The 268,990-nt window shown below is 50.8% G+C and overlaps 3 protein-coding genes and 1 long non-coding RNA gene across 13 annotated transcripts; 1 reads left to right on the top strand and 3 right to left on the bottom strand.

The window, feature by feature from the left end:
* Positions 1-41,532: 41,532 nt before the first annotated feature.
* LOC123577544 lies at positions 41,533-42,151 on the bottom strand. Its single transcript, XR_006701916.1, has 2 exons — positions 42,025-42,151; positions 41,533-41,749 (listed from the first exon to the last, which is right to left on the bottom strand). It is a non-coding gene; the product is annotated as an uncharacterized LOC123577544 (long non-coding RNA).
* A 4,790-nt stretch (positions 42,152-46,941) lies between these two features.
* CTBP2 (C-terminal binding protein 2) lies at positions 46,942-208,019 on the top strand. Of its 7 annotated transcripts, XM_045439175.1 has the most exons (12): positions 46,942-47,154; positions 47,454-47,665; positions 95,879-95,980; positions 157,046-157,205; positions 195,262-195,416; positions 195,729-195,873; positions 199,155-199,361; positions 202,536-202,750; positions 203,219-203,349; positions 203,910-204,037; positions 204,795-204,912; positions 206,621-208,019. In XM_045439175.1, exons 4-12 carry the CDS (start codon positions 157,148-157,150, stop codon positions 206,799-206,801), a joined length of 1,338 nt encoding a protein of 445 aa, XP_045295131.1. In that variant the 5' UTR covers positions 46,942-47,154; positions 47,454-47,665; positions 95,879-95,980; positions 157,046-157,147; the 3' UTR covers positions 206,802-208,019. The 7 variants fall into 7 exon arrangements, with proteins under 7 accessions (XP_045295131.1, XP_045295136.1, XP_045295137.1 ...); XM_045439180.1 differs by lacking the exon at positions 95,879-95,980; XM_045439181.1 differs by lacking the exon at positions 46,942-47,154 and having other exon boundaries at positions 47,370-47,665.
* On the bottom strand, positions 48,230-56,637 carry LOC123577319 (translation initiation factor IF-2-like). The gene is made up of 5 exons (XM_045439401.1): positions 56,537-56,637; positions 55,760-55,860; positions 55,550-55,665; positions 53,728-53,793; positions 48,230-49,075 (listed from the first exon to the last, which is right to left on the bottom strand). Exons 1-5 carry the CDS (start codon positions 56,635-56,637, stop codon positions 48,230-48,232), a joined length of 1,230 nt encoding a protein of 409 aa, XP_045295357.1.
* A 276-nt stretch (positions 208,020-208,295) lies between the features above and the next one.
* On the bottom strand, positions 208,296-267,563 carry ZRANB1 (zinc finger RANBP2-type containing 1). Of its 4 annotated transcripts, none has more exons than XM_045439183.1 (10): positions 267,155-267,563; positions 246,960-247,810; positions 226,645-226,832; positions 222,246-222,399; positions 219,792-219,863; positions 218,612-218,810; positions 214,756-214,876; positions 213,428-213,557; positions 213,090-213,319; positions 208,296-211,461 (listed from the first exon to the last, which is right to left on the bottom strand). In XM_045439183.1, exons 2-10 carry the CDS (start codon positions 247,771-247,773, stop codon positions 211,243-211,245), a joined length of 2,127 nt encoding a protein of 708 aa, XP_045295139.1. In that variant the 5' UTR covers positions 247,774-247,810; positions 267,155-267,563; the 3' UTR covers positions 208,296-211,242. The 4 variants fall into 4 exon arrangements, with proteins under 4 accessions (XP_045295139.1, XP_045295138.1, XP_045295140.1 ...); XM_045439182.1 differs by lacking the exon at positions 267,155-267,563 and adding an exon at positions 249,105-249,275; XM_045439184.1 differs by lacking the exon at positions 267,155-267,563 and adding an exon at positions 230,947-231,068 and having other exon boundaries at positions 246,960-247,073.
* Positions 267,564-268,990: the final 1,427 nt, after the last annotated feature.

Below are 268,990 nucleotides of genomic sequence, written 5' to 3'. Positions count from 1 at the left end.
ACGAATACAATTTAGTAACAGTCTTATTCATCCATTCGATGCCTGGGGAGAGCTCTGGTGTAGCAGCCGCCAATCGGCATGGAGTTCAGACTTGCTTCTGCCACTGACCGGTTTGGTAACAAGAGGTACCTGGGGAAAATCGCTTACTTTCTCTCAGCCACCGTATACTTTTTTTGTAAAGTGAAGATTTAAAAAATCCTGACCCTTGGGGCGCCTGGGTGGCTCAGGGGGTTGAGCGTCCGACTTCAGCTCAGGTCGCGATCTCACGGCTCATGAGTTTGAACCCCGTATCAGGCTTGTTACTGTCAGAGCAGAACCCGCTTCAGATCCTCTGTCCCCCTCTCTCTCTGTCCTTCCCCTGCTTGCACTCCCTCTCTCGTCCATCAACAGGCACATGCATAAATGAAACACGGTATCTTTTCATACAGTGGAATATCGTGCAGCCATAAAAAGGGAGGAAATTCTGAACCATACTACATCGCGAATAAACCTTGAGGACATCCGTGCTAAGTGAGATAAACCAGGTACAGGGGGACAAGTATTGTATGATTCCACTTCTACGAGGCCCCCCGAGTAGTCAGATTCATAGAGACGGAGAGCAGAATGGTGTTTGCCAGAGGCTGGGGACCAGAAACGCAGTTACTATTTAGGGAGTACAGAGTTTTTGTTTGGGGGGACAAAGAGAGTTCTGGAAATGGATGGTAGTGGTGGTTGACACAACAGTGTGAATGTATTTAATGCCATTGAACTCCCCGTGCTCAAAGAGGGTCCGAAATGTTAAATTTTATGTGTATTTTAGCACAATTGTTTTTTATCTTGAACTTACGGGGTGAATGGGAATACGAAATCAAAGACTATATGTAAAGTGCTTGCCATAAAGTGTGTGGCATAATTAATGCTCTTGATGGTGGTAATTATTGTATGCATTAAGTGCCTACTACCTGCCTGGCACTGTGCTAAATTCTGGGGCTACAACAGTGAAGAAGGCCAGACCGGGCCAGTAAACAGAGCGATGAAAGAAACAAATACTGGTAAAGGACCAGAAGCACAGAGTAAGGTCCCCAACTCAGCCTGCCTGTCTGGGAAGTCTTCCTGCTGAGGCCTCCTCATGCATTTGCCTGGGAGCATTTGGGGGGGGGGGGGAGGACAGCAAGAGGCTTGCCGAAGGGCCCCCAGTTTGGTTTCAGATGTGCACCTGGCACCCGTTGAGGCAGAGGCGCCCCAAGCATCCTTCTCCAGGTGTCGCCAGCCCTGGCCCAGCACCGAGGACACAGAGGGCTCTCTGAAGCGTTTATCTCAGTTCTCAGGTCCGAGGTATTCCTCAAAAGCAAGATTTCTATTTTGCAAGTTCTAGCCTTGGAAAGCCAGATAGACAAAGACGCACGCATCCATTGCAAACAACCTTCCTAATTCAGAACTCAGAATCCCCTGGGAGGAGAGGGAAGTGCCACTGGAAGGCCTGTCCCCGCCGTCTGCCAGGCCCTCGTTGGCTCGCAGGGTGGGAGCAGCGATTAAAATTCCGTAGGAAAATGCTCCAAAGGAAAGCGGGAGGGCGCCCAGCCGGGTCTGGGTTGGACCGGGACCGAGAGGCAGGGAAGGCAGGCTCCCCTGGGGTCTGTGCCTGTCTGGCACCCTCACGTCGCCAGTGACCCCTGAGGATGCACCTGCCCGCGTCCCCAGGGCTCCTTGCCGGGGGGGGGGGGGGGGGGGGGGGGGGGGGGGGGGGGGGGGGGGGGGAGGGACGCAGCAGTCCTACCGGGCCCAGGCCGAGGGGATGCAGAGGACTTCCTGCCACAGGGGGCGCTGTCCTCGCGGGAACGCGAGCCGCCCGAGGCCGCCGGCCGCCCCCCACCCGCCCCCAGCTCGCCCGAGACTCAGAGATGCTTCCACGGCGCGTTACCTGAGCCCGGGAGCTCTCCCGCTTGCCCACAGCTGCTTAGATCGTGTTTGCGTAACTTCCCAATCCTGTGTCTCCACCGCTGGGAACCAGCTCAGGGCGCATGGAGCTAGAAAGCATGGCAATGACTGTTAAATATTCTCATTTGTGGGCCAACCAGTCACCCGGCTCTTCCTGGGATTGAGCGGTTTCAGTGCTAAAGCCAGGCCAGTGCCGGGCAAACTGGGCCCGCGGGTCACCCTGGATGACGCCCACCTGCCGGGGCTTCTGGAAACCGGGGGAGTCTCTGGCCCCTCCTGCCATCCCTCAGGCTGCTGAGGGCACTCAATCTGCTGCCCCCGTCTGAGCCCCCTCCCTCCCAGGGACCCTCGAGGCCCAAGGCCTCTGCAAAACCAGAGCTTCCCGAGTGCGGGCTGGGGTGCTGGGGGACCTTTGCAGGTGGGATCGTCCCTCAGCAGGAACGCCTACCCAGAAACGTTCAAATCCACAGCGGTGGGTGCTGCTTACTGACATTTTGGGGCACGCGCCACCGGCCTCTGCACAACCAGTGAGTGGTTTGGTTTTTTGTTTGTGTGTTCTTTTCCCTGGTGGTGCACTATTTGCAATTTGATAGCAAAACAGAAAAGGTTGTGGGCAGAAGCTTCTAGAAAAGAGGGTGCTTTCTGCCTTCGTGTCCTACCATCCCCCATTAGGTCCTGTTGGTTGTGCCGTAAGGGAAACCGTTCGTTTCGCGTTCTCTTCGGGGTTCTTAAAGAAGCCCCCGGAACCACAGCCCCAGTAACAACTGGCTGGGCCTCCGTCCGCTGACCAGGGAGCCCGCCTCTCGGGACCGGGAGACAACCGGTTTCGAGGGCAGATGGAGTCGGCAAGGGACAGGAAATGAGTGTGGGTTCCCTGCTGGAAAGCTTCCTTCGCAGGCGAATAGAGCCACATTCCCCCACCTTCAACGATCTCTTTCCCTTGCTTTCTCTTTCTGTCAATACGCTATTATCTTCAGTGACTCCTGCCCTCCCAAGAAAAATGAGGCAGGAAATAGACAATATAATGGGAAATATGGCAAATGCACATTTCCTGTCAACAATATGCCTTACTAATAGATCGTCAGATGAGTATTTTATTAGAACAACGATTGTGACAGCTACAATATTTCCAGAGACACAGTAGGGCGGGCCCGAGTCAAAGGAACGTGGAGGGGCTTTGCCAAGAAACAGCGTGGGCTGGGGGCTTCGCTGTGTGTCTGGGAGCCAGAAACCTACCCATTGAGTCTTAGATCTGGCTCTGATCGCTGTGTGGCCGTGAGCGTGGACGCAGACACTCTGTCTCCTCCCTTTCTCCCTCTCCGGTCTGAGGTCGATGACCCTCCTGAGGCCTGACGTTGGGGGGGGGGGGGGTGGGGGCGCTCAGGCAGCTGACCCTGGAGATGCTGAGGGGTCCAGAGGCAGCCGGGAGGAGTTGTCTCCTGCAGCCCGGCTGTTCTTCCTGGCTCTGACTGCTGGTCGCAGGGTGGCTGAGCTCCGCCTCAACCAGACAGGTCCCCTGCCACGGTCCCGCTGAGCCGGGGCTCCACGCCCAGAGCCATCTCAGCCTGCCCGCAGCCCACGCAGAGGGATCCCAGCCAGGAGCACAGATGTCTTCCAGTGTGGTGGGAGGGGGACATAAAGGGCAAAGACTCTATGAAAATGCCTCTGTTTGTGTGTGCTTCCTTTTCCATCCTTGGAGCACCCCGAGTGCCTAAGAAAAGCAGCTGGCCTTGTCCCCGTCTGATGAAGGAGACCGTAGAGGCACGATGTTGAGAGACCCACTCAGTCACAGAGCTCAATTTCGGGAACTGGGCCCTTGTGGAAGTACTTACCACGGTTCAAAATATCACTCGTGTGGTTTCTCATGAGTGCCCCACCCCCGTCACCCCTCGCGGGACCGTGCATTCCGTGAGGACAGGAGCCGGCTGTGTTTGTCACTTTTCCCAGCGCTGATGGCAGCACCTGGCACCTACTAAGTGTTCAATAAACATTTATTGAATGAATGAATGAATGAATGAATGAATGAACGAACAAACGAACGAATCTATGAATCATCTAATTGAGCAACTACCCTGCTGTGGTTGCAGCTGAGAGCAGAGAGTCTCCTATCATCTCACTCACAGAAGGGACAGAAAGCTACCATGGGTCCCCAACCTTAACCCTCGGTGCCATTTCCTTCCACCTCCCCAGAGGCAGAGCAGGCCTCTTTCTCCAGCTCGGGGGAGGATCATATACCCAGAAGTCCGTGATCTCTGTGTTTTCTTGCCTCTGGAATTAATGAGCTGGAAGGTCCTTTTCCCAGGGAGAGGTGGAGGATGGTGGGACAGAGCAGGGGCTCGCTTTCTGCGGGATTTCGAAGAATGGGCAAAGGAAAACGACCGTGCCCAGGATTCAGAACCGCGAATTGAAATGAAGACTTCGTCTCATGAGTCCAGAGCCAAGAGGAGAGCAAAGGGCAGAGAACTATTCGAGTCCGTGGGGATCTTAATTTTCCTAATAGCAAATTTATTTAAAAGGCTTCATCATAAAGTGAGGATTGCCTATGCATGTTCAATTTCAAACTTCATCAGATTCTGAGGCGACAAAGCCGTCTCCATCAGGTTAGCAGAAATATAAAAATGAAAGAGGGAAGGGGAGGGGGGGAGACGGTTTGAGGGTTTAAAAAAAAAAGGCAGAAGTTTAATCTCCAGAGTGGTGTCTATAAATAGACCCCCAAAATCAGTGAGAAATAAAAGTCGATAGTTAAGCAAAAACAAGAGTAATTTCCTCAAGAACAAAAAGGTTGTGTGCCGCAATCAACTACTCAATTTATGGAACCATTTCCACGAGTAAATGGAATGACGAGAATGGAGTTCCTGCCAAGGGCTCCTTGCCCCTTCCTGGCCACTACGTAAGGCAGCCCCTGTCCCATGCCCCCCCCCACCCACCCCCGTCTGCATCCTTCTCAGACATGGGGAGTCCAAAGCCCTTAGGGCTGGTTTCAAAGACAGCCAACCCAATGTCTTCAACTAGTTAACGAGGTCCTACGACATCCAAAGATGGACTAGGCGTTTAGGGCCCCCAAAAGTGAGCTTAAAAAAAAAAAAAGATAGTATATGTCCTTTAGGGGTTTACACTGATAAAAAAAATGGACACAAGTACCCCCAAAACTGTACATCATGACAGGAGAATCTCCCCATGAGAGATATACAAAGCTCTGTGCTTTCTTTTGAGGCGAAAGCAGTGTGATCTTAATCATAAAGGTGATACACCTCCAAAGCCAGACAAACAGAGATCATAAAGAAGAAATTTTTAAATAATCTGTAAACTACCAACTAGAAATAAGCACTGTCCACCTTTTAGCCCAGTTCCTTCCGGGCTTTGTGCCTATGTAAAAATATTTATGTTTTTTAAGTTGCCCGCGTTGTTCAGATATTACGCCCCAAGCAGGTTCCCATGCCGTTGGACGCTCTCTGAAAACGCAGTTGGTATGTGGTTGCGTGTTTCATCGCGGGAACGTGCTGTGATATATTGAGCCATGACTGTTAACGAACAAGATTCGAGATTCCAGACTGTGTCCGTTCAGGGAACACACGAGTAACACTGCAGCACATCTTCTTACGCAGGAGTCTCTGACGGCATTTCCGATGTTTTCCATAAAACAGACTCTTACAAGTGGACTTACCGGGTTTGCCGAGAGAATTCTAAAATCTCCTGATGCATGTGCCGAACTGGATTCCTGAGTGATTGTGTCACTTTAGACTGAACAGGCAAGAGATGGTCTGCTTGCTGCCCGCTGGCCGAGTTTGGGTGCCATCGCGATCTTAGAATCCTGTACCGTGAAAGTTTTAAAGTAGAAGGGGTTCTTCCCGATTGGTTTGATCAGGAGTTTTCCTGGAGAAAGTAGGGTTCGAAGTAGGAGGGTACTGTGGTGGAGACGCGTGGTGTGGAAACGGCAATGTGGCTGGGAGACCCTCTGAGCAAAGGGTCAAGGGCGGCAATGATGCTCACGTTCAGAGAATGATGGGTGTCCTGTGGGGTGTGTGACAAAGGGGTACGAGATGGACAGGACAAACAAGAAGGGCCTTTAAAAAGGGCCGTGGTGGGGCGCCTGGGTGGCTCAGTTGAGCACCCAACTCTTGATTTCGGCTCAGGTCGCGATCCCAGGATCGTGAGATCAAGCCCCTCATCAGGCTCCACATTAAGCATGGAGCCTGCTTGGGATGCTCTCTCTCTCTCTCTCTCCTGCCCCTCTACCCGACTCGTGTGTTCTCTCTCTCTGTCTCTCTCTCTCTTAGATTAAAAAAAAAATTTTTTTTTAAATATTCTTTAAAAAAAAAAAACGGCCGTTGTAAGTGGGCAACTCTTTGTGGCTCACTCACAAATAATGGGGAGGCACGGAAGCTTGGCAGGGGCCACGCTGTGAGCGGTGCTTCATCCAGGAAGCTTCGTCCGGCCCGATGCGCTGGAAGGACCGGAGCGGAGGGGAGCCGACTGCATGGAGATCAGTCCTGAGCAGCTGCGTGGTCCAGGGAGGAGGCGATGACAACCGCGTCTTTGGGGACGGATAGAGACCAGGAGCATTAGTGTTCATGCGTGCGGACGTTGTGGTAGATCGATGTGTGTGTGTGTTCTCTCTGTCACAAAGCTGTTAGCTCCCCAGGGTCAGGGACTGGGTCTCGCTCTGTTTTATAGAGTTCCTAGCACCGTGCACACAGGATGCATTCGATACACCCTCACCGAATCGAACATGATGGCTCCATCTGGTTTCAATCACTCAAGAAACACACAAGAACCACCAGATGAGCAGACATGTACCTGGACCTCTGAGGACACAGACACGGCCTCTGCCCCCAAGGAGCCTCCGGGGTGGCACCTGGAGGCCGGTAAATCTGCTTCTGGCTCCTTCCACCGTGGGCTCCACAGGCACAGGCAAGAGCAGAGAATTGGGGGAGTGATTTGGCTGGCCGGCCCCTTGTAATGGTGACTGCGGTCATCAACCATCAATACATTCTTTCTCTGGGTAAAAGCCATGGTCAGAGAGAGGCTATGACTCATGTGGAGGCTTTAGAGGAGAGGGGTGTTCGATATTTGCCGGCCAAAGGGGGCCACCAGCTGTCCTAAACGCGGGCGACATGCGAAGGGCCCTGAATTGTGGGGGTGATGGCAGAAAATGGAGGGCGGCTGGCACAGAGGAGCAGGAGAAGGTGGGGGGAGGGCTCGAGCTACAAAGAAGCCAAGGAAGGAAGGGCAAGCAGTTCTCCGGTGGAGTCAGGTGCAGGGTGGGCGTGGGGAGAATGTGCTGGAGAGAGCATAGCAAGTACAGGAGGCATGAACCTGCACGGGGCAATACCGACGTCACCCTGGGGCTGAGGTCAGAGGTTCCTAGGGAAGCCAAGGGGCCCCAAGCACATCCCTCACTTGAATTGCTGGAGAAAATCAGCGACCTTTGACCCCATGCTGCCAGCCGGGCCCTGCCCACGGAGGAGTCACGCGTACTGCAGCTGTGACCCCCCTGCCGGGGCCGCACGTCTTCCAGAGGCTCTTGAGAGCTTAACACGAAAGCAGAGAGGTGGGAGCTCCTTCCTCCCCTGCTCTGGCTGGGTCCAAAGCAGTGACCTATTTCCGAATCCACACCACTGGACCCTTTTCAAATCGCATCGTGGTCTCCCGTCGACACCACCTGTCTAGTTGACAAGTTGATCGTGTGCGTTATCTCCGTGAGGCCAGCATTTGCTGGATCATTTCCCAGATTAGGAGACCAGGGCTCGGAGCGGAAGCAACTCGCCCACAGTCCCCCGAGGGGTAGAGCAGGACCCGCACCCAGGCCCTCGGACCCCAGCCCCCCTGCTCTCCCCGTGCATCGCCCAGCCTGCTGGAACCCAGCCGAGACCTGGTGTCTGAAGGCGAAAGCTGCCTCAGCTCCAGTTTTCCCACGAGGGAAACCTTGTGAGAGGTCGGAGGAGCAGCCCTGCTCCCGGGGGACCGGACCGGGACGGTGGGGGGTGGTGGCAAGAAGTCTGTGAAGAGAGAAAGGAAAACACGCTGAAGCCACGTTGTGAAGCTGATGGAAAACGAAGAACACGTCATCGACATGTGATCGAATTGGCTTGGCGTCTCCAAATCCGAACGCAGCGGCTCCCTCGGTCTTTCCTCCGGCGGGGGGGAGGGGGGTTAGGGTTAGGGCCCGAGCGTCTTCCTCGCTCCTTCCTGCCCCACCCGCACCTAATCCACCCTGGCCGTGACTCGTCCCTCCCCATGAACGCCTGCCTGTGTGCTTCCCTCACCCCACGCGGGTGCAGATCCTCCTCACCTTCCCAGTCGCTGCCACGAGCTCCCAGGCCAGGGGGCTCTAATTCTAATGGGGGCCAGAATCACATAGCTCCCGCAAAAAGTTCAGACCCCTTTATGTCCGCTAACTTGACGGTAAATCAGGTATATATACCTCATATATATATAATATATATTATATATTTTTATATATATTATGTTTTATATTTTTTACATTTATATAAAGATATATTTTATATTTATATATTTTATATATATTTTATACATATATTTATATATATTTGTATGTTATAAATACATATACATATATACAAATATGTGTATATATACACATATATACATATATGTATAAAATATATATTATATAAATATAAAATGTATATTTATATAAATGTAATATATATATTTATATAAATGTAAAATATATATTTATATAAATGTAAAAGATATATATTTATGTAAATGTAAAAGATACATTTATATAAATGTAAAATATATTTATATAAATGTAAAAGATATATATTTATGTAAATGTAAAAGATATATTTATATAAATGTAAAATATATATTTATATAAATATAAAAAATATATATTATATATAAATATAAATATAAATATAAAAATATATAAATATAAATATAAAAATATATTTATATAAATATAAAATATATAATATATTTATATAAATATAAAATATATTTATATAAATATATATTTATATAAATATAAAAATATATAAATATAAATATATGATATAAATATATATAAATATAAATATAAAATATATATTTATGTAAATATAAATATTAATATAAAATATATTTCTATAAATATATTTAATTTCTATTACTAAATTAATATTGATTATATTATAAATATAATATTTACTTTTAATATTGACCTCCCCTAGGCCTGAAGGAGAGAGGAGTAAGGGCCTCGGGCACCCACAGGGAGTGGTTCTATGCAGGAAACTTCTGGAGAGCAGCTTTGGTCTCTAGTGGGGTGGGAAGGGAGGGTGTGCAACCAGCAAGCAGGGAGCTAAACCCCTTCCCCCCTCCTCTTCTCCCATGTCACCTCTGGGCGGTGCCTCCAATTGACTCAGGTTGACCAGAAGCCAGAGGGCTAGGGAGCCCGTGGATGTGGGCCAAACATACCAGCGCCCCGGGGCACAGAGGAGAGCACGGGGGCGGGGCGATGGTGGGGGGGGGGGGGGGGATCTGGAGAACCAGCTGGAAGGTGCAGCACAATCCCACAGCCAGCGAGTGGCAGACAGAGCCGGATTGGGACCCATAGCCTTCCTCACTGCCCTGCTCTGTCCTGGTGACTCCAGGAGAACTCAGTGCCTGGGATTCCGTAGGGCCTCCGTGCCCATTTGTCATCTGATTGAGTGAATGAATGAATGAATGAATAAATGAATTGTTAAGTGGAATGCATATGGGTATTGGAATCAGACCAGGGGGTGAAGATTCACCACTTAGGACCGTGTGACCTCACGTCTCTGTGCCTCAGTTTCCTCGTCTGTGATTTACGGGTAATCATGCCACCTGCCTTACAGCCCTGACGTGAGATGCATGAAAGGTAGGGCATATAAAATACCAGGCACGAAGCACCAACAAATGCTGACAATCGTTATTATCGGTGATATAACACATAATTGAATGCGGGTATTGTGTTTGGGTGATCTAGACTTAGCCTGGCCATTTGGTCTACTCATCTGACATTTGACAGAGGGGAGGTGGGGAGAGAGGTGGAGAGGGGCAGGGAGAAGGCTTCTCCCCATTGTCAAGGGCTGGCCGACCGCCGTGTTTTGTTCTCTGTATGAAGAGCCCCCCACTTCATTAGTCATAAGCACAGCATCAAGCAATAAGTTAATTTCTAACTGTGGCACTTGATAAATTTTCCATTTACCTCATTAGTTTTTACAGCCTGCAATATTGGTGAGAACACTTCCAATTAACCATATGGGAAGCTTCAGTATGGAATCACAACAATTTTTTTAAATGTGTTATTTAACCAAATAAGAATCACAGCCCCCAGAAATAAAGATGCTTGGTACCCGCACTGGAGTCCCAGGGAAGAGGTGTTTCCAGAAGGCCTGTCAGTCGGGGAGTTGAGGGGCTCACCTGGAGGGGAGACGTCTGAGCCGGCTGCTCCCCCCCCCACCCCATTCCCTAAGGGCCTTTGGGAAGGAACCAGCGAGGGAGCCCAGAAGCCTGGCATTGAGGCCAGATCGCGAAACTGGGTAGCGGGGGACCCCATTGCAAAACCTAACCTATAGCTGTAGATTTCCCTCCTTGGTTCAGTTAGTGAGCGGATCTCAACTCCTCATCTGACTTGATGACCACGGCAGTCTGTGCTACGAGAAGCGCCCTCCTCCTTTCATAGCTGGGGACACCAAGACCCAAAGGGATTCCAGGACTGCCAAGATCACGCAGAAGTACACGGTCGAGCCCGGGCTCGGTCCAGGCCTCCCGAAGCTGACTCTTCTCGCTGCATCAAGGAACCTAGGACAGGTGCAGGCTGGGGGACCTGCCTCACTCCTCCTGCTTTCCCAGGGGTCATGACTCTACTGCCTGCAAATTCTCTGGTATCCGCGCCCCAGGGCCCAGACGGAGTTTGTGGCAAAGGCTGGGCCATTGGGCAGCTCAGTCCCCTGGTGCCATGCGCGAGTGGTCCAAGCTGTGGGCGCAGGACCCAGGAGTCTTCGTGCTGGACTGAGAAGGAGACGTCTGGAATCGCGTCCTTGGGCTAAACTGGAGAGATCAGCCTGGAGGCCACGGCAGCTCATTCTTGACCGTGAACGAGATTGCAGTCATATTTGACGTCCCTGAGGACAACCGCACCCCTGCCTGTTCCGGTTTCACCAGATGGGCCAGGAAGTCCCCCTCCCCATTGCACAGGCCACCTTGAGCAGGGTCTCTCTCTGCCGCCCGCAGCCAGCTAAGAGAGGACCTGGTCTCAGTTTCCTCGCCTCTGAGCGGACCTGGGCGGACTAAATCTTGTTTTCAAATCATGCTCCGCGGGGTACCGGGAAGTAGTCGGGGCCGTGGTACAGGATGAAGAAGGGGCCCTTGGGGCTCCCAACCCCACTTTGGGTTCGCCAGCAAACTTTCGTGTGATGGTGAGTCTCAACAAAGCGGTGACGAGCGGTGACAACCCAGAGGACCCATGCAGCCGATATCCCGGGAAAAACCTGGGGCTTAGCCTCAGGACACCCTCTATCAGTGGTTGGGGGCCACCACACTCTCTCCCCCTGCCTTTTGAGCTCTGCCCTGAGCTACTCAGAGCAAGTTTTCTTTTCAAGAACGTGGGGCGGCTGGCCCTGCCCACTCAAGACCAGAGGTCCGCTGTGACTGGCTCCCAGTCTCACTTTCTCTCCTCTGCCCAAGCTGCGGTCGCCTTCCCCGGCAAGCGAACAACAGATTCGGCTTTCTGACCTCTGCCGTGGTCTTCCGCGGGTGGAGCGGCCGGCGCGACTCCAAGCTGAAAGGCAAGGCTTCTGGCTCCGATTCAGCTGCAACGCGGAGGCTGCTTCAGCCGCAAAGACTGGATCTGCTCAAATCGGACCTCCCGTATCCCCAGTCCGAGAAATCCAGTAGGAGGTGAGGTGCAGACTGGTCCATGACGCAGAAGGCACAGAGCCTTTCCATCTTTCTGGCCTCACATCCTCGACGTGGCGATAGGGTCACTGCTGTCTGATCTGGGACCCGTTCCCTGGTCTGCTTGCGTTTCAGGGAACTGTAATTCCCAGGATGCTGGGGCGGTGTGGCCAACGGAGGACCCTGACGGAGGAGGATTGGAGGGCAGGTGGAGGGGTGAAGTCCGGGCATTTCTCTTCCAGCACATCGCTGGCAGTGACTGAATCTCTGTTGGGTTCAAGCCCCGCCCCAGATAACTCCTCCCTATCCCCCAGCTCCTTCCAGGACACTTTTGCCATAATTCTGGGTCCCGAGTCCAACTCCTGGGCTCTCATAACACCCCTTTCTCCTCTCTCCTTCCAGTCCTAGGAGTATCCTGCAATTGCTAACCTCTGGGGTAGGGATGCGGCGGGGGGTGGGGGAGCGCCTCATCACTGCCTTTGGCCTGTCAGCTGTTCCATCCACCTATATGAGCAATTCCTGCATTAATTTCCCCCGTTTTAAACACATAGAGTAGCTCACGTTCCCTGGCTAGACCCCAGAAAGTACAACGGTCATCCTCAAGCTTTGCTTTCGTGATTACAAAGCAGCTGCTGCAGCGCCAGCCATCACATCCTTACCACAGCCACATCAAAAGAAGAAAGATAATTTCTCCTGTTTGCTTCTTCTTTGCCACGCAGGGAAACCATTCCCACAACTGGACAGAACTGAGTCAATGCCCATACTCTAGCTGGAAGTGTGGTTGGGGAACTGAGTAATCTGGCATTTTTAACCCCTACAATGTGAGATGGGCTCTTCAAGCAAGAGACAGGGAGCTGGGCAATGGCTGCTGAGTGAGCAACCAACCATGTCTGCCACACTTACCTGGAGTGCGACTGTGGTCAAATCACTTCCTCTCTCTGGACCTCCGTTTCCTCATCTGGAAAATGGGGGAGTTCGGTGAGATCAGTCGTCTCCATATTCTTCAAAGCCCTTGTGTTTCAAGGAGGTGCCCTAGGGCCACTGTGGGGGACAGAGAATTGGGGTCTGAGCAGGTGGGACCCCAACCCTGCTTCAACAACAAAAAAACAACAGCCTCGATTGATCTTTGTGAAGATGAAAAAAAAAAAAAAAACTACTGGGTTCGCTGATTTCGAATGTCCCTTGCAGCTCTCTCAAGGACCAGGATTCAAAGTTATAGATCAATGTATAAAAACGAGAAAATAACCAGAATGATGTTCTTGCTAAGGATGATCCATTAGCTTTGGGGGTCATTCATCATAAACTTTGGAGGTTGATTAAGCTCCTTGGCCTTTTGCCAACTATTAACCAGTCTGCACAAAACTGCAGACTTTGCCACGGAGCCGAAGACATCCTCCCTGAAATATTCTTATTTTTATTTAAAAAACCTTTTTTTTTACATTTATTTATTTTTGAGACACAGAGCACAAGTGGGGGAGGGGCAGAGAGAGAGGGAGACACAGAATCCGAAGCAGCCTCCAGGCTCCGCGAGCCATCAGCACAGAGCCCGACGCGGGGCCCGAACCCCCGAACTGTGAGATCATGACCTGAGCTGAAGTCGGACGCTCAACCGGCTGAGCCACCCAGGTGCCCCGCCCCTGAGATATTCTTGACTCCCTCTGTTCTCTTCCATTATGAGAAGGCAAACCCCTTCCATATATACAATTATTTTAAACTATTTATCTTGCACGGAGGAATTGATCTTTTCAGGTCCTTCTCACCAGCCTCGACACTGACGAATCGCCTCGGAGATGGTCTCAGAAAGGGAAGACGTGCCCCAAATGGATGGCTCTTCTCATCTTAATTTTCCCCTGGAGGGCCTTCTCCACCTGGAACCTTCCTCCTTGCCCCTTGTGGATTTAACTCCGTGCGCGCCAGGCCAGCGACAGCACTTCACGTTGCTTCTGTTGCCAGAGGCCTCTTGCGGATCAGAGGTTCAAAGGTATAGGCAGGGAAGACAGTGGAACCCTCAAAAACCTCCCTGCTCGTTTTAAGGCTTCATCCTCCACTGAGAACGACCAGCACTATCCGACAGCTATCTTCAAGGACTAGTTATTGAACTATTACTCTGTAACCTGCATGATCAGAAAACAATTCTTACCCCCTAAGTCTGTGCACCCTTTCACATTCTCTCTCTTACGTAGGTCTGTGGGCTCCCTGAGACTGTTCTATTCCGTTAGCACCCACTTTACAGATGAAGAAACTGAGGCCCAAAGAGGCTAAATGGTTAAATGTCTCCCCCGAGGTCACACAGGTAATAAGTGGCAAGGTCAACACTTGAATTCAACGCTGGGTCAAATGGCTACACCAGGACAGACCCTAACACAGGGTCTGACACACTGGAGATGCTCAGTATATCCCGCCCTCTCTTCCTCCTCTCTTCTCCTCTCCCCATGGCTCCGGGTTGCCTCTGTGGATTCAACAGAGATGAAACAGGCAGGGCGGGGTGGGGGGCGGCCTTCTTGCCCATCTCCCAGAATTTGCTGGCCCGTGCTGCACGCCAGCTTTTTGTGTGAAACAGAAATACAGTCTGTCTTAGTCCGCTCAGGCTGCTGTAACAAAGTACCATAGACTGCGTGCCTTATGAACAACAGACATCTATTTCACTCTGTTCTGGAGGCTGGAAGTCCAAGATCAAGGTGCCAACATGCTCAGGTTCAGGGAGAAGCCCTCAAGGGTGCAGACTGAGGACCTCTCATCATGTCCTCCCACGGTGGGAAACCAAAAACCAGTGAAAATAAGCTCTGTTCGTTGGAGGGCGCTAATCCCATTCATGAGCCTTCCACCGTCATGATCCGATCACCTCCCAAAGGCCCCACCTCCTAACACCATCACATGGGTGGGGAGGGGTGGTTATTGTTCAACGCATGAATTTGGGGCAACACAACATTTAGCCCATAACACAGTCTCGTCGTGAAATATTCAAACAACACAGATAAAATAATTCAAATAATCACAATAACACGAATAAGGCAACTCAAGTCCCCTCGAGGAACTCGCCTCTGATTCCAGGCTCCTCCCCAAAATAACCGCTGGCATTTGCGTAGGGTGGATCCTTCCAGAGCTACTTCTGTGCCTTTATGAATCTATGCATATAAAAATATCGTGTAAAGAAATATGGAGTTGAGGTTTTTTAATCTGCGGGGATTTTATTATTTAAGTGGTATCATCCCATACACATCCCTCTGCAATTTGCTTTACAGAATGTTCCCAATCAGTATGTACATATTGGCCTCATTTGTCTTCTTCCTGTAGCTGGTAGTCATATAGTTAGTATGGATGTGCTGTGGTTTGTATAACTAGTCCCTTATTGATGGACATAAGGGGTTTTTCCAGCATCTCACTATTAATAACAGGGCCGCGACGGGCATCCTTGTCGTGGCTCCTTGAACAGGAATGAGTATTTCTCTGGAGGAAAAAAGCGAGTATCACGGTAGGAAAAAATAAACCATAAACTAGGTGAAAAGAGAAGCTGATTGGGAGCGAGCATTTGCAACATATACGACACGGTATTAGTAAGCCCATTATGTGAAGGAGAGCTTCCATTTAATAATGAAAAGACAAACGACCCAATAGAAAAGTGGGCGGAAAGTGCAAACATTCATAAAAGGCAATTCACAAAAGAAACACAAGTGACCAATATTGCGTAAGGAAAGTGACTATACCTCACTAGTAGTCAGGAGACGTGCAAATTAAAGCAAGAATGAGGTATCTTCCTTAACCCACCAGATGGGCCCAAGTCGGGTTGCTGTTGTTTTAGAGACAGAGCATGAGCAGGGGAGAGGGGGGAGGGGAGCCCCCAACGCAGGACTTGATCCCAGAACCCTCGGATCATGACCGGAACGGGGATCAAGAGTCAGACGCTCAGCCAGCTGAGCCGCCCAGGCGCCTCGAGATTGGCATGTTTAGTTGAGAAACTCCGGTCCTTGGCAAGAGTTTGGGGAGATGGGTCCGTCACACTGTCAGAGTGCAAATTGGTGCTGCCCTTTCGGGGAGCGGTTGCAAAGCATCTTTTGCACTTTCGAATGCGCTGACCCCTCAGCCCAGCAATGCCACTTCCTGAGTGCCGGGTGCTGGTTTGTCCTGGTCACGCGAAAGCCTGCCGGACAGGTCAACGGTGGGGCCACAGGGGCCTGGGACGGAATTGGCAGGAGCTGCACGCTGGGTGGAACGGGCCAGGGGGACCATGATTCGAGGGCTCCCATACCATCCCGGGCCACAGAGAGCCGAGCGGCGTTTTGCTACCCCGTGCTCGGTCCCAGGCCCTTGGCCAACTGCGCGTGGCTCCCCGTGGGGGCAGTGGTAGGATGGGTGGATGGACGGATGGATGGATGGATGGATGGAAGAGAGGCATTTCCCGGGGTGGTTCTGAAGACGGCACACACGATGAGCATTCTTGCGGTGTTGCTTTCCCGGACACGCTGTGGTCCCACAAGGATGATGGGACTGAGTCCACAGCCTCCCCCGAGTCCGAGCAGGGACCCCCACTCCTCCCACACATCCGCGACCCTCTCGTGTCCCTGGGCGGTTCCCTCAGATGAAATGCACCCCTGTGGCAGGCGTGCCATCGCACCCACCGCGTGTACGGATGGCTTTGACCTAAGGCCCCACCTGGCTCGCAGAGGCTCCGCGCCTTACGGAGGACTTGGGCCCACAAGACACGGGCTGCAGCTGGCTTTGCCACCAGGTCTCCTCCCTCGGCCTTCAGATCCTCCCCTGGCCAAATCGCCGGAGGACGGCAGCCCAGCCCGGGGCCCGTGCAACAGAGTCTCGCAAACCCAACCTTGGAAAAGCCATTTAGGGGCTTGGTTTATGAACTTGAAATAATTCAGCGGCAGTGACTCTGGGAGCAGAGGTAAGAGACAGACGGCCTCGCTATTTGTAAATGCCACAGGCCTTTCCAGTAGGACGGGCAAAGATAAAAGCCAGCTTCGGCCATAAAGTCCATTTATTGGAGTGGAATGACAACCCATAAAGTCGAACATGAATAAACAGCCCGAAGCTTCGCAGGCTAGAGCTCTGCAGCGACGACGACCTCGGGGTGCAGAATGGAAAGACGCGGGACGCAAGGAAAGTTCTTTCCTGGGTCCCCAGGACTAGCCCGGGGACTTCCCCATCATGCCCAGCCTGCTCCTTCGGATGTTTCCACGGCCCCCTCCCCGCCCACACACTCCCTTCCTCGGCCTTGACCGGGAAGCCGGAAATCCGGGCTTCGGATGTATCCTCACTGCCAATATCAGGTTCTCGGTGAAAATAGAGTGATCCGAAATGCCCCGGCAAATACTTCCTATTTTTAATAACACGGTATCAATTTGCAAACGGAGTAATGATCTCTGTTACTTTTCAGGAAATTATGTTTAATATACTTTACTAGAGCCGGGGAAGAACAATTTAATTGAAAGAGCTGCTTTGAACCATATTTAACCTCAGATGTACTAAATGGAGTGTCTCAGAGATAACTTATGGTTTTTAATTTAACGTAAACTATTCAGTCCACGAGCGCTGTGTTTTTGCCACTCTAATAATGACCGGTTTGGGTGTACAAACTAGTGTTCCCGTCCTCTCTTTCCTCCCACAGACACTCTGGTGGGCGTGAAACCGGGAGGTTTCCCCGCGTGGAATCCGAAATAAAGGGCCCACAGGCCAGGCAGCCTGCGCTGGCTGGGGACAGCGGCGCCCCCACTGCGACACCCCTCACAGCTGCAGAGAATCCCCTGGTTTTTGACAAGTGCCCACGTTTCACTGCCCAGGCTGATCTGGGGCCTGGCTGGCTCCCTCGCCGCTCTGATTAATGGATTCCAGCCACCGTACCGGCACGTTAAATGAAGTTTCGTGCTCGCCAAGATTAATTGCCGAACGAAAAATATTGAAACTTTATTATTCACATAATTCATCTGAGGGGATGATCCCAGGAAAATGTAGTATGCGGTTGAAGTTCATCATTTGACAGTAATCGAAGGGAAGGAAGATAGAAGCGCGCGGTGACATGTCACGGCCCTCGTGCCTATGTTGCTGGGGCCACTGGGGAGCCACGTGAACTGGCTCCAGTGTGTTTAAGGAAGCCGCTTGTGGGGCGCCTGGGTGGCTCCGTCGGTTAAGCCTCCGACTTCGGCTCAGGTCGTGATCTCCCAGTTCGTGGGTTTGAGCCCCGCGTCGGGCTCTCTGTTGTCAGCACGCGGCCTGCTTTAAATCCCGTCCCCCTCTCTCTCTGCCCCCAGAGCTGGCTCTTGCCCTCAAAAATAAATAAAGATTAAAAAAATTGAAAGAAAGAAGAGAGGAAGAAAGAAAGAAATCTGCCTATTCAGACCATCACATGGTCGATCAACGCTTGCTTCTTGGGTCCTTCCTTTTCCCAGCACGGGCTCTGGTGGCCAGCCTGCTGCCCTGTTTCATTTTATTCGTGTCGCTTCTCTCGTGCACCTGTGTCTGCTTGTCAGAGTGGGTCTCTGTGGTCTTCTGGCCAACTGGGCATCTATTGGGCAAGATGGCTCTGTGCTTAGGGGGGGGTACTCCTTGGAGAGAGGATGTGAGCAGGTGTCAGCCAGTGGGGCTGCGTCCTTCTGGCCACAGTGGTTTGTCTGGAAAGGACGCATGACCTCATTGGGGCCGAGGCCGGGCCTTGAATCTTTTCCCTGGAAGCTGGGCCGGAGGCCGAGCCTCTTCCTCTCCGTGGTGAAAGTTGAGCTCGCGGGAGGCTAGAACTGCCAGCACAAGGGGTCACAACCCAGCAGTGGGGGACCTGAGACATGGGAACGGGCCGAACCCTGGCGACCTCATCTGGGCCTGAAGCTAGTTCTGCTTCTGAACGGTGGGCTTTGTAGTTTCATGAGCCACATCGTCTGTTTTCGCTTGAGCCAGATTGAGTGAAGTCTTCTCAGGGACCTTGAGTCCTGAGCCAAATGACAACAGAGCAAAACAATGCCCTCAGTCAGAGGGCATTCATTCCAGTGGCTTCATGACAAGGTACGGGTTAGCAACTGTCCCCTACACACCCCACACTGCCCTGTCAGTGTCTGTGTCCGTTCCCAGACCTCCCTTCAGTGACGTATGCTGCCTTGGGGCGCCTGGGTGGCTCCGTCGGTTGGGTGTCCGACTTCGGCTCAGGTCACGATCTCACGGGTGGGTTTGTGAGTTCAAGCCTGGCATCCGGGCTCCGTGCTGTCAGTGCAGAGCCTCTGTCCACTCTCTCTCTCTCTCTCTGCCTCTCTCTTCTGCTCACACTCTCTCTCTCAAAAATAAATAAAACGTTGAAACATAAGAGTGATCATTTATGCTACCTGATGGCCTATCAAAAAAGTCATTTTCCGCTTAAATTAGGTGGGTACCAGCTTCTGTTGTTGCAATGAGAGGTGCCTGACGTGACACAGAGGTGGTCAAGGGGGGACAGTCCCCTGGCTCCAGGCCTCTTTCGTCCCAGCCTGCAGGTGCCCCGGGGCCTCCGTCACCTGGCCCATCGCAGACCAGCGTCTGCATGCGTCACCGTGGACAGAGCTCAAAGCCAGCCAGCTGAGTGAAAAAAAAATCACGTTGCAGGATGATGTCATTGAGGAGCGTATCAAAAACACGCATGACACTGTAAATTGTTTACAGATGCACACGTGTAGTAAAGTCGCTACAACCGAATGGGCAAGATGCACACCAAATTCGTGTCGGGGGGAAAGCTCGGAGTCGGGGGTGGGGGTGGGCGGGATGCTGGGAAGATGCTTCTCTGCATTTTTGGTCTAATAAATCATCAAGTCAAATGAAAGCCCTCCTAGTATTCAGGTGCAGGGAGTGGTTGGCTGAGATACAGGCCGGGCCCCGGGGCGGGGTTGGCACCTGGTGGGATGCAGAGAGGGACCCTGGCCCCCGGCAGCTCACAGCGGAAGGACTGACGGTCAGGACAGGGCGAACCAGGAGGCAGAGAGCGTGTGCGTGTCACCCAGGACAGAGAAACTGGGGGAGCTGGGAGAAGAGATGACCGCTCGTCACCGGAAGGCGGACATGGCAAGGGACAGGAGCTAGGACGAGACTTTAGGACAGCATGGTGGTGGTCACCATGGACCAAGGACATCCCATGTCTGGACATGCAGATCAGTTTGCAGAAGGAAACACAGAGGTGCCTGGGAGGATACACATTATTCTCTTGTGTTGTAACCTTGCGCATTTTAAAAATTAAAAAAAGTGAAATAAGACTTAAAGTGAATAAGACTGAAAAAAGACAGAAGACCACCCATAATTTCATCACGCAGATATAACTAACCACTTTGAACATTTTTAATGAGGCTCTTCCTGTCTTGGCTACAAAAAGTAGATATTCTGGGGCGCCTGGCTGGCTCAGCTGATGGAGAGTGTGACTCTTGATCTCCGGGTTGTAGGTTCGAGCCCCCACACTGGGTGTAGAGATTACTCAAAAATGAAATCTTAAAAAATATATATATAAAGATATTCTCCTTGAGTCAGGTCGCAGCATAAACAAAGAGCGTTTTACATAAAGCTGGTGGGTTATCATTTGTGCAAGTGGTTTTTCCTTCGGAAACAGGTTTGTGTCCATGAAGGACCCAAAAGATATCAGAGCAGACCCTTGGTTGTGTTTCCTGTGGATAGGCACTGCTTTATTTTTTTTTTTAATTATTTTTTTTAATGTTTATTTATTTTTGACACACACACACACACACACACACACACACACAGAGTGTGAGCGGGGGAGGGTCAGAGAGAGAGGGAGACACAGAATCCGAAGCGGCTCCAGGCTCTGAGCTGTCAGCACAGAGCCCGACGCAGGGCTCGAACCCACGCACCGCGAGATCACAACCTGAGCCGAAGCCAAAACCTTATCCGACTGAGCCACCCAGGCACCCCAGGCACTGCTTTATACATGCTAATTCATTCAGTCCTCACAACCCCGTGAAGTGGGTTGCTAGTGTGAATTCCCATTTTACAGGTAAGGAAACCGAGGCCCAGAGAGCTTAAATGGCCCGTCGGAGGTCACATGGCTGATGTCTGTATCTGGGTTTCTAAACTGCTAAGTCTGGCTCCAGAGGACTTTCCCGTGATCACCCCTAGCATCGCCTCTCAGGGAAGCTGACGTCCGCGGAAAACTCACTTCCCGGAGGCCGGTCAGCACTTGTTGGCCTGCTGTAGAGGTGAGGCTCGGAGAGGCGTGTGGGCTAGGCCAGGCCCGGACGACTTCAGACCCCAACCTTTCCCTCCGCCTGACCAAGGGGCCCTCCCACTGTCCGCCCAATTCAGCGGGCTCTTTACCGTCACTTGAGGAATTTCCCACGCTGAGCCCGGCAGCCGGAGAACCCTTTCTTTCTTTGCACACGTCTCCTTGGCTGCAGTCTACACAGGGGGTGGCACAGCCCCCTTCGTTCCAGCCCTCCTTCTGCCGGCGAGTTCATCTGAGCACAACTTTGTGCATCCAACCAATGACTAATAAATTTAATAATTAAAGAATAATTAATTACACCTGAAACTTCTCACTTGGGGGTACAATTAGCCTCTGGCACCTTTAGAATGAGTTGCTAGTGACTAATTGTGCCCTCAAGGAGGCATTTGTAAGTACAATTAATTGTGTGCAAAATTGAGCCCGCAAATACTTCCCAAGTATTTATGTTCCCAACATAAAAATTATTCCCACAAAAAGGGTTTGTTCAAAATCCAGGCCCTTTTATTTATTTTTTTTATTTATTTTTTTTATTTTTTGAGGGCCGTGGTGGGTTCCGCGGCAGAATCCAGATGTGCCGGGGTCTCCGTGGGAGGCCGTGCCTCCCCCTGCACGAGGGTCACCTGAGCTGCAGGCTTTGCTGCTGGGGGAACCCCCAGGCGGCCACACGGCAGCAGGCAGCATTGGCTAGTGACTCGGGCAGTTAACTAGCAGAAACCCATGGAAATGGCAGAGCAGGAAGGAGAAAGCAGGAGTTAAGGGGCAAGCCTCCCTCCTTTGTCTCTTTCCAGCTGGTCCGTCGAAGCCCGCCCAGATTGGAGGACCGGCCACCGGTCTTCCTGGGCTTGCCGTCGCCTTCTGAAATGGGCCTCTGTGGAGCAGCCCTCGGACGTGGGGGGTGGCGTTGGGTGTTGGGTGCCACCGCCTTACTCAGAGCTCAGGTGAGGCCTCCAGAGATGGCATCCTGGTCCCTCGGGTATTCTCCAAGGAGCAGAGGAACTCAAAGACTCCCCATCATCGTTCCCAAACCTCACACCGTCTCCTAACTCTCCCCTGATCCCAGAATGGCCTTCTGGCTGATCTCTGTTCCCATCCTATGGTTTCTCATTATACGCTGTCCCTCTGCCTCCTATGCTCTCCCAATTACACATAGATACGCATATGTGTGTACGTGCACACGACATGCCCACACGCATATATAAACGCACGTTTGTACACATATGTACGTGCAAACTCACCTATACACACATACACATATACACAGACACACACAAACCCGTACGTGCTCTGCTCAGACACATACACTCACACATATAGGCACATACACCCCCATACATCCACATACACCCACATTCACACACACATACGCATATGAAGACGCACACGCATGTTCGGACACACTCACGCACACATATTGCCACGCGTCCTCATGTGAACCATGATATTAGACCCTGCTCTCATGCCGTGTTGGCCGCACTGCCTTTCCTGACCACCGCCGCCCCTGTTCCTCCCTGAGTCGAGTTCGCTCCTCCTCTGCACGACACAGCTCTCAGGCCTTCCCTTCCTGTGACCAGCCCTGACTCCCCTCTGGCCTGGAAGCCCCTCAGGACAGGGCCGGTGACAGTCCCCGAGCCCCATCACAAAGCCCGACGTGGCATGCGTTCCGAACGCGGTTGGCACACGAATGAATGAATAACAAGAAGAACAGGGAAGGTCCTTGCCCTTGTGCGAGAGTGCATCTGGAACCCCCTTTGGAACACAGCCGGGGAGGACAAAGAGGCAGGGGGCGCTGCCTGAAGTTGGCCCAAGAGTGACAGAGTGACAGGAAAGACCAGTCAGAGGGCCGCTGGTTAACTCCTCCCGTTTGGGAAGGAGGTTCCCGGGCCTGCCTCTCGTTCCCCCAGCAAAGCGGAGGGCAGTGCCTTCGCCCCTAGGGAGCACTCATCCCAACTGGAGAGCTTCCTTCAAGCAACCAGACTCCCTTGAGCTCCCACCGCTCTGGGTGCCGAAGGGGCTACCGAGGTGACTGCCACAGAGTTCACGGTCTCAGCAGGGAGATAAAGCAGGAAGAACCACAGAAGGTGTGCGCAGAGGAGGAGCGAGCCCCAGACAGGGGGCAGGCATGCGGGGTTGGGGGAAGGAAGAGATGACAGATGGGGCCGTGAGGAGCTGCACCGTGGATGGCCTTGAATGAGGAGTTTGCACTGGGCTTGGTAACACTGGGGAGCCCCTGAAGACTCCAGAGGAGGAGACCCTTCAATGCCAGCAGAGGGATTTGGACCGACCTCGATAGGAAGGGGCCAGCAGACGCGTGACCTTCTCTCTGTGTTCTTATTCCTCTTTGTCACCCAGTGAGACACTATCAACCCTTCCAAATTCCACTCGGATGTCACGGCTCTTCCGAGGTGGGAGAGTTACCCCTCTGGGACTATCTCTGAGCCTTTGGGTTACTGAAAGTGGCTCTCCCGTGTCTTCTCCTCCAGGCACTGACTCCTTGGGAGGGAGGAACCTCATCTTCGCTTTCTATTCTCCGGGCCGGCCAGTGTTTGGTGAGACAGAGGTGGAAATTTTTGGGACCAAAGGTGGAAAAGAGAACGCTCGAAGCAGGTAGCGTTCTCCTCCCTCCTAGCAACCAACCACGCAGCATGGGAGGGACAGCCGACAAGAACAGCTTTACAAAGCCGAATGCTTCACCCTGGTTACTTTCGTAGTATTATTTCTGGAAGGCAGACCCCCTTTGAGGGCACGAGCATTTTGTCTCTGGTTAAAGAGATTTGCATTTCGTCGTTAGAGTTTCTTCTTGACGATCCATCAGGAGGTTGCTCCATTGCCTTCTGGTGCTAGTGTGGGGTCCCGTAGGCAACCAGTCGTCTAGAAGCCCTGGAAACTGACCGCAGAGCAGAACCATCTGCCAGGGTTTTTGTGGTTGTTGCAGTTTCAGGCCGCTGGGAGCTTTAATGAATCCTGGGTATGGGTTCGAACGCAGAATGGGGCCCGCCTGCTTGCAAAAGCTTGACACTCCGTGACATCCTGCCATTCGCCAAACTCACAGGACACACCTGAGAGATGACAGACCCTGGGCGGGGTGCTCCAGACCCAAAGATGGGTAAGACAAAATCTAATCCCCAGAGCCCCCAGGCTCGAGGTGGGGATCGCAAAGCAGTGGCAACAGAGCTATGGTGACAGTGGAAAGCCCCAGGCCCGCAACACCTGCCTCCGGCCGAGGGGGCGGGCAAACCTCCCAGCGGAGGTGTTCTCTGACCGAGTCCCGTCCGATGTGCAGAAGCTCAACAGAGGGAAAACGGGGGAGACCGGAGGCGAAGAGGGCGAGAAGTTAAGGGGAGGGAAGAGAGGGAGAGAGAGGGAAACGGCATTCCAGATGCACAGAGACTGCCCTGGGAGGAGAAGCCGAGATCGGAGGCGTGGGACCTGGGCACGGGCCCACAGTGCTGGGCCCACGTCAGCTGTTTCTCAGGCTCACAGCGGGCTCATCTGTTCATTCATGGGCTCTCCCTTCCCTCCTTCGACAGGCATTTGGTCAGCATGGACCTCAGGCCGGACTGCAGGGAAGCCACCTTGGAGCCCAGGGGGCCGGCCGCAGGCTGTGTGCCCAGTCACCGCCTCATGAGCCTCGCTGGGCTTTCCAGGCAGGGGCTGATCAGCCACCCGCAGGGACTGAGGCACCGACGACCCTAGTCCGTTCCACTTGCAGACGTCAGGATGGGAACCGGCCACCTCTGCTGAACACCTGTGCCTGGCTCTCTGCCACACTGTTTCCCGTTCCTGGCGCATCCCGTCCCCATGACAACCCCGTGGGTCGTGCACGGTGATTCGCACAGAGCAGAGAGAGCAGGGCTCCGGGAGGAAGACGGCCCAGGGCCGGTGGTGGCTTGGGAACAAGGTCCTCCCATAGACGCCCGCGTACTGCATCAGGCAAGACACGGTGGGGTGTGTGTGTGTGTGTGTGTGTGTGTGTGTTTGCGAGACAGTGTTCCCTCCTGCGCACGTCCCCTGCAGAAGAATTGGGTCAGAAAGTTCACAAAGCAAACCCAACCTTCCAGCCCTTGAAGACACATGCTGGGAAGCCGTCACCGGAGCTCCCCAGCCCCCCTACGTCCCTCCCACTGCAGCCCCACGCTCCCCTCCCGGGGCAGCTCGGTCCCCTGAGGCAATGTAGACAGGTCTCACTTGGGGGGGGGGTGGGTCGCCCCTGCCCCCAAGTGCCAGCAACCGCAGGTGACCCGAGGCCCTCCCCCACCCGGCCCTGTACTTGGCCGCTACAGAGCTGTCAGCCGGGGTGCCCCCAATGCCCTTCTCTTCTCACAGGCGGATCAAAGGACGTCGTGGGTGCTCCCCTGTCGCGGGCGCACACCGTTTGTATGTGACATGCCCCCGGCCCGGGTGCACGGCGCAGATCTGTGTGTCTCCCGATCTGACCCTCAACATCTCAGTTTCCAGTCTGTGTTGGAAGTCCTGTGTGATTAGGGGCCTTCCTGCCTCTTGTGAGCCTGGCTTTCTGGGCAGAGTTCATCTTCAGACTGTGAGAATCGCACTCTGTTAACTACAAGAACCGTGATGCTTAGACTGAGTTAATTAGACTATCTCTACGCAGGGTCCCCCCACCCCAGATATTTCACATCACAGTACATAAACCCCCATCTGAATTCAGAGACGTGACCGTAGGTTTTGTAAATGCGTAATTATATTTCTGGAAAGCCACCGCCCTCCAGGGTCCCTTCTCTAACCCCCTCTCAACCTACTATTCAGGAGTAAGCCTGCTTCCGTGGTCAGTAAGCCACTGCGATTCTTTTCCCATTCTTTCAGAGGAAACTGCCTACATCTCTCAACTCGCCGGTTAAGATGTCTGGCACTATTCTTTGCTAGAAACGTCTCAGTAAAAAATAGTAGAACATTGCAAATGGTCTTCACTGGGCATGAGAGGGATTGTCACACTCCGACAATGGAGTGGAGGTTATTAGGATAAGACATTTAGAAGGTCTTTGAATAATGGGAGGCAAAGCCTCAAAAATGCCCAAACTTGAGTTCATGAAGCATAACTCGCTCCATACAGCGGTACGGTATGCAGCCCAGAAGATTTATATAGTTCTCTGTTAAATTATGAGGAAGATGTCCATGATACGTTACGGGAAAATAAGTTAGAGGTGAACACGTATAGTTATACTATATATTCTATTATGTACGCACATAACGAAAGATCTAGAAGGAATGTCAACGGGAATTCTCTGCAATGGATTGGCCTGATAATTCCCACTTCCTCATATCTTTCTTTTTCTTTTACCTGAATCATTTACATTGAGTGGGTATTTCATCATTAGGAAATGCCATTTCATCTTGAAAAAATATATATACATATATACACATGCGTGTATATATACATGTATATATATGTGTATATATATACACGCATGTGTATATATGTATATGTATATACACACACACACAAGCAACACAAAATAGAATTTGACAAAACACACACACAAAAACACAGTGGAAATTGTGCATGCCTTCGACCTAGTGGCTTCACTTGTGGAATCAGTCCCAAGGGAATAATCTGATGCAAACAAAGCTTAATGGCACAAAAATATTAATTGCGGCCGCATTAATGTTAATAAAATTGCCAACAACTTCAATGGCAACCAAAGGGATAATTTATGGCACAGTCACATCATGGGGTCTTATATACCATTTTGGAGGTTTTTGAGGAGTTTGTGCTAACATGAAAAATAAACTTATGTCATAACAACAAATGAGAGGCAAGATAAATGTGCCCTAAGATTGGAGAACCACTTAGAAAATACAATATTAACTTGATGGAAGTAAATTAAACACCTAGACAAGTTGAAAACGGACCCCTCCCTGTCTCCAATTTCCTTCGAGACGAGCCCAGCGTGTTCTGTCAGAGCCGAAATTGTACCAAGCCTGAAATTCCTGTGATGTCCTTCTGGGCTCACAACTGTTTGTTCCCTTACAGGGAAAGCCGGTGGCGACTCTGTGCAGTGAGCAGGCTTCTCCTTCAAGTATGTTGACTCTACGTTTGTTCACGAGCATAAAATACTTCCTCTGCACACTTGGGCGGCTCTCCAAAACCCCAGCACCTCCTTTGTCGAAAGAGAAACGTCGCCCTGCGTTCTTTGCTGCTCCGTGAAGTCTGGATTCTGAAAATGGGCAGCTGCACCCATGGGAGGAGGGAGCTCCCACTCGGTGCCCTCTTCCATCTAAGGCACGCAGCCCATTCCCGTGGGGGACCAGGTCCTCTCTCCGGGGCTCCCCCTGCCCCGGGCAGGCAGCTCCCTAGCAGGCCTGGGTTTGTGGGGGACACACCAGCAGCCTGGAACGCACAGAGCTGGCAGTGCTAGTCACGGGGGCCTCTAGGCCTGCACCCTCAGCAGGTGCCTTTCACACTGACCCTCTTCTAAGCCGTGACTCTGAAAAGACATCTGGTGGGTTTGGGATGGAAGAGAAGTTAGTGGTCACTGCACTTGGCTTCGGCTTCATTCGGTCTTAATTGTTAAAGGGATGTGTACAAACTTTTATACAGAAAAGTGTCGGGGCGCCTGGGTGGCTCAGTCGTGATCTCACGGTCCGTGGGTTCGAGCCCCGTGTCAGGCTCGGTGCTGACAGCTCAGAGCCTGGAGCCTGCTTTAGATCCTCTGTCTCCCTCTCTCTCTCTCTCTCTGCCCCTCCCCTGCTCGCACTCTCACTCTCCCTCTCTCAAAACATAAATAAACATTAAAAAAAAAAATTTTTTTTTTAAAGATAAGTGTAAAAATGACATAAAGGAGTCAGTGGAAGCAGATTCTCCCCAGCATCACCTCCCAGAATGTGGCATAATCCTTTTGGAAATCCATTCTCGTTCTTCTCCTTCTCCTTCTTAAAAATTGCTTATTTCTGGCACAACTGGCTGGCTCAGTTGGTTGAGCATCTGACTTCGGTTCAGGTCATGATCTCGCAGTTTGTGAGGTCGAGCCCCACATCAGGCTCACCGCTGTCAGCGCAGAACCCGCTTTGGATCCTCTGTGTCCTCCCTCTCTCCCCCTCCCCCTCTTGTGCTCTCTCAAAAATAAATACAGATTTTTAAAAAATTGCTTATTTCTGATCACAAAAATGGTGCACATTCATCTCGGGGAATAGAGACAAACACACAGAGACACACAAAAGTCAACCCAAATCCTGATGCCCAAAGGTGACTCCTGTTCACAATCTGATACATATCTTCCAGACTGTGTTCTATGCACATACACCTGAATGACTGCAAAATTAGGATCACGCTATAATCCTGCATTCTGATGTGCTTTGTCAACTCAGTTTGTCATGATCGCTTTCCAATGCCACTAAATATTCTTTTTTTTTTTTTTGCCACTAAATATTTTATGACAAAATTCTTATTGGCTGCAGAGTCTTCCTTTGGATGATTTATAATAATTTGTCTACCCTGTCCCTATTGCCGAATACTTAGATTTCTTCTATTTTTCACGGTTGTATATCACACTGTGACACAGAACGTGTGCAGAAGACCTGAGCGCTTCTCAGGATACATTTCCAGACGTGGAGGTTCTTGGACAAAGGGTACAAACATTTGTGAGACTTTAAAACTTTTATTTCACTTAAAAAAATTATTTTTAATGTCTATTTAGAGAGAGAGAGAGAGAGTCAGAGCGCCAAAGTCAGACGCTTAACCAGCTGAGCCACTCAGGTGCCCCAAAACTTTTATTTTACTTTTAATGGTGCTTACAAACACCTACCGTTTAATTTAAATTAACCATTTGTAAGAGTACAGCTCAGCAATGGTAAGTGTATTTACACTGTTGTGCAACAGATCTCCAATACTTTTCAAACTTGCAAAACCAAAAACCCTGTGCCCGTGAGACTGATTCGCCCTCCTCCCAGCCCTTGGCAACCCCTTTCTAACCTTAGTGTTTTTATGATTTTGACTATCTTATTTATCTCATTGGAGTGAGATCATACAGTATTCGTCCTTTTGTGTCTGCCTTATTTCCCTTCGCATGATGGCCTCAAGGTCCATCCGTGTTGTAGCATGGGTCGCGATTTCCTTCCGTTTTCAGGCTGGATAATATTCCATTGCATGGATGGACAACATTTTGTTTATCCATTCATCCATCAGTGGACAACTGGGTTGTTTCCACCCTTTGGCTACTGCGATAATGCTGCAATAAATACAAAAATACAAGGATGCAAATAGCTCTTCAAGACCTTGCTTTCAATTCCAGAAGTGGAATCACTTGATCGTATGGTAGGTCTCTATTTAATTTTTCAGGGAACCTCCATACTGTTCGCCACAGAGGCCGCAGACACCATTTTGCATCCCCACCAACAGTGCCCAAGGATTCCAGATTCTCCGCACCCTCCACAACGCTTGTTTCTGTTCTGCCAAGAGTGGTCATCCTGATGGATGTGCGGCGATCGCTCACTGTGGTTTGATTTGTATTTCGTTGTTTTTTTTCTTTATTGTTTATTTTTGAGAGAGACAGAGAGACAGAGTGCAAGCAGGGGAGGAGCAGAGGGCGAGGGAGACACAGAATCCGAAGTGGGCTCCAGGCTCTGAGCTGTCAGCACTGAGCCTGACGCGGGGCTCGAACCCCCGGAACCGTGAGATCGTGACCTGAGCCGCGCCGGATGCCTGACCGACTGAGCCATCCAGGCGCTCCTGATTTGTATTTCTTTAATGTTTACTGAGGTTGAGCATCTTTCCATATGCTTGTTGGCCATTTTTTTTTTTTTTTTTTAGTCTTTTAGTACAAATTGCCAAAACTTCTTCCAGAAATGTTGTACCAGTTGAAACGCTCACCCAGGAAAGTGAGGGCATCTCTCCTTGCTTCCAGCCAACATTGTCTGGAACATTCCCCAAACAACGTAGATGAAATATTAAGCAAGACATTTGCACTTGCCTTGTAAGGGTAGCAGCTCAATGCTATCTTGGAAGATAAAATTTCTGTGCGGGGGGGGGGGGGGGGGGGCAGCGCTGACCTGGATTTTCTTCTCCTACCAGGAACATGGAATATCCAAGCCTCTATTTTCTTGGGCTTTCAGTATCCCTTTCCTGTTCTAAACAGTTGCCTGGCTCCTGAGTTTTATCATTAAGATTTAAATTGCAATTAGATTTGGGGCATTTTGCGCATTCACATCAAAGATCTCTCCAGAAAGAAGCCCTCGGGTTTGAGTGACAGGCCCAAGAAAACCCTGCCTTGTTATTCGAGGTCCTCCACACGGGCCCCATTGTCTCACTGCTCCCTTCCGCCAGCTCCTCCATAATACGGGAAAAATCAAAGCCTTAAGTAATAGGAGGTTATTTGCAAATGGTATTCTTTTTTTTTTTTTTTTTAAATAGAGCAGTTCCTTGTTAATAAATGAAATTTATTGAAAACTCTTTTGAGAATCCTCACGAGTAGGCAGAGGCTGGACAGTCTGTTCCCAGCCACCAGTGGTGACAAGATAAAAGCCAGAAAATGGCTCTCTGTCGGCTACTAACATTCCTCCCAAGAAGCCCTCTTTTTAAAAGTAGGGTTTTGCACATTTCCCAAGTGTATCTTCATGTGAACTTTAAAGTTATGGCCACTTTTCAGTCTGGCCATTCACTGGGAGTTCTACCCACATTCACAGGAGCTAAGTGAATGCAGTTCCCTCCACAATGCAGCCAAGTGCCAGGCTTTCCCTGATGGGTAATTCCAGAAACAGGAGGGTTGCAGGGGGTAAGGTTCCTCCCCCCACCCCAAGAATTCCTGAAATCATTCAGTGATTTGGTAACATGCAACGGCTCTAAGGAAGGGCCACCCACCATGTTTCGTGTTCTCAGCAAACCTATCATGTATTCATTCTTTTTTTTTTTTTTTAATTATATTTACTTGTTTTAGAGAGAGAAAGAAACAGAGCGTGAGGGGGGTGTAGAGAGAGACAGAATCCGAAGCAGGTTCCAGGCTCTGAGCTGTTAGCACACAGCCCGAAGCAGGGCTCGAACTCGCGAACTGCGAGATCCTGACCTGAGCTCAAGTCGACTCCCGACCAACTGAGCCACCCAGGTGCCCCTCATGTATTCATTTCTATCCCAATTCCTTATTAGAGAGTATGTGAACCCTATTATAGAAATTGATACAAGAAAGAAACAGTGTACAAGGAAGTTGGGTGTTAGCCAGGGTCCCAACAGGACAGAAAGACACAACTTCAAAAAGGATAATTTGAAGGAGGGTTTGATCATAAGAATGTAGGTCCAGGAAAGCCCTAGAGACAGTGCAGCGACCGGGGACTCGTCACAGCAGAGCCGTCACCACCTCTAGGTCCAAAGGGCAATGGAAGGAAGAAGCTACTAGAACCCAGAAAGGGAGGCGTGTGGAGGGTCACCAGGAAGGCTGAGAGAAAGGGTATGCTGGTACTTGCTACAGCGCGGACGAGCCTTGAAAACATTGTGCAAAGCGAAAGAAGCCAGACAAAAGGCCATGTGGTGCCTGAGTCCACCTGTAGGAAACGTCCAGAACGGGCAAATCCACAGACACAGAAGGTGGATTTGTGGCTGCAGGGGCTGGGGTAGGGGCTATGAGGGACCGCTAACAGGCTCCAGGTTTCTCCTTGGGGTGACGAACGAATGTGTCCCAGGACTAGATAGGGGTGATTGTTGCCATACGCTGTAAAACCTCTGAAGTGGTGTATGTTACAACGTTGCAATTGATGATATGTGAACTGTATCTTTTAATAAATTTTAGAAAAGAACAGGGAGTATGACCTTTGCTAGAGAGACGGAGTCAGCCCAAGGCAACCTGACGACGCACCCAGGTAGGAGGAAGGAGGGGAGTCCGGGGGAATAAATACACTGGCCTCGCTTTCCTCCCTCCCTCGGGTTGGCTGTGGCTCCGCATGGGTCAAACCCGACCGGAAGCCAGTGGGCGGGTGAACGCGGGTGCAATGCACACGGGTCAGCCTCTCAAGGCAGAGCCCAGGGTAGAAAGGGACGCGGAGTGGATCGGGGGGGAAAGTGGAAGACATCTGGCACACCAGAATCAAAGGAAAATGAGAATACGTAAATGAGTTGGAGCTACAGGTAATGAAAGTGGATAAAACACGTCCTGTGAGGTTCTCTCCGATTGCTGGAATCCGTTCAGATTTGGGGTATGAGCTTCCTAGCAACTAGCACAGAGAGGGAGAATCTACCAGAAAGGAAGTGTGTGGTGTCCATGGGGTAAAAGCGGTCTCCGGAGAAAGGCATGGCGCTGAAGGAGGGACACACCGGCATGCTCTCGGTTTTAACACGCGGCAGTTACACGCGAAAAGGAAAGCGGGCGAAGGATTTGCCTCTACTCTCTGCCAGCTCAAGACGCACACAGACTTCTCTCCCTGCCCTCACCCGGCCGGCTGCCGCTCCCTTGAAGGGGTCTCCAAACACCGCACGCACAGAGGCGCCGGTGCAGGAAGGTGGTCCCGCACGCTTGGGAAGGGCTTGGTCCTGGGATCAGGCTGCTGGAGTCGAGACCCCGGCTCTAACTGCGAATTCTCTCTGACCTATGGAAATGGACTTCGTCACTCTGCGCCTCAGTTTCTCAGTCTGCAAATGAGAATACTTAACACGCACACCTCATGAGGCCGTGGTGAAGATTAATGAAATAATGCGCGGCAAGGAGTCCGTGCTGCTCCTGGCACACAGTGAGTGCTTAATAAATGTCTATGTGGCCTCTGACACCAGAGTCGTCGAGCCCTGAACAATCATCTTACTTCATGTGCTCATTTTCACAGGGGAGGAGAAGGAGGCCCAGAGAGGGGCCTGATCTACCCCAAACCACATGGTTAGGAGGAAGGCAGAGGGAAGGAAAAGAATCCGGCTTCCGATCTCACTGAGCCACGGGGATTCTCAGCTGTGGCCCCAGTGTCTGTGTTTCGCCTGAGGACAATTCTCTGCATAGGGCGCATTTGAACAGACACGGGGAAAGCAAAGAATCTCACAGCCCGGTTCATGCTGTGCATACAGTAGGCGTTCGATAAGTGCTCGAGGCGTGACTTTGTGAGTTTTCATCACCAGTGAGGGCACATGAAGAGCTCTCCAAGGCAGGGTCTTGTGCCCAGTTCTTTCCTGCTCTGACACAGGAGCCTGGCAGAAATAAGGTGCTGAGGAAGGAGGTTCTATGTATCGATCATCACCACCTGCCGCTATGTATAAATAGCTACGTGGGAAAAGCCCAGGTGGGATTATGGCCTCTACCAGAAGTCAAACTCTTGGCCCACCTACAAAAGGCCGCGTCAAGGCCCGCTGTCATCCCCCCAGGAAATCTGCCTTCCACGCAGTGACATAAAAGTGAAAATGCCATTTAAGGTGACAGGTGACATGGTACCAGAAGAACAGCTTATCCTTTGGCCTGAGCTTGCTTTGCTCTGCCAGTTTATCCGAGGAAAAGGAAGCCCTGGACCCACACGTTTCGCATCTATCGCGTATCCATTCTGCTCTCCCCCCCGTAACGGGCAACGTTGCGTCTTCTCGACCAATACGTCAAGTCCTGACCCCTGCCGCCTCTGAATGCAATCTTACGTGGGAATGAGTGTCTTTGCGGATATAACCAAGTTAAGACGAGGCCGGCCACCCTGGGGCGTTTGGGTGGCTCAGTCGGTTGAGCATCCGGCTTCGGCTCAGGTCACGATCTCGCCGTCTGTGAGTTCGAGCCCCGCGTCGGGCTCTGTGCTGACGGCTCGGAGCCTGGAGCCCGCTTCAGATTCTGTCTCTCTCTCTCTCTGCCCCTCCCCTGCTCGCGCTCTGTCTCACTCTCATAAATAAGTAAATAAACATTAAAAAATTAAAAAAAAAAAAAAAAAGATGAGGTGATCCTGGATCAGGGTGGGCCCTCCCCCGAGGGCTGGCAGTGTCCTTATAAGAAGAGAAAGCAGAGGCACAGTTACACAGGGAGGCAGAGGCAGAGATTGGGGCAACACCGAGAATGGTCAGCAATGACCAGAAGCTGGAAGAGATAAGGAAGGAGCCTCCTCTCGAGCCTTCAGAGACAGCCTGGCCGTGCCAACACCTGGATTTCGGTCCTGGCCTCCAGGACTCAGAGAACAAATTCCGGTGGCTTTAAGCCCCCTGGTTTGGGGTCCATCCCTGTCAATCTTACCTTTCCTGCCAATTTCTGCTGAAGGAGAAATCGGGTAGGTATGATAGGAATTATACCAACAGCCATCTACCGCTCGCTGAGCTCCTATTATATGCCAGGCTCCGAACCAGACGTGTGCAGAATTGATCTCATTGAGCCCTGTCAATAATCTTATGAGCCAAGCCTTCCCTTCTCTACGGACACGTAGTCCTGGAACTCTCACCACCCAAACTGTCTCAGCATGGGCTTCCCCAGAAGCAGGACCTCAGACGAGGTCTTGGGGGAAGGGGATTTATTTGGGAAGTGATCCCAGAAGCAGGAGTGAGGGCAGAGGGAGGGGGAAACGGGTAGCCGGGGCTCGATCGTCCTGGAAACTCTGCAACGTATCCAGAACCCGTTGCAGAACTGTATGCCCAAAGAGCAGGGGCCCAGAGCATTTATTCATTGGCTCTTGTCCCCCTGATGGCAACTGCTTGTGGGAATCGCCCTTCACACACACACATACACACACACACACTTTATCTCCCTTGAACTTCAGGGCTGTATCTAAGTGCAGGTGAATGTGATTCTTTCACACTGGAGAAGGCTCGAGGCGGAAGGCAGTCTGTGTGCAAGGCATGTGCTGTCAGTAGGGGGGAAGCCCGAGCTTGCACCTCACTATTCACCCCATCTGCTGTTAAAATCAAAGGCGGGTCAGGGGCGCCTGGGTGGCGCCGTCGGTTAAGCGTCCGACTTCAGCCAGGTCACGATCTCGCGGTCTGTGAGTTCGAGCCCCGCGTCGGGCTCTGGGCTGATGGCTCAGAGCCTGGAGCCTGTTTCCGATTCTGTGTCTCCCTCTCTCTCTGCCCCTCCCCCGTTCATGCTCTGTCTCTCTCTGTCCCAAAAATAAATAAACGTTGAAAAAAAAAAATCAAAGGCGGGTCAGATAGATTTGTGGGGAGGCGAATGGGTCTGGCTGCGTGAACTGTAGGATGCGGCGCAAAATGCAAACACAGGGTACTTTGATTAAAATTATTAGCAATTTCAAGGTGGCAGCCGCAGAGCATCAAAGCAGCACGGAGTCCTTCTAACTGCTCCAACTGCGGCCAGGAAGCCGGCCTGTGGTGGGGACCCCGTGGCATCTGCTCTAAGTGCCTACTAGGTACCAGGCACCCTGTGAATACTTTACACATGCAATAATAAATACTAGTTACTTGTATCCTGCCTCATATCGATCACATCAAATATTCCTCTTCATTGGGAATAGGTTTATTTAGTTATTTTCAATTTTATTTATTTTTGAGAGAGAGAGAGAGAGCAGGAGAGGAACAGAGAAAGAAGGGACACAGAATCCGAAGCAGGCTCCAGGCTCTGAACTGTCAGCACAGAGCCTGACATGTGGCTCGAACCCACAAACCGCGAGATCACCACCTGAGCTGAAGTCGGATGCTTAACCGACTGAGCCACCAGGCGCCCCAGTGGGAATAAAATTTATTTATTTATTTGTTTTTTAATGCGAAATTTATTGTCAAATTGGTTTCCATACAACACTCAGTGCTCATCCCAACAGGTGCCCTCCTCAATACCCATCACCCACCCTCCCCCCCCTCCCACCCCCCATCAACCCTCAGTTTATACTGCTTTTAAGAGTCTCTTATGGTTTGCCTCCTCCCCTCTCTGTAACTTTTTTCCCCCTTCCCCTCCCCCATGGTCTTCTGTTAAGTTTCTCAGGATCCACATAAGAATGAAAACATGTCTTTCTCTGTATGACTTATTTCACTTAGCATAACACTCTCCGGTTCCGTCCACATTGCTGCAAATGGCCAGATTTCATTCTTTCTCATTGCCAAGTAGTATTCCATATAAACCACAATTTCTTTATCCATTCGTCAGTTGATGGACCTTTAGGCTCTTTCCATAATTTGGCTGTTGTTGAAAGTGCTGCTATAAACATTGGGGTACGAGTGCCCCTGTGCATCAGCACTCAGTGGGAATAAATTTAGATAAATGCATGCTACTTCCTAGCTGAGGACTCCCTAAATCCACACTAGGTATACCATTTACTGGCTGAGATCTACCTTGTGCCAAACCTGACAATTTTCTAAAAATTTTTTTTTTTCAACGTTTATTTATTTTTGGGACAGAGAGACAGAGCATGAACGGGGGAGGGGCAGAGAGAGAGGGAGACACAGAATCAGAAACAGGCTCCAGGCTCTGAGCCATCAGCCCAGAGCCCGACGCGGGGCTCGAACTCACGGACCGCGAGATCGTGACCTGGCTGAAGTCGGACGCTTAACCGACTGCGCCACCCAGGCGCCCCCAAACCTGACAATTTTCAATGGTGTTTAGCCAAACCCTGAGTGCTGCATAACCACATTGTTATGATTTTCCTGATTATCATCTATGACGTCAGAACATCACAAATTTCTTGTTAGGCTGATATTTACCACAAACACAGGTGACTCAGTATAACTCTGCCCAAATGCCGCAGATATGGTAAATCATTTTTTCCTGTCATCAAAACACAGATTTGTCAGATTATTGGCCTTACATGTTTACAGCTTTATGCATAGTAATTTCTCCAGGCCCCAGAGAGCTCAGACCGTCCCTGAACCAGGCCCCCAGATATTGAAGTTACTGGCCTTCATCTGGGCAGACTCTCCAGGTCCAAAGAGGAGTAGGAAGATGGCCCCATGGCTCAGAAAGCCTGCACAACCTCACGACAACCAGATGGAGAGTGTAACCCTCAACCAGATCCTGGATCAAACACACACACACAGACACACACACACGAAAACAAAAACAAAAAACAAAAAACAAACCAAAAAACCTACAAAAGACATTTTGAGACAACTGAGGAAAATTTGAAAATTTCCCTGGGAATTAGGTCTTCTCAAACTATGTGGTGACGAACCAGGGTTTTTGTCTTGTTTTGTTTTGTTTTTCAGTGTGACTCAGACTGATGCTTTCAGAACATATAACAAAAGTGAATTTCTTAAAAAATAAAATTAGAGAAATATAAAATGTTAGCTCAGATTTTTTTTTTTTCCCCCAACTGAACAGATCTGAAATCGCCCGGTCAAATTGCTATGCACGTTTCTAAGAGTCTGCTCTCAATTATGTTATTAGGCTTGCTGCAGACCGGATACAAAAGGTCTGTGGGTTGGCCCCAGTGTGCTGACCACACACTGAACAACACTGAGAGCCCCGGTATTAAAAAGGTGTTTTGGGGGCTCCTGGGTGGCTCAGTCGGTTCAGCGTCCGACTTCAGCTCAGGTCATGATCTCACGGTTCGTGGGTTCAAGCCCCACGTCGGGCTCTGTGCTGACAGCTCCGAGCCTGGAGCCTGCTTCAGATTCTGTGTCTCCCTCTCTCTCTGCTCCTCCCCTGCTCATGCTCTGTCTCTGTCTCAAAAATAAATAAGCATTAAAAAAAAAATTTTTTTTTAAGGTGTTGTTAATTTCGATAGGATTTCAAAGTAGAAGATCTTTCTCCTTAGGACTTAGGCGCTGAAGTATTCACCTGAAGTATTCAGGGATGAACTATCCAGATGTCTTTAACCGACTCTCACATGGTTCAAGAAAAAAAAAAAGTGTCTATGAATAGTGAGAGGAAAAGGAGTCAAACAAATGTAACAAAATGTGAACAAATGATTCCGCTAGGTAGTGGGCCGGTGGGTATTCCTTGCAGTATGAAATCAACTGTTCTGTAGATGTGAACGACCTTGAAATAAAAAGTTGGAGCTGGGGAGAGAAGCCAGCCGACCGCTGCCTCATTTCTCCCCTGGCACAAATTAAACGCGAGGGCAAGTCTCCAGACAGACATGGGCCCGGGGGACACTCGCCGGCCCATCCTGGTGAGCACGGGGCAGGCCGCACGGCAGAGCAAAGGAGAGCCCGGGAGGCCCCCAGCCCTGCAGTTTCAACCGGGGCCCCCCAGTCCCCGGCTTGTCTGCTGGGAGGACTTTTGCCACAGCAACATCCCCATCTGAAACGTCCCCATCTGAAACGTCCCCATCTGAAACCCTAGGGCCCTCCTGGCTGTGTGCAATAATGATGCTCTTCTGGAATTAGTGAGCCTGCCATGAGTGGTGGCTATGAGCAAGCCTGGGCTCCCCTGAGCAGCTGACCTGATGAACATGGCCTTTATTTGTAGATTTTCAGTGGAAAGAATGGATGAATGATTAAAAAAAAATTTTTTAATGTTTATTTATTTTGGGGACAGAGAGAGACAGAGAGAGACAGCACGAGAGAAGGAGGGGCAGAGAGAGAGAGAGAGGGAGACACAGAATCCGAAGCAGGCTCCAGGCTCTGAGCCGTCAGCACAGAGGCCAAAACGGGCCTCGAACCCACGAACCGGGAGATCACGACCTGAGCTGAAGACGGATGCTTAAGGGACTGAGCCACCCAGCCTCCCCCGAAATGATTTTTTTTTTAAGTACAGAGTTTCCCGGGGGGCCGACAGACTCTCACTTAAGCCAGTTCCATCATTCAGAGCATGTTGAGGGGTGACTGAACTGTGGCTATATCGAGAGCTTTAGACCCTAAAACCAGCCCTAGTTGGAGCTGAATAATTTCCTTTGATGCTGGAGCTCCTTTCCCTAGTGTGCAGAAATTCAAGAAGGCTGGCCATCCCCAGGCCCCGGCCCTCCTTGGCCATTCCCAGCAGTGGCCCCACCATGGGCCCAGCTCTACGGGCTGAGTCAACATCAGTGGCTGTGTGACTCTGGTGTTAGTCACGACTGCTCACACATCTGAAGGTCTGGGTGTCACGGGCCTGCCCTGCCGTTGGAAAATGAACATTCCAAGGGGATGGCTCAACGCTGCATGTGTGACATCACAAGGCCCGGGACTTTTTAGACTCATGTTGGCTTCGGCTTGACGCCACTCAAAGAGAATTCCAAGTTTTCCGGCCTGGTGTTCCACGGCCCAGGAGCTGGGCCTGTGGATCCAGTATTTAAATTAGTTTCCCAAAGTGCTTGAAATGCAGTGAACTCTGAGGGTTTAAGAACCGTCCTGCACATTAGGTCTGCCTCTTGTTAGCTGAGGGACCTCAGGCCAGATGCTGCATCAGGACAGGCCACATAATTTGGGGGCCCAGCGCAAAAGGAAGATGCAAAGCCCCTTGTCCCCAATTATGAAGAATTTCAAGGTGGCAACAGGCAGAGCATTAAACCAAGCACGGGGCCCTTCGGTGTGGGGGGCTTGGGTGACTGCACCGGTCACAGCGCTCACAGCCCATAGATTCGGCCCCGTACCTGCCTCTCCGGGAGCCTCACCCTCGTCATAGATGGCTGTGGGGTCTGACCCCTACCTCGAATTACAGTTAGGATTTAATGAGATGATACTTGGGTCAACCAGTTTCCCTGTGATCCTCTGTGCTTGCACATAGCCACCAGCTCAGGTGAGTCTCGTACCCAGGGCCCCACCCAGGCCAGGCGTGGAGCAGACCCTCCTTCAATGTTGGTGGAGTAGAAGCAGCTCAATATGTTTGTTTATTTCCTCCGTATGTTACACGACAGATCCACTCCTTTCGGTGGATCTGCGAGCTTGTTTTTGTTTTCCTAGGACTAGAGACACTGTTTTTTTCAAATAATTCAGGCAGTGTGTGTGTGTGTGTGTGTGTGTGTGTGTGTGTGATTTAATTAAAAAATGAAAGTGATGGGCTTAAACCCAAATACCAATTAAATCTCGAAACTGAGAGCTTCACCCACTCTGATCTGTACCCCTCGCCCATAGGGCATGAGCATAGAGTTTTAATGCACAGTTGAAAAGGGCCACAGCATCTGTAAAGCAATATGTACTCACTGATTAGATTAATTATGAATCACAAAGTGATTATATTATAGCCACAACGAACACAGCTATGTTACAAAACAGTGTGGCCAAATTCCCACCCCCATTCAGGACAGCAACTGAGAGCTTCAGATAATTGTGGTTCTGAAGTGAGCTGAACCCTGAGTAACAGAGCTAGGTGAGTGACAATACAGTGAAGTCCAATCCCCAGCCACTCTCTCCGCACAGACCCTTGAAATACTCAAGTGCACACGACTAGTCCATTTTATTGAACAAAACAGTTACAATAAAAGGACCCACTATTATCTAGGGCCACTATCTTTTTTTTCTACAACCGTTGGTTCCTGGAAATGAAACAGGAGAGAGATAGGAACTGAGAAATAAGGACGTCAGTTGAAGGTCTGTGATTATGGCAGAGGGAAAGCTCTCGCAGCCGGCCCGTCCCAGGGGCCTTTTACGGGCCCCCGGTTCCGAGAGACATCAAAGCCGCTCCTAGGGAGGCACAAAGCAGGGAAGGAATTATGCCTTCCTGTTTAAAGGCTGCTAAACGGGAGAAAATACGTGACTTACAAACTCAACTCTTGACATCGGGGCTATGGATTTCATTTCTTTGAAAAAACCTTGTTATCTTGAAATAATTTGTAAATTCACAGGTCAGTTGTTAGAGCTCCCGTATACCCACCCCCTCCCAATTCACCATTTTTTAACATTTTGCCACATTTGCTTCACGTGCATATTCTCTTTTCTGAACTATTTGTAAACATCATTTCTTTTTGCCCCTTTACCCTTTAAAGGTAGAATTTTAAATTATAAAAATAATATTGACAAAATAAAAATATAAAACCTTTCACGATAACCCCAAATCTCACTTAATACTAATAGGCCCAGTTAAAATTTACTTTATTCTCTTGGCAGTCTGCATATATGACTTCAGTAAAACTCAGATGTCTTGAAATACATTCACTGAGTGATCCATCCATCCATCCATCCATCCAAGAAATACTTAACTAAGCACTTCCTATGGTCCAGACCCGTATTAAGCAGATCAAACCATCACATGAGTTCATGATTGTGAAATGTGGTAACTGCCATTGAGGGCAATTCTTGATCTTTCTATGACATCCCACCCCTAAAAGAAAGTCCCTTTCCCTAAACCAAGGATGTTGATATGGTTGGGGTGTTTATGGTATTTATTAATAACTCCCCCCCCCCAACTTCCAAAAAAGTATTTTGGGTGGTTATAGTAAAAACATATATACAACCCTACAGTTAATCAGCAAGTCAAAATAACTCCAAAATAACTCCTTCCAACTGTCTCCCAGTCCAGTCTTCTCAAGGGCGGGAAGTGACCCTTGTGTTCTCTGCATATCATCACCAAGCAAGAAGATTTTATTCTGCTTTATTTTCCATAGTCTGTATTATCAGAACGATTAGCGTTTCATTTTCCAGATATAAAATTAAGTGAAAATATTTAAAGATGCCTTTTCAAACAACACCCCTCTCCCACAGCAAGTTCAGAATGACTTTTCAAGGAGGAAGGAAGATGCTGTTTCCTGAAACATGACAATAGCCTCCTTGGCATCCTTGAGCATTACATTTGACTTTGAGCTTCCTATGAGCCAAGGCAACAAGGAATCATGATGATTCACATTGTTTTAATTACCCTTTAAAAACAAACCATTAGTTCTTCAAGAGAGATGCACTGTATTTTCTTTACAGGAGTGGTGGAGCAGAGATGACAGCAACTCCAATGGGTTAAGGGAGAATCGGGGCTCGTTCTTGCTGCCTGCCTTTGGGGCCGGGATGGGGGGTGTGGGCAGGGTGGCCGAAGGAAGTGACTGGAGACTGATGGCCTGTGGCAGGATTGGAACCCATGGCTTCACAGAGGACACAGAAAGCACCTGAAAGTTAAGAGGTCCTGTGTATCCCTGGGGGAAGAGCACCCAGAAAGGAAGAGAGACTCTCCAAACAGGGGAGATATCACTTTGATAAGGAGTTTGAACTTTATGCATCGAAAGAGAGCCGTGACCCCAGAGAGCTGGTTAACCCCGAAGAAAACAGAATCAAACCCGAAGACATCAAGGCACCCTTCCCTGTCCATACCAACTGGGGAGGGAGGGTCCCAGGCAAACGCCTTGAGTTCCCCAGAATAAAGAAAAGCCTCTTCTCTACCCACCATCGAAGTGTGTACATTTCAAACTCCTCCCACTCTTGAAGCTTGATTAACAAGGTCACCAGAACAAATGAAGCTTTCGGAGCAACTGGGTTTTCCTATTTACCTCAGACCAGCAGGAAAAAGTGATTCCGGCTCTTCTAAGAGGAAAAAAAAAAAGTGTCAGATGTATGTAACCTTTCTGAACTCTTAAATTATGAAAGTACTATGTGGAAGCCTTTTTCTCAGTAACCAAGAGTTCATTTTCTACTTTCTAGATCACAGCTTTTTGTTGTTGTTCCGAAACGGATTCTCAGGGGCCTTAAAATCCATCCATCTTTGACTGTTTATTTCATAACTAGTGTCTGACAACACATTTAATTGTGGGCCCCCCCACAAGATTAGATTGCAGTCATGTTATTAAACAAAGAAGAAACTTTCAAATAAGATGCTAAAGGCATGTTTCAGAAGTAACGTCGCCTTTTCCGAATCCGTGCTAATGAATATGCATGTACGTAAACAGAAGCCCTTCTTGAAATGGGGGAGGGGAAAGGTCAAAATAAGGCAGAGGGGGGTCCAAGCCTACCTCCTCACTCACCAGCAGTATGACCTCAGGGAAGTCAGTAAGTCTTTGAACCTCAGTTTCCTTCATCTGTAAAATGGGAATATGACTAGTATCTCTCCAAAGGGGCTGCTCTGAGGATTAATGATGCTTATCAATGGCTTAGCCCAGTGACAGGCACTCTAGTGAGTCATGGAGAAACATTGGTTGCTGTGATTGTTATTTTCATGACACTTTTTTGTGTCGGTCAACATCCATGTTGGGACACCAGAAGTTGAACCTGATGATTAAACAGGATCAGATGGGGGGCGCCTGGGTGGCTCAGTCGGTTGGGAGTCCGACTTCTGCTCAGGTCACCATCTTGCAGTCCGTGAGTTCAAGCCCCGCGTCGGGCTCTGGGCTGATGGCTCCCGGAGCCTGGAGCCTGCTTCCGATTCTGTGTCTCCCTCTCTCTCTGCCCCTCCCCCGTTCATGCTCTGTCTCTCTCTGTCTCAAAAATAAATAAAACGTTAAAAAAAATTAAAAATAAAATAAAATAAAATAAAATAAAAAATAAATAGGATCAGATGGGAAGAAATCATGGAGCGTATTGAAAAATTAGCATTTCAAAACGGACGATGTTCTATAATGGTAACACAGAGTGATACCAATTGGTAAAAGGCATTTATTCCGTACATTTACTGGAATGTGTTAAAACATACGTTCTCTGTATCTTAATGTTCTTTTCGTATTGAAAAACACCGTTACATACAGTAATAAAAATAAACTGAGAGGTTTGTAAGACAAAAGCCAGTTTGCAACATTTAAAAAATATTGTGGTAAAATGTACATAACATAAAATTTACCATCTTATCCATTTTTTAAGTGTATTGTCCAGTGGCATTGAACACATTCACAGTGTTTCCTAACCCACCGGCATCACCCATTTCCAGAACTTTTTCAGCACTGCGACCAGAAACTGTGTCCATTATACAATAGTTCCCTCCCCTGAGCCCTTCTAATTTCTATTCTATGCTGTCTGTGAATTTGTGAATTCTAGAGAGCTCATGGAAGTGGGATAATACAGTATTTATCCTTCGGCGTCCGGTTTACTTCACTTAGCATAATGTCATCAAGGTTCGTCCACATTACAGCAGGTGGTCAGAACTTCATTCCTTTTTAAGGCTGAATAATATTCCATGTCATGTATATAACCATGTATTTTTTTTATCCATTCATTCTTGGGGGGACATTCGGGTTATTCCCACCTTTTGGCTATTGTGAATAATTCTATGAACACTGGTGTACAAAAAATTTGGGGGGACCTTGCTTTTCATTCTTTTGTGTTTATACCTAGACCTGGAAAGCGCTCGCTCAAATAGTAATTCAACACTACTTTTTGAGAAACCACCAAACCGTTTTCCACAGTGGCTGCACCAATTTACATTCCCACTAGCAGTGCACGAGTTTTCTAATTTCTCCACATCTTTACTGACACTCGTTATTTTTTTAACAGCCCTCCCAACAGACACGAAGTGGTATATACTGTGGTTTTGATTTGCATTTCCCTGATGATTAGTGACGCTGAGCATCTTTTCACGTGCTCATAGGTCATTTGCGTGTCTTCCTTTCGAGAAATGGCAATTTCGGTTTTTGCCCAGTTTTGAACTGGGCTGAGTTTTGGGGTTGTTTACGGAAGATTAAATCACAGTTGGAGTTTGAGGGGCACCTGGGTGGCTCAGTGGGTTGGAGCCACCGACTCTTGATTTGTGCTCCGGTCACGATCCCAGAATCGCGGGATTGAGCCCCCACGAGGGTCAGTTGAGCGTGGAGCCTGCTTTAAGCTTCCTCCTTGCTGCCTCCCAACCCCACTCGCGGGCACACCCTCCGTCGCTCAAATTAAAAGAAACAGTCGGAGTTTGAGATAACTCACATGTCGGGGGTAAATGGGTTTAATATTTTAAAATACAGGGTGTCAAACTGAAGTGAAAAATAATTTTTGGCTCTGATGCCTTCTTTTTATTTTATTTTATTTTATTATTTTTTAATTTTTTTATCTTTATTTTTGAGAGAGGAAGAGAGTGCAAGTAGGAGAGGAACAGAGAGAGAGAGACACAGAATCCGAAGCAGGCTCCAGGCTCTGAGCTGTCAGCACAGAGCCTGACGCGGGGCTTGAACTCACGAACCCCGAGTTCATGACCTGAGCTGAGGTCAGACGCTTAACCGACTGAGCCACCCAGGCGCCCCTGATGCCTTCTTTTTAAACATTCTCAAAACAAGGAGAGTGAGGTCGAATTCCTAAATTAGGTCGAAATCCTGTTAAGACAAGAAAGTTGAACAAGTGATACGAAAAACCAGCTGACTTTTTGTGGTTTCTGGGTGGTTGGGCCACTCAGAACCAAGGATCATCTGTGAAACAAGCTAGCTGAAAATCTTTAGTTATGGTTCTTTACAGTTTATGCCTAAGAAACAAAATCACCTCCCGGCGGCCCAGGAGCCTGGCGGAGGGCTGGTCCGATGGTCAAGAACTCCGCTAGGCCCCATGACCTTGAGACGAAGCCGCTGAGCCTCTAGAGGAAGGCCCCGACCGACCATGTTTGTGACGACCTGGGGTCGCCAGAAGATGGAGACAACCGGGAGTGCACGTCTGGGAGGTTTTTGTTTTTTTGTTTTTGCCTGAACTGCGGACTCAGGAGCCACGGTGGCTGGCCTGGGCGAGGCCTATTCGGGCCGTGTAATAAACGCGCATCGGACATCTTCGTTACTGAGCCAGCGGGTGTGAAAGGCCGGCTCCCCATCTGGGAGGTCTTTCACAGAGTTTTAAGACCTTATTGTTTGATGATGAAACAATCATCGGGAGTCAAGCCCCCCCCCCCCCCCCCCCCCCGGGAGTCAAGGCCGGTGGCACAAGCCACATCTGGGTGCACTTTAGCAAACCAGCCGTGGGCACCCACCCCCTGCTGCGGGCCGAAGCAGGGGTTTTAAAAATGTGAATAGATGGACAGGCCTCGGGCAGCTCTCTCGGGGACGCGGAAAAGGTTTCTGCGGCGCCGTGGCCCTGCTCCCGGCCTCCGGGCTTTACCTCGAGTTTCCTTCGCTTCGTGGGGTGTGGCGCTCTCCCGGGACGCCAGGGGCCAAACCGAGCGACTGGGCTCCCAGAATGGCCTCGCCTGCGGCCTGCAAAGGCCCGACCTCACACCCCTCTCCTCCTGCCTTTCCTGCTCAACATCTCAATCCAGTTCGTAACATCTCAATATAGTTTTAAAACATCGACCCCGGGGCTCAATTCAGCCTCCACGGGGAGCTTCTTGGACGGAGCGCGGCGGCCTCCGGGAAGGAAGAGTCTGAGGGGCTCCGGGGCGCAGGGGGACGATCCGTTCCAACCCGAAGCCGCCGACCCCCTTCGCAAACCGGGTTCCAATCCCGCGGGTCACGGGCCTTGAATTTAATCTAGGTGCGGCCGGCGCGCGGCCTGATCCCCGGGTTCGGTGTCCAGAGTCTAACCTCGCGGCGTCGGGGCGTCTCGCGCGCCTCCTCCGCCCCCCCCCCCGCCCAGGCCTCAGAGCGTCTCCGTCCCGCGAGGCCAGGAGCTCCCACCCAAAGCGAGGCTTTAAAAATAGCCCAGGCAAGATCCAGGCAACAGGAAGGAACATTTTTTTTTTTTTTTTAATGTGTAAAAAATGTTTTGCTTCGTGTAGGGAACACAACCGCTGCAAGTTCCAGCACACAGGGCCCCTCCCGCGCACCCACTGCCTCTCCGGCGAGGCGCGGGCACGGTCTCCCAGATCCGGATTTGGGGAGCGCAAGTGCCCCCTGTGGCCGGCCCGCGCCTGACCCCGCGGGCCTGAGGAGGCAGAAGCAGCCGGCGCGGGGCCCAGGAGGAAGTTGGAGCCGCGGGGCCGGGAAGGGGGCAGGTCGGCGCCGCGGGCCAGGCGGGGACCCGATGGGGCCAGGGCCACCCCGGGGCGCTGCGCCCAGGCCGGCCTGGGCTCGCGTCCCCCCCACGTGGCCGGCCGCCCGGGGCCCCACGTGGAAGGGGCGGAGGAGGAAGGAGAGCAGAGGGGAGGGCCGGACTCCCGGCCGCCGCGGCGGGACCCCCGCCCCCGCCGCCGAGGCCCCAGGGCTTCGCCAGGGCCTCCCGGGCGGGGCCGGGCCGGGGAGTGCCCGCCGCGCCCGGCCCCCTCGCCCTCCCGCCGCGCCTGTGTGCACTTTCGCGGAGCCACTAATCCCCGGAGAGAGCCGATTTGTAGTGAGGAGTATCTGTAGGGGGCGAGGCCGGCCCATGTGGGGTTGTGTCATTGGTTTGCAAAGAGAGACCCCGCCTTTGCCCAAAAAAAAAAAAAAAAAAAAAAAAAAAAAAAAAAAAGAAAAAAAAAAAAGGAGCGAGGAGTGAGCGAGCGGCGACCCTCACCTCGCCTCCCGCCTCGCTCCTGCGCAGCCGGCGGGCACCGGGAGACGCGGCCGGCGCCGCTTCTTTCCTTTCCCTTTCTCTCCGTTTTCCTCCTCCTTCCCGGGAGGAGAAAACAAATAAAGAAGAGCAAATAGCCGGGAGGCGCTCGGCATCCAGGACGCTCCCTCCCCCGATCCAAGTTGGAATTAGCATCCTCTTGGGGGTGAGCGCGGCGCGGGGCGAGCGCGGGCCGGGGACCCCCAGCGCAGCCCCCTCCCGGCGAGCGGGCGCGGGGCTGGGACTGGGGTGGGGAGCATCGGGAGCCGGGTGGGCGGAGGAAGGGGGTGGGGTGGGTGGGGAAGTAGGAAGAGGCTCGGCGGCGAGGGGAGGAGGAGGAAGGGAAGGGGAGGGGAGGGGAGAGACAGGGAAGGGAGGGGAGGGAAGGGCGGGAGGGGGAGGGGCGGGGAGCTGGAGAGATTAAGTTTTTGTGTGTGTGTCCCTGTGTGCGTGTGTCATTTTAAGGTGGCCCGGGAGCGGCCCAGAGAAGCCGGCGGCGGCCCGAGGAGCGAGAGACCGAGCCGGGAGCCATGCCGCGCTGAGGGGGGGGCCGCACAGCCGCCGCCACCGCCACCGCCGCCGGGTGGGGTGGGAGGGGCGGGAGCCGCCGCCACCGCCGCCGCCGCCGCCTCCCGGGTGGGCGCCCTTCGCCGTGGACGCCGGCGGCCCGGGACGAGGTAAGCGGGGCCCCGGGGGAGGGCTGGGACCGCTGCCGCCCCCGCCTCACCTGCGGCTGGGGGCGCCGCGCCCGCGCCTCACTGCGCCACTGGGGGGTGGGGGGGAGGAGGAGGAGGAGGAGGGCGAAGGACACGGAGCCGGCATCCGAGGACATCTTTGGTCTGCGCCCCCGTGTCCCCGCTCGGCGCCCGGGGGTGGGAGCCGGCCTGGAGGTCCCTGCCTGCCGCCCCCCGCCGCCGATCGCGCCCGCCGGCTGCCGTTTGCGCCAGGATTTTTGTTGTTGTGATGAGAGTTGATGAATGCGAAGTAGGCGGTCACCTTCCTTCCCATCAGGATTGGAAAAAAAAAAAGAAAAAAGAAATCCCGAGCGCGGCGGCGTCCGGAGGGCAGCGGCGGCGGCGGCGGCGTCTCGGCGACGGTTTCCTAGGCGCCCCCGGCTCCTGCTCCCCGAGGCCGGTGGGTGCGCGCGCGGGGGCCGCCCGCGACCCAGGCCGAGCGCGCGGCGCGCCGCGGGGACAATACGGCCGGATCCCCCGGGACCGGGAGTCCGAGCGCGCGGGGCCTTACACTTTGCGGGGCGGGGGCGGGCGATAGAGCGGGGGTCCGCGGGGAAACCGGGGCGCGCGCGGCTCGGGGCCCCCAGGGGAGCGGCCCCTGCTGGCCGGGGATCCCGCGCGGCGCCCCGGGAGCGCAAGTGAAAGAAGGGAAAGGAGGCGAAGTGGAACCCTTTTGTTTTGCCGGCCCCGCATTGTTGGCTCCTCCGGGCAGCCGGGCCACATCTGCCGCCGCCGCCGCCGCCGCCACCACTGCCGCGCCGGGCTCGGCCCGCCAAAGTCGCAGCGGGGCGGGGGCTCGGGGCTGGCCGGGCGGCGGGCGCGGGCGGGGGCCGAGCGGGCCGGGCATTTCCTCTGCTCGTCCGCGCTCCCGCGGGCACCACTTCCTCCTCGCCCGCCGCCGCCGCCGCCTGCTGCGAGCCCGGTCCGCCCGCCTCCCCCTCCCGGGCTGCACTTTTCGGGTGGGGCGAACCAAAAGGAAAAAGTTTCGCAGGAGGGGCTGGCGAGGGCGCGCCCCGGGCGGCGGGGACCGGGTGCTGCGCAGCGACTGCCGGGCCGCCGCGGTCGCCTCTTCCTCCTCGTCCTCGGCGGCGCAGGACTGACCCGCGCGGCCGAGGGGAAGCGCCTTTCTTTCTCTCCCTCCCGCTCTGCCCAGCGCTCCGGGGCAAGTTGGGCAGAGGCGCGCAGGAGCCGGGGCGCGCCTGGGCCTTTCTCCAGCGGGAGGCCGGGTGGCGTAGCTGGTTGCCCGCAGCCCACGCAGCGTCCTGGTGCTCGGAGGCCGCGGGCCCCGGAGCTCGGCTCGGTCACCGCCGGCCGCGGCGAGACGCACACGCGCGCACACACACCCTCCGGTGGCTCGGCCGCGGCGGATGGTCACGGACACGGAGTGTGCGTGTGCGCGCGAGTGTGTGGGGGGCCCCCCTCTCCCGACCCGGAGTACTTTTTCCGGAGGCAGCCCCAAGCGGCAGTTGGCTCCAGGGGTCCCCGTGTTTAGTGTTTTGCAGGGGAAAGGAGGAATTTTTCGTAGAAGTCCCCGCTCGCTCTGCGTCCTTGGGGTGGAGGCTGCTGGCAGTGGCCTACGTCGTCATGCCGGGCTCACTTGCCCTCTCCCGGGTAAACAGATCTTTCTGGATTTTTTCCCACCTTTTTTCTTTAAAGATTGGAGATCAGGTTAAGTTCTTAGAGAGTCAGATGTGAGTGGCTTGAAGGGTAGACAAGAGAATTGTATTCTATAAATATGCATTGGGAATTTAAAATGCTAAGTGCCTTATTTGCAATTCTGTTGGATATTCTAGAGACTGGTATATTTTTATCTGACATGGATAATTTGGAGGGGACGTATATTTTGGTTAGTTTACAAAGTGATTCTGCCTCCCGACTTTGGCGAAATAGATTAGACTCTTACTACTCTTTCAAAGAAGATTCTCTCCTAGGTGCTTGGGTTCAAAGACAAGTTTAAAAATTACCTCGTGTTCAGTCCATAAGACTGCTGTTCTTTCTGCCTCTAGGGCTCCCAGAGCAGAACTAGTTAGTTTTCGTGTACTTCGGAGAATTCCTCTGTTTTGAAAAAAAATTTTTAAATAAATTCTTTACATTTTGAAGTAATGGTACTTTAAAGGATCTCGTGTCTATAATCATTTGATTTCAAAGAGTACTTCTTACGGCAAAGTGATATTCAAAATGCTAATTAAACACTTAAATCAGAGCGGCTTTAATATTGAAACATTTCTTTTTTTTTTTTTTTTCTTTAAAGTAACGGGGGACTATGTCCTAGAGTTGAAACACCAAAAATCCTTTTGTCTGCCATCAGATTCCTGAACTGCTGTGACACTCTCCTGTAAAAAAAAAAAAAAAAAAAAAAAAAAAACAACAACAACAAAAAACAAACAACAACAACAAAAAACCCTGGTGCCCTTTTTATTGCCCCCAAAAGAAAAGTTAATGAGGTGGTAGGTTTCAGGCAAAAAAGCAGGCCCTCTTTCTTGCAAAATATGCTTACAGTTGCCATTGAAGTTGTATGTTAGCCGTGAATGCACTTGCCTTTAATGAAGCCAGTTTAATCGTTCACACTTGATCAAGTATAACAGGACCAAACAAAGGAAATAAGCCAGCATATTTCTGTAGAGCGTTGAGGGGTTTAGTGTAAGTGTTGATGTCGGGTCACCCCCTCCCCCCACCCTGCCCCCAGTACGAGGGAGTGAGGGTTGAAGGCAAAGGGAATTTATGGCACTGATTGGTTTTCTGTGCCCCCGGGGTAGGGGACCCCAGTTTATCCCTGTAGAAAGCAGTTATTAGAGGGAATTTTAAAATCTTGGCCTTGGAGCTTGTTTTGAACCTGACAAGGTGCTTTTTTGTTTAATCCCGTTTCCTGTTTGGGAAGATACAGCTAAGGGGGAGTACGTCGTCGTCCCGCTCGTTTCTAAGCGTACCTTAATAAGGCTGAGTGGAGGGTGGGTGGCTGTGTAGTTGAGCTCCAAGCCCTGTGTTATTTACGACTTCACTTGGGATCTTTTGAAATTGGCCCTTGAATGGGTGTTTTCCTGGGGGAGGGGCAGGGTGAATTACCTTTTCTCAACCGTGATTTTTAAAAATACCTCTTGGTCCCTAAAATGTATTTCTTTGCTAGGCACAAGTTGCAACTTATGTCTGGGACTTAGTCATCAACTCGAGGAAGAAATATTTGCCAAGTGTCTTCTTCAGGTTGAGAAAGTAAAAAAGTCCGGCTGCTTAAAAACACCGCGCTCGTTGTAAAAATACACCAGTGACATACTTTGTGAGATATTTTGGCCTTTTAAGACTCAGGGCACACCTGTTCCTGTCTCTGCAGAGTTTGCTTTCCTTGGCATTGTTAATCTGGTCGTGTACACAAGATGAAACAGGAAAACTTGGCTATCTGTGTAATTATTAACCAGCCAATCAGTTGCCCTTTCAGGGAATAATCAATAACTTTACTCTTGACTTTTCAAACTCTGAAAAGAAACTATTTTTAAGTCTGAAAAGTGTTTTGAAGAGAGATGAAACCAACAGCCACCACCACAACAAACAAACAAAACTACAAAATCAACCTGCAACTCTTTCAGTGTCCTGAGTAGCCAGCTACAAGGTCAATAAATGATGAGTAAAGAAAATAGGTACTGAACAAGCAGTGCTCTGGGTTGGAAAAGGATATTGTTGCCAACTGTTTAAATACTAAAGCAAAGGGAGCTCCGCATGGCTCACGCCATTTGAAATCCTGGAGATTCACTGATTAAAAACAAAAAGAGCCTGCATCTCGGGAACAGCCCCTCCTTGAGATCCAGCCCCCGAATGCCATTTGCTCACAGTCCTTTTCCGTCGCGAATCACCCCCCTTTGCGTTTAATGCTTTTCCCTAAATGGAAAAAAGTTAAAGAGTTTATAGCAACGGTGGAATGGCCACCCCAGTTGTCATTTTTTTTTACCACTGTCATTTCAGTACAGAAGGACTGTCGTCATAACGTATGTGAGTGCCGCCTGGGTCCCTCTGCATAATCTTTGTGTCAGTGACAGGCAGTGGGCTAAGTGTCCCAAGTCCCTGGTACAGGCCACAAATGATAGGTACAGGTATATATATTCATAAAATACACGATCAGAAAAGGAAATGTGTCTGTTGGGCAGGGCACGACCCAGGCACTGTTTCCCCTGTCTGGCTGATCGTTCCATTACAGAGGCTGGAACCCATTAAAACGTGGGAGTGCAGTTTGACCCTTGGAAGAGCGGTACGAGTGTTTAACAGAAGTGACACCTTATAGTGACATATCGGGGGGCCTTACTCCTTCAAGATCTTCCCGTGACGCTGAGGCATGCTCCTGTGGACTATGATGACTTCTAGTAGGCACATGGAAATGCTGGAATGGATACGCTCCGAGGCTGTGCTGCCTGGGCAGATATCAGTTTTCTCCCTTACAGCTGGTGAGCATGTCCTAATTCACACCGCTGAAGTTAAAGCCACAGCACCCCGGGAAAGGACGGAGGGTGCAAGCAAGGCTTCTCCCCACGTGCAATCTTTGGAAGTTAATTTTTTTTTTTTCAAGTCTGTGTTTGATGGAATATATATCAAAGACGAATGAAAGGGTTGTGTGTGTGTGTGTGTGTGTGTGTGTGTGTGTGTGTTTTAAATCCTATCTCTGGATTTGGAAAATTATACTTAATAATTGCTAAAACCTTCAGAACCATGTTCAAGGTGTTCAGTGGTTTCTTTTGATCATGATTTAATGGATGGTATCCAGAAGCCATCAATGTGACTCGAATGATACTCACAAATTAATGTTTGGGCAGAATCTGTAGTTTGCTTTTAGCTACCATTATTGATGTTTAAAGCCTGAGTTTATGGCTGCACTTGGGCATTCAGGACTTCCCCAGTGAAAAGAAGGACTTTGCACATTGTGCAAAAAAAGGGGGGGGGATTCACAAATGAATACAGAATGTACAATAGGGAGAGAGCTAGGCCATTGTTCGTGTGGAATGTTGACCATGGAAGCCAAGGGGCACTTTGGGCCTTCATTCTTCCAACTGCCCGAGAATACAGAAACTTCAGGAGCGGCCAGCAGGATGGGAACCAGAGAGGCACAGTCATCTGTCTTTGCCTGGCATGGAAATCTGGGCCGCTGGTTTACTCCATTTGCGGGGTTTTCTTAGAAGATGGTCTTTTCTGGACTGCTAGGGAACTTTGTGCTCTCTTCTCAGTGATCTTTGTGTGTGTGTGTGTGTGTGTGTGTGTCAAGATTGTAAAAGCAGATAGAAGCGTTCTTCAAAGCAGAGTGTGGAAAAACAAACTTTTTCTCCCTTGAGCGCAATTTTTGAGGAATCCTTTTCACCCCTTAACCAGAAATTGAGACATTGTAAGTGGCAGGAAGCTGTTGTGTTTATTTTTTTATTACTCCTCGCGCTGAAGTTGTTTTTACGCTATTTGTAGTGTTTGGAAAGTACAGCTAGAGTGAGTGAGTGTTGGGTCTGTGTGTTTGCCTGTACAGCTGCTGCCATTTCTGAGAACGCCCCTCTGTATTGTATCTTCCCTCCCCATTCACAGAGGTCTCCTGCTTCCATGTGGGAGCTGGGGTTGCAGAAGGGAGCCAAATCTGTAGTTGAAATGGCAGGCATTATCCTGTGCCCTTTCTCTGTGTCCCCTCCCCCACGGGGAATCCGTGTAGACATTGACCACCGTTGGGGGCTGATGCCTGTTCTGATTTTATCAAGGTATATACTTGGTTAGAACTTAGGGGCCAGCTGACCTTCCCATGTGTACCTTAGCCTGTCCCTCCTTGAGTGAATGGTTGACAGATGATCTACCTGAACTGTTTCGGTAACTGAATTTAACAGATGGTTGCCTGAAGTTGGCTTCATGTTCACCAAAATTCTGATACAACGGTTGGGTCCTTATTCATGGGGCAAGTGATGGCTTTTGACTTTATGGAGAACTGTGACTTCTACCCTAGATAGTAACAGAGCCATTATTTCTCCCGTTGGTGTTTAGAGGACGTTAATCCTCACTAGCTGCTGTTGTCTGAACTTGGTGGGCAGGTCTTTGGTGGTGGTTTTCTGGAGGTCCAGAGAAGTCTGGGGGTGGGGAGTGGAGGTGGGGGAGGGCAGAGCTCTTCATCCTTGTAGTTCTTAAAATCTTCCCCATTTGTAAAATGCAAAAACAAACAAACAAAAAACCCAAACACACACACACACCCCCTTCGTGTTGTTGCTTTAACTCCCTTCAAAAGCGATCTATTGATCAGCAGAAATGTGCTTTTTGCAGTAACACAAATCCTTACTTATGACTTGAAAGACAACTGTTACTGGCCTGAAGATTGATTGGAGATGGTGGCAATATTTCTGTCCCTCATCCCAGCTTACGTTGTGGCAGGGACTTGGAAGGGACTTTTTAGAAGATGTGGAACATAGATGGCGGGCCCGTGGATCTTCCTTCAGCGTGGGGGCTAGCCAAGGGGTTGTAAACTCGCTGCTGTGCTCCAGCCGTGCCTGAAGTCTGGCCTCCAGCAATCTGTCCGAGCCCAGGACAAACAAAAACTTCATTATGGAGTCAAGGAATCCCAGGAAGTTTCTTTGGAAGGAACCCTAGACCAAGACCACAGAGGTCAACTCCTCTGGCCTAGTGGGATTTCCCCCCACCAAGGATGGCAATTTAAAAAGCCTACTTAATTGTTAAGGCCTAGCAAACAGCCAGTTGATTGGTGTCAGTGACCCAAATCAACCTGAAAGTGGTAGTATCGTACCTGCCCCAGGATTGGGGGGGTGGGGGGGAGGGAGGAAGAGCCCGTGAAGTTCCTTGGCTGCAGGGGGCGTGAGGCCAGGAAAGGGTCTGTGCACCTTTCCTGTTGAATGAACTCTGCCTGGGACTTTATTCTTTTGCTGATGGATGGCTTTAGTGGGGGAGGCCTAGAAGCACAGACACAGTTCAATCACAGTCAGGTTCAGGTGGGCCTTGGGGGCGGGGTAGGGGTAGTGCCCACATGCTCATTTGGATGGTGGGGAGCCGAGTGAGCCAGCAGGGAGGGTTTTGGGGGGGGTGGGTTCTTAACACCCTGGCCTGGAATGGTTGGGGGGGGGGTGGGTTCTTAACACCCTGGCCTGGAATGGTTGAGGGGACTGGGAGTGTTCTGCACGGTGGGGGTGGGGGGTGGGGAGGACAGCCTCCCTTGTTCACATGGGCTTGCTTTGCTGGGAGGGTTGGAGTCCTGGTGATGCTAGGGAAGCCTTGCCGCAGAAGCTGCCAGGCCCGGCGGGCTGCATGGGCCGAGCTTGGCTGACCCCTGCGTGCAGTTTTGGGGATAGGTGGGGCAAAGCTTTCCAAGCACCGGAGACCACGAGGGCAGCCTTCACCTGGGGGGTACTTGCCCTAATGAACTGGGTGGGCTTGGGGAGGGATGCTGCATTTTCTTCCCGGTGGGGGTGACAAATATTTGTCAAGTTTTCTTCTGTGCCTTCTCCAGACGTGGAACTGTGTTGTGTGGTCTGCACGGCTGGTCGATTGCGCCATCCGCCCATCAGGGACTGGATGGAGCGGGAGGCCCAGCGTGGATGCCAAGTGGGAAGGACGTGTCTATCCAGGAGCACTCAGGGACGTATCTTCTCTTTCTCAGCGCTTTCTGGTTATGGGCTAGAAGTCACTCCAGGAGGGCAATGAATAAAGAGTGCGTTTTGCTGCACAGATATCAATATGCACATATAAGTGCCTACAAGTAAAATCTCAGAATGTTTTTGATCTTAAAAACATTTCACAGTCATTAATCTTCACGACGCTCCTGCGGGCCAGGTAAACAGAACCGTTCCTATTTTACGCGACGAAGGAACAGTGACTCGCCTCCCCCAACTCGTAAAGAGGCTGGCGTCGGCCGTAGCGCGCGGGTTTGGGGGCCCCGGGAACCCCGACGATCCGTCCAGACTGACCGCCGGGCGACTTCCGGTCTCCTGCTTGACCTTCGGAGGCCGGGAGGGCGAAGTGGGGCCTCGGCCAAGGCCGGCCGCCGAACCTGGCCGCGCTCTACCTGGAGGGGGCGGGGCCTGGCCGCACCTCCCCGCGGGCGCGCGGACGGCCGGGGTGCCCTGTCCTGCCGGCGTCTGCGGGTCCGGGGTGCCAGGACCTCCAGACCTGGGGCCAGCGGGCCTGCGGGCCTGCGGGCTCCCGGCGGCGGGGGAGGGGGGGGGGGCCACCTGAGGCTCCGCCCCCCCGCCGGCCCGCGTACGCGTCGGTCCCTCCCCTCCCCCTCGGGGGGCTCGCATACCTGTCCTCTCCCCGCCCCCCCACCTTGACGACGCCGGAAGCACCCCTCCCCAGGCGCTGGTCTTTTCACTTGTAAATGGAAGCCGTTTCCCACTTGGGGGAAGTGATCCAGAGGTGCTAGAAATGGCCCCTGCCCCCCGGTGCCCACTTCCTCCTTCCTCCCCCCAGCTCCCCGGCCATTGTGCGGGGCTCGACCCCGGGCGGCGGGGGTCCGGCACACCCGCCGGGTTGGCCGCGCCCCTCCAGGTCCCGGGGCTGGACGGGGAGAGAGCCACGAGACCCCGCGGGACCCGGAGGGGGCCCCGAACCCGCGCCCGAGGCCCGGAGCTGAACCAGAAACCTCGCTGGACCCCGTGCCGGAGCCACCCCACCCCCCAGTGATCGCGGATGGAGCAGACGGTAAACGGCCGCAGCCTCACGACGTGGCCGGCTTGGCCTCCCGTCCCCAGGGCGGTGCGGGGGCCGCCGCTTCCCCTGCCCCTGTCCACAGCTGGGTGTTCTCGGGCTAGCGACGGCGCGGTCGTGGGTGCGCCTGGAAGCTGCGAGGGCTCCCCGGCCCTTCCTCACCGTCCACCTCCAGAACCGGCGACCTCACGCCGATTCACTCTCCGCGGCTCTTCCCCAACGCGGGCGGCCTGGCGGGCCGGCGAGCGTAGAGCCGGGACCATCGGGGGCTTTGCCGCGTTGCGCCCGTCTTCTCCTTGGCGGAGGAATTTCTGTGTGTTTTTCTCTCGCTGTCGTTGCGGGCTTAATTTGATTCTCAGATCCACCCAGGCCTTTTAAGTAGTACTCGTGTTTTGGTTAAGGTAACAGAATAACTACCATTTTTTGAGCAATTACTTAGTATCTTTGCCAGCCCCTCCCTTGGTCCATGTTGCACTTGATTTTCACGGCGAGGTGGGGTGGTGGCGGGCCCAGGAAGCGCTGGGGTGATTTGCCCATCCCCCCCTGCCCCAAGTAGCAGAGCTGGGATTTGAACCAGTCCGTTGGCAGTGGGGTTCGAGCCGGATTCCCTGGCAGAGGAGGAACCCTTCCTACCGTTTGAGCCTCACGGGTCACCCTGAGAGCAGAGGGAAGGTGAAAATTCCAGGCTTACCCCAAAAATGTGGCATGTTCTCCCCGGGATTCAAATGGCTTCTCAGAAACCATCCTCTTTCTCCAGGGTTGACTTCCAGATCACATGGGGCTATGGAAAATCTGGCTTGTTTTCATTTCCGTCTTTGATCACTGATCTTTTGTTAGGATCTCACGATCTAATGCCAAGGAGGAATTTCTAGATGGTTTCCTGGACCAGGCCTGTTTTAAATTCCCTACACTCTTCTGGGTTAATGAACAGCATGGCTCCTGTTGAGAAGCCTCAGGCAGGCCCCAGCAGACAGGGCCTCCCGTTGGATGCATGGGGAGAGGTCCGTCCCTCCGGATCACAGACTCTCTGCCCAGGCGGAGGAGAGACCTCCGGAAGGCCCTCAAGAGCCAGGCACAGTTCTGTTGCTCTAGCCACCTTCTTTCAGTTACCCTCACACCCTCTTCGAGGTAGTGGTGATGGTGGTTGTTGTCTTACCAGTGAAGAAACCGAGGGTCGGGAAGGTTAAGTAACTAAAGCAACCGGAAGTTTAGTTAGTTCCCAGTCCATCTAGAGCTGGTCTTTCGGATGGATTGAGACTTTCAGGTTTTGATTGGGATTTGGGTACAGTTGGGGATGGCTTTGCCACGCTAGCCAAATTAGACCTCCTTCTGTGCTCTTGACCTCATTTTCCCCTTTGCTTCCATCTGAGTGTCTGATGTAACCACCCTCTCCCCCTCCAACACACACACACACACACACACACACACACACGCACACACACACACACAGGGATTATGTGGGTAGCTTTCAGAGTGCTCAGGGTTTGTGTGTGTGTGGTAAAATTGGATTTGGTGGCCAGGTATCACTTTATCAGACTCAAATTTCCAAGTTTGTGGTCTAGGGTAGCGATCTTAGTTTTTTTTTTAAGATCGGCCCCTCTTCTTCCTGGTGTGTGCCCCTTTCTAAGGGAGGGGCTGGAGGTGGGTGGGATGTCCCCTTCCCTCACTCTGGCTGCTGCTCTCTTCACCACGATTCATTATGCACTCCTTACAATAGGAGTTGATTCCTATGTTCGACACGGGGGAATCTGGGAAAAGAGACCGGGAATGTGGGGAGGATTTCACCTAATTGGAATGGGCTGTTTGCACCATTCCTGTAAAAACCGGCCAGAAACTTGATTCTGCTGGGTAAACCTCCTTTGGGTTGCTGCCCTGCGTTTGTGTTGGCCTTAGAAAGGAATTTGAATTCATCCTCCTGAACAAAAGGAAGGGCTTTCTTTTCAGAGAGTCGATCAGAGAATTGAAAGGGAAAGGCACAAGGCTGGGTGTGTCCCGAGATCTGGAGAGGAGCCTGCTTGGGTGATTAACTCACCTGAAAGGCACCCAGAGCAGGTGACGCGAGAGCCCTGACCTTGGCTTCCTTTAGGGAAAGGTCCCCACGAGGTGGAGATTTTCCTGAAAAACCGGCTTTCCTTTACTTACAAGATTCCCTTCCTGCCCTGCAGTGCTGCTGTTCCTTTCGTGAACACGTGTGTGCTTGGGAGTTTCCTGATGTCTTTGCTGGTGCCCCAAGGCCGCAGTGGGGCGTGCGGGTGGTCGGGGGGCTCGGCGTACATACACCCCCTCTCATGTGGCCTTTGGATGGCTGAGGGACGGGGGAAGGGGAGAGGGGTGAGCCCCGGTGTGCTGGCTCAGCTCCAGCTTAGGTAATGGTGTGTATTCTCTCTCTTTGAAGTCCCCTGTGCGGTTTGCAAACTGCAGATCTCCATCGTGCTCCCCTGCCTGCAGAAGACTGGTGTGTGGTAGGCTCCTGTGGGGCAGGAGAAGAGAGAAGCCTCCTCCCGGCCCACGATGCCTGGAGAGTCGAAGGGGCTGGATCTTAAGGCATCTGTGCGCAGACACTCGGGACCGTCCCTCGGATTTGTCAACCTTTGCTTGCAAGGTTTTTGATGGGAGCCGGGGTTGCGGGTGGCCTCAGAACCGGCCTTTGGATCTGTGGTGTAGAAGGTCTGTGTCCCCTGTCCTGTTCTGCCAGGGATCCCTGGCTCTGCAGAAAGGCCCCTCCAGCAGGACACGAGGAGGGCGATCTGATGAGTGCCCCCCGCCTGCCCGTATTGGTGCCCTGGTGAGCACACCCCGAGTTTCTGAGACCCGATTTTTCTCTGCCTTGGCCTCTCCGCAGACTTCTGTTTATTGTTCTGTTCCTCCAAGATGCTCATTGCTCCTCAGTCAGGGCTGCGGATTTTTATTTTTTTTAAACACACATCCTTTCTTCTCATTTCTCCACTAAGCCTGGGATTAAGAATGTGGCTTCAACTGACAAAAGCCAGGAGGTTTCAGAGTTAAAGTTGGAATTCTATCTGTAATGATGTCTTCCTGAGTATTTAAGGAGGACTTTGAACCGTGGGTGATTTTTTTTTTCCCTTCCTAAACTGGCCAGATGTGCTCCAAGTAGTGGGCAGAGAAAGCAGTTCCACAGGATGTGAGTTTTCTTTGTGATAATTGTGAGATTTGCCTTATTTGAGGCCCCTGTGTCCCGGGGGCACGGAGGGAGAGGCTTGTGACTGGCCGTTGTTTGGGTCATGTTCTTAGTGTGTGTGTCGCACAGGCCTGAGATCTTCGAGGTCCCCCGCAACCCCTACCCCAGCTCAGCAAAACCACTTGAAACGCACTTTGCAAGTATAACTCTAGTTCTTGAAAATGTTTCTCCCCGAGGGAGATTAAAAAGTTGGGTTTTGTTTTGGTTTTTGTAATTCCTTTCATCATGTGGGGCCGGGGGTGTGCAGGCGGGCGGGGGAGGGGGGCGGTGGGTGGGCAGGCGGTGACTAGCCTTGTCTGGGTTAGTGGGGAAAGGGGTGGGGCCAGTGCAGGGACCACTTTTTGGCCCTTCCCCATGGCTGGGAGTTTTACATCCTGGTGATTATTGGGCGAGGCTCCAGGGTCAGATCCAAAAGCTTTGCCCTGCGCCATGCCAGCAGCCCACTTTGGAGCACTGGGTGACCTGTGTTCCCTGTGTGTTGACTTTGGCGAGGGAGAGGAGAGGTCCCACGGAGAGACTGTGAATGTCCTCCTTCCCAGACTGACGAGGGGCCCAAGGAAGGCCGCCCTTGGCCTCACAGACCTTGCAAGAGGCAACCAGATAGATTCCTGCTCACAGATGGAGAAGAGGCATCGGACCGGACAGACTGTTCGAGAAAAGTGTGGCAAAGGAAGTTGGAAAAGTTGCTGGACTGCATTTGGGATTTACCGAGGCCTTGGAGAGGGCTTCCTTTTCTGAATCTAAAATTCGGGTAAGAATTACAAAGTGCTTAGAACAGGCCTGACACATTGTAGGCATTTCTACCAAATAAGACAGATCAGCCACTTTTGCTCCCAGCGGGCATGTCTGCATTGGAACAGGTTTCCTTGTGCGTCCCTCACATCATCTGCGTGGAGATCAGAGAATCTTGACCTCGGCAGTGGAAAGAGGGGTTCCCCTCGGGTGTTGGGGGACAGGAAGAGAAGGCTCCCTGGGCCTTGATTGCTTTGGGCATGCAGGGCGAGGGATGGGGCCTGTTCGTCCCACGTGGTGAGCCAAGTCCTAAGGGAATGGGCCCGGTGTGAACGGGAGGTTTTTTACCCTTTGCACGAAAAGGACAGATGAATGTTAGGGAGGCTGGTGACGGGACCAGGTGAGATTGGAGTGAATAGTGTTCGAGGGTGGGAGATCCGAATCCCCCGTCGGGAAATCTAGGGAGTACGCAGTGCACAGAGCAGGGGAGGGTGGGTGGCGGCTGGTCAGGTTAGGGAGCAGCCCATCTGTGGGTTCCTGGGGCCAAAGGGATGACCCCAAAACCATTCAGATTGTCTTTAGACCTGAGTGTTATTCTGGATGCAGTCACTCTGGGAAATGCCCCGGGAAACACTCGCTTTCTACGGAAGAGCTAATTTCTCTTGCCAGAGAAGGAGAGAAGAGTAGTGGTTGCGTGCTGCCTACCTCTGCCTGAGGACGGGCCACACGGGGGCCACCCGCTCCAGCCGCCCTGGACGGGTGGGGCCCACTGGAGAGGCCGCCCAGTGTTTCAATTCATCACCACTGAACGCTCTGCACCCTCTCTGCTGAGTTAACAGCACCGCGCCGGTGACTTGGCTGGCCACATGCCCGGGGGAGTCTGTGTAGAAGTTACTAGCACTACACCTGCCCCTTCCCCGCAGGCATTTCTCTTCGCGTGCTCCCATCTGAGCTCCAGGTCCTGAGCCGGCAGTACAAGGGCTGGTGTCTCTCCCCGAGAATGGCTCGTTGGGTTTGCCTTTCCGGCACGTGGTGGACACTTGGTCAGTAGCCGCCCTGGGGACGGGCCCAGGTCCAGCTGGGTGGCCAGTTGGCTGCCTGTGTTCCCAGCCATCCCCCTGGAATAAGGATGGTTCTTGCTCGTCTCCTCCCAGGGCATTCATTCATTCACTCATTGGGGACTGACTGGGTGCCCGCTAGAGCCAGGCACGCTGTGGGTGTGGACATGTCCTCCCTAGGCGGGGTTGCTGCTCTGGACTTCATGCTGGGCTACGGGCTCGACGGAGAGGGTCCCGTGAGTGTGAAGTGACGAGGGGGGGCCTGAGACGCTGTTTGGGACGATGTCCTTCCAGGGTCTGTCGAAGACACAGTTTGTTGCCTTCAGGGTGGGCTGGTCATTTTATGGACTAGCAGTTTCTTTGGGTTCAATTCACGCTATTAAAAAAATCTCACTTGGAAAGCAAGATGATCCTTGATGGGGCACCTGGGTGGCTCAGTAGGTTAAGCATTTGACTTCAGCTCGAGGCATGATCTCAAGATTTGTGGGTTCCAGCCCCATGTTGGGCTCTGAGCGGACAGCTTGGAGCCTAGAGCCTGCTTCAGATTCTCTCTCTCTCTCTCTCTCTCTCTCTCCCTCTCTCCGTCCCTTCCCAGCTTGTGTTTTCTCTCTCTCTCTCTCTCTCTTTCTTTATCTCAAAAATAAATAATAAACATTAAAAAAGAGAGCAAGCAAGATGATCCTTGGAAATGCCCTTGGGAGGCATCTGCTGCTGAAATGTGAGGGCATCTCAGGGGTCAGGGACCAAAATGGCATATTTCCACATTTGCAGATCCTAGGGAGTGTGAACAGTAAATAGAGGCTGATGCATGGGAGAAGCGGTCGGTGGGAACAGGGCGGTACCTGGGGTTGTGTGGTGTTAAAGGACGAGGAACTACTTTCCCTTCTGCCTCTGCCCCTTTCCAGCTACCCACCAGGTGTTTTCCCACATCCCTCTGGAACGGAACTTTGGAATTGGTGGATTTCCAGGAACACGGAGAGGTCCTTCGTGCCCCGCACCCCTCGGCCCACCCCTCCCCCAGGCCCCGCCCCGCGAGCGGAGCCCGTGCATTCCGAGCGTGTATGTAGCAGTAAGAAGCTGGCTGTGGGCTTGGTGGTTTTCACATGGGTGATTCTCGCGGTCCCCGGGGAGGGACTGTGCCCAAGTGGTTTGAGGGGGTGGCCTCTGGAGCAGGGCGGCTCTGGGGCACCCCTGGCCGGGAGTCAGTCTCCCGGAGCTCCCCCCGGCATCCGGTTGGAGAAGCTCCAGGCGGGGCCAGAACATCTGTATTTTTAGCAAACTCCTCCAGGTGGTTCTTAAACGCAGCCAGCCCAGAACCTGCCAACTGCACACAAACTGTCTTTCTTGAAAAACAAACCACTCCCCAGCACACATCCCTGCATTTGAATCTAGTTATTGAACATTTGGCACGACAAATGATGGAAAGATTTTAAATATCTTGAATAACCCCCTCCCCCTCGATCTGAATGAATAGGTTTGAAAACGGAAATATGGATTTCTGCCCGACCTAGTCTCTCTCTCTCTCTCTCTGTCTGTCTCTCTTTTTTTTTTAATGGTTTCGGAGGGATTCTCCACCCCCTAGAGCAGCGCTAGGCTTTCCTAGGGACACGAGGGAAATTTCGCACGGACCTGTGAGCAGTGGAGCTGCTTCCATATTCCGACGCACTTGACGTGGAACTTTCTCTTTGGACCAGTCAGCAGTGTTCCCTGAGGGGGGCCGGGCCGTGTCCCAACAGACTGGCAACGGGAGAAATTGTTTTTGCAAATTAAATTTTGGTACACTGTCGGCCACTTAGGGAAGCCCCCTTTGGAAATCCGTGCCCCCGCATCAGGGGCGGGTTCGGTGGAGTTGGTGATTTTCACACTGGCCTGTGCGAGCACCAACGAGGAGGTCGGCACCAGGCACGTCCATCTTGTGCCAGTGAGCAGACCATCCCCCGGGGGCTCCTGTGTGTGCCTCCAGCATCCCCCTCATGGTGTTGCCACACACAGATTTGGGGACGACACCTTCTGTTTTGGAAATGCGAGGAAACCCATTCTGTAGCAAAGCCTTTTTATCTTGATCGGTGAATTTATCAATTGGCGGGGCTTCACGGAGGCCGATAGCTTCTGTGTCCGTCTGGCCTGGCAGCTTACCTTTATCCTGTTTATAGAAACACTGTGTTTTTAGTGACAACCCAGAAAGGAGATCGTGAGGAGGCGTGACACTTCTCACTTGTGGATGTGGAATCTGCAGAGGGGCCTCAGAGGGGCCACGTGGATGGGCTCGCAGTTCACAAGTGGGGGGGGAGGGCAGGTCTGGCCTGCCTCTGGATCGACACCTGTAGAGTGGCTGTGTATTCAGACAACCCGATTCTAAGGCTGAGGGTGTGTGTACGCATTTGAAGGCAGGGAGGGGGCGCGGGGAAGTTCACCCCGGTTGAAGAGTCTGGAGCCTTTGGCATCCTGTTTGAAGGTGAACCTCAGAGGGCGTGCGTGGTGTCCTTGGAGGAGTGATTGAAGGGGCCTCCTTTTATTTCTTGATCTGAGGTTGTTCACTGCGGTCTCGAGCAGAAAGGATTTGCCCTTTCTGCTCTGGGTAACTGCTTTCTGGGGGCAGTTTGGGATACCTTTTGAGTTGCATGCAGAGACATCGACTAGGAGAAAAAATTCCAGCCATTCTCTTAACCGTTACCGGCCCAGTGGCCCACTTCTAGCTGTCCGGAGCTACATGGTAAGAGGAATTCCGATTCTGCTTAAATACAGGAAGCGAAAGCCTTTGGGTCCTAGCAGCTTCTTTTTGGGGGCTGCTTTTGGACTTGGGTTAGCCAAGAAATGACTTTATGATTTATGGTGTTTACGAAGACGAGCGTACCTATCTGTTTTCGTGTAGACATCTTAATAGAGATTAAATACAAAGTAAAGGAGAATGCGGGAACGAAGATATTCCCATAAGCAATATCGTGGCGTTAGGCAGCGTAATTATGTTTTGTACACTTCCCAATTAAGCAGTTCTGCATTACTGGAAAAACCACCTTGAAGAGGTTTAGGAAAGCTTTCTAATTCTGTAGATCACATAAAAATAGATGTGTCATATTTTACGCACAGGGTTTGAAATTTTTACGTGCTGTGATAAAGTAACTCCGTTTGGATTGACTTGTGGAAGTTGACGCGGTGACGTTGAAATGAATTTGCTTTTTTCTGACAATTGTCTGCTCAACGAGAATTTGCTTCTTCAGCAACTAGAGCTCCTACTATGTGCCAGCCTCGAAGCCAGAGCAAGGAGGGTTTATCTTGAAGTTCGGCAAAGCCGTGGTGTCTGTGCGAGAGCTGGAGCAGGCACCGGGGGCTTCCCGAGACCAAGGGCGGAGGGTGGGTCATTCCCAGGCTGAGGGGTCGGGGATGCCGACCTGCTGGAAGAACCCAGAAGACATTGGCGGCGCTCTCCTGTGACCGAAGGCGGCACAACCTCATAACCTCCAGATGTGCACTTCTGTTCCCAGGACACCCGCCTGCTCCCCTCCCCGGGAGCTCCTTGGAAAGCCACCCACCTCGTGGTGCCTGACTATCTTCGCAGTGACATGGTAGGTGCACAGGGTATCTGTGAGGATTAAGTGACTCAGTATATGGCAAGCCTTGACCTATGCCTCGAGGAAGATCTTCAATGCGGGCATTATTATTACTGTTCTTTGTTGTTGTTGTAGAGAGAATGAGGGATGGGAGTGGGAAGGACTCTGGGTCTGAAGAGGCAAAGAGAGGGCCAGAGGGGTGCGGGGTAGCCCTGAGTTCAGATCCCCACTGCCGGACGCGGCATTTTAAGGCACGGGCTGTGATGCGTCGGGGGACTGGACCGGCTGTGGCCTCCGTGGGCAGCGTGGGCTCGGGGGGCTGTTAGGGGAGTGCGTGGTGCCTAGACTGCCAGGACCAGGTGCCTGACGAGTAGTGGGGTGGGAAGGGCATGGGGATAAGTACAGTACACGGGCCGCGTGGTGGGTCAGTCATCCTTGTCACCCACTTACACCAGAGCTGGAGTGTCTGTTTCACTCTGAGCTCCGGGACATGTGCCTGCTGTGTCCCTCCACGGAGAAGCCCAGGTGCCAAGATAGGGCTGAATGGTATTTTGCCTGCGGTCGTAGGGTTTGGGCACCGCTGGGGTCTCAGCGCCTACTGCTGGGGTCTCAGCGCCTACTGCTGGGGACTTGTTTAGCTGGGTATGGCCTCAGGGGTCATCACAGGGCTGCCGGCTTGCCCCTTGCACACAGGTCCCACGCTCCCCCAGGATGGCAGCGGCAGCCTTTGGCAAGGGGAGACCCAGCCCCACTGGCCATCTCCCTGCAGGGAGCGTGGAAGGGCCGCTGGGAGCTTGTCTGCTCCTGGCTTGAGTGTGGGGTTCAATGAAGGGTCTGTGAGGAGTCTAAGTGGGATGGGAGGAGATGAGGGCAGGAGCCATCAAGGAACCGTACTTGAGGGCAGTCTCATTTTTCATTTCCTGGCCACTAAACTGCTGAAGGTGACAAGGGTGTTTTCCCTGACCGGACTGTGGGAGGCGCAGCTGAATTTCAGGGACACCGGCCAGTGTGTGCGGTGGGGTCCTTCCTGCCGGTGTCAGTGATGGGGACGGGGGGCCCCCCGGGGGGAGCCGGAGACCGCTCTGGCTGCCGTGGAGCTGAGTTCACCCCACAGGGAGAGTCATGTTTTTCTTATTTGTTTTGCTCTTTCGTGGGGGACTTACTAACATTTTTACATAGGTGTCATTTACACACAGTAAAGCCCGCCCTCTCCACCTGCTGTTCCGCACCTTTTGACAAAAGGTTGTGTGAATAGCACCTGGGCTGCAGAACCCGTTCCCTCCCCGAGGAAAGTTGTCCTGTCCACCCACCACTGATGCATTTGCCCCTTTTGGTTGGTAGAAAGGCCAGCCTAGGACATTGGGGGTTTCACGTGGCCCAGGAGGACACTCCAGTCCCAGCAGACAGACGTGCTTGAGTGACACCGCCCGTGCCGTCCCCGGCATGTCTGTGACTTCAGGCATCGGGCCAGGTTGGGCGAGCTGGAGTGAAGGTCAGTCTCTGTAGTTGGCATCTTGTCTGCCCCACGGAACCCAGGGTCCCTGAAGGGCCCCTGTTCTCCCCAGAGGGGGCGGTGCCAGGCTCCTGTGTGCGGGCCTGGGGGCTTCTCAGGCCCTTGTCCCCAGGCTTCCCAAGGACACGCACACAACTCTGCCCACCGCCTCCACCCAGTGTCCTGCCTGCCCCTCCTGGCAGGTGCCCAGGGACAGGTGCTCCTCTGCCCACTCCGGCTGCTGGCTCCGGGTCCAGAGGGATTGGGAAGAGTGACCACCCCGTCACTGGCTGTTTCCTCCTTTCTCCTCCTTAGGGGAAGTAGCTGTGGAGCAAGCAGGCAGCGTACCTACTGTGTGCTGTGGCCGGTCCGTGTTCTGTGAGTCCCGGTGGCACGGGGCCGTGGGGTGACTCTCAGGTCCCCATTGGCCAGCCACCTTGCTGTGGTCAACAGGGGTGGTTTGGGGAAAGCCTGGAGGGACCAGAGGGCTTTTCTGTGGGAAGGTCAGCAGCTGCTGGAGCCAGCAGTGGGCCACCCAGTCAGCGTCCCTCTGTGCCAGATAGGGTCAGGGTCTCTCTGAGGATGGGTATTTAATGAGGCGGGACAGGACGTGCAGGAGAGCATTCCCTGTCACGCCGCACGGGGGCCGAAATCCACCGGCTTTCTCCGTAGTATTTAATATTCTCCTATTTCCGTTCAGTTGGGGGGAGTTTTATGAAACGAGTCTGGGAATTTTGTAAATTGCTAGCTGGGGAACGCTGCATTTATTGATTTTCCGGTTGCTGCTGGAAACGTCTTCGGTGTTGGATCTTTGCTTCCCCACTCGGGCCCCAGCACTTAGGGCGGGTGAAAGCGTTCATCCTGCCGAGCGGCTTGTGTCTGTTAGGAAACCCTTTGATGCCTGTGAGCTCAGACTAAACCTGACCTTGGTCCTGGCCTGAAACTCACGTCTGAGTATCCTTGGCCTCTTGGGGGCGAGTGACGGAGATTGGGACACGCTCGCGTGTAGGACTTCGGGGGCCTTCCACCTGGGCAAGGAGCCTGGAGCCTGGGGTTAGCAGCGGAACGGTTGGCATCCCATGTCCCCGAAGGCTTCAGGACAAGGGCCGTTTGAGCTGGAGTCCTGGACCCTGGGCAGAAAAGTTGTATGTGGGTAGCCATCAGTCCCGCTCGGGCGGTTCGGATTTTGGAGGAGTCCCCACCACCGCCAGCGGGAAGGCCCGAATTCTCCCGGCCTGGGGAGCCTGCGGGACCTGGCTGCAGTGAGGGTCCCCAGTGTACCTGCTGCCACGACAGCCTCATGACGCCAGTTCCCTGTGTGATCCTTCCAGGGGGAAGAAACTTGCTCAGAGGCTGGGGCTTCTTAACGGGAAGAGTTGTATGCGTACACGTCAGAGAGAAAAGCGTTTTATGTCCGGAAGGGTGTGCCATCCACAGCCATAAAAGCCGCCCGTGGATGTTCACGGGACTGTGCAGTGCACACTGGGAGCGCAGTAGGACCGCGGTTGCTAGCAGCCCACGGCCTGCTCGTGTCCTGCGCTCAGGGTGCCTTTCCAGTCCCCCCACCCGCCTGGCGGGCTCCGCCTGTCTCCGCAGGGCAAGTTCTAGGTGGGGAGCCGCTCCCGTGGGTGGATCCTCAAATTCTAGCTGACTTGGAGGGAAGTGAACGGGGGAGCCAGCCACTCTGCTGAGCCCGAGGGGTGAGCAGCTTGCTGTTGTCTGCCCAGGCCCGGCTGGAAAGTAAGGAGAACGTTCTTGAGGCGCGCGCATCGTCAGATAGTCTGTTTCAAAGGGAGCCAGTTAAGAAAGGCCTTTGCCTTCCGTTCAAGAATACTAGAAACGCGTCTCGTTTGGTAGGTAAATAATAATATCGCTGCTTTTTCATCGAGTACCAGGCATGTGTCAAGGGGGAGAATATAAAAATAAATGTGTTCGGTGCATCCGTAATAATAACCACTAAGTGTCTCTCCCGGGCTCAGGACAGCTCAGTAGCTTGCAGGGAGGGACACGGCTCTTTGGTGACAGCTGCTCACGGGAACCTCTGTGGGACTTGGGGCAAGCGCCCACTCCTTCGCAGAGCTAACCAACCAGGTGGGTCTGTCGGCCTGCACAGGTGCCTTTGGGGTTCCGGAGCTGTGCATCTCGCACCCAAGCATCACGGTCTTGCAGTCAAGGTTCGAGGCTCTGCAAGCCGACCGGCCTTTCAAGAGCCTGGTGCTTTCTGAAGACCTGCGTCTTCATTTACACTTGGGTGGTGGTTCGCCCGTCTATTTTTTTTTTTTTTATTTCTAACCTTTTGGCCTGGAGGAATTTTCCCTCTGGTTATGGTAATTTTCCTTTCCTGATAGGCAAATTGATTACAGCCCCCTTTCAAGTCTTGCACATTTGATTATCCGCGAGCCTCCTTCTGCCTCTTATTTAAACTTATTTTTAGCACAGTCCTTGAAACCTCAGTGTGAGACTGTCCCTCTTCTGCTGTTTTCTGAGCTGCCGAAGGTCGTTTTAATCAACCCCATCCACCAGTTGCCTTGCAAGCCAAGCTAACGTGGAAACGGGCCTCCTGGGTGAGGCCTGGTCCGCTCTGAGAGCGAGCTTTCTTCCTTCCCCTTGGTCTGGATGGGGATGAGTGAACTTGGCCAGCAGCTCTGTCAGCACTGGGGTTCTAAGGGCGTGAGGCAGACACAGGCGTGGTCGTGGACATCAGCCTAGGCCAGGTGGGAGGACCCGGGCCAGCCTGTCCTCCACGAGAGCACGACCTGGTTTTTTCGTAAGGTGTCCGTCTGCCTGTCCGGGGCTTTGTGGACGGTGTGCTCCAGATCAGACTAATGCCGAGTCCCTGGCTCCGTTTGTGAAGCCAGCCTGGGTTGGGTAAATCAGGGAGGGCAGTGTGGCCGCGTTTGGGGGGTGCAGAGGTGTCCCTCTGCCCGGTCCCCTGAAGCCCTCTCTGCCATCAGATTCTTCTCACGAGCCAATTAGTCCGCAGCCTGGTGGCTCCTGGGTATTTTCTGAGCCTTACTTCGATAAGAACAAAACCGTTTTTTGGTGCTTGATTGGATTTGTTTGCTAGAAGATTAGTACAAAAGCAGGAAGGAAAAAGAATGTGTGGTGGGGGTGATTGCTAGGGACTGGCAGAGGGTTATTTACGGATTTCTGCTGACAATCCATGTTTAAAGGACTTCCCTGTGAGATTTATGAAGCCTTTCCAATTTATTGTCTTTCCAAGTAAGGTAAGCAAATAAATAGGTAATTCTCTTTTATTATAAACCTAGCCAACGTTAGATTAAAAATAAGAGGAAACAGGGCTCCATTTTTTCCAGCCCAGTGTGTTTCTGGAATTTGGAAAGCATCTTGGAAAGGCTTTTTGTTTTGTTTTTGGCTCGGGCACACTGTGCATTTAAAAGATAAAGTCTGACCCTAGATAATCTACTGTGTGAGCGGTTCACCATCCTTGAAGAGAAGCGGCTGTTGCCCGGAGGGGGCAGGGGACACGGAGCCGGTGGGGACGAGGGGGCTGGCTGTGGAGGGCCAGCCCACCATAGTCAGCCAGGGTTCCCGAGGCCCTGCTCTGGGTTTGGTCAGTGCAGATGCACCCAGAAAGGGGACCCCGTCTCCGTAGGCCCTTGTCAGACACAGGGCCCGTTCTGATCGAACTGAGCTTTGCCTCCTAGACCTTTCTTCAATCATTTTGATCTCCCTGTCCCCCTTCTCTGAAATCGTTGGGGCTTTCGATGCTTTGGTGAAATGTGATTTGGGCAGCGTTGTTTGTGAAGACCCAGATGGACAATTTAGATTTTTAGCTGAGCAGGAGCAGGAGACCTTGTAAAAAAGAAACATCCCATATCCTGGTGGCGACGTCAGTGCTGAAGATTTGGGTGGGCAAAATTTGGTGACCTAGCCCCTTCCAATGCGGCCCCCGCCCCCTTGCCTGCCCAGAGCCCATTTGAAATGCTCTGGGCTCTTTCAAGGTCCCGGGCAGCACCACTGGTGAGACGGACGTCCTGTTACGATTTGGGGAGAATGTGTTGTATGTTTCTGTCCCTAGATGTCCTCGGTGCAGTGAAGCTATTTTCGAGGGATTAATGGTCCGCATTTTGGATGGTGTCTTGTAACAGGCTGTGGGGTCTGAGTTCCTCAGCCCCTGGCCTGTTGGTAGGTGCACAGGGTGAGTTCAGGAAATTAGTTCTCGGTAGGGGGTGGTTTCGCCAGTAAATCACACCTGAGTAGGGAGGCTCGGAAGGTGCCGAGAACATAATTCCCTAGAGAATGGGATCCATGGGGTTCATTTGCCTTCTTGCCTCTTCCTTCTCTGGGCACCCCAAGGGGGTGTGGACCTTTCCCCATCTCAGGCAGGGCTAATGGGCTGGAGGGGGCAGGGTGGGCGTCACAGCAGTGTGGCTGATGCCCTGGGGGGTCTGGGACTGGCGGCCTGAACAAGCCTGGCCTGATCCTGCCTGCAAGGAGCAGACCACACACCCGGAGGAGGGTGAGCGACCAGCTGAGCCAGGCAGGGGGACGGGCATGGTAGTCCTTGCACTGGGAACTGGGCTCCCATCCACGGGAGGTCAGGGAAGGCCTCTGGGAGGCGGTGGGCTGGGATTTGCAGGTTGTGGTGGGGAGTGGGCTGCCTGAGTTCCCTCCGTCCAGCCTGGCCTCCCTGGAGGCTGCCCCACCCTCCACCCAGCTCCCTCCAGCCCCGTCTTTCTCATCCCTGTCTGGACCTGACGTCACCTGAGAGCTTTGGAAAAAGGTCCAAGCCCAGCCTCACCCTCAGAGGTTCTGGGGTGGGACCTGCCTTGGGTTAATTTTGAAAGCTCCCAGATGATTCTAATAGGCAGCCAGGTAGAGGGCCGCTGCCCGGCCCAGCAGCCCTCAGCTGAGGCCATTTTTTCTGCCTGTGGGCCAGAAGGCAGGGACGCCCAGAGAATCGAGCAAGTCCTGTCCCCTCCCCCAACCCCCAGATGGGGGACAGGGGACAGATAGACCTCACCGGGAGCACAACTCTTCAAACACGTGTCCGACGGGACAGGTGCCCCAGTCCTGTGGGGCCAGATACCAGGTGACCCAGAGCCACTGACCGAGGAGTGTCCTGAGCAGGCGTCACGGGCCAGTTTCCCATCCGCAGGTGAGCGTCTTTGGGGCTGTGCCGTTTGCTCTGCAAGGCTCTCCTGGAGTGAAAGTGGGGTCAGCTTACTTAGCGGGACAGGTGCCTGTGAGCACGTGGGAGAGGGGTCCCATGTGCCTCGGGGCCCCTCCTGCTTATAAGTAAGGGAAGCTGTGGTTCCTGGCCCTGGAGCAGTAACTCCGGGAGTGCCGGACTCTTCCTGCCTCGGTCAGTGGTCAGTGGGAGGGAAAGCGGGCTGTTGCCTAGGAAACAGAGCTGAAGGGTGGGCTCCGGCCTGTGGACCTCTTGGGGGCTTCATGCCTGGGGGTGGGTGGGAGCCCCAGAAATGGCACCGGTCAAGGGGTGGGGAGGGTCCTATGCGCACAGTGGGAAAAGAATACAGCTCTCAACAGTGTTCGCAGGAGTCTGAGCCTCCGTGTGGGATTCCTTGTCCGGCAAATTCGGGGTGGGGTGGGGGTGGGGAGAGTGTTCTGTTGGTTCTCTAGGACAGGAGGGAGAGGGGGAGCGAGGGGTGGGGTGGGTGCTGCAAGGTGAACAAAGGAAACCCTAGGACGTCTTGTTTACAGGTCATTGGACTTGAGTGAAGGCCCTGGGGTGGGGGTGGGGGGCTGAGCGGTGCCGGTGCCCCCCATGGAGGAGGAAGTGAACGCCTGGTAACAATGCGATACCCGGACCAAGGAGGGGCTCTCCTGGCTGGGGGCGCCCCAGGCCCTCTGTGGGATGCGACCTAACTGCTGTGTGTCTTCATTGTGAAAGGGAAAGCGTTCGAGGTTTCTAAAAATCACAAATAAGATCCTGGGCCCCTGAGTGGGGTTGGGATGAAACCCTGGGGGTTAGTGGTGGGGCAGGTGTAGCGGACCAGCAGGCCAGGCTGAGAGGCCTCAGCTGGGATGGGGGACATGTGGGCTGTGCCTGACTCGGCTTCCAGGTTGGGGAGAATACTGGGGGGAAAGCCCGGAGGTTCAGATGGGACGAACCCACTCGTTGGGGCTGTTGGCTCATTCCCTTCCTTGAGCACTTGTGGACGCATAGGTGGCACCTGAGGATGTTGGGTGCTTCCCCTCCATCGGTTGGGACCTCCTTGCTGGGCGGAGCTGGGCGTCTGGGGCTGCCGTGGCAGGTGGCACAGGTTTCTAGGCGAGTCTTGTCCCCTTTCCCTTGGGAGCTTGGCCAGCTCCCCCCTATTGAGTCTCCGGTAGATGATGGGCCTTTTGGATCATGGGGTCTCACAGATTCCCCGGTCCCTGCCTGCGGTTCCTGGATGGGCCTTGAGCTCAGAGCTGGGACCGTGTCATGACTCCCCCTGCCCAGCTGGGTGAAGGGGGCTTGGGGTGGCAGGAAGCAGAGGGTCCTGAATTCTCCATGGCGGCGGTGGAGAGGGGGGGTCCCTCTTGAAGCCTGATCCCATTTCACCTTATTCCTCCTGCCCCGGCCTTTGCCCAGCAGGTCACCAGGGGTCTTCGGCTGGGTGTTCGGGAGTCGGAGTCGACTGGGATCTCTGCTCCCTCGTCTGTGGACTCGGGCAGGGCATGAGGCTCAGAGCCTCCCGGCTTCACGAGTTGGAAGTGATAACAGTTACTTGATGGAGAGGCTGCTGGGCCAGAATAGGTGTTGGATTTAAAAGTTCCAGCTGCGTGGGTCTGGCCACGGGGGTTACCTTGATCCTTGGACGCACAGCAAGTGGAAAATAACGTGCTTGTGGCTTTTGAATGCTTGTATTTGTTCCTGCTGATGGCATGCTTTTAAAAATCTGATCTTGTTTCTTGCTTAACATCATACCAGTGAAGTCTTAAATATTTTTATGTACCTTCCTTTTGGGATCCAAACTTCATTGCCCATGCAAAAAAAAAAAAAAAAAAAAAAAAAGGCAAAACAACATTCCTTTGATCTTGGGGCCACGGCCAGGAAGGATCTGCCAGACACCCAGAATTCAGTTACTCATGTGTCGATTCCCACATGTTAGGCTCTAGGAGGAATGTGGTAAAGGGGATGCACTTCCTTGTCCCCATAGAGCTCAGAGACGGGTGTACTTGTTTTTAAGAAAGCTATTAGGCTTGGGGCGCCTGGTGGGCTTGGCCGGTTAAGCGTCAGACTTCGGCCCGGGTCATGGTCTCGCGGTCTGTGAGTTTGAGCCCCGCGTCGGGCTCCGTGCTGCCAGCTCGGAGCCTGGAACCTGCTTCGGATTCCGTGTCTGCCTCTGTCTTTGTCCCTCCCTCACTCACGCTCTGTCTCTCAAAAATAATACATCCTAAGAAAAAAAACATGTTCTAGGGGCGCCTGGGTGGCGCAGTCGGTTAAGCGTCCGACTTCAGCCAGGTCACGATCTCGCGGTCCGTGAGTTCGAGCCCCGCGTCGGGCTCTGGGCTGATGGCTCAGAGCCTGGAGCCTGTTTCCGATTCTGTGTCTCCCTCTCTCTCTGCCCCTCCCCTGTTCATGCTCTGTCTCTCTCTGTCCCAAAAATAAATAAACGTTGAAAAAAAAAAAATTAAAAAAAAAAAAAAGAATAAAAAAAAATTAGAAAAAAAAAAAAAAACACAACATGTTCTAATGACAGCCTGTCAAGGACAACCTCTGTGTTCAAATGGAAAAGATGGTGGGGGGGGGGGGCGGGGGGTCTGATGAAGATTGCCCAGATACCTTCCGGAAGAGATGACCCCACCTGCATTCCTCCGGGGTTGTCTGTGTGTTTCCCTGTCTCCCTGCTCACTGCCCTTCTTCAGTTGAACAAAGTGCTGGTAAAAGTCACTCGGACCTTTAACCTGGGTACCACTTTCAGAGGGACAGCAAGATTGAGACACAGATTGGGAGGCTGGTGGGCAAGGGAGCAGTAGGACTCTGGGCCTGTCTTGGCCTGGGTCCTATCGGCCTCCCCAGACACTTGGTGCACTTGATGGTGAGGGCCCTACTGAGATGGATAAAGAGGCAGGAGCCTGCCCTGGGCAAGAATTTGACCAGAAAACGGCGTGTCGTCTTTTGTGACGGCTGACTTCCCTGCTGTGTGTATATTTGCACGTGCCAGACCACCTGGTACCAGCTTGTGCCCGCAGTTTGAGCAGGATCCAGGGGTCCAGACTGCCTCTCCTTCACTCACCGTCCAGGGAGCTTCATGTGGGCAGCACGCCCAGGGCCAAGTTCAGACCCACCAGCCATAAGCGGACCCTTTGAATGGAGTCCTCCGTTTTGATTTTTCTCCTGTGGCATATCTGTCCCTTGCTGGAAAGAGTTCATGTTCTGGGGCTGTCATTCAAAGCATCGTTTTGTACCATACCATTAGAATTTTCAGAGTGTTTGCTGATTTGCGTTTATTGAAACTAAATTCATTAGGATGATGTGAAAATAGCGCGCAACTGTTTACCAAATCGGATTCTTGTTTTTGATATTTCCGTACATCATCTGTTCTCACTTGAATGTTGTGGAATTTGTTGGTAAAGTGTTATGCAGATGAAAATCCATATTTTAGTGGAGGGTTTTTTTAATTCAAATGAGTTCAGAAGAATATTCTATCCAAGGTGCTTGATTTGCCATTCGAAGCAGAGTCTGTATGGATATTGGAGCCTGGCTTGCTCTGTGAGACTTTTCAGATGTGCTGGGATCTTGACACAGGCGCAGGTGCTCAGTCAGGCTGCTTGGAAACCCCCTCCCCAGCTGGGTCCCCTCTGGCAAGTCACCCAACCCAAGACCGAGGCTGGGACCCCCTGTCTGTGAGCTGGTGGTTCCTGTGTTTCTTACTAGGTTGTTGAGAGACTTCAAACAGAAACACCCTTATTTCGTTGGTTTTCACCGTTTTACGATCTCCAGGACTGAGTTGTCCCCAAATTGATCCTATGCCATAATTTAATTGACAACATTCTTTATCTCTTTCCTAGTGGCTTATAAAATAATTCTGGGTGTAAGATTTGATGGTTTCTTAGACATGATGGACGTTAAAGTTTGCAAATATGCTCTCCAGTTTTAGGGCTGGTCCTTTTCCATTAAAAGGAGCTTTTCACTTTTTAAGTTGATCAGTGGAAGTCCCCTTGTGACCAGACTTCCGCTGCAATGTCGCAGTTGTGTGGCAACAGGAAAATTAATAGATGGATTTCTAGATTTGGCATCTCTTGCAGGTTTGGTCCCGTGGTCAGGTAACCTTGGATTCTTGTGCTCAGAGCACACAGAGGCCTGTGTTGCTTCCAAAATGAGTCTTTCCTGAAACGGAGCTGGCAGGTGCGTGCGGTGGAGATGACCAGGTGTCCCACGCTCCCCTTCGCTGGTGGGGACTTCTGGCCGGAGTGGCTGACCCCGCCACCACGCGGGCATCTACCGGAAGCCCCAGGAGCGTTCTTGCTGATGGAACACTGGTCGGAAGAGATGTCCCTTCCTGGCAGAAGTAGTCAGGAAACAAGTGTGCTTTACTTACTTTTTTTTTTTCCCCCCCTTGAGGGTCCAGCAGAAGATACTAGCATCCCGGGTCCCTAAATTGCCCCGTGAAGAGTTGTCCATCATCAAGGAACCCTGATCTTCTTGTGATACAGAAATAGCTTGTATCATGTTGCGCTGATACTCCGTTTTGGGTATGTTTGTTTGAAGCAGTGTTACTCTAACTAGTACACTGGCTTGGGTAATTGATTGACTTTGGTCAATCCAAGGCAACCCTGCCTCCCCCCTGCCTCTGGGAGAAGGTGGCCCCTTCTCCCAATTGCCAGTCTCCGCCTCCTGGTTTTCACTCCGACGTCCACTGACGCGTTTCGTCCTGGAGATCCCATCTCCCTCCCCCATCTTGTTTGCTCTTGGGGTAGAGGGTAGCTCCTGTTGGGCTGTGAGCTCCCTGAGGGTGGGCGTCCTTGCAAGGCGTTCCTGCCTCACGCCTGCCAAATGCTGTCCACCCCAATGCTTTGGGTGCAGCCAAGGTGGGTCCTGTAAGCTGATGGTCCATCTTCGGAGAAGTTCAGAATCAAGTCTCGGGTTATAAACCCGTAGCAGTGACCTGGTATGGGGTTGCGGCCGTGAAAAGGTGCCACTCTGGTATCCTCTGCTTCTGGTAATGGAATTGACTGGTGGCCCCAGCTGCTGCCTTTTGCGTCTGGAGTCTAGCATGGCGCTCACAGCCTCGGCTCCCGCGGACCGCCCCCAGCCGGCTACTGAGCACAGTGGAGATGCCAGGCCGTTCCTGGAAGACTTGGGGTCTCCTTGTAGCAGCCAGCCCACCACGCCTGAACGTTCCCCTCCGGACTCCTTCTTTCCCTGTCTCCTGCCCAAGGACGACCCGCCTCTCCCTCCGACTCCCTTCCCGTGTTCCCCACGAAGTCTCCTGCACAGCTCCTCTCCTCGTGTCTGGCACTGTGTGTTTGGAGAGCCCAAACTCTAAACACGCATGGAACTTCGTAAAGTCAGAGGGATGGTACCCAGGAATTTCTTCCAGTTTGGGCAGTGAGCCATACCTCCTCTCCCGGCACAGTTTGCCCGCCTCCGACGTGCGAGGCCTGTGCTCGGCGATTTCCAGGAGCTGCCCGTGTCCAAGCGTGAGGGCTCCGTCAGGGTCGTGGCTCTGTTACACCTGCCATGCTGTTCTGCCTCTCAGTGTGCTTGTATCGCAGTTTGCCCACCGTCTGGGCGAAGCATCAGGAATCAGAGTGGAGGGGGTGGCCTTTCAGAGGGTCCAACTTGCGTATGTCTTCTCTACTTATTACTTTAAAAGGCTCTTGAGTGATACAAGGGCAGCCTGCGTGTGACCTGCGCTGGGGACACACCTTGAGACCGAGAAGTCCTGACCTCTATGGGCTACGATCCTTGACCATGACCGCTGTTCTGAAGTCCAGTGGCGTTTCACGATATGTTTCCAGATGGGCCCCCTGGCAATAGTTTGCTCTTGGGGAGCTATTTGTGGCCCGGAGGCTGTACCACCCCTGAAGAGGCTTGGAGAGGGAGGGTCCGAAACCCTGCTGGCTGCTCTTGGCTTGTCGCCTGCCTCCGAGCACAGGAACCCGCCCAGTGCAGAGGAGTCCCCTTGACGCTTTATTCAGACAGCGGTTCTTTTCCTGTGTGGGGGGGAAGGGGGCCTCCTGTCGTATCAGCCCACATCAGGGCACAGTCCTAAACCTGTCCAGGCCTCCTTGGCTTCCTAAGTCTGCTCATGGCAAGAGTGGCTGTTAATTACTTGGATGCACGCCGTTCCCACACTTCGATTTTGAGTGGATAGTTTACCTGGGCCGCCGGGGTTTCTGCTCATGGTGGGGAAATGGCACCTGCCTCACGGGGGCTCCTGCGGCCCTCCTTCCAGAGACAGGACTTGTGTGGCTTGATAGAAGGACAGCCTCCCCACGCGGATGCCACCCACCCCCGCCAGACTGCTCACGCCCTCTCCTGCCCTCTGCCCGTCGGCCTGTCTTACTACTTGGCCGCGTTTCTTGGCTCCCTTTCTGGATCCTGCTCACCTTTACCCCTGAGTCCCTTAGCACCCATGTTACCTGACGTTGAGTTGTTTGTGGTTCCTCTTTGTTTTGCTTTCCTTTGAAGTAAAGCTTAGGGGAGGTGTTCAGGGAGTGGGGACACGCGGTGAAATGAAAGGCGTAGGTCCTAAGAGTGCCAGTCACTTCGTTTTGGCAAAGGCGCACGCCTGTGTACCCCAGCCCCTCTCAAGAGCTAGTTCATCCCATTGCCCCAGAAATTTCCCTCCTGGCCCTTTCCGGGAAGTCCCCACTCCTGTCTCTGTGATCGCCACCAGCAACCCCAACCGTGACCCCCCCCCCCACCACGATTACTTTTGCTTGCTCTTGATGAAAATACTATGTAATATACATAGATACTTTTATGTTGCGCATTCACGTGTTACATATTATACCACGTGTACCTTTTTGCCAAAGCCTTTTCTAATTCAACATGATGTTTTTGAGATACCTGAGTGTTTTAGCCTGGGTGGATCATCTGTTCCTTCCCCATGGCTGTATAGGATTCTATTCTAGGAATCGGCTACGGCAGTTACCTGTTGATGGGCACTTGGGCTGTTTCCAGCTTTTGGCTGTTCTGAATAAAGCTGCTGTTTTTGCACGTGTCTTTTTTTTTTTTTTTTTTAGACGTTTGTTTTGAGAGAGAGCGTGCATATGCACAAGTAGGGGAGGGAGAGAGACAGAGAGAGAGAATCCCAAGCAGGCTCCATGCTGTTAGCATAGAGCAGACGCGGGGCTTGATCCCACATACTGTGAGATCGTGACCTGAGCCGAAATCAAGAGTCGGATGCTTAACCTCCTGAGCCACCCAGGCGCCCTTGCCCATGTCTCTTTATGGATATTTCTCGTTTTCTTTTCTCCTGGGTAAATTCCTATAAATGGAATTACTGGTCATAGAACGGGCGTATCTTTAGTCTTCTAAAACAGTTACGAAATTTTATAGTGCTACCAATCATGTAGGGAAATGGAGCCGTTTATTTTATTTTTTGAGAGAGAGAGTATGGAGGGGAGGGGCCGCGGGGGGGAAGAGAAAGAGAATTTCAAGCAGGCTTCACGCTCAGGGCAGAGGCAGATGCAAGGCTAGACCCACGACCTGATCATGACCTGAGCCGAAATCAAGAGTCAGACGCTTAACTGCCTGAGCCCCCCGGGCGTCCCTGGAGCTGTGTTTTAAACCGTGTAACAGAAAGCTGGCTTTCTGCTTGAGGGCTGGTGCAGTGGGTCAGAGGAGGGGTGGGGGGGTATGTCCTCCTTTCCCTTTGCCCCTCTGCTAACAAGACCCGTGCAGATGGTTTTCTCTGCTGCCGGTGGGGCTGTGGAGCTCACTCACCCAGAGAGAGTAGCCTTGCCCTCTTTCTTTAGAGGGGGCCTGCCTCTCTTGGCTTTCCCTGGATGGTGAGAATGATCGCACCTCTCCCTTGCCCTGTGGTCTCCCCTCCCCACCAAATACCGTGTTTGTCAACGAAGCCTGCCCATCAAGGTCTTTAGTTCCTGGTTCTGAACATCTGTGCCGATCTGTTTGCCTTCATGACTGCCAAAAGTTGACTTTGGGGGCCCACTGATAACTAGAAATGCCCGTGTTACTCTGTGATTCTTTCTTTCTTTCTTTCTTTTTTTTTTTTTTTTCCGGTGTGAAGATGCTGGCTAAGTGGGTGTTCTGGACCCTCCAGAATCCCGGCAATCTGGGTATGCTGGCTTCACTGGTCTTGGGGAAGCTTCTCCAAGTTTCTCTAGGGCCAGTGCTTTTGAAGACCTGGTTTATGGCGCTGCCAATGTGTCCTTGAGTAGGTTCCATTCACTTCTCTATATCGTCTTTCCAGAAAAAACTTTTTTGGAGGACTCAAAAAAAAAAAAAAAAAAAAAAAAAAAGCTTCTGTAAGATGCGATGAGATGGGGGAAGGGCCAGAGTTGATTTCAAAAAAAAAAAAAAATGCAAATACAGCAACCATAAATTTCAGGACAGTTGGCTGGAAACAGCTCTGAGTTTTGGGGAGACTGCGTGTGTCCTTGAGCTGATGATAAAGAGAAAGGCTCTGTTACAGGGAAGTGGCGTACCGGGGATAGAGAGTTCTGCCATCACCCGAGGTCTGGTAACAAATGTCAGGCTGCTTCTTGTGCCTGGGTCTGCCAGAAAAAGTCAGAAGCATCATGTTGAGTGACAGTTTAGAGGAAGCCATTCTGTGAGGAGCTCTTTGAAGGGTATCCTTTGATTAGGGATAGAATTTAAAATACTTCAGGGATTAGGCTAGTTGATATTGACCAGTTGAATTGGACTGGGTCATTCTCCCTTCCGAGAAAAAAAAAAAAAAAAGGGTATTAATTCTGCTGGGCTTTTAATAGGTGTTTTAGAGTTGATGATTTGGAGTTTTGCTTCCTGCCCAGGAATCGGTGTACAGGGATAACGTAGGGATCACCTGCCAGTCCCTCAGATGTAGAGGTGGGCAAAGGTAGACGCTGACCTGGTTGGTTCCGGTAATACAAACATGAAGTCAGGGCAGAGTCTGGGTTTGGTGTGGTTGGAAGCAGGAACTTCCAAGTGGTGGGGTGACGATGTGGGTGAGTGGAGTTTGAGAGGCAGGCGGGACGTGCCCGGGGGGGAGGAAGTGTCTAGAAGGCAGCTGTCAGGTGTACCTGGAGCTCCTGGTGGGGACTGGCAGGAAGAAACGGACTTGGGAGCACCTGAATGGGACTTCTGGGGCAGAGTGCTGATCTCTCCTTCTTCCATTGCCTGCTTCTCCAGCACTTGGCATTCTCTTCTTGTTCCTTGTTGGACCTGCCTTGAAGACCAGGTTACATTTCCTTTATCTCCAAATCTGCCTCTCTTAATAGTTGGTCCAGCGTCAGAATCCTAGAATGGGGGTGTGTGTATTTCGTGGAGGGGGGTTGTGCACCAGCTAAGAAGATAGATGGCGGCCGAGAAAGGGCTGTTGGTTTTGACCATCAGGAGTCTACACTGGCTCTTTTGGATGCATGTGTTAACATCTATGGAAACAAGTACATGTGTGTACGTATATAGATATGCAATATTGGCGGTGGGGGAGGTGATAGGAAGGAAAGCTTGACAGCAAGGCTCATGAAGCAGTGTTGGAGCCCCAGAGAGTGACTGGGGGGAACCTGGCTGATCCCTTCCGTGGGCAAGGCGTGGGGAGATGGGAGGGCGAGTGGTGATAACTAGAAGGCTCCCCTCTTAGGAGGAGGCTAGGGGTGTAGGAACCACGCAGAAGGGCCAGTGTGGCCAAACGGGAACAGAAGCCTCATTTGACTGAATGAAGAGCCTGGCTTCACTGTGCATTTCAGTTCGCCCACGTTTCCCGGCTTCCCGGTTGGTGCCACAGGTCAGGTGGTGGGGTCTGGCCTCACGGGTAGGGTTTCCCGGCCCTTTTCATCTGTGCGGTGGGGCCCAGAGTTTGCTGCCCAATGAAGGGCATTACTGGAGTCCAAAGAAAAGAAGCGATCCCCTTTGCAATAACTCTTCCTTTTCCACACTCTTGATTTCTTTCAAGCCCTTGAGAATTGGCTTAAAGTTTCATGGTCGCCTGTTCTACATTATTATTTTTGTTTTAACGTTTATTTGTTATTGAGAGACAGAGCGTGAGCAGGGGAGGGGCAGGGAGAGGGGGAGACACAGAATCGGAAGCAGGCTCCGGGCTCTGAGCCGTCAGCACAGAGCCCAACGCGTGGCTCGCACTCACAAACTGCGAGGTCATGACCTGAGCCGAAATCGGACGCTTAGCCAACTGAGCCAGCCAGGCGCCCCCATGATCGCCTATTTTAAATGGAATTAGAACTTGAGTTAGAGGGTCTTGGTGTCTGTGGGTGGCATTCCTCTCCTGTACCTGGGAGGAGAGGCTTTCCAAGGGGCGAGGTGACTTCCCTAAAGTCGCATGGTTGGGCAGGAAGGTACACTCAGGAAGGATTCCAAACTACAGCCCAGGTTTGGGCTTTGGTTGTCCAATGTGTCCTGCTCACTCTGGTCCTCTCCCAGACTGCCCACTGCATTGCGTTCTGTTTGGAAGGCTCCCCTGGCCTCTCATTTACCCTTCTCCCCATCCCACCCCATCCCTCACCTGCTCCAGAGCCGCTCTCCTTTCCCAGGAAGAACCAGCAAGGAGGTACCTCTTGTGGTGTTGGCCTGGGCTGTCTTCTGTCTGGTGTTTCAAACCCTCTGCCTTGATGCTTCAGATGTTCTTAGGATCCTCCTCCAGCGATGGCTGTGGGGAGCTGACTTCCTCATGCCTCCTCCTATTTGGGCGAGATACCAAGAGATCAACAGTGATATCTCTCAATTTCTGCCCCTACCGTAGTCTTAGAACATTCTCCGAGAGCTCCCTGTTTCCTTTGTTGTCTTCCCTGCTAGCTGTGAGATCACTGGGTCAGTCCCTAGCGCCAGGGTTCAACACTTAGGGGGCCTTTGCATCCCCTTTGGGCACTTGGTTTGTAGCGTGCTTGTTACCCACGCTTAACTGACTTGAAGTCATTGGATCCGTTTTCTTCCGGAGCACTTGCTATTTGCTAGGTAGTGGGGAGGCAGGGGCGAACCAGGCTTCGTTTGTTGATGTACCAGCGGGAATGCTGCTCACGTGTACGTCTTACAAAAATGACACTTGCTACCTTGTTGCTAAAATTATGGAGACCCGGAGCATGCTTGTTCGCTTCAGAGTGCCGCAGGATGTTGACGATGTTTATGTTCCTTAAGTTGAGGAGAGGAGGGCTGGAGTAGAAGGCTTATCTGTATCACTAACGTTTCAGAAGAAAGATCTATCTGTGCTCTATGTTTAAATATAGCACGGTGTTTGCCACTGAGTTGGAGAATAAGCAATTGAATATGTAGGTCATTGACTTAGGAGAATGAGTTCGGAGTTTTCTTTGCATCTGATTAACACGGTCTTAACAATTGGGCCGTTGATGCTTTGCCAAAATTGGGTTACGCGGAGTTCAGCAAGATATCTGGGAGGGAAACCATAGGAATCCTAGGAAGGTACCTTTGCCCCCTTAAGGGGCGTGACTTGGTGCCGGTCCCTGTGGTTTGCCACCTGCTACCGGGGCCCTAGCCACGCCGGAAGAACGCGGGGACCGGACTGGACGGGACAGGACAGGCGCTGCGCTCCTGAGCGGGTTCTTGAGAAGCAGGGGTGCAGAGGCTACCCCTCACCAGGGTAAATGCCAGCGGTGTGTTCTAATACATGCTCGATTCAGAGCGCACTGCCTTGGAATTGCATATTTAAAAGGAAGCTGCCATCCCCTTTTGAAGGTATGTGACATTTAAAAGATCTGTAGCAGAAGGTAGGTTTGACAGCTTCGAATTCTATTTGAAAGAGTTTTTCTTTCAAGAACGAAAATGATTGCTTCTATTTTAAATGTCATCGCAAAGACATAAACATGTTTAATCAAATTATATATTTAATTTATGTAGAATGTGATTTTTTTCATTTCCATAAAAGAGTCTCTGGTTATTTCTTCGGCGGCTCCGAAGCCGGGCAGTGTTGGAGACCTGAGAAAACGTTCAGCTTTCTGAGTAAGGGGCTATTTTGAGGGTGGAGAGAAGCTGAAAAAGTAGGGTTATTATTGGAAGACTTTTCTCCTGTACGCTGTATCTCCCCAAAATGGCACATTTCGGGGAGAGGGAGACATTAAGGAGAAACTCCTGTCGAATGAAATCGAAAACCGTGTAACCCTGAAGACCATAAAAGCCGAAACGGTAGAGATGCTCCTGCAATTTTCTTCCTTGGGTTGAGTCAGCAGGGGGTTAGCAGCGAGGATGAGGGAGGTTGCCAGCTCCCCTCAACAGGGAGGCAACCGGGGATCTTGGAGGACGGACGGACGGCCACAGAAGACCTTTAGGTTGATACAGCGTGATTAGGTTTTGTCACGGAAGGCTCTGTGCAGTTTCCAGGGCCACCCGCAAGGTCCCCAGCCTGCTGGAAAAGCAGGAATGTAGCTGTGGGTCTGTGCAAGGCAGGTGGGCCGCCTGACCCTGGTGATCTGCCGGGACACTTCGGCTCCAGAACGTTCTTTGAGCGAGCTGGGTGTTGGAAGGTGGCCAGGCCAGCGTACAACCGCGCTGTCAGCCGGGGACAGTCTTGGCCTGTTCCAGCCCGCTGCCTGTAGTTTTGGTCTAGCCAGGCTGGGTCAGGGAAGCCTGGATGTCTTTCCCGCCAGTGTGCCCACTCTCCCCAGCACAGACCAGCCCCGGGAGCTGCTTTTCTGTCTCTCGTCCTTTCCGGGACTGCTCTGCCAGGGAAGGCGCCCTCTTGTCACCTGTGACCTGGGGAGCCCTGGGTGTCCAGCAGCAGCTGGGAGAGAGAAACCAGTCAGTCGTGCCCGTTCGAGGGAAAGAACTTACATAGCAAGCATCTTTGTTGACTCTTGAGAGGCAGGCTGGGCTCCTGGTGGCAACCCCCGCCCTGGCAGCCAGAGGAAGCGGATCCCAGCTCAGTGGTCAATCTTGTCAATGGGGTCGGCTCCACGTGGCTCCTTCTTGTAAACACCCCAATCCACAAAAATAAAGGAATGGCCCTATCTGTGGCCAACAGGAGCCCAACTAAACAAACCAAAAAAAAAAAAAAAAAAAAAAAAAAAAAAAAAAATACAGGGCAAACCTAACTAAACTTATTTTGAAGTAGCCCTAGAATCACATGTGGTTGTAATAATACCCTTATCTGGTCTCCCCCAGTGGTCCTAGCTTGCAAAACGATAGTAACAATACTACAACCAGGAGATGGGTATTGATGTGCTCCCCAGACATCCTTGAGCTCTCCCCAGCCTTGATGTGGCTTTAGGTGTGCGCTTCTGTGTCGCAGTGTCCCCTGTGTCGTCCATTCCAGCATGCACCACCGTGGTCAAGATCCAGAGCGGTTCCAGCGCCTGAGGAGCTCACGTGTCCCCCGCCTACAGCCACGCCCTCTTCCGGTGGCCAAGACCATTCTCGGTCCACGTCCATGGTCGTCTGCAGGGCTGCCCGGCTCCCAAGACCTAGCTTGTTCCGAGAATGGTCTAGAGTTGGAGCGTCTGGTCCCCTTCCCCAAGAACCACTCATCTGTTTTCCCATCCCTGTAATTTTGTCCTGTAGAGGATGTGATGTACGTCGAGTCAGAGAACACATGGCCTTTTGGGGACTGACGTTTTTCGCAGCACCATCCCCTTGGAGATTCGTTCAAGTTCTTGTGTGTGTCGCTGAGGAATATTCCATCCCAAAGATCTCTGCCCTAGGCTTAGACCAGCAGCGGGTGAGAAGAAACTCCCCACGAGGACCCGAGTGCTGAAAGCCGACCCCCTCCTCCCCTACCCCTCCTGCTTTGATGTCAGGAGGAACGGGGCACCGCCGGCCTCCCCTCCCCTCTGCCGGCCCCACATCTCCGTGACCCTCTGCCGGGAGATGTGTGGTGGGCTGTGCCATGCTGGCCCAGCTGGTTTGGGGAACCCACCAGAAGAGCAGCCTTCTCCTCGGGGGTTTGACTGTCTGTGTTGTGTGGTTTTGCGTCGCGCCCGTTGGCTGCGGTGTGTGAAGAAACGAAACTTGGGACCCTGCCTTTGGATGTCTTGTTCAGTAGTGGTCCTGCAGCCACAGCAGCACGTGGGGCTCAGGCCTGATGCGCGAAGGAGGCAGAAAGGCAAGTGGCAGTACGGCCTCTCCAGGAGCGAGCACTGGCACCTGGGTGGCTCTGGCCGGCTTTTGTGGCCACCGTCAAGTGACGGGTCCTGGGAATCTGACTTCGGGGCGACCCGTTCGAGCCATCGTTCCTTCGGGAAGCACACCGCATGGGTATGTGTGTGTCACACACCCGTCTTTCGAGGGGGGACGGCACTTAGGAGTCCCTGCTCCTGCTGCCGTCCGTGCTGAAAGGGCGTCTCTACTTCTGAAATCGATAACGCGGCGGAGTGGTTAGGTTGGCGTGGAAGTTAGTTCAGGCTCCCCGGTGTTAATTACCTGACCTGTATGAATCGATAGGTAATAATCCCACGCTCTTCGGGGGCTCCTCTTCCCTCTCCTAGATAAGACCGTCGGTGCTTGGGATGGGGGTCACGCAGCCGGGGGCAGGGGGCACGGGCTGGTCTGGCGTTGGGCTTTTCTCTCCTTGTCCTGGATTCTTCTGGGTAAGAGGGTCTGACGTCTGTATCCGGGATCGTGCACCTGGGTGGTCTGAGCTGGGGTCGGCTGTGCAGAGGCCGTCGCACTGCTCGGGGACAGCTGGCACCGCCGAGTGTTGTGACGGCGTGCTGGGGTCGGGGAGGAGAAAGCCGAGCCGAGGTAGATTTTGCCTTCGTCTCCGAGAGGCTGGGTGATCTGGGTCCTCGGTTTCCCTCCGAGCACGTCTCCTCTGGCTCTGTGATTTATTTCTTCTTAAAAAATAAAAGCTTGTTGCCACCAGAGGAAATACGTAAATTAATGCTCAGTGAGACCTTTGGGTGCCTCCCTCATTCATGTTTGTGTTTGCAGAGGTTCCCCGCATGCTGTTCTCTGTAACATGCCCAGCCTTGTAAGTTTTTTAAAAAGTAAAGTCGTTCCTCTGTTGCAGGTACCACAGCTGCTCCATTTGATGGCAGTGATGTGCTTCATTTTACACTCAAGGCTTCCCTGAACCTTGAGGTTGGGGTTTGAATACATTTCGTTTGAAATAAGACAGAAAACTAATTTCCCTTCAGGCTTCCCCCCCCCCCCCCCCCTTCTAGGACTCTGGATTCTTGGATGTACCTAGTCATGTCAGGAAAGACGGCGTTTGTTAGATGAGCGTGCTGTTTGAGTGCGAACGGTGGTCCCTGCACCGAGCCCTGAGCACCTTAGTACCTGTGCTGTCACCTGAGTCCCACACATCCTGGGCTCACTGCAGGAAGGCATTCTGAGGCCCAGTAACTTTCCCAGGACCACACACAGTCTTCTTCCAAGGCCCTTAACCGTCGGTTGGGCTCTGAGTCCTGCGAGACAAAAATCGGACCACGTCCCTGCTGGCACGGAGCTGACCAGCTAAATCAGTCACAAAATAGGCCCAGCGCCAGTTGCCTTCTCCACAGTACGAAGGGGTAGGGGTGAGGACACGGTGTGGGAGAGACCAGGAGTCTGAGGGGCTGTGAACCATCCACACGGATTTCCCCCCCCAGCATCCCTGCCCCGCTCGGTCTCCCGCGTGGAGCCTGCTGGTCTGTAGTGTTGACGTCGAGAGCTGATGAGGTCTTTCTGTAAGCAGTTTCCTAGGGGCTGAGGACTCCACTCTCTAACTGGCCAGTGCTTCTCTGTACTCATTCTCCTGCAGTCTGATCTGTAGCCAAGAACTTGGCGGAGCCCGCTGAGAAGTCTGCCCTGCTCTCCCCACTAGCGCTGCGGCTCACTGTTAGTCTCTAGCGGCTCGGGGATGCGTGGCGGACAAGCTCCCCACCCGGGGCCCGGGGATCTGCACCGAGTGTGGGTGCCTCCGCTCCCCTCCCCGGATCCTCCCCAGTTGCTTGGCCCTTGGAATTCAGGCTTTGCATCGGCGTCCCCAAGAGGGACACGCTGTTACAGGTTGAACTTGCCTGAGGAGTAGGGCAGATACCTTACTTCAAAACCCACCTAGGTAGTTGCAGCCACGACGTGGGGACTCCCGTTCTGCATTCCTAGCTTCAGCCCCCCCCCCCCGCCCCCATTCCTGACCTAAGACCCCACAGCCTCTTTGCTGCACATTTTCCGGACTGTAGGAAATCTGCTCTTTGCAGGAAATGGAGAGTATAGAAAAGTCTGAAGACCATTAAATGGTGTTTGTGATCTGAAAGACGTACATTTAAACCATCACCTTTAATCTTCGCGTAGAGAAATAGCACTTTGGGTGTATTTTCTGTACATTAAGTATCTACAAAAAAATGAAAATAACCATCTAAAGGATATCTGAAAGTTCACTTAAGATTGGATGATTCTAGGGGCGCCTAGACTGGGTTGCTCAGTCAGTTAAGCATCTGACTCTTGATTTCTGGCTCAGGGCATGATCTCCCGGTTTGTGGGTTCGAGCCCCGTGTCAGGCTCTCCACTGAGTATGTGGGGCCTGCCTGCTTGGGATTCTGTCTCTCTCCCTCTCTCTCTTTGTGCACGGTCATTCTCTGTCTATAAATAAACAACTTCAGAGACTTTTGTCGGGGCGGGGGGGGGGGGGAGGATAAGATCATTCTACGTATTTTATAGTTCTTTTCTTACTAACCTAGAAGTATTTCTCCTGTGTTAAATATTTTTTAAGTTTTTAAAACTCTATAATCCAGGCACCTAATGCGTGATGTGTAGGTACAGCTTGTATAGGTGTGCATTTGCTGTGTATCAGGAGAGACCGTCATCCAGCTATTGGGGTGGGGGCGTATCTTAGATGATTTCCTGTCTTTATGGAAATGCTCTCCTCCGACCAGTCCCTAGGGGTACAAAGAGGTGAAGGCAGAAACCTAACTTTTGGGGAGAGGATCTCTCCTACTGTCTCCGCAGCTCGCCAGGGTAGTTTGTGGTTTGTCTCTGTGACCCTTCCGTGTCCTGCTCTCTCCTCAGTGGATCTTATTTTAAAGGCTGTCGGGGCGCCTGGGTGGCTCAGTCGGTTGAGCGTCCGACTTCGGCTCAGGTCATGATCTCGCAGTCCATCGGTTCGAGCCCCACGTCAGGCTCTGTGCTGGCAGCTCAGAGCCTGGAGCCTGTTTCCAATCCTGTGTCTCCCTCTCTCTCTGCCCCTCTCCCAGTCTCACTTTGTCTCACTCTGTCTCTCAAAAATAACTATAAAAAAAAAATTGTTTTATTTTAAAGGCTGTCGTGCACCAGGAGCCGCCTCTGTCTCCTGCCCGCCCCCTCTGTCGCATGGTGGGGGGGATGGGGGGCGATGGGGACCTCCCCCCCCCCCCCCCGTGGGAAAGGAGCTTAGATAACCACCTCTTCCTCTTTGGAGCCCACCCCTCTACCAGGGAGAAAACCCAGGCAGGCCTGCTTCCCAGATGCCCTGCCGGGTTAGCGGTTCTGCCAGCTGGGCTTTGACCCCAGGGAGCGCATCTCTCCTTGCACTCCCGGCAGGTTCCAGAGCCTCTCACAGGGGTGTGTGCCTCGGCCCGTAGCTTCCCTGTTCAGTCGCTATTTGGAACCGTGCAAAGCCACCTACACGCGCCCCGGATGGGCGATGTGGGTTTCTCCCTGTCCCTCCGTTGCTGGAGACTGGGTTCTGGTACGTTGAGCAGAGGCCTCCCTGGCAAGGATTCCTCCTCCCCCTGTGGTCTTTTCAGAGTTAACAAGGCAGCTTCCTGGCCTGTGTGAGTTTTCGTACAGGCTTCTACGAGCTGAGGGGTCAGACTGCTCAGGCCCAGCTGCCTTCACTCCCCTGGCCAGCTGGGCAGTTGGGGTGTGGGAACGCAGCTTGAAGTCGCCCAATGACGTCACTGTGTGTGTGGGTTGCTGCTTATGGATCTACTCCCCCCGCCCCCCCCACCCCGAAACCTTGGCCTGCACCAGGCCTGGTCAGCAGCACCCATTTTTACAGTCGTTTCCAAGCATTCCCCCCTCCCCCCGCTCTGCCACTTAGGACAGAGAGCCCTTCCCCAGCCTGTTGAAGCCCAGTTCATGCTCCAAGGCTGAACTGCTCCTGGTCACCTACTTCTGTCTCAAATCTGCGGGCTCCGTAGGCTCCGGCAGTAAAAAACCTGAAAACGGAGCAGAGAAAGGGACAAATTAATTGACTACATCTGAGACAACACGGAGAAAATATCCTATTTTGTTTTCCTTAAAAAATATGGCAGCGTTCCAAGACTTCCCTACAGTTTTCCACTGGCTGCCCTTAGATTTAAAGACAAGAGTTCCAGAATCTTGGCTGTTGGGCCTTTACTTTCTGAAAACTTAAAACCAGCTGAACGTATTTAATATTACAAAATTTCCATAAACATTCTCCACAAAGACTGTGTATGTGAAGTTTTTGCCTGGCGGGCATTTTTCTTATTGAAGCTGAAACTCTGGGGCATCGGGGGATTATAATGAAGTGTTGATTTGACCTTAAGTGTTTCGATGCCAACGTGGGCTGTATAGGGACCTGGAAAGAATTAGCTTTCAGGGTTTTTTGTTTTGTTTTTTTTTTTTTTCTTCCTTTTTTTTCCCCCCCTGAATAAAGGCTAATTGTTTCCAGGCTAATTAATATGGTTTATTTATTATTAGGCAATAGTAAGTGGAATTGAATCCTGGGGAAGAATAACCTGGCCACGCTGAGGTGATGGCAACTCAGATCACACCGTGTTAATTCAGTCTCGTCAGACGTGCAGGGAACAGTTTGCTCTTCGGCAGACGTTGTCCTTTCCTTGCCTTTTCCCACGTAACCGCTAAACCAGAATTCTGCCCTGCTTCGTGCCGGATGGGCTGGGCCTTTCTGGGGTGAGTTAACGATCGAGGGCTGGGCAGGCACATAAACACGCACGCGGAGGGGTGGGGGCGCTATGCTGGGCTCCCCTGGCTTCGTGGGCTGCAGTGGCATCCTTGACATCCTGGTTACAGGGCAGATCCCGCTGTGACCCAGCACGCTCAGGCGGGAGGCGGGAGACTGCAGACTGCAGCCCCCCACTGGGCACGTAGGGCGCCCGGTGCCACCCAGTCTGCTGGGGAGGCCCCGATGCCATCTCCTTAGTCTCGTTGGTGGCTTTTGCCCCACACATCCTCAAAGTGACCCTGGCGAGCGAGGGCCGACTGGAGGTGGAAGGTTAGGGAGAGACCAGCACAGGTGGCCAGGGTGTGAACCAGGGGCTGGTAAGTAGGACTGGGGGTGGAGACAGGAAACCAGGCACTCTTCCCCCGTCCTGTCGTGGGTGTGTGTCCGTCCGCCTGGCCAGAAGGGCATGTTATACAGGCCAGTTTTACGAGGAGGGCACTTGGTTTTTCTGTGGACGTCTAGGTTCCATGTCTGCCCGAGGCTTTTCCCTGTCTGTCGCCCTTGACCTTGACACGACACGGTTAAGAGGATCCTCGGTGGATGTGTGGGAAAGCCCCTGGAGCCCCCTTTCAGTGCCCTCACGTCCTGATTGTGGCCCGGTCACTAAGGCTTACTGTCCTCTCAGACTGCAGCCCCAAAACAGTGGTGGGGCTAGGTCTGCTGCAGGAGGGGAGAAGAGATTGAAACCGGTCTTGCGTGGAGGGGGTGGACCCATGGACCTTCAGGTCCCCTCTGGGGATAACCATCCAAGGCCCTTGAGAGGTGGGGTGAGCCTTCTCTGGAGCTATGGCTTGAGTTTTGTTTGTGTGTGTCCCTCTTGCAGCAGCCCAGTGGGCCCATCTCTCCTGCGGGGCGGGCCGTCCTGCCCTGAGGCCCAGATGGGCAGCTGGACGCCACGAGGGTGGGGCCTTGCAGCTGTGGGACGTGGGCAGTTCGTGGAGTGCCAACCTGTCCTGTTTGCGCGGCTCAGTTGTAAATGTCCTAGCAGCGGGCGCCCTGTTGACCAGTCAGGGGCATCTGTGCCAAGAGAGCATTTAGGAGAGAGAAGGCTGAGGTTCTGGATGGTTCTTCAGCCAGTCTTTTTGTTTATTTTCTGAACACAGCCTTGCCACACGACTCTCCCGCAGCTAGGCGACGGGCTGGATGGGAGGCATGTTGGTCTCAGTGACCCAGTTGGGAGTTCAGGTTTTATTTATTTTGAGAGAGAGATCGAGGGGCAGAGAGAGACCATCCCAAGCAGGCTCCACGCTGTCAGCGCAGAGCCCAACACGGGGCTCGAACTCCCGAACCGTGAGATCATGACCTGAGCTGAAGTCAAGGTCGGACACTTAACCGCCTGGGCCTCCCGGGTGCCCCGAGGTGGGTTTGGTTTTTAGAAGGTGCTAATGATGACAATCTGGTCCTGAGGTCTTGTGCCAGGTTGGATGACGACTAGCCTTTTCTGAGTACTTGTGTGCGGGCCCCGGGCCGGGCTTCCAGATCTTTTCGAAAGGGCCCTCTCGCCTGTGAAGCAGGTGCAGTCCCCGTCTTGGGGCAGAGTCCCAGGTCCTCTTCACCCATGGAGCCTGGGAGTCTCTGTGTGTGTGTCTGTGTGTGTGTGTGTGTGTGTGTGTGTCTGTGTGTGTGTGTCCAGCTAGCACTCCGTGCCCTTCTCAGTGGCCCTGTATTGGGTAATTTCATGACTGCCTGAGGTATGATTATTGCAGACGACTCTTGGGTTTTCTAAGTAGTAGATGTTGATGGGGTCCCCTGGATCCGAGATGAGGCTGTGGGTGCCAGGAGCAGGTTCCAGATGAGGCTGGTGCTCTCGGGGCACCTGGGCCGCCTGCTCTGTCCACATCTGCCGCTTTGAGGGTCTTGGGCTGATTTATTACAAGGGCAAAGCTGAGCTGCCCTTCAGCTCCCTGGCCGCCTGGAGACGATGAGTAGGAGGGGCCCCACTGGAGAGCAGCCGGTAGGGCCGCCCCCACCACCTATGGCAGGACAGTGGGACAGGCATTTTAAAGCCTAGATGACCCGAACGTGAGTAGCCGGAGCACAGAGAATCCAGGTGGGGTTTGGGCCAGGCCTCCGGTGATAACAAGAGCTGACCATCAGAACCTTAGATGCTGGAAGCAGCATTAGAAGTAATTCACACGGAGCAGGTGCAAGTCATTGGGTGTTTTGTCCCAGAAATGATGCCTGCAGCAGGTGGGATGGTGGGGAGAGCCCAGGCTGAGTGCCCGGGTACCCTCGCCTCACTGCAGCTTGGATGGTAGAGGGCCTTTGGTGCCCTGCAGGGCACAGGAGCTGTAAGGAAAGACGGCCGGAGTTCAGGTGAGAGCAGGACAGATCCTCCCCGAATGATCCAGAAGGCTGCCATCAGGCCTTCTTAGAGCTTGCTCTGGCTCTTCACAGATTTTTCCAAGGTGCTCATCTCATTCCATTTCAGAAAAGTAGTCTCACTAACTAGATTCCTAACAGTAATTTTCCTATGCCTGACTTCAGGTAAGAAACTAAAAATCCAGGAGGAGAGGGATCCTTCTGGGCCGTGTGCCCTGAATTGTCTGTTTCCTGTACATAGAACGCCCCAGGACACGGCCTGGCTGAGACTCCTCCACCAGGCTCTGGATGCTGCCGTTCTCCCCGGTCTTGTTACCCTCGGATGTGGGCGGAACGCGTTTGCCAAGCGATGTTAAATAGGCTCGCGCAGGTTGATGGTGCAAGCCAAAAGTGGGAGCCCTTCTCCCTGGCCGGACGCGGGCGCCGACTGGTGTTCGTCCGCCGCGGCCGAGTCACCTGGTAGACTAGCCCCCGCTTGGGCTTCTGAGGTTGCTCGTGGAGGCGTCGTGGTGGTTTTAATGAGCCAAGTCATTTCTGTGCCTTGTTGTGTACTCCTGGAAGTTCTTACAAAAGTCCCGGTGGGTGGGGCGCCCGGGGGGCTCAGTCGGTTAAGCGTCTTGTGATCTCGCGGTTTGTGGGTTCGAGCCCCGCGTCCCGCTCCGTGCTGACAGCTCGGAGCCTGGAGCCTGCAGCCTGCTTCGGATTCTGGGTCTCCCTCTCTCTCTGCCCCTCCCCCACTCACGTTCTGTCTGTCTCTCAAAAATAAACATTAACAAATTAAAGGGACCATTTTCTGTTATACAGCTGGTCCGTGAATAACCTAGGGTTAGGGGCATTGGACCCCGTCCCCACCCCCATGCTGTCGAAAATCTGCATAGAAGTTTTGACTCTCCCCAAACTTAACTACCAATAACCTATGATTGGCTAGAAGCCGTAAATAACAATATAAACAGTCCATTGACACACGTAGTCTGTTATATAGGCTGTATTGTTAAAATCGTAAGCGAAAATACGCTTCTAGGACCGTATTCTATTTTCTTGAAAAAATCCGCATGTTACGTTGACCCGCTCAGTTCGCACTGATGTCATTCAAGGGTCAGCTGTAGATACAATTTCCTTATAGTTTTGGAAATGCCTTGTTTACACATCTATGTGTCTGTAAACGTTTGAGGATCTGTGGTTGTGCAAAGCGTTGGAAATGGAACGAAAGGGGAAGCCAGTGACCTACAAGGACAAACAATACTAGACCAAGGATGTAAGTTCTGTTCTGCAGTTAGTTACAAATGTGATTTTCTGCTGTGTTCCAGACCTAGTGAGATCCAGAGAGGAATCAAATGTAATCAAGGCGTTTGACATTCAGGAGACTCAGAGGGGTGATTGGGTGGCCCAGTCAGTCAAGCTTGATGTCATCTCAGGTCATGATCTTATGGTTCATGAGGTCAAGCCCCATGTCAGGCTCTGAGCTGAGTGTGGAGCCTGCTTGGGATTCTTTGTCTCTCCCTCCCTCCCTTCTCTCCCCCTCCCCCTTCGTCTCCCCCCCCCCCCCCCCCCCGCCCCTTCATCGTTACAGAAGGCGTTACAGAAGACCTCTAGGAGATGGGTTTTGAAGGGTGAACAGGAGTTTGCTAGGCAAGCCTCCTGAAAATCAAGATGGTTCCTCAATAGGGTAAATGCTTAGTTACTAAACACGAAACTGACTTGTGTCTTGGGTGTTCGCCACCACTGAATAGCCTGGCGGTCTCTGTCCCCTCCCTGTCACCCCTCCTTGGGTTGGAAAGTTTGTGGCGTAAGGTGGTGTGGAGGCACAGCTGGGAGTGAATTATTTCTTGACCTCGCATGTGATAACCGGGACTGTAGAGGCCACCCTTTTTCTGAATACTCTGGCAGGGCCATGCCTGCCCTTGGCCTCCGTTCTAGTTGGCGGTGTGGGAGCCGGCTGGTGCCCGCGCACTCAGATGCCCTGATTCCTTACGTTGACGGGAGAACACACAAGTATGGGGCCCTTTTGAGGGGGGAGTGGACGGACCTGGGAGGTGCAGTGGTTCCTGTCTCTGACTTGCTGCGTAATTAGGCAGGTTACGTCCCAGAATTGGATCCCAAGAGATGACCCCATTGTTTTAAAGGAGGAGACCGTGGATAAAGAAACGCCAGCTTCCTAAGATTCAAATGATTTGAAAAGTAGAGTGCGGTGGGAAGCTTGGTTTCTGTCATTTCATGCACTTCTTGGAATATTAACCATTTGAATCCTGGTTGATTAGAAGCTGGGCCCCCGGGAGGAATGGTCAGGTTTGACCGAGACAGTTCGCTTCCGGGATGCATACCTCCGCTTTCTCACGGGACGTGAGAAAAGACTGCCTTGAAACGGGGACGGTCCGGTTTGCATAACACCTGCAGTGTTGCAATCCTGTCTGTTCTTCGTGGGAAAGCCACCGAAAAGACACCTGGACCCGTCTGCCCGGGTGCCTTGGCCTTTTCAGGCAGCCAGAGGAGCCCCTTCCCACCTGCCCCTCTTACAACTCAGTGCGAATAGGAAGAGGTTCAGATAATGTGATGGCACCATAGATCTCCTCTTCATTCCTTGCATAGTAAAATAAATGTGAGTGCTGTTTAATGCATCACCTCATTTCATATTGCATTTGCCAAGAAAGTGCAATTTTATTGAACATTAGGATTGAATTCTTAACTGAGTAATCAATTTCAGCAGTAAGTTAAAACGCCTTCTATTAATGGTCAACTGCAACCGTTAATCAGAGTTACCGTGGATTAACAGTTGTCAGCATTTATGCTAATAGCACGTATAAACCATGGGCTTATGAATTGCACTTTATACTTCCATATTTCTCAAACAGCTGGTAATACTTTTTGCTTGAAGGTATTGATTGTTTTGTCCCTTTGCTTGCTACTTGAAGATGTAAAGGGATGTAAATGATATTTTCATGGTGATGACACAATATCACCTTCTGGTCTTGTGCGCTTGGCTTTGTGTCAGAATAGATGGAAAGGGTTCATTTGTTCTGGTGCTCTGCTGTTTAATTTGATCTGGTGTGTGACTAAAGCAAGACAAATAGTATTTTTAATGAAACCATTTAATAACCTCTGGTAGCTTAGAATCGAAGGCACGGGGAAAATGCAATTAAGCAATGGCTAGATGTAAACAACAACAGAAAAAAAATCACTGCTTCGGTTCCACTGACCCAATTCATTGTGCTTTCAGAGTTTCGTCGCCTTAAATGGTTTTGAGCCAATGAAGCTGGATTCCCTCAAAAAGACGGACGGCCCATCGTGTGAACGGTAGTTTGTGGACAGATTTATATTGGTGAGTTATTGTAAAATATCTCCAGGTAAAAGTTCAGGTTTTCTAAGACCCCTCTGGAATGCGTTTTCAATTAGTTGATGACTATGGATCGCCAGCAGGCTCTGGATGTTTCACTGGGATGTCTAATAGCAGGATCATATTGATTGTCTTTCAATTAATTGCATCTGGTATTTTCATTTATCAGAAGCAAAATACATGTAATTAACTCTGAGGCAATACAGTTCAACGTAAAGTGATTGTTGCTGCTGCTGCTGCTACAGAGATAAGTCAACGGAAATTACACTACTAGGAAACTCAAGGCAGAATGGAAGTCGTGTTACGACTTCTCGACGTATTAATTGCAAAGAATAAAGATGAATTAGGGAAATCGTCTCATGCTGTCCCAGGAGGCTTGAGTAAAAAGGTAGATAGACGTCTAGAGAAAAGAAAGCAGCTTGCTGATGAAGGCACATCTCTAATGAGCTTAGATTCTTAGCGTTACCAAGCTCGAGGATGTCTTGAACACCTAATGATTTTTTCTGGGGGACTTGATTGGGGATGTGGGTGTGCACAGAGGACAGCATTCAATTTTGCCTGCACTCGTTTGGACTGTGGCTGAGAAAGTATCGATTGATGTCTTTCAGTCCTTACCCACGGCGAGGTTTGGAGGTCCAGAGTCTAGTTGCCACATGCCGTTAGCCATTTTTCACAAAACCTGCATCTTACTCAAAGTCTCAAAATGGCAACTTCTCAGAAGTGATTGATTTTTATCCTGCTGGAAAAAAAATGTTTTCTCCTCGAGCTAACAGCGTCGTTTAAAAGCAAGAAAAAGTGTGAGAGCAGATCTTCTGCGTGTCCTGTCACACCTCTGGGCACGTTCCCCAACGTGTTGGATCACACAGAGCCTCCGGTTCGGGAAAGGGCAGGTTCCGCCCTGCAGGCTTGGGCCCCGCTTTCTTCGGAGCTGGGGCCCGTGAGAGGCTTGCGGTGAAGTCGCCTGAACCCAGCAGGCCGCGTGGGTTGTGGCCCGGGGAGGGGTCTCACTGAGTGTCCCCGTGAGGTGGCAGGATCAGGTGGAGATCCTGATGTCACCACTGGGCCTGCCAGGCCCCCCCACTGCCAGCACTAGCCTCTTCCAGGCATTTGGAGGTTTTATTCGTGCGTCAGTAACGGGGCAATGATGGTCCCCCACCTGCCCTGCCTTTTAAGATGAAACTTGACCAAGAAACCCAGAAACCTCTACCAGGCATGACCCAGAGGGCTGGCCCGACCACAGGCCACAGCAGAGTGTGCAGACAGAGGAGACCCCCCTATTCTTGGAGTAGTTCTAAGACTCTTAGCCCTTGGGAGGACGAGAGACTAGAAATGTTGAACATTCGTTGCAGAGGGGGGAGGGCATTGAGCGTTGCCTATCAAGGCCAACATTTCTTTCTCTTCTGGCTTTCTCCCACTCTTCTAACAGAAACCTTTAGCTTAAGACCCTGTGTGCTGGAGTCTAATCCAGGATTCTCAGGCAGAGATACTGTTGTTACAGAATCTTTGTGGGCCTGGGGCTGGTGGGGTGTCGGTTTCCGTGTTGGGTGTTGAGGCCAAAGAGGTTTTCAGTGGCGTCACCACTGTGACGGCGATGGAAATTCATTGGACTCCCACGGGCGTCCAGTTCTGCGGCCAACTATTTTATAGACCTTGGAGAGTTGGAAAACTATGTCCTCTAAAGATAAGCCTATGGGAATTCATAGTATAGGGATGAAATGGACTTTTTATGTATCTATATACAGACCTATAGATATGTAGACATAGATATGTAGATAGAGTGTATATATAGAGAGAGAAGATAGAGATATATATAGATAGCAAACATGGTTGAGTAACCACATTTTCATTTGGCTCAACCTGATCATTGAACCACCGCGGGCTGCTGTTTATCGGTGGTCTCGATCCAGAGAGCTGAACGTTAACGTTGCATAAATGCATCTGTACCGGAATGAAATTGCAACACGGTCCCTATAACAAAGTTTTCCCAAGAACTGAGCATGCTCAGATGCTGGCCGGATAGGCCGGTTCCCCCTGCTGTGTTTGGGGCATACTTTTGGGTGACCCCTCGGAGGAGCTTGAGATGTGCGGTACCGCGTGGGAGCTGACCGTAGTCAGAGCATCGTTACTGTGCCAGGAGGGTGCCTCTCTGCCTCCGGTTGGCCCGGAGTCCCCAGCACTGGGCATCCCACCATGGGGCTTTACCTTTGCCCCGACCACCCTCACAGATACAGAGGGGACCCCTACACGTCCTTAGAAGCGTGTGTTCGCTTCTGGACCTCTTCTCTGTGGCTTGTCACTGTGACCAGTAAGTTGTACCTCACTTTTTGGTGGCTGCCCATTCAGCCCCACCTGCAGTAGATGCACAGCGACAGAAGAGGGACGTCTTGCATTACAGCCCGAAGAAGGACCACGTGTTGATTTCACCCCGGTAACTCACCTGCTGAGGTCTCTGGTCTACACAGATCTTGTTTAATGTGGGCAGAGGAGACGGAAGTAGATGAAAAGCACAAAACTCAGGAAAACCACAGCCTCCAAGTGGCAAACCCGTGAGGCTCTGGAACCGTTTATACGTCATTTTTTGACCTCTTCGTGTTTTTGAGTATGTCCCCATTTAAAAGCATTCTATGCCTGTTTTTCTAGACTTCGTTAATTTGGTTTGTGGCCTCGTAAAAATAAACTGCAAATGACACATTTAAGTTTTCTCCCCGCAAAGAGGCTCATTTTCTCATTACGAATGAATAACGACATGTGACGTTTCCATCTTGCACTTCTGTTGTAGGTTTTTTGCTCTTCCTTCTGTATGTTGTTACTTGTTACAATGAAAACCCAGCATGCCTTTTGCTGGTTTGCTGATTCCCCACCCCCCCTCCCCCACTGCAACCAGAGTTGAATTCTCCATCGGTGGGTCATCGTTGTCTTTGCACCGTTTTGTTATTGAGCGTCAGTGTTTGCGTCAGCACCCAGGTACCTTGTAATTGCCACAAAAGTGGCAGTGGGGGGAATAAAAGCACTTTTTGTTACATGCCTACACATAAGTGCAAATGCAAATCAAAGCTCTTCGCCTTCATTCTGTACAGTGATGGGGGGCGGGTAGCAGTGGCTGTGGTTTGGCAAAGACACGGCAGCGTATCTAGCTGCTTGCGCACAGAGAAGCTTGTGCATGGTGTTATTTTGACGGATCGGATAATGATGTGAATGCTGGACCCACTTCGCGCGCGCGCCCACACACGCGCACGCGCACACACACACACATCACCGACGGCCGCAAGCTGAGATCCCCAGGGCGCTGGCGATGTTTGTGCCTGGTGGGTGTGGAGGGCCTCACCCGGTCTGCTGTGGGCACCAGGCTGTGCTGGCCATCTGCAGTGCGGCTTTAGTGGACCAGCAGGGCTCTGTGAAGCCCTCTGCCTGGTTGTTAGAGCCTCTCTCCTCTGTTTCTGCCAAGGCGGATTTCGTTCCCAAAAAGCAGAAGGGAAAGTATTGCCCTACTCCAGGAACGAATAAGCTTACACCGTGGGGTCCGCTGTTCCTGGCACCGTGGCCCCCCAGGGTCCTCCGGAGCTCTTGGCCTGCACTAGGGACGAGCCATCCTGCTCCAGATGTTCGGAAACCACAAACCAGAGAAAGATACGCAGGGCCTTCTATCTGTGGGGGAACTCTCTAGATGAGAAACAGCCAGGAGGCTGAGCTGGGGGCCGGGGAGGGCGGGGATGCTCCTGGAGCTTCAGCCATCTCTGCGGAAATGGGAGGAGGGCCCCAGCTGGGCTCTGGGTTCTTCAGCCTTGTTGGGATTTTATTCCTGAGCCGCACGTCCAAGCTCACATGGTAGCCGTTCTCTGGGAGGGGGTTGATTCAGCCCTTGTTCTTTCCTCCTGAGAGCCTCAAAACCCTAGCACGGCTCCTGGGCAGAACCACAGAGGTCATCCGTGCAGCCCCCTGGTTTCTGTTCTTGGGAGTTTATCCCTGTCCACGCTGCACGGGTCCAGCCTCCAGCTCCCGGTGGGTGGATTTTCTGCTGTCCCTGCTGCTGCCCGTCCCCGACTCCCCAAGACCGCTGGTTCTAATCCCAGCCAGTTAACCAGCCAGGGAGGTGCGGAACCAGTCTTAATTTTCACTCTGTCGTCTGTCTGTCTGGAATAAGCATGCCGCCTGTATTTCCTGGGGTTCCCAGCCGGGGTGGGTCTCTGCCTACTTGTGCTTCTGCTGGAGGGCCCAGCTTGGGAGGGGGTGGCTGCCCGTGGCCCTCTCCCCTGGTGGGGCAGGAGCTGTGACGTCCTGGAGCACGCCGTCCTTGTGTTCTGCTGGGAGACGTGGACATGGGGGCCACCTCCCTTTTCAAGACCCCCATTTTGGGGCGCCTGGGTGGCGCAGTCGGTTAAGCGTCCGACTTCAGCCAGGTCACGATCTCGCGGTCCGTGAGTTCGAGCCCCGCGTCAGGCTCTGGGCTGATGGCTCGGAGCCTGGAGCCTGTTTCCGATTCTGTGTCTCCCTCTCTCTCTGCCCCTCCCCCGTTCATGCTCTGTCTCTCTCTGTCCCCAAAATAAATAAACGTTGAAAAAAAAAAAAAAATTACTATAAGACCCCCATTTTATCAGTGAGGAACTTGATGATCCGATCTCTGTGCCAGCACATGGGGCCTGTGAGAGAGTAGAGCTGGAGACACCGACCAGGGAGCCCCAGACTCCGGTTTCCCCTCGTCCCCGGCAGAAACCCTGCAGTGTCGTGACCTGCTTTACGGGCATCGCGGGACCCCTTGGTGGCTAGTGATGGATGCCTCCTGGGGCCCGTGGCTGTTCTCAAGTGTAGGATGAGTCTGTCCCTACCCCAAGCACTTGGGTACGTGTGAAGGGCGGAGTTTGGGCCACTGCTTGTCCCCGCGGGTGCGGCTGTGGTGCAGGACTCATGTGCGCAGAGAAAGCCCCTTTCCTTCCTCTGGTCTCCCCAGTGGACAGCAGAACAGCAGCCCAAGTTCCCGGCAACCAGAGGTGATTGTCAGCTGACCGAGGCTTGACACATGGGTGTTAGAAGCGTTTGAAGGAGAGCAGGGAGGAGGAGGAGATGACCTGCCAGGGTGAGGGCCCCGCTGGTTGAAGGATACGATATTTTAAGTTTACGACAAGTTTCGTAATGGGGATTGTGGATGTGGTTGTGTGAGTGGGTGGGGAAGTGAACTTTGTCTTACCAAAAACGTTAGGATCCTGGGGCGCCTGGGTGGCTCAGTCTGGTTAAGCGTCTGACTTTGGCTCAGGTCATGATCTCACAGGCGTGAGTTCGAGCCCCACGTCAGGCTCCGTGCTGACAGCTGGGAGCCTGGAGCCTGTGTCTCCCTCTCTCTCTGCCCCTCCCCTGCTTGTGCACTCTCTTTCTAAAAACCAAACAAATATTAAAAAGCAAAAAAAAGGGGCGCCTGGGTGGCTCAGTCGGTTAAGTGTCCGACTTCAGCTCAGGTCACGATCTCACGGTCCATGAGTTCGAGCCCCGCGTCTGGCTCTGGGCTGATAGCTTGGAGCCTGGAGCCTGCTTCCGATTCTGTGTCTCCCTCTCTCTTTGCCCCTCCCCTGTTCATGCTCTGTCTCTCTCTGCCGCAAAAATAAATAAACATTAAAAAAAATAATAAAAAGCAAAAAAAAAAAAACCCATTGGGATCCCTAGTCGGCCAGTCCAAGAGTGATTAACAGGAGAGGAAAAGGTTATTTTGCGTGTTTTTTTTTGGTGTGTGTGTTTGTGTCACCACTGTGACCACTACCTCGAGGATGCGTTAGACCGTGAACTTTTGTTTTTAACCTGGTGTGACTTTTAAGTAGTTTTTGTTGCGCCCCCCCCCCCACCCCGCTTCAAGGTTTTCACGGAGGGACGGACGCCGCATCTCTGGGTTCGAGTGTAACCTAGCATCACTTTATCAATTTTTGCCGCGTCTCCCTGTGCCACAGATGCTATAAGAAATATGTCACACGCGGCTCAGGAAGTAGCCCGTGTGACCCTAAAAGAGCTCCGGATTTTCAGAGCGTTTCGTCATCCGGTTTCGGCGCCCTGATTTAAGCGTTTTCTGAAACGAGGCTTTGGGCAATGGCTGTGAGTCCCGTCGTCCCCGGAGTTGGTGTCCCCAGGTCTGTTGTCTGTGGCTCCTGTCTAACTCCCAGCAGAACACTCCTGCTTGCTTGATTGATCGACTCCTTTATTTTTGGCAAACTGGGTACCTCCCACCTGGCCCCATGCTGTTCGAAATCCAGTCTTCTCTGCTGAGTACATTCGCAATTCATGCTTTCCACGTAGCAATTAAGATAATTCCCCTAGGGGCGCCTGGGTGGCGCAGTCGGTTAAGCGTCCGACTTCAGCCAGATCGCGATCTCACGGTCCGTGAGTTCGAGCCCCGCGTCGGGCTCTGGGCTGATGGCTCAGAGCCTGGAGCCTGTTTCCGATTCTGTGTCTCCCTCTCTCTCTGCCCCTCCCCCGTTCATGCTCTGTCTCTCTCTGTCCCAAAAATAAATAAACGTTGAAAAAAAAAATTAAAAAAAAAAAAAAAAAAAAAAAAGATAATTCCCCTAGACTTGTACCAGTTAAGGATATATAGGAGGTTTGAAGAGAAAATGCGGTGTAGTTCATTGGGTTTTTTTTTTTTGGGGGGGGGGTACGTGGGTGATACATGAGAGCGTGGGCCACGAGTGGACTCCTGTGCCAGGGGGAAAAATGGAGCATTTTCCTGTACTTAATCCTAAGAAGCAGCCTGAATGATGACATTTATACATATTTCATAATGTGGTTTCTTCAGGCACGGGGAGCAAACAAATCAGTTTCTCAGCAGTATACTATTTAAAAGACCCAGCAACAGCCTGTGGGGTAAGTTGGAGATGCTGTTAAAATTAATTATATATGGCAAAAAGATAGAACATTAGGGAAAAAAGTTAGTGTGTGGAGATTAACAAAAACACGAACCGTGGACGAGGTGCAGTTCTGAGCATCCGATTCCAGAGTTTCATTTCCGTTCCTTCATAATTGGGCGCTGACAACAGTGACTCCCCACAGAGGACCCCATTCCCCAAGTCCCCATCTTTCCTCAGGCGGGCAGGATCGGGCGTCCCCGAGAGCTTCTCATCGGATCCGTTCGGAGGGGGCCTTGATTTGTCGTCAGACTGTGTTGTGCCATCTTTTCATATAGGAGACGGGGCAGAAAATGAGTCTTGGTGGTAAAGCTATCTGATTCCTGTGCCTTGTAACCCAACACCTTTGCTGTGGTCGCCTTCCCTCCTTCCGGTTCAGCTATACATTGTTTAACTCGAAGGAAACCTTTGTTGGCCTGGACAGGGTGTAACCTACAACTCCTTGAAAAATTCAGCCGGATCGGGGCAGCGGGGCGATCGCTCTCCATCGGTTTCCATCGGGGGCGGGGCGGGGCGGGCTGGTGCTTTTGCTCATGAGCACCAGATCCTCGGACCTGGCCTCCCCACTCTGGGGCAGCATGGGATGTGGGCTTAGCGGTGTGTGGGTTTGCTGGAATGCCCCTTGGCCCCTCCGGCCGCGGCTGTCTCTGCAGACTGAACACCTGTGTCTCCTCCCACAGGTCAGTGGGACTGAAGGCGCCCTGTGGGACGCCGTCTGGGGTGGGGGAGAGCTCTGTGTCCTGGGAGGTCCAGGCTCAAGCTGCCCTTGGCCTCAGCCGCATCTCTTAATCAGTGTGATCATCTAGTGAGATTGGCTGGAGTCCTCGCATGGGTTGCCTGAGCGGAGGAGGTGGCCTGTGACCTGCCCTGAGCCCTTAGTCACTGATAGCACGGATTTTAGCAGGGAGTTTAGTCTCTGATGGTGCCGAGCCTTCTGACTCTTATCAGGGTGAAATGACACAATAAGGGTTAAGGAGCAGGGCTACAGGGGTGCCTGGGTGGCCCAGTCAGTTGAGCGTCTGACTTCAGCTCAGGTCATGATCTCACGGTTCGTGGGTTCGAGCCCTGCGTCGGGCTCCGTGCTGACAGCTCGGAGCCCTGGGGCCTGCTTCGGATTCTGTCTTCGTCTCTCTCTGCCCTCCCCCGGGCATGCACGTGCACTCTCTTTCCCTCTGTCTCCCTCTCTCAAAAAATAAACATTAAAAAAATTAAAGAGCAGTGCTCTGTTGACATGGAACCTTCCAGAGTGATAACTGTAAGCTCCCGAGTAAGAAGCCACGGCCCCCTTCGTTTTCTGTACACGGTCCGCATGTTATGGACTACGATAAATGGTCCACAGACGACTTATTGAATGAGTGGATCCCAGGCTGCGGTGGGGCCAGGGAGGTGTGGACTGGGCTCCTGCTGGAACCATCCCAGCATCTGTCTGGAAGGGCAGGGTTGATTCTGCATTAGCTGGGGAGTGGATTCTGCAGACAGAAGGCAAACCAGCATGACACGTTACCTGTCGGGGAAAGGGGGGGGTGGGGGGGCGGTATATGCGTTCCCGAAATAATAAGGCCATGTTCCCGAGCTTTCCGAGGCAGGAAGGCAAAGGCATGCCCCCACCTCCCCTGTGTACAAGTTGGGTGGGGAGTTAGAATTCTCTGTAGCTTGCAGATCCTCCGGGGTGCCGTGCTTGCGGGAGCCTTGCGGGCAAGGGGGCTTGGGGTTCAGCTGCCGGCACCACATCTGAGCAGGGATGATGAGGACAGAAAGAAGGTCCAACTGGCTCCCAGAGCCTCGTGGCTCCTTTCAGATCCCTTGGGACTGAAGGACAGATGGCCTGTGTATTAAATTCCTTCGTGGACCTCCCAGGCCTGCCTTGCCTGCCTTTGGAGGTTTGGAGGCCCGTTCCCCCCCGCCTGTGGAGCTCACGGCCCCGGTCCCGCATTTGTTGCAAACCTTACCTTTTGAGAGTCCTGGCGTTTTCATAATTCAGTCGAAACTCACTGCCGCTTCCTAATTACAGCAGAAGATGACCTCTAAACCGCGACATGGGGTTGCAACTTCCTCTAGGAAGGAGAATTCGTATTGATTTGTACTCTGATCTCCCACGGGCTTAAGTGGCAGCACCACAGAGGCCTGTTTAGGGCCGGAAAGCCTTCTGCCTGTGTGTTTAAACAGAGCAGATTGATGCAGCGTTAGACTTGGCCGGGAAGCAGCCCAGCTCTTTAGCCTGGAACTGCATCCTCGCAGCCCCCCCCGCCCCCCGGCAGCCCGATGGCTTTGGCACATCTTCCGCGTGTTTGCACAGGGCAGGTAAAGGAAGGGTCCAGTTGCAGAGGCAAAGACTTGGCTGTGGCCCTGGTGATCGGTGGGAGGGAAGGGTCCTGATGGCGGAGCCAGGAGATCCTTACAGTGCCACCGGCCCCCTCTCTGATGCCACTGACCTTGGACAAACCGGAACCTCCTGTGCTTCGTGCCTCAGACTCCCCCTCTGTCAGATGGGCTTAATCTCCATTTGGGCGTTCAGTGAAATCCTCATTGGGGTACCTGGTCCCCATGTCAGATGTGCTTCGTGCCTCAGACTCCCCCTCTGTCTAATCTCCATTTGGGCGTTCAGTGAAATCCTCATTGGGGTACCTGGTCCACGGTAAGGGCTTCGCACTGGTGACTGCTGTTATCCTTATCATTAGCAGGGGCAGTAAATGAGATGGCCATGCCCTTGGCTGGAGGGCGGGGCGGTGGGTTAGCCCTGGTGACCTGCCCACGGCTGGAGGGCACGCCGTACAGGAGGCACCTGCAGTGTAGCTTACGCGAACGTTTTGATGAAAGGTGGCTAGAATTCTAGACTTCCTTGCTCATTACGGGTTGTGTCGTGCTTTCCTCCCGGAACTTTGGGAGTGGGGCACCCCCCGCCCCGTCCCTCAGTGTGATGCTTGCAGTGACGTTTCTTCATCAAGAGATGAAGGGTTTAGGGTTCCCCAAAGGCTTTCTCACATATTGCGCATTGGATCTGAGTTCTTATTGTTGTGAGGAGCTGATCTGAGCCACAGGGAGGGGGAGGCGTTGGGAGTCCAGGTTCTGTGCCCAGATGTGACAGGCCTCCTGGATACCCATTTGGCAACGTGGCCTTGCACTGGGAACGGGTCATCCCTCTCCTGTCCGTGGCCCGGGTGTCTGCAGTTTGGCCGAATGTGAAGTGTGGCCCAACATGAAGCGTGAGGCCAGCAGCGAGGGGTCAGCCGTGGAGAGGTCCAGCATCCGGAGCGATGCCGGGAGAGGCCGGTTAGCACGGCCACTTGCCAGGAAAGTCTGTTCGATTCAGGTCACCAGGTTTGGACTCCTGCGTTTTATGGCAAAGTCTGAAAATGCAGATTTGTAGCAACCAATGTTAATGAATTCAGACTGTTTGAATTTCACACTGAATAATGGCTGGAATTGTGAGAGCCAGGGGCTTATGAGATCCTTGGATCGTTGTAATCTTTTCTCAAGATTCAATTGATAGCATGATGTAATATCACATTACTTTTATTAACAGTCCCGGTCATAAAAGAAACACACCTATTAGGATAGGAGAATTGAGTAAAAATAGTGGTAATAACAAGACAATTTGGAATATGTAATATATTCAGTAAATTTCAAAATGCCGCATCTCATTTGAAATGCAATGTTGTGCCCGTGGATATTGAACGCAATACCTCTGTACCCTAGGGCATCCTCTTTTCTACATTAAAAAAATATTCTATTTCAATGCAGATTTTGATTTGCAATCTAGGAAGAAAATTCCGGGAGTATGGGGAGAAGGACAACTCTGCATCTGTTAAATCAATTTTGGTCTTATGCTATTGCTCTCCCTGCACCCCTTTCTCCCCGACCCTCCTCTCCCCCCAAAAGGTAGATTCTAAACACACGAGTAAGGACGGTGCACAGAAGTTTTCAGAGGATAATGGTGTTGTCACACCTTTGTCTGTCTTAGAATTCTCTGCCACCTGCACCCTCCAAAAGCCAAGCTCAAGAAACACAACGGTCCCCAGAGTTCTTCACAGGGGCAGAAGCCTGAGAGTTTCTCCCTTTATCCCGAGGTAATTGTCACAGGAGGGAATGAACACGTGTCCTAGGAGTCTGTTCATACGAGCCCACACTGGTGGCGTTGAAGCGGTCTTAATTTCAGAATTTCAGCTACTTCTGCGTTTGTGTGTGCGTGCGTCCTTATTTCCGTCGCTTTTCCACATACGTTCCGAGGACCCTTAACCTGGAAAACCAGTGGAACAGCCCCGTTGCTGGATGCAAATGTCGGGAAGATGTTAGGGTTTGCCTTCTCAGCACAGAAGTGACTTTGTTTGATGTCGAGCTTCGGTTACCAGAGAAATGGATTTATAGCTTTTGACATTCTACTCTTAGAATTAATTAGGTGGCTAATCATTATAAATACCATTTTCTTTTCCTGTTGTCTCCATTTAATAGAGCATCTTCTGTTCTCCACACTTGTCAGTTTCAAACCGAGTGTTGTGTTTGGGCTTTTATGCTCTGCCAAGGGAAAATGAAAGTAAATTCTTTATAATATGCTAATTGATCTATTTGGGAATTTTTAGATATAGACAACATCTGTGCTTGCCAGTAACACAGTTAATAGCTTCCGTTCCTCAACGTATGAGAAGGTCTTCACGGTCTGTATGTGACCTTGCTGAGACATACTGTGCCATCCCCAGGGCTTGGCGGTGTGGAATGGTGGGGGGGGGGGGGGGTCTTTTCCAGGTGCCTTGGACCTAGGCCTGAGTCCATGTAGAATCCTATTTTGAGGGTGTCTCTGGCCAGAGTGCACTGGGATTGGTTCTGGGAAGAATCCAAGATGGCTGGCCCTGGTCTTGGGACCCTGTAAACCCACCTCCAGCCTAGACCTGGCGGGAGTGACAGGTTCAGGGCAAATCACCTTGGGCCTAGGTAGTGCTCAGAACCCTCTGTCCTCACAGGTGATGGCGTCTTTCCTGGTAGCAGGTGTACTCTTGCCCCCGCCCCCCTCCTCCCCCAGGAAGTGGTTTATACAAACCTGTTGGTAGTTTGCGGAGCCAGGAGGGGTCATCCTTCCCTGCTGGGGAGAGAGGAGGTGCAGCTGTCTTGTGCTGTTGGCAGGAGAGGCTTCCGGTTGAGTTGAGAGAAGGAGGTTTCTTCAGTGAGCCTAAGTGATGGGGCTTGTGGCCCGTGTCACCGGCTTTCCCTCACCACGGAAAGCAGAGTTGAAGGCGACTTTTTTATTTGGAGGGCCAGAGTGGCTGGGCACTAACAACCACTGAAAAGGAAGCCCTGTGAGCTGAGTGTTCTGAGCAAGCCCATCGCTCTCAAGCAGGTGCCCCCCGCCTAGTCCCATGTACCTGGCTGCTGGCTGGTCTTGTGAGGGCTGGGGGGGGGGGGGTGGATATCCTCATTTATTCTTAGGATTTTAATGGATAATAGAGGTTAATTGACTCTTCCTGGGACTTGATGGGAGCAGATGTGGGATTTGAACCCGGGTCCAGGATTGATCTGCACACCTAGCATGCTCTGATCCATCACTGTCTCTCTCCCCAGACGGTTCAGACACACACGGTGTGAAAAGGTTTGATATTGGAAGTGCCTGAGCAGCTGTTAATTTGATAGCTGATCTATAATCTCTATACATCCCCAGGTTTGCTTACAAATAAACCATCTCAATGAAGGGGCGTCCCGCTGGGATAGATGCCCCCCTTCCCCATCACGTGAGCTTGTTGCGTTTCACCCGGCGGGGGGGGGGGGGGGGGCGGTGCACGGGGGGTGTTGGCGCTCTGTTCCCCACAGACTGAGCCCAGCTAGGGGGTTGGCCCCAGACCCAGGCAAGCCCTTTGGACTTGGCAGTAGCCGGGCAGGGCAGCTCAGACCCCAGAGTGTCTTGTCTGTCTGCTCAGCAGAAGCAGACCCCCGGCTGGCTCACTGGCACCAGGAAGGAGCAGCTGGGGGTGGGGCCAAGTTGGGAGGATGAAGGGAGGCTCCTCTAGCCTCCTCTCCTGCCCACTCCCCCCGCCCCACCCCCCTGCCGAGTTAAGCACAAAGATTTCAACTCAGTGATGTGTTAAGGGCCAGCCACATCTACTCAGTGCTGTGTACTCTCCTGTCACCACTAATTCTCAACCACCGGTGATGGTGTGTTGAAGTGTCCTTAACCAGCACAGGTGAGGATCAGGCTCTGTGTGCACATCTGACCTATTTCATCTCTGGCTGAACTTGAACAGGTGCACATACATCTACACACAGGTACACGTGGAGGTATGCACCCCACTTGTGGCATGTGTGCCCCCGGGGTGGGGGGCGGGGGGGGCACCCTAAGCTGGACCGGCTCAGGGATTTCTTGGGCCCCCGTCCTCATGGGTGCCTGCCCTCACGGCCTCTCGGGATTGGCCTCTTCTCAGCCTCCGTGGGCGGGAGCTGAGGTCTTAGACAAACAGCCATCCATCTTCACGGTTGGCTGAAATGTTTAAAGAAACAGAGCCGGGGGATCGTTCCGTGGTGCTGCTGCCTTCTCCTTTCCCCCAGGTTGATGAGTGGGGGCAGTTTCATTTGAGACTAGTAAATTTTGTAATTGGATTGAAAAGAGGGAATCGCGTGGCCCTGGATTCCACGTTACCTTGACCACAGTGGCAGTGGGGGACACTCTCATCAAGTATGGATCAGATTATTTTATTATGCCAACATTAATATTGGGAGCACACACATAATCTAGAGTCAGCAGGTTCACACACTACTATCTCATTAAATTTTCAGGCAAAAGCCGCAAAAATTAATTGGAGGCGTGTAATAGTTTAGAATGTGAGCCGGCTTATGGTAATATAAATTATATGAAGAGAAGACAGTTTTATATACTGAGAGAGAGAAAACTGGTTTACTTTAATGAGAAGAGGCAGAAATGTAGAGCTATTTTTTCATTACAGATGCACTCTAAAGTGTTTGGACTTAGTTGATGAATAGAGTTAATTCGCTGCTACAGTTCCTATAATTCATGTTGCACAGTTTAATGACTTCTAGATAAAAACAGGATTGAAATGTTAATTTCTCTGAAGAAATTGGGGCACTCTTGTATATCAGGCTTTCCCCCCTATTAAACCACTAGTTAATTTCACTAAACAAGTCTCTCGGAGATATTTCATGCTACATAGACTTTTGTATTTCTTACCTGACTTAGCTTCCTTTCTCTTTTTAAACCTAAATGTATAGGATTGTCTTACATGAGAGGAATTATCAGACAGAACTGTGTCTGATAACTTGACCCTAGTATAGGGTCTCTCCACATTTAGCTCCGTAAACAACCACATACCTTGATCTAATGGCTTCATCTGGCGGCTAATAACTTTCTTTCTTTGCTTTCTATTTGGTTTATGGGTTTGAGTGTGTGGGCCTGTTGTCCCTGCTGTTCGAGCTGGGAAGTAGGCAGTATTGATCAGTCACCGTTGCGTTCCCGAGGAATTTTTATTGTCACACAGGAATTTTTATTGTCCTCACTCTGTTATTTTGCATTTTTGTTTTCTTTTCTACTTTTCATAACGCTGGCCTCCCCTGCCGTAGAGGAGATTCAAACCTGGGTTCACTGTTTCTTTCTCCTTAACCTGTCAGAAAATGAGCAGGAAATATTAACTGTTGTAACAAAAAGCTAATAGTGGTGCTGTGTAATTAAGGAATATTCAGATGTTCTTATTGATTCCCAGATTTGTTACGATAACCATGTTGTGGGGGTTTTGTTTGTTTGTTTTTATAGTGGGGACAAAGAGCAAAGTCACAAGTGTTTCAGGGGGTGGAAAGAAGTGATCCTCGGGGCGCCTGGGTGGCGCAGTCGGTTAAGCGTCCGACTTCAGCCAGGTCACGATCTCGCGGTCCGTGAGTTCGAGCCCCGCGTCAGGCTCTGCGCTGATGGCTCAGAGCCTGGAGCCTGTTTCCGATTCTGCGTCTCCCTCTCTCTCTGCCCCTCCCCCGTTCGTGCTGTGTCTCTCTCTGTCCCAAAAATAAATAAACGTTGAAAAAAAAAAAAAAACTTAAAAAAAAAAATAAAAAAAGAAGTGATCCTCACCTCCTTTCTCGGTTCTCCCGCTTCACCTCTGGATGTGGTGTTCATAGGGCTTCCAGGAAAAGACTCCAAGAGGGTCGGGGACATGAAAACCTGCAAGACTGACGTTTCACTTTTCACTTCCGGGGGGGTTGCACGGACCCCTGCTCCCCCCAACCCAGTTAGTGACCATTGGCCCAGATGAAACTGCGTGCTGAGAGTTGGGACATTGGACTGGTGGATGCTGGTTACTGGTTTTAGGATCTTAGCTGTTGAACTTGACTCTCTGGGACCATCCACATCCCTCTCTTTCCTTTGTCAGTTAGGGACCTTTTTAAATTTTTTTTTAATGTTGGTTTATTTTTGAGAGAGACAGAGCACAAGTTGGGGAGGGGCAGAGAGAGAGGGAGACACAGAAACAGAAGCAGGCTCCAGGCTCTGAGCTGTCAGCACAGAGCCCGACGCGGGGCTCGAACCCACAAAAGGGACCTTCTTCCACGTCGAGGTTTGGTGCTTGTTCTGAGATTTGGGTGCAGCTTGTTCGGAGTGTGATTGGGAAACGGAACGTAGACTCAGAGTATGTACAGAGATACCCTCCCCCCTCCCCCACTAAATGTCTACCCAGGCTGCTCTCCTTAGGTCACAGATGATCTCTGGGAGCCTCTGCTTCTGTGTCCGCTGTACCCGACTGTGGGTCAGGCACTGGGTCAGATTGTCTCCTGGATACCGCGGTTACCGAGCTCCTCCTCCGGGGCAGGGGCCTTGATGCACTTAGTTGACTCCTTTGTTTTGTCTCCACCTGTCCCTTTCACATCGGTGAAGCCTCTTCTGTCCCATGTTGGTGACAGATTACCTTGTGTGTAATTGACCCCAGCCGTTTCTTAGCATTCCTGTTCCTTTGAACTTGGGAGGCTTTCGTGTAGGACTCCCTTAAGGGAGTTTCTCAACTTAGCACTGCTGATAACTGCGGACCAGTCACTCCCTGTCGTGAGGATGTCCCGTGCATTGTACAGTCTTAGCAACCCTGGCCTCTGCCCGCCCTCCCTCCCTGCCCCCGTGTGACCACCAAAGACGTGTCCAGACGTCACCAAACGTGCCTTGGGCAGAAAGCGTCCCCTGCTTTGAGATCCACTGCTTCAGAGCCACATCTTTACTCTGTGCCCGTTTTGTGCCTGAGTCGCGCGGACTAACCCAGATCACCGTGGCGCTGAGCCCGGAGGGACCCCGAACTCACCTGACAGCCCTGCCCTGGGCGGGTTCTGCGGCTTTCTCTCCGGAGGCGTGTGCCCTCCACCCCTGAGCTCGTTCCCTTCTATCCCATTCGGAGAGGCGGGGCCCTGTGCACAGGTGGCTTCAGCAGACAGAGGTGGGCTCCTGCCTCAGGCTCCCCCCCATCAGACTCACCTTGGGTGTTCACCACTGTGCGTCTGACAGACGGATTTATTTGTCACCTTGTCACGGCGGCAGGTGGGGGTGGCTCGCGTGCCGTTGATGCTGGGCTGTTGGAAATGGGGACGAAGCATCCTTCGGTCTCCACGAAGGAGCCTTCTCGGCACCAGGCATAACTTACCGCCTGCTTTTCCCTGTTTCTTTAACTTTTAATTGAAACCATTTAGTCACCACCCCTGCTGCTAGGAATCTGGGGACAATTAGGAAAGTCCCATCTGTCCTTTGAACCACATTCTATTGCTTTTTTTTTTTCTTCCTCGCGATCTCGAGAAGACGGCGGGGTTTGAACGGCACCGTCTTCGCTTCCCACTGGATGGCTGTTACCTCAATGAGTTACGGCAACTCTTTAATTCAATTATTTTCTCCAGTGCAGGCTTTGAGATGATTTAGATGAATCAGAGGCCCGGGTTTTCCAATGCGGAGCGGTGACTCCACGCGGGCTGTGGGTGGATTGCAAAGTTTTCACGGAGAGCAAGGAGCCCGTCCCACGCTGCCCCCCACCCCCCCCCCGAGCTTCCTGGCACAGGCCCCTGTTCACCATTTCAAAACCTAGATTGGAAATGGCAGATGCCATGGGCTTTGCCAGTCTTTCCCCCAGGCAAGGAATTATCTGTCCGGTGCTATTAGGTCAGTGAATTCCTACCCAGCTGTGTCTGAGCAGGGGCAGGGGGGCAGGGGGGTGGGGGTGCAGGGCGGCCCGGGTGCCGGTCAGGAAGGCCATTTATAAATCTATAAATGTGCTGCACAGCACGCTCTCCTGCTTTGCTATTTGACTTTGAATTAAACAAAGTGTCACGGGTGGGAGGTGTATCTTACAATGATTTTAACCAATTTGCTTTCTAATGTGGAAAACCTGCCTAAAATAGGACCTGCTGAAGTGTTCCTCCCACAAACGAAGGGGCGGTCGAAGTGGCCTCGGCGTGTGGGGTGAGGCGGGGCGTCCCGGGCTCGCATCTCTCTGCCGACAGCTGGGGTACTGAGTCTGTCTTCTGTTTTCCTTGTGGGCCCCGGGGTTCCTGGGGATGGTCTTCCCCACCCCCCCACCCCCAGATCGCAGAACACGGGTAGTGCAGACTCGTTTTCCCCAAACACTGGCGTGTTTTCCACCCGATCAGAAGTACACGGGTAATTTCTGAGCCGGCAGACAAGGGGGTGGCTGTGGCTGGAGCGGTCCTTCCAGGCGCACGAGGAGCCCAGAAGAGACGGGAGCAGAGACACGGAGGTACCCGGGCCTGGCGGTGCCTGGGTGACCCGTGTGTGCTGTGCCACCAGATCCTGGGTGCCATGCGCTGCCCCCAGGTGAGCCCCCCCCCCACCACCACCGCCACTGCCGCCGCCCCTGGTGTAAGGGTCGCTTTCACCTAAAGATGGGTGTTTTGGGGGTGGCTCCCGGGTGGTTAAGCGTCCCGACTCTTGATTTTGGCTCAGGTCATGATCCCAGGGTCATGGGATTGAGTTCTGCATCGGGCTCCGTGCTGAGCATGGAACCTGCTTGAGATTCCCTCTCTCTCCCCTCCTCTCCCGCTTGCACTCTCTCTCTCCCTCCCTCCCTCTCTCTGTTTCTCTAAAAATAAATAAAACGAAAAAAAAAAGTCTAGGGAAAAAAAAGGTGTTTTTCAAGTGCTCTGGCTCCTAAACCAAGGCCACCGCTTTATCTGGCGCTTGTAGGATAAACAGCAGTCTGTCCCAGTGTGCGCTGACCCGGAGGCTGGGCACCTGCCACTGGAGATGTCACCACCTCTGCCTACTCCATGGCCACCCAGGGGCCCGGCTCTGCTTTAGAACCAGACCCAGTAGACCGAGACTCTGCTGTGTGTGTGTGTGTGTGTGTGTGTGTGTGTGTGTGTGTGTGTGTGTGTGTGTGTGTGCGCGCGCGCACGCGTGTTTGTGTGTCTGTGGGAGGACGGCTAATACGACTGTGTCAAAGGCTGTCACTCTGAACTAATCAGAATCTTCAGACCTGGAAACCAGTGTCGGCCTTCCAAAATAGCACACATGCCCTTTGACCCAGTAATCTCCCTTCCCCACCTGGTGCCCAAAAAAGCTTCACTACATCAAGATGTTTCGTCACGGTGTCATTTGATGGCAAAAAGATGCCTCAGGCACCTAACAGTGGGGGGAAAATAGCCACTTCTTTTTAAAAAAAAAACGATGCCTTCACAGTTTGAAAGAACATAAATAGAAGGCTTATCTCAAAGTGGAAAGATTTAATATTGAATGTACATTTACAAATTAAAACCATAGAAAATACTCCTGGGAAATCTCATGAATATTTTATAGTGGTTATCTTCAATTGGTAGAATTTGGGTGATTTTTTTTTTCCCCCCGTTCCCCATCCCAGTGTTCGATAATGGATATATGTTGATTTTTTTTTTTCTTGGGTAGGGAAAAAAGTGCCGGTCATCTCTGTTTCCAGAAGGATCATATGTTTATTAAAGAGTGGGCAGTGCAGTGCAAGATTTATAAAGGCAGATCTGACTACCCTGTCTCCCTGACTCAAGACTCTGTCCGTGTTCTTTCTCTTTGTTTTTCTTAGCATATGCAAGCATGTCGGAACTTACAGAGGGGGTCTTGTGTTAGGTTTACCAAAAAGACTCCTGTCTTCCTTTAGTGACATTTGATACGACCAATAGTGCACAGACATGTCTACAGATAGGAGCCCTGTCCATTATGTCCTTTTGATTGTTTAGGGCATGTGTGCAGATACGGGATTTTATGTCAGTGGGGTCTATGTACCTGCTATATTTTAGGTTTTGTCATTTCCCTCCCTCTCCCCCTGCCCCAACACACACCCCTTTTTAAATTGTCTTTTGTGGCAGAACTGTGTATGCCAGCGTCCAGATGCCATTTGGTAGCTAGCTGTGCGGTCTTGGGAGAATGTCTGGACCTCTCTGTGCCTCAGTTTTCTCCTGAAACACGGGGGCAGCGGTCCTGTTTCGTAGGCTTCTTAAGGACTGAGTTAACGGTCGTACGGTGGGTAGACCAGCACCTGGAGACCCTACTTCTTATGTTTGGTGGTTTTATTCACATCTTCCTGGTCTTGGTAACCTCCAGTGTCCGTCCCCTTGACTCTGTGCAAAGATGTACCTCAGGCAAGAGTGTTCACGGGGGCTGACTCGGGGGCAGGGGGGTGGGGAGGGGGGCTTGTGGAGAGCGGGCCGGCAGGCCAGTATAATTATCCTCCTCCAACTCCGTCTCACCCAAGATGGGCTTCCCCTGAGCAGCCTACATTGCAAGGAGTGGTTTCTTTTCTTTAGAAGGCATTTATGAAGCGCCTGCTGTATGTCAGGGGTGGACCTAGAACTCTGTGCCGGTCAGTCCCGGGGGCTGCCAGGCCCCAAGCTGCATTGAGCCAATTGCTTCCCTGCTCCCCTGTCCTGAGGTTCTTGCCGTTTCCATCCACTCCCTCTGGGCATGGTGGACCCACATCGGGGTGTGCCTGGTGTCCACCTTTAGCCTAGATTAGGAAAAGGGAGGCAGCGGAAGCAGTGGCCCGGACGATTTTCTGGAAGTCTATTGGTGGATGATGGGCTCTCCGTTGGCAAAACTGCCCTTTGATAAACTCCGCTAAGCCTGTAGTCGCCCGGGGTCAGGTCACTGCGCCTCCCGTTCCCCTGTCCTCCAGTCGGGTCAGCCTCGATGGAGTAATTTCACCGATTCCATTGGCGTTCTCGTTACCCTGATTTAAAGAATTTTTTGCGTCAACCTCTGATTTGTCAGAAACTCCCAACGTTTCAAAACAAAAATCCCATTAGTACTGTTTGTTTTCCTTCTCAACGCTTTCGTGAAGAAGCGGTTTTTATTCTGGTCTGACATTTGTTGTCGAGAGCAAATATTTTAAAGTTAAAAAAAATGTTTTGCTGCTTGTTTCAGGCTCAGAAATATTCTGTGTGGGTCTCTGCTTCTTTGAGGCTTACATGATGAGTACACTTTGTGGGAGCTCTTCTGATTCCGTCGAACGTTTGGGGAAGGTATTAGAACACCGCTTTCCAGTCTCCGATACCCAATTTTAATATGTTAGCAAGCAAACTGTTGAATCCCAGCCTAGAGTAAAAGGCATATTTGCTGGGGTCTGAACTAAAATGGCTGCTTTGGTATTTTATCCCGTCTGGATCATTTTGCTTCGGTGGAGGTGATCACCGGACTCCAGAGTAGGGTGGGAAAGCTGAGTCTGAGGTTTACCTCACTTCTAGCTGGGGCTCCTTATTTGGGGCATTTCCCCTAATTTTGTGTGTATTTTAAAGAAACTCCGGGGTCACCCGGCTGGTGGGTTGGGCATCCGACTTCAGCTCAGTCCGTGAGTTCGAGCCCTGCGTCAGGCTCTGTGCTGACGGCCCAGAACCTGGAGCCTGCTTTGGAGTCTGTGTCTCCCTCTCTCTCTGCCCCACCCCTGCTCATGGATTCTCTCTCTCTCTCTCTCTGCCCCCCCCCCCCAAAATAAACATTAAAAAAAAGTTGTTTTTAAAGAAACTCTACATAGCCCTTACAAAGGACTCTTGATTTCTAGCAGTCAGAAACCATAATTTCTAGGAGAGAGAGAGACCTTTTCAGATGCTTTTGACTCGTTCTATGCAGTGGGTAAGGTAATGGGCAACGGGTAAGCCCTGAGGTTCATCCGGGTGATTTAGGCTCTCCTACCGTGTTGATTGACAAACTGTGCTCCAACCCTGGTTGGGTTATCTAGCCAGGATCAAGTGGCAAGCACTGACGATCAAAGGTTGGACCTTAAATGGCATACAGGCCACCAGAAGTGGCTGCACTAATGCTTCCGGTCGTTTGTTGAGTGGTCGAGATGCACTGCCTGTGTATTTTAACTCTTCCTTTTGGGTCGTGGTTTTTTTAATCTGCCACTCTTCACTATGCATATCATCCCCCCTCCCCTTTCCTACCTTGTCTTTGTTACCGACAGCAGCAACCCCCCCCCGCCCCCCAACTTCTTACCAACTTTCGACTCCATTTCTGTTGGTTCTTTTGTTACTCGTACTGACTGACTGCTGTACCAGTCTGTGGGCTTCTTGAGAGACCTGGTTGCATCTTTGAGACATGGTAGGTGCTAAGTAGGTGGGAACAGGGATTTGTGTGGCTTTTAGTCACCCTTAGGTAGAAGGGGACAGAGGGGAGAGTAGGAGATGTGTTCTCAGTAGGCTCTGCAGCCCGGAGTCCCGGGGTCAGATTGCAGAGCTAGGTGTCTGCTACACCTTGGCCCCCGAGGAGCTCACAAAAGCAAGAGGAGATGGAGAGTCGGGGAAGGCCTTTTGGGGACCTGTTGAGCAGAGGGGAGAGACACCTGTCCCCAGAGCAGAGTGTTATGAAGGAAGGGGAGTGGCTGTTCCAGGGGGCAGAGCCGGGTGGGGACACAGGAAGCATATAGTTCTTGTAAACCTAAAAGAATTTAAAAAATAGCAAAGTTGGCACACTGTGAGTCAGATCACCTGTGCCCTGGTGGACTGTCCCACAGGCCGCCTGTCCCAGCCTGAAGGAGTGGGGCAAGTCGGGGGAGTCCACGTTGCAGTGTCCTGAAGCTCTGTTCCCGGACATCTGAGTCGTGTGGTATCTCCCTGGTTGGTCCGACAGAAAGACTCCAGGGGAAAATAAAAAAGAGGGCATGCGCAGGGCACCTGGGTGGCTCAGTGGGTGAGGCGTCCGACTTCGGCTCGGGTCATGATCTCGCGGTTCCGGAGTTCGAGCCCCGCCTCGGGCTCTGTGCTGCCAGCTCGGAGACTGGAGCCTGCTTCGGATTCTGTGTCTCCCTCTGCCCCTCCCTCACTCACACTCTCTATCTCAAAAATAAGTAATCATTAAAAAATAATAAGTAAATAAATAAATAAGAGGGGATGCAAGGCTCCTGGTGTCAGGCTAATGGAATTACAAAGCTAATTGACTTGGGATTCTTTAGCAGACAGACTGACCCTTTAGGGCCCCCGCAGGATGTCCCCTGTCATGAATCCATCCCTAGGATTTTCTTCTTTCTTTTCACCTGTGTTGCAGAGGGCCCGGTGACCCTCACAGATGCTTCTGTCCTTAACAAGGGGCTGCCCAGGCCCATCTTTTCAGGGTTGAGTTTAGGGCTGGCCTACTCTTGCTTGCAGCGGATCGAGTCGTTTATTCGTTCCAAACGTGTGTGTGCGTGTGTTTGTGTGTGTGTGTGTTCGTTCGTGCGCACGCACATGTACACCCATATGCCCACTGGGGATTGTCCTGGGCTCTGTGGGTGCGGTGGACAAGCTCTCACTGGCTTATATTCCAGAGGAGGGAGTCCATCCATCATGGATCGTTTTCTTGAGACGTGTGTATGAGTAACCACTTGGGTGGGAGCATCGAAAGCAGGTCTCTGAGACGGAACGGAAGTTGCCAGGGCAGGAGATGACCAGCCATGAGGTGTGGGCAGAGGGGCAGCTCCTGCAAAGCCCTCAGGGCAACAACCAGTGTGGCCCTGGCTGCGTGACAGGGGACAGCCGTTCGCTACAAGCCGTTGGCCATCCTACCGCGTCCTGATTTTAACCACCAAGGCAATGGGAGCCGTGCGGAGAGGTTCAGGGACAATGTGATGGGATTAGATTTAAGAGTTTTTTTTTTCCCTCTTAAGTTTATTTTACTTTATTTATTGGGAGGGGGGCAGGCAGAGAGAGAGAATCCTAAGTGCATAGACTGACAGGGAGCTCAAACTCACGAACCATGAGATCGTGAGCTGAACCAAAAACCAGGAGTCGGACGCCAAACTGAGCCCTCCGGGTGCCCCGAGATTTAAGTTTTGGGGAAAGAGCCGAGCCCTAGGTGTCTCTGGCAAATGGTTTGGAAAAGAGCAGGACTAGAAACCAGGAGACGATTCGGAATACCTGTGAGGCCCTCGGCCCTGGTTTCCCAGGGAAAGCTTCCGGCTCCTTCTAGACTCTTGAGATGGAAATGATCCCTGGTTAATGGGATCCTTAAAACAGCTACATCCTCCACCAAGCACTTTTTGTCGCCGCCGGTGCACGTCGGGATAACCCCCTCGCCACATGTCCCCAAAGCCTCTATCATTGTCATTAGAGAGAGTCAGGCGCAAATAGAAAGAGCCGGGATCCTGCTGTAATGACTTGGTCCGCCATCTTTCTAGCAGCTGAAATTGCTGTCGGGGCAGCGCAGGAATCTTAGAGGAGGGGGCTTTCCCTGATGTAATTACGCGGTTAGTAAAAATGTGGGCGCCTTTTCTCCCCTTTCCCCGCCTTAGCCGCTAAAATAAAACTTTATCTTGGAGCTCGGCAACTGTTTGCGGTCTCCCTCGTGTCCCCTCCTGATACATGGGTGGCGCGGCCTGGGCGGCAGTGGGGATGGAGGGATTGAAGGTAATTTCTGCCATGGTCCTGGGGGTCCTGGGCAGAGACCCGGAATGCTGGAGCAGCTCCAGGCTGGGTCGTCTTTGGATTTTGCCCAGCGAGCGGTTGCTAAGGAGAGGGCTTTTGTTTGCATAGAGCCGGGGGAATGTTCCAGGGGAAGTGCACTTTGGCAAAGATTTGCTGACGTGGCGAAGGCGGAACTCTCCAGGCTTGTGTGTCAAGCCCCGGCGGTAACAGGTGGAGAAGTCGGCACCTGTAGGGGCACGCCGAGGGCAACCGCGGGGAAATGTCACTGGGGATCGCAAGGCGCGTTGGCGGGAAGGAGACCAGGGCTCCACGACAGGGCAAGGCGGAAGGAAGGGAGGAGGTAATGGAGGACGAGGATGGGTCTGCCTCTTGGGTGGGGCCTGGGCCTGCCCCGCGTTTGCTAGGCCCACCCTCTGCCAGAGGACAAAGAAAGGAAGGCAGGGACACTTCCAAGAACCTCACTGGCCGGGGATATTCTGCGTGGGCTGGGGCTGCTATCAGGGACCTGGGGACTGAACTAATGCAGGCCTTGGGGCTGGGGAGCTGGCTTGTGACACCACTTTGGCAGCCTCCATTCCCAGAGAGCAGAGGCTGAGGGGTGGGCCGTCGGGTGCTGGGGTGGGTGCCAACAGGACCTGAGGAACTCCAGCAAGGAGGTGGCCCTCCTGGGGCCGGCGGTGGCCTCCAGAGCGCCTCCCTCTCTGCCAGGCGCTTACTCTTGAGCCCCTTTCCTCGTGGCTGCTCCAAATAGAAGGATGGCAGGACTGGCCTCCCCTGAGGTGCCCTGTGCCGCTGGCCCCTGCATTCTGGGCTAGGGGACCCGCTGAGAATGGATATGCTCAGAAGGAGCCGCTGGTGTGGCCGGGCTCCTTGTTCCGTGCAGGACAGGGGGCAGAGGACCTGGGATGCCCTGTCGTCTTCTGCCCACCTGAGCGGCGGTTCCGTTAGGGTGGTCTCCGTAAAGCGATAACCTTTTCCTTTTCTTGTGCACGTGGGGAAATTGAGCCTCAGAGTTGGGTCCTCGAGGGTCGGAACTTGAGGCCTGCGTCCTCGTGTCCGTCCCAGGGGCGGCCCCGAGGCTTCGTGCTGTGTCACGGGTACGTCGGGGAGACCCATTTGATCCAGCAGCCACGTCGAGAGCTTGTTCAGAGTGACTTGGCTTGCCTCGTTCGGTCTGGGAGAGTATGTCGCGAACGTGCACCGACTGTCGCGGTCTTGTGCGTATGGATTTGCCATCAGGCAGAAACCTTCACTCTCGGGGCAAATAACCGTCGAGCCATCCGAGCGCTTCCTTTAGCTGACCTTCACCCCTAACCGCGTTGAGCTTCAGCTGCTGGGATGCGGAGATGACGGAGGTGTCCCTACTCTCTGGTCCGTCTTTACAGGCAGGTGGGGAATGGCCACCAGCAGGGAGAGATGTGCCCTCCCCTGTGTCCCAAGCAGACACCGCCCCGTGCGGCTCCGAGAAAGGGGCCCTCACGTCTGACTGGCTGGGCTCCAGGCAACCCTGTCCCAGAGAAGTAGCTTCTGAGCCAGACTTTCTAGCAGCCTTTGAGGAGTAGAAGCTAAAGGGGAAGCCTTTGTCCTTTGAGAACCGGTGAAGAAGGATCATAGAGTGCCTCACCTGCCTGGGCCAGCCACCGCAATCTGGTCACAAGGGGAGAGGCAAAATCAGCTCAAAACATTACCGGAGGCAAGAGGTACATTAAATTTTTATAAGGATCAATTGAATAATGGAAAGTTGAGGTTAATTACAGAAAAGGTTTTTTGGGGGGAAACTCCTGACAGTTTTCTGTCTTCTCCAGGGAGACCAGTCAGGCTGCATTTAAATGGGGGGGGGGGGGGATGTCTGTTGCCTGGGAAGAGCTTGGGGTTTTTAAAAGGTGTCATTGCCCAGGGAGGGAGGGAAGGAGGGGAGATGGTCCTCCAGGCTGCGGCCTCCACCTGGGCCTGGCCTTGCCCCTAGGCCACCAGGGAGGGCCTGCCCCACTTTGGGACCCGGTTCTGGCTTTCACTGTGGCCCCGTAGAATTGTCAGTGCAAAGTGGTGTATGAGTGGAGGGTTGGTGAATTTTCGAACATGCCCACTTCGATGTGCACCCTCTTATTCCGGCACCCTGAAGGCCACAGCCTCACAGGCCACCTGTGGCTGATGTGAGACCTGCGGCCAGGGCTTCAACTGTTCCTCGATCTGGGTGGGGGGTGGGCCAACTCCCCAGCTCCTACAGAAGGCAGCCGCTCAGGAGATGATAGCCCTTTCTGGTGGATCGCTTCAGGACTTTCTCAGAACAGTTTGTCCCAGGCCACCGGACCCCAGTCTGCAGATGGCCAAGTGGGGAGGCCTCTCCTGGCTTTGTGTTAGCTCATGCCCCAAAACCGGGGTCCTTAATTCTCTCCGATTCTCCCCCCGCCCCCTGTCTTTCCACCTAAAGCCCCAGATGTGCTGGGGGAATCCTTCTTTATTTTTGATAGTTGACCTTTGAGAGTGATAAAAACACAATCGTAATAATTTAGGTCCTGTGGGGGGAAACATTAACCTAAACTTTTTTTGATGTACTCTCAGGCTTGCAGAAAAGTCGTAAGAAATAGGTGTCGGAGAATTTCTAATTACCCTTCAACCCGGGCACCCCCGAGTGATACTATATCACATCTGCTTTGTTCTCTCACGCAAACACAGCAGCGCTGCATTTTTGTTTTTTCCTGAACCCTCTGAGGATGACTGGCAGATATGCAGCGTAAAAGTATTTGGGGATAAAGAAGTTTTGCCCAAATACCAGCAGAGTCTCTTACACACAACACAGGTGTCCACCTCAGGAGACGGACGGTCGTCGTTAGACCTTCTCTACGTTTCGCCAGTTTTGTCCCAGTGGCCCTCCTCTACGGCGAATGGAAGTTTAATTGCCCTGCCTCCTTGGTCCTCTCTGATCTGGGGCCACCACTCCTTGTCTGCCTTTGTCCCGTGACCCTCCATGTTTTGGAGGGAACAGACCGGTCATTTTGTAGACTGCCCTTCTATCTGAGCTCGTTTCAGGTTTTGTCCCGATTGGGTTCAAGTTAGGCACTCCTGGCGGGGATTCCTCAGACGGGAGCACGTGTCCTCCGTGCTTCCTGTTGGGCGGCCCGTGGTGATGCCAGTTGAGAGTCCTTGCCGGTGAGGTGAACTTGACTCAGTTTGGCTGGCGTCTCTGGTTTCCTTACTGTAATGAACAGTAAGCGTGCTGTGTGGGGAGCTGCGTGCAACCATGTAAATTACGTGTGTGGTCGTTCTTCAAACTTTTCCACCTTTGGTCTCGACCTCCACTGGTAACCCTGGTCTGAATCCATTATTTCGATGGCTGCCGGATGGTCGTTCCGTGACTCGATCATGTCTTCTGCTTTCCACGTTAACAAGCAGCTTCCCTTTTCCCTTTGCATATTCCATAGGGGTCTTGGTGAAGATTCCTGGACCGTACATCCTGTTACTGCCATCGGGCATGTCGATGCCTGGAATGCTTCCTATTTGGCCAGCGGGCACCTCTTCGGGATCCCGCTCTTTCTTGCGTCTCTCAGACATGTCTTTCTCGTCGAACATTTCCCTCCTTTCTGACCCAGTCTCCTTTTCTTTCCCCTAAGTCATCCTGTACGTGATTTTTACGTATCTTCCCTTGATATGCCACAGCTGGTGTATGGACTTGGGCATAAGCAGTGTTGAGGATTGCTTATTCGTTGCTGGGATACATTGGTGATTGCATCTGAACGCAGAAGTGTGCTCCCGTGTCCACGAATACGGAGGCTGCTGCCTGTGTCCTCTCTCTGGCCGGCGGAGCATCCCCAGGGTCGACCTTCAGGGCACAACTTGAGACCCAAGTCTGGCCCTTCCAGATGGGCCATGGCTAAGGTTCCCTCAATTTAGTAAATTATTTATGACTTCAGCTGCTGTGGTCATGGGTTTCTTCTTTTTTTTTTTTTTCTTCCCCCCCTTGTGTGCATCTGGAGACCTTTTTGGCACTGGAGCACAGAGTTCATTTTAGGAAAGAGCCGTAGGAGATCATGTTTCTAATGATGACAATTAACATGGCACAGGTGTCCGCCCCTGTGGTATTAGCAGTATTCTCAAGTCAACAGTGGTCAATCCTCATCCTTCCAGAGAGGTCAGGGGAGCAGTGACCGAGGGCAGGGAGGAGGCTGGTCACTAACCCGCTCCTGTCCTGGCTCATCCTTCGTTAGAAAGGGGAGGCAGCCGACAGAGGTGGGTTTCTTGGTTGAGGGTGTCGATGTGTGGGTCTGAAGCCAGGGAGCCTTGGAGTTGGTGGGGTGGGGAGGTATTTCTCTTTAGAAGCTTGACTGCTGTTCCCCTAAGTTAGAGTTATGTAGAAGCTTGATTTATCTGCTCCAAAAAATACGGGTTCCTTAGAGAAGTTAAGCAGAGTATAAAATGCCTTCATGGTAGTTAAATTTACACTCTGTTAGAATGATTTGTGCACTTTGCAGTAAGCTGTGATATTAAATGCATAAATATACAGGAGAGTTAACTTGTAAGAACATTTTATTTGACATGATCACTCAAACGCTCAGGTACGGTATTGGAACCATTTAGCCGCGGTTATAGGAATTTTAAAATTCTGCCTAAAACATTCAAAATCAAAGGGAAGGAATAAAGAATGTAAGTAAGTACTTCTCCACAGAGTGCTTAATGCTGGAAGTGGTTTTCATCACAGGAGAAGGGCTTGTGGTTTCTAAATCCGGCTCCTTGCTCTCATCTGAGAAAATGCCTGGTCAATAAACTTCACCATTGAAATAGTTGTCCTAATTTTGGAACTGATTCTATTCAAATTAACAACCATTATAAATATTTTGGTCTTCTTTTGTCATGAGAATAAGCTTTCCTCTGGGAATAGGCCACTGGCTTCTGGGACATTACAGGAGAATTAATAATTAATGTCATTGTTGCTAGCCGGTCCACCCTTCTGTTTGGAGCCAGGACTTGATTTCATTTTCGAAATATAATGGGCTGTTTCAAAATGGTCTTTCCCCATTGTTTCTTCAGATCTTACTGAAACCAGCCCCCTATTTTGTTGATCTCCATCTGTGGGAGGAGGGTCTGAAGGGCACTGTGTCCACAAGACTGAAAGGCTGCACCCCACGTTTGGAAGGAGGTCCAGCAGGCATGAGTTGATCCGTTAAGAATATTCTGCAGCATTCCTTCTTACACGCTTCCCTGGGAGGAATGCCGTGCACTGCTGGAGAAGGACAGCCGACGTCTGACTTGGTGGCCACTGTGGGAGGTGTTCGTGTCCCAACCCTCCACTGACTAGGGAGCAGGGGACCCAGCAAACCCCACTCGTAGCTTTCAGGCTCCCTGTGGAGGGTGAAGAAATGCAAACCCCCGAGGGGCTGGAGCATGGGATGCTTCTCCTCCAATTTTTTAACTGGCTTAGAAGGCATATTCTGGCCAGGATCCACGCCGGGAAAATACAGCTCGAGAAAGACAGGACACTGTCATCGGTAATGGTCAAATTAAGTTGTGACAGAGACACCTGGTTCCCCAAGGTATCTAAAGAGATGCCCGTGGGTTCTCCCTCAAAACCTAACACTGGCTCTGACTCCAGATGTGCCCCCAGTAAAAACATGCTGCCTCTGTCTCCCACCAGACAACAGTCTGGCCCGCCCGTGCCTTCGGGTCTCCTCAGCACTTTCCCCAGGTACTTGGAATCGGGTCTGGTAGAGCTTGTCAGGACCTGGCCGGGGCAGCGTTAAAATAACTGTGGAAGTGGAAAAATCTCAGGGTGGTTACAGAACATCTAGTTCTTGGGGAACATAACAGGGTTCAGCCACAAATAATTGATACAACTGACAATAAGACCTTGCCTTATTGAAGTCTTGGGCAGTACTGGGGCCCTATCGTCATTGCCGTGGGAAATACTTGCTAGGAGCCTCTTCGATGATTGATCTTCATACCCAAGCCCACGTGCGACCTGCGAGGAAGCTTCTTCTGGTCTTGCGCGAGTTGCGACGAGGTGAGAGCGAGTTTTCCTGTGGGCTGGGGGATGTATGGTGGCCACCCTTCCCCCAACACCACTTCCAAGGATTGGCACCTGTGCCCCTGCTCAGACTCGGCCCTTTAAAGCAGTAACCCGGGAAAACGTTGACACCAAGTATTGAGGTCACAGAAGAGGCTCCAGGTGGTGGCCCCACGCACACTGAGTGCCGTAGGGGTGACGCGAGGCTGAGACGCAGGGTGCGGAGGAATGGAAGATGGTCTTATGGTTGAGTTGGGCATGGCTGTTTCTTGGGTGAGGGCTGCAGCTGGCCTGGGTCCCCTTCCTTCCAAGGAGGCTCCCATTTGTCCCCCAGAGAGCCCTTTTTGCGGGAAATCCCAAGCACAGAACTTGCCACAGCGGGTCGCCGGACCCCACTTTATTCTCCGATCCCTTCAGGAAATAAAAATGCCTGTCCACGTTGGCTGCTGGGCCTTGTGAAAGGAATTAGGAACAGTCCTCTGGGCCCTTGGAGCTCAGACCCGGCCCCGCCCCCGCCCCCCCCCCCCCCCCCTCCCCCAGGTGGTTCTTCCTTCCCCATCTCCACACTTCCGCCTGTCACTCTTGCAGTCACCCGTGGGAGATGCTCTCCTTCCCCACGTGTGCCCACGACAGCACAGGTGACTCAGTGTGCCCGCGGATGTCAGGGACCACAGATCCCACCTCTTCTCAGCTCACAGGCTGGAAACACTGGATGTACTTTGAGCCCCACATCTCATTACGTGCGTCTCGAAAATGTGCCTTTTCTTTATGCACATAAACCTACATTCACAGCTTTACACAATCGGTGGCTTGTTTTCCCCGTACAATAGCCACATTTTGGTGGCTGCGGTGCCTGACACACTTTATTTTTATTTAACTTATAAAACCTTTGGGGTGAGTGCCTCTGTAAACAGAAACGCTCTCAGGGAGCACAGCAGCCGTCGGGTTTTTTTTGTTATTTTTTTTTTTTTTTCTTTCCAAAATGGAGGCGTGACGCAGCTGGCCCCTGAGCAGTTGGGCCGACCTGTTCCTTCACTACAGGAAGTAAAAGTTTGGATGACATCACCGCAGGGTTATTTCTTGTTATTGTAATTAACGGAGCAGCAGGAAGCAGCAAGCCAGATGATTCTTGGCAGAAATGGCAACTTAAAGGGGAAAGGATGAAGGAGAGGGTCTGGGAAGGAAGAAACCTTTCTGGACGTCCTAACTCTCCTGGGAAGAAATCTGGAAATCCGTAGGCCGGTCCTGAGAAACGAGCCGCCTCTGGCCAGCGTGGATCTCAAACTCGTAACCCCTGCCGCGGCTCCCTTTCCGTTTTCCTCTCACCGGCTCAGGGCCGGGCCGACCTGGCTGGCATTTATTTGGTTTTTTGTGAGGTTCCTTGGTGCCAGATGTGTCCCTTACGTCCAGTGGGTGGGAGGGCTCGGACAGGTGAGCTCTGCCTCAGGTCTGTGCGTTTTCTCTCGCTTGAGGGGAGCTGGAAGGAGGCAAGGTCCCCTTGGCACGTTCCCAGGAAAGGAGCACAGCGATGGTGACCCTGCTCAGGACTGAGCCTTCCAGACCGGGAAGAGAGGCTGATCCTCCATCCAGGTTAAGCTGCTCGTGTTGACCGGGGTGGGATGTATACTGCGCGGGAGTGCTCTGAGAACAGACGGTCACAGGAGGACGGAAAGGACCACGCTGGGGTTTGTGTCACAGCATACGCTTGGCTGGCCACGCTTTGTCAGTATCCGAAGGGCCACGCTCACCATGGGCTTTCTGGCCGCCCGATGGGTCATTGCTGACGAGACCCCACATCATCTGTGGCTGATACGGAAGCCCTTATCTCCTCAAGCTGTGCCTTCACATTCCTCATGGCGGGCGCCATATCTGTGGTGAAGCCATCGGCCCCGCTGGCCTCTCCTTTGTGTGTGTGCCATCAGGGACTTTGGCTTGTGAGGCTTACAGCCTAAAACCCACCCCCCCTCCCCACCCTCCACCCCCCAAACCAATGGACTGGGGTCTGAGTTCTAGAGTATTATCTCAAGAAATTGTCTGGAAAACAGGGAATGGCGCTTTAAGCTTGTTCTTCCAGCGGCTGATGTGTTCCTCTCACTCAGAATTATGACGTGGTACTCAGGCATAGCAGGTCACCGCCTATGAGGTTGGAAGGAAGCTTCTGGAAGTCCCTGGTTGCCCTCCTTGTTTTCTAGTTGAGAAAACTGAGGCCCAAGGTATGGCTTATTTCCAGGGGTGGAAAAGCACCTGCATCTTGAGGTATGTGGCCCTTTTCCTTAAGATCCTTAGAGAGTCGTTGGGAGGGGAAGTGTTTGAGGGAATGGTGATCTTCACGTTTGGGGGAACGGTTACCTTCCTAACTCCCTTTGAGGGGGGTGGGGAGTGGAAAGGGGGACTTGAGAATAGCTGGCCAGTGTGAATCGAGGCTCATTCTCCCGTATGGTGGGCCCGGCCTCAAGATCATACCCCAGACGCCGGCCCCAGCTCCTTCTTTCTTGCCCACTGTCCCACGGTAGTGAGTCACGCAGGCTGATCCCATGATGCTTACAGGCCCGGGAATCTTCCCCAGAGTTCGGTCTTTTCCTCAGTCCGGGGCCACGGCAGGGTTTCGAGACTCTACCCTTAGTCCCGTGCACAGTGCTGAACTTGTTTTCAAAGGTAGTTGTGTCGGAAAGAAAGAGCATCATCGCGTCTCCAAAAAGCTTGGCGGAGCAGTAGATGTCACCAGAACATTGACATTAAAAGTACACGTGTGGATTTTTATGTAATGCTTTTTAAGGACAAACAGCCATCGGGCCAGAATTGTCTTGAGTCTAAAAACAGCAATAACTAGAAGTTCCCTTATTTCTAGCCAGATGCCATCCTGACTCGGCATTCCCGCCAATCCTGTGCCAAGGGCCTGTGGTTGTCGGAGCTTCTGCGTCTGTGGTGCTGAGAGGTTCTCAGACCGGTGCGGGGAGGAGGGGGTGGGGAGGCTCATCCCGCCTTGTCCCGAGAGGTCCTTGCTGGAAGGATTAGACTAGACTTCTGCTTGGTGGAAAAGTTTTGTCCCTCTGGCTACACAGAGATGTCGCACGTGAACCGCACCTCGGGCTCCAGTCTTGATGTTGTCTGCTGACCACTGTCCTGTGCCCTGGTGGCGAGGACCAGTGCCAGGGTCACCAGGCAGCTCTCCACCCCAGATTTTGCACACCCCCTCCCCCAAGGGACTTGTGCAATGCCTGGGGACGTTTTTTGTTTATATCTGGGGTGAGGGATGCTGCTGGCATGGCAGCCAGGGATGCTCTCAGGCAGCACAGAACAGCCCCCACGATAAAGAATCCCCTGGCCAGATGTCAGCACCCACGCTGAGGAAGCCCCTGTGGTGCTCAGCATCCTGGGGGCTTGGACAAGTATGAGGATTAGGGTCCAGGAGACGTAGGCTGAAATCCCAGCCCCTTGGGCAGGTCTCTGAACCCTCTCTGAGTCTGTTCCCACATGTAAACTGTGTGTGTGTGTGTGTGTGTGTGTGTGTGTGTGTGTGTGTGTGTGTGTGAGAGAGAGAGAGAGAGAGAGAGCGAGCCAGCCAGCCAGCCTCTTGTTCTGGAGGCTGTGGTGAACATGAACTTCTCAGCCTCCAGCCCAGCGCCCAGCCTGCCTGCAGTGAGTGTCGCCTCCGTTCACCTGTATGTCACTGCGACCACACGTGGACCCACTCAACCACGGCAGCGAGCCCAGCTACTGGCCCTTGTCCACGTGTGTTCAGTCCTAACGAACCTGTGTTCTAACAGAAATTTTACCTTCTTCCAAGAAGATACGTTTTAGCCGTAATGTTGCGTATCGAGTGGATGAATCAAGGCAGCTGATTTGCCCCTGACATCGTTTGTGACGTACCAAGTCGGTTGCCAATCCCGTTAATACGTTCATTTGATGTAAGGAGCCGATTCGAAAGGGATGTGGGAGCCGTTGGAGAAATCAGATGCCTTTGAGCTTCGGAGGGAGCACCACCAACACTGGGATCGAGAGGAAGAAAACTTCGCAGAACTTGTCACAGCGGTCCCTGAAATTGCAACACCGGGCAGGAGTCATCAGGATGATTTATCAGACAGGGTTTCGGCATGAACCCCGGGCCAGCGCGTCTGGAGCCGCTAGGGCTGTGTTCTTTTTCTGACGCAGTGTTCTTGGGCTCTGGAGGTGGGCTGTCAGCTGCTTACCATTCTGTCGTCTATTTATTGCATCCCACAGTTTAAGTCGTGGCTTCAGTAACGATTGCCAAAACTGTAATCCGTGCTTTTGTTAATGATTTGGGGCCTTGCATGTGAGATCATTAGCCCCGAAGCCTGTATCGAGAGGAATCTACCAAATCTCTGAGACTGTTGTTTGTTTGTTTGTTTGTTACTGATTTGGGTTTTCGGGCCCCACGAGGCCAGGTGGGAGAGTCACCTGTCGCCCCATGTCTGCTCGTGTGTCCCTCCAGACTTCCAGACGGTCACTTGGGGCATCAGCAGCTCCATTGACAGCTGGGGGTGTAGGTGGTGTTGGGGGCCCGCTCTCCCCACGCACCACGAGGCGTGGAAGGCAGGCGTGGAGAGGATCCAGAAATTGGCAGCTAGTACTTCTGGCCCCCCTCACCCGTTGGCCTTTGCTTGCAGGGCATACAAGGGTCTGCACCCGGGCTCTGTTCTGGTGTTCAGTATCTGGCCATGCAAACCCTGTGCCCAATCCCTGGGGAGGCTGTGCGTCCCGCGGACGCCCCAGCCCCCGGCCAGCCACCCTCGGAGCGCGGAGGGGAGGTGCCTGTCCTGGCCGCTCCCCTTCCACCCGATGCTCTCACTTGGGCATCTGTATGCAGCCGACTGTTCTGGCTCATCCTCCCCGGTAAATATCGCCAGACTCCGCTTCCTGCTGTCTTTCTCTGCTTCTGAAGGCTGCAGCATTTGGTAGACATCTTTGCAAAGGTGTGGTGTCTGTTTGGGAAGCACTTGGCAGCGTGGCATAGGTTTCTGGGCATCTCAGAAGTAGAGTTCTGCCGATGGCTTTGTTCTTGAAAGAAAAGTTACTGGAAAAATATTGGACCGTGAGCTCTGGTTTCGGAGATTTATCGTCTAATCTGTCGTGGGTTTTATTTTGCCATTATTTCCCCCATGGCTCTCGTGAGCCTTGCCTCTCTAAAGAGCTCTTTAAAACCCGGCTGATGGGCCGGTCCTGGGGTTCCTTGGCCAGCAGTCCTCACCACTAGCTCTGTTTTAATTTGAGTCTCGTAAGTTTTTACTGCCGTGTTTCTGGTCTTACTTCACTTTGGGGGTGGGTCCCCCCCCCCCCCCCCCGCCTCGTTCCAAGCATCGGAATGCGAGTCTTCAGCATGTTGGATTAATTTCCTGTTCCACATCAGCTCAAGCTAACTACACAAACGACCGATTTGTTAGCGGGCTTTACCACTTCCTCCGTCGGTGGCTTTCTGCATTTATTTCCTCGTTTTCCATTCATCCCCCATCCCCCCCCAAGCTTTGGTTGGCCCTCTGGTCTGGTGCCAAGGACTGTCGGCCTTCAGCCGGTGGGTTTATGGACCCCCCCCCCCACTATGGGTGTCCCCCCCCCCCCCCACTATGTGGGTCCCCCATCACCTGAGCTCTGTGAGCCTGCCCGCCACTGCCTTACCTGTTTACCCCTCGGCGGAGGTGAGTGCGGTCCTGTGAGCGGGCCGTTGCTGTCCCGGCCCACAGAAGCATCTAGATGCCGAGAGAATATTGCTCGAACACACACAGAACAAGGAGTGGGGGCAGGTACTCCCTGCCAACAGGGGATTTATTCTTTATAGGAATGCAGTGTCGGGGACAGCGGGTAACTTTCTCCCTGGGATTTAAGCTTTTTTCTCCCCAGTATATTCTACAGTTACATATTAGAACAGTTTTAGATTTACAGGAAAATTGGGACGATAATACAAAGATTCCCATATGCCCTGCACCCAGTTTTCTTTCTCATTAATATCCTGCATTTGTTGTAGTAGTCAATAAGCCGATATTGATCCATTATCGACTAAAGTCCGTAGTTTTATTTAGAGAGGGTAACTTCTTTCTTTCTGTATTATTCAATTCCTGAAGGTGTGCGTGTGCACACTGCGGTAAAGGAAATAATCACACATCCTTGTTTTGTTATTTTGTAAAATAAATTTTTATTTATAAAAATAAAATTTTTATAAAATTTTTTTTATTTATAAAAATAAAAATTTTTATTCGTTCTGGGAGGGGGGGTGTGAGAAGGGCGAGGGGCAAAGACAGAGAGAGAGAGGATCTGAAGCAGGGTCTGACCCGAAGTTGGCTGTTTAACCAACTGAGCCACCCAGGCGCCCCTCCACATCTTTGCTTTATATTCAGCTTCGGGGTGGCGGGGGTCAAGAGCAGGCAGTTGACAAAAGATTCTCCAGGAGAACCTGCAGTACAAAGGGGGTTTAGCCCTCGGAGTCTCCATTTCCTGATTAAATAGCAAAACAAACAGAAGTGACCATGTCCTAGCTTAGGAATTTAATCCTGGAAACTAGAACTGTCTAAACGGAAGCTCTGAGCAAGTTCGCGCTGGGTGAAGCTCACTGTTCAGGATGTTTTATAGATTAGACTTACCGATCCCGATCTGGGGATCTAAAACCTCCCAGAACCACGGAGCTGTCGCTGTGCGACGTGGGCGTTGCCGTCGGCAGAAGGGCCTCGGCGGTTGGGAGCTGGCGGGTGGGCGTGGGGCGCCGTCAGGCTGGCGGTGCCCGGCCCCGCGGCTCTTGGTCGGGAGGATGGTGCTGCCTGGTCTGCCCAGACCCTTCGTGGCCATCACTCTGTTTCGTTCTGGGGGCTTGTCTCCCTGATGGGGAGCTGGGGCATCAGACAGACGAAATGAGTCGTCAGAAGAGAACGTAAGCCTCGGGCAGAGGGAGAAGGGGCCTGGTGTGTTTGCCGGAGAGGGCCCGGGGGGTCTCAGAGACAGCAAAGCGGCCCACGCCCTTGTCCTCCCCTGCTGGGCCCCGTGCGGCCGGCCTCCAAGTTCCAAGGGAGTCGGTGGAGCCGTCGACACCTCCCAAATCCTCCAGTCCTGTATCTCCTCCTCTCCAGGGCCTGGCACCTGGGGCCCGAGAGCAGTGGCTCAGAAACCCCTCCGTGTGGCAGCTGCTGGTTGGTAATCCAGCGCAGGCTCTGGGTGCAAGAATCCCAGACCGACGTCTCTGCCCGCCACTGGAGCTCTCGGAGCCCGACCCCCTCCTTCCAGGATTGCTGGGCGCCTCCAGCTCTGTCTGCAGACCAACTCCTGGCCTTCTGATGCTTGCTGCTTCCTGTGTGCTCTCTGCTCCGTGCTCCTTGGAAACACTCTTCTTTTCATCAGTCGCTAAACCTTCGTTATCCAAAACGCAAATGACACTTTTCTTTGCATCTTTTAGATTTTTACAGCTTACCGTTTGGAAGGAAAAGGGATACGGGTTTATAAAAAGCACAGGATAACTTTTCCTTCGGTTTACGTTACCGTCTCTGTACATACATAGCTTGTGTTCTTTTAATGCAGGTGAAATTTCAGATTCCTGAATGTGGGGACAGCCCTTCTGTGGGGCTTATCTGAATCCAGCAGGGAGGGACTTGGTGAACATTTGTGGACAGGACCGATCTGTCCTCTGCACACCAGAAAGGTCCCTGGGGCAGGACCCCGCCTCTGCCGTGAAGCATCCCAGATCTCCCGCAGCCAGGGCAATTGCCGCATGGCCGGGTTGACCTCGAGGCTGTCATTTTTTTCCTCACTTTGTCTTCTGGCTTCTTGTTGGACACGCCTGTTTACTCTCAGTGTTGCATCCTGAGTCGGTGGGCAGTGAGGCCCACGAAGGAGTCTGGAGGGCCTGGCCGGGCACCTGTGCCTACGCTTATGGGGCCTGTAGCTCAGTGGCTCCTTGGGGCTGACCCTGCCCTTGGTGGCTTCAGGGGTGGGGACCCGGTGACCCCAACCAGGGAAGGCAAGCTGATGCTTAGGACGTGAGGACACGTACACCGTGTTTTGGCAGCTAAAATGGGCTGGATGTTGAAGTGGTAAGAAGTTTGCGAAATGGCACTCATACAAGCAATTACTTTCCTTTTTAAATCGACGTTCTTTTTTGGAACACTTTTAGATTCACAGGTAAGTTGAGAAAAGTACAATAGAGTTCCTGTTTACAGCACCCTCGGTTTCCCTATTACTAACATTTTCCATTAGTGTGGTACATTTGTTGCAATTAATGGACCAGTATCCCTACGTTACTAACTTCAGTTCCCCTTTTATCCAGATCACCTAATGTCTTTTTTGTGTTGTGGGATTCCCTCCAGATAGCACGTTACAGGTAGTCACGTCTCCTTTAGGCCTTCTTGGCTTTGATGGTTTTGAGGCGTATACTTGTGTATTTTGTGGAGGGATCCCTCTATTGTGGTTTGTCTGATGGTTTTCTCACAATTACACCAGGTTCTATTACGCGGAAGCCATTTTTGTGTGCTTTTCAAGCGAAGAATGCGTTAAAGGTAAAATCCGGCCAGCCCATAATGACTTGCCCCATTTCGTTGGTGAACGTAGGGTATGAGCTGCCCTCCCTGGGACCTTGGTGTGGACTGCCGCTCTGCTGGGTCTGGGGGCTTCCAGGAATCCGTCGCCTTGCTCGTGTTTGGTTCACTGCAGACTTTTCCGCGGGAGCTGGAAAGACTGTAGAGGCAAATCACTGCTTGTCGACCACAGATGCCGTCCACAGGTGCACACTGACCTCCGGGAGTTGTGCCGTCTCCTTGCGTCACCCTGAGTAGCCCATGAGGCATCACTAAGGGCTAATGTATGCTAGACCCCTCCTCTTAGATTTTTAAAATCCTGGTAGTTCCGGGGTGCCTGGGTGGCTCAGTCAGTGCAGCATCCGACTCTTGATTTCGTCTCAGGTCTTGATCTCACAGTTTGTGGGATCCAGCCCTGCATCAGGCTCTGAGCTTGACAGGGCGGAGCCTGCTTGGGATTCTCTCTCCCCCTCTCTCTTTGTCCCTCCCCTGCTCACTTGCTCCCTCTCTGTCTCAAAGTAAATATAGAAAAAAAAAATAGTAAAACTAGGATCCCAGTAGTTCCTCTTATGGATCAGGAACCAGTTGTGGAGGGCTGAGGTGACGGGTCACAGGGCTCGCCACTGAATTGGAGGAGCTAGAATCTAAGCTCCGCATGTGTGCTCTGTCCTGCCTGTTCGGTCCTTGAGTCGTGGGACAGAAGAGCTGCAGCCTGAGATTGGCTGCATTTCTGGGCCACTTTCTGGTGCATCTACAAGAAGGAAATGAACATCACTGTCTTCAGATGGAGGCTGAATGAGTATTAATTTGGTCTTTGGCCTTGGTAGGATTCCATTTCCCCTGGGACTGCCCCGCCCCAGCATGTGTGGGTGCCGTGGGCTCCTCCTCTAACGGGACTTGCCACTTTCTCGGGGGGCCCCCACTTGGTTCCCAGCTCAGAGACCCACAGAAGCAAAACACTGGGCGAGGGGGGCTGGTGGCTCAGGGGTGTGGATTTGCCATTTCACTGGTCCCGCGTCCTTTAACTGGATCCAGCCACTCCCCTCTCCAGCCGCCCCTGCCCCAGATCTCCCAGCCCCTAGGGGCATCGGGGGACTGCTTGGTGAGATCAGTGGCCTCCTGGCTGGATTTTGCTGGAGTTTCCTTGATAGCCGGGCATAAGTTGAATTTAACTGTTGACCCTCCCCTGCGTTGTTGGGGAACTTTTTTTAAAAGTGTTCTTACGGCCACGGAGAAGCATATAAGCCCTGCGTGCACAGCACGGTGAGTTGTCATGCCAACAGGGCCTTGTTGGGTTTTGAGTCCCAGCAGAGTCTCACAGTCTCGGGTCCGCCATCTGGGTTCTGATGATGGCTTAGCCTTCCTGGGAGGGTCGGATCCCCGAGTCAAAGAACATTCCGGATCCTAGTTCATGGCAGAGAGAGTGGTTTTGCATGTGAATTTTGTTTGGGTTAGGAGGAGCCCTATCCCTCTCCACCCCCCACCCCGCCCTACCCCCGACCCCCACCCCCCGGCTGAATTGGTGAGCTGTCTGGCGTGCTGGGAAGCAGCCTCCTGATTGATCCACCGTTTACAGAGACAGCGGGTTCACATCCCGGCAGTGGGGACAGCTGGACATATGGATGTCTGGTGCTGCCCAGCATTTCCTTGCCAGCTCAGCCTGCTTCCCCGTTCTCCATGACACCGTTGTGGTTCAGATAATCATTAGAGAATAGTGTCTGCTCGTTACGTAGTAAAACCAGCGAGGGAGGGACACTTGTGAAACTAAAACCCTAAATATGCAAAAACTCCCGGCCAAAAAAGAAGTAAAGAACAAAACCGGCTTTGAGCTAAGTAACCAAACCAGAAAGGTTTCATTCTTGTTCTGTCTTCCTGCGACCTTGACCACAGACCTCAGGCTGCACCCCTACTTCCTCACTCCCTGGGCAGGGAGGGGTCCAGGGTGACAAAAGCCATACTGGGAGTGGCCGCAAATGGGGAAAATCAGCCTGCTGGAGGTACCAACGCCCATTCTGATGTTTTGAGAAGCTAACCTCTGATTTTTGTTTCAGGTTCTTCTTAAGAATCCGATTCTAAAACGGATTCTGAGCATCCACCCTGGATACAAACGGGCGGAAAGGGAGGCAGACTTACACAGTGGATCGTGACACTGATGTTCTAAACATAACTGAGATTCTTGAATTTAGGTTGGGGGGATCCTCCCTCGACATCCGGGGCTCCCACCCTTTGAAGTAGGATCGGTGACCCTCCAGTGCTTACTTTGAGCATCGGGGGACTGCCGCTCTCCCAGGCATGCCCCCCAGGTGTTGGTTTCCCCGCCAAAAGCCTGAGTTTGGGGCGTTTGGAAGAAGTGTTTGCCTATTCACTGATGGGGACACCGGAAGGAAACTTACCCGTTTGTGCCCGGCCCAGTTCAAATTAAAAAAAAAAACAAAACACTAACCCACCGCTGTCCAGCCTCTTGGGATTAGGGTGAGGGAACCCCCGAACAGCCCACAGAGTGGTGGGGATACCCAGACTCCCAGGCAAAGGCTCCCGCTAGCACAAAGGTATCTTCCGCCCTTGAAAGCCCGGCGTCGCCTGCCCCTTGTCACACATGGTTTTCACAGAGTCGCTCTCCATCTATTTGTCTGCCACACTCTACAGGCTATTTATAAATTCATTGCCCTGGATGAAAATAAAGCAATCAGCAGTGATTTTTTTTTTTTTTTTTCCCCTAACGTGTTTTAAATAACCGCATTCCTACGGGAAGGCAGAGTTGGATAATTCGGGCAGAGTTGGATAATTCAACTGCCGTGGGCTCTAAAGTTTGGGGTGCCCGAGGGCAGCACCCCTGGCTTGTTCACTGCAGTGTTGCTGTGGCCTGGGAACCGGGGCGTGTGATTCGGCTGCAGGTGGGCATCCCGGGGAACCCGCCCCGGGCCCATGCTGGGAAAACTTTGTCCCTGCAGACGGCTGCCTGGCCTTGAGAATTGGTGCGACCCAGCCGCAGGGGAGCTCTGTGTCTGCTCAACGCCCCTTGTTGACTTTGGAAGTTTGTCCTGCAGGAACGAATTTGCAAAACTTTCATTCCCAGCAAAGCTGTCACTGATACAAAACACAGCAATAACTCAGGTGATGTGGCTAAGCCACCGCTGAGCTTGCGCCATCCGGGAGTTGATAAATCGTAGAGCTCCATTTGGTAGGAATCAGCAGTTTCACGCGGCAAATCATTGTTAACTCCTGGCGGGGAGCCAGAGGCCTAGAATTCTACCGTGGTTTTGTGTCTGCTGAGAGAGGGGCGTGGTAGGTTCAGGCCTGCGAGGGAATCGGCGGGTTTGGGCACATCGCATCCCGGCCCTCGCTCACTGTTTCCTCCCGTGGCCGAAGCCGGGCTGGGAGCAGACACGCCAAGGGCCTCGTGATGCGTGTGTGCCGCGGGCACTGGCGCGTCGCGGTGGTGGATTCACAAATTCTCCGAGTTTTCTAAGTACGACGTGCCCCCCACTGGTGCCATCCACCACGCGGGTTCCACGTCAGAAGTAAAGATGCGCTCGGGGTGACACGTCATTAGCTTTCCAGATCACTTTGTAAGGAGAAGGATGATGTGATAAGTTGCCCGTTGCTCTTTCTTGCTGCAACCTCCGTTTGCCTGGTGACAGTGATGGTCCGGTGGTGGCTGGGCTGGTGGGCCCAGGGCTGCTGTGGGAGGTGGCTCGAAAGATCCTCCCAGCAGGGCCCCACCGTCTGTGCGGAACCCCAGAACCTTCACCTGAGCACAGCTGTGTTCGCTCCAGCACCCTTAGGGCCACCGGGAGGATGCAAGGCGTTCAGTGCTCCCTGTGACTAACAGCATCGCCGTCCGCAGGGACCTGGCTGTTTCGAGCCTCGCTGTGTGCCAGGAGTCAGCCTCGCCATCCGTGATGCCCGCCGCGGCCGTGCGAGGCGGATGACCCCGTCCCCGTTTCGTAGAAGGGGAGCTTAAAGGAAAAACGCTACAGAAATTTTCAAATCCACAAAAGCAGAGAAAGTTGTGTCCTGGGCACCCTCGTCCCCACCCGCCAGCCTGGGCAGCCCGCAGCCGTGGCCGGCCTCATCGCGTGTGCCCCCCCCCCCCCCCCCCACATCCCACGGATGGCCATCCTGCAGGCGCATCCTGGCTGTCATTTTCATAGCACAGGTGAATGTCTCTGTTGAGAAATAGGGCGATAGTAGCGTTGCCGAAAGAAAATTCAACAAGTTGTGACCTTTACAAGGCACCTCTGTGCCCACCCCCTCCTTTCTTGTTCTGGGTGACCTTTTCTGACAATCTAGACGTGAGGGGTCTAGACTCCAGGCCTCTGCTGCCCCCTCACCCGCCCCCATTGTCTTTTTCAGACCCAGCTGCAAAGTCACTCGGTTCTGTGTCCCTGGTCCGGCCCTTTGAATACACTGATGACAGGCGCATCAGGGGGCAGAGGAGGACTGGAACCAGGAGGCACTGCCTCAGTTCTGGATCCAGCTGTGTCGCCTTGAGCAAGTTTTGCTTTGCTCTGGGCCTCAACTTTGTCATTTTAAATGATGCTAATTACGTACCTGTTTCCTAAGGCTGTTGGGGAGGAGAGTGAGTAGGTCCCGGCAAGGATGGTGCCCGGGATTCTTTGACTTGCCTGTCACAGTGCATGTGATCCTGCCAGTCGTTGTCGTGGCCACCAGGAGCCAATGACCTTGAGGCGGTGGGTGCAGGAACCCAGGCGTGTTGGCCTCTGCTCCCCGCCCTGCAATACCCGCTCACCCTTGCCCCTGGCTTGGGGGGCTGGACTCTCACTGCTTTGCTCTCGTGGCCCTGTTCTCTCCCATGCACCGTGTCACCTGGTGGCTGAATCCCGGATCCCTCCAGTAAGGATGGGGTGTGTCCTCTCCAGCAAAGCTGGAGAGAATTGCTGGTTGGTTTCAGACAGCGTGGGGAGTGGGGGGAAGTGGGGAGGAGAGGGAACCCCGCTTTCACTCCTTCCTGAAGCAGAAGCCACCCCCCGGAGGACGTGGGGACGCCCCACATGCTGGCGTCCAGAGTGAGTTTTTTCTCCCGGACACGGTGTCTGGTGCAGAGGGGGCAGTTCTATCGCAAGTTCTGGAGGGAAATGTTTTTACAGAGCTTGGCTGGCCTAGCAGACAAAAATAAGATGTTTGCTTTAGCGATGCGCTTAGTCCTGAAAACATTCCTAGACAATGCCAGGGCCTTAGTTGAAAATAGTATGCTCAGCTTGTTGGGATGGTCCCAGGAAGGATGTTTTGAGTGAAAATAAAATGATACATACCACGGCTGTTCGCCTCCGCGGGAATCCCGGGAGAGTTCAGGATTATAAGGGCCATGGGGAACCTGGATCCAACAGGGGGCTGGCTGCCGGTCCCCTCGGGCACGCCTCTGGGACAGGCCAGAAGATTCTAGAACAGAGAAAAAAAAACATCTGCAGGTGGGAGGCCGCATGTCCTTCCCCATCCCCTTTGACCTTGGTGCCCACTCCTCCCTCTGGGGATGGCCCTGGACCACACTGCCAAGTCCTAGGTCAAGGGTACGGAGCACCTCTCCAGGGGGCCCCGGTTCACACCCTGGGGTCAGCCTTTTCTTGACTGTGAGGGACTTCTTTATCCATCTGAAATCTCCTTTCGGCTTGCTCCCCTCCTCTGTCATGGTTCCACCCACACAGGATACACTCAACCCTTCTTGTGCATGACTGCCCTGCACATGATCACAGGCCAGGATCGGCTCCAGAACTTTCCCTCCCAGGGCAGAAGCATTGCCACTTCCTTCCACAGCACAGTTGCAAGCTGGTTCCTTGCTCAGAACCAGGGTTGCAAGGTGAGCTGTGACGCATGCATGCACACGCACACACACACACGCACACACACACTGGCACACAACAGGGTGGGGAACATCCCAGCGAGTAAAGGTGACTAAGAAAATTGCATTTCCATTTAAAAGCCACCTGTGAGCCTTGCTTTTTTTTTTTTTTTTTTTTTTTTATTTTATTTTTTTGGGACAGAGAGCGACAGAGCATGAACGGGGGAGGGGCAGAGAGAGAGAGAGGGAGACACAGAATCGGAAACAGGCTCCAGGCTCTGAGCCATCAGCCCAGAGCCCGACGCGGGGCTCGAACTCACGGACCGCGAGATCGTGACCTGGCTGAAGTCGGACGCTTAACCGACTGCGCCACCCAGGCGCCCCGAGCCTTGCTTTTTTTTAAAACAAAGGACTCAAAATCGTTTCAGACGACTTCTGTTAGGCCCTTTGCTTCTCAGTCCAGGTTAAGCAAACCGCATGCCGTGACTGTGTGTTCGTAAAAACACGAGTCCCAAATAGAGCGGCCACAGAGGACTTGTTTTTCTTTGTGGATTCCCTTGGCAGTGTTTTGGTGGCGCATAAAAATAGCACACGATGCCTTAAAAATAAGTGGCTGCGTGGAGTGCTTGTACGCATCAGCTGTATGCTGTCACATGTGTTCGCGTTCTTCATGTCCTTCCGTCTTCAGAAGAAGGACTTTGGTACGTGGTTTGCAGCGGCCACCATGGCACACAGCTCTTTGATGTGCTTGAGACCTCGGTGCCTTTGGTCCTGCTAATAACCAAGGACCCGAGGCTGGGGCTGGAGAGGATGTGCAGAGGGGGTGATGGCCCTGGGTAAGCCCACTTCACCTGCAGCCAAAGCCAGACCCCTCGAAGGGTTCCCAGACCTGGCTCTCCAGCCCTCCGACTCCCGATGAGCCCAGACAGAGGCTGGCGTCTTCTCCGACCCCTGGCACCCCCACCAGGTGGTAGGCAGGAAATCGGAGAGGAAGGCCACCGGCAGGGCTCCCTCCGGCGTGGGTGCCCCTGGAATATTGCTCCCCAGGGCCACGTTATAAAGGATGTAAAACACTCTGGTGCACGGTCAGCTGGAACAGCATGTTGGCTTTAGGCTGCGGCCCTTCTCCAGGGTCCAGAATGCCTGAGGAAAATCAGGGTGGGTCAATGGTGGCGAGTCTTGGGTCCGAACTAAACTTCATCTAAATCCTGTTACTTTTTTGGAGTTTCGTCTTCTGTGTCGCCCCCCCCCCCCCGCCGTTTTTTACTACTGTTATGCACCTAGCTGAAACTGAAGTTTAAATTCTCACTCCTTAGATCACACCTGCCCTTTACTCTTTATGTAGCAGTGCTGATTTTTCACCTCTGTAAACCAAAACCCACCAGAATCCTGAAACAACTTAGCATTTCTAGCTAAGCCTGGACTTCTAAAATTTTTTTAAATTCCCCTTTGGATCAGCAACCGCGTAGAAAAGTTACTTAACATAGTACACGGTTTTCAGGCCAGACTCTAATGTGCAGGAACCTTCCTCTGCCCTCCCTGGCGGTGAGGAAACTTGGAAGGGTCCTAGAAGACCCAACAGACCTGGGCCAGTGGAGTTTGGCGATGATGATGTCTGTAAGAATTCGGCTGACTTGAGCGTCTGATCTCTCCACGTGCATCGTGTGGTTTCGTGTTTGAACAAGGGGATAATTGTGATACACGCTCACGCCCTGCTGGGCCAACACATCCGTCCTTGTGCTTGGTGGTTAAGAAGCAGAGGCAAAAATTGCTGGGGAAAGGGCAGCTTCACGCACGGGGACGGCTTTCTCTGCCAGTGGAAGAACTTTCTGTATCATTTCCTCGGGAGTTTCCGGGTGCCTGTATTCTTGAAAGTTGGATACCTTTGGGAAGAATGGAAATAGTAAACCCCTGGCTTCCTTCCCGCCTTGTCTTAAGGAAGAAAGAAAGAGGCTCGTTCTTCCAGACATGGATAAAGCTGGGCACCCTGCTTTGCCCGCTGCCCAAGGGTTAAGTTCAGGTAGTCGTAGCCCAGAGTATTGGCTCCCCGGCCAGGACTTCTGTAAAGCTCTGTAACTGTCCACAAGGAACAAACAGAACATTAATTCCAGAAGGCCTCCACGTTTTACGTGATTCCGAAGAGAAAGCCTGAAACGGGCCCCCGGGTTTATGAAAAGCACCAGGCCTGCCTCCCGCCGCGGGCTGTGCTGGGCCTGGCTTCTCCTGACACTTGTTCTCCAGGGCTTGTGGACAGGAAGCGGCCTGGCCAGCCAGCTCTGTGACCTGTGTCAGAGCAATAACAAAAGACCAGGCCAGCCTGTTGCCTGAGGGAACGGGATGGGTTCCTCCAACAGGGATTAAAAGGTAAATTGGATCCTGGACAAATCAGGCCAACAGGCTTTGGAGGCTGAGGTTTTGTCGACAAATGAACTTGGCTCTATTTTAAGCCATGTTATGTACCAAGACTTCCTGTTTTTCCAAAGAAATCTCTTGTTTTGGTTTTTGTAACGATGGATTTATTGAAACGTTCACTATTCAAGGGACCCACGTTATTTTCCAACCAAAACAGCAAAACTGGAGATTTTGTGGCCCCAAGAGGCAACAGAGAGAGACACACAGCAAGAACATCATTCCCCAAAGACTGCTCATTCAGGAGTATTTTAGCCTCGGTGGCTGATCAGTGAATGAACAAAGAGCTAATTGCCAGTCAGGGTCCTAGACGGATTTCATAGCTCAGAGTTTGGCCTCTTGTTTAGAGAGCGGCGGGGGCCAGTCAGAGGACAATTGAAAGGGGTTTTTTGTTTCTCCGGGCTGAGTTAAGCCATGTGTGTGTCTCTTTCTAGGAGTATTGGTCTGGCCAATCAGGGCCGTGTAAATCCCACTCACTTCCTGCCGACCTTTCGACACTGACAGATGTTTTTTCTTGTAAGTGTTGTTAGGGCTGTCTCTACTCGCTGACCTCACCATATTTTAGGGAAGCCATTTTCCTAAGTTTTGTTTCTCAAATTCTGCTTACCCCGTCCTGAGCTCCTCTCCGAGAATAAGATCACCCCGCCTCCTGTTTCTGTCACTTCCTGTTGTCCCTCTTGGACCTGGGAGGGGGAGCCGAGCCCACCTTTGGGTACCAGGGAGCTGGGCAGAGCCACCGCTCTCAAGAGCACGTGGACTTGAGCTGGGGGAAGCCGTGACTTGAAGAAAAGGTCTGATGGAGACTCACAAGCCAGGAGTGTAACAAAGGACCCAATGTGTCCCTATGAGAGAAACTTCTAGAATCTACAGGCATCGCATGCAGATGTGTGCCATGACTGTAGCTCATCAGACACTGGGAGTTCCCCGGGTGTGACCGGGAGGTGGGTCCCTCGCAGGTGACATCATGGCAGCCCGTGTGACCTGGACAAGTCACTGCCTGGGGCAGGCGTTTGGGAGTGATCATGTCAGAGGTCCTAAATCCACCAAAGTGTAGCTCACATCCCTACTCCGAGAGCGCAGACGCGGGATCTGTTCTGGAGGCAGGGAGAACGTGTTGGTATTTTAGCCTTGACCTGAAAGTAACCGCAAGCTCGGCTACGAGACCAACCAGCAAGTGCCTGGAGGGGGAGGGAGTTTTGAGCCGCCGTCGCTGATCCCTCAGGCCCTGATCTGAGCCTCCTGTGGGCTCACTCCTCTGAGAGTGTCTGGGCTGGGGTTGTACCCCTGTCCTGGGATCACCTGGGGTGTCGGAGACTTGCCCAAAGCCACCCCAGAGCAGGTTTGACAACTGAGGTGGTGCTGGGTGTGTTGTTTGCAGCATAGACTGCACAATCGTGTATTGAATTTAGCAGAGTGGAGCGTGCTGGCCGGCTACTCCTGTGCGTGTTGGGTGACTTCACGCTCGAAAGCGTCCACAACAGTGTCTGTCACACATGAAGCACCCTGCAAGCGTTCGCTGTTGCTAAAGTAACAAACACCCCAGCCATTCGGGTCTATACCGGGGGAGCTGCCTGCTCTGGAAACTCGTGTTTTTGTACCTGGACTTTGTTTTCCTGATGAGTTTACAAACCAGTTGGTCTTTGTTTGGCCGATCTCTTGGCTTACTTATGCGGGTAATTCCCTCTTGGGTCTGGGGAGCTCCGCCTTTTGGGGGGGGGGGGCGGGCAGTGTTAATTGTGGTTCGTACAGCTAAATGAGACGTAACTGCCACATTTTCGGCCTGGCCCATGTGGCCCAAAGTGGCTCCTGGGTTTCCAGATTCTTGCACTAGCAATGCCTCTGCAAAGCTGCTTGGGTGGGAAGTGATGTGGGGGCCCCTCGGGGATGAGCAGAAACCTGAGCGGGGGGAGTGACCCAGGGTGGTTGACTCACATTGTCACAGCTGTGAAGGCAGCAGCAGTTTGGAGTCGGTCACTTCTCCAGTCTCAGAATGTTCCAGAAAAGCTGTGGTTCCAAGAAAACGTCAGGGCCCACACGTGCGTGTGCGTGTGTGTTCGTTCTTGCAGTACCGCTGCTCTCCTTTTCTGCCCTTTGGGCTCTGGGTGGGGCTTGCTGACATCTCGGGACTGCCATCTGTCATTCCTGTTGCAGGAATGGGCTATGTTTATGCTTGGAAACTGCAGACCGCATTCATGTTACCTGCCTTCTTTTATCTCTGATCAGGAGCGCTCGACTTTAATAGTAGCTGCAGTTCAAGGACCACTTCTAAGAATAGGAAAGCAAGAGGGCCTGTTAATCCAGTGAATTGCTGTGCCGAGGGTGGCCTGGAAGGCTGCATCCTTAATGTGGGGCCCGGCCCCTGACAGATCTTTTTAATGTCCCCAGACGGATGGGTGTGCGTGAGTCAGAGCGGAGACCCCGGCGTGCCTTAGTTAACTCCGGGCATGTTGAACGCACCTGGGAGTTCACTGGAAGCACCTGTGTAGTTCAAGGAGGACTCTGTGTTCTCCAGGCCCGTGGGCATTGCTGACATGTGGACAGTACAGCCTAATCCCAGAGTTCACAGAACCGGGTGTATCGCGGGCCTCCTGTCAGCGTGGGCAGCTGAGGGCGTAGAGCATTTCGGTGGCTTTCTGTGAGCATTCTCTGTCCTGTAGGTAGCGTAACCTGGTGCCAGTGTAGTTCGAGGGTATCATCGTGTTTTCGTCTCTTCTGTCGTATCAGCGACCATAGTGTGTTCGAAACAGCGAATTCTCAGATTTGGGGAGCAGAACACAGTTGAAGGGAACGGTGAGGACCTTTTTTCTCTTGGCGTCTCTCTCTGAAAACACCGGTCCCCGTCTTCGAGGAGGCGACCGCTCATGTTGCAGGAGTTTGGTGGCTGGGCTGGCAGCTCCTGGGTGTGCCTGTGTGTGCTGAGTTTTCGGGGACCACGGCCAGACTCGGGTGGGTTGGCACTGGTGTTGTGTGATAAAGCCGGGATTCTCCACACGTCACGCCCTGTGGGGGCCACCCCTCCACCCCAGCCGGGACCCCTGCGAGGGTGATCTGAGCTTCCCGAAGCATCACTGGTGCGAGATCCCAGACGATGTCTTGGGGCGGCCGTCCCCAGTATCATCAGCAGGCGTGAATCAGCCTCGTAGGGCCACTGTAAACGAGTACCACCCACCGGGTGGCCGAAAGCACAGAAATGCATTGTCACACGGTTCTGGGGGCCAGGAGTCTGAGCAGGGTGCCTACAGGGTTAGTTTCTTGTGCACACTGGGAAGGAAGGACCTCTTCCAGGCTTCTCTTCTTGGCTTGTAGATGATCATCCCCTCCCTGTGTCCTCACATATCGTCCCTCTGTCCATAGCCCAGTGTCCCAATTTCCCCTTCTCATAAGGACCCCCAGTCCTGTGGGACTAGGACCCACCCTGACGATGACGTGATTACCTCCACAAAGACCGTCTCTCCAAATAAGGTCACATTCCGAGGCACTGGGGCGTCCGACTTGAATGTAATTTGGGGAGGCTGGGGGGACACGATTCAGTCCGTGTAACAAGGCACTCACCCTTACTGTGACCGCGGGCAGTCCGCTGAAAACGTGTGTGAATCCCTTTTGGGTGTTCTGATACGGACAAGCAGACCATAATACGCAGTCGGGGCTGCAAGGGTGGGCTTTTGGGAACCCGCCTTGCCGTAGAATGACATCTTGTGCCATTTGCACATGCTGTCCGGTCCGGGACATAAACATAGTGTCCAGACATCCCACCTTCTCTGAGCCTCCCTTCCTCTGTCTGTTCTTTGTCTGGAGGGGGCTCCAGGGTATACAGCATCCCCATAAATTAGATTATGAGTAGATTTTTTTTTTGAATTTTTTTTTTTTAACATGTATTCATTTTTCAGAGAGAGAGGGACGGAGCGTGAGTGGGGGAGGGGCAGAGAGCGAGGGAGACACAGGCTCCGGGCTCTGAGCTGTCCGTACAGAGCCCGACGTGGGGCTTGAACTCTCGAACCAAGAGGTCATGACCTGAGCCGAAGTCAGACACTCAACTGACTTAGCCGCCCAGGTGCCCCTCTTACAGCAGAGTTTTAAATGGCCATCACCTTGTCAGGAGTTCTTGAATAAGGATTTCACGTAAAATCAGTATCTTTCGGCATCGGCACGGGGTGAGCTGTGATTATCTAAACAGGTGGTTGTATTCCTGTGAACCATCCGATGTTTGCCCTGTTTGTGAAGAACCCTTCGCCATGACAAAGATTCACACCTCTGGAAAATTCCCATGGGGAGCCGCCCCCTCTCCCCTGTTCCAGCATCCTCTCCACACCAAGGGATATTTTAGCCACAGCTCAGAACATTCTGGGCTACGATAAACGTAAAAACAATATCGTTTACCCACCAAAGACTTGGAGAAACAGAACCGGGGGCCCCTGGGACTCGGGGGAAATAATTCAAGAAGACCATTTAACTCCAGGAATAATACCCCGAACCAGAAAGACAAAAGGAGCTATGGAGTGGCTCCCTTCTCGAATTCGATCGGCAAAAATGAATCTGTGTGACCTAGAAGTGTCACCCGATTCTCCTCCCCCATCTGACTGCCAGCTGGCCAGGCTCCTTCAGTTGCAGTCATGGATACAAAGCCCGCCTCCCCCCTCCCGGGCTTCCGCCACACCCCCCCCCCCCCATCCTCCACATTAAAACTGTGCTAAGCAAAATAAATAGCTGCAACTGTTGCATTTCATTTTGTTAAGTAGTTACACGTAAGATTAAGATTTTCCTTTTTGTGGCTCGGGTTGAAAAGATCAGGTCTGGGAAGAACTTTTAAATCGAGACTTTGTGGGAGCACCTGGGTGTCTCCGTCGGTTAAGCATCCGACTTCGGCTCAGGTCATGATTGCACAGTTTGTGGGTTCGAGCCCCATGTTGGGCTCTGTGCTGACAGAACCTGGAGCCTGCTTTGGGTTCTGTGTCTCCCTCCCTTCCCCACCCTCCTTTGAAAAATAAACTTTAAAAAGAGAGAAACTTTGTGGACTTAGGGATGTTTGATTCCATCGTCTCATTTCCTTAAAACTGTCACCTGAGACAGTGCTGCGTGGGCTTACAGAGGCCTCCACGACTACAGCCTGGTGACTTCTCTTGTAGAGAAATGTTAGGGCGAGATTTGGGTATTTGTAAAGATCCGGATGTAGAACTTCCGTTGTCATAAAACAAACTTACTACTCTGTTCCCGAGGTCTGAGTTGAATTTCCTGCGTATCTGCTTTTGTGTAAGCAACGCCTCCTTTGGAATAAAGGAGGGGCCGCCCCTCCGCACTGGGGACACTCCTGTCCCATGTCCGGTCGCTTTCTCCCCTGGCCGGGCTGGGCCGTAGGTTTGAGCAGAGCTGCTCAGGATTCTATTCGGTTTGGTCCTCGACTGGCTTCTGTGACCCAGCCAGCACCACACTTGGGAGGCTGAGCCTCCCTGCTCCTTTGGGCAGGCAAGCAGGTTCAGAGTGAGCTCTTAGCTCTTCCTAGTGTTAGAGATCATCTTTCCAGACACTTTGTTTTTGGAAATGAACAAAGGGTCCCAGCCGGCCAGCATTTCACATGCTGACTTTATCTCCAGCAGAACACCTCAAATCCCCCTCTCCCGCCGGCCTCTGACCTGGTCGGGCCATGCCTGTCAGCCTCTTCCAGTTTCTCCTCGGCCACCAGGTGGCCCGCACACCTCGCTGGGTCGTCTACCCCCAAGTGGGCGCTACGGAGGAGCCTTCTCCAAATCGATGTGTTCGGGTACGTGATGGGGGGAGGGCATTGTGTCAGGTGCTGAGAGAAAAGGGGAGGAGAGAGTCCCAGGACGCTTCCTGGAGAAGGCTGAATTGGGGGTCAGGTGGGACAGCCAGGCCAAGAGTCAGCTGTGCTGCCCAGGGGCGTCCGTTGCCATGGCAACCCTGGCTTCGAAGTGGTGCTCAGAGAGGATGCTGGTCTTACTGAGCTGAGGAGATCCGACGAGCCATCGGCATCACCCTTGGTTTCAGCGTCGATGGACGAAACCAGCCCCGTGCCTGCCGCTCAGAATCTCCATTCCAGAATATGGTGGGAAACGTTCGCTTTTTTCACCTCCCTCTCCAAGTTAGTGCCTCCTGAAAAGGTTGTGCATTCCGAGGTCATCGGTGTTTCACAACGCACCATGCTGGGGGTCCAGGAGAATTGCACAATCAATTCGGCAGGTGTACGTAGTCTCGAGCTTTGTGGTGGAAACCCTGACGCGCCTTTGCTCCGTTCCATCTCTGCTTTCCTCTCCTCAGACGTTACGTCCCTGCCACGTTGTTTTCGTTTTCCTCACTATGGCTCATTCCTCACTGACACGTCTTTAAACAAGAAGCAAGGGCGTAATAGAAAGTCAGCCTTCGGGGTGGCCATGCCCTTCCTGCATCAGGGAGCCTCCACTGCCGAGCCCAGGCCCTAGATGGTAGGGCGGCCTGCCTGGGTTCCCTCTTCCCTGGCCGATCATGTGCCTGAATCTAAACTTCTGTTGCTTTAAGGGTGAGTGGGAGGTCCGGGTTCTTTTTGCATCCGGAGGTGGAGGGAAAGTGCACTGTGCCATCCTGAAATCAGCTCAGACCTTTCCTTCTGGAGGTGTCGAGCCTCATTGCCTCTAGGTTCTTGTAGAGCCCAACTGGGGGGTTGAAATCCGTCAACCTGCCGAGTCCCTCAGCACAGCGACTCAGGGCTCTGGGGCCCGGGAAGGCCACGCAGGGTGTGCAGTGCCCTCTGCCGGCTGAAGGGCCCCATCACTGGGCGCCAGTCCTGCTCCTGGGAAGGACTGGACCAGGAGAAGGTCCGCCCCACACCTGTGGTTTCCCTTAGCTGTGCCAGCGAGCCAAGACTGCAGACGGCACGACTTCACACGTGGATTCCGGAGTGCACAGCGTCCAGAGACCAGGCTGGAGTCCTCAGGGGCAGCAGAGCAGTTGTGTCCCCTAAGGAAGTCCCCTCCTCTGGGCTGGCGGCCAAGGATTCAGGGCCTCCCAGTGGCAAGAAATCAAGAGGCAGAGGTCTTCAAAATCTAACATGAAGATTTTTCAAAATTCAAGACCTTATTGCAGTTCATTTAAAAAAAAATTTTTTTTTTTTTTAACATTTATTCATTTTTGAGAGAGAGAGAGAGACAGAGAGGAAGACACAGAATCTGAAGCAGACTCCAGGCTCTGAGCTGCCAGCACAGAGCCCGACAGGGGCGGGCTCGAACTCACAAACCGCAAGATCATGACCTGAGCTGAAGTCAGACGCTTAGCCGCCCGGGCCACCCAGGCGCCCCTGCAGTTCATTTATTTGTTAACCAATTCCTATAAAATTGTCCTTATCAGACATTTCGATTCAAGTGCAATCCATCTGTGTTGGAAGAAACCAAACAATCCAAACCGCCTTAAAAGTGTTACATGTTCTCTACTCTCCACTCTCCTGCCCTCCCCACCCTCCATTCCATAGGCTGTTTTCAAATTAATTTATCTTTAATCTCTACACCCAGCGTGGGACTCAAACTCACAACCCCAAGATCAAGAGTCACATGCTCTTTGAATGGAGCCAGCCATAGGCTAACGTGTAGCACACTGTCCACTAACACAGGTAGCTCTCCACAGGTAGCTGTCCCCTGGTGACGCCTGCCTTGGTTGACCCCCAGGGTCCAAGCCCTTACTGGCCGTTAGTTATCCCTGCTTTTACTCTGCCCTGGACCACAGCAAGCATACACAGGGCTTCTCACAGGCTGCGGGCAGTACCCTCGGGTTACCTTGGGGGCATTGGAGAGGCCACCCCAAAAGCCTCAACCACGGCCAAGGCCCCTCTGCAGGCCTTTCATGAGAACTTTCGGACGTTCCGGATGCTTCTTGTGTAGGATGCTGACTTTTCCTCACTCGGATGCAACATCCTGCAGTGGTTTCTTAGGTTCGGTATGGAGCGGGAGATGAGCTGTCTGGTCACCGCAGAACTTCCTCTGTTCACAGAGAACTTGAGGCGCTACGCCCTTCATCCTGTCCACGCAGACTTCCCCGCTACAGGTCGAGATTGTCATGCCAAAGGAGGGCAGGGTCAGAAAATTAGGAAAGGAACAATTAACTCGTGTGTCTACGGTTCCTCGGTCTCAACACCGTGGGAGTAAAAGTTGGTGTTCTGCATTTTTTTTTTTTTTCCAACGTTTATTTATTTTGGGGACAGAGAGAGACACAGCATGAATGGGGGAGGGGCCGAGAGAGAGGGAGACACAGAATCGGAAACAGGCTCCAGGCTCTGAGCCATCAGCCCAGAGCCCGACGCGGGGCTCGAACTCCCGGACCGCGAGATCGTGACCTGGCTGAAGTCGGACGCTCAACCGACTGCGCCACCCAGGCGCCCCTCTGCATTTCTTAATTTAAATGAAAATGTGTTTCCTCGCCTTTTCTTGTTTTGCTTGCTTTTGTTCCTAAAGGCTATTTTATTACGACAATGAATATATTAATTTTGAAGCATCCTTGTAAGTCAAGGGCTTTAAAAATGTGTGAAAATCCTGAACACGGTGCCTCTCATTTTCCTTCAGCTTGGGTAGACCAACACCTAGTTTTCATTATAACACAAAACAACCAATTAAGAAAATCATGAATCGGTTCCGTTCTTGGTGATCGCTGTTAGCACGTGAAAATCTTGAGAATTTTTGAGTTTTACATTTAACACCAGGAAACGAATTTCCACGTGCTAACAACCCAAGCTGAAGGACACGCTCGGCATCCTTGGCCAGGGAGCTGGTCTGAGCGGAAGAGTGCCTTTGACATCTGCTCCCTCCTGGTGGCAGCCTCTGGCCTCACGGGCCTCACCCGTGGGCAGTGGGGTTCTTCATGCCAGAAGACTGCTTTCTAGGTTTGTGACCTTCCCAGCTCTTTGGGCTACATGTACATGGTCTTTGCCCTTCACCTCTGTCTCCTTCAGAGCCCCAGAAAATATTTGGCTGGGGGTTGGATGGAAAGAATAAAATTCCAGGCCCACAATTCCTGAGCCTCGCATCCAAATTGTAAAAAGCTTTCAAAGCTTTTTCTTCCCTAAATGTTTCTTTTTGAGAGAGAAAGAGAATGAATGAATGCATGAATCCGAAGCAGGCTCCAGGCCCCCAGCTGTCAGCACAGAGCCCGACTCGGGGCTCGAACTAACCAACCTCATGACCTGAGCGGAAGTGGGACCCTTAACCAATGAGCCACCCAGGCACCCTTCCAAACTTTCTTTCTTTTCTTTCTTTTGTAATCCATTTGGCAGCGGATTTTGACCCGGCTTGAAGTGTTGGATAATTTTTGCATCCTGTATGGTGGAAATCTTAATGGTTGATTTGGGGGTCCACAGTAATATGGTGTGAGCTCTGTATTGCCTTTTAAAAACCGAAATGCATCTGACTTCTGAAGCTTGCCAGGCCCCTGGGTGTTGGAAAAGCATGGCGGACCTGTGCTAATCAAGCTGTCTGTGCACCTTCTGTCTGAAGATGTGTGGATGGGACCCTTGGAACGGACTGAGGGCATGTGACCAGGGTGTGACCTTGTCACCCTAGGCTTGGCTCCTGGGAGTTACCTGGGGAAAGATGAACGGCCTTGCCAAACAATGTACAGGTCTGGCTTCAGGAACCAGAGTGAACCTTCAGTGTATATCAGAAGGTCCTGCTGGTTACCTCTGGGGTACGGGGAGGGGGCTCTCTGAGTCACCTGTGCCCCTTGTTATATGCCACGTGATGTCTGAGCCATGGGTTTCCCCTTTCAAAATTGTTTTTATTATTTATGAGAGAGAGAGAGAGAATGAGAACACAAGTGAGGGAGGGGCAGAGAGAGAGGGAGGCACAGAATCCGAAGCATGTTCTAGGCTCTGAGCTGTCAGCATAGAGCCCGATGTGGGGCTCGAACCCATGAACCATGAGATCATGACCTGAGCCGATAACCGACTGAGCCCCCCAGGCCCCCGGGTTTCCCCTTTCACAAAAACCTAAATATGCCCCAAAGCTACTGAACAAACAATCAAGGAGCAGTAGTAGCTTTGAGACACTTACAAAATTGACTTCAGTAAGCTGATTTCCCACAAGTTGATCATCCCCCCCCAAAACTTCATTTTCTTCCTTAAAATGCAGTTCGAATGCTTCTGTTAATTGTGGTATTATGTCAGCCATTTGACCAAAGGCTAGGCCAGTGTTTTTCCTGCTGTCCCCTGACCCCTGTAGAACATTTGTCTTGTCTCGATTTCAGTTGGCTCTCCAGATAAGAGTCTACTAAACAAAAGCCAGATCCCCTGATCAGAGGACTCTCTCCAGCTCTCTTCCCCAGAACGGAATCTGTTGTTCCCGTTTGGCCTCCAAAGGTGGTGGAACAGGTCCTTTTGCGATAGCCTGAAGATCAGCGACTTTATTGGGTCTCCATGAAGAGCCAGAGAGGGCTTTCTGGGCAGTTGTCATTGTTGGGCCAGCATCGTCAAGGCTCTAGTGAAACGTGCTTACCTTGCCCCCCAACGTGCTGGATCCACACCACACACAGGGTCCTTGCCTGTGCCAGCAGGTACGGTGTGCTGCCCTAGCCTGATGGGTAGCGCCCTCCCGGGTCACTCACAGGCTGGTGGAGCCTTGTAGGATGGGGTGAAGGAAACCTGAGGAGTGCTGCTGTTCCTTTAGGGACCCCAGGCTGGGGAAGGTGGGAGCCTTCGCTGCCGGGACTGCAGGGGGCCGTCTCTCCTTACCTTGGATGATGCCAGCCTCTCGACCCCTTGGCAGAAATTACAGTGCAATATACTTGGTGGGCTCCAACGGTTCACTCAGGATTTGGCAGCTCTTGCTTGACTGTGATAATAGTGATTCGTTAGCATATCCTGAAACTTGGTCTGTCTTTATGAACATAACGTTTAAGTAGGTTTCGTGAAAAGAATTGAAGGCAGTCGCCATGGTTTTAGGTGAATTTTCATTGTGAAAGACATGAATTACTTTGTGTAAATTTCTTCGTCTGCCTAGTGTTTATGGAGACTAGGAATCGGAATAAAGAAACAGAGGGCATCTTAAAAACTTGTGATTTTAAGAAGGTAAATGAGTTGGGGTGCCCGGGTGGCTCAGTCAGTTGAGTCCCAACTCTTGATTTCAGCTCAGGTCATGATCTCACAGTTGGTGGGTTCAAGCCCCGAGTTGGGCTCTGCACTGACAGCAGGGAGCGTACTTGTGATTCATTCATTCATTCATATTCTCTCTCTCTCTCTCTCTCTCTCTCTCTCTCTCTCTCTCTCCCTCTCCCCCCGCCCGCCCCTTCCCCGCTTGTACCTGCTTTGTTTCAAAATAAATAAACATCAAAAAAAAAAAATGTAAATGAGCAAGGACTAGGTTGTAGTGTTTTGGGTCCCGGCAGGTGGGTTGCTAATGGTCATGTTTGATAAAATCAATCTGCCCATATTTTAGACCTCATTGGATGGGGGAAACATCCATTTCTCTTGTACTCGGTTTTGGGTGTTTGTTTTGTGTTTGATGTGCAAGCAGGTGGTTATAAAATGAAGTGTTCTTCTTCCTGTTCGTCCCCCCTTTGAATTCTCGAGTTTCTCTTGGAAATCCACGTGGAGTAAACCTCCCATCCTCACTGCTCCTTTCTGGCAGTAACGAGAATCTATGTACCTTTCTCATGCAAGCATCTTTCCTCCTCTGAAATGAGCCAGATTCACTGACACCAAACCTTTCAGCCCTAGATCATCTCTCCTCTCAAGCTAAAATAAAAGGTCAAGTAGACCTTCCTGTGGTTTACCCTGCAATTTTAGGATCTCCCTTTCTGGGGCAGAATGCAGTGGTTTTCTCGTCAGGTTTGGCAGTGGGATCCTACTTCTACAAACACCTGACTTCCCTTCTGACGGTTCTTTAGTTCCACTGAGGTGTCCCTCCCAGCCTCAGCTGGAGGGAGTGGTATCCATGGCTGGCTCCCGCATGCCAGGGGCTGGCTCACCAAAGGAGGAAGGCCACGCGCGGCCCTCTGAAGCCCGCTGCTTTGCACTGAATATTTTCACACGCATTCCACTCCCCTTGGGAACGTAAAAACATCCCTTTTTCACGAATGCAGATCCCGCTCACGCAACGGTCATTCCACATACTTGTTTCTAGAATATTCTAGAATGCTACTTCCATCCACGACAGACACCACGGCCATAGTCTGAGCAAAAAAGGGACCCATCCCCCTCTCCTTTTTCTCCTCTCTGTGCACCCTGATTTGTTGTGAAGCATTGATGAGATAGTGTCAGCTGCTGATTGTGGTGATAAATTCAGGGGCCGAAAGGGGCCTGATCTGTGAGCAGAGACATAGAAATGAAGACAGAGCTTGGCTGTCAGAGCGAGCACTGCCCCGGGGAGCCCGGGGCCGGCGTGCAGGGGGCACGGGGGTGCTGGTGGTCTCCATGGACCCCAGCCGGAGACCCTAGCTCGCAGCTCTGCCCTGAAGAAGGCCTGTCCCTGCCGTCGGGAAGGAGGGTTGTGTTAATTAAGTCCTCATAAGTAGCTTGCTCCTCGGGAGAGCCAAGGAGGAAAATGTCACATTTCATACATTCTTGCTTCAAAGAGATACCGAGGGGAAAGAACGAGGCTCCGCACATCAGCGGTCACTGCCACGAGATCCTGACCAGACTCCGCCTGGTGGCTGTGCGACTCTGAATTCGCTGTCCACATGGGTGGGTGCCACAGCTGGAGGGGCCCCCACGGAAGGGCCAGCCCCCAGCCCGAAAAATATCCAGACAGGAGTCCTTTGCCCCTTTCCTTCTCTTTTTCTTTTGGTAAATAATAGGACACAGGCTATTTGTGTAAGCGGATGTCTGATCTTTCCTTTGATTGCATAATCGAGATCCTACTTATCAATTTTTCAGGACGCCATCTAATTATACAAATTAAAATTCAAAGGAAAGCAAAAAGAATGATTACGCCTCACTTGGGCGTAATGGAAGGAGGAGGGTGTGAAACCCGGCTTGCCTCGGATGATAATGCTGTCATTTTTCATCTCCAAGGCACTTCACAAATATTAACTAATTAATTCTCTCACCCCTTGGCTAACACGAGGTTCTGTCTTCATGCCAGCGTCGAGGACAGGGGCCGCACTGCAGCTCGGTGATCAGAACTCTGGCAAATGAAAATTGCCGGCCGAGCTCTGGGGCCTCAGGCCACCTTTCCCTCTGCCTGGGACTCCCTTCTCCCATTGGTTTGAGTTAGGAACCACCCCCCCCCCCCTTTCCCTGCCTTGCGTTGTTGCCTCTCCTAAAGCCCAAGAAAAGTGAATTTTTATAACATGACCGCCACACCTGTCCCACCTGCTTTGGGACCACCTTTGTCTCCCTAGCCCAGTATGGCCGGTTCAGGTTTGGGGAACTCTCCGGGTTTGAAGTTCAGGTTTGGGGAACTCCCCAGGTTTGAAAAGGGCTTAGTATCTCTGGGATGTTACGTTAATTATTTATGTCATTAGAAATTGTGCTTCTTTCCTAGCTCTTTAAAAAAAAAAAAAACAAACGTGTAATTATTGCCATAAATCTTTGAGGTGTGCCTCATTGCTGGGAAATTAGCCATTAACTACCAGGAAGTCTGCCTTCTCATAGTCAGACCTGTATTCTGACCTTTGATAAAGTAACTCCCAGCGTTTTGCATAATTGATGACCATACATAATAATCCTCATTATTAACCCTGGAGCCTCACTCTTGTCTCCTGTCCCCCCTCATTTGCTGGGTAACTGAGGACAACTTCCTCTGACCGTGTTGTTAAAGTAAGACCACCGCAGTGAGTCGAGAGCTCGGACGTTGCGGGGTGCAGATCGTGATTTGCGGCCTCAACTGGTACGTCGGATGAGGAGGAAATGAGGGTCCGGTCCCCCCCCAAGACACACACCCTCCACAGACAAGCTGGCCATCAGCTTCCCATTCTTCAGGTGGCTCGTGGCTTTCCCTCTGGAGAGCCCCACAGGCCCCAACCCACACGGGAGACCCTCCTCTGCTGCCTCGTTTCTGCCAGAAACACCGGGCACGCCTGGACAGGTGCGGGTGCGGTCTCCGTTCCCCAGTGTCGCGGCCGGCAGCCTGGACCCTCCCATCGCCGATACCGTCTGTGGCCTGGACGCCCCTGGCCCAGGCGGTTAGGTGGCCTGTGACTTCCTGCCCCGTTCTCGTGCGGCGGGATCGGGGGCTTGTGTTGTGCTGAGCGGTGGCTTTGACTGCTGACCCCAAAGGGCAGTTTGGGGAAACTTTGTAAACTGCCTGGCAGAAGGCGTGGGCAGAGGCTGTCCCGTAGCCACGGCTGGGTGTCTGTCTTAGTGCAGGGGGGCCTGGGACCCCCTCGCCGGTCCGGGTGGGTCTGGAGTCGGCCCCTCTGCGTTCCCAGAAGTACAGGGCAAGGCCCAGCTGGCTGTAGCGTGGTCTCTGGCCTCGGAGCACAAATAACTACCATTCACGTTGTCAGCGATTGGTCGTTTACAGCCCGAAGTTAAAAGCTAGGGTTCTGGATGCTGCCGTTTACTGCTTCCAGAGACCAATAATCTCCCTTCCTGTCCAAGTCCGAGGGCGGGAGAGCAAGTGCTGGTGGCAGGTCCCCTTATAGGAAGTGGCAGTAAAGCCCTGAATGACTGTTGTCCTGTGCCCCCAGGGTGTCCAGAGAGTAAGGATTCTTTTCTCCTTGTTTCAGGGTTCATAGTGGCGTAATGCCCGCAGACTCCTGCGCGTTCCCCTAAGTTCTTAGAGGACCGCTTTGCCTTTTGAATCAGAGAGTTGCAAAGTTCGATAAAGAATGGCCCTTGTGGATAAGCACAAAGTCAAGCGACAGCGATTGGACAGAATTTGTGAAGGTAAGAGCCAGCGTGATTGGCGGTTTGTAACCAAAGGCGCGTAGTCCCGCCCTCGAACCCTCGCCCCGCTCACCGCTGACCAGTGGGGGAACTGGTTCCCTGTTGAGACTGCGCCCCGCCCCCCCCTCCAGCCAGAGATCCCCCTGCCCGTGTCCCGAGCTGTGGTCAGTAGACCTGACCTTCGAGCAGGGGTGCCCAGCTCCCAGGGTGTAGGGGTGGGGCTAGGAGAGCTGGGGAGGGAGCGGCCCTAGGTCTGTTTCCGGCACACCCCTCAGGTCATCCTGCGTATGACAGACGCTGCGTAACAAACAGGATCGTCTTTTTTCACTTTCTGAGGTTTCCGGACTCTTACCTGTTTCGGATTAAGGTATTTACAGTGATGAATTCCAAGATCCTGAATTCCTGAAGAGTCCGTGCATTGTCTCTCATTACGTGTTCACATCCCTGGTATCTTTGAAAACGTCTGGAAGTGTTTTATTCATGAAAGGAAAAATAAACATAATTAAAATCTAATGGAAACCTGGGGACAGACCTCTGTAATGTTGATTAAACACCATCCCTCCCTAATGAGGGAGCGGTAAGAAATCCAGAGCGCGTGGCCCTGGGCTTGGAGTTGAGTGCTCCTCGCCAGCCTCGTCCCGGCTGCCGACTGGGCTGGCTCGGCCTGGTTACCCGGTGACTTGGCTGCGACGTGTGTCACACAGGTCATGGAAGGGAGCCCCCCGGGCAGGATGGGCTCAGCAGCACCCCCTGGGCTCGCACACCGGTTGGCCCACCAGCTGCCCCGTATGGAACGGTTTGTCCTGAAAGCAGAGGTGACTCCAGCCACGTGGGGTGAAAGCATCAAAGACGTGTTGTGTGACCGGCAAGAGCTCTGTGACACGAGAGGGTAGTGGTGCTGACTGTCCCCCACACCCCTGAGGCTCTGCTGCTGTGCAGGGGGCTGGAGATTTAAAGGTTTGGTTTTGTTTTTAATAAACATGCCAAAACGTTCAAACCTCCAGAGAGATCGGTAGGGTAGTAGAACGGATACTGATAGTCCCTTCAACCGCATTTGCCAGTTGATGAGATTGGCCATCGTTTGCTTTCTTTTTATAGCTGTACAGATAGAGATACATTCGTGTACGAATGGATGGCTGGGCTTTCCAGAACCATGTAGAAGAAAGTTGCAGGTGCAGCGGTTCACTCCCAAATACCTGCGTGGCCTGTGTGCCCTTTTAGGACGTCTCCTGATGTAAACACAGCACCGTAATCACGCCCAGGGGACCGGACCACACCGCAGTGTCCTGATAACAGACGGCGCACTCACGCTGCCCCCGTGCACGTGGTTCATGCGGGTGCTTGTTCGTGCAGGAACTCCTCAAGGGTCGCACCCTCCATTTAGTGGTCTTGTCCTTGGTCTCCTTAGCCTACCTAATTTTTTGAAAGCCTGTTTGACTTTCAGAAGCATGACTAGTCACGGAAGAGCCCAGACCGACTGGTCGTGTCCCAGACTCTGGCTTCCACCCGATCGCGGGGGGATTTAGTCAGTTTACTTTTTGACCTCTGGCGGAAAGGTGCTTCATTTGAGGTTACTGGGTCTCCTGTTCTAAAAAGCCTTTAGTGGATCAACTTTCCAGCGTTCGTGTCCTTGATGCCTGTGGTGCGGATTCTGCCCGTTCTACGGTTTCTATCTAGACGTACCGCATCGGAGACGAGAATGCGATTGGAGAGCCAGTGGCCTGTCCCCTCTGTGTTTTCAGGGCTGTTGGCAAGGGCAAACCATGATGGATTTTTCAGACCCTCTCTCCCCAGCATGGTTCACCCACCTGCCGCCCACTTTTTATAACCGAAATTTCAGCGTCTGCCTCACCTGTGAACGGCATTCCCGAGATAAGTTAAAGCTACAATTTTTGAAATTTCTGAATAGGCACCATCAAGACAGACATTTGAAATTCAGTTACTCGGGTGTTCCTTGTAACCCACGATCCCAAACCCTCGTTTGCTGTCCCGTTAAGTACAACAGGTGTTCCAAGGTGCTCCTTTGGTGACCCTTGCATTTGTACACCGAGTTAACATTTTCCCAGGCCGGGTCAGGTGCTCACGGCCCAGCTGCTACCAGTGAGGCACAGAGGAGGCGGTATGTGTGCCCCTTATTTGGCCTTTCCCTCAAATCAGTTCCGTGGAGCCAGTCATTTCCCCCTGTGTCTCCATCCCTGGCTTTGGATTGTCTCCAGTGTCTGTTCTAGAAACCCGGTCTACCTGCTCTTGAACATTCTATTTGGAAATCCAGAGAGCCCAGCAGAGAGTCTTCTCCTTCTCCCTGCCAGTGCCCCACCCCAAGGACCACGTGTGTCTGTCTGTGTCTGTCTGTCTGTCTGTCTGTCTCTCTCTCTCTCTCTCTCTCTCTTTTATTGTTTCTGATTGTTAGGTTAAAAGCATGAAGTTGTTTCTGTGTTGTAGCCACTCTGGGCTCATAGGGGCTTTGTCTTTGGCTTCTTGGTTTCTTTGGTCTCTGGGAACAAACCTCCTTCAGGTTTCGGTCCTCTCTCCTGCCACCAGACCCCCGTGCAAACCCCAGCTGCAGGATCCCTTTCCAGACAGGCCCTCCTGGGGCCGCCTCCAGCCCCCTCTGTCTCTTCAATGAACACCTTTGCTCCGGCCTAGCCTGTCTGGTGGAATCTGAGCCTCACCCCTGCACAGAACCCCTACCTGCCTTCCCAGGCCCAGCCCGTTCCTCCTGGAAACCTGAGGGTCTCTGTCCTCCTGAACTTCAATGTCCTGTGGCCACTCCTAGCCACTCTGCCCTCTGGGGTTCCGAGTTGAAGCCAAGGGAAGACAGGGTGGAAGGCAGAATCTGACTCAGGCCGCGTCTTCCCGTCACCCCCACCCCCGCCACGGGATGTTTGTTCGAGATGGAAACACAGTGCAGAGTATGGTTTTGCTTCTCGCCAGCCAGTCTTTGGGACTCCATCCAAATCAGTTGGAATAATGGCCTTTCAAGCTGACTTAGAAGCCAGATTTTAATTTTTCTTTTTAAAGGAACCGTTCTATTTTGATATTGATAATTTGTTCTCCGCTCTTGCCGATGCCTGGTCTCAAACAATCCCAGAGTGCTGTTGTGTCAGGGTTAGTATGGAGTAGGGTCTGATAACAGGGACCGGTCAGAGCTGGGTTGCGACGGCAGTCCATCTTTTCTGATGGACGGTTCCGGTCTTGGTTTCCCCCTCCGTTAAGTTTGCTGGCATAACTGATACATCGCATTTGTGAATTGGACCGTCGGAGTTTCAGTATGTTACATCTAGACACAGCTGGTGTGATTTTCCCCAGATATTTGTTGGTCAGAGAAGAGGGCTTACTACCTCTCGGCATCACCAAAGTAACCCAGGAAAGCGTTTTGCGGAAAGCATTTTCTGGGTTTGTAGAAGTGTAATATACCAGAATGGCTCTGCCGATGACATTTTGTCGGAACATCTTATTGTGGGTTATGGTAGAATAAATCACCAAACGCCATCCTGCCCCGTGGCTATGGAGAATGTCATTTGACAGAAGTAGATATTTCATTTTACTTTATTTTGTTCAAATGTCTTATGCACGTGGAAAAATGGTCCTAATGATTGTATCCGTCGAGCTGTGATTAGTGCCCTCCTCATACCGTAACTCAGGAGTGGACTTTCCCCCTTCCTCTGCATGTCAAGAAGAAATGACGTGAACCTCCCTTTGAATAAACAGCCCTGTTTGACATTGCTTACCTCTAGGATGTCCTCACGAGCAGAGGTAAAAAGTGAGAAGGTGGGTTCGTTGAATGGATACTGGGAAAATAGAGACCAACTGACATCTGTTAAATACAGGAGTAATTACAAATTCTGGTAATTTTTTAATTAAATATTTTTTAATATTTATTTTTCATGTCTTTTGCCCATTTCTTCACGGATTATTTGGGTTTTGGGTGTTGAGTTTGTTTAAAAAAATTTTTTTTTACATTATTTATTTTTGAGAGACAGAGCACAAGCGGGGGATGGGCACCCCAAGTGTTGACTTTGTTTAATGTTTACTTTTGAGGGGGGGGGCAGAGCACAAGCGGGGGATGGGCAGAGAGAAGGAGACAGAATCCAAAGCAGGCTCCAGGCTCTGAGCTGTCAGTGCAGAGCCCGACATGGGGCTCAAACTCATGAACCGTGAGATCATGACCTGAGCCAAAGTCAGACGCTTAACTGACTGAGCCACCCAGGCGCCCCTACCTTTTTCGGTCTTTAAAGCGTATGTAGCACTTTCTACAGAAACCGCATCGAACTTGGCCATCTCTAGGTAGTCCACAATCATTTCTAATAAATACCCGTAAACAACCCCAAAATGTGGATTTTAAAAGGGGGTTTTATAATGTTGCTGTACATTATAATTATATGTTTGGATTGGGCAATTATGCATGTTTCCGGTAATTATGTGATTAGCGATAATTACGTTAGCTGTGTAAATATACAATAGTCAACTAGACTCGACTTTAAACTCCAAAAGCATAAATGAACGTGTTATTGCCATGTGCTCATGTAAAGGAAGGGAGCGAGGTCAAGTTGAAGCTCTATGGAAGTTATTTGCAAGGGATAAAAATCCACATTTCCCCTTTATCTGGTGTGGTTTTTAGATAAACTCCTGCCCCGGGGTGCCTCTTGTCAACTAGGGGCTGGGTTCGTAGAATTGCCCACACTCAGGCCCTCGCTTTCTGCAGGTGGGAATCAGGTTAAACGTTGTATTTCTCCGTTCTCCTCATCTGTAAGATGCAGACGTCAGCTTCTCTCTGAACTTGCCTGTGTGCGGAAGGGACCCCTGTCTGTGTCCCTGTTGATGGTCAAACCTCCTAAGTGCCCTGGAGCCACCTGGCTTATCTTCCCAACCTGCTTGGATTTGAGTGCCTTTCCTTGGGTCACCGCACCTTTAGGAAAGGCTGTCTGCTTTCAGGCTCAGTAAACCCCTCCCAGGAACCAGGGTTCCGACGGACCCAGGCCCAGTCTCCTTCCAACAGAGTAGGTCCAAGGACAGCAGAACAGCCCTGGCTGTGAGGAAGCGGAGAGCTCAGCCCACAGTGCCCCCCACAAATTCGGAGGATGTCCCTGGGCCTGGGTAGGTCCCAACACCGCTCAGTGTCATTACAGGCATTTGGGGGGACGATGGCACCAGAACCCCGGAATATACTTTGGTGCCAGCTTTTTGTGCTGGGACTTCTTTCTCAGGAAGGACCTACAGGTGATACTCTGTGAGATGAGACCCTTGTTTCCGATCAACTCATGCTCAGTTCACCAAACCACGATGTTAGCATCCTGACGTTAATGGGACTCTTGCTCTAACAAGGCTCAGGGTTTGGGGCATGCTGTGTGCCTCCAGAGAGGCCTCCGGTGCCCCTCTGGGTCCAGGCAAGAACTTGGCTCAGCACCACCAGCTGAGCTGTGAGGTACTGGGAGGGGACGTCTTCCGGGAACCGATGTGCGTGCACCTGGTCACAGTGGTCTCCCTCTTTTGTCTTGTTACTTGCTCCTCGGGGGGGGGGGGGGGGGGGGGGGGCTGGGCCATCCATGGGCTTGTTTCCCGTGTCCTGCTGGGAGAGATGTGTGTGCCAAGAGAATCCTTCCCATTCACACCCCGGAATGGGTGCAACAGCTGCTCGAAGCAGGGTGGACCGTCGGTCTTTACACCTGCAAGGTCTTGGCAGTCCATCTCCCGACTGCCCCCGGGCACAGCCGGCTGAGCCAATGCAGAGTGTTGCCAGGCAGCGTCAGATAGCGGGCGGCAGGTCCTCTGCGCTCTTAGCTTGGTGCCTCCGCGCGCAGACCGTTGCAGGTGAGCGCCTATGCTTTGGCCTGGGCGTGGGTTCGGAGGTCCTCCCGGTGACCCTGGACACCTGTCAGCTTTCCCCGTCGCACAGGACGTGCCTTGAGGGCAAGGACTGGCTGTCCATGGAGTCCTGTTGTCCTGTACACTCACACCCGTCTGGTCCCTTCACAGCCTGTGTGTTGAAGGAACAGGCACATGGTGGAGAAAAGGACATGTTGGAGGGACAGGGCTCCATCACCTTGAGTGAGAAAACCAAGGGCTGTCTCTGCCAATTGATGCATCCCCTGGATTGCTTTGGTAGTGTACTCCCCTTATAGGGTCGATTTCTTTGGATTTGGGGTCCAAGAGACCTCGAGTGAACCGAAGAAGTTTCCTGGAGGTGCGGGTTACTTGAGCTGGGCCCTGATGGATGGACGTGACGGGGGCATCTCAAAGCCAAGAGGAAGGAATTCTGGAATATTGGGAACCCAATACAGATTAAGTCACATAAAATACAGAGTGTGATGGAGTGAGGGGTGGCACCGTTAGGGGGTTACCTGAGATGCTAAGATTTTGTGGGATTTTTGGTCTTATCGGAGGTTCTTACAGAGAGGAAAGAAGAAAGTGGTTTTTGTTCTAGCACCTGCTGAAGGCAGATCCTGTGCGGGTCAGCTTCCCTGGTAGATTTTTGTCCCGTGGCTTGGCCAGGCCTGCATCCCAGCCCAGGGCTCCAGCTCATACTTAGTTTCAAAACCTGCCCTAAAAGAGGAATGGACTTTTACCCCCATCACAAGAGGGAGTCAAAGCTAATTTTCATAATACAGCTGTTAGTAAGTTTCATAATCTGGGGACACCCGAGTGGCTCTGTCGGTTGAGAGTCCGACTCTTGATTTTAGCTCAGGTCATGATCTCACCGTTCGTGGGTTCGAGCCCAGCCTGCTTGAGATTCTCTCTCTCTCCGTCTCCCCCTTCCTCCCTCAAATAAACTTTTTTTTTTTAAAAAGAGTTTTATACGGGGCGCCTGGGTGGCTCAGTTGGTTAAGCGTCCGACTTCAACTCAGGTCACGATCTCACAGTCCGGGAGTTCGAGCCCCGCATCAGGCTCTGTGCTGATGGCTCTGTGCATCGGGCTCTGTGCTTCGGACTCTGTGTCTCCCTCTCTCTCTGCCCCTCCCCTGTTCATGCTCTGTCTCTCTCTGTCTCAAAAATAAATAAATGTTAAAAAAAAAATTTTTTTTTTAAATAGAAGAGTTTTATAGGCTAGTTAAGAAATCAAGTCCTGAGCAATGTGCACGCCTTTGTTTTCATTTAAAATGGCTAAGTCTTGGGACACCTGGGTGGCTCGGTTGAGCGTCCGACTTCCGCTCAGGTCACGATCTTGAGGTTTGAGAGCTCGAGCCCTGCATCGGGCTCTGTGCTGACAGCTCGGAGCCTGGAGCCTGCTTCAGACTCTGTGTCTCCCTCTCCTTGCCCCTCGCCTGCTCTAGCCTTTTCTGTCTCTGTCTCTCTCTCTCTCAAATAAAACATTTAAAAGAATTAAACAATGATAAACGGCTAAGTCTAGAGTTCCTTGAAGGCTGGGACTGTTTACATGGCAGCTCATCTTGGAAAGGTAGGTTTGGTTACACAGCCCCATTTCAGGTCTGGGGTTTTCTTCCGAGGGCATTCAGTGCTGTGTCAACCCCCTGATGACTGAAATGCTGTCTGGCCATTCTCGTTTTCTCTTTGCGTTCGTGAGAATGTACATACAGTCTGCCTTGAAACTCTTAATTTCCTATTTCACCAGTGCACTTGGGTCCCCCGCCCCCTGCGATTGAGATCAGCCAAGGAAGTTATTTTGGTAGGGGCCCTGCGGGAACAGAAGGGACAGAAAACTTTTCTAAAGGCAGGAAGCTGTTTTTAAACATAAATCCTAAAACACTTGACAGAAACAAACAACCAACACAGCCTGTACACATTTAAAAGTAGGAAGCAGGATGTCCTAAGCCCATCTTTGGCCCTGTTTCTGCGGGAAAATAGTGCGTCACCCACCGACCTCTGCCGTGTCCCCCAGGAGATGCCGCCCGTGGAAGGCAGAGGCGTGGGCGCTGCCGTGGCTTCCGTCCTGGGACCCAGCGGGCACAGGGGAGCATCTCTGGGGGCTCCGGTTTCTACCTTCACTTGTGGAGCTGCCGTGATCTTGGGGGCCCAAGGGCTGGAGGGGGACCAAGAGATGGAAGGCTGGCCAGAAATGCTCCAAAGCTCGGCCTGGCTGCCTCCTGAGAAGGAGCAAGCATTTATTGCCACCAGGCGGGACACAGCACAGCTGTCCGTGGACAGGCAGTCAGACCCAGTGCCCTTCATGTGAGTCCAAACGTTAGATTGGGTGACTCCGCCTCATGCTTGAGAAACGTGTAATTTATTTGTGAATGAATGTGGGGCTTAGACCCCAGAGCTGTACTTTTCCTTGTCTTTTCAAGCAGTTTCCAGGTCACGGTAGCGGTTGGAACACGAGATGCTTATTGGTGATTTGCCCAAGGGCAAGCTGGCTGGTTGTGCCCTCCTTGATTTTCCTCCCTGTCCTTCTGGAACCTTCTAGATCATCTCTGAGCATCTTCTGATCTGTCACACAGGGAAAATGAAGAATTGGCTTTGGGGGAGGGTGTTGGCATCTAACCCCCCCAGGGCTGCCGTTCGGGTTATTCTCCGATGTCCGCTCTGGCTTGGGTTCATTTTGTCTGCAAGAGAATTTGGGTTGTCTCTTAACTTTCGGAAGATGGCTTTTCCCTCGGTGCAATTTTCCGTAGCGAAACTCTTTGCAGGGTTGAAGGGTTGAGTCTGGGGGACTCCTTATCCTCTCAGAAATTGGGCCCATCTCGCTTTATTTCGTAAACGTGAGCTTTGCAGAAAAGCCGCTCTCTTGAACAGGCTGCAGCGCACTTGAGAAAAATCTGCCAGAGCGTTGGGGAAAGCGTGAATCAAGTTACAGGTGTTTTCACCTAACACAGGAAAACATCTGTCCTAATATTTGGCGGCTTGTGGAGCCGGGGCTGCGTGAGTTTGGGTGGCTTCCAAGTGGGATGAGTTGGATGAGGATGGAAAGGGGACCCGGGCCTCCTCATTCCCATGGGGAGGGGGAGGCGCCCACCCTGGAGCCTCCCCCCTACCCACCGCCCCCCCCCCCCCCCCAACCCTGCCTCTGGCATTACACTTTGCCCTCCTTCTCAGAAATCTGTTACTGGTTTCATAGGAGCTGTTGGGTGCACATTCTTCTAGACGGTCCTGCTTCAGTCAGAGAACTTGAACCTTAAATGAGGTACCTGTAAGCAGGGGTGACGCGCTCACCTCTGAAGCGATGTGTCCGTACCAGGAGCGGAGCCTTTCAGGCCAGTCCCACACAGTGTTAACGTTTTCTTCGTGACAAGATGGGAAGGAAAGGAAATGGCACGATGGACTGACTAATCCTGAGGCTTGAGGTGGTTTCATACCTTCCGCTAACGGGGGTGGGGGGCCGGCTCCAACAGCAGCCCAGCGCTCCCCACGCTGAGGGGCGGGAACAGCCCAAGTTCAGGAAGTTCCTTTCTGATACTCTAGCACTTAATTTCGTAGGTGACCTCTTCAGTACCTAGGGGTTCTGGAAAATCGTAAGCAAAATGACAGAATTACTGTGCTAACGAGGTTTCCTGTTTCGGGCAGCAGCGGGGCAGAGTGACCCAAGGTCAGCGCAGGGAATTCTGGAAAGTGGGGCGTTTGCTCTGCCGGGTGATCCGCGTCCCACGCCCTGTGGCCGCCCCCCCCCGCCCCAGGACAGGGCCCCCAGTTCCATCCCCAGTGACTGGATGTGACATAATCATAGCTGCTTCGAGAGTCACTTGGGGCCAGAGCCCCTGGAACGGGGCCTGGTGCAGACATTGACCAACGTGGACGTCCTCTAAGAAGGAAACGGTAGGAGGAACGTGACACCAGAGGGGCCTTGTTTCTGGTCACCTCTGCTCTTCCCGTCTTGCCCGGCCAGCCAGTGGAAGTGTTGACAGTGGGGCAGAGTCCCCACCCCTCCCCCTTTTGGCCACAAAACCCAAGACCGGAAGGGGAAGGTGACGAGGTAGACGTGGGCCGGGGCTTCTCGGGGGTGTCTGGCCCGTGTCCTCCGTCAGGCTGAGGTGTGACCTACCTGATAGACGTGCCAGCTTGTGTCCTGTGCTCCGTCTGAGAAGAGTCCCGGGTGTCGCGCCCCAGCCTCCGCAGCCCTGAGCGGTGAGAACCTGCCCACGGTGGGCCTGCCCAGCTTGCCAGCCCAGCTGTGCCGGGAAGTAATCTGCTGTAACCAGATAGCCCTGTTTCCATTTGGTTGTGGGCTCCAGACCGCCCTCCCGTCCGTTTGGACGTGTCTTCTAAGCGGACACATCCCGGGGCTGCTGGGGAGGCGTGTGAATACTGTGTTGCGTCTGGCCAGGCCTGTTTCCTCGTTGCCTGCCCAGCCAGGCCTTTCAGCCCATGGGCACCAACGTGCCAGCAGAGGAATGACTGACCTTGGCACCAGCAGGCTGCTTTTATACGCGGAAACCCTACGTTCGGTAGTGTGGCTTGTTAATTTTTTTTGTGTGTGCCCCCACGCGTCCCAGGAGGGGATCGCGGGGGAAGATTTGGGTCTCCTCCTGCCAGCATATGTTTCCAGATACCTTGAGGCTTTGTTGGTGTTTGGGGGGGTCAGAAGTGGTAACAGACTGGGTTCCTGGGCTCCATCCTTGGCGCGGATTCTCAACAGTCCGCGGGTGGCCACAGAGCTCTGGGGGAACAGCGCTGGTATAAACAGAGCCGGTCCCCACGTTTGGTATGCCCGTGTGCATACCGGGACACAAGGAGATGGGACACAAGGAGATGGGATAGAGCCCTGCTCCCTTAAACTGTCTCGCGTTGCCACGCACCCCCGGTTCAAAGTAGGATTTGCACCTACTTTCCTCTCTCGCGGTAAATTTTCGGTATTTCTCGTTCCAAAAAAAAATTTTTTTTTTTTTTTTTTTTTAAACGACCGGTGTTTTTCGTAAGTGAAACATCGAATCTGACGTAGACGTGGGTGAAGACAGCAGTCCGGTTTAACGGCTGCAGATGCGCACAGTGTCTCATCTGTAAAGGTTCTCAACGGCACGCTGCCTTTGCAGCATCATGATCACGAGCTTTTGTTTTTGTGGTGGGTTCGGTGTCATGGGCTCCCGTGGTCGGAGGAGGGGAACCTGTAGCTTGGCTCTGTGTTGCTTCTCTGGGACCCTTCTCTCTCTTTAAAGAAATGGTTGAATGCTCAGAGGTGGGCCGTTCCTTATCGAAATTAAGTAACCGTTGTCCTTTGTGTTACTGCGCCTGAAGTGCCTCTGAGCCATGTAAGGATCTTAATCCGTGGGACTATGGAGAAGCCTCCCCAACATCGAACCTCACCGAGCCTGCTGGAAGGACGCTTTCCCTGCAAACGGATGTGAAGGAAGGCACACCTAAGTTGCAGAAGCTTCCCGGTTTTGCTTCCTAATGTCAGGGCTTAGTCGTTGACCTCTGTTGCAGTCTTAAATTTTCTTTTCTTTAAATTTTTTTTTTTTTTTCAACGTTTATTTATTTTTGGGACAGAGAGAGACAGAGCATGAACGGGGGAGGGGCAGAGAGAGAGGGAGACACAGAATCGGAAACAGGCTCCAGGCTCCGAGCCATCAGCCCGGAGCCTGACGCGGGGCTCGAACTCACGGACCGCGAGATTGTGACCTGGCTGAAGTCGGACGCTTAACCGACTGCGCCACCCAGGCGCCCCTTAAATTTTCTTTTCTTAATGTTTGTTTATTTTTGAGAGAGAGAGAGACAGCGTGAGCTGGGGCAGGGGCAATGAGAGGGAGAGACACAGAATCCAAAGCAGGCTCCAGGCCGTCAGCACAGAGCCCGGCACGGGGCTCAAACTCAAGAACCGTGAGATCATAACCTGAGCCAAAGTCAGAGGCTTAACTGACTGAGCCACCCAGGTGCCCTTCTGTTGTAGTCCTTAAGATGGTAAATTCTAGACCACACGCCGCAGGTGTTTGTTTGTTTGTTTGTTTGTCCCTGGCAGGATGGAGGGTTTGGTGTTTTATGATAATAAGGCAAAGAACGCATTTGGACTTGAGCAGCAGAACTCGTGTGATTGGTAACCCCGGAGTCCTCTCAGAGCCAGATTTCACTATCGGTGGGGCATCGGGCTGCAGGCCTGGCCCATTTCTCAGGGTACCTCGTGTTCTAGAATTGTGCATGAGATTGTTTTTTTCCCCTTTTTATCCTGCCTGCCTGTTCACATTTAATTTGTTCTTAGCCGTGTGCAATGGATTAACATTTCATCAGGGTGGATTAAGATTGAATTGACATTAAAGCAGTCTTTTCCTACTTTCCTTCTGTCACTTTTAGGCGATCCGAGGCGGGGGGGGGGGGGGGGGGTGTGGGGGTGCTCATCCCAAAAGTGCCCTGGTGAGGACGAAGGAGATAAGCCAGGGCTTCAGTGTGAAAATAATTCCCAGTCGTGGGTCGGGAGGCCTGGCTGGAGCCCTCAGCCCTCCTCCTCCGTCTAACGAGATGTCACATGGAACAAAAGCTTTAGGGGTTTTATTTAGCTCCTAATCCCCACGCTGAGAGAGCCGAGGTCCATGTGAGCTCGCCCGCCGGGAGGAAGGGGGGCCAGCGAGCTGGGTGCAGCCTCGTCCCCGGGACTCTGGTGCTGCAGCTGGGGAGTGAGGCGAAGTTACCGTGAGTGTTGTGTTTTGCCTGCTCAGGTTTCGGAGGATTAATAATTTAGGCCGTGCTTTGAAACAGAAAACCCCCAGTTGGTCTTTCCTGCCGTCCGGGAAGGGTTCGGATGCAGCAGGCCCGCTTGTGATGTGTGTCACTGAAGATTCGTAGAGACCGGCCGCCTCCCCCGCCTTGGCCGCCGCCGTCCCTCCTTCCCGATGCCGGTCCCCAGCCGGCAGGTCCCCGTCGGCCGATCCCAGAGCTGGGATGCTGCCGGGTGGTACGAGGGCCCCTGGGAGGTGGCCGAGGCCCCGGCGAGGAGCAGCTCCGTGGTGGACGGCGGCACGGCGGGACCGTGGTACGAGCCCCAGGGCGCAGGCGAGCCCTTCCTCTACCGGGAGGCCTTCTTCAACTCTGTGGCTGGCAGCAAGAGCCCCGTCGCCGACTTCGCCTTTTACGACAGCAGACAGGCGCTGATGTCTGGCCGGGGCGCCCTGCTGCCGCGGGATGACTACGGCGACGCGGCCGCCCGGGTGCCCAAGGAGGCTCGCCACCCGCGGGACCCGGGACCCAGCCGGTCGCTGCCTGGTTACGGCGTGACGGGCGGCAGGCTGACATGGGATCAGGTGCAAGGCCGGGTCCCCGCCCTGCAGGATGCCGGGCACCTGTACCGGGACCCCGCGGGTAAAGGGGTGGCTCAGGGGCAGCGGACACAGAGCCGGGCCCCGTCGCCCACGCACTGTGCGGGGGAGCTGCTCGGTGGCAGGTTCTCGGCCCAGGCCCCCGCCTACCCCGCCAGCCAGATCTACAACGACGTCGCCGAGAGGCCTGTGGATTCCTCCCTCTCCAGGCAGGCGGCCCCCACCTGCCTGGTCATGGACCCCAGCACGGCTGCGGCGCCGGACGGCGGCCCGGGGGTGGCCCCGGGAGCCATGAGCCGAGGCTACGGGCCTGCCCGGGAAAGCGTCTCCGGGCTGGTTTACGAGAACTGCGAGGCGGTCCTGCCATCCTTCCAGGGCCCCGGCGGCAGGAGGAGCGCACTCCCTGAGTTCCTGGCCCTCCTGCGGGCCGAGGGGGTGGCGGAGGCCACCCTGGTGGCCCTGCTGCAGCAGGGCTTTGACTCTCCGGCCGTCCTGGCCACCATGGAGGACGCGGACATCAAGTGCGTCGCGCCCAACCTGGGCCAGGCCCGCGTGCTGAGCCGCCTGGCCGCCGGCTGCAGGACCGAGATGCACCTGCGGAGGCAGGGCCGGGTGGGCCCCCTCCCCCGGGTGCGCTCCAGCAGCTTCAGCCACCGAAGCGAGCTCCACGGGGACTTGTCTTCTCTGGGCGCCGCGGCCTCGCAGCCCCAGCCCGTGGGTCCCCTGCAGGCGGCATCCCCCCGAGCAGGAGACCCGGCCCGCCGCCCCTCCAGCGCGCCATCATCCCAGCACCTCCTAGAGACGGCGGCCACCTACTCTGCTCCTGGAGTGGGCGCCCAAGCGCCCCCCTTCCCCTCCAACTCTGGGTACGGCTCACCCACGCCCTGCGCCCTGACAGCACGGCCGGGCCCCACGTGCCCCCCACAGGCCGGGGTGGCCTTAACTTACCCGGGCCCGGCCCCTCCCCTTCACCCAGGCCCCAGAACGGCCTACTCCACGGCATACACGGTGCCCATGGAGCTGCTCAAGAGGGAACGCACTGGGGCCGCGTCTCCCCTGCCCAGCCCCCATGGCAGCCCCCAGCTCTTGCGGAAGCCCGGTGTCCCCGTGGAACCGTCCACCCTGCCGCCAGCCGGCCAGAGCCTCCACACGCCTCACTCACCCTACCAGAAGGTGGCCCGGCGGACGGGCGCCCCCATCATCGTCTCCACCATGCTGGCTCCAGAACCAAGTAATGAACCCACCCCTGCCCTTCCTCGTGGGACGGTGAGGGGATGGTGCGGGCAGAGGTTGAGCACAGGACGGTGGGGCCTCACGTTCTTACTGCTCTCTTGCCACGCCTGGAGAGACCAGCCCCTGCGCCCTCATGCCCTCACACGCTCCCGGGCGAGACAACTGGCCACAGCTAGCCAGTTGACACAGGTTCGCTTGGGTGACGCGGGTTTGCCTTCAGGCGGACCCCCTGGGACAGCACCCTCCTGTGTCTCTAGTTCAGCTCAGGTTGCTTAGGGAACTTGCCTTTATGGTGATGACCCACAACGGTGTATCTGGGAGAAACCCAGGCTTCATTCAGGACAGAATGAAACCGTTGGCCCATGGGAGGGGGGGTGTGTGTGACGTTTTCTCCAGTTCACCTTCGGTGGCTTTGGAGAAGGCAGGGGTGTTTATCCAGTGCCTCCTGTAAATCGTTGATCATTCATTTCCCATTAGAAGTATGTTCTAGCATGGACCCTCCCTCCCCCCCCCCCCCAGCCCTGACGTGTCTCTATACAGCGTCAGAGGTGGGACTGTCACCCACCATAGAGCTAAAATCTGGTGTGCTGCCAGACTTGTGTGTTAAAGCGAGATGACAAACGAAATCCCTGAGAACTCCCTGTTTCAAAAACAGACTTAGTCTCATTGGAATACAGTTGGTTGGGAATTCTGTTGACTTGTAGGGAACAATATATTTTCAAGGTGAGGAATGAGAGAACCATCCTAGGTGGTTGTCTTCAAAGCAGGAGACCAGTATAATTTATTACATGTGTTTCCTTGGGCATTGTGGGTAAGGTTCCGGGTAGACGTCCCCCGAACAACGCTTTACTTTGAACTGTAAAATCCTTGCTGCTAATTCAAGCTGCACATCCGTTTTCTTTCTTCCTTCTTGCCTCCCCAGTTTAGAAAACTAAACCCCTTTTAAATGAATTTTTGTTTTCTGAATAACTAGAATGCTCGGGTGGAGGGACTTGTGTGAAAATAGGATGAGCCTTTTTGGAAATAACCCCTTCGAGAGCTGTGGGAGCCTGATCTTGAAACCCTGCGGTAGCTCATCTATCTTGTGCGCGGAGCTGGTGACCTCGTGGCTACCAGGGGACTGAAATGGCTACTTTGCTTTTTCGGATTCACCCGCATTCGCAGTGTCTTTCTTCTTTCCGAAAGGGGACTGAGCAATTGGAGTTTTCTGTTGTCTCGCACCGTAGGTTCTGGTTTTGTCTTGCGTGTGGGTTTTTTTGTTTGTTTGTTTGTTTTTTTAAGTTTGATCATATAATGTGTTTGACTTATGGTTTTTTTTTTTAATTTTTTTTTTCAACGTTTATTTATTTTTGAGACAGAGAGAGACAGAGCATGAATGGGAGAGGGGCAGAGAGAGAGGGAGACACAGAATCGGAAACAGGCTCCAGGCTCTGAGCCATCAGCCCAGAGCCTGACGCGGGGCTCGAACTCACGGACCGTGAGATCGTGACCTGGCTGAAGTCGGACGCTTAACCGACTGCGCCACCCAGGCCCCCCTTTAATTTTTTTTTTTTCGGTTTTTTTTTTTTAAGATCAACGTACAACGGGAGGGAAGTCAGATGCACACACCAAGAGCGTGTGCACCTCCTCCTTCCCAAACATTCTTTCTTTGCAACCGACTAATTTGCATGGCGATGACATTTGTTGCTCCAGTAATTCCATCTGATAATGGCCGGGCTTGCAAAGCGGATCTGAAAACATATTCCTTAATTATGTGTTGCTAAGCAACGAGAGGGTTTGGTCATAATCACAGAAAGATTATCTCCTCATTGAAGTCCTGGAAAGGTTTTGCTGAAGGAGGACCTGTAAAGTTGCCTTATTTTCTCCTTTTTTTTTTTTTTTTTTTTTTTTCCCGTTTGTTTTGCACCGCCTTCTCACAAAAACAATCCCCATTATTTGGGTCCGGGGTAAGGGATATTATTTAAGTTGTTTGGAGTCTGATTGTTAACGCACTGCTTTGCAGACCAAAGGATATTGATTTTTGTTTCATTTGCGTGGCAGTGAGCCAGTGCCAAGGAAGCCTGAAGTAGGAAGTCTGCCAGCAAATAAATTTCTCTGTCGGATGATCTAGCCCGTAGCAGCCGTTTTCCCCCGCGTCCCTTCTCGTACATGCAGTGTGTCTTTATAACCCTCCCCTGAAAGCGGCGTGTCGGGGACCCGGGGGTAGGAGCTCGCAGCCTGCAGAAGTGGCATTTGGGGTGGCAGGCTTCATAGAATCGACAGCCGGCTTTCGATCGGTTGGAACCTACAGTCGAGCTCCCGGCAGCCCTTTCCCCCCCGCGAGGGGAAGGTTTACGTTGAAGGGAAGCAGCACAGACCTCAAGTCTGGAAACCCGCGGTCCCTGCTTGCCTGCTGAGCTGGGCGATGGCCATCTTCAAAGCTAGCTCTGGCCGCCGTGGTCACTTGCGACACGGCCAGCAGGAGTAGTAAATCTTCTTCGTCTTGGTCTTTACCTAACTCCAAAGGTTGCCGGGTGATCTGGAGGGAGCAGGGAAGGCCAGGAAGGGGGACTGTCTTCTCTCTCTTTGGAGAGGGAATCTGTCGGTTTCCAGTGGGTTGCGTGTTAGGGCTTCAGTGCCTGGTTTCCTTTTTATGGGCTTTGGATGTGGGGACACCTACTTGCTTTTCTTAGTCCACGAATTACCTGCTTCATCTCGGCCGGCTTTGTGGGTATAAATATCAGGCTGCTTGCTAGTCCGTGGCAGTTCAGGGTGACCGGACGAGGAGGGACCCCCGTGCAGCCCGCCATTCCCACGTGACCCGGGATTAGGGGGCTTGCACGTCAGACCTGCGCGAGCGTCGGCCCCCGGTGCACCTGCTGTGGCTCACGCGCTGACTTGGTCGACCGTGTGGCACAAGCCGCGGAACCTTCCGGCAGTGGCTGCAACCCGGCGGTGCCCCCTCCCCCACATCACGTGGTGTCGACTGAGCCCTTTCTGTGACAGTGCAGCAGGGCGCCTCCTGTAAACAGCGGCACTGCAGCCATCTTCGGAATCTGTCTTCCCCGGACACGACAGAGCACACAGCCTGCGGAGGGCTCACCCAGAGCACGCCCAGCGCTCGTGGTTGCAGATGAGAAATGCAGCAGGGCTCGCTCTTTCTGGGGCTTGTCTGTTTCCTTCCAGGCTTTTTTCTGCATGCAGCTGGATTCATTAAGCGTTGTGACCCCCAGCTGGTAGCGGGGGCCACTGCCCCGAGGACCTTTCAGGACACATCCAAGGTCCGTTTCCACCGGGGCTGTGGGGAGATGGGGGGTGGCCCCACGTTCTCCGCCATCAGAGCTGGTCACACGTGTGGCGGGGTTGGATGTGGCACTGACGTGTGTGTGCACCTGGCCTGCTGGGTAGGAAGCTGGGACCCCCCCTCCCCCCCCCAACCAGGGGAAAACCCCAGTCTCAACAGAATCAGAGGATCGGGCCATGCACACCTGGTGATTCCTTCCCGGTCCTTGGTTTTTGTGGAGGGGCCCTGGGCATATGAAGGTCTGTGCTGGCAGGTGGGCAGGGAGGCGGTTCCCTGGTCTTGAGGGTGAGGACTCTCAAACCATCGGGCTGGAGGGAGGTCACCGTGAGGCCCCAGAGGCACCCAGTGCCAGCCATTCGCACCATTCCCTACCCCAGGTTAGAGCCAGCCTGGGAGGGGTGGGATGGGGATCTGGGGACTGTGACCCTGAGCTGACCCGGCAGGACACCGGGTTGACACCATCCCTTCTGCTGAATAGCATTACTTTGGCGAGATCTTGCCGTTTGACTAAAGAGATGAGTGAGGGAAGCAGGGAGACCCTTAACACTCCTGAACACAGACCGTGGACCAAGTGAGGCAGGTTGTGAGCTTTGCACTTGGGCACGATTCTTCAGCACTGACCGTGCCCCTGCTGTGTGCTGAGCCCCAAGTCAGATGTTTTGACGCTCACAATCGTGTAAGACCCAAGCGTGGTCCTCAGATGCTCCACAGCCTGGGGTGTTGTCAGGGGTGGGGCGTGCTGCCATGTGAAACCAGGGGGCCACGCGGGGGCCTTCTGGGAGCCCGATGTGGTTGGGAACACTTGTCTATGGACATGGTGTGCAGTGGAGGGAAGGGCTGAGGGCACAGTACAAACCCTAGGACAGCCATCAAATGCAGACCTTGTGGGGAGGTCGAGGGAGAGCACGTGACTCGAGCCAGCGTGAGGGAGCAAAGACCTGTGTGCAGGAGTCACAGCCTGCAAGGGCTCTTAGAGTCCGGGCTGTCGTTTTGTGACCGCCCCGCCCCCCCCCCCCCCCACCCTCGGGGCAACTCTGGGACTTGTTTTCTTACAGAGTGGTCTGTACCTCGGTGGCCAAGAAATTTCTAGCAGGAAGGAGACTTGTGTGAGGCCACTCAGCCAGTTCTCGTCTCTCTGGCCAGGACCCTCTTTTCTGCAGTTGCCTCCCTTACAAATCAAGCTCGGGAAGGAGCCGTGCACTTCAGAGGTGCTGACAGCTCAGCCTTCCCAAGGGAGGAAAACCCCTACAATGTGTTCCTGTGCCCATAAAAGTGGCAGCGTTTGTCCCGTCTTTCAGGCTGGCCCCTGTGCACATTTAGGAGTCAAATGTGGCTCTTTGGTTCATTGTTCTCCAAATTCAAGGTGCCCCCTCCCTCTGTGGTCACCTGCTCCTGGCCTCTGCATTCGAGGCCTAGATGCAGCCGTTCCCTCTTGGAGACCCCACCATTCCCACCCCTGTTGGAGCTCACCTGGGCTGATGGGTCATTCCCAGTCATCACTGTTGACTGTTTGCCCGGAGTGGGAATGATCATCTGTCAGCGCCCAGAAGAATCTGGATCTCGGTCATTTTCTCCTTTTCGAACTAAACTCAGAACCTGAACTCCATACCACCTTCTGTTCCTGTAGCTGATCTTACTGGGCAGAGTCTGAATTTGTCGGTTTTTTTTTTTTTTTTAATTTAAAAAAAAAAAAAATTTTTTTTTAACGTTTATTTATTTTGAGACAGAGACAGAGCATGAATGGGGGAGGGGCAGAGAGAGAGGGAGACACAGAATCGCAAGCAGGCTCCAGGCTCTGAGCCATCAGCCCAGAGCCTGACGCGAGGCTCGAACTCACGGACCGCGAGATCGTGACCTGAGCTGAAGTCGGACGCTTAACCGACTGAGCCACGCAGGCGCCCCTGAATTTCTCAGTTCTTATCGAGCTCCTAGAAAACCCACGTACCCTGCAGCCCAGGAACATAGCAAGGTGGTTGAATGCATGGCTGGGACGTCTATAGCGTGCTGTGTGTCTTTTGGTAAGTGTATGGAGTTCTCGGTTTCTTCGTCCGTGTCTGCCACATGAGGGTAGGAACCGAACCTGCCTTGTGGGTGTGTGTGCATGCAGCGGGCATAGGAAGAAGTAACTTGAGTGTTGAGGTCCTCAAACCTGTGTGTGGCCTTGGCCAGAGACTGGGCCTGCTTCGGGAATGGTGCCTTTCTCGTCATTATGTCCTGGTCGCTTCTGAGGCTGGAGGCAGGACTCTGGGCTGAGGGGCACTGGGGGCTCAGAGGCCAGGCTAGAGTCGTTAGAGCTTAACGGGCCTTTCCCAAATCTGGGTGTCTGGGAATTTCTATGAACTTAATTCTTATGCAGCTCACCCTCCAACGTTGTGTTGCTAACTGCATCCCCCTCTGCACAGATGCGTGTCGGCGATCACACAGGGAGTGTGGCCTGGGTACTTGGGTTTGAACTCCAGTCCTCTGCCTAACGGCAAGGAAGTCCCCACCCCTCTGTGTAACGGGGGTTTCTGGCGCTCTTGGACGGCTACAGGGTCCCCACAGGGCTTTCGCCTAATGTGTGGGACACACAGAGGGGGGTTAATGAGGTTAGTCTTTGCTGTGTTTTCCTCCAAGTTAGTCTGAAGAGCTGAGCTGTGTTCTCATGGGAGGAGCTGGTGCCTGGACCTCCCCGGGACACTGGCCACCTCTGCCTGAGCTCCTGTCGCCACACCCTCTCCCGAAGTCTCCCGGCACGGGTTGGCTGTGCCTTATCTCTAGATGGCCATTCTGTCTTCCTGTTTTAGAAGGAGTGGGGCCTCCTCCGCCCTCACGAGCCCTGCCTTCGAGGAATAAGCTGGCAGCCTCCGCCTCGGCTTCCAAAGAATAGTTTTGTGTCTCAGTATCTCTTCCTGTCTTCAGACTCCTCCGGGGGTGACTACCTCTCAAATCTTTCAAAGAGGCAGCGGTCCCAACCACACAGCCAAATTTCCCTGGAAGATTTGCAGAGTTAGGGACACAAGGGGCTGAGCCAGATCCACAGTCGGGGTGAGTATCGGTGCAATTATCTGCCCAAGGAAAGGAGAAGCTGGTTGAGCCCTTCACCATGCTACTTTCTTTCTTTTCTTTCCCCCCCCTTAAAGTTTATTTATTTTGAGAGAGACAGAATGTGAGCAGGGGAGGGGCAGAGAGAGAGAGAGAGAGAATGAGAATCCCAAGCAGGCTCCACGCTGTCAGCACAGAGCTCAGTGTAGGGCTTGAGCTCACGAATCCATGAGATCATGACCTGAGCCAAAATCAAGAGTTGGACACAACCGACTGAGCCACCCAGGCTCCCCGACCATCAACTTTCTCACGTGACCTTTTCTTTATTTTCTTAACTGCATATATATGACGGACGGACGGACGTGTTACGTTGTGCAAGTTTAAGGTGTTACTTTGATACGTTTATATATGGCAATGTGATTGCTGATACAGTGGTATTATGATACAGTGTCGTCTAAAGTCATCGTGCTGTGCGTTAGATCTCTGTGGCTTACGCTTTTTGCAAGTTTGCATCGTGAAACGCTGTCACTCTTGTCCCTATGCTCTGGCCACCCCTTGGTGGCCACCATTGTACTTTCTGGGTTTTTCAGGTTTAACCTTCCTAGATGCCACTTATATCTGAGGTTACACATACTTGCCTTCCTCTGTCTCACTTCTCGGGCGTAGTATAACATGCTCAGGGGCCACCCGTGTTGTCGCAAATGGGAGAATATTCCCCCTTTCTCGTTGGCTGAGTAATATTGTGCACACGGAGCACATCTTTTTTTATCCATTCATCTGTGGAGGGGCATTTAGGTTGTTTCCGCATCTTGACCGTTGAGAATAATGCTTTGATAAACATGAGAGCGCATACATCTGAAAATTCTGTTTTCCTGCCCTTTGCACATATACCCCAAAGTGGAATGGTTGGATCATATAACGGATCTATTTTTAATTTTTTGAAGAACGTCCATACTGGTTTCCACGGTGGTCGGACCAATTTACATTCCCACTGACGGCGAACCTGGTTTCCTTTTTACCACCCCGTCCGTCACCAGCACCCTTTGTCTCTTGTCTCCTGGTTGGTAGCCATTCCACCAGGTGTGAATTGACATCTTGTGATTTGGGGTTGCAACTCCCCAATGATTAGTGATGTGGAGCATCTTTTCATGTGTCTGTTTGCCATTTTGGTCTCCCACGTGATCTGTGCTCTACCCTGGGGCTCTCCAGGTTCCTATTTGACCTCATTGACCCCAGGGCTTGACATGGGTCTTCCCATGGACCCGGGACCCAGGAAGCGGACGGGAAGTCCTCACTGGCTTTTGGTATCAGATTTGTGCCTTGCAAATATTTTCTGCCTTTCTGTGGCTGTCTTTTCATGTTCTCGATACTGACCTTGAAACACAAATGTTTTTCCATTTGATGAAGTCCAGTTTGTTTCCTTTGCTTGCTTTGTGCTTTGGTATTAATCCAAGGTCGTGAAGATTTATGCCTATATTTTCTGTCTAAGGGTTTGACAGCATTACCTCTTCCATCCAGAAGAGCCAAGTTTGAACCATTTTGAGTGCAAATGTGTGCGCGCGTGAAGTAGGGGTCCAGCCACCTTCATTCTACCGCCTGTGGTATCTAGGTGTTCAGTTCTGTTTGCATTTGCTTTCAGAGGAGCAGAGCTACCTGAGGGGGCCCAGGGCCAGGGCAGCAGGGGAACCACACCCTGGATGTATTGCATTTGGTGATTAATCTTCCAAAGAAGATGGACTTTTTTTTTTTTTTTTAATGTTTATTTATTATTGAGAGACAGAGCATGAGCATGGGAGGGGCAGAGAGAGGGGGAGACACAGAATCTGAAACAGGCTCCAGGCTCCAAGCTGTCAGCACAGAGCCCGACGCGGGGCTCGAACTCACGGACTGTGAGATCGTGACCTGAGCCGAAGTCGGACGCTTAACCGACTGAGCCACCCAGCGCCCCAGTTGACATTTTTTTTTTTTTTTTTTTTTTTAATTTTTTTTTTAACGTTTATTTATTTTTGGGACAGAGAGAGACAGAGCATGAACGGGGGAGGGGCAGAGAAAGAGGGAGACACAGAATCGGAAACAGGCTCCAGGCTCTGAGCCATCAGCCCAGAGCCTGACGCGGGGCTCGAACTCAGGGACCGCGAGATCGTGACCTGGTTGAAGTCGGACGCTTAACCGACTGCGCCACCCAGGCGCCCCAACATTTTTTTAAAAAGAGAAAACCGGCACATGTTGGAAGATTTTCAGGCATTTGGAACCAATTTCTTGTCGCCAAGATTATACGAGTCAAGAATTCTAAAGCTCTTTCACAGGAGCCTTGCTAGTACATAGGAGCTTGGGGTTTGGTTTTGTTTTTTAGGTTTATGAAAAAGAAATAATGCTTGGAGCCCATAACTAACTAGCCCGTGTTGGCGATACGGAGCCTGAATGTGATTAAACATGCTGCTGTTGGGTGTTTTCCCCACTCGGAGGCTGGCTGACACAAAGAACTTTCTAGTTGTTTTTCATGTAAAGGGAAAAAACAGTCTGTTCACTTGTACTTACCCCCTCCACTGCTCAAGGAACAGGAAGGTACACGGCAGTTAAATTTAGCCAAATAGCGAGCGGTACGCAGCGTATGAATAAAACAACTTTTTGCCAAATTGTTAGGGGAGCATAAAATCAAACCTGTAAATGCCCGTCCCCGCTGAGAAGGTGGGCGGCTCTGGGGACATGTTCTCCTGAGAGCCGTTGAGAATTGGTCCCAGGAAGGTTTTGCCAAATGTGAGCGGAACAACTTGTTGTTTAAACAAGATCGCCGCGGGAGGAAGCATCCCGGTGTGCTGAGTTTGTACGAAGCGATGAGGGCTCTGGGCAGGAACTCTGACTTCGGGGTCCCCATCCCAGGTAGCTGAGGTGCCGGTGGGGCCGAGGGGGAGTGAGTGCCCCCAACACGGACCACGTGAAAGTAGGGTAGGGGGTGAATCAGCCCAGGAAATGGTGGGAATGGTCACCATTCTGGAACATTCGACAAGGATTATCCCATCTGAAGTCCTGAGAAACTGGGTGACTCCCCGTGAAGATGACGAATCTTGAGGCTCAGGGAGTTCGTGCTTTCGCCCAGGTCACACCGCAGGGCTGGGACGTGAAGCCAGCCTGTCTGACTCCAAGCCTGTGACTGGTCTCTGTGCCACGATGAGCCACCAAGCTCAGTGCGACAGTCAAGTGGCATAAAGCCGGGAAGGAGAAACCAGCCTAGGCTGGAGGCTGAGGTCTATGTTAGCGAGAAGAACAGGGTCAAGGGGGTTGACTCTGGAGGAGTCCCATGGTGCTCTGAGGCTCATTTCCTCAAATATGACATGGGGGTGATGGGCTCCCCTCGTCCCCAGAGACCTGAGGACTATGTCACACCCACGCTGGCCCAGGCTTTGCTCATGGGGGCCCTGCCGCTGTCCCCCAGAGCCAGGAGCCTTTCCTCTGTGCTGTGCTGCCTTTTGGGAGCACCAAGGAAATTAACTCTTCTGTATGCTCCAGTGGAGGGCACACGCCCCTTTGTCCTAAGAGGATGTAAGCCTAGCAAAGGGGAGGGCTCTAACACACGAGGGAAGAATTGAGTAGGTGGTGGAAAAGGAAAGCACAGAAGAAAAAAATGAAGCTGGATGATGAGTCCAGAACACAGCTTTCCCTGCGGTCTTGTGCCCAAAGACAGGTGGGAATTTCACTCCAGGCTTCCTAGTAACCCTAGTAAAGAGGGAAATGAGATCCCTTAAAAATCCACATCATGCACCGGAGGGAACCACTGAGCCCCATCGCTCAGAAGCAGCTTTCTCTGAGCGATCCCAAGGCGTCTCCTGCCCCTGACCACCCGTCCGAAGAATCTGCACGAGCCAGGTTTGCAGTTTGCCTCCGTGTGTTACCTCCCCGTGATGGCCCAACCTTCCCCGCTCCGTTCAGGGGCTCCCTGACTTCTGACCACTTCCTGCGGTGCTGTCTTCTAATTTTTATAAAACATTGGTTAAGATGGTCACTGGACCTCCTCCAGGCGCGATTGCTAAACCCCCCACGTGCAGGTTTGGGGTCTGGGTGAGCTGTTACTGCAGCTGGCGTCCGGTTTCCTCTCCAGGCATCGCCGAGGCCCAAGGGAAGTAGCGATTTTCCTCCGTTGTCGAAGGGGGCTGTGCCTTGGAGAGGCGAACGCTGTCCCCAGCCGCACGGCAGGGGCCCGGCCACCCCCCTCCTTCTACGGTGCTTAAAGCTGACCTCTCAACCTGCCCAACTTCCCCACTGGGGATTTCTCTATGAGCTGCTTTTCATTTGATGGAATAAATATGACTTTGTGATGGGTTCTAGTGTTTTCCTGTGAACTGGGCTTCGAGCCTGGAACACTTTGGGAGTCATTAGATTTTAAGAAAAAAAGTTACAGAGGAGAAGAGCAGGGAGGGGACATCACACCAGCTGCCGCGCTTGGGAAAATCAGCTTCCCGGCCACTCTGGGGCCTGAGGGCAGCACGTTTGGCTGCTGGCCCACCGGATAGCAAGCCTGTTAAAGGGTCTTTAGAATCTCTTTCCTCTTTGGTTTTAGGGATACATGAAAAAACCGAGTTAGCTGAAAGCCTTGGGCTTCTTCCCTCTCCCGTCCCGGCCTTGGTGGCTGTTGTAACTAAGAAACAGGGCACTATTTTGTTTTTGCGGGCACTGGGCCTGGGCAGTATATGGGCAGAAGAATAAGCCTGGGTCTCCCGGGCTCTTCCAGGGGCCTTCAGGAAGAAAGCATGTTGTCTGTTCCCTGGGCGGGGGGAGAGGGGGCACCAGAGGAGTCAGTCCGTCTTATTCCAGGAGAGGACCCAGTGGCTGATGTGGTGACCAGGAAAGACCAGGGTGCCGGGCACGCACGGGCAGCCCAAGGACCTTGGTGAGACAAGCCTGTAGGGGCAGGGTCGTTCGCAGCTGCTCCCGGGTCACAGGTCACCTGAGCACCTGGCTTGCTGTCCTTTGGAAGGAAAGGCCTTTCGGGGCCCCAGAGAGAGTGGGGGTCTGTCCTCAGCCTGGTCGGGCACCCCCCCCCCCCGCCCAGGGGCTTCCTTGACCTTGCTGTGTCCCCTAGACTGCCACAGCCCCCTTCTGAGTGCAAGGGCCCTCAAGTGCTCCCGTGGAGAGAGGTTGGGGTAGGCGAGTCCCTGCGGTCGGTGGGTTGACTGCGGCCCCCTGGGGCTCCCGCAGAGTCCTGTCAGCCCTACATGAGCCAGGGACACTCCAGCAGCACACAGGCCGCAAGTGGGCGTGCAAAGCCTGCCTCTGCCAGACTCTTCTGGCAACTGCCCCTTCTTTTCTCATCTTTATTTCATTTTATTTTTCTCAAAACATCTCCTTCTGTTGTTGCCATGGGCACATTTTTAGCACTTGAGACATACTCCGATGGAACAGCCCAGTGGCCTCTGCTGGTGGGCCCCCCCCCCTTACCCCCACTGTGGGCAGGCAGAGCCTTTCTGGAAGTCCTGGAGGGACAGCCCATCCTTCCGCAGCCGTGGGCCAGGGGGAGACCAGGGTCTGCGCCCCCGTTCCCCGCTCCCCAGGGCTGGAGCGGGGTGCACAGACGAGGCCTGGGAGCCAGGCCTGCGTCCCACGGCCCCGTAGCGCGGTGTCTGCGCGTTCCGGGCAGACAGGTGCACGGTTTTGAGCGTCCGGCCACTCGGGAAAGGCCCTGCGGTGGCGACGAGCCGTCGTCGTCCTTGCTCGGAGCCCTTGGGGTTCCCGCGGATGTTTGCTCCCTGACGAACACCGGCAGCTGCTCTCCCCGTGTGGGACGCGGCTCTCACGGTGGGGAAGCGGTGGCCTTGGCGGTGTGTGGGTCAGACACCTGCGTGGATGGTTTCCCACGTGGCTGGCGTGTTACGTCCGGCACCGTCTACGAGCTAAACGATAAACGGACTCCAGCCCAGTAACAGGAGGGGGAGTAAGGTTTTCTCCGGGGCAGCACCTCAGGGCCGTGAACAGGCCTCGTTCGCTTGCCCAGAGCTTCTGTCGAAGGCTGTGGAACACGTTTCTTCCCCCACCCCCACCCCCACCCCCACCCCAGGCTAATTGAAAGCCCAAGGAAACAGACATATGGTAACTGGTAAATACCCTACACACTCTGAGTATCTTCTAGGAAAAAATCCTTGGTGTGGGGAGCTCTGGGTGGCGAATTCTCGCTTTTCTTACCTCTGTCCTCTTTCCACGAGGCCTGATGGCTCGACCATTTCTCCAGTTAACGTTTAGAAGGGACTGAACTGTGTCGTGCTCCCCCCGCTCCCCCGCCAGCACTGGTCGAAGCTCAGTCCTCTGAGCTCATCCCTTCCCCGAGGCCTCGGGGAACTATTTCCTCCTTCCAAGCCTGCACATCCCGAACCCCGGAGCCTCCCCCTGGAGCCTCAGCGAGCCCGCCTGACCAGGGGCTGCCATCAGGTTGCTTCCCGTAAGCATGGTCTGGCAAAGCGTCCGTCCGTGGCGTCCTTGGGTTAATGCCTTTAGGGGCAGAGGTCGAGAGCCAAGCTGGCATTTGCCAGACCGGGTTTCTTATCAGCCGGGCCCATGGGTGCCTGTTGGTTCTTAGGGCACTTCGAGGAATGACCTCGTGTCCCTGAGAGTGGCTTGGGGAATGGGACCACCCGCTCTTCAGTTTGCTCAACGTTCTGTGGTGTTCTGGGACTTGGTCTGGATACATCTTTTCAGTCTCCGTTGTTCTCGGGGCTCCAGGGGCCACCAGCAGACCAGAGGGACTTGGGTGGGCCCTGGGCGCGAGTTCCCAGCTTGGAGGGTACCCCAGAGGGAGGGGTTGACTTCTTTTGGTGCCTCAAGATCACGTTGGATGACAGTTAACCACCCTGAGATTCGTCTCTTGGGCCCCAAATCCAGAACAACCCCACAGGGAACGGTCCATCCCTGCTGTGAGAAACCCCAGGATTCTTGATTGACAGGTAGCCAGTGCTGCCCGGGAGAGGGGAACCTGAAGGCCCACCTTCTCCCCTAAGCTGTTGGGATCACCTGTCATCAGGCGAGTTGGGTCCCAGGCCCAAGGCATGCTGGGAAACTGGAAGGTGAATTGTGACCTCGCCCAGATGGGAAGCCAGTGGGTCCTTGAACCTGGGGGTCGGTTGGTCCTGAGCCGAGTGTCTGCTGCCCTTGGACCCAGATTACATCCCTCCAGCCCGTCCTCCCTCCTTCCGCGCTCCAGGACCACCCACGTGAGACTGGCCTTTGGGGAAATCCAGAACATGAATCACGTTTTACCACAAATAGAAGCAGAACCTTGCATCCTTGGCTGTGGAAATGTGCCCCGCACCCGCGTGCTTGCTTTTCTGTCTTGTCCCCGTGGCCCTGAGCTGGTCGAAGCTCATCCCCCCCCCCCCCCCCCCCCCGCCTCAGGAGCTCCTTCAGGGCAAAGGGATTCACCTGAAACCTGGGACCCCCTGGCGACTGGTGAGGGTGACACGGCTCACGCCCTCAAAGCCAGGAGCCACTCTGGAAAGGATGCATCGAGCGCGGCAGGGCCGGGGGGGCACCTGCGCGTGTGAGTGTCCACGGGAATGATTTCAAGCAAGCAATAAATGGCTCTTGGTTTTGTTCTTAAGCTCTGTGGGAAAAAGGAAAAGTTGCTGTCACTTTTCTCTGTTCAAGGTCCCCGGTGTGGTGTGGACATTCTGTACGGTTCAGGCGGCTGGGACAGTTTCCCTGGGTTGCTCTAAGGAACCAGTTAAAGCGACAACAAATGCTTGTCTTTCTGGAGGTACAGAAGTTCTACGTTGTTTTTTGGTTTTTTGGGGTTTTTTTACTGGATGATGTGGTTCCCGCAGATATAGACACCTGCTTCTCTATTCTGGCAGTCCCCACACACAGGAGCACACACGCACACTGGGCTAACTGCAGTCACCCCGCAAGCCTTGGGTGGGGAGGGGGCGGTGGCTCGGGCTCCTGGGAACCTGAGAGCCGCCTTTCTGTCCACCTGTTACCTGAGCTACAAACGGAGGTGGCCTGCAGGCACCTCCCTGGGAGGCCGTGACTCGTCAAGATCCATGTCTTATTGAAGAAGCTCCTTATCCTGTGGCCATCTGAACCTCCAGCTGACTGCGGACAACATTAAAATCAGAGCTGAGGAGTGGCTTAAAACCAGGCGCCCCCGTGGGACACAGCCAGCCCTCTGGGGAGTCAGTCCCCTTCTGCGCGTTACCGCCGACAGCCCCGGGCCCTGGGTGCTCGGAGGGCCTGGCGAGGCCAGGTTTTCCCACCGTTGTGTTATTTTCCTAACAGCGTCACAGAGAGAGCACTCAGGCCTATACCCGTCACCTGGTAACGTGCGATGCAGTGGTTTTTAGTAGGTCCACAGCTGAGGGCAAGAACGTGGCCTTGGGGAGACCCAGCTGCCTCTCAGTCGCTGGTGCTCCCAGGCCAAGGAGAGCGTGGGCTGCGTGCGAGGTGTCTGTGCTGAGCCTTCCTCTTGCCTGGTTGTGTCGCGCATCCCTGGAGAGAGTTGGGCCAACGGCCAGAGTGGCCGAGGGTCCACACAGGGATGGATGGCATGGCCCTTGCCGCTCTCTTAGCTTGCAAAGGACTTCGCTCCTTTCCGGCCCCCTGCGCCAGATCTGAGCCAGGCTGGTTCCGTCTTGCTCTTTACTCCCGCTGTCTTTCCAGCACCTGGCCTGGGGCTAGCCCTTCGTCAGGGTCGAGTTGAATAAATTTCTGCCAGGCCAGGCTCTCGATGCTGGCCCCTTGCGGTGACGCCGCAGAGCTCAGGGTCGCCGTGTTGGGCTCTGCCCTCAGGCCACTGCTCGCCCATCAGTCACCGCGTGGACCCTGTCGCCGTCCCGGGTCTCGGTGCTGGTGGAGTAAAGGGTTGAACTCCATTCCAGACAAGAAGAGCGACCTCTGACACGAGGCTCCTAAGGCCCCGACCCTAAGGCTTAGCATCAGGTAGGAGTTCTAGGATGTTCCAAGTAAGAAGTCCAAGAGCCTAGGGGCTCATCCAGAAAGTGGGAAGGCGGGAAAGTGGTTTCAAAAGGTCACACACCAGGGTCTCAGCCTCCCGCGGCCAGGCCCTCACACAGGGACATCGGTGACTGTGAATCCCGTGACTGAGCCGTCCACACCTCACCGTGATTGGGGTGCCCCCCCCCCCCCGCACAAACCCAGCCCCCAGGGGAGCTCTTGCTTCTGGGTTTGAAAAGAACCCGGACTTGATCTGTCTTGGTGAGGCCTGGGGACAAGCTTCCAGGGCTTTCTGCAGCATGGGCATGGGTCATACCATGGGCTCCGACCCCACCGCCACCCCCCACCCCCCACCCCCCAGGCCTTGCCTTCCTGAGTGCACTGGCCCGCTATGCCACCTAGCAGATGACTCCGGGCCCCCTGTCAGTGGGGCCAACGGGGCCTTGCACTTAGCAGTCCTTCCTCCCAGGTGCCTCGCACCATGGGGGGCGCACATTCCCGTGTGAATGTGGAAGGCACCACGCCCACCCTGTGGGGACTCGCCTCGGAAGTGATGCCACATCACTCCTGCCGCCCGATGTTGTTCAGAGCAAAGCACGAGGCCAGCCCATTTCTGGGGGTGAGGACGTGCACTCCCCCCTCGGGGGCTGGGGTGGGGTGCAGCAGCAAAGTCTCGTCGGGAAGGGGCTTTGCTCACCACAGGAGGCAGGTGTCCCAACCGGTCGATGACCCGTGCCAGGCGCAGCTGACACTCTTCGCCGTGAGGGACGTGGATGCAGACCAAGGCACCCACCATGGAGCCCAGCGGGTCACAGGCCTGGCAGGGGCGGCACCCGGGGTCTGATCCTGGGTGGGCCTTTGCTTCCTTGTCCTGGAGCCTCCCTGCTCCCTTCTTACGCTCGCAGTGTTCGCGTATCGTGGGAAACCTTGACCTTCACCTTCCTTCGCCGGTTTCGAGAGGGGATTGGGCTCCACGCGGCAGGCAGATGGCAGCTAGCCTTGCAGGGTGGCTCCGTGGGGCGGCGTGCTCGACAGGGACTTGCAGGCTACAAGTGCCGAGCTCGATTAGTGATGCCTGCCCTGAACGCAGAAAACGAGCTTGTGTGTTTGCTTTCCTCAGCTGGTTCGCCTTCCTTTCTCCTCTTCCGTTCTCGCCGTCCCAAGGTGTGCAGAATGGCCACTGTGGTCCAGCCAGAGCTGAATTTGGGGGTGTTCTGATTGAACTTGTGTGCTAGAAAAGTTGCCTTCCACACTTGGCCCTGGTTAAGACTCCCTTCGTGTTCCTGGTCTTGAAACCGCCCAGGGATCGCCGTCTCTTCCAGATTGCCTGTGCGTTTGGAGCTCCCAGAGGGAGGTGGTTCCTCTGTGGGTCCCTAGAGCCGGGCCAGGGCCACGTGTCAGAGCCTGAGGAAAGCACGCAGTTGGGAAGGCGTGAGGACAGACCCAGCTCCGAGGGGCCGCGAGCTGTCGGCTGGTGCTGGTTTCACCGAACTGGCTTTACTTCTGCCTCCGCTGGGAAGTGTGCTGCCTGCCCGACGTGAAGCCAGAAACTGCTGTAGATCCTCAGCCCCCAGATTGTACGTGCCCGTTCATTGTCCCCCCCCCCCCCCCCGTGATCCCCTCCGCCCAGAGGCCTCCCCCAGCAGGACTGTCGGAAGTGTAAAACAAGACGTGAAAACAGAGACAACCTAAGAACAATGAGGTACTCCGCTGGGGGGATGGGGACGGGGACACAGGCCTGGACTGTGTCCCCAGACGGCCCCGGGGGCATGGGAAGGACGCGGACACAGCTCGCTCGGCCTGGGAGAGCTGCTTGGGGACACCACGTCACAAAGCAGGTTTGCCAGATGAAAAGGCGGGGACGTGGAAACAAAGATGAGATTTCTAACGCTAACCACAGGTGTTTTGGTTTTGGGTTTTTTTTTTAACTTTAAAGTAGTGCCACACTAGGGGTGCCTGGGTGGCCCAGTCCGTTGAGCGTCCAACTTTGGCTCAGGTCATGATCTCACGGTTCATGGGTTCGAGCCCCGCATTGGGCTGTGTGCTGACAGCTCAGAGCCTGGAGCCCGCTTCCGACTCTGTGTCTCCCTCTCTCTCTGCCCCTCCTCCCGCTCATGCTCTGTCTCTCTCTCTCTCTCTCTCTCAAAAATAAACATTAAAAAGTTTTTTTAAGAAATTATTATAATTTTATGATGTGATTAACAGTGCGATATCTATGCCCTTAAAAAAGTCCTCTTCTCGGGGCGCCTGGGTGGCGCAGTCGGTTAAGCGTCCGACTTCAGCCAGGTCACGATCTCGCGGTCCGTGAGTTCGAGCCCCGCGTCGGGCTCTGGGCTGATGGCTCAGAGCCTGGAGCCTGTTTCCGATTCTGTGTCTCCCTCTCTCTCTGCCCCTCCCCCGTTCATGCTCTGTCTCTCTCCCAAAAATAAATAAACGTTGAAAAAAAAAATTAAAAAAAGAAAAAAGTCCTCTTCTCGGGGTGCCTAGGTGGCTCAGGTGGTTAAGTATCCAACTTCGGCTCAGGTCATGATCTCACAGTTCGTGAGTTCGAGCCCCGTGTGGGGCTCTGTGCCGACAGCTCAGAGCCTGGAGCCTGCTTCCGATTCTGTGTCTCCCTCTCTCTCTGCCCCTCCCCCCGCTCATGCGCGCGCGCACGCTCTCTCTGTCAAAAATACACATTTAAAAAAAAATTTTTTTTTTTTTTTTTAATAGAATAGTGCCACACTTAACACACATTTTACTACGCTCGCTGCCTTGAGGTCTCTCGGCCTCGTCTTCTCCCATGTCACTTCTCGTGAAGGGCAGAAGTAGCTGCCGTGTGTGCGGGGCCTTCCCTGGGCCTCCGGGGACGGTCACTGTGCCTTTGCTGGCTCTCCAGATCCGCTTTCTGAGCAAACTGCAGCCAACCACGGGACGCTTGTCGAGATCCCGTGTCTGACAGTTTCGAGCCGTTTTTATTCCACGGGTAAACGTGTTTACAAGCAAGGAGACCTCGCACCGAGAAACAAGATGCCACGACCTCCATCACCAGGCCAGGTTCCAAAACACTGAGCACCGCGGTAGATGGATGGACCCACCCTCACCCCCAGCACAGCCATGTCTGCAAGTTTTTTGTTTGTTTATTTGTGAGAGAGACAGACACGGAGTGTGGGTTAGGGGCAGCGAGAGAGGGAGACACAGAATCGAAGCAGGCTCCGCGCTCCGAGCTGTCGGCACAGAGCCTGACGCGGGGCTCGAACTCCCGAGTCGTGAGATCCTGACCTGAGCCGAAGCCGGACGCTCAACCGACTGAGCCCCCCAGGTGCCGCATCATGTCTGCAAGTTTAATGCCGAGTTTCGGATGCAGGTTCGTTTGTGACCCGGAGTCAGCATCTGGTCCCCAGCTGGGCCCCGGTCATGAGTTTGAGCTCTAGATTGTAGAAATGGAAGCCTGTGAAATATGCTCCTTATCAGACCCGAGATCGGATTCTGTGTCTGGCCTTCTAGAAACCGGGACTGCTGAGCCCAGCCAATGAGGGCTGGTTTGTGCAAGGTGGCAGGAAGTGGCTTTTTAATTGGGGGGCACCCGCACTTAAGGGGATGCCGTTCTTGGGGTGGTGGGCAACGTGGTCACATGGTCAGACCCTAGTGAAGTGGTCCGGGCTGCAGAGGCTGCAAGTCCAGATCTGAGTGCCCTCTCCCGCCCTCGGCGGACCTCTGGGACTTGGTGAGGCCGCGTCTCCTCTCCCCACCTTCCAGACCACCTTGCGATAGGAACTGACAACCCCTTTATTCGATTGGCTCCAGGGCCTCTGGCTAGGCGTGCAGGGCAGGGGTGCTTTGGCAAAATCTGGTCGGTTGTAAAAAGAGGCCTCTGCCTGCCGGATGAAACATGTTCATTGTGGCCTCTTTGCTTTGGGGTAAAACTGCAGAGTTTCTTGAAATCTTAAAATAGCAAAATCAAAAAAAACCTCAGGCATTTGGTTCTTGAGTCGCAAGCAACAGAAACCAACTCGGGTCTTCAGACACGATGCATGTTTCTGTAGGAAGCATGTCAGTCGAACTCACACCGTGTCCAGGAGAGCCGGAAAATGTGTCTCAGAAACCCCACAGGACTGTTCCATGTGGCAGGATCAGCCTGGTTCCCCTCGGTCACTCTGCTTAGGGAAGCTGGTGCCATTAGTCCGACTGCAACCCTGTCAGCCTGTGTCACCCGTAGAAGCAGCAGCTCCTTAGAAGAAATCGGGTGCTATTCCAGTCGGGTGGCCAGAGAGCTGCCAGTGTCCTGCCTGGGGACCTCCCTCTCCTCCTCCTGAATCCATGAGGCCAGTGGACTTGTCTTTCCCGAGACGATCAGCATTGCGCCCTGGCATCGTCGTTGTTTTCCACTGAATGGCTAATTTCACAATTTTTTGTGTGCAGCTCCTGCTGTAAGTAATACCGGGCCCGAGGACGGCCATTGGAGCTGGCCTCGAGCTGGGGCACTGCGTCCCTGATGATGAACACGTTCCTGCTTGTGCAGAGGCGAGCCTGAAACCAGCAAGTAATTGACAGCAGGGGAGCCAGCCCTGCAAAGCTAATGCTGGACAAGTTGTTGAAAGGAGTGTGGTGATATATTTTTTGCGATGTGTCCAACTGCAGCCGGAATTGTCCGGAGATAGATAAGGCAAGCTTGTAGAAAGGGAGTAGTCGTGTTGACTAGAGGGCCACCAGGACCCTCAGATCCTCCTCAGCAGGTGTTTCCCCAGGCTCTGTTGGGTCTCTGGGACTGTGTGAGGGGCTCTCTCCTTGTTTCTGTGTTGTTCCTTGATGTGGGATGTGGTCGTACTTGGCTCTGCCCTGGCCGTGACATGGGAATAAGAGTGACATTGTGAGCCTCTGAATGTCACCTTTGGGGTTTGAGCAGTGTCTGCTTATCGGTACCCTAGCTTTTGGTCAGAAACCTCGGTTTTTAGTCAATTTTCCTTATTCATTGTGCCTTGGCTTTCTCCCCTCCAAGTCCCCTGGCTGTAGAGGAAATGGGGCACTCCCTCCAGGCCTAGGGTTCGCCCTTGGGTACCCCCTTTCCCCTAGTCCCTTAATGGGTTATTTGCAACAACCCGTCCATTACATCCTAATACTAAAAATTACTCAAAACGTCAGAAGCAATGAAGAGTACCTTGGTTAATATGAGGCAGCATGGCAAGTCTATTTGCAACTTCCCTTCGCTGGCATTTTTTGGGGTCTTCTGGGAACCTCTACCCCAACTTCAGCAACACTGTAGGGACAGCAGGTGCTGGGCAGCAGGGTGGCTTGAATTAAACTGGATTCTCTGGCGAGTGGGTCGACGAGTCCCTGCTGTGACTGAGGGAACGTGTGTGGTATGGCCCCTTCCTCATTGCAAGTGAATCTTGGCAGTGGCCTGGCTCAGCTCTCTCTCCTCCTCAGCAGTGGGGTTTCCCGCGGGCCCCACACCTCACGCAGGACACGTGTGGGTCTCACCCATACCCGCCTCCCATGCAGCTGCCCCCCAGCCCGCGCCTCAGCATCCGTTCCCAGCACAACGCCCTGCGCCTTGCCCTTTCCTGCTTCCCCATAAGGCCTTGAAGCCCGTATCTGAGCCTGGGGCCTCCGCTGGGAGCCCCTGGGTCTCCTGCACAAGCCTCAGCTGCATTCTGCATGCCCAACCTGAACGAGGGCAAAGGGTGGGTTTCGCCAAAGAGGAGGCGACCCAAGCCAGGGAGGGGGGCGATCGCTAGGCAACCTGGAGCGTGTTGCCCAGGTAACGGGATCCATGCGCTGATGCTGTGGATGGACATCTTGTGATGAGGGCCCTCAGCCTCTACAGATGTCTTGGATAGCTCTAGATGCCTGCCTTGTGCCTGCCCGGCGTCTTCCTCTGTGGTTGCTTTTTAATTAACAACTTGGGTTTCTTACTATGATCTTGAACTCTGCAAACGTTGTCTGATTAACACGTTTGCCAGCTCCTTCAGAGGCAAGTCAGGGTGTTCTGCACCCTGTAGGGGGGACAGGTGGGCCAATCTGACCACACAGTGGAAGACCCCCAGTCCACGGGAGTCCGCCTCTGGGATTGGTAGCAGGTGGGGGGAGGGGCAGAAGAATCTGGTGGAAGAAGAACGGGTCAAAGTCTCACCCTTTCGTTGGCCAAAAGGACAGGCAGAGGTAAGAGCTTTTTAGTGAGCACGTCGAGCCCCCCCCCACCCCCTTTCCAGGGGCCGCTTTCCACTCTGTGCCTCAGTGTTCTCATCTGTTAAAGGGGACGGTGCTGCCATCTCAGGGATGAAATGAGAGGGTGTAGGCCACCGTGTGAATTACCGTCCATCACTTCCTTCTGCAGAGTGGGGGTAAAGGGCAGGGTCCGCGGGGCTGGTCTCAAGATGGCACCCTTGGTCTCTGGGGAATCCTTCTTCCCATTTGCACACACTCCTCTTGACCTCTTGTGGGGCTTACCTGCCAGTTGAGCCGAGAAGAATGCCAGCAGAGGGCTCACCAACCCCTCCCTGCCCACAAACCGCCTCGGCACCCTGATCCCCACCTGCCATGCGGGGTAAGGTCTGATGAAGTCGTGGGGTGGGGGAGTCCCTGTTTTGCTGCCTGGTACCGAGGCTGTTGCCCTGTGCTGGGGAGCCGCGTGGGTTAGGCAGGAGTGCTGTTGGCACTCGCAGACTGGGAGGGACTGGATCACTGGGTGCATCCCGGCCCGGGATGGAGAAGGCGCTGCCCAGAGGAATCCTGCGCCCTGGCCCCTTCTGAGGCCAGGACAAAAGCCTTTTCTCTGCTCCTCGTTCAATGAGGTGATTGTCCCAGGAGGCCGCAGCTGTGGCGTGGGAGTGCTCTCCCGGGGCAGAGAGGCCACTGCGGCGGTCATGTGGGCACCACGGGGACACCCTCCCCACCTCCACGTGCTGGTGGGAACGTGGACACGGCTCCAGGTGGGGATTTCGCTTTCAGCTTCTGACATAAGCATGTCGCGCTGCGTGATGAGCTCTCTGGTCTCGCAGGGGCTTCGCGTGTCTGGGGCCCCGGCCGGCACCCCCAGCGGCCTTTGCAGGGCTGGCAGGAGAGGAACCTTTCGGGAGACCACGCAGCTGAGCGCAGCCTGTGCAAGCCTCTGCCGGAGCCTTCACCCCATGCCCCGTGGTCACACAAAGGCCACCAGGGCCGGAACGTCACATGCTCCTGGCAGGGGCTCCAGGAGCCCAGCCATGCCCAGCAGGCCCCGTGAGCTGGCACAAGTACATTCTGTGCAAGAAGGAAACGAGACAGACTGAGCCCGGCCTTGACGTGCCGGTCACTGTCCAAGCCTGTCCTGACATCTGAAAGCAGAAGACGTGCGGGAAGCTTTCTCCTTTTTACTTGTAGCCTGTGACAGCCCACACGTGATGTGTCGAGAAAGCGGGAGTCATTCCACCTTGGCCGTCTGGGCCCCGGGGTCCCGCAGGGGGGTGGGGGTGGCGGGGCGGGAGGGCACGAGGTCCAAGACTTGCCAGCAGTGGATTTGAAGGGAATGGTTTTGTTGGAGAAAATGCTGCTCCCGCATCACCGGGGAGGACGTGCCAGGGCTCACACATAGCCTCGGGCGCCTACCTCAGGCTTCCGCCCCTCTCTCGATTGGGTTGGGGGTGTCGCTCTGCCCCGTTGAGCCAGCCGGTCAGCCTGGAGCAGGGGGACGGTCCGCACTTCGGCAGCGTGTAGGGAGAACTGGTCCCGTCTGCCTCCTGGCCCCCACCCCCCAAGCTGTGGGGACAGGTGTCCCTGGTCTGACGGCAGCAGGACACGTGACCTCTCTGACATGCTGGTACCCGGCCGAGGAGGGGCTGCTCGCTTTGCTGTCCTCGGAGGAATTCTCTGCTCTCCCGAGTCCCCAGAGAGCTGTGCGCCCTCATGCACAACTCCCGCCACCTGGCCCAGGTGAAGAGGGGTCATGAGCTGAGCCCAGGGTGCCTATTTCTGCCAGGGATTTCCTCAGGAGCCATGACATGTCCCTCTTGTTTGTTTGGAAGGACAGTGGGGGCAGGTGGGGGCAGGGAAGCAGAGGGGAGCCCCCCCGCCCCCCGCGGGCCCTGGCAAGTGCAGGGGGCAGTTGTGTCTTGTTGGCCTGATTCCACGTGGCGGTGGAGTTAGGAACCACGGTGGTTCGTGTGCACAGCATTGGAGATGGCTCACCGAGACCCAGGTCCCCCTCGGACCCCCACCCGGACAGACCCGGCGGACACATGTTCTCTCTGGGTCTCCTTGGCTCGTCCCGGAATCTTCCCCAGTGACTCCCAAGTAGTCTGCGGTTTTTGAACCCGGGGGGTCCAGGGAGTAGGGAGGGAGCTGTGGGGTCTCCCCGCCCCCCCCCCACCCCGTGCGCCTGATGGAGGTGGGTAGGGGTGGAGCCGACAGGTGTGAGTGGGGGCGGAGCAGAGCCACCAGTGGAGGACAGGCCACCCTGCCCACCTGCCGCATCACCCTGCCGTCCTCACAGGCATCCGCCCCCAGATCATGAACGGCCCCCTGCACCCCCGCCCCCTGGTGGCGCTGCTCGATGGGAGAGACTGCACCGTGGAGATGCCCATCCTGAAGGACCTGGCCACCGTGGCCTTCTGTGACGCACAGTCCACTCAGGAGATCCACGAGAAGGTGGGCGCCCCCCCCCCCCCCCCCCCCCCCCCCCCAGGCCAGGGGCAGCCGCTGGTGCTCTGCCGTCCTGACGGTGCCCTTCCTGCCCTTGGGTCTCCCCTGCCTAGACCCTCCCGCCCACCACCCCACACCCAGATGCCACCTCCACATCTGCCTTCCTTCCCCTACCCCCCGTTGTCACCAGCAGAGTCCCGGCACAACCACGGGCCACTCAGCCGGTCGCTTCCCTGCTGAAATCCTCGGCTGCGGGCTCGAGGGCGATGGGGGACACGGGGCGAGGCTCCAACCCGCGTTCTGCTTCCCCCGTCACAGGTATTAAACGAAGCTGTTGGCGCCATGATGTACCACACCATCACCCTCACCAGGGAGGACCTGGAGAAGTTCAAGGCCCTGAGGGTGATCGTGCGGATAGGCAGCGGCTACGACAACGTTGACATCAAGGCTGCCGGTGAGCTCGGTGAGTGCCCGGGGCTGGGTCGCACGCCTGCCGCTCTGGCCGCAGGGAGGTGACCTTGCCAGGCGGCCCCGCCTGGTGGCTGTGCTCGCCTCGGCCTTCGCAAGTGAGGGACCTGAAGCCAGACGAACTGGGAGCCCTTCCCCGCAGAGGGGACCGTGTGTGTGTGTGTGGCCACGGGTCCGTGTTGGCCAGCGCGGACCCGTCATCCTGAAATACCAGTGCCGGGAGCGCGGCTCGGGGAGTGGGGGGCCATAGGTCTCCTCCGGTCCTGACACGGAGCCCCCCCACCCTCCTCCTCCCAGGGGCTGCTGTCCACACAGACGCCGGCACCTCCTGTCCGGCCCTGTCGCTGGGGGTTACCACCGAAGGGCAGAGGCGGGAGGTGGGCGCCCCGGGGTGGGCCCGTGGCCTCCCTGTCCCAGCACCTGGTGTGGACTCTGTATGCATCGGGTGTTTGCAGAGCATTGATAGTAAGCATCCCCGGGCTGTCCTGCTCTCTTTGGGAGGCTCCAAGGTCCCTCTCCATCAGCTCCCTGGTCACTGTCCTTGCTGTGTGTTTGAAATACGCCGGATCTGCTCCTGGGTGCGAGGGCCGGTGCTGCGCCTGGTGAGGAGTAGGGTGCCCCGAGGCCACAAGGCTGCTAATCTAGGAACCCAGGCCCTTCCAGTCCCCCGGCCCTTGGCTATGCTGAGGCCCTGGTGGGCCGTCTACGGGCCAGGGGTCTGTCTTCCTCCCCACCCCCACCCAAGTCAGCCTTTCAGCGCCCTCTGAGGACCCTGTGGGCCCCAGGGACGTGCCGGCACGTGCAGCAGGCGTCCCGCAGCCCTGGCTTCGGCTCAGGTGCCCACCTGCTGCCTTTTCAGCCCTGGGAACCCCCGCGGGCCCCAGCCTCCTCTCCCAAGGTCCCAGCCCGGACTTCTGAGTGAAGGTCCCGGGTTTCTCTGAATGGTTAGCTCCCTCCCCTGAACTGGGGGAGCACCGGATACCTGAGCCGCGGGCTGAGCTGGGGAGAGGGAGCCTGGCCATGGCGGAGCCTGTCTGGTGCTGAGCCTGTCGTGCCACTAGGTAGCGGTTCCGGGTGCTCTGGGAACGTGCGTGTGGCAGGTGGGGTTGCCCCGCAGGTGAACCCGAGAGGAACAGGCGAGAGGTGGTCATTCCCCAACACCTGGCTCCTTCCCCTGCCCCCTCCTGGAAGTGGGGCCGGGGTGGCAGGTGGCTTGGGAGATGACGCTGGCTTTCCTGGGTCCCCTTTCCTCTCAGCACCCCTCTGGAAGGGGTAACCTCACATTCCAGATTCATTTTGTGCTCTTGGTAGAGCTGAAATCCCAAGTTCAAACGGCGACGGAGAATGTGGTTTAATGGGCTGGGGGTCCTCAGATGCGCGTACCTGTGCACGCTTTCCCATTTCTGCAGCCCCCCGCCCCCCAACTGCTCCTGGCAGCCACAGCCTCCTGGGCTCGAGGGAAATGTTCGTGTTGAGTTTCCTCGACGGGAACCAGCCACTTCTCTCCAGCGAGATACAGGAAGTTCTCCTGAGCAAAACTTGCCACCCCTCCCCTTGGCAAATGCCACCGTGCAGCCCGGCAGGGCCTGGAGGGGACCCTCATCTCCCTAAAACCAGAGGTGCTCGCCTCACCCGGCCACACGTCCGCACTGGCCCCGGGAGGTGGTGTTCCCAGGGGCCTGCGGTTTTGAACAACGTTAAAGGATGTTGGCCCTGGTGTTTTCATTGATCCTGATGCGGGAGCTGCCCGGGACACCTCTGGGCCTCTGTCCTGTCTGCAGATTGCACTTCCCAGGTCATTCTGTGCCCAGACCTTCCGCAGATGAGGACAGAATGGCCCGTGGCTGCGGGTTGTCCTGGGTCGGGCCTGCGGTGTGGCATTGCTGGGCGGGCGCTCCCTTCCCGGGGCACACTGGAGCCGTCTGGGGACCAGACTGCCACACTGGAGGCCCTGAGATGGATGGTCTGGGTTGAGAGCAGGGCGATGCTCAGGAAACAAAGGTGGCACCTGCCTGGGCCTGGACTGGGGGAGGTGGGAGGTTGCTGGAGGCCCCAGGGCATGGAGCCCGCAGGCTCTCACCTGGTGTGCCTTTCTAGCAAACTCCTTTATCTCTGGTTCCGGAGGGGTGACCGTGGAGAGTGAAAGCACGGACTGAAAAAGCAGCTCAGCTCTTGGGGTCAGGCAGCTGCCACTCCTGCCCTGTGGGCATTAGAAGCTTGTCCTAAAAGCCTTTGGAGAATTGCCCTGACTCAACCACGCCCACCGACCTGCCGATGGTTTAGAAAGAGTCAGCACCTCTAGAGGGCCGGCGAGGCTTTAGAGTTTTTGGAGGAAGGTGCCGTTGCCCTCAGGGCTGGACAGTCCTTTGTCTCTTGGGGACCCCTCTCTGGGACATCCCCTCCCAGGGTACAGCCATTCTCGGGGCTCAGGCGGGGCAGGGGGGTGGAGGGTCCGCGCTCAGCTCTTGTCCTGCTGGGCTTTGGCCGGAACACTTCAGGTTCCTCAGAGGAATGAAAACCAGCCCAAATGCCGGAAGATTCCCTTAAATCCTGGCATCTGCCTCCATCTGTCCAGACTGATAAACCATGGCTTCCAGCGCTGCCCGAAGTCTAGGCCCGGCTATTTCAAGTGAAGTGTAGGCCACACCGTGGCTGTTCCACAAGACGACTGACCTCCAGCTTGGGGAAGGTTGGTCAGCCAGGATGTCAGACACTTTGTCCCCCGGCAGATGGCCGTGACCAGATGGGCCAGGTAGAATGATGTGCTCGTGGGTGCTTTCGTCCTCCGAGCTGTCTTCCTGAGGGCGTCGCTGAGACCCTGGACCTCTGGGCAGCCCTCCTGGGGTGGAAACACAGCTGCTAGAATGGGGGTGCTCGTTACGGATGGTCCTGGGTCCTGTTTCCCGGCGCTTCCTGCCCAAGACTTCGGGTGGTTCCTTCAGGCTCTCGGCCACAGGGCCTGTGGGCCCGCCCTCACCAGCTGCCCACTGCTTGCTTCCCAGAAACACGGGGTCTAGAGGCAAAGGGTGGGCCGGACGCGGGACGGGTAGGGGACCTGGGGGTGAGCCGAGCCTGGGGGCTGAAGGCCCCTGAGCGTCAGAGCCGGGGGGTCAGCGTCCCCGAGGCGACAAGCAGGCCTCGGAGACCCGGCCCTGCCTGGGGTCACCAGTCTGTGGCCGGACAGGCCGGCTCTGCCTGCCGCCCCCGCCCCTCAGCCGGGTGCCCTGGAGTCCCGGAGCCTCCCCACAGAACCGGGCCCGGCCCTGTCCTCCCCAGGGATCGCCGTGTGCAACATCCCGTCCGCGGCGGTGGAAGAGACGGCCGACTCCACTATCTGCCACATCCTCAACCTGTACCGGAGGAACACGTGGCTGTACCAGGCGCTGCGGGAAGGCACGCGGGTCCAGAGCGTCGAGCAGATCCGGGAGGTCGCCTCGGGAGCAGCCCGCATCCGCGGGGAGACGCTGGGCCTCATCGGCTTCGGTACGTGGCGCTGCCCAGCCCTGTCCCCGCCCACCGTGGCCGGTGGGGGCGAGACCGACGAGGGAGCTCCCCCGTCTGGGCGTCTGTGTCTGCCGTGGCTGGGTGGGCGGCAGGAGGGGCTAAGCCAAGCGGACGAGTTCCCCGCGCACCAGGCCGGGGTGACAGCAGGGCGTCACTGAAGGATCTTGAGCCAGACGGTGGCATGGGTGGCATGGTCAGGTCACCAGCTTAGAAAGCTCACCTGGGGTCGGGGGGCAGGAAGAGGTCTTCCTGGCGACAGCCGGTGGCCCAGGGCGTATTTGGGGCAGGTTATCAAGGACCAGGTGGGCTGTGACAGGAAGCAGCCTGATGATGCAGCGTCAGCAACCAGGGGCTGGGGGGGGTCCCACACTGCGCACGGCAGGGGGGTGGGGGTGCTTGCTTGTGTTTGCTGAGTCTCCTCCCCACCACTTGGCCACTCCATGGTTGAGGAGTTTAACCGACCTCCCTGCCTCAGTGTCCCAGTCTGTACATCGGGAAGGAAGCGATACACAGGGCTGCCTCTTAGGATGCAAAGAAGGCATGAGAAGCACGGCCCGGGTAGTAAGTGCTGGGCTGGCTTCCAGAGGGCTCCCCAAACCGTCACTCATCCTTAGCTCAGGGCTCTGCTTCCGGAAGACTGAGGGTCAGGACTGCTGGGACGGCCCGGGTGCCAGCTTGAACAAGGCAGGAGGAGCTGGGTTTCTTCAGGGGGCGCACATCTTTCTAACTCCCGGGGTCTAAGAACCCAGGTGTCAGGGGTGATCACACTCACGCAGGAATTCTAAAACTGTAAGCCGGAGGCTGGCGTACTTTCCTACTCCTGCGGAGTGAGAGGCCCGCAGCGCCCTCTGCTGGTGCCCGGAGGCCTCCCGTTCTGCCAAGTGGCTCTTGGACGTGGTTCTTACTTAGAACATTGGGCATTCTTCTGGTTTTTTTCTAAGTTTATTTGTTTATTTTGAGAGAGAGAGCGCGAGAGAGAGGGATGTGCAAGTGGGGGAGGGGCAGAGAAGGAGAGAGAGAATCCCAAGCAGGCCCCGCACTGGCTGCACAGAGCCCGACGCGGAGCTCAAACTCACGAACCACGGGATCGTGACCTGAGCCAAAATCAAGAGTCAGATCAACCGACGGAGCCCCCCAGGCGCCCCGTCACACATCCTTCACCCCCGCAGCGGCCCAGCCCCGTGGTAGCAGCCACGGGCCCCAAGCTCTTCCTGGGGTCGTTCCTTTGGCCGAGCCCTCCAAAGGCTGCCCATCCTTTGAAGACCTTTTCAGTATCTCGAGTCCCATGGTTTGAGCCCCGTGTGCCCCGGACTATAATCCAGCCCCTGCCACATTCTCCATGCACTCTGATTGTGACGTCTCCTTGCCGCCTTCCAGAACTGCAGCTTTGGGAGGGGGCGGGAGGGGGCGCAGAGGTAGGCGGCCTGACTGCCACGGCTGCCTCGGGGGCCGAAAGCCTTCGCCTGCCCGGGGCTCGGCTGAGAAGCCGCAGCAGAACCTGCAGCGTGCGGCGGGCAGGTCCCCAGCGTGGCCCCAGCCCGGGCTGGCGGTGGGACGGTGCTCGAGGACAGCCACCAAGTCGGGAAGTTGCACAAAAACTGGAAGGGCCAGCCGGCCAATGGTGACGACACCTGTATGCTTTCTGAAGGCCGAGGCCGTTGGCCCTTCCTCCTACAGGGCTCCGTGTTGACCAAGTCAGGAACGGAGTGAAGTCCTCCAGTCTTGTAGAGACTTCACGACACCTCACGGCCTAGGTAGAAGCCCGGGAAAAGGTGAGGGTCAGGGAAGTCACGCACAGGTAGCAGCGCCCCTGGTGAAATCTGGGCGGGCTGCTCTCCGGCCCCCGGAGCCGCAGCCGGGAAACCCCATCTGGAAGCAAAGTGTGTCGGGACGTGGAAGGAAAGCAGGGGGCTGGGGGGGCCCGTGAGGTGGGGGAAGGGTGGGGGCCTCACTGTTGGGTGTGAGCCCCCAGCCGCCCTGCGTGGGGGCCCGTGGTCCCGTATTTCAGGTGCATCGGGGGTCTCGTAGGCCACTGCCACACCCGCCTCCAGTGTGTCACCTCAGGTCACCTGCCTCCCCTGGGGGGGTGTGGCTGGGGTTCGTGCTTCGCCGCATCCAAGCGGGGACGTGGAAGGAGGGGGCCGGGAGGGACGGCCAGCTGCCGATCACCCTGCGGCCGTCCTGCAGAATGACCTCCTTAAACCTCCGCCACCAAGTCGCCTTCACGCGGGCTTCCTCGTTTGGAAAGGGACACCTTCCTTGTCCCTCCCTCCCCCCCCCCCCTCCTGCACAGTTGAGCAGTGGTTTTAGATAAAGATGGACTGTGCACACTTCCCGCCCAAGCCCGTGCAAGCATCACTCACACCACTGCGTTTTCAAGCTGAAAACCGCTCTGGGAAGCAGGATTCGCTCGCCGCCCCTGGGGCTCGGGGGGTTTGTGCCAGTGACCGCCGCGTGGGAGTCAGGGAGGCCTCCGTGTCCGGGTAGGTGGTATGGGGTTCTGACCTGCTTAGAGAGGGGCGTGGGGCCTCCCCCGCGGGTCGGGGCACCCCTGCACACCTGAGAATTAGCCCGACAGGGACGTGCCTCCACCCCCCACCCCCCCACCCCCGTCAAAGCGGTTCCCCTCGCCAGTTTGTGTCCAGGCCGCTCTCCCCTGGTTCGCGTTGATCGCTTTGCCCCTTCCGGGAGCAAACCCAGTGCTAATTGGCAAGAGAACGTTCCCGGCTCCTGCCCTCGATGTCTAGAGAAAGCAAGCCCAGGTTAGGAAGCCTGCTGTGCCCACGGAAACAGAGGGGAGGGGTGATTCGTGACCGCGAGGATATCGTTGATGGCTGGGGTAGGTGAAGTTCACTAGAACACTCTTTCTGGGTTTAAAATGTACGTAATAGGAAGTTAAAAAAAAAAAAAAAGTACCCCAATACAAGCAATAAGCCCTTTCCTCTTCACCCAGGAAGGTGGCCACCCCCTGCAGCCCCACTAAGCTAAGCAGTGCAAGCCTGCGGCGTCCCCAGGCTTTGGGCACAGGGCTGGGTCCAGGTGCTGGCTCCGGCCCCCAGAAATAGCGGAGGCAGCGACGCTGGGGCCCACGCGAGGCCTGGCACCCGGAGCGCCGTGCACTCGCTCACTCGGACTCTCTCTCTCTCTGCACAGGTCGCACGGGGCAGGCGGTTGCTGTTCGAGCCAAGGCCTTCGGATTCAGCGTCCTATTTTATGACCCCTACTTGCAGGATGGGATAGAGCGGTCCCTGGGCGTACAGAGGGTCTACACCCTGCAGGACTTACTGTACCAGAGCGACTGTGTCTCCTTGCACTGTAATCTCAACGAACATAACCACCACCTCATCAATGACTTTACTATAAAGCAGGTAACGGGACCTAGATCCCCTCAGCCCCCGGAAACGTCCATCAGAACCAAAAGGGGGACGGGAAACGGTCCGTGGACACACTGGCAAAAAAGGAAGACAGTCCCCTGAGACGTGAATGAGAAGCCAGGTGAGGCCCCTCGGCAGGATGGGCCAGGTGGAGCTGGGACTGGCAGGGGCTACCCAGCAGGGACCTGCCTTAATGAGGTTTGGCCTCCAGGCAGCGACAGGCAGGTGACCGGTCACAGCTCCCACCGGCCTGCCCTCCGGCCCTCTCTCAGGATCGGCAGAAACTGACCCAGCTGCCTCCAGCTGTCGCTGAGACACCACACTGCCTTCCTCCCAAGTGCTGCACACGCGTTCAGTAGCCAGGTGGACAGAACTCATCTGGGCTGTGGCTGGCGTCTCGAAACCGCAGTACAGGTGCCTTCCGGCGTGGTGGCATCTAACGGCTCTTCCTTCCTCCCACAGATGAGGCAAGGAGCTTTCCTAGTGAACGCGGCCCGCGGCGGGCTGGTGGACGAGAAGGCCTTAGCGCAAGCCCTCAAGGAAGGCAGGATACGAGGGGCAGCCCTCGACGTGCACGAATCGGAGCCTTTCAGGTGAGCCTGGCGGGCTGCTGGCACGCGTGTTACCCCAGCTCCCGGCCTCACGCCAGGAATTCCCAGCGCCCACTTCTATACCTGGCTGCCCCCGCCCCCACCGTGAACTTGGGGCACTTTCCCAGAGAAGCAGCTCCTTGGGCGGGAAAGGAGAGGCATTCTCCGGCCTCTGTCCTGAGGGCTATGCTGTACTTGAAGCGAGCGTGGGAGGGTCAGGGGGCCCCTGGGGGAAGGCAGAAGGCGTCTGAAAGGAAGAAGAATGGTGTGTTGGTCGGCCAAGGCTTCATCTGTCCCCTGGGCCATTGATTCTTAGAGACCGGTGGCCAGTCCTGCGTAGATGGTTCCTCCTCCGTTCTGAGTCCCTGATTACTCCTGACACCCCTTATAAGAGGCTTGATACGTTCTTAAACTCCCAGCCTTTAGGAGACATACTACCAAACGTTCCTCTACACAAGCCAAAGAGCCCATCCTCCACCCGGGCGGGAACTCCCTTTTGACGAATAGGATAGGGGTTGATATTCACGTTTTCTCATTTGCTGCGTTTTTGTACATTTGTCCAGCTTTGCTCAGGGTCCCTTGAAAGATGCACCGAATCTCATTTGTACGCCCCACACAGCTTGGTATAGTGAGCAAGCCTCACTAGAGATGCGGGAGGCAGCCGCCACCGAGATCCGCCGGGCCATCACAGGTGAGCCCTCCCTCTGCACCCCTTGCAGCCGGCGCCTGGCGTGAGCCCCGCGGTTCAGGTGCTCCTGGTACCGGTAACACACACACACACACACACACACACACACACACACACACGGGAGGGGTGATGGAGGCTTGCCACGGGCAGAGAGAGTTTAGGGAACAAGTTGATTCCATTTTGAACGAATTGACACAGTTTACTCGAGCCCTGAACTGAATTTCAGACAAAACCAATTCCCTCTCTCGTTGGCCAGCATAAGTGTGCGAACTGCGGAGGGACCCCGAGCTCCTTTGTGCTCTGGCTGAGGTCTGGGCTGAAGAGTTTGGTGTGTGGGCCCCGGAACGCGGCACATTTTCTGAAACTCGAAGGGTCGGCCCTCTTATTATAAAGAGACTTTACAGTCAGACTACCGTCAGTTCAAACATTGTAGGTGGTTCTCGCCAGTACCAGCTACGAAGTAGAATATTTAACTCACTCTTTACAAAACACATAGGATTCTGGGACGCCTGAGTGGCTCAGTCGGTTGAGCACCCAACTTCGGCTCAGGTCATGATCTCACGGCTCGTGGGTTGGAGCCCCGCGTCGGGCTCTGTGCTGACAGCTCGGAGCCTGGAGCCTGATTCGGGTTCTGTGCCTCCCTCTCCCTCTCTCTGCCCCAACCCACTCGCATTCTGTCTCTGTCTCTCTCAAAAATAAACAAACATTAAAAAAAAAAATTTAAAAACACGTAGGATTCATTTGAATCATCGTGTTCCAGGTCGCATCCCCGAAAGCTTAAGAAACTGTGTGAACAAGGAATTCTTTGTCACAACAGCTCCCTGGTCAGTAATAGATCAGCAAGCCATTCATCCGGAGCTCAACGGCGCCACGTACAGGTGAGGAGCGGGATGGCATTGGCCGAGGCTGGAGTGCCGCTCAGGGGAGATGGGAGGAGAGTGGCATCAGCTACCCGACCCGAGTGCTCCCGGCATGATCTCTACAGTCCTTCGTCCCGATGCCCAATTTCTATGGAGCAAACACAAGTCTCGGATGCAGCCTCGAGTCCGGGCTCCTATTTATAAAAGGAGCAGGAGTGGGTCTGATCACTGCAAGAACCCCCACTGCATTCCAGGCCACTGCAAAACCAGAGGGCTTGTAGGTGAAAAGGTACCAGAAAGATTTTCAAGTGAAAGGGCATGTTGGTGACTCTTTCTGGTTTGAATCCTCTGGCCCAGAGCCTGGTGCTCTCGACTGGGGAGAGTGCCCGCAACACACGGGTTCTCAGTGACGAGAAAGCTTGGCCCGGGGCATGTGTGATGGAGGCAGTGCAGGGGCATCTGCTCCGGGGACACGAGCCACAGCCCCTTAGAAGGGAGCAGAATTTCACTGGTGGTCATTTCCCCTGGCTCTCTTTTCCCCGCCGTGCTGGGCTCACAGAATCACTGTTCCTGCTTCATAAAGGAGCCGCAGCCTTGAGCACTCCAGAAGGAAGTCTTTGTCTTGCTTACTGGAACGCACAGTTGCCCCATCCCTGGCAATATTCACATACCAGGCCAGATCATTCTCTCCTGGGAACCTGTCCCGTGCATCGTGGGGCGTGCAGCAGAGGCCCTGCCCTCCACCAGTGCCTCGCACTTCCAACCGGAATAACCGGAAATGGCTCTAGCTGTTGCCTAACATCCCCTGTTGCAAACCACCGCTCTAACCACCGGGGCCGGGGACATAGAAACACAGCTCGTGTAGTGGGACCCACACATGCAGGCCGGACTCGGGGGAAGTTATGCTGTTTTCTTCACGGTCTCCTGGCTTCCCCATCAGTGTCGGACCCTGGTTCCCGCTCCGCACTGGTTGTCCTTTAGAGGCCACAGCGTTAATTCTTACTTTTGACAGACCAAGACCCCGTGGCCCCTCGGAATACTTCTGCTTGAGGGGCTGTCGCTCACGGGATCCTGTTCACCCGAGTCCAGGATTTTTGAGCGCTGAACAGTTGTGACAGGGTACAGGAGGGGAGCCAGGAGTAAAGGGCTTGATACCTTTGAGGAGGAGGAGTCTTGGAATTCTAAAGCACCTGCCCCCTAAGTATGTTTCATCCTAGGGATGTTTAAATACACTGACTCACATTTGCCTAAGAACCGTATGTTCTGTAGGCGGCTTAATGCCACGTGTCCTTGCACACACAGCCACTTGTGTGCCCGCGACGTCAGATGGCCCATCACCAGCTCCCCTCTCCCCCTGCCGCTGTGTCCAGGCCACGACAGCACGGAGCTAGCTCGCCTAGGAGGCCACACTTAACTGTCAAAGAGGACTTCTTACTGCCTGTTGGCAAGTCATTAAAAGCATCGATGTGTCTTTTTTGTGCAAAGTATTTCCCAAATGTAGTACGGGCTGGTCCTGTTGTGTGACAGGAAGCTTCCAGATTGAACTAAATAGACTTCATTGCGAGCTAAACGTCTGCGCTTTAGATTTTTCACATAGAGGTCTCCTTGCGTTGGGGGTAAGGGGTGACAAAGTAACTCCTAAAAAACCAACCCGAAGCAGGCAGAGCCAAGAGCTTGGCCACTTCCAGCCCGGGACTCACTGGCCCTTTCTGTGTGTGCTCCTCAGATACCCGCCAGGCATCGTGGGCGTGGCTCCCGGAGGACTTCCTGCGGCCATGGAAGGGATCATCCCCGGAGGCATCCCGGTGACTCACAATCTCCCCACTGTGGCACACCCTTCCCAAGCTCCCTCTCCCAACCAGCCTACAAAACACGGGGACAATAGAGAGCACCCCAATGAGCAATAGCAGAGAATGACGAACGGTCATCCTTCAGATAAACTTGGGACCAAGAGACAGTGACAAATAGATGAACTAAGGAAAAGGAATCTGACCGTCTTTTTAACCGATTCCGGACACACGCCTCACTGATGTCGCAGTGTTACATACGAGCTAGACGCCGAGACGCGGGGAAGCAGAAGCTGTCGTCTGGTTACGGAAGCGCTGAAAAGACTAGGACGTGATTTATTAACGACCAACTTCTGTTATTGTGTGTTACGTTCTTCATCTGTGCATCAAATCACAAAGAATAAATAGATCTTTTTCCTTTATCAGCCCCTTGGGCACAGCAGGTCCTCAACACCTTGCTCTAGAATGTTGCATCTGAAGTTCCAAACGTCAAAATAAAAAATGCTAAGAGGAAATCCCCCTCCTATGACTCTAGTCCCTTCGGTCCGTGGGGGCTGGTGACCTCTTTTGCTAATAGGAAGATTCAGTTACTACAAGATGGGGAGGAGACTGTTGGCCTGTGTCACACAACCGCAAGCATAGGATCGAGGACCATACAGCCTCCTGTACAGAAGCCTCTCCCCCATCTGAACTGCATACTGAGCGGGCGAGTTGGTTGTGAAGTCAGTAATACCCTCTGATGATGCAAAAAAAAAAAAAAAAAAAAAAAAGAAAAAGTATTAAGTTTCACAAGCTGTTTGTACTCAAATATATTTTCTCAGTTTCAGATCCTCAGCTATTTTATTGAGTGGAAAGTCTTGAGCTAAAAGAGTTCAAGAAAAATAATGTTGCATTTCCTTATGTCTCAGGAAACACTTTTTATGGTAACTTGTCAGATTGTCTATGAACAAACCCACTTTTTTAGACATTGATAAAGTCTTCTTTTCTTCACGTGATATTTTATACAAGAACACTTCAGGTGTGTTATTAGATGTGACTGATTTTAACAAATCCTATTAGATTTGTATCAACTAGTTACATGTTATATTCATAGTCTTTTGTGAAATCATCGCCTTTTTGTTTAAAAGATGGCCTATTTTGAGCCTTTGTATAGGTACATTCCTGTTTTTGTGACAAAAAGAAAAAAAAAAAAAAAACCTTTAAAACTGTCCCAAACAGAAAAATAATGGCTATCGGAACTGTTTTGTTTTCGTGTGAGTCACCGTTCCTGTATTTGTTTATTGTAAAGGTGGACATATAGCGTTCAGTGCAGTTTTCAATAAAAAGTAATAAAAATTTGTTAAGTTCTGAAATTCAAGTACATCTCACCCATGTAAAAGTTCTCTACTTGAGATGTTTTAAAAGCAAATACACTTTCGATCAGCCAGTTTCCGATTCCTGTTACTTCCGGCAGGGTTCAAAGATGAACAGTTTCCTTCCCTACCTATTCATAACCAGACTCAAGAATGCTGACGATCACCCGGGAAAAGTCAAAACCTCACGTTACGAAGCCCATCGCTATCAGATGATGCCATCCTTCAGATGGAACTAAGTCAATTCAAGAAACAAAACTGGTCAAGTTAGAGAGTTCTGCTTTTAATTTGCCCAAAAGCAAAATTACCTGGCTCAAGCATTAATGCAGGAAGGGAAGTGAATCTCAAAATTCTTTTAAATGATATTTACAAAGAAATGTTGCAAAACGGTAACATCAGTCATTTCCATCTGTTAAGAACTTAGATGCAAAGGATTTTCCTTTTTGACTAGCATTAAACCCCTTTGTACTCGTGGCCTGTGCAAGTACTAGTCGACCACTCCAGTCCAGTTCCAGGTACCAAACTCCCTCTCGCTCCCCTCCCGTTAAGAAAAGGGTGTCTTCAGAGCATCAACCTCCCTCGGGTGAAGGTGGTGGTCCCATCTCAGCCCTCCCAGAAAAATCACATTAAAACAGCCTCCTCTGGACAGGCAGGAGCACGTGGTAACTGACCCACCACCCCAGGAAACCCAGTGGGAGCCGAGCATCCTCGTCATAACCAGGATGTTGGCAACGAGGGCGTGACACGTGCACACGAGATTCCCCACCTGCCTAAAGAGAGCAGTGCTCCCTTAACACAGACGAAGTCTGGGACACGGTGAGCCTAGAGTCGGAAACAAAAAGGCCGGTTCCAGTCCGTGGTGCACCTAGGTTTTGTTTAATTCGAACAGAAAATACCACACTGTATTCTCCCTAAGAAAACAAAACAAACCATAAAGTTAATTCCATACAGTTCTGGTATTACTGTCCAGAGTCCACCAAGACATGACCTTCGAGAAAGGACCGCGTACTCTCATCTTGGGATGACAGCCATGGCTATTTAATCGCTCAAGAGCTGAACCTAGCACTGACTCACCAACATTCTGGCCTCTTCCAGCCAATCTGCTGTGAAAACCATTTAAAGCCCTGTCCCTGCCTGGAGCCTAGGAAATGCAATCCTCTACCTTTCCCACAGGGAAGAACGCTGTACCTGTTAAACTAGGTGTGGTCGGGATCACTGATCATAAATAAATAAATAAAGAGGCACCTCAGGGGAAAGCACCCAGCAGACCACCACACACAGGCTAAATACTGAGCCTATGCTTTCCGGACAGCACTGACTGCAGTGTAGACCATAGTGACTAGATGCTTCTCTCTCAAGCATTTCTCTTTGGCTTCTTCAATTGGGAGGGCAGTGTGCTTACCAGCAACTGGAACAGGTTCTGTGCCCACTGAAGGGTTATTCCTACGTACGGAGAAAAGTTTATAGAGATGCTAAGTAGTCGGACAGCCTTCTAAAAAATTACTGACCAAAATGAAAGTAAACCATAGTCAATCTGTAGGAAAACATACCCACCTGGAACAGTGACATTTACCATTATTACATCACATTTCATTTATATGGAACCAAATTGCAAGAGTTTCCTGCAAGTTTGAGCACACAGCAAAAGCGATCCTTCGTTCTGGGAGTATCTTTCAATGGACATTTCTGAGAGGAGAAAGAACTAAAAGGACATCTCCTGGGTGTTTTTCTATTTTTAGTATTCCAGCGTCAAATTAGAGGCTGTGCACATTTCAAACACCATCTAAACAGAACTGAGAAGAAAACAAGTATTTAAAGGTTTCTCGCGGCCTTTTCATCAAAGGGAAGGAAGCGTGTGCAGGGGGAGGGGGGGGGTTCTTTCCAAATTCCTTTGCCACGTCAATAGTCTACAAAGTGCTTATCAGGACACGAAGTCTTTGTGCTCCTGAGATAGGTCTGAAATTTTTACCCAGTATTGAACATATACCTGAAGTGGTCAAATAATACTTTTTATAAAAAAATTTCTATCTAAGATTATAGTTTGAACTTTTAAATAAGAATGGCCACAATTAACCAACATGCACAAATTCTCAGACTGCTCTGAGAAATTCATTATACAATGCATTTACCACCTTACTGCATTTTTAAGTCTTTATTCTATGCTTAACTGATTCCCAATGAGCCCAAGCAAAGGCATGCCTCCCTAACACAGTTGGCCGAAAGCAGAGCTGATGATAAAAGGAAGCATTCCAAAGAGCCTCTGCATGGCAATTTGGGAGAACATTGTCAACTGAATCAAGTGAGCGAATTTCACACAATTGACGTAGTCACGCGTGGGCCTGCGCCCCGAGCGCTTCCCTGACATCCAGGGAGGAACTGTTCCCGAGGACACTGCCGTGTGGACTCTAGTGGAAGAACCCTCATCTTAAGGGCACTTTTCCAAGCGAATAAATGCCTGAATACCGAAAAGGGGCATATCAGGAGCTTTTAAAAAGGAGAAAATAATAGAAACCCAAACCCTTTCCAAAACAAGGGAATGACGTCTGTATGAAGTTCCCTCAATCCTTACTTTCCTTCCTTGCAGTTTGTTCCTTGAAGATTTGGTTTCATTTTATGGGGCACAACAGGAACTAAATTATTAATAAAATAAAAGCTTGTTTTTATTTTTACGTGTGGCTGTGGATAATCTGTACAAAAAGTTTCCAGATCTCTAACGAGCTCTAGTGAGACTCAACGTAAAGTGGATCTTTTAAGGTCGAAGCAGAATGTCGGGTTCTACTTAAAAAAGAAGATCTCGAAGGAACAAAGAGTCATCTGCCATGTGCTTTTGGAGGTGCCCGTGCTGAAAAAAATGTCTCGATAATATGAAGATGCTGGTACAACTTGTCCTATTACACAACTTCTTACACAACCACATGCGTTACATTTATAGACAGATTTACAATTTGAAAGGAAAAAAGTTCTGTCTTAATAAAATTAGGGTTTTTTTTTTTTTCTTTTTTACAAACTGTAGTCCAAACAAAGGTCTCTGTCTCCTCACGCAGCAGATTCGTCGTCTCCACCGGGTGTGGACAAGAGACACCCTTCCCGGCAGGTCCAGCCACATCTGGGTCCCTCGGCGCCCTCCACTCCGCTGGGAGCACGCACCACACTAGCTCTGGGGTCGCCGCAGAGCCGATACCCTGGTCTTCTGTTCTTGGGTCTTGTTTTCATTCATCTTCATCGTCGTCGTCTTCCTCTCCGTCAGACAGGGAAGTACAAGGCCGGATCTGTCTGTAGCGGTCAAGCCACTTCTCCACCATGTGCGTGACCAGCGGGTGGCTGCGCCGCCGAGAGCTCTTTTGCAGGGCCACCAGCACGCCGCCCTCGGTCACACAGCAGTCCAGCCACTCCCGGAGTAGCTTCTCCTGCTGCTCCTCGTTACCTAGCTTTTGGAGGGATGTGAAGAGGGAAGAGAGGATCACAGATCAGAGGCCTGCTAGGAAAAATGCATGGAAACACAGCTGGTATGATTACTGATGAAAAGGTCAAAGCAACAAACTTCACATGGTTTCAGCCTCTTGTCAATTTTACGATTAAAACCCAGTTTCCTACGGTTAAACAGAAAAACATCAGTGGTGGGGGCGCCTGGGTGGCTCGGTGGGTTGAGCGTCAGGGCTTTGGCTCAGGTCATGATCTCACGGTTCGTGAGTTTGAGCCCCGCATCGGCCTCTGTGCTGTTGGCTCGGAGCCTGGAGCCTGCTTCGGATTCTGTGTCTCCGTCTCTCTCTGCCCCTCCCCTGCTCACTCTTTCTTTCATTCATTCACTCTCTCTCTCTCAAAAATAAACATTAAAAAAAAAATTCAGTAGGAAAATTGGCAGAAAAAGACCTCGAGGGGATGAACCATTTAGTAATAGGTTAATTTGTTTGCCAGAACAGGAAAAACCAAATGTTAACCTAATAAACCTATCGTGGCAAAGAAAAGGCTAGAAAAACAAAGTCTCAGCTTCAAACACATGACAAGGTAAGTTTATTCAATATTTACAGAAAGAAGTTATAAAAATTATGGTCTATTAATTTTTTTCTTAATGTGATTATAACAGTTTTATAATAATGACTAGTACATTAAATAAAAGACCAATAATTTTTGTAAGAATGTGCGTTTTCTGAGAGCGTTCTTTCTGCGCATCCTCACCATCACCCCTGCCTGGGTCTCCACCTCCCTCCACTCCCCACCCCATCTGTAACACCCTCCGACCTGGGCTCCCGCTCCCCCCGCTGCCCAGGCAGCTCATCTCCACACTGAGCAGCTGGTGTTCCTCTACTGGGCAAGCTGGTTGTTGGCTTCCCAGCTTGCAAAGTCAAAGCCAAGGCTTTAAAAGGCTGCTGCTGAGCGAGCCCCTTGCCATCCCTTAGCCCTTCGACCCCCTCGCTGCCGGGCTTTGTGGTATCCCCTCTACCTACCACCCTCATCCTCCGTATCCTGCAAGACTCCTCTTCCGGGTCTCGGGGGCAGGGTCACCTCCTCCTCAGATGCCTTTGGTTACCACCCAATTAAACATGTTTTCTATATATTTATTTATTTGAGAGAGAGGGAGACACAGAATCGGAAGGAGGCTCCAGGCTCCAAGCTATCAGCACAGAGCCTGATGTGGGGCTCGAACTCACGAGCCATGAGATCTTGACCTGAGCCGAAGTCGGACGCTCAACCGACTGAGCCACCCAGGGGCCCCTGGTTACCACCCAAATCACCAGGCCCAAGTCCCCCGTTGTCCCTTCCCCCCCGTCTTTCTACTTTTGCCCTCAGCGCTCCTCGCTACCTGAGAGGGAGGGTGCGGGGGACTTTTGTCTTCGCGTCACCGCTGAAATCTCCACGTAACACAACCCACCCCACAGCTGAAAAAAGGTAAACTTCGAAGTCTGGCTGACCTGTATTTACACAAAGGGACACTAACTACGGCCAAATCCCAAGCTTCCGCTGGCAGCACAGGGAACACCCCACCGGAGAGGTGTCCCGGGCCGGGCTGCGGCACAGACACTACTGGAGGAGCCAATGGCAGCGACGCGCCTCTCACCTCCTGAGCAGAAAGAAAGTGCACGTGCAGTAACTTCCTTTCGCTGTCCACCAGAGGCAAGAACGTGACAGTGACGTCGTCGTCCGTGTTCAGGTTAGCACCAGCACCTCGGTTGCCGTAGCCATCGTTTTCCATGGCAACCAAAGCAGAGAAGTGGCCCCTTGTATAGCCCAGAGCGATCGGACTTTTCCAACAAAAACTCTGTTCCCACAACAAAGGCAAATAAACACCTGGAGGGAAGAAAGACCAGCACAACAGGGTCATCGGGACTGGGCTGCAAAGCGTATCCTACAGAAGGAGACTTCTAAAATACAAAATACACTTGAGTAAGGGCTTACCTTGAAACCGAGTATATCCTAAAGTTTCTCCCCGGAAACTTTTATAATATTTCACTCCATAAACTATAATTGGTCGTCTAAGAATATGTGCAAGTACAAAAATGTGCGTCTGTTCCAAGCTTGCTCCAGGCTGTGCGGAGTAAAATAAAAAAGTAATTTCTCTTTAAAACGTTCACTGCCACCCAGGAAAACTGATGTGCAGAGCACAGAGCTCCTCCCCGTCCGTGCGCTAGATCCGTTTTTTTCTTTTAAAGAACACCGTCAAGCTAAGTGAGCATAAAATTCTGCAAATTCTTCCAACGCAATCATAAAGGAAATCTGCGAAGCGTACGTATACAGGTATCTTTCACTATCCAAACTCAAGAAGCCAACAGACTGGGGTGAATACTGATCACAGGAACAAAAGCCGCAGACAGCGAGGGATGCCTGGTGCACGGTGACCGCCCGCTGGGGAAGGTCCCTGCGAAACCCGCACCCACGACGAGGTCCTCCCCAAGTAAAAAGAGGAGCTGCTATTTCAGGCAAACTTAAACGGCAGCACCGCCTAATTCAAGACGACTACACAGGCCCACCGCCCCTCTGACAACAAATGGGACAACACGTTTTCAGAAAGTACACGTCACAGCTGTAAAACAGCCACTGTGACAGAAGGTACTTCGTTCACAGGGTTCAAATAAATCACAGTGCTCTCTGCGAAGAAAAGGAATGGTCTCCTGTGTGTGTTTCTGAATGTTCCAGTTCGCTGTACTGAACATGCTTCGTGGAATAAAACTAGCTTGAAAGCCAGAACCCGAGAGGAACGACCATGCACAATTCATTTTTATAAAAGTTCATTCCCAAGTTAATTACAAATAGCTCCACCTGTTGGCCATGGCACCTCCCCCCGTGGGCCCGACAGCAGAGCACCGGGACCGGAGTGCCCGCCGCCCGCACAGTGATCTTCGTTAGGTGCCCCCTCGGACACGGAACTAGTAGGTAGATGAAACGGGCCTAATGCCACCTTTCTAAGAAGACGACATATATGAAGAGCAATCTGAAAAGGCTACGTAAGCCCTTACGATCATCACAGGACAACTTTCGTCTTGTCACTCAATGGAACTGCGAAACACACAGTAGCGTCTCTGTCCTGCAGGAGGACTCACGTATGGTCACCCAGCTGACAGACCACGGTCACGACCAGAAACCAAGGCACCCGCTACCAAGCCAAGCACTCTTCTGCTCCTCCCAAGCCACCTGCAACTGCAATCTGGCTTCCGCGTGTACATCAAGGGACTGAAGAACACGCAGCCAACTTCTCACGGAAGCAACACGCCTCGCGGCATTCTCACCTGGCTGGCAAGAGACAGTATGAATGCCCAGTCTTCTTGCCACTGTTCTTCCCTCAAGGAGAAATGTAAACCAAAGCTCTGAGAATACCACGATTCCCAATCTTTCCAACGTGTGTAAAACCTAAAACGGCAAGACAGTAAACAATTAGCCTTCTGTAAGCAGTACGTTTAATGTGCCAATCATTTAATGTAGTCTTTAAGCAATTCATGTAAAGAGATGAACAATTTTATTAATTTTCCCCAGTTTGCCATTTATTTTCACATCAAAAATGCCTACGCTCTACCAGCAGACATCACGTAACATGTTCTCACCAGAACTTTAAACACTAATAATGAGATCAATTCATTTCAAATGTCTACTACTGACTGACGGAGTTCAAAAAGAAATAGAACATTCGGAATCATCTGAGATTGTGGATACAATCAAAGACACTACCATTTTACGTTAATGCATAGAACTCACTACTGGGTCACTGTGTAAACAACAGACTGGAAAATAGCCCACGTATTCACTAGGTGTATCAACATCGCTCCCAGAGCAAGGCCCTAATGCTCTTCAATTCGATGAAGGCTCAGAGAAGTGAGGAAAGTAGCAAAGAAAAATCTGACACTAGCAGAGGTTGGTTCACGAGGTTTAAGGAAAGAAGCTATCTCCAGACATCAAAGTGCAAAGCGAATCAGCAAGTGATACAGAAGCTATGGCATGTTTTCCAGAGAACCTAGCCAAAATCACAAAGGTGGCTACACTAAACAAATTTTCAATGCAGATGAAACAGCATTCTACTGGAAGAAGATGCCATCTAGGACTGGTATAGCTAGAGAGGAGCAGTGCCTGGCTTCAAAACACAGGCTGACTCTCTTGTTAAGGGGGCTAATGCCGCTGGTGACTTTAAGTTGAAGCCAATGCTCACTGACCGTTCCAAAAATCCTAAGGCCCTTAAAACTGTGCTAAATATACTCTTGCTCTATAAAAAGAACAACAAAGCCTGGATAACAGTACGTCCATTTACAATATACTTTCCTAAATATTTTAAGCCCACTATTAATGCCTACCCCTCATAAAACTCCTTTCAAAATATTACTGCTCACTGACAACGCACCTGCTCGCCCAAGAGTTCTGATGGAGATAACCAGATTAATGTTTTCATGCCTGACAACACCATACCCACTCTGAAGCTTATGACCAAGGACTAATTTCAACTTTCTAGGCATTATTTGAAGTAAGGCTACTGCAGCCATAGACACGGACTCCTCAGATAGATTTGAGCAAAGGAAACTGAAAAGCATCTGGAAAGGATTCACCATTCTGGATGCAATTAAGAACATTCCTGATTCATGTAAAGAGGTCAAAATATCAACAGGAGTTTAGAAGGAGTTGATTCCAACCCTCATGGAGGACTCTGGGGGGCTCAAGACTTGCGTGGAGGAAGTTAACTGTACATGTGGTAGAAACAGCAGAGAACTAACTAGAAGGGGGGCCCGAAGACGGGAACTAGGCTGCTGCCATCTTGTGACAGAATTGGAACGGACGAGGACTTGCTTCTCATGGATGAGCAATGAAAGGGTTTTTTGCAATGGAATCTAATCCTGGTGAAGCTGCCGTGAAGACTGTTGAAATGACAACAGAGTGATTTAGAACATGACAACCGTAGTTGATGCAGCAGTGGCAGGCTCTGAGAGGACGGACTCTGATTTTGAAAGAAGTTCTAAGAAAAATGCCATCAAATCACATCGCACGCTACAGAGAAACCATTCATGAAAGGAAAGGTCAATCGATAACTTCACTGGCGTCTTATTTTAAGAAACTGCCACGGCCACCCTGGCCTTCAGCAACCACCACTCCGATCAGCTGGTAACCATCAACATCAAGGCAAGAGCCTTCACCGGCAAAAAGACTATGACTCGCTCAAAGTTCCACTGATGCTCAGAGCTTCTTTTTTTTTTTTTTTTAAGACCTACTGCTATAGCACTGACTACGGACCATAGGATACTGTAAACATGAGCTTCTATATGCACTGAGGAAACCAAAATACTCCTTTGGCTCACTTTATGAAGACAGTCACTTTACTGCAGTGGTCTGGAACTGAACCCACGTATCTCTGAGGTATCCCTGTACGTATTATATGCTGAATCGGGAAGGTTCTAGGTTTGCCAGCCAGGGAGCTTAGTTTTTTTTTTTTTTTCAGGTGACTTCAAAGTTCTCCTCTATTGCATTATGCTTTGATCGAGAATTTCGCTCTCAAGGAAATTATTCAGCTGCTCTCATTTTCGAATTCTCGAGAGTGCTTCCATTCAGTACCGTTTACTGCACACTTACTATGTGTCACGCTATTGGAGGCACTACATCTTCCAGTGAAACACAACAAAACCTCTGTTCTCAGAGTTTACATTCTCGTGGACTTCACATAATCCCTAAATACTGACAACAAAATTCACAATAGTAAGTGCTCAAAAATTATATAGAGATACTAGGGTAATAAAGTTATTTGGAGTAAGGTCATTATCATTACTCTGTCAGCATTCAAGTAGGTGTAAGAGAAAAAAAGCACCTTTTCATTAATTTAAGTTTCTTTTGGCCTCAGTTTTCTCATGGAGACGATGTACATACAGAACCAAGAAGATATCGTAAGTCAAGTCAGTATAAAGCCAAACTATGAGTCACAAGCACAGTCGTCATTTCCACTGATTAATACCCCAGTGGGTGAATTTACAGTTCAAGACTAGTTATATACTTGACTGGATGACAGGGTAAAACAAAAACATATACAGGATCCCCCCGCTATCTGAAAGTTCACTTTACGCCCCTTCACTTTTATGAAAGACCTACATTAGCACCTGTTTTTGCCAAAACGAAATCTGAAGCGGATCTTCACAGCTACAAAATGGTCGCTGGATCTTTGCTTTGCGCCATTTCAAAAGCTGACAAAAGGTTTCACAGAAATGCTACTTTTGGATAGCAAGGAAAATCTGTACACATAAAGGGCTTTTTTGAGATAATTGGAAGATGGGTTATGCACCGTACATTGAATTACAGGGTCATGGTTGATTATTTTTTCAAGTTTATTTATTTTGAGAGAAAGAGCGCACGTGTGCACGCGTGAGAAGGGGAAGGGCAGAAAGGAGAGAGAGAATCCCGAGCGGGCTCCACGCCGCCCGCCTCAGGGTTCAATCTAAAGAACCGTGAGCTCATGACCTGAGGTGAAATTAAGAGCTGGATGCCTAACTGACTGAGCCCCCCAGGTGCCCCACACTACTGATTTCCTTAGATGTGGTAATGAGGATATGGTTGGGTAAGAGAATATCCTTGTTCTTCAAAGATACATGCTGAAATACCGACCGGTACAAAGCATCGTGATGACTGAAACTCATGAGCAAAGGGAAGTGCTTACACATGCAGAGACGAAGCACACGTGGCTAACCATTAGCCATTGGGCAATCCAATGAAGGAACACTGGGGTCTGTTGCACTGATTTTTTAACTTTTCTATGGATTTCAAAATGTGCAAAATAATATGTGGTCTGAAGACTATGTCCCTAAGGAAAAAAACCTCACAATACAATACCAACATAATCTTTTCAATATTAAACACAACTATGAAATCATAATACTTAAAAATGTGGGCAAAGACCTTATCACTATTTAAGGCTACTACTGCAATGTTACATGTTTCTATGCTAAAGCTCAGCAAAAAGGTATACAAGCCATCAAAATGTTCCAAATGTCTCAATGTACAAAGTCAAATTTTTCCTGCCTAGCTTCCACAGGAAATATAACAGGAGAAAACTATCCCAACACTGTAAGGAAATGACTCAGCAGGAGCATGCCTGGTTTTAAACAGGGAAGGGTGCCAGCTCACCAATGTGAACAGTCATGCAGGCTGTCATGCAGGGCTTTCCGAAGCACCGAGTCCTTGTCATAAATGCCCCAGGTAGCTTGTAGCACTGAATCAAGTAAGCAGTCTCCTGCGGTCCGGTTCCAAAGCGCATACAGTCGACTGTCCAAACGGGTAGCCAACTCCAAAGACCAGTTTATAATTGGAGATTCTTCTTCTAACTCTGTATAAGGAATTTAAATATCAAGTCCATTCTTTTTGTTTTTTTGTTTTTTAATGTTTATTTGGGGGGGGGGGGGAGGAAGTACAGAGAGAGAAGGAAACACAGAATCTGAAGCAGGCTCCAGGCTCTGAGCTGTCAGCACAGAGCCCAATTTGGGGCTCAAACCCACAAACCGCAAATCAAAGACTGAAAGACTGAGCCACCCAAGTGCCCCAAAATAACATGTTTGTTTTCATGCCTATGCAATTCAGGACTATTCACTGGAGGAAAGAACCCACTCTGTAGATATATTAATAAGTTTACGTGTAATTGACTATTAAACACGTAAATAATTTTGATCAATTGTAATCTAAACCTTCTGAGTAGTGGAAACATCTTGTGGCTCTACAATATTTTTCTCAACTTTTCAGTTCTTTACAATTTATTTTCTAAAAATGTTTAATATGGAAATATACTCATTCTAGAACAGGAAGTAGAAAACCATGGTGAAACATTTTTATACCTTTATTTATTCCCTGTATCACAGTTAAGAGCCATGAATAAGCATTTGTAATTTTTTTTTCCAGTTTTACCGAGATAAAATTGACAGAATGAACATTTTTTTTTTAAATGTTTATCTATTTTGATAAAGACCATGAGCAGCGGACTGGCCCGGGGGGGGGGGAGGGGGGGGAGGGGGGAAGGTTGCAAGCAGCTCCATCTGCACTGTCAGCGCAAAGCCCAATGAGGGGATTGAACCCACAAACCATGAGATCATGACCTGAGCCAAAATCAAGAGTCGGACACCCAACCAACTGAGCCACCCAGGCACCCCAACAGAATGAACATTTTTAACGTCACAATGTGACACTGAGGGACTTTACGTTTTCAATTAAAGTAAAAATAAAACAAGTCAACCATACAACTGAAGTGCTCCAAACCTTAGAAAACAATGAGCTTAGGGAAATTAAACTAAATCACACTCATTAATTCCACACTTACCTTTCTGAACATCTCTATCGAGCACCTCATCAAATAATTTTTCTTGGACTGTTGGAGGCAAGTCTTCAATATCTACAAATCAAAAAACAGACTTAAAAGATTTTCTTACGTTTCGTAACTTAATTTGATACCAGCATCTAACAGAAACTTCCTCTAAAATAACTCCCTTGTCAGTGAAGGCGGTTGGATAGCTTCTTTTAAAAACCATGCATAGGGGCCCCTGGGTGGCTCAGTCGGTTGAGTGTCCGACTTCAGCTCAGGTCATGGTCTCACAGCTCGTGGGCCCGAGCCTGGAGCCTCCTTCGGATTCTGTGTCTCCCTCTCTCTGCCCCTCCCCTGCTCACACTCTCTCTCTCAAAAATAAACATTAAAAAATATAGATTTTAAAAAACATGCATGTGTAATGTGTGTGCATACATGTAAAGTAAAATATTTTCTTTCAGTACTTATCAAAACTGTTGTCTACCTAAAAATAATATAAAGTATATCTGGACCAATAATTGCATATAACTATTGTCAAAAAGACAATACTGCTAAAGTGTAAAAAGGGACCCTTGGGCACAGTCAGTGGGAATGTAAACTGGTGTAACCACCACTTAAAACAGGGTCCTCAAAAAGTTAGAAGTATCATCTGATCCAGCAATCCCACTTCAGTGTGTGTGTGTGTGTGTGTGTGTGTGTGTGTGTGTGTGTGTATCCGAAGTAAATGAAAACAGGATATCGAAGAGGTACTGAACCCCCATGTTTGTTGCAGCATTACTCACAACAGCCAAGATACAGAAACAACCTAAGTGTCCATCGATGGATGAATGAATAGTGATGTGGGGTGTGAGTGTGTGTGTGTGTGTGTGTGTGTGTGTGTGTGTGTGTAAAATGACATGTTATGAGTGTGTAAAATGCCATGTTATTATTCAGCCAGGTGAAAAAAAGAAATCCTACCATTTGCAACAACATGGATGGACCTTGAGGGCATTAGATGAAGTGGAATTAGCCAGAGAAAGACAAGACCAAAAAAAAAAAAAAAAAAGTCAAACTCATAGAAACAGGGTAGAAAAGAGGTTACTAACAGCTTGGGCAAGGGAGGAAGATAAAAATTGGTAAAAGGGTACAAAAACTTCCAAGCTATAAAATGAATAATGTTGAAGACCTAAGGAAACACCATGGTAACTATTTAACACTGTGTTGTATAACTGAAATTTGCTAGGAGAAGTTACATGTTCTCATGGAAAAAAGATACATAAACATGGGATGGTGGGTGTGTTAATTAACTAGATGGGGGGAATCCTTTCACAATTTGTGCAAGGATGAAATCACAATAGACACATTAAATATTTGACAAGTAAATGACAACTCTCTCTCATTAAAACTGAAATAAAAGGAAAAAAAAAGAGCAGGGCTATCTGATATTCAAGTTAATGATAATAGTAACAACCACATACAAATGTTTATCTGCCCTGGTCTCCTCCCCACACTCTCAACCTCTGCTCAGGCCTATTGTTTTCAGACTTCAGAATCTTCTCATAAAAGCTAACGAACCATTAATTTTTGGCACACAGATCTCTGGTTCTGTCATCCTCCTCAAATTCTCTACGGTTTGTTCAGTTTGCTAATGGAGCAGTCTACAGTAAAAAGCATTCCCCTTAAAAATTCTTAAAAAAAAAAATTTTTTTTAAGCTATTTTCAAGTCAGAGTAAAAATCTAAACATCACCAGAGTAAGCTTAAATATACAGAGTGCACTTCAAGTGAAATCTGATTTTAAAAGTCTTAGTGATGATCTCCTACCATTTGTACACGCCTGTGTTTATGTCTATATAAAAGCTCAAGACACGCAGAATCAAGATGGAAGCTTTATTTTAGAAACTTTTGGTGTTTGGTGCATTTATTCAATGCCAAATGACCAAAAGGATCCCGGAAGACACTTCCAACTGTCACTGAATGGAAAAATGAAAAGCTGCGTCACAAACACGGTAGAAATTAATATAATGAGTGAAGAACATAGTAATGACACTTTCAAAAGAATGCCAGTATCTTCGATTCAAAAAATCTGACTCCACCCATCAAAAGCCCATGTTCTAATCCTATCTCCTGATACCAATAACCAATGCCTATGTAATTTTAAAATAGGCATGAATAAGAAAAAAAAAGTACACTGATAATATCCTAAAGTAAAACTGGAGAGAAAAATAAACAGCTAAAACAGATTTTTTGAAACATCTAAGGCCCACACCGAAATCAGTGGTTATCAGCTGCTATCTTCCTACCAGATCCAAAGCTGAAGTTTTACAAGGAGCCCCTGGACTGGTCACTTCCAGGATAAACACGGTAGTCAAGCAATTTAAAATGCACACATAGTAGCTAAGTTATCTGCTTTAACAGAAACCACTTCACTCACACACAACAAAAACAATTATAATGAAGTGAACATTTCTTTTCACACTGAAATTTGGAGTTACCTGCTGGCAACGTAAATGTTACAAGGTCAGTGAGAAAATAGCAAGCAAAATCCCCCTTTCTCTGATGAAGAGAGGCAGCGATCTCTCGCCGGATTTGTTCTGTCAGTTCGGGACACACCATGGCAGGAATACACTTGGCTGCTTGTTGAGACACCTTAAATACAAAAGAAACTTTCCTCTGCATCTCATTTAACATTAATGTAAGCAGAAAACAACAGTATTTAAAAGAAATGACCAAACCTTCCCCGTAACTCAGGGTGTTGTTTTGTTCATTTTAAAATAGATTAGGCACTATTTCCTCACCAATGGAAGTACAGTTCAGTACAACTTTCCAGGAGGAAACTTACTTCTTAGGAATTTCTCCCAAGGAAATAAAATTTATGTAAAATGGTGTTGTTCACAAAGTTTCATCCTAGGGAGAGGGAGGGAGGACAGAAAACCACCTAAGTAAAACTAAGCATCATGCCCTCAATAAAAGCATTCTTAAAAAACAGGAAATTCCAGCTCATGGAGAAAGAGGAAAGTGCAAACACTCTTCTCCCGCTGGGTTAAGTAAGAATATTTCAAGTACCTTGACGTGGAATAAGGAAAGCATGACATTTTTGAAGGGTTAGTTCCCACTGACCTCAAATCCTTCCCCATCTGTTCTAATTCTGAATACGTAAAAAAGCAGCTGGCTTCTAAGTGTGGAAGAGACAGCAAACGTTCGAAGTCTGGCCCGACAGGAATGAAATGTGAGCACTGATGTAGGTAGTGAGCACTCCGACAGGGAACTTCTAAACAAGGAGATGGCTAGAACCTTCCTTTTCTTTTTAATGATGGATAGCCACAAAAGCAGCAGAGCTATTTTACATTTAAGCCGCATGCCTTTGTGGAGCTCAGAAACTCGGCATACAAAGAGTTTTGAAATCAAAGGTGAGTATCTTCTACAGAGGAAGGGAGTCTGGTGTGAATCCTGTGTGAGCCAGTCACCAGACCACAACCACCGACCTCTGACCTGGACAACCTGCCCAAACGAACGTTTCCAGTCACAAGTGGGGTCTGGAGCAGATCTGCCAATAAGCCGCTCACAGTTTGACCAATAATGTCATCTACATATATGGGGACGATGAATTGTAATTTTTATTAAGGTAAGTGAACAGGGTCTCAAAAACCCTGCATCAACACAAGCATCAGACATCGTATTCTGAAAAATCCTACATGAAAATTCAGTGCTTCTAAATTTTACTGGCCAGGATTACCAGTAACAATGAAATTCTTACTACCTCTTAACTCCATAAATCCAATCATTATGTGACACTCCAATTATGGAAAATGAAGTATCAAATATTTTCAGAATATAACAATTTCTCAAGTAACAGTTTAAATGGATCCCAAAATAAATTCAAAAACAGCTGATTCTAATCTGCTAGTCCTCTGCCCTGTTCCAAAACCTGGGACGGTTTCTTCAAAAACAAGTTGATCTGTGACATGAAAACTGCGAACACCCCGCATTCCTGTAAGGGGAACCTTACAGCGGGGGGTGGTCACGCATCCTCCTCCCATTGCCGTCCTTCAGCCCCGGACCCTGTCGCCTACCCCTTGGTCTCCTAGCCTCTTCAACCCTATCTCCTTAGGCTAGTAATTCTTAACTTCGAGCGCGTGAACTTGTTGGGAAGGATCTGTGAACCTAAATGTTCATTAAATTTAAATCCTTCATTTTCACTAACCGCTGGCCTAGATTTAAAATGCATTCCCTTATATGTCACAAAGCTAATATTCTGAAAAACTACTATTTCAATATAACTGGTTTCCTTTGTGATCTTTTTTATTTTATGCATTTAAAAACAGTACTTTGAAAGGGAGCCCACAGATTCCACCACACTATCAACAGAGTCTATGGCCTAATATCCAATTAAAACCCCTGCCTCACATACATATCCCCAAAATATAATGTTCTCCTGTTCTCATCCCCCAAAGTATCTGGCTCTGTCCTCTCTCTGCAGACACCTCCCTAAGTCCAATCTCCCTACTGGCCCTTTCAGTGACATCCTCCGGAGTGTCTATTCCACTGAGACTAAATTCCACAACCAATTTGGTTACTTCCCTGGAAATCCACCCCCCTTCCACCTCTCCCACAGTGCACCAGGGTTGTTGGTCTCTGTGTCCCAAATATGGCAAAAAGGATGGTATGTCACTTCCTAAATTAGGTTGTATCTAAACGACACTGAAGCTTCCATTTGGATCACAGGCGCGCGCTTGGTCTCTCAGATCACTTGTTCTGGGTGAACCCTGTCCTATGGAGAGGCCCGTGTGACAAGGTTAGAAGCCTCCTACCGACACCCATGTGAGTGTGCCTGGAACCAGATCCTCCAGCCCCATCAAGCCTTTTGACAACGGCAGCTCTGAACATTTGACTGTAACCTCATGAGAACCTGAGCCAAAATCATTCAGCCAGGCTGCTCCTGGACTCTTCACCCTCCGGAACTGTGGGAGAAAACAGCGGTTTGTGGACTAAAGCTTAGCAAAGTTGAGGTGCTCTGTTAGGCAGTAAATAACAAATACCCTAGGGCTCTAGTACCTTCCCACTGTTAGTCCCCAGAGTGCTCTTAGGAGGCCAGGGCTTACAACAGCCCTGCAACGTTCTCAGCCCTCTACCAGCCTGAGGGCTCGGAGCCCAGGAACCCCCTACGGACTTGAGCCTTGGTTCACAGCTGCCCTCTCCATCCAGTCTCCTGCCACCACCAGCAACTACTGCTCCAAACACTGACTCTGCCAATACACAACGCAAATGTAGCCAGACCTCAGATACCACAGAAAGTACCTCTAACTGTCCCATCCCCTGTTCCAGAACACTGGTCCTTCTAATCACATTGCTGCTTTTCAAACTGTCCCTTCCCCTAACCTATCCGCAGTAGGCCTGCCCCTGTTTACACCATGGCTATCTCTCAAGCCCTCCCCCCTCCTCTATCAGGTGCCTCTGGTGTCACCTGACCCTCACCACACTAAACAATGGCTAGCCATCTCAACCGTGTTTCCAGGTAACCTTCATATCCCTTGATTCCCCCCCCCCCCCACCTAGTGCTTTGTACACAATGGTTCCCAAATACATACAGACAAATCTGAGTATGTAAATATGTATAAGCGTACCAGAGAAGACCTATACTGACAAAAATCAAAATCTACAACTGATCTGACTCTCTACACTTTTTCTCCATTTCCCTTATAATGAAAAGAATTACCTGCACAATGTGGTCACATCCTGAATCGTTCATTTGCAATCATTTGTGACATCTGTATCGTTATCTAAGGCCAAAAGCTCAGAAGCAACTTGATCCCTCCCTCTCCATTACTCCTCACATCCAGTCTGTCTCCTTGATCCTGACTCCATCAGCACCAGCTCTCTCAAATGGACCCACTTCTTTGCACTCCCGTAAGGGCAGAGCCCTCGAAAGCATCACACGGTGCCCTTCTAATGAGGCTTCCACTCTTCAATCCACAGCAGCCAAAACACCGATCTGGTCACTCCCAAGGCCATGCTGAGCAGCTCTGCAAATTCCTGAGCTCACCACAAACACCACCACCAGGGCCTCCAAATAAACGGTTTCCTCAACTCCCTTCTCTCCTCCACCCACTTACGAGGCTAAGTACTTCTCCTCCTTCAGACCCCCACTACAATGTTACCTGCTCTCCATGAGAAGGTGAGATACCCCGAAAGACTTTCTCAGGTACTCCCACAGCACTTGGCATTCGTATCTATGCCAACACACTCTATACAGAATGACTGTATAGAGTTTATTTTTCTCTACTTTTCTGGAGACTCGGTAAAGGAAGAGCCAGTGTCTTCCCAATTACATCCCTGTTTAACACAGTGCCTAGCACACAGAAGGTACTTTATAAATATCAGGTGAATGAAATGAATGAAAGACACATCCTACCATTTTTTTAATCCAAGAGAGGATTCAGATATCGTGGCAAAATGTCCCGTTTTTAAAACATACACCCTTGGGGCGCCTGGGTGGCTCGGTAGGTTGGGCGGCCGACTCTGGCTCAGGTCACGATCTCACAGTCCGTTAGTCCGTGAGTTCAAGCCCCACGTCAGGCTCTGTGCTGACAGCTCAGAGCCTGGAGCCTGCCCTGAGTTCTGCGTCTCCCTCTCTCTCTCTCTGCACCTCCTCCACTCGCACCCTGTCTCTCTCAAGAATAAACATTTTTAAAAAATAAAAATAAAAATAAATAAAACATACACCCTTAAGAATTATATGCTGCTGAAGTCTCAAGTTTAGTGTGAATTTATAAAGGGAGTAGAAAAATCTAAAACATTTAAGAACAGTTTAGAAAACCATTACATCAAAAATGAAAACTAATGAACACGGTTCCTTCATGTAAAACAATGTTTAACCAAAATGGCCATACTCACCTCTGTAAGCAATATTGCTAGCATGTCCTGCCTCTGAAAACGTATAGCCAGATGTACAAGGGTATAGCCAACATCAAAAGCAGAAGGGCGGTTCAGCAAGCGCACTTCGTCCGCAGTGAGCTGACGCGCAATGTCCCCTCCTGATGACTTATATGCTTCTATAGCAGCTAGATCACCTTCTACAACCCCTAGAACAAACACCAAGACAAAAAAGAGTTTAATCCTATTTTCCTTCAAAAGGCATATCCTGTTACATTCACTCTAAACCCTTCTAAGTATTTCTCTAGGATTCCTAGACCCTGGGGCAACATTTAAATGTCCTAAAAGAATAGTAAAGAAAATTAGTGAATTCCTGTCTAATTTCTTTCCAGAACCAGAACTACCTACTTAGGTACTTACCTTCACATCAGTGCTGGCTCCAGGCTCTGGTGAGGTTTCGAGGAATCATTAGAATGTATTAACTGGATCAAAGATCAGTATCTTAGTATGAGAAACTAGACTTTACAGAAGACACAACAGGTTGTGCTCCTGCCTCTGCAGAAGCCAAGGAGACAGGGATGTGCTTCCTGTTGGCTCTGGGCTCTCCCGCCCTTCACACTGCAATTCTCTAACCTGAAACAGATGCAGAGCCTTCCGTACTGCTGTTAGCTTCGAAACAACTCAGAGCAATTAAAACCATTTTCTTTTTTTTTTTAATACGAAATTTATTGTCAAATTGGTTTCCGTACAACGCCCAGTACTCCTCCCAAAGTGAGCAACATTTTGATTTCAGAACCTCTCACAGCCAAGTCTTCCTTACAGTCATTAAGTATCGATACAGTAAAACTTGAAACAGATGAGTTAGAACAAAAATATGCTAAAAGGAAATATTACAAATCAGTTGGGGGACAGAGATGAAACAACTATCACTTTGTCCAAATCCATAAAGAACTTTCTGTTCCCATGAAACCACGTTACTAATCTTAACACAAATTAATGTTAAGATAGTAATCCTATTTAGTAAGCAGTACAGTACACATCTATGAATAATAAATAGCCTTGGCAAAAAAATAAAGGTGTAGGTAAGCTTCAATTTACCACAGTGTTACACACACACACACACACACACCCCAAGACTGTAGGAACAAGTAATTTTAAGTGTTTCCTAAGTTACATCATGAAAAATCTGTTGGGTAAAATGCTAAAACTAGCTAAAAATATTCATAGCATATTCTTTAAAAGCATTTTTTTATTGTCATCTTGAATTGGAGAAATAGGAACTATTCCTTGGAGAAAAACAGACTGGTACAATGCAACAATTTCTCCCAGTTATTAAAAAGAGCAAATCTTGGGGCGCCTGGGTGGCTCTCAGTTGGTTAAGCGGCCAACTCTTGGTTTCAGCTCAGGTTATGATCCCACGGTCGGTGAGTTCGAGCCCTGCATCAGGCTCCGTGCTGTCTCCCCTCCCTCCCTCCCTCTCCCCCCCTCCCTCCCTCTCCCTCCCTCCCCAAAAAATAAACATTTAAAAAAATAATTAATTTTAAAAAAATAAATAAAAATTAAATATAAATAAAAATATCAAAGCTTTAAAATGATAATTCCCACGTTCCCTGAATGCCCATGACACACAAAGCACTATGCTAGGCAGTATGAGAAGCACAGACAGTAAAAAAGGATTCCTATATTCAAAACAGCCCTTTATCATCACATCTGTGGGCCATAAAAGGCCAGCTTCAAAAGTTTTCAGACTCTGCCGTCAAAGACCCTTTCTGCAAATCTAGACCCACTCTCCAGAAAAAGGACACCATGCTGCCAACACACACATTTTTCAGGTGAAGAATCCAAGGTATCAAATGAGAACACCTCCTTACAGGAACTTTTATTTTCACAGCAATGTAGGTCAATCCCTTCTTCAACAGAAACACCTAAGTGCAGCTGTAACCCCCCACCTCCACTATAGAAGGGGCTTTAAAACACCCTTAGGAGGCACAGCGCCCTACAGAAGTCATCACGGTTACAACGTGATACGGCTGGCATGAATCTTCTCCAAAGGGCGAGCCTTAAGAACAGACACAGAAATCCTACTGGAAATAAAAAACAAATCTACGGTTATCAAGTACACAAAAAACTAAAATTTCTGCTTAACTTGTGTTAGTGAACAGAAGAGAATCATCAAAGAAAGCTTGTAACCTTTTCAATAATTTAATGTCATTCATCTTTTTAGAACCAAATATGCCCTAGGCCATTTCCTTTTGTGTATATATTACCTCCTTGTGAAGGCGACTACTTTTCACTCGAGTCCTAGTTTCCAGGTGCCTGCAGAATCACTGCACCTTTTACAGGTTTTAAGCTTTAGCCTAAGAAAATATAAGTTTATAAAGTTTCTTTATAGGACATAAGAAATGTTCTAAGCTCTGCCAAAAGCAACCCAAGGACCACAAAGACGGAACAACAGACGTGAAAAGATAAAGAGGAAGCCCTGCCTGGAGCACGTACACACGCCCGGTTCTGTTTCCCGCCGATGAAGGTGACTGCCAACCAACTTGGTTCTTCTGGCTGCAGGAAGGCGAGGTCTTCTAAATCACTGTCGTCACTATTCTAGCTAACTCACCGTGCAGCTGACATCTAGAAGAACCTCCTCTTAGAAATTCTTGCTTAAGAATTCATTTCCTCGCTAATGTTTCTGAGGGATTTCTGTAATTAGAAACTAGCATAATCAAAGGGGGGGGGGGGGAGGTACAGCGCGCTCTGGGATTATGATTTACAACATCTCCCAATCAGCCTTCAGAGTGTTGTTTTTGGTTTTTTTAAATATAAACAGAATGTCAAATAGTGAAATGCACGGTATAGCAATTCTATTTCAATCGTGCGGATACATACATACACACAAGACCAAGACTTCTATCTGCCCTAATCCAAATACCAAAACAACAACTTCCGCCAGCCCCCAACCGCACACTGAAGTGCAGACCGGGTGCTGCCGCTCCTCAGCGCGCCCCCCCAGCACGAAGTACACCCAGGAGGGCAGGAAACAGGAATGAAGAGATTAGAGACTTTGTTCTCTATTCTTCACAGCACAAAATCCTCCACATCTTCTAGAACACGAAAAACACAAATGTAAGTATAGGCACAAAGTAATGTTTTGAAGAAAAATATTTTATTATCTAATGTTTGGGGAACAAAGGATTCCATTCTTGTCATTAACCATAATAAAGAACTCACAGTTTCAGTTAGCGGTGAATTTTCAGCTACAAACATGAGTACCGTTATTACAAATTTCATGAGACTGTCACTGAACTGTCCAAATTTTGGGACTATCTTTATGACACATTGTTCAAGGACAGCTACCGACTGAAGTTTAGACAGTTTCTTGACAGATGGTGAAGTTTTCACTGTAAACGGGATATTTAAAAGGATCTGGCCCATACTCAGATCATGTAAAGTTTTAGCTACCAAATGTTTTCTACTTAGGGGGAAAAAAGTATCCGATTATACGCAAAACAACTTACAAAAAGTCTTTTGAGTTCTTCACATAACATTTTTACCACCTCTAAAATCAGGGGATAAAGAAAAGGAGGAAGAGGGGAGAAGAGCTGGTAGGCAGGAAAAGACAGCAAAATAAACCAAGTGGTAAAATCTCACTTGGTGTAACAATGACCAGGAAAAAGTTCCAGCAGAAGACAGGTGATGTGCACATGCCTTCCTAGTCACTGACCTCCCGTACAGCCTCCAAGAGCAACTGAAACATCTTTCTCCTCGTGTTTTCTTTTTTAAACTTAACAAATGTATCATTACATGTTCTGTCCCTTCTTCCTCCATGCTATGAAGGCAAACTGAACGGACAGCTGAAGGCTTCTGAGAAGATGAACTTTATAAAACTAACCTATGGTTACCAACACACATTCAAAACTGAGTGAAATACACAGCCAACTATATGCAGTGGTGCAGAATTACAGGTAACGGAAAGGGTTAATATCCTTTTAAAAACATGAATGCCTAGAGGTAAATGAAAGTTACTACATGTTACAAATATGAAGTTTAAAAATAAAAGTTCATATTGTTCTACAAGCTGGGCCAGGTGTGGGATTTAACATACTTTGAAGCCACGGGTCGTAACTCACTGGGGACTTCACAGCTACTATGGAACTCCGTTGGTTAGAATATGGAGCTGGCTCATAGATGTTTAGAAAACAGACTTATTTTTTTCCCCCATATATGGCACAGTTTTCAAAGTTTTGCCTTATTTTCTTTTATGACATAAAATCATAATGGTAACTAACTTTGAAAAGAATGCCAAATGGTAAAAAAAAAGCCAGGACTTACCTGAGCCCACATGGGCCAGCTCAACACTACCCTGGAGTTCTATGGTAGCTGTGACATCACAGCAGGGTTTATGCTGTGGGGTCAGGGTGGACTTGGAGTCAGCTGGCACAATTTCAGGAGCCCTTAAAGAGAAAAGTTAGTTTTAAGTGGTAATGCTCACAATGTCCTTTACCATGGTCAGTAGAAAGGTGCAGACGCAGCTGGCTACAATGTCTGGGTAGCTTTCCTCCACCCAGAGTTTAGCTCACTAGGTGGTTTTGCATAATAAAAAGAAATCTCTACCACAATAATACTTCTTCTTTATATTCCTAACCATCTGGCTATAGTTCAATCATGAACTTGGCTTAGATATTCATATCTGCAGTAATCTCTTTCCGTACTCAAAACACAAGCTATTTTTTGAATAAAATGACCTCAGTACTTTTTAAGTGTATCTTCCAGTGGGCACAAGCTCAGGATCAATCCCAGAAATAGTGTAAGCAGCCCAGACCACCACCTAAAGGCATTATTCACATAATAACCAATGGCAGCAAGTGAAAATTTACCACTTCTATTCCTAGAATAGTGCTACAGAACAATAACCTTTTCCAAAAAATGAAAATCGCAAATTGGAAATAAATCCTTTAATCTATACTATATCAAGATGAACTCCTATTCAATTCATTCAATAAACTCATTGTTATGAAAACATCTTCTTTAGAATAAAAGATTCAGTCATAGAGAAGTCAAAATAATCTCTAATTAAGGCCTTTAAATGTTCCATTATTAATCATGACAAACCGCACCAAATATAATTTATACTTTGGAGCTTTTACGTCTTTACATCTCTGATCAGATTGTTAACAACCCAACTGCTGTGGAAATATACAAATCCCCAAAGTCATGAAAAACTATGTGGATCAATAGATCCCTTCAGACGAAAGAAGATCTCGCCATGCAGAAAGCATTACTGCTGAAAGCCCAATGGGAGGATCTAAATGAACAGGCACCAAGTTCTTTGGGAAGGGAGGGGATCAGAGATGAGGGCCAGTGTCAACAAATTAAAGAAGATGGATGGGAGTTGAAATTAAAAAGGTCACCAAAAATATTGCCCAAAAGAGTCAACTGAGGGGATATTAAGGTTCTTCAAAACCTAGGGTTCTAGGGGCACCTGGGTGGCTCAGTTAGCTGAGCATCTTGATTTCAGCTCAGGTCCCGATCCTAGGGTCACAGGATCATGGGAGCCACGAGTCAGGCTCCAGAATAGGCGTAAAGCCTACTTAATTTTTTCTCTTTCTCTCCTCCCTCTGCCCCTCTCCCCAGCTCACACTGTCTCACTCTCTCCAATACACACAACACACGCGCGCGCGCGCACACACACACACACACACACACACGCACAACAACAAAAAACCTAGGGTTCCAATTATATAAAATAGTATGTCAAAACCACAACCACCACTAAAATCAAGTCCCCAAAGTTTTCTGGCTACAAGTAAAAATCTCACCTGCAACAAGGCCAAGTTATCCTGCCTGAATGTAAAACCAATTCTGGAGTTTTAGAATTACACTATTTTAGGCAGGCCTGGAGTGATTATTGAATAATCTAACCCACTCTGTTTTTCAAGTTGTAAAAGAGTTTCTAAAAGGAAAAACTCACGCCATGTAGCATTATTACACTGTTCATAATACAGCCATGTAACTCTTCTTCTAGCCAAAAACACTGATAGAATTAAGACATTCATCAAATTGAAAGAGGTGCTAAAATGTAACTGAGTCCATCTTGATAAGGTCCCGAGGTGGAAGTATAAAACAAGAACGTCCCTATAATTTGCCACTTCAAGAGAAAGTTCCACAGCTTCAGTTAACATTCGTGGCCACACAAGTATCCACATAAGCAGAGTGGTCGATTTGCCTCATAAATTTCAGGCCCAAATATCCAACAACCCAGTAGACAGCCTCACTACATCATGTCTAAAACTCAACTTGACGTCTCCTACGTTTAGGAAAAAAATGATCCGACCCAAGTGCCCAAACCAAAAAAACCCAGGACATCTTTCTTAACTCGAGTCTCCTCTCCCCTAAGCCCCCAGAACAATTTGCCAAGTTTTATCAATCCTGCCTTTTAAAAAGTCTCTCAAATACATCCCCACCCCATCTCCACTGCCTCTATCCTAGGTGAAGACTGCAATCGCCCTCACCTAGATTGCAGTAATGTTCTCGTAAGCGATCGGCTTGCTTCTAGTGCTGCCCCTTTCCAATCCAGTCTCCACGCTATGATCCCAGTGATCTTCCTAAACCACAAATCTGATTAAGGCAGTCTCCCTCCAGATGTTTACCAGCGTCCTATGTTAAGAACTAAACTCCTTGACCAGGTCAACAGGCCCGGAAAGGTTCGGCATCACCCTGCACAGTTACCTGCAGCTCCCAGACTACAGATCAATCCCGCTAACTTCACCAGTTTGATGGACAGGCCATGCTCTCTTGACTCTGAGGTCTTAACACATACCATTCCCTCAGATCAAAACTCTCTTCCCTCTTCTGTGTAAGGTTCTGGCTTAGATGGCACTTCCTCCTATAAGCCCTCTCCACATCTTCAAATGAGATTCAAGTATATACTCCTCTAGCACCCCTGCCCTTCCTCTACTGAACTTCTCGCACTATACTGGCTTGTTGAATTTTATCTTCCTCTACCAGAGCACAAGCTCGCTGAGAGCCATGGCTTCTTCCACAGTGCTTGGGAACACACTCCACGAATATCTAAATGTGTAAATAAATGGACCAACAAAGAAAAAGTAAAAACTAAGTCAATTCTGGAAAGCAACTGGAGGGTGGAACAGGCTGAATATCTGCCTTGTCAGACTTTTAAATACATAATAAAGCCATAATTATTTAAGCAAAAGTGTGATACTGATGTAAAAAACATCAAAATAAAGAGCCTCAAGATAAATGATGTAGAATCATTTTACGTAAAACAGAACCACCCAAATCCATGGGAAAATAATTTAATAAATCACTAATGGAATTTAGAAAAATATTTTAAACCTTAATCTAAAAGACTGTGTAAGACAACAAAGATAAAGTGTTATTAGTATAAGTCTCCCCCTCACCCCCCCCATACACAAGAAGAAGAAGGGGGAGGAGGGGGGAGGAGGGGGGAGGAGGAGGGGGAGGAGGGGAGGAGGGGGAAGAGGGGAGGAAGGGGAGGAGGGGGAGGAAGGGGAGGAAGGGGAGGAGGGGGAGGAGGGGGGAGGAGAAAGAAAATTTGCAACAAATATGACTGGTACATATTTTTGGTGTATTATTTATATTTAGACTTCATGTTAACTTGCTAAAATCACAAAGGAAAATGGACAGAAGACAAATCAGAACAATTCAAAGAGAAAACTACAAATGACTAAACAAGGCAGCAGGCCTCCCTGACTAAGCCCCAGCAGAGATATGGCCATGCAGTCACCCTCACAATGGGCCATAACTCAGTTTGTCCAGGCAGCTATTCCCCAGTATGCACAAAGTACCTTAAATATGTTCATATAATTTGATCATATAATCCCATTTCAGGGAACGTAAGAAAATAGTTAGAAATGCTGACAATTCTGCTCACCAAAACACTGTCCGAATAAAAAATTTTCAAATAACCCCAAAGGCTAATAATCAGGGGTAGGTTAACTGAGAGTACGGCAACTTGATGTCATACTACACATTCATTTTGTAAGAGATGAAAACATGTTAATTACCTCAAAATGTAAAGTTCAGCATATATATATATATAATTTTATATATATACACATATAATTTCAATTACACAAACTTAAATGTAAAAAAACTGAAAATAACAAAAACATGGCAGGTTTCCTCTAGACATTGCAGCTATAAACTTGTTTTCTTTATCGCTTTCTTATCTCTGAAATAGTCTACAATGAGCATGCTCTGCTTTTATTTAAAAATGAACTAAACTCTCATGCTGTTACAAGAAGTCAGTACATAATGTCTAAATCTGATGAAACAAGAATACTGGCGTGTCCGTTGACAGATGAACAAAATGTGGTATACACATACAATATTATTCAGCCTTAAAAATGAAGGAACTTCTGGGATGTCCGGGGGGCTCAGTCAGTTAAGCATCTGACTCTAGAATTCACGATCTCACGGTGCATGGGTTCGAACCCCACCTCAGGCTCGGTGCTGACAGCATGGAGCCTGCTTGGGATTCTCTTTGGCCCTCCCTCACTCACTCAAGCTCTCTCTTTCTCTCTCTCTAAATAAATAAATAAACTTAAAAAATAAGTGTAAGGGAATTCTGACACATGCTACAACATGAATGAACTCTGAAGACATTACACTAAATCGAACAAGCCAGTCACAAAAGGACCAATACTGTAGGATGGTACTTATGTGAGACACAGAGATCAGTCACGTTCACAGAGACAGAAAATGGAATGGAAGCTGCCAGGGGCTGGGGGAGGGGAAATGGAGATGCCGTTTACGGATACAGAATTCGGTTTTGCAAAATGAAAAAAGTCCTAGAGATAGATGGTGGTGGCGACTGCACAACGATATGAATGTATTTAATGCCACTGAACTGCACACTTAAAAATGGTTAAGATGGCAAAAATTTTTTACGTATGCTTTACCACGATTAAAATAAATTTTTTAAAAAGTGGGAAAAATGCTACAAAGACACAATGCAGACATACCAGAGGTGCTGCTTCAAACACATCACCTATGTAGTATCCCCCCTCCAAATAAAGATAAATGTTTTAATCTAGTAATTTCCAAATCGAGTGTCACTCTGTGAAGAAAAAAAAAAAAAAATGCCTGAACTCTCTGAAAATGTTTATCTCATGAAAGAAGAAATAAAGAGCCAAAACCAAAACCATCTGAGGCACTGTTTCGATTAGAAGACCTAAAGAGACAACACAAACACCTCAGATGCACGGTCCTTACTGAATGTGGTCGGAGCTACAGCTAGTCCTAAGGCTGAATACGGACTCTGAGTATTAAATTTTCTAGATAACTGTGTAGTTATGCAGGGAAAAGGTCTCTGTTCTCAGGACATAACGTGCTTAGCTTTTTAGGGGCAAAATGTCATGACATCTGCAATTACCCCTCATATGGTTCAGGAAAAAGAGAAAGACAAACAGAAAAGGAGAGAGTAAATGCGGCAAAGTATTAACAAATGGAAAATCTAGATCAAAGGCAAATAGTATTCAATGTATTATCCTTGTAACTTTTCTGCAGGAAAGTTGAAATTTCTCAGAATAAAAGGTTGATGGGGGGGAAGTTGTCTCTACACCACAGGACTGGAGGTGAAGAAAAAAATAAATTGTTTTTCTTTATAAATTCCTTCTATACTGCTTGATTTTTTTAAACACGTGCATAGTTTATTTTAATAAATGTTTTAAATTAAAATTATTTTATGGGAAATAGTAAAGTTCAGTGGAGTCTAAACATATCTTTTTATATTTAATATTTAAACAATACATTTGGATTTTATAACTCAGTATGTTCATTTAACATAGTGCTTTTTAAAAACGAAAGCCTTGGGGCGCCTGGGTGGCGCAGTCGGTTAAACGTCCGACTTCAGCCAGGTCACGATCTCGCGGTCTGTGAGTTCGAGCCCCGCATCAGGCTCTGGGCTGATGGCTCAGAGCCTGGAGCCTGTTTCTGATTCTGTGTCTCCCTCTCTCTCTGCCCCTCCCCCGTTCATGCTCTGTCTCTCTCTGTCCCAAAAAAATAAATAAAAGTTGAAAAAAAAAAAAAAAATTTAAAAAAAAAAAAACGAAAGCCTTGGGGCGCCTGGGTGGCTCAGTCGGTTAAGCATCCGACTTCAGCTCAGGTCACGATCTCGCGGTCCGTGGGTGCGAGCCTCGCGTCGGGCTCTGGGCTGATGGCTCGGAGCCTGGAGCCTGCTTCCGATTCTGTGTCTCCCTCTCTCTCTCCCCTTCCCCCGTTCATGCTCTGTCTCTCTCTGTCTCAAAAATAAACAAACGTTTAAAAAAATTTTTTTTAAATAAATAAATAAAAATAAAAATGAAACCCTTTACTAAGCCAATGATGTATATTCAAATGTATCATATACTCAAGAAATCACCCAACAGACTCCCTTTCTCAGCATAAGGGGGCACGTTATTAGTTGGCAGGCCAGTGTAATCAATCATTCCTAAAAGCCAAAAATTGCATCTCAGACCAAAGGCAACCAGAAGCATGCCATGGGGAGGTCTATTTCTGCCATTCTCATCCATTTGCCTTAATAGACACACTCATTCCTGGAAGCTTTTCTCATCCCAGGAGTCAGAAAGCACTTTCAAAAGCCAGAATGCACTGGCCAGGGGAAAGAAAGTATGTGCATGTTCCCTACAGATGAGACGCTTTTACAATGCTGAGAATTATCTCAATTCACTTAAAAATCACGACATAAAATTTTATTTTATATCCAGAGCTCAAATCACAAGAGAAAATTCTTAGAAACTTGAGGAAAAATAAGACAAAAGCTATCTGAAGATAATACTCCATTCATGACGCTAAAAATAATTCTATTACCTGTAGTATCAACTACCTTGGGTAGGAAGGAGATCCACAAGCCAGCATGTGTACAGAGCGAACAAGACGCCTCAGATTTTATACCTTCACCCACCCCACCCCACCCCCAAGTAAGAGTATCACAGAGAGTTAATGAAGGACATACAAGGCATTGCAGGCACTCTAGCAGCTAACTTTCCTTTTATGGAGGCAGGGCCAAAGATCCGCAGCAGGAGTCTGCATGTTTTTGGATTCTATTAAAAGCTTTTAATAGAATATTTTAGCAAACCATTTTTATTTTTTATTTTCTTTAAAATATACGAGGGTTTTAAACGTCAAAGACCCAAGGCCTTTTTCCGGGTTCTACCTGCATTAAGGAAAAAAGCAACGTATGAAGGGGAAAAGGACACTAAGTCAGAAGAGTTATCTTTCAGTAAAGTATTCAGTCTGATATCAATACAAAATCAAGTTCATAATCAAACAAAGTGGTCCATTAGCATCCTGGAATAAATCCAGCACTCGAAAAATAACCATCACCTGAATCTATCAGAACAGTGAACAATTTCATTAGCTTCCTTTCTAAACCCCCAGAAGATGATCTCTAAAAATTAAATATTAGAACAAAGATCTGCTCTGGGCTACCAAAAACTCACAAGTAGCAGTGGCCATGAAGCAGCTCCATAGGGCAGAAAAAAATCTGAAGATGGAAAATAGACTGTCCAAACAGCTGTGGTGTACCAAACTGAAAACAGGCAAACACAAGCAAAGCAAGCGGAACAAATGCTACAGAAATGCCACACTGAAGATCCTACAAGTATAAAGAACATGGAATGCCCAGAACTATCAGCAAAGGACAGACTATCTTGAGGCACAGCAATCAGCTTCATCTAGGCATATTCACTTAGCTGACTTGGGAAAAAGGAAGGACTGAAAACATGAATATTCACAGGCATCAAACATTATTCAAAAGTTTTTGTAACAGTACTCCTTTCAAACATATAGAGCAAAAACAAACCAAAAAACAAAAAACCACTGTGAGTAAGAAACATACATTTGATCTTCATCTACTGTTCCTGGCACATAACTGCTAAAACCTTTGTAATTTCCAAAGATCCCTAGGGGCATCTTTTGTTACAATATTAGTTTTGTTCCCAGTTCCTGAAATAGCTCCAGACAGATAAAGGGAAACCGAATGTCTTTTGTTATTCATAAAACAAGTTCCTTTCTCCACTTCTGATTTATGTTAATGAGGTGACTTTTGGAAAACTCCTAAGGATGGGGGCCGGTTGCCAGGGAAACCAACCTTGGGATTAGAGGGTTGGGACTTTCAGCCCCGTCCCACTCCCACCTCCTGGGAAGAGGAGAGGAAAGGAGGACAGGAGGGGAGAGGAGGGGGGAGAGGAGGGAGGGGGAGGGGGGAGGGGGAGAGAGGGGGGAGAGGGGGGAGAGAGGAGGGAGAGAGGAGGGGGAGAGGAGGGGGAGAGGAGGGGGAGAGGAGGGGGAGAGGAGGGGGAGAGGAGGGGGAGAGGAGGGAGAGAGGAGGGAGAGAGGAGGGAGAGAGGAGGGAGAGAGGAGGGAGAGAGGAGAGGAGCAGGAAGCTAAATTAATCACCGATGGCCAAAGATTTGATGGATCTCACCCGTGTAATTAGGCCTCGGTAAAACCCCCTGAACTATGAGGGCTGGAAAGCTTCCAGGCCGGTGAAAATGCAGAGGTACTGGGAGCGTGGCAGCCAACACAGGACATGGAAAGCCCCTTCCCTTGCCCTCTGCATCTCTCCCACCTGGTTGTTCCAGAGTTCTAAGCTTTTATAATAAACCAGTCATCAAATAAGTAAAAGGTTTTCCTGAGTTCTGTGAGCAATTCTCACAAATTAACTGAACCCAAGCAGCGGTCGTGGAAACCTATAATTTATAACCAGTAGATGAGAAGCACAGGTGACCCCCTGAACTTGCTATTTGTAATTAAAAAAAAAAAAAAAAATGCTGTTTGTATTAATTTCCTATTGCTGCCATAACAAATTATTACAAACACAGTGGCTTAAAATAATACAAATATTTTATCTTAAAATCTGGGCAAGACCAGAAGGTCCACGTGGCCCTCAATAGGCTAATAAAATCAGGTTTGCTCCTTGGGGAGGGGGTGGGGGCGCCTTGCCTTTTCTAGCTTACAAAGGCTGCCCTCATTCTGCAGCCCATGGCCCCTCATCACTAAGACTTCCACTGCTCCACTGTCACATTTCTTTCTGTGACACATGTTCTTTCGTCTCCCTCTTTTGTTTGTAAAGACCCTTATGATTATGCTGGGCCCACCTGGATAACAGAAGGTGATTTCTCCATCTCAGGGTCCTTCCCTTCTGCCATGCAAAGTAGCATATTCATATACTCTGGGGATTAGGATTTAAACATCTTGGGAGGCCTGGAAGGCGTCTCTGCCTGCTACACTATTTCAATCAGTCATGTAAATCAGAAAAGGAGAAGCAGCAAACCGTAGTGGGCCACAAAAAAATACAAATTTAGACACTAACTCCTCTCACTGACAGTGTGTTTTGTAAGATGTTTCATGTTTTGTGCCCTCAGATAGTCATCAAGAAGCTATCACTGTGCATCAAAATCATAATTTTTATTTTTTTAGCAAGTTAACAATATTTAAAACTAGAGAATAGGGGCGCCTGGGTGGCTTAGTCGGTAAGCGTCCGACTTCAGCTCAACTCATGATCTCGCGGTTCAAGAGTTCAAGCCCCACATCAGGCTCTGTGCTGACAGCTCAGAGCCTGGAGCCTGTTTCCGGTTCTGTGTCTCCTTCTCTCTCTCACCCTCCCCCACTCACACTCTGTCTCTCTCTCAAAAATAAACATTAAAATAATTTTTTTTTAATAAAAAAAAAAATAAACTAGAGAACAGAAGCCTCTTCTATTTCCTTACAGTAATTTATATACCCTGAGTTTCCTCTAAAGTTAAAAAGTCAGCCACAAAGAGACCTTAATAAATGGGTAAAATCGCAACTGTGTCTTAGGTCAAAGATTTCCTTTTCTGTTTTGTTCTGATGTGGTAATTTTCTTGGTATATACCAGCTTATTATCATTCCAGTTCATACTACTACCATTTCCCAAAAACTAATCATAAAGGGCTTTTTCTTCCACTGAAACATAATAGGGGCATCTGGGCGGCTCAGTTGATTAAATAAGCATCCGACTCTTGATTTCTACTCAGGTCATGATCTCACAGTTCATGAGATAGAGCCCTACGTCAGGCTCCATGCTGACAGCACAGAGCCTGATTGGGATTCTCTCTCCCCATCTCTCTGCACCCTGCCCCTGTTCACATATGCACGCACATGCACACTCTCTCTCAAAATACATTTTTTTTTTTTTTTTAATTTTAGGGGTGCCTGGCTGGCTCAATCGGTTGAGTGTCCGACTTCAGTTCAGGTTATGGTCTCGTGGTTTGTGAGTTCAAACCCACGTCAAGCTCTGTGCTGACAGCTAGGAGCTTGGAGACTGCTTCAGCTTGTGTGTCTCCCTCTCTCTCTACCTAGCCCCCGCTTGTGTGCGCTCTCTCTCTCTCTCTCTCTCTCTCTCAAAAATAAACATTAAAAAAATAATTAAAAATTTAAAAAAATTTTTAAAGAAATATTAATATAATTTTGTTTGGGTTATTATACAACACTCATTTGACCAGATACACCATCTCTCAAAACCAGGAATAAAAAAAGTCACCATGGAACATTATGTTTGCAATACATTTGTCTTTCCACAAAAAGAAAAACACTAACACAACCTTAATAAGTTTATTTTCTTGAGAAAAACCATCTATATGCATAATTCTTAAGAATGATACCAAATAAATCGAATATTTTTAAATGTAACAAGCCTATACCTTGCTAATTTGTTAAAATGAAAAAAAGGTAAAAAAACGAAAATGAAAAAAGTTATTAGTGGAAGCAAACAAATACATTCTCACATGTCTGGCACCATACAAGCTTTAGGTATTTCTACAGGTGCATCTGGCACTTTGAAGCAGGTATATAGGAGACGGCAGACAGACAAGGGGCCAGAATACAATTGGCATCTATGGAGAAAACAGATGCCATAAATATTATTTTCAACATAGTTAGGAGAAAAAGTGAAATAGATCAAATAGAACCATCTTTGTAGAGTACTTGAAAGAAAAGGTTAATTCGAACATATTTTCTGTTTTCAGAATCATGTAAATTTTTAAACACATCAAACTTTTGCTCAGGAATAATCCAGACTATAAGTCTCATGTGCCACTCCAGCATGCTCACTGATAAGGAGGTTCTGATTTAGCCCGTAAGTCAGTGATTCTCAACAGGGGACACCAGTGCACACACAGGTCACCACCCCAACGCTTGGGAGCAACAGGACACATTACTGCTGCACAAATTCTCTATAATGTCACTGCCATGGGGCAACTGAATTATTTTCAGCATACAAATCCAGTTTCAACATGTACTTGTTATACAAGCTTGATTCTTCTTCCCCTACACCTTCAACACCCCCCCCCCACCCCCAATCTCAAATCCTTCCCATCTTCATTAGCAGGGTCACTGGAAAGTTAAACATAAGAAAGATGCATCTATTGTGTAAGACATGAGACAAAATGCCAAACAGAAATAACAGATCCAACTACAACTGAATATAAAACAAGTAAAAATTTAATTTGCTTTAGGACTTTATAGCAAACACATGATTTTTTTCTTTATATCATATATTCATCAAATTGTCAAATATTCATCAGTGAAGGCAGGAAGACAGAAGAATTCAAGGTAAAGAAATGACTTCAGACTTTTCAAATCCACAGACTGTCTAGTGATAAACTGAGGCCTGCCTCTTACAGTAAGACTCTATTATACCAACTTCCTACTTTTTTCTGACAAGAAGTCAAGTTGGCTCCCACTGGGTCAAGCCCCAGGGGTAGTCTGTAAAGTAAAAAATACAGAAAACTAGGAAGAAAGCAAAAAAAATCCAGAAATTCAGGAAAGGAGCGTAAAGTATGTATTCAGATCCCAGTTTCCAGAAGGGTTTATTCACTGACTGGTTTAACAAATACCTGAATGCCTGCTATATACCAGGCACTGTTTTAGGTACTAGGATATGCTGTGAACAACAAAAAATTCCTGACCTTCACAAAGCTTAAATTCTAAGGAAGAAAGAGACAAATAATAAAGTGACCGAGTATACTGGGAAGTGACAACTGAAAAGAAAATTAAAGCTGAGGAAAGGGAGTGAGGACAGGGCTGAAATTTTAGACACAGTCAGAGAGGCCTCACCGAGAAGGTAACAAATGAGAAAAGAACATATGTGACCAAATCCACTAATCCTGCAATCTAGAGAATGAGCAATCCAGACAGAGGAAACAGCAAGTGCAAAGGCTTGAGGTTCATCTGTTAGAGAAGAAAGGTGGCCACATGGGCTAAAGAGAAACTGAGAGCAATAGAAGGCTAGAAGGGAAACAATGTATGTGGGGGGAAGAAAGGTGCGGGGCACAGCTGAGGGCGGCCTACGGAGTCTTTGAGGGACTCTGACTTTTACTGTGAGCAACGCAGGCGATCACTGAAGAGTACTGAGCAGAGTTTTAAGAGAAGCTCCTACGTCCTTTGTAAAAGAGGACAAGGATCATGGTTTGGACAGGGGTAGTAAGAAGTGGTCGGATTCTGGATATATTTTGAAGGCAGAGCCAGTAAGATTTTCTGACAAGAAGGAAAGGAATGAGAGAAAAAAGAGGAGAATCAGGAATGGCGGAGGCTTTTGGCACAGCCAGTGGAAAAATAAACATGCCATCAAGGGAGAGGGGGACCAACTGGCTCAGTCGGTTAAGCGTCCCACTCATGGTTTCAGTTCAGGCCATGATCTTGCAGTTCGTCATCAGGCGCTCTGCACTGACAGAGCAGAGCCTGCTTGGGATTCCCTCTCTCTCTGTCTCTCTCTCTCTCTCTCTGTCCCCCCGCTAGTGCACTCTCAAAATAGAAATAAAAAACAATTTTTTTAGAAAGGGGAGAGAAGAACTGTGCAAGAATACACTTAATGGAGAGACCGGTTCAGTTTCAGCTTCGCTGAGTTGGAAAGAAATTTGAAATATTAGCTATTCAAGAGAAGATGTGGTATACACAGCTGGATGTACGAGTCCAGGATTCAGAAATATAAAACGTTATCACACGGATTTAATTTGGGATTCTTATGTGATCCCGTATCCTTTCAAGGGATCTACTTGGGCCACAAATTTAAATATTCTTCCAAGGGGCAACCAATTCACTACAATAGAAGTAAAACGGCATTAGGTAGTGCTGCCCTATTCTCGAGGGACATTATCTATCCAGTGGGAAAGGCAGTCTATGATTAGCACTGACATGACCTCCCAGAAAATACCTGGCACCAAACTGCAGACATTCCAGAGACAAGTGCATATTTAAATACACCTCTGCCCTTTCCATCCCGGTTCCCACCCCCAGATTCCACTTTCACTGATGTCAGGTTTTGTTTGGCATTGCTGTCCCCGATGTCCTTCTCTCACCACATAAGATAATAATGATTCATGTAAAAAAGAAACTCGCTCAATATTGTTGGCACTTCAGTTTACTTTTGCCTTCTTAACAACTGCATCTTCTTCATTCCTATTTTAATCAGCTACAAAGCTGGCCAGAAGTTGAGACTTTTTCCAATTTCAAAAGGGAAAGTCTCACATTTTATACTTAGTATAAATGTTACACTCAGTAAGCATTTTGTAATTAGCGTATATACCTTGGAGATGATTGTTTCACTATATGCGCTGCCAAAGGGAGCACAGAGATGATTTTCTTAAATGCCTAACATGGACAAGCCATTATACACCATATCTGATGAAATCTGGAGAACATAAGGCAGGCAGAAAAAGGGAAGTAAAGATTAATTTTCAGTACATGTGGACTTCTGTTAATTAACCCAACACAATGTAAACAAAAAAAAGTTTTAAACATATTTCAGTGATGTTTACAAATCAGGACAGGACTACTCAATAAAGACAGGGTCATTAATTTTTAGTACAACAGTTCAGAACCATATTGTATGGTGAACAAAAATATCTGTTGATAGGAAAGACAATGCACATTACCAAGAACCAAATACAATCAATACTTGGTCCTAAGACCCTAGAAATTCTGGAGTGGGTGGGAACAGTGACTTAATGACAAAGAAACTGTTTTGTAAACGAAACAAAAACAAATAAATACAATATTGGTCCTGCTGGCAGTTTTTGTTCCACCTTTAAAATGAACTCACAGCTATCAAAATGTCAAGTACAAGGATGGTTACCTCAAAAGACATAAGGATTATGTGGAAAGAAATAAAAGGCAGCATCAGAGAGAGACAGAGTAATCATTACTAAAGGCAAGAAGTAATAGCCACGAGCTTTATCGATTGGTCTAATTTATGTGTTTCAAGAGAAAATATTCCTAAGCAGAAGTTCTTATCCTGAGATCCACTAACTTGAAAAAACTATGAACCTCTGATTTCTGAAGGATTCTATGACCCCAACAGAGGTTAATAAGCATCGCAATGTACTTCATTTCCATCTATAAACATATGTGTACTACCACATGACCTTGTAATAAATGTATGCATGGTACACTACCACTAGGCAAAAATGATTTTAAGAGTTGTTTCAAAAGACATAGAGGTAATTTAAAGACAATCACAACTAGATATAAAAGGTCACATAAGATTCCTATTATATGGAATATCCAGAATAGGTAAACCCAGAGACAGAAAGATGAGATTGCCAGGGCCTTGGAGGAGGAGGGGATGTGAAGTAACTGCTTAAGGGGTACAGGGTTTCCTTTTAGGGTGATGAAAATGTTTCAGAACCAGACAGGTGGAGGGTGCACAACACTGTGAATGCACTAAATGCCTGATTTGTTCACTTTCGAAATAGTGAATCTTAGGTTATAGGACCTTGACCTCAATAAAATACATAAAACCCTTCTGTATGAATGAATGAATGAATGAATTAATTAATTAATTAATTAAAGAAAGAAAGAAGGAAAGAAAGAAAAGAAGAAAAGAGAAAAGAAAAGAAAAGAAAAGAAAAGAAAAGAAAAGAAAAGAAAAGAAAAGAGAAAAGACAAGAGAAAGAAAGAATAACATTTATGGTACCCCAATTTGGGGAGAAAAGAAAAAAATCAACGGGATGAAATGGGACAACACAGATAGCCTAAAATGGCTCAGTGGATTCTCATCCCTAGTGCTCAAAATAGGAGAAAATTGGAACTAAGAGCTACTAAGTTCCTACTATGCTTGGGTGTTAAGAAGGACTCATCTCCTGGGACATTCTTTTTGTCAGGGCAAAATTAAAATAAAAAACTCAGATTTCTTGAAATTTACTCTTAGGACTTGCAGGTTCATATAGTTATGTCTTCTATGTTCTTGGAGCTATAGTTAGATAAAAGAAATTCATACTGGGGAAAATATATATATACGTACATATATATGTGTATATATACACACATACACAATACGTATATATATACATACATATATACATACACATACGTGTGTGTGTGTGTATTTATACACACACACACACACACACACACGTATATACACACAGAGCTAAGCTATGTTTAAGGCTTAGGTATTGTTCCATGCAATATTTAACTTGAGTTCTCGCTCAAAATAATCCTTTACAAAAATTTTCTTTACAAAACACAATGTCAGAATAAGCACCCCATCCAAATAATTTAAATCATAAAATGCCAATAGCTAACCTACTCAAAAAGAAAAGAAAAAGCACAGACAATCCAAGAACTGCTTTTGTGAATTACATCACAACTATTTAACTCACAAGGTTAGTAACCAGAGAAAACCCTGCTCTCACATCATGTCCTGGTCCTTTAACAGGTCTGAGCCAGTAACTGGGACCAATACAGAATTTCCTTAGGAAGCACTGAAACCACAAAACACACAAAGCATAATCTGAACTGTGGAATTCAGCTAGCTACATGAAATCAGTTTCATAAAATTTGCAAATATTTACTACATGACGTTCATGTTAAATTAACATCGGTATTTTCAAGGTCAATACTATGTTTGTTCAACTTCTTGGAGTCACATTTTTGTGATATTTTTAACATCTGACTAAAGCTTCTATCATCACAAGATGCTCACACTGTTTACAAACACTCTGAAGCAGCAGCTGGTGTTCCTCAGTCACATCTTGTTACAATAAATAGAGTAGCAGTTTTAAACCCCAGGTATATTCTTTTTCTACTGATGTGTGAAGAACTTTGCTTTAACTTAAAAGTTTTTCTCCCTAATGATGGAAAAACACACAATGAAATGAAGGCAATTTAGGACAAAGTTGTAATAAGATAAAAAATACAGAGATTCTTATGCATGTATACTGGGAGTATAGCTATCATGCTGAATGAGCGAAATGCTAAATAATAATGACCCTACTTATATCTTTCATGTCATTTTTAGTATCTTCCTATCCCATTCAAAAAATGCAGAAACTTACCCACACAAGCATTGAGGAATAGCCAATCGGTCTTTTTCATCCTGTTTTTAATTTGTTTTAGTTTTTTGAAGTCCACTTCAAGTTCCTCCTTACTGCCAACAGCACCAGCCAATTCGATCCTCTGAAAATCCATTTTCATTTCAGAGTCCCGTTTCGTAGTGGGAGGTGATCTTCTTTGGCTATTACCACTGCTGCAGCTGCCCCTCCATCGAGTTCTGTCTTGCTCATTTATTATTGAAGAAGCCTCATCAGTCTCTGCCAACTCTATTGCTTCAATATTATTAGGTCTGGGATGATCGCAAACAACACACTTTTTAGCCTTGGCCCAGTTTTCATACGTGCAAATAGAACAAGTCCAATGCTGGGTCCTTGTGTTCGGTTTATTTCTATCATTGTATTCCTCGCAAGGATCAACAGAAAAAGCAACTGGTCTTGAGCCAGAACCTGAGGATTGAGGAGACTCTGTGGGACTCCTGGTCCTACGCTGGGATAAGCACTGGGTACATCTGATTGCTCTTGGCCAGTTCAAATATGTGCACATGTGGCATGACCATTTATTTGCGTTTTCCATGCTGTACGAAGACTTAACCCTTGGTCTTGCACTAGAGTCTGGACATATCAAAGGACTACTTCCTCCTTCAGTGCTGGAAGGATCCCAATCTCTACCAACATCACTTGAACCGCTTTTAAATGGATCTTCTGTGATAATTGTTCCACTTGGTCTCTGGGCACGACACATAGTACACTTGATGGCAGACGGCCAGTTTTCGTACGTACAGTATTCACAAGCCCACTTAATTCCACGTTCTGACATTGTGCTCTTCTTGAAGTGAGTTATGTCAAGCAGGAAGCTATAAATAATTAGGACATGGTTATTAAAACAGTAACTACATAATTCCATCTCTGAAAACGTGCCCCAAAACCAAAGTACCCTTCAACTTCTAAAATATAAACTTCTCAGAAGATGCATGTAAGATTTAATACTGAACTATTTCTTATCCTTATTTTTCGGATTTCCATCAGAGACACCAGAGATAAGTTTCCAAAGAAAAATCTGAGACCTCGGGATTTAATGAAATTGTGCTTTAGAATGCAAAAGAGATAAGCAGAAAATAAAGGGAGGTTCGTTTTTTTTAAGAGGGAAGCACGTTAAAACAGAGAAGCCACTAATAGAAGTTTAATTTAAGCCATCAATTTAGAAAGGTAACCAAAAATTAAGATTCAAAGAGAAAGGAAAGAACACAAGCCAAGCAACTTAAATACAGAACCATTCTCAAATTATGAATGGCATTGATTCTTATGCTATCTAGGTACAGTATCATAATGTTTGATTCCTTGAAGAATTCAGAAGATGAAACAAATTCTATCATTTTTGCTAAAGAAAAGCAGCTTAAAAGTGCTATCCACTGTTCTTAATAAGTACTGGCAGAAAGAAAAATGCTGAAGAGTAATCCTTACAATCAGAAAGTGACAGTGTGAAATACAGATCAAGTCCCGTGACAGCCTAACATCCTCAAAATCTAGTTGTCTGAACACAAAAAAATAAAAATTGTACATCACCGACTGGGACAATAAAATCGACGGAACGTCCCTAGACAGCTACCAGTAGCATACCTACTCCGATAGAATTCTGAATAGTCCTACTCAAGATATTTGATATTTAAGATACACTCAAAACTCAATTCATATTAAAAATATATTCAGTATTTAAGAGGTTCCTGGGATTGTACACTGGGCTTACTAACACACTAAAATGTAGACTGCATGACTTAATGCCAACTAATTTATAAATAAAGTAACTTACACAGCAAATTTAATAATGATTTTTTTAAAATGGCTTGAATGTAGACGTTGGCTACTAAAGACAGACTCTCCATTTTCTTAAATCCCTCCTAAACTAATTATCATTCTGCCACCTATTTTTAACCAGAAAAGTGAAAATCCTACGCAGAGTTAATAGAAGCTTTTGCCTCCCTTTCTCGGGGATTTTCCCTGACCTGAAAAGCTAAATCTTTCACTTTGTAAGTGTAGTATTGTGTCTCTGTCTGCCAAGTCCTCACCCCATTTATAGCGTGAACTCAGTTAAAAGGACAAATTCACTACAAGAAAGGCTATTATTTAAAAGCTAAAACAAAAATCACTTACTAAGGTTTTAGTTTCCATGCTATAACCTCCACCTTGCACATGGTTAGAATAAAGTACAGTTTATAAATCAGACCAAAGACCAGATTCAGTCTTCATGCTGGCTCAGATTCTGACTTCCTCAGGAGACACTGGCAAAGCGTGCTAAGTAGTTCTGTGTGACTGTGAATAGCTAGTCCTGTAAAGGAAACCAAAACTGAGTTTCACTTGAAGCCTGCTACTTTATCCAGAAGTATTTTTTTTAAGTCTTTATTTTAATCCTACTCATTTCTTTTAATAATGGACAACCGTATTTAGCATTTTAGTTTAACGCAGCAATAAAATTAGTCAACTGATCGGGCTAGTCAGTGAAATCAGACATGGGAAAGACATTTTTCTCCAAACCTTTAAGTGTGCATGTATGTGCACTAATGTTATCGTTAATATTAACTTGGTAGTGCTAATAAGCCAGTTCGTACCCGTATTGCTTGTTATTACTTGAGAGAGAAAGGTGGTATAAACATGTAAATGAGAAAAAGGAAAAAACAAATATTGCTTATATTTAGCTTTTAAGTCTTTTTTGCCTTAAGCAACTATGTTTTTTTCCTAACCCAGGTTATTTATATTGCTTAGATTTTGACATTTAAGTTGTACACACTAATTACACACAATCTAACACCAGGCCAAAGTGTGTTAAGAGCAAGGAACTATCTTATGAACATCCATAAGATGGACAAGCGAATTTAATGGCCATTTTCATATGCACTAGTCAGTTTCTTCCTTTAGTTTCTCAGGAATGAAATATAAACAACTTGGCTCATTCCATTTGAAAATAAAATGACCAAGGAGAAAACTTATCGTTACAAACAAATGACATAATAAATATATATCCAGGGCTACCATAAGTAATTTCAGTATTTCATTTAAAACATTCACATTCTGGGGTGCCTGGGTGGCTCAGTCGGTTAAGTGTCCAACTTTGGCTCAGGTCATGATCTCACAGTTCATGAGTTCAAGCCCTGCCTCGGGCTCTCTGCTATCAGCAAGGGGCCCACTTTGGATCCTCTGCACCCACCCCCGACCCCCACATCTCTGCACCTCCACCGCCTGCACTCTCTCAAAAATAAACATTTAAAAATAAAATAAAATATTCACATTCAAAATTTCATGCTTGCTTTGGTAAGTCTGTCTTCTATATGTTTGCAGGCTCAACTGAACAGCTTGAGACCTTACATTATCTTAGCAAATCTTCTCGGGACTAATGTGCCAGCGTAACACATTTAAATGTCCGTGTCTGACAAAAAGCAAATAAAAAACTGCCATAAAAATAAAGAATCATTGTCATATATGCCTGGCAAACAGCCTCCCTCTTCAAAAACCCAGATAACTAAGCAATCCCAAAACGATGCCAGAAAGTTTAAGGTAAGTGCATTATATTAGATAATGACATATACAGTATCAACTCTATGGGAAATTTAGACTTTGTAGAAATACTGTTTTTAATGTTTTTTGTTTGTTTATTTCTGGGGAGGGGGGGCGCAGAGAGAGAGGGAGACACAGAATCCGAAGCAGGCTCCAGGCTCCAAGCTGTCAGCACAGAGCTCGATGCGGGGCTCGAACTCATGAACCGCGAGATCATGACCTGAGCCAAAGTCGGACACTGAACCGACTGAGCCACCCAGGTGCCCCAAAATACTGTTTTTTAGTAACTGAAAACTAAAATTCATTGGAGAGGATTATCTGAGACAGCCATTTGTACATGTTGTAATCAGTAAATGGAATGGGAGAGTAAAGAAAGGTAACATCAGCTCAACTATGATTTTGCATTATTGAGATGAAACTAAGTACACTTTTTCTTCCAGGCATCAAAAATCCCCAAAAAATTCATAAACTGATTTTTAATAGCAATCAGCTGTGAGAGTTAATATTGTACAGCAAAACAAAACTGTTACTAAATACCTTTTTAGTTACCATATAGTCATATACTGAAGTAAATTTAATTTACAAGTCTAATTTTACATGTAACACAGATTTTTAAATTCTAGCCAATGAATCATACTTCAATTAATTGGTACAATAAAAAGCAAAAATAAAATCTGCACAATCTGGACCCTTTTTAAGCAGAACCAGACAAAATTGCTACTCTTCAAACAAATAGTCCTTGGTTCGAATGCAATACCCATCCATGGACCAAAACGTCCACGAATCCATTTGTGCATCAAGCTCTATCTATAGACAGACTGAATAATGTCTTCAAGTATATCAACCATTTTCTAAACTGCTAACTGCTTTCAGTTATATATCTGCCACTTCAAATAATAATAAAGGCACAAGTATTACGGGTATATGAATTAATGACCAGGGAAAAGGAGAGGCTAGCAACTAAACATTTTTTATACTGTCATGCTTAATAATGAATTACTTAGGCCATATTTGTGAAGCATTACCAAACACTGCAGGAAAAATATACCTATATGAAAGGCAATTCCTCAAAATTGCAGCCACCCTACAAATTCTCCCAACCACCGACTAAAACCCTATGAAAGAAAACTGGCGGAGTGAAATAATCCTCATCAAGTACAAACTACTTAAAAAACAGAGAAGCTCAGTTGCCAGTTATTTCCAAATGAGAAGTCATCCAAATGAAGGACTAATAGCAGTCTTTAAGGCTTTTTATTAACTTTAAAGTCTATATTCAGTAATATAAATATTAACTCATCAGTGTAAATTGTTGATATAAACATTAATTAACATAAAACTGTGGAAATTTACAAATGCTCAGGAAGCATCTTAGGGAATATAGATGAAAGTTACAACTAGCATGATATTCCAAGCATGCTGAATTTCTAGTATGTTACAGTATCACATGGTAATTCCGAACTGCAATATTTATAAATAAGAAGTACTACTTAACTCTCAAGCCAAAAATCCCACAGTCATACCCTCTTTTCTCCTCCACCTCTTTCTCATCACTCTCTCTCCTCACAAGAGAGGAAACTGGCCTTGAGCAAGATCTTGAATACTGAGTACATGGTGAACCCTCTATCCACAAACATGACCTCATTTCAGGGCTCCAACAGCTTATCACATCCTACATTAAACCTCTTATCTTCCTTTCACGGCCAACTCCTAACCCAGACTTCCCCACTATCCATTAAGGACACCATGAAGACCTCTGCGCCCCACACAGAAGAAACACAGAATCCTCTTGAATTCTGCCTTGCCCAGCCCCCTCCGATTCTCACTAGTGGTTTCTGTCCAATCAGTTGCTTTCTTCCCCGTTCCCACCGTCATCAACCCTTCTCAGTTCAGGTCAGAAGTACTATAATAGCTTCGTAAGCGCCTTGCCTTTCTAAATCCAGCCAGCTTACTGTTACCAGAAAAATCCTCCTAACAGCAAGGCCCTCTTTCAGAAGCTCTTCTGCCGCAGTATAAATTCCCACCTCCTTCCCACCACACACACAGCCCACCTCACAGACTCACTCCCAAACATACCACACATGCCCAGCCACCTGCACGTACCCTACCGGCGCCCACACCCAGACCAGACACCAAGGCACTACCTTAAAAACACAAGCAAGACAGACACACACACTCAACTTGCAGCAAATCCCACCCCTTCTTTAAAGCAATGTTCAAGTCTCCTCTCTCATGGGTTTTTTCCAAACTAGTTCAAGTACACTCCAAGCAACCACACTTCTACCGGCATTTGGCACTTACTGTATTTCCTCTCGAGGCTAGTTTCTGGAATACTGATTTGCATGTGTGTTCCCTGTATAATTCCCTGCCTTCAGTTTTCAATCAGATAGCCGAGCCTTCAAAAACTGTGGGTCAGGGCATCAAGAGGCATGAAATGTGGGCGAGCCTTGTGTTTATGAAACCCACAGAACAGACCACACTGAGGGCCCTGGAAAAAGAAGTCAGGAGTGGAGCTTGAGCAATTTCAGGCAAAAAAGAGAAATTCTACAGGATGGGATCCACTCCTGTGGCAAGACCTCAGTAGACGGCGTCCACTGCTAACAGCTAGGTGTCAAACCATAGGCATTCATGAGCCGGTTAACTATTCAAGTCCTGCAATGGAAAGGACACAAGTACAAAAACTTGTGCAATCATTAAATACCTGCTGAAAGTGCTAAGTGTATGTAAAATTTTATGAAAATAATCAAGAATTAGATCTCAAATATGTGCTGACCCTCCTATACAGAGATCACAATTATCTACGTCATTTGTATCTAATGAGTAGATTTAAGTTAAACATACTTGCTAAGGTCCCTTTCCAAGAATTTGCGGACAAGCTGGACGAAGTAAATTGAGTTAAAATAACAAAGGTTAAATAACACCTGCCATGATGACTTTGGTCTTACCGACACTGTACCTGATTAAATGAGCCAATTACCCATACAACTAGTACATCTAACTTCATTCCAACCAAAGTCCCTGAAATAAAACAAAGAATATAAAGTTTACATTTTAACATGTGAACACTGCATAATTAGGAAAAACCATAATAAAAGCTACAATTCTAATAGCTTTTCTTCCAAACCAGTTAGCAATCCACTGATTAGAATGGAAGATCCATAGACCCAAAATTTATAAACTGTGTCAAAAATCTTGCACAAAAGTAATGCTCTTTCTTTTAATCTACTCTCTATTCTTTTCAAGAGGAATTCTACCCCTTTAAGCACGTACTAGAGTTTTATTTGTAATCTTGCCAACCTCCTCTATACTCTTTACTTCCGAGACAGTAACAGAAATAATACACACACACCTACACATACATATATACATACACGTATACATGTGAATACGTATCTTGAGCTCCTATACAAGTTTCAGAGATTTCACAGGTCAATCATGTACCCCACATATAATTCCAAACAACAAATTTAACAACCTATGACAAATTACCAAAGGTCTACAATGCTCAGGGCATCTGCAATCCAATTAGATGAAACAGGACTATGGTTTTCTTAAATATGTATGGAAGTGGGGTGATTATGTCCAAGAGTGCATATCAACCCAGCATTTAAAAAATAACACCTTTGGGGCACCTGGGTGGCTCAGTCGGTTGAGCAGCTGACTTCGGCTCAGGTCATGATCTCGCGGTCCGTGGGTCCGAGCCCCGCGTCAGGCTCTGTGCTGACAGCTCAGAGCCTGGAGCCTGTTTCGGATTCTGTGTCTCCCTCTCTCTGACCCTCCCCCGTTCATGCTCTGTCTCTGTCTCAAAAATAAATAAACGTTAAAAAAAATTTTTTTAAATAAATAAAAAATAAAAAATAACACCTTTTGCAAGAACTACAAAGATGCTACCTCATTTAGAATTTGACTTCTTTCCGGGCACCTGGGTGGCTCAGTCAGTTAAGCATCCAACTCTTGATTTCGGCTCAGGTCATGATCTCACAGTTCATGGGACTGAACCCCAAGTCAGGCTCTGCAATGACAGCACGGAGCCTGCTTGGGATTCTCTCTCTCCCCCTCTCTCTGCCCCTCCCCCACTCAACACACAGCCTCATGCATGCACTCTCTTTCTACACCCTTTCAAAATAAACATCTTTTTAAAAAAGAATTTCTTTCACTATCCTATTCTCTGTTCATACAAAACAGATTAATCCCAATTAACAAAGTATCCATAGAAACAAAGATTCATTACTATACCTAGCCCAACAAAAAGGCCTTCCTTTTGCCAAACACCATGGATGTTGTTATTTGTGGGCTACAGGAAGGAGGGGTACAAACTTGGAACTTTTAGACAATCAATGAGTTCTATGTAAAAGAAAGAAAAAGATGTGAAAATCTGGGAGAACCAAATGGATGAAATATTCGAAGGCAAAACAAACTCAGAGGCACCATCTTATCCAAAAATATCTTTTTTCCAATACTTTAACTTTGCCCAAATTTGTTGTTTTGATTAACTTCCATTCCACTTAAGTTATTTTAATTAAAACCCTTATTTTATATGGGGTGCCTGGCTGGCTCAGGCAGTGGAGCACATGACTCTTGATCTCAGGGTTGTGAGTTCAAGACCCACAGTGGATGTAGAGATTACTTAAAAATAACACTTTCCAAAAAAACACTTATTGTATAAGCCCAAGTTATTTACAAATGTTTATTTACTAATAACGTAAAGTCATTCAATCTGATCATTTATCTCAAGATTCCTTGGGGCGCCTGGGTGGCTCAGTCAACAATTTTAACAAACCATACCACTCTGTTGTGGATGATATTGGGGGAGGCTATGCATATGCTGGGGCAGGGGATATAAGGGAACTCTCTATACTTGCTGTTCAATTTTGCTATGAACCTAAACGACTCGAAAAGTAGAGTCTATTTTTAAAAATCTGTTTCTTAGTGTTTTTTAGTCACTAACATACAGGAAACACTTTCCTTAAAAAAAAAAAAAAAAAAAAAAAATCAGTTCTCAAAGAATGACGGGAGTTTTAAAAGGCCACGGGAACTTTTGGTTTGAACCTAAAGCTGCTCCAAAAAGTAAAACGAAATTTGGAATATATTCACATCTAAAAATCTTAAATTAAAAAAAAAAAAAAAAGGACACAGACATTAGTAGGAAGCGCTCCACTGGCCAAATCTGGACCAACAGGAGCCTCACCATAAACAATGACAATAAAGATTTTAAAACACTGACTAAAATAAAAATCTGTAAATCTACACAGACACTGATAAACATGCAAATAAGTAAATGAGCGAAAGCTCTTCCTTACGATAAAAATCCAACTAATAAATGCAAAAAGAATAACTGGATTAGAAAATCACCTTTTGGCAATCTTCAATAGATGTGAAACTAGTCCACGTTGACAATTAAAACAATCATCAATGGATGTTAAAACTAGAGAGTGAAAATTTGAGGATTAACCACATATTTAAACAGTCTCCAAGTATCTCTCCACAACAGTAACTAGTATATTACAAAATCTGATAGATAACACCATAACCAAATAATCAAAAGTTAACCACTCTATTAATGACATCATTTGCCTCCTGCCATGCTATATGAAGAACATAACATCACTTCTGTGGAATTCTTGTCAAAAAGTACATAATCTGACTCCAAATATCAGACACACCATATTAAGAGACTTTCTACAAAACAAGTAGTCCTAGAGTCTTCAAAAACATCAGTATCATGAGAGACAAAGACTTTCCTGTTCCAATTAAAGGAGCTTATAAAAAACATGGCAACAGACTGCAATACATAATTTGAGATTTTCTTTTACCTTTATAAAGAACATTAATGGAACAATTGACAAAATAGGAGAGAAATCTGTAGAATCTTTTTCTTATTAAAAATTACATAATGGGGCATCTGGGTGGCTCAGTGAGTTAAGCGCCCAACTCTAGATTTTGGCTCACAGTTCGTGAGATCAAGCCCCAAGTCAGGCTCTACACTAAGAGCCCAGAGCCTGCTTGGCTGCTTGGGATTCTCTCTCCCACCCCTACCTCATTGGTGTGCACGCACACTCTCTCTCTAAATAAATAAACATTAAAACAAAACAAAAACAACAACAAAAAAAAGGAATCATAGGGCGCCTGCATGGCTCAGTCAGTTGAGTGACTCTTGACTTCAGCTCGGGTCATGATCTTGCGGTTCAGGAGTCTGAGCCCTCCATCAGGTTCCACACTTGACCGCGCAGAGCTTGCTTGGGATTCTCTCTTTCTCCTCTCTCTGCACTCCACCTCTCTCAAAATAAAATTTTCTAAAAAAAATTACTGTTCTTTAAAAAAAAAAAAAAGAGAGGGGCGCCTGGGTGGCGCAGTCGGTTAAGCGTCCGACTTCAGCCAGGTCATGATCTCGCGGTCCGTGAGTTCGAGCCCCGCGTCGGGCTCTGGGCTGATGGCTCAGAGCCTGGAGCCTGTTTCCGATTCTGTGTCTCCCTCTCTCTCTGCCCCTCCCCCGTTCATGCTCTGTCTCTCTCTGTCCCAAAAATAAACGTTGAAAAAAAAATTAAAAAAAAAAAAAAAAAAAAAGAATTACATGATAACATCAAACAATGTTAATTTCCTGATTTTGATCAGTATATTGTGGCTGTGTAGCAGAAAGCACTTATTTTTTAGGAAATATACACTGTAATATTTAAGGATAAAGGGGGATCAAGTCTGCAAATGATTTTCGAACAGTTCTGGGCGAACTATGTATTTGTTATTTTTATATATCCACACCACACAATAAATCTTACAATTTACAAAATACCGGGTGGCTCATCTGGTTAAGCATTCAACTTCAGTCCAGGTCATGATCTCATGGTTCTTGAGTTTGAGGCCCAAGTAGGGCTTTCTGCTGTCAGTGCAGAGCCTGCTTCAGATCCTGTCTACCTCTCTCTCTGCCCCTCCCCACGTACTCTCTCTCTCTCTCAAAAATAAACATACATTTAGAGGAAATAAATTTACAAAATACTTACACATACATCATTTTTATTCTGACAAATAACCATGTAACAGGTACAGAAGAGCTCTTTCAGCAGAAAATCAATCTGCCTCCTATATCCTAAACATTCCTCAAGAATTAGCCCTTCTTGGGGCGCCTGGGTGGCGCAGTCGGTTAAGCGTCCGACTTCAGCCAGGTCACGATCTCGCGGTCCGTGAGTTCGAGCCCCGCGTCAGGCTCTGGGCTGATGGCTCAGAGCCTGGAGCCTGTTTCCGATTCTGTGTCTCCCTCTCTCTCTGCCCCTCCCCCGTTCATGCTCTGTCTCTCTCTGTCCCAAAAATAAATAAACGTTGAAAAAAAAAAAATTAAAAAAAAGAATTAGCCCTTCTTTCCACACCTCTCACCAAGCCCTAGTTCATCGTTTCTTCCCTCAACTGTTTTCCTAACTGGTCTTCCTATCTTCGTACTCCACATCTCTGCCAGAATGGTAGAAAAGAAAGAAAAAGGAGAAAAAAAACCTGATGTTGCTATTCTGTAGCTCTGAAATTTTCAACAATATCCTACTGAAGTTAAAAATCCTCAACAGGGCATAAAAGGTCCTTCCTGACGGTCTTCAAGTATCTCCTAGGTCACTCTGCCAAACACAAACACATAAGCACTTCGAGAATACCCTAGAATATTTTCCTTTAGTGATTCACTAATGCCTTTCACCGAAGTGTTGCAAGAGTGAAATCTAATTTACTATGGGAAGAACCAGAGTTCCATCTCTTGATATTCATATTCATTTCTCTCACATACAGGAAAATGCATTGCACGTCTTAGATCCAAGTTCAAGTCCCTCTCCACCCCTTACAGAATCTGGAATGTTGGCCAAAATCTTAAGACCCAAGCATCTCATTAAAAGAAATTATGATAATAATGCCACACCTGTCTTTAAGTAGGGGCTAAAACCAATAACCTCAAATCCATATCCCATAATTAATATCACCAACAGCTGCCAGCTTGAAATAATACCACTTTAAATTCTGCATGGAGCTTTATGTCACAGAACACTTACATTATTTCACTGAATCCTAAGAACCCTCAGGTACTTCCCCCTAACGTACCCTAGAATCTCCCTGAGGTACAAGTATATTCATTTTCATGACAAGGGATCTGGGGCTCCAGGAAAGGCAAAATGACTTGCCCAGGGTCACAAAGCTTTAGCAAGTAAACCCCAGATTCTGACTCTCACTTTTTTTCCCTCAATAGTGCACCACAGCCTTCCACAATTATGGCAACATTTCCCTAGAACAAAACATGAACATCAGATAACAAGACAGGCTGACTTTATAGTCACTGTCTCTAGCCACCACACAGTACTGACACTACCTCCAAAACAAACCCAGAATCTCTGCTTTCCTCCAGGACGCCCCACCATGCCCCCAGCCCCAGCCACCATCGCCTCTCCCGCAGATTACCTCAAAGCCTCCCACCAGTCTTACTGTTTTCTACTCTATCCACCATCTAGGAATGTAAACCAGATCACAACACAAGGACTTAAAATCCTGATGGTTTCCCAATCCACTCACAATTGAATTAAAATTCACCAGCCTTTCTCGAAAATCTTTACATAAAAGTAGACTTCCTTCTGTTCCTTTTACCAGCGTGCTCATTCTCACATTAAGAGTTTGTATTCGAAATCTCCTCTGCCTAGAATGCTCTTTCCCCAGATTTCATATGGCCAGCTCATGTCACTGAGGTTTTGGTTTAAATACCACCTCCGCAGGAAGATTTTCCCTGGCCGCTCAGTCACATCCACCACATCACCCTGCTTGCATGTCTGCACAGCACTTACCAATATCTGGGGTTTTTTCCCTTGTTTGCTCCTTGACTGCTCTTCATACTAGAACGTAAATACAAGCAACAGTGCCTGTCTTGTCCACATGACTATCTCAACATCCAGTATAGTTGCTTTCTGAACAGTGAATGGGCCATTACTAAATGTTGCAATTTCGGTAGCCTTTGTAAAGTGTTTTATGTAATCTACTTTCTGAAAATCCTAAACAACTTCAGAGCACACAATAGGCGCCCAATAATTAATCTGCTAAAAGAACTTCTACAAAATCAAATGCCTTCAGATTTTCAACTTAGTAACATCTCCCACATATTCCTCCACATACACAGAGACACAGAAACAGGAGACAGACTGCTTCTCTCTTCCTACCTGTGAAGATGATCCATTCCAAACAGATCACTCCACCCTTGTAATCGCCAGCCCCTTGACAATACTAGCTCTGGGGAAAGTGAGGCAGGGACTGGAAAGGCATGCCTTTCCAGCCTCATCCACATGCTGTAGCTATACTGAACCCTCTGGCTGGTCCTTAATCATGACATAATTTTCATGTCTCCTTCACTCACAGGCTTGCTTCTGCATAGGATGTTTGCCCACTCCCGCCCCCCATTCTTATCTGGTTTTAGAAGCCTATTACTTCTTTGAAGACCAGCTTAAATGTTCCCATCTCTGTAAAGCTCTTCCTGACCCAAACCTAACCTTGTGCTAATTCAGTCACTTCTTCACCACTTCGTAGCACTTACTTGTGTGAATTATGATTTTTTTCCAATGGCTGCCTGTGAAACATTCACCTTTACGTCTCTGTAAGCAGTGTCTGCTATGCGACAGCCACTTACCATTTAGGCAATAAAAGCAAGTACTAAATATTCTACTTGTATCAAAGGATGGCAGTCCAAAACAACATCAGTCAAAACGAGTTCTGCAAATTACTATAGCTTCCCTTCTGAAAACAAACTTTAGCTTCATTAAACACCAAGAAATGGATTTTTTATAATAAAAATTTATAGTAACAAATTACCCACCCGAACCAAAAAAAGCAAAGGATATATAAGTGGTGTTATACGATGTCTTCCCTTCAGGATTTCAATCACAAGTGTACTGCTGCAACTTAACGTGCAACACCAAGTAGAGATCCCTTTCTCCATCTGCAAAATATGGACAATTTCTTCATCTATCCAGGGAATACTGTCCCGCAATAATCAATTTGTAGTTGAGAATAACTGCATTATTAAAGCTAAGGACGTTTCAGAAAATGGTGCTGGGACGACCAGATAGCCACCTCCAAAAGCACTGTTGGACCCCCACCTCATACTATGTACAAAACTTAAAACTATCATGGATCTAAATGAAAAAAACTACAACTATAAAATTCTTAGAAGAAAACATAGATGCAAATCTTCTGCACCTTGGACTGGCCAATGGCTTCTGAGAGACAACACTGAAAACACAAGTAAAAGAAAACATAGATAAGCTGGACTACATCAAAATTAAAATCTTTGGTGTAGGAGCGCCTGGGTGGCTCAGTCGGTTGAGCGACTTCGGCTCAGGTCATGATCTCATGGTCCGTGAGTTCGAGCCCCGCGTCGGGCTCTGTGCTGACAGCTCAGAGCCTGGAGCCTGTTTCAGATTCTGTGTCTCCCTCTCTCTGACCCACCCCCGTTCATGCTCTGTCTCTCCCTGTCTCAAAAATAAACAAACATAAAAAAAAAAAAAAAAAGTTTAAATCTTTGGTGCTTCAACGCATACCAATAAGAAAGTGAAAAAGCCCACAGAAAAGGAGAAAATGCGTGCAAATCATGTATCTGACTTGTAGCCAGATTACATAAAGAGCTCTCACAACTCAAGAATGAAAAGACAAATAACCCAACTGAAAAAGGACTGGAGTAACATTTCTCCAAAGAAAATTTACAAATGGCCAATATGCACATGAAAAAATGCTTAATACTATTAGTCATTAGGGAAATGCAAATAAAAACGAAGGGGTATCACTTCACTAGGATGGCAATAATTAAAAAAACAGTAATAAGTATTCAGGATGTAGAGAAACGGAACCCTCATTTGTTGCTAGGAAATGTAAAGCGGTGCAACCACTTTGGAAAACAATCTAGAAGTTCCTCAAAGATTAAACACAGAGTTACCATACGTTCCAGCAATTCCACCTCCAGGTACATACCCAAAAGAAATGAAAACTTAAGCCCACACAAAAACTTGCACACAGATATTCATGGCAGCATACTTTATAACAGCCAAAAAGTGGAAACAACCTAAATGTCCATCAATCAATGAATGCATGCAAAATGTGCTATATCCATACAACAATTAAATAATTCAGCCATAAAAAAGGGGTACTGATACATGTTACAACAGGGATAAACCTTGAAAATATTATGCTAAGTGAACGAAGGCAGACACAAAAGGTGACATAGTGTATGATTCCACTTACATGAAATGTACAGAACAGGCAAATCCAGAAAGAAAGATTAGTGGTTCCCAGGAACTGAGGCAAAAGAGGGAGGGACTGGTTAATGGGTACAGTCTTTTTGGGGGCGTGATGAAATGTTCTGGATAATGGTGATGGCTACACAACTTTTAGAATACACTAAAAACCAACGAATTACATACTTTACAAGGGTAAATTTTATGGTATATGAAATAAATTTCAATGAAATGGTTATTTTAAAATTAAGAAAAAGTCGGTTAAGCGTCTGACTTCGGCTCAGGTCATGATCTCACCATTCGCGGGTTCGAGCCCATGTCGGTCGGGCTCTGTGCCACCAGCTCAGAGCCTGGAGCCTGCTTCAGATTCTGTGTCTCCCTCTCCCTCTGCCCCTCCCCTGCTCATGCTGTTGCTCTGTCTCTCAAAAATAAACAAACGTTAAAAATTTTAAAAAAGAAAAAAAATGGAAAGCTACGCAACTGATTTCCAACAATGCTTTATACATTCAAATATTTTTTATTTATGTGAATTCAAGCCACATAAAATTCTGACTTACCAAATGGTAAAAAAACCCAAATTATGTTTTGTTGGTTAGGAGGGATTGGGACAGTCTGCCCTCAATATATGAACTCTAAAAATAAAAAATTAGTTTCTTCATTACTAAAAAGTTCAATTCACTAGGCAGCTGAAAAGTTATCAACTTTACATTCAATTTATCTGACCAAGGTCCATTTTAAAACGCAAACTGGGGAGCCCCTGGGTTGCTCAGTCAGTTAAGCATCAGACTCTTGGTTTCAGCTCTGGTCATGATCTCATGGTTCTTGAGTTCAAGCCCCACCTTGGGCTCTGTGCTGACAGGGCAGAGCCTACTGGGGATTCTCTCTCCCTCTCTCTGCCCCTCCGACACACGCTGTCTCTCAAAATAAATAAACTTTATTTTTTTTATGTTTATTTTTGAGAGAGAGAGACAGAACACAAGCTGGGAAGGGGCAGAGAGAGAGAGAGAGAGAGAGAGAGGGAGGGAGAGGGAGACACACACTCTGAAGCAGGCTCCAGGCTCTGAGTTGTCAGCACAGAGCCTGACGCGGGGCTCAAACTCACGGACCATGAGATCATGACCTGAGGTGAAGTCAGACGCTCAACAGACTGAGCCACCCAGGTGCCCCTCAAAATAAATAAATAAACTTGGAGAAAAAAAAAAAAAAAAACCTCAAACTGATGGCTCTTGTCAAAAATTTCATCTTAACCAAAATACCGCTTCCCACAAAGCAAAGAATGCTCACTCATCTGGATTTCTCAAGTGGTAAAATTACTGGTATAAACTCCACGGAAGTGCCTTTTACAAACGCAAAAAGCCTGCCCAACATGTTTGGGAAGTTCGTTAATGCACTAATTTCAGCTTTGATTATTCTAAAAAGGTTTCTGAAGCCTAAAATAAGGTTTGATGTAAACTACTTTCTAACAAAATCAATCAACTACAAGGAAAAAATACTCTGATGAACTGGAAGAAGTTTCCACAAGTTTGTGGACAAGTTTCCACATACACGCAGTGGATAAATCAAGATTGTTTACTGCTAAGAGACTATGTATGTATCCATAAAATACCAAGCCTACCAAGCCTCCTACTCAGACACACACAACAGAAACACATACACCTGTTTTCCAACTACATCAGCATCCACCCATGTACCATATAATTACACGGATTATCCTTGGTATACAAAAATACTATGGACCAGCTTGTTTATGTTTTCTTCCAACAGTGTTGACAGGTAGCAGTGAATCACACATTCTCCTGTGTCTCATCTGCCTCATGATCAATGACACATGCTGCCAACATCTGAGGTTAAGGATGCAAACTGAGACTACAGATTATTTTCTCCTTCTCGTGATGCTAAATGTTACCTATATACAAACATGGAATGACCTCCCTTAGCGTCCCTGGTTCCAAACTCAAACCGCCATAACTGCAGCAGACTCAAATCTGAACTACAGAACTGCAGTAGTTACATTTCTATCTGAAAAAGACATGACCATTATCATATCGTTGAGCATCCCCTACAAGAAACGAACCACACTAAAAATAGAAAAAAACATACTAACCCCCCCCCCAAAAAAATTTTTTTAAGTCAGACGTAATTTCGGGGCGCCTGGGTGGCTCAGTCAGTTAACTGTCCAACTTTGACTCAGGTCATGATCTCATGGTTGGTGGGTTTGAGTGCCCGGCTCTGTGCTGACAGCTCAGAGCCTGGAGCCGGCTTCGGATTCTGTCTCCTTCCCTGTCTGCCCCTCCCCCACTCATGCTCGAGTGGGCACATGCTCGCTCGCTCTCTTAGAAGAGACATTAAGAAAACAAAATGTAAAAAAGAGACACAATTTCAAGTATGTTATCTCCTAAATCATCAAAATCCTAGAAACCCCACTACTTAGAAGACTACAAGCAGGGGTGCCTGGGTGGCTCAGTCAGTTGAGCATCTGGCTCTTGATTTCAACTCCGATCATGACCTCACCGTTTGTGGGTTCCAGCCCCGCATCGGGCTCTTCGCTGTCAGCCTCCCTCTCTCTCTGCCCCTCCGCGGCTCACGCTCTCTGATTCAGAATCTCTCTCTCTCAAAATAAATACATAAATAAATTTAAAAGAAAAAGGGGGAAAAAAAAGACTACAAACAGCATGTCCTAGAATACTTCCATAACCAAAAATACTTGGTAAAACAATGTATCCATCTTTCAATGCTGAATATATGGTAACCACAGAAAAAGAATCCATACCCATTTCTCAGAGGTCTTGAAATCTAGTTGGGAAGCAGAATAAAAGCTTAAAAAGATAAACTGAAATCCAGGCTAGCATACGCTGGTGTAAGAGTCCCACACAAAAAAAGGAGTGAATACATCCCTTGAGGCTGAACTCGAGAAACAGACTTCTCAAGAGACAGGACTCAACTGGGCCCAAAGTAAAGAGAGGATCCATGAATAAATGGCGGAAGAGGATTTCCAACAGAAAGAAAGGCACAAAGAAAGGCCGAGAGGAGGGACTTCACGAGAACAACAAACGAGTTAGTTTGGCTGGAACTAAGAGTGCACAAAGGGAAGAAATGAGTTAAGACTGAAGAGAACCAGGGCCAGATTACAGAGATACGTGAACACCACCCCAAGAAGCTTAAGCCTTACTTCGCATGTGATAAGGAGAGTTCTGGAAGTTTTTATGTTGTGATGTGAGGAGACGAGAGTGTTAAAACGTTCAAGATGTTATTCACCCAAAGCATAAGCAAGCACAAATATTCCAAGTGGAACAGCACATCACCGGGAGAAAACGTGTTCAAAGCCCAGGTAGAAGAGCTTACTGGGGCAGAAAGGAGGCAAGAGCAGTGCTCACATGATAAAACTGAACCAAGTTAAATAAGAAGTTACAGTGCTCTGCTTTTTCACTTATTTCAAAAGCAACGTAAGTGTAGAGCACACGGAACAGCCCTCGCCATGTCAGCGACACAGAGGAGGCCATTTACCTCAGATATCGTATACCTGGATTGTGAGTTCCAGAACTGTGGCAGCCCTCAGACGTAAACGTGACACGCCTTAACCCTTCCCAGGGTACAGAGCCGGGCTGAGGCCCGAAGCAGAAAGTACAGCACCATGAATGAGCTCCCCATGCTAACCCAGGCTCGCTTCGAGAGTAAATAAACGGGAGTCTCAACGCTCTAAAGCATTAATAGAAGTGATGAAACACCAACAGAAATAAAAACCCCTCCTGACATTCCGATACCCTCCCCAGGGGCGCCTGGGTGGCGCAGTCGGTTAAGCGTCCGACTTCGTCCAGGTCCCGATCTCCGCCGGTCCGTGAGTTCGAGCCCCGCGTCGGGCTCTGGGCTGATGGCTCGGAGCCTGGAGCCTGTTTCCGATGCTGTGTCTCCGTCTCTCTCTGCCCCTCCCCCGTTCATGCTCTGTCTCTCTCTGTCCCAAAAATAAATAAACGTTGGGAAAAAAAAATTAAAAAAAAACAAAAAACAAATACCCTCCCCAAAGCTTAAAAGGGGTCACTCCTGTCCTCTGAGTTTCCCTCACGGCCCAATAAAAACAATGTTATGAAATTTTAGTATAAGGAAGTGACCGCGTATCTTAAGATCCAAAAAGCAAGAGGGAGCAAGATTCTAAGTTTCTTTAGAATTACCTCATTTAATTAATGATAATAACGAGGAGAAGAGACTCAGCTTTATTTGCCACAAACACAGTTTAGGTGACTTTTCCCAGGCCCCTGGCATAAACCAAGATCAAAAATCTTTATGGTTTCCCCGGGCGTATGAGTTATACACTGAGTCATCCGCGTTTGCTCAAAACGGGGGGACCCTGGAGGTCGCGCGAGTGATAAAGTCAACTTAAAAAAAAAAAAAAAAAAAAAGGCCACAGATACAAGAACCGCTCGCTGTAGGAGGTTTCCAAGGGCTAAGGATCTCTCAACTGTACTCTCAAACAATATTTCTGTACACTAAATTTTTTGACAACACCATAGGTCATGCGGTGAGCAAACAGACCAAAACACCGGGTGAAGAGGACGGCGCTGAACCCGGTAATAGTCTGTGGAGTCACGGAAAAGGAGGCTCAGGCCACAGAAACTCAAAATTCTCAGCCAGAAGGGTTTCAAAACACCAGTGTATCTCAAAGATAAGGGGCCGGCTCAAACTTCCAGGCTGGACCTAAACTGCCCGTCCCTTGCGCTCAACGCCAAGTATTCATTACAGTCCTTTTGTCTGTGAAATAACCCGTAGCAAACCACCGCGGAGAAAATAACCAGACACTTGCACCGCACAACCGTGGTCGCGAGCGAGCAGGGTAAACAATCTTTCCCCCGGTTCCAGCTCCTCCTCCCCAACCCCCCCCCCCCCGGTCGCCCTCCACCCTCATTTTCTTAGACGCGGCACCGGCGGGAGGCCACCTCGGGAGGCGGAGAGGGAGCGGCCAGAGGGCCAAAATGCAAGTTTGGAGGCCAGCACTAACTTGGAAAGATGGAACCGAGTATCACGGCCTATTGCACAGCAGGAGCGAAGCCCCCTCACCCGCCCGTATGTGGCAGAAAAAGAAGTTGGGGGGCGAGGGAGGGGGGACTCTGGCGGAAGAGAGGTGGCGGGGCAGGCGGCGCGGCCAGCCGCGGCTGATCGATGGTGGGTAAACAAGCGCGGCGGACCCACCCTCCCACAGCCCCGGGGCCTGTCCCCGCACCGAGAAAGCCCAAGATGGGAGCGCGGCGGCGGCGGCCGCCCGGGCCCCCTCCCCTCGCCTCGCCTCGCCTCCCCTCGCCCGCAACGCCGCCCCAGGGGGCGCGGGCGGGCCGCCCCGGACACCCGGCGGCCTGCAGGGAGCGAGGGGCCGGGCAGGCCGCAGAGGGGGCCGCGAGGGGCCTGCAGTGGGGCGCCCTCCCGGGGCCCGGTTACCTGGCGGCGGCGGCTCCTCCAGCTCCTGCTCCTCCTCCCCGTCCGATGCTCGGCGCCCGGCGGCGGCGGCGGCGGCGGCGACTCCCCGAGCAGCCCGAGGCGACGAGCCGAGCCCGGCCCCTCTCCGCCTCCCTCCGTGCCGCCGCCCGTCCCGCTGCTGCCGCCTCCGCCCTCTCCCCTCAGTCAGGACATGGTCTCCGCGGGCCCGCGCGCGGCTCCCGGCTACCGGGGGCGGGGGACAGAGGGGCGGAGAGCAGGCGCGGAGGCGGGGGGCACTCCAGGGGCAAAGGGGGAGGGGGCAGAGCGACGGGGGGAGTCGGCCTCAGGCGCTGCGGCTCCTAATGGCGTCGGCGAGGGGCCCCGGAGCCAAATAAACCCCACGGCGAGCAGCACAACGTCAAGGCCCGACCCCGCCGCTCGCTGCCCTGTCATTGGCCCGGAGGCCGCCAGCGGCGCAGCCAATGGGAGACCGCCTCTTTCCGGACGCAGGGGGCGGGCCGCGGAGAGGTGACGTCATGCCGGCGTCCTGCCCCGATTGTGAAGCTCCGTCGGCGGGGCTGCGGGCGGGCGGCGAGGTGCGTGGCACTCCGGGAGGCGGCGGGGCGGCGCGGCGCGGCGTGCGCGGGGCTGGGGAACGCGGGCGGGGCGTCCTCTCGCCTGGCGGACTCCCTTTGCCCGCTCTGTGCCCCCGGTTCCCCGGACTTCCAAGCGCAGCCGCGGAGCTCAGGTCTCCCGAGTAGTCTTAGTGACAGATTCTGCCTTATTCTAATAACAGTTTCAAACTCGTTATGAGACATCGGGAAAGATGAATGTTTAGGGCTTTCTCTTTTTTTTCCAAATTTTTACAACGTCTATTTTTTACGTAAGCCCTACCTTCGAGGCAGCTATCCATTTCTACGTGTGTTTGTGTATGTTTGTTACATATTACGTACATATGTGCATGATGAAGAGCCATGGGGTTTATATGCCAATTCTATCTCAAAATAAAAAAAAATTGGGGGGTGCCTGGGTGGTCCAATCCGGTGGGCGCCCGGATTGGGCTCAGGTCACGATCTCGGGGTTTGTGGGTTCGATTCCCACGTCCAGCTCTGTGCTGACATCTCGGAGCCTGGAGCCTGCTTCGGATTCTGTCTCTCTGCTCTTCCCCCACTCCCTCTCTCTCTCAAAAATAAGTAAACATTAAAAAAAAATTTTTTTAACTGTTTTTAAGCCACGGAGACTTTGCTTTCTTTTCTGCTACCTAACTCTAATTTGAGGTAAACCCAGCTTTCTTATGGTTGCCTTTTCTGGGGCTTGGAGCTTTTCTGTAAATTGTAAATTGACAGATAGAGGATAAATTACAGCCGCGGTAAAAGTGCTTCCAGGAGAATTCCCAGAGCCTAAGTCTTAAAGGAAATATGTTATATGGTGATGTATTGTGTGTGTGTGTGTGTGTGTGTGTGTGTGTGTGTGTGCGTGCGCGCGTATTTACTTTAAATATAGTCAAATAGTTAAGTCATTGAGCCTTTTGCTAAAAGCCCATGTGTCAAAATTTTCCAGCTGGAGAAGTTGGTTTTTCTTAGTGGGACTTTGCCTTGAATTTTTCATACTTCAAAACTGTATTTCAAGAATTTGAAAAACTGTAAAGTACAGCAACTCTTTATTATAGACCTCTTTAAAAGTTACCTGTTGAGGAACTATAGCACTGTCAAAGGGCATTAGCAGTTTATGGGACACCTCAGCTTCAATGGGAAGATTAAGAGTTTAACTGGATTTTTAAAACTGGCAGATTTCATTTAGTAAAACGATTCATGGTATTATTCTCAGTCTCTCTTTGCATAAATAGAAAATTGAGGA

Source organism: Leopardus geoffroyi, chromosome D2 (genome assembly GCF_018350155.1).
Source record: "Leopardus geoffroyi isolate Oge1 chromosome D2, O.geoffroyi_Oge1_pat1.0, whole genome shotgun sequence".
NCBI lineage: Eukaryota > Metazoa > Chordata > Mammalia > Carnivora > Felidae > Leopardus > Leopardus geoffroyi.
Note: the sequence above shows the minus strand (reverse complement) of the source record. Positions and strands in the feature narration are given on the sequence as shown.

Bases quoted from the DNA above. Each gene is read 5' to 3' on its own strand.
- LOC123577319 (XM_045439401.1), bottom strand. From the start codon at position 56,637: ATGGTCCCGGCTCTACGCTCGCCGGCCCGCCAGGCCGCCCGCGTTGGG. The intron at 53,794-55,549 runs GCGAGTCACTGT...CCCCACCCCCAG, and splicing joins CTCTTTACGAGTTGGGGGAG to ACTTCTCTGGACCTCCAGAA. The intron at 49,076-53,727 runs GTGAGGATTAAC...GCCGCGGCCGAG, and splicing joins AGTTCAGACAACAGCAGCTA to CCACCGGAGGGTGTGTGTGC.
- CTBP2 (XM_045439174.1), top strand. From the start codon at position 169,916: ATGCCGGTCCCCAGCCGGCAGGTCCCCGTCGGCCGATCCCAGAGCTGG. The intron at 203,350-203,909 runs GTGAGCCTGGCG...ACATTTGTCCAG, and splicing joins CACGAATCGGAGCCTTTCAG to CTTTGCTCAGGGTCCCTTGA. The intron at 204,913-206,620 runs GTGAGGAGCGGG...TGTGCTCCTCAG, and splicing joins CTCAACGGCGCCACGTACAG to ATACCCGCCAGGCATCGTGG.
- ZRANB1 (XM_045439182.1), bottom strand. From the start codon at position 249,145: ATGTGCAAGGTGGAGGTTATAGCATGGAAACTAAAACCTTA. The intron at 219,864-222,245 runs GTAACTCCAAAT...TTTGATTTGTAG, and splicing joins AACATTTACGTTGCCAGCAG to ATATTGAAGACTTGCCTCCA. The intron at 211,462-213,089 runs GTGAGAGGCGCG...TCCCTCCAAAAG, and splicing joins ACTTTCTTTCTGCTCAGGAG to CTAGGTAACGAGGAGCAGCA.